Raw genomic sequence first — 243,793 nt, forward strand, 5'->3', positions numbered from 1 at the left:
GATTCAGGGGTAGAGAGGGCTTGGCTGAGCAAAGCTCAAGGGAGCAAGGTCAGTCCTCCAGTAAAAGGAAGAAAATGAAAGTCAGAAAGTTCTGCTGTAGCTGGAAAAAGCACATTATTTGATGCGTGTCAAATTTAGACCAGGTCAAAAATACCAATTTAAACTCTGTCCTATGCAAATATTCACTGATCCTGCTGTCTGATGAAACTAATGACTTTTTTACAATTATCAAAAACAAACTTTGACATGAGACATTGTCTACCTTCAAGTAGAAATGTAAGGATGAACATATATGTACATTTATATTTATTAAATGTAAGGATGAACAAAATAAAAATGTCTGATACAGATAAACCAATTATTTTCATTAAATATTTCATAGAATTATGTGAATTTTTTTTATTATTTTAAATATATTCAAAATTAAAAGAACTAATCTTAGTTTTTAGAATATATGTTATTGGGGTATCAGCATTATGTACAGTATGAAAAATGGATAATCATTTCAAGATTTGTTAAAGATCACATTTAACAGTGTTGTTCATTTGTTAGCGCTTTTAAAGTTGAACTAAGATGTTTTTCATCTTAATAAAAAAAAAGAATAGATAGATAGATAGATAGATAGATAGATAGATAGATAGATAGATAGATAGATAGATAGATAGATAGATAGATAGATAGATAGATAGATAGATAGATAGATAGATAGATAGATAGATAGATAGATAGATAGATAGATAGATAGATAGATAAACGATAAAAAATATCTTATATCAGCCAATAACCAATAGGCTATAGCACTGATATATAGTTCCTCTGGAATTGATAACCATATTTAGTGACATTTGTGACTCTCAAATCATCCTTTAACCTATGATGCATATTACAATATACCAATCCAATCTGTAAAGCTGCTTTAAAACGATGTGTATTGTGACAAGAGCTACACAAGAAAACAAATACATAACAAAGATGGTGACTTATATGACACCAGAAAGTCTTATCACACTTTAATCAAATCCAAACAGACGGGAACCGCTTTGATGGGACGATAACAAATGGACCTAAAACATTTAGATGACACACAGCTCATATTTTCATCTCTGTGAGTGCTGAAAATGTAAGAAAGTCATGAAAAGCGTGATTGTCACTCTCGTTTATAACTCAACTGTATGTCAAAGTAACCACATTTAGCACTCTAAAACAGGAATGACAACTGTATTCTGTGTGAATGCAGCCATTAATGTAAAAGGAACATGAAAAAAGGAACAAAAATGACAAAGAAACTAGAGAAACATCGCCAATGTGTTTGGCATATTGTAATTTACTCTTGTCATGTAGAAAGGGGGGACTTTGGTTCACAAATCTGGTAAAATCCCCTTCATTCACACTCATTCTGTGGTGATTGCCATCCGTCTGTTTCTTCATAAACAAAAGGATTGGCAGTCTGTGCCAACCATGGGACACCTGGCACCCTGCGAGAAGCACCCATCAGTGCTGGCGGATTGGGAGAGAAAGCGGCCTGCATTACATTATGGTCTAAAATCCGACTCATTCCCGATAATTAATAATTAGCAAAGATGGCACCTCCGCCCTGAGAGCAACAGGGTGCAGGAGATTGCGAAAGACTTAAAAGAGCTCCCTTTGACACCCAGGGTGGTGTGGTCAGCCTGTTCGGACCACTGTGACAGATCAAACAGAGAAGGAGGTGGGGAAAAAGTCATTTTTTTTCATCCACTTTCTTCTTGCAGTTGCGCTTTCTATTTATCATAGCGGAACACGGCATGCATCTCTGCTTGATTCTCTGCAGCGTGTGATAATTTTAATTAAGTCTGGACCCCAAAACTGAAGTCAGTTGGCCTTTCTTCTCCTGACGAGTCACGCTGTGAATGATTTAGTCTTCGTTTGGGTGCCCTTAACGTTGACACTTCAAACAGACATGTGCCATGCAGTTTGCTAGCTTTTTTTCTATGCTAGTATGTATGTGTTTACTGCTCTACAATTCATTTTATTTTTGACCGTTTTCCTATTTCAATGACAACAAAGAAATGGTGGTTGAAATGAGATCAAAAAGAGTCACAAGCAAGAGTCAAACTTAACCACTACACCTCAGTTCCGACATTAAATTAGCAATTCGGGCCCCAGACACCCTGAAAAGCATGTTTTGATGGTACTCGCAATATGTGGTCACTCAAGAGGAAGTGCCAGAAGGCCAGACCTTCAGGACAATTTGAAAACACTCTGGGGTCTCTGAGCGGTCTCGACAGCATTTCGTCAGAAACGCAGATTGAACATCTGCGCGTGTGGCTGCTGTTTGGACGCCGGGGAAGCAGTGTGTTGTCATTAAGGCGGGTGACGGGGGCACCGGGCCCAGACCCCTTCCTCGCCAGCCCCCCGGCCCACCCTCCCACCAGCTGTTTGGAAGGATGGATGACAACCACCTGCTGTGGAGGGAAATTAGAGCGCTTGTACTCGTCTTCTTTTTAATCATCTGAAACATTCACTCCCTCATTGTGAAGTTCGGCTCCCGAGGCAACGGCACCAGCAGGCCAGTCGACTCCTCATCGACGTCGGGATAAAACTGACAAGCTGCCTTTTCAAAAGAGTCCCTGTGACATTTCAAACCGTCACTTCCCCCCACGGCGCTGATAAAGACTGTCGGGAGGACCTGAAATACACAGCAAAACTTATTCGCAGACAGTGAAAACAATTACAAAATCTATCTCTCCTTTAATCCATTTCAAGGTGACATTTAATGCCAAGTTATTCTTGTTGGAAACCTTCAGGGGACGATAAATCAGTCAGCAAAATATAATTCATTTTAATGGATTGCGAGTGTTTTTATTTTCATAAGTCAAATCTAAAAAGGATCACTGCCTGGGAAGGAAGCCAGCGCAAGGGAGGAGGGCAGCGGGTGCTCGGGCTCCGTGCTGGAGCGGCTTGCCTAAGGAAGTATCATTTCCTGAAGTCTAGTATATATATATATATATATATCTGTCATTGCAAATGTGTTTGTCATTAAAATACGGAAGGGTTGGCCCAAACTCGTTCTGGCGCATGTGGTATAGGCCTATCTATCCAATTAGAACCTGACAAAAAGCTTTATTTATGATTCAGAGGTGTAAAGATTTACTCATTGCAGAAGGTAAATTTGCTTGTTTAACTAAATATACAAAACATGCTCATTACTTTGATGCACAAAAGTATCATCCCGTCTCGGACGCATCTTTATGCATTTGGTGAGGGACTACTTAACCTTGGCCTCTCGCTACACTACTCCACGGGATCCATCTCAAGCGACAAAAACCCCACAACCCCCACGGTGCAAATTCAACCTTACTGTGCTCTCCAATGACGTATTATGCCTGACCCGGGCCCATGGAGTGGGGCGGCATGAGAGTTTGTTAAAAAACAAAAACAAAGAAAGCAGCCAGGTAATGCATTGGCATTTGAGTTAATTAGCACTGGAGCCTGGAGAGTCCTTCAAGGCTTCCTTGCTTGCTAGCTTCAAACAGCGCAAACAGTCATGAAGAGCTCGCTAACGTGCACACATACGCATGCAATGTGTGCCAGCATGTGCCGAATATATTTATCAATCCAATCTGCTTCATCCATTTATCCTTCTCGCCTCCCCCGCCTCTATCTCTGCATCTACAGAGGCAACACAGCAGAACCCCACAGTTGTTGACACTCATCTGAGAGGACATGCCCTTTAAGAAAGGCTGAGTCTCTGAGCAAATTCGGTCTAATTATATGCGGATGAGGCCTTTTCTTCCATCTTATGTGTCTCTTTTCCTATCTCTCCCTCACACCACTTGGAACCGGTCCACTAGAGCCCCTACGCAGCTCGAGCGTACGTTATACAGCCATTCTTCGCAGTGTAAGCCTGATAATTGTATATGATGCCCAATACCTTTGAGGCTTCATTAAAGCTTTGCATCAAGCTGCGGGAAGAAAAAAAAACAAGCTGTACCTTCTAGTGAGCATAAGGTGGAAGGAGAGAGGGGGACCGAAAGAAGGCCATTTAAAGCTTTTAAAGCATTCTGAGTGGGAGAGGTAGTTATCCCAATGGGACATTGTTTTATGTGCTTTTTTTTATGTTACTCGTGCACGACGTGTAACAGCGTGTTAGCGTTCAGATGGCCCCGCGCCAAATAAGCACCCATGCTGTCAGCCCAATCAGATTTTGGAGGGACGCTGAGGAGAGACAACTCTAGTTATAATTTCTCTCTCATCGCCGCGTCTTTCTCTCGAGCTCACACTGACTGTTTTCATGCTGAGCATTTAAATGTTCTCGTTTCTTCGCATCCGCCTCTTTGAGCTGATGAGAAAACTATGAGCGTATCAATCTTCTCCGCCAAAGGAGAATTTAAAAAAATAATCACCAAAAAGCTCCTCTCAAAGTTCACAACGGACCACGGTCTGAATTACGCTGCGATAATCCTGTTTTCCAACTGTCACGTTTGAGAGTGAAAGGAAGCTGTCACTCAAAACCTGCTTTTGCTTCTATGCTCCTGGACAGCTTTGTGGAATATCAGCCCGGTGCAGACTTCCTGTGAGCTCACAGCGCAACGGGACACAGAGGTGCCTCTCTCACTAAGAGCCGGCCTGGCAGGTGGAGGCTTATTTGAGGCCACATCTTGGAAGCTTGAAGATCACAGAAGCCCCCCTGAGTCAAAAGTTATTACCACTCCAAGGCTATCTCCACAGGTGAACGGGTGGTGCCAGTAGGGGGATTGGAAATGTCATGGTCTCTATAGAAATGGGTCCCTTTTTTCCCGGTTAAATCCTAATAGAGCACGGAGCTGATTTAATTGGTGCACTCTATGCCTAGGGAGTGGTGGAAAAGATCGCAATCGGCCGTTGCGGCTTCAGGCACAGTGGGAGCGGCCAAAGCTGATCTGATAGTGCCACTCAATGCAGAAAGTTGAGCTGAAGCCAAAGCAGATCTTTTGACCCAAAAAACCAAACACCTTCAAATTGTGGACAATCTCAGAGAAGCATTTTACCTCTTCATTCGGCTTCTGTCTTTCTCTTCAACCTAAAATAGCCTGCAGTTTGAGGCTTGCTATCTCTCAGAGATTTGCTCATGTTAGAAGGGCCTGAAAATCCTCCTCAATCACGGTCTATCTTCTTAAAAAACGGCTGGTCCTTTTAAACAAATGTGACCAGCCCCGGAGGCCTATCCATCCCAGTGACTCAGTTCAATGGCAATCAAGGCAATCTATGCTTAAAAAGAGACCCTGTTTGAAGATTTACTTGGATAACACAAGCCCAGGTGGAAAACAGGTTGAAAGCAATCACAAAAAAGAGGAAAAAGTAAGGCAATACATGAGGGGACAAAGACAATGTATGCATATGTGCAAGTTTATGCGGATGACTGACTTACTAAATTCCAAAATGTTCTTATAATTAAAGATTATAATCAAAACTAAAAGGACAATGTGTTAATGGTATACCGTTATTTGCAAACCTCAAGCTTAAATGCATCTTAACCAAAGACTAACCCAAACACTAATTAAATATAGCGTCCCCAATGTAAAGCTTCATCATATCTCAAATTTGCACTTAAAAGTTAACAAACCATCTAAATACATAAAGCACATAAAACACTTTTTTATTTTCAGAGTAGAAGATAAAGCCAGCCCGTATGATGCAACGTTGCGTCGCCACAGCTCTGACGACATCTACAAGACCTTGATTCCAGCTTTCGTGCCCTCTAAATCATCTTAGAGCACAGGGACTTTGACGAGGAAAAAGCAATTAACAGAGAGTGATTAGAGTGATTAAGTTAGCCAAATGTGGTCAAGCTCTTTCCATTGGACGACGTGATTTAAAGACGTCCAGGTAAATAAAGCTATAAAAGACAAAAACTAGCCTTCTGATGGGTATAAGGTAAAAGCACAGGGGCCTTCTGGTGCATACAAGGTAGCTAAACTAAGGCCAATCCATCACCGCAAGTTTATAAATGATGTACTTTGGGGAGGTCCTGAACAACAAGATGTACTGCTGAACTACAGACTTAAGGAGACGATAAAGAAAAGAGTGGAATCAAAATGGAAATCATTGCCAAGAAGCAGTTTAACTTCCAATTCTCCAGTGGGCGTTTTAAAATCATCCCCCCTTGACTCCTGGAAACACAGCCAATACTTAGAGCAAACAAAGGTCAGGGAGAGTGTTAAATCATTTGTCTCATTTTTCTTTCAAACAGTCCTGCTAAGCTAGATCTCGCAGCCTGTGCTTTAGAGCCCGTAACCGTGAGCGAGTCGCCGGGTTGAAAGCTTCTGAGCCGCTCCGACAACTGAGGGGGAAATCTTCTGGGTACCCTGAGTTTTATTTTTCCTTCAGCAAAATGTTTTAAAGATCATTTACACACCAACTGCTACAAGACAGGTCCCTAGCGCATTCTGCCATGAAAGAAGAAATATTAGGCTTTCATTACAAATACGTACCACAATTAGAACACCCAAAACGTTGGAGATGTTGAGAAAGAAGATGAGGGCTATGGGGGCAAAGTTTGACTGGTTAGCAGGCAGATGCTGTAAATACATTAATCTGCTGAAAAAAATGCTTCCAAGTCAATATTAAGTCAAATTAGTGCCACTTAACAATAGGAATAAGGAATCAATCATCAATTTATTCATTAAAAAAGTACTACATATTTAATATACACATTTTATATCATCTTAAAATACACAATTAATTTATATTAAATATAATATATATAAAAAATATAGACAATTTAAGAATAAATGAAGAATAAAATATTTTCAGTTGTTCTTGATTCTTATTTTTTTAATTACACCAAATCCTTCATAATAAAAGTGAATGTATTCTGGAAAAATAAATAAGTTTACAAGCAACAGAAACTTTCTTAATATTATAATAGATGTTTTTCCAGTAATTAGACTTTTGGAGATTAAACGTTCTACATTATCTGCTGACTGATGTCACAGCTCAGGGAAGTCGCTACTTGCGTGTCAGCTGAGCAATCACCATTAAGATGATTGGAAAGAGCTCTCTCTAAATATTATAAACTTCCTTGGAGAGGGAGAACACACTTCAGACATTTTGGATGTGTGTCCAGCCAAGATAAACAATGGAGGGAAAAAAAAGGAATTAAAGAAGGATAGAGATCAATCTCAAGGTGCGTCAGAGCATACAGAGGCGGAAAGAGAGTGAGGTCTGGGCCGGCGACCTCAGCCCTGCCCAAAATCAATTGTGTTTTCAATCTTCACAAGAAGATTTGGTTTCACTGGTTAACACAAGCTCTGTGAAAGCCATTTTGAGACCTTGTTAAAGACTCGGTAGCGAAACAAATACAGGTGTGGGCTCGGATTGCTGAGGATGAGCGGAGGGAGGGAGACAGGAAGACGAGAGCAGAGGAAGGGAGGAGTCTAGAGAGAGCGCATCATCTTAAAACTAATCCTAACCAATTCAAAAGCTGCCTTTTCCCCTTACCTTCCCTTTTCATCCCTCACTAGCTTCTCATTTGTTTTCTCCCTTCACTCCAGAGGGCACTGGAGAGCGGGGAGCCCATGATTGACTATTTCAGCCGCCCTTAAGAATTTCTACCTTTTGTTAGTGACTTCCCACTTGTGCAAGGCCACTGATGTGTGGAGAACATTTAAGGGCTACGGGCTCCATAGAAGTCCGTGGGGATTTACTGCTAACCCTCACAGTGAATAGAGGACACTTCCCTGGCTACTCTTATGGAGGAAGGCAGTCCTTTTGATAAGAAATAACACATCTCTGCCCAGACAATGAAGTTCCTGCTAAGACATTAAAAGAAAATAAACCATGAAATGCTCACGAAGCTGAAGACTCTGAAAAAACTCCAAACTAAATTTAGGAAGTGGAAATTCACAGAACACAACCGTTACATATAGCATAAGCAACGGTGTGATGTTAAATCTTATCCCTGTTTTTAAACAGTCCAGAGGCTTTTGCTAATCTTTATTATTTGCTTATGCACAGCAACTTTAACCAATCCAATTTAGCTAGATAGTGATTTAACCATTGAGATTGTCTTAAAGCAGCTTCACAAAGCGCCAGGCATGAAATGTTCAAGCTGAAGGACAATGGTGAGAAAAATACACCCCAAGAATCGTAAAGGAACTAACATTGGAAGGAAGACGGTGCGTCTTTAAGGCAACTTTGGATGGCCGCCATTACTCTCACTACTGATACGCTGTCATGTTCCCACAGTCTCACAGTGTACACAAGGAAAATGTGTCTGAAATAAACTCTTCACACCAAATCCACAAACACCTCTCGTTAAACAAGCTTATCAAATCAGACTTTAAGGATTCAGTGATGCAGTGAGGCTTGCAAATAGAGCAGTGCACTGTTTTTATTACCCGAGCCTGAGGTAAATCGAATGCCGTTATTAAATGTTAGCGGTTCACCAGGTATGCTAAATTAACTAACAGTGAGTGCTCGGGATGCAGTCATTACAGGCAGCCCACTGTCCTCGGTGAATATTGAAGCTGAGAGAAAGAGAAAACTCTGATATTTCATTACGGCAACAAGATAATACACAATTCTTAGTTCAAGTTTTCACTTTTAAAGACAACATGAAACCAAAATGTACCTTATTCACTTTCTAAATAAATGTCCCTAGTCACCTTTAGATAAAAATGATCTGCTTGTGAAACAAAATGTCCTTTCTGCTGATGTAACCCAAGGCCATGTGGACTTAGAAAAATTATATAATGATTGATTATTTTCCTACTCACTATGAAATGTGTCAGAAGATGAATAAATTGCAATTGCCATTTCAAATTGTCTCTAAAACATCTAAAACTTATTTCAAAATGTATAATTACAGTTCTGAATATTGATTGGTAATACTGTTCTGGATGTGCCTAGTACACAATATAGTAGCTACAACACAAAACACCTGTTGTAACTAGTGTGTTCATCACTGCACAGCACACAGAGACCGAGTATTAACTTGTCTAATGATCACTGTAACTTATAGTAGACTGAGCATGTGATTTAATTAAAATAATATTTTTACCAATTATATAATTACATAAAATACAGTATAATATATAACATAATATCATTATAATAATTACACATATAATATGTTTTATAGAATTTTTTATAATATAAATAATAGAATAATATAAAAAGATCTAAATATTAAGTATTTCTTTTTTAATTGTATATTATATGTGCTTCCAATGACGAACTGCATATCTGGGACTGCAGGAGGTTAAAATTTTGCCCCTGAAATGGTAGAAGTTGGCTCTCACCCAGGCCGATATGGGAACCAGGACAGAGGAGGCATAAAGGCCTGATTGTGGCAGAGCACTGGCTTGGAAACAACTCTCAGGCCTAATGAAACTAAATCCTGGCCACAACAGCACAGCGAACACTAAAGTGAGAGAGAGAGAGAGAGAGAGAGAGAGAGAGAGAGTTGGGAGGTTGGTAATGAAGTAAATAGGAGTTGTTTCAACTTAGCAGAATAAGTGTACTTTGTTTGGAGATCTACTCCAAGCCGATTACAATAAACCTATGACTAAGCATAAGCCATCCTATGTAATTAGGGCACATGAAGGTTTGTGAAGGGAGCGAGGCGGTCTTTTACATTCACATCACGGCAAATGTGCAAAATATCAGTGAGATTTTAAATCAAACCATGCCAAGTCTGTTGTCTTAACACATAAAATGTTTCGGAGGAAACAACTGAAATTATTTAGGCATGCCTTCCTCTGAAAGTAAAAAAAAAGGCAACACGCCGCATTAGCACGAAATGACTGTATGCTAATGAAAAGTGGATCTAACTCAAAGAGCCTTTGTGGAAAGGCTTTTAAAATCTTAATTCTGCAGTATTGTGCAATAAATGCCCCTTAAATGTGTGTGTGTGTGCATGAGTGTGTAAGCTGTCATAGCACAGAAAAAGTGCTCAGGAAGAACACAGCTTCTAAGGAGACAGATCCTGTGACCCTGCTGCCCCATGCCACCTGCTCTCCTCCCAGGATCCTCATTCTCTCACTACCTACTGCTCGCCAGGAGACACTGTTAATTGGCCTGCACACACGCCCCTATGCACACACACAAACCTCCGGGTATCAGCTCAACTGACACCACAGTGTGGCAAAACCTCCAGGTGGGCGGACTTGCAGAGTCATCAAGAGTTTGCAGCAAATGAGCATCCAACCTTCTAGCAAGTCACTTTGAAGGCTTATTTCGCCTTTACTCAGAAGTGTGTATCCAACGGATGGTCAATTTGTAATTTTCTTGTCTTCAGAGACAGACACTTAATTAGACACTGCATTTGATTCGCAACTTATAAACAACGAGACACTGAGCGCTGAGGTCTTTAGCGTTATTGGATCACGCTGCCCATTCAAAATAACGATCTACAGCTTTACGTAAGGATGCAGACAAGTATGCCTCAATAAACCGGGCTGTGGTAAGACTAATATAGTCTTGTGACCTAAGAAGCTACAAATCCTCCGTCGTTCCTTTAATCACAATGATTTAGCGGTTGTCTACTGCCAGCGCTGGCGCTGCTGAAAACACCCCCAGGGCAAGACATACAGCGCAGGGCAAGTAAAACATCTGCATAATTGAGCCCTTCAATCAAGTCAAGTGTGTGTTAGGTCCACTCAGACACAGCTGATTACAAACAAATGGAGCTAGGTATTTATACAGAGCCTGAAATAGAAAGAAACAGTGAACTTACTCAAAGTCATATCATACAGCAAATAGAAAAGTTCACCTGGGCCACACAAAGATATGGGTTATCTATCAATCATCTGCATGAGTAAGGTAGATATCAGGGCTTGGAAAAACATGTCAAGGTACGACTGGGTAAAAACATTTCTTTTTCAATTGCTTATTTGAATAATCCAGATACTGATTCATAAAAGCCCAACATCGATTTTTTACTCTATGCCTAGTCTCAGTTTGTACATTAAAATGACAAATGACTCTTATGAGCCAATTATTTTTAGTTATTCAAAACAAACAGCACTGTAGCTTGATTTCCAAAACAAATGACTATTATGATTTGTTTATTTTAAGTGAATCAAAACTACACTGCATGAACATTGTAGCTTGATTTCCTTAACAAATGACTCTTATGATTAAGTTCTTTAAGTGATTCAAAAACATACAGCACAAAAATTATAGATTGATTCCTAAAACAAATACTTTTGTTAAATACTTTTAATTGGTTCTTTTAAATTCAAAAAGACAAGTTGCCAGTTTGAATCAGTTTGAAACACTTCCCTGTATACACATCATTAGAAGAGGGATGTTTTATTTCCATATGTAATGAATATGTTAGCAAAATGGACATTATAACTGAATCAAATCAAATTGATTCAAAAGTGGAATTGAACCAAATAGATTTGAAAGCTTGTGAATCAGAATTAAATTGGGCAATCTGTATCACTACTCAACCCTAGGCAGGTCCAAGAACACCATTTGGTTGAATAAATGTTCAGGACCAGCTCAGCAATGTTCAATGCAGAGTTTTCAGGTAAGTCAACCTACTGGTGGCTTGCTACTCTAGTTGTCCGTGCACATTAATCTGAGTTAGGAAAAGTATTTTAACATTAAAATGATTATACAGCAGCTTTAAGCAAAAGGTGTTGGCTACTTCAGCCAGTGGCGACAGAGACCAGTCTTTCATCTCCAAATGGCCACATCTCAAACAGCCTGTTTGAAAGTCTTCACATGAAAGGGTTTGTTGAGGGACAGCGTTTCTCATCATACGCAAACATCTCTCCATGAAATTAGCCAAAGGGAAAAAGAAAAATGAGATCTTACCTTGCCAAACTGTTCAAAATACTGCTTCACATCTTCAACTACTGTGTTAGCTGATAATCCGCCTACAAATATTTTCTTTGTTCTTGTGACCATCTGGAAGAGAAGAGAAGAAGACACGAGATTAGGCCCATGTGAAAGCACTTCAGAGGACTTCAAACGCACAGGAGACAAAGAGGAAGCTGGAAAAGAGGGAATTGGGAGATGACCGGTTGTGGGTTTTGTGTCCCACAGGGAGACTGAAGAGGAGGTACTGTGTGATTTGTTGAGTTGTGAGAGTGTGCTTGGGGAACAGGTAACACCTAGCTCGCAATGCCCGACGCTGCTTGCTATACCTGTCCTTTCTCTCTCAGCATTTCAGACTTGACACTTTTTAGTTTCACACTAACAGAAACACCTGAGCTGTGAATGGTGTTTTTCTTGTGTTGCAAAGACCCAATACACAATACCCCAGTCCATTTAAGAAAACTGGAACAGGAAAGTTCCAGAGGAAAACCACATAGAGCGAGCTGCTCGAATAGACCTTCAAAGACACTCTAATTGAGTTACAAACAAAAGGTGTCAGAAAGTTGGAAGTCTCTGAGCAAGGCGGGATCTCAAACCGGTGAGAACAGACAGTAGTAGAGGTCGCATTCGTGCAACAAGGCCCATTTTTCAAAACACAATTAACTCTCCCTGCTGGAGAGATATATGGAGCTCCGAGACCCGACTTCTCTTCATGCAGCAACGTTAATTGTGCTGAGAGCTGGTGCGCTGAGATCAAATAGCCCACCTATCATATAGGGCAATGATAACGGCTAACAAGAGAGCTCCTCAGGCAATGTTAAGCCCTTTTTGAAGTTAACAAAGAGAAGAAACTTGTCAAATTCCCGCTTATGTTAGACTTGTGTGGATTTCTATTAAATGTGTGCTTATTGTCAGAGCTGTGATGCAGCAGATGATCCCAATGTTTTACGGCACTCATGTGGGAGACACAGATTCAAATTTGACCTACATTGTGCACACAAAAAAACAGTAACTGGTTTGTACCTCACCCAAGTTAGTGGTTAGAAGATGTGATTTTGATCTGGAAGACAATTATTGTGAAGACGGTTGGGAACTATTGTAACTATGTAAATCGCGAATGCCTTTTACAGTAAATTCAAATTCAATCATTGAATAAAAAAATAAATAAAAAAAACAGAAAAGTGCAGAATTCAAATTTGAATTTCAAATTGAAATTGAAATTCAAATAAATGTATATAATCTACAATAAAATTAAAAGCAATAAGCGTCTATTTTATCTGGAAATGGAAAACTTATCAAGACATTAAACTTATTAATGTGTTAATGTGACTGTTGAAAGTTTAAAAATCTATTTAATCTAAGTATTACAGGTCTTACAGGTACATGGATGGATGGATGGATGGATGGATGGATGGATGGATGGATGGATGGATGGATGGATGGATGGATGGATGGATGGATGGATGGATGGATGGATGGATGGATGGATGGATGGATGGATGGATGGATGGATGGATGGATGGATGGATGGATGGATGGATGGATGGATGGATGGATGGATGGATGGATGGATGGATGGATGGATGGATGGAGATAGATATACATAGAGAGGGATGGATGGATCTTAAACCAGTATCACCTTGCTTTATAGATCAATGAACTCATTCCTACTCTTTCTCCCCATAATTTCTTGTCCCATCCAATGGTCTCGGTCTATAAAAATGGCCAAAAAAGGGGCACTTATTGACAATGAGAGAAAATAAGCTTCATTTGAGCATTCTAGCAAACCCCTGGTGTTTACCAGAGCGGAGTATACAACGAAAGAATTAAGTAACCCTGAGCATTTATTTCGACTTCATTCACATCCATCATACACAATCTTGGCAACAGGCACACTCAACCCTCATCTCAGCTGGCTGTTTCCCAAACCTTCTCCAAAACACTTTCGCTCTCATCTGCACCCCACCATGGTTAATCTGTCTGTCTTTTCCCCTGTCGTTTTGTGCAGGCCCGAGCCTCCCAACGTGTCAGTGGAGAGTTAAGTTTTTAGTGGCATCTTTATGTCCTCTGACAGCACCAGCTCCTGGCTGATGGGATTCCTCAGGCCCTGGAACAACGCAATTACTCTGTCCATTTCTCTCCATGGTGACAAGAGAAAACAGCAGGCCTTTGCTCTGTCCGTGCTAGCTCTCTCGCACACCTCTCTCGAGATGCGACGAGCAGATATGCCTCACGAACACGATGTGCTGCTGACGCCGCTAACTCGGCTAACCCATTAGCATTCAAAGTGCCAGCTTGGATGCAATAATGACTAAGACGATGACAGGAAGCGTGATTCTTTTGCAAAATAGAGTGGTTTTGTGACCCTGAAGGCCTGAAATAAATAATCATTAAAAACACACAACAAGCTACCAAACGTACAATTTGATTAGCCTCCACTTAGATAAGAAAAGCAGATAGCTTGTCAGACAACCCTTTATTACGGGACTTATCCTTCCTGAGCATCTCCGGTTTGTCCTTGTTTCTCTCTGCCATTTTTGACATGCCAGCTTTCCAAAAACACGGTTCTGTTTTTAAGACATCCGTGGGAATAATGTGCGAGTCATGAGGGAGAGGTACCGAGGTACCTTAATGTTTGGTGACTAAGAGGTGTCGGGTACAATGGCTCTAGCTCGTCCTGAATCATCCTGAGTCGCGTGTTCCAGGGAGAGGAACAGTCCCCTAACTTTGCTTGCTGCTGAGGGATTCGCAGTTTTAACTTTCACACCTCCTTCTGCAGCCTCTCATTATCCGTACAAATTTGAAATCATTCTTTGTCAGGCATTGTGGGGGAGCCTTTAACATAGCTGAAATGGGAAAAGACGTTTCAAACAAATTAGAAGGGTGAAAAAAAAACATAATGAGGTGTAAGTATATTCTAAGGAAAAGAGAAATCCATGGACCTTGCGAAGGGACAGGGAAACGACTGGCGAAGTGATGACATATCGGGGAAACTTGCTATCGTAAGACCTTAAAAATTCAGCCGTGAAAATCTATGAATATGAAAGAGCACGTCTCGCAGGAGAGCTGAGATATAAGAAAGTAGCGGCGCTAGGTGTGATAGAGTATAAGCAGTGTGTTTAGAGATACTGCGCGTATAAATTTATGCAGAGCAGCCGAGTTTGTTGCTCTTAGTCGTCTGCTGATGTTGCGGTTTCAGCCCCTGTCATCTTCCACCAGCATTGCTTGATGCGACTCGGCATGCCTAGAGAACATTTCTTGCCTTCCTCTAGCGAGGGGGAATGTCAGCTGCCAGAATGTTTCTAGATGCAAGTCGTGCTGCAGGTTTCTACCAGTGCTCAAACAAGTGCAGGCGATAAGAGGTGATGACTACAAGAGCCTCCTTTAGATGTGTGCAGGCTAATGCCTTATAGCGCTCATAGTATGATCAGAAATGTCATACTGAATAATAGCCTAAAATACGGACCATTAATAGGCCTGTCTAAGGGGTAATGAATAGAGAAATTAAATTTCCCTTGATCTTTTGACACATAAAAACATTGTACTATAAAAACACCCTGTACGCTTCAGAACTCAAAACTTCCTTGTTAGTCCAAAAAACAGCTTTTATTGAAATCCAGCTCATAAAACGACTTGTTTCGGATTTTGTCACATTATTACGTTATAGAGCGACGAAAGACTGCCTCTGCAGAAGAAGATCAACGCCTACTTCTACATCATTGCCTCTTTAGCCCCGCCCACCGATTCAAACATGTCATGCAGTAGTAAATACAAGACAGACACAAACACAGGATTACTCAATAAAACGATAGAGATGCCTCTGAGGATTAAAGGACGTTAAAGAGCCAAGTTGTGGAAAAACAGTCTTTGCTAGGCTGGGTATTGACACAAATTTCACGATTCAATCCCATTTGGATTCACAAGCTTGCAATTCGATATCGATTATTTGTATATATATCAGGTACAGTAATCTAATCTCAGTACAGTAATCAGGTCTCAACTAATGCTGTAAACTATACATAGGAGTCAGTTGGTACTACATTACTATAATATTGAAGGTTAAAATGGACTGGTCGTATACAAACACTTAAATTACACTCAAGGAAGCTTAAATGATGGCTGTCAACGTGGCGGATTTATTCAAACCTGCATTAGCCTATATACTGAAGAACATTAAAAATGATTATTAATTTGTAAAATGTGCATATATTTATGTGCGATCTGTCACTGCACATTTAACTTTTTTTAACACATTTAACAATAATTTGTTATAAATTTGTTGTAGTAAAATGGACAGAATTTGAAAAAGCACAAAGCTTATTGTTATTTATTGGATGGGAAGCGTGCATTTTTAAGTTCCAGTCAGATCACGTCAGTTAGACACTGTTCTTGTTCACTTCACCTAGGATATCCAGATATCCAGATCCACCAAAGGAGGGAGAGCATTTTCACATTTGGCTCCAAAACTCTGGAATAGCCTTCCTGATAGTGTTCGTTGCTCAGACTCGCTCTCCCAGTTTAAAACTAGATTAAAGACGCATCTCTTCAGCCAGGCATTCATATAATATTTTTAATCTTACAGTTAAATCCGGTCTCTAGTTCATAAACGCCAGAGGAGAACTGGCCCCCGACTGAGCCTGGGTTCTCCCAAGGTTTTTTTTTCTCCATTAGGTCACCTGATGGAGTTTTAGGACACCATTAGGTCACTTGATGGAGTTTTTCGGTTCCTTGCCACTGTTGCCTTTGGCTTGCTCAGTTGGGGATATTTTGGGGATATTTAATTTTATCAATCAATAAATTCCACTAGAAACAAACCTTGTTGTATTATTTCAATTTAATACTGTGAAGCTGCTTTGATACAATCTGTATTGTGAAAAGCGCTATACAAATATACTTGACTTCATTTTACTGCGAGTTCGATTTTAAACAAGACACACAGTTGCAGGCTTTTCAGAGAGACCGAAAATAACAGATGATGCAGTGCCAAATTCATTGGATCCGACAGTATGTTGCAACACACAAGTGTGAGTACCAGTGTTTTTACTATGTGTCACTATTGCTTTGTCTGATACAGATCGCTTGATATTTACGAACTATTTATACTGTATAGCGCCACAGTCAAACTGAATAGGTGTGATTGGCTGTTCTTTCCTTTGCTTCTGTGCTTATGGGGTTAAAGCGGGAGATTCCCAGATGTGGAAGAAAGCCTGTAGAGAATGCAGCTTTTAGATATTATTTTGATCTGAGCCATTTGCTGTAATCCTGAATAAAATCCTCAGTGAGCGACATTTTCTGTTTTGTCATCAGTAAGACATTACACATTTCATTTTTTTTAAAGCAAAACACTGCAAATGACAATGTATACGTTTTTCACTTTATCGAAAAGGATGAACTATGAATAGCCTATAACAACAACAACAACAGTGTGACAAACAATGGCACATTCATTCATAACGCTGTGAATCATCCTGTCAATTATAACTGTGACAACTCCAAGTCCTTAAACTTTATTTGCCACAACTAAGACCAAGGTAAAGCATAAGTAACACGCATTAATGTTTCACATTTTTTGCAAATGTTTTAACTATGTAATGAGATATTTTTCAACATCGGAAGTTTTCAAAACAATTCCACACATGTATTGACAGGAACATTGAAAATTATTTTAATATGCAAAACTGTTACCCAATCATAGCAGTGGGCGTTTACGTCTAAGTGTTAGGCTAATTGACCCTTCGCTAAGCCACGCCCGAAAACCGCCACAGGCCAATCGTGGCTTAGCAACCGTAACTAGGCGCGGGAGGTCTGGCAAGCTTTCTAGCGAGGGAAACATGTCAAAGCGTTGTGCGTATGGATTGTGCAAATCTGATACCCGGTATCCTAAAACTTTGGACGGGGTGGTGGATTTTGTTCCCTTCCCGAAACCTAAAACCTAAGGGGAGAAATGCCGGGCATCATCTTCATTTATATAGCGCTTTTAACAATGTAGATTGTTCCAAAGCAGCTTTACATTGATAATAGGAAATTAAAAGTAAAGTGTTTTGGCTTTATAGCAGCTCTAGAATAAAGTTATTGTCCAGCTCGTGGATCAAGCAGTGTGATTAAAGGCAAGATGGAGGCTCACTGACATAACGTTACTTAAAAATATATTTCAGCATTTTGTTAATCGACGGCCAAACTAGTCCCAATCTGATCGCGACTCTCCCGGTGTTAGTTCTAGTAAAAGTAAAAGGTAGTTAGTAAAAGGAGGGAACATCAGGGGGCTTGCCGGAGATCTCCAAGGAAAAGGTTGGTATGCAAACTTAATCAGTTCATAACAGTAGTCACTTATGTGACCCACGATGTGTGAGCTGTAACCTGGCGCACTACAAATATAAGTGGGAGAATGTTATCATTGCAAAGTGGTCAGGCTAATGTCTTGTGTTTATTCCACAATACTTATGGATAAGCTGTTTGATTTATAAATATTAGAATATTTTCAAATTTCACTCACCCTGCTGTGCATGCACATAGCTGTTCCTCAATTTGTGTGTTTCCCATTTGAATGGTCAGCGTATGAGGCGGCTGCTGCTTGCGCTTGGACCTAATGTTATAGGCTTTAGCTTTAATTTTGATGAAGTTATTCTCTAATTGGTTGCATATGTCGTGGATATATCCCTCGCAAAAGCTTGACAGGCGTAGCAACAGTAACTAAGGAGGGCGGGGCTTAGCGAAGGGTCAATTGCGGTACGCCTATCAAAACTGAGTGTTCGAAAGAGGGGGTCAAAAATGAAAAGGAAAATAGCTCATGACCTCTTTAACACAATTTAGAGATCAATTATGGCACAATTTAATTGTATTGATTATTTAACATATTTAATTTAATAAAAAAAATGTACAGCCGAATAAATAAAATAATGCTTACTGAATATGTAATAATAAAAAGAACAACTTACATCTTGCCAAAAATATTTTTTTGGTTAAAATTACCACAGTAATAAGTCATTTTCAAGGCCAACGAGGCAGAATTTGATGACACTTAAAAGACCAAGACTATCAGGAAGGCTTCAATTTGGATTTGAAATCAGAAAGATACAATTTTATGTGCTGCACAAAGAGTGGAATTGGGAGGCAAAGTAGAATTTTTCTAATGCTTTATAATATATAAGGAAAATGTTTTTCTTCCAGAAGAGTCTCTCGCTCTCTGCTGAAGATGAGAGGGAGAATGCAGGAGGTAGTAGTGACAGCAAAGTTCACCATTTATCTGCGGCGAAATAAAATGGATCGAGACGTATCCTGCAGCCTAAATTGGAGGAATGTGATAGGAGTGACAATTTAATATTGCATCTACTCTCCTTTGGGCACAAATGGATCTAATTAAGATCTTTCATTAGATGCGGCACAACCAAACCCTCCCTGAAAACATGGATCCTTATCAGAGCGCAGGACAATCGCAGGGATACAGACATACCAAATCAAGTTATATTCCGACAGGGGAGGGGGGACGAGCGGGAGAGCGCTGTTTGACAGATGACTTGATGGGACGTGGAGTTCAACAAAGAACAGAGACAGAGGAACGGGGGATAGATGATCAAGCTCCTCTCAAAACACCTGACGCGTTTCCTGCGGAGAGTTCCCCTTCCCAGCATTATCTTCTCTCGAACCGAGCGGTCTGCTTTTTTATTTGTTTACTCTAGGTCTCTGATGAACTGTGTAGTGGCCTCTTGCTGTTGATTGCGGTTGACTAACATTGGTCCTCACACACAACAAGCCTATAAGCCTCAGCCAAACGATGCTCTTGTGTTATGACGAGGAGTCTTTTTTAATCAGTCCTCTTTGCCTAGCTGGATGTCCCCTGATTAGAGTGAGATAATGAGACCCCCCTCCTCATCCTCCTCCTCCTTCCCAGGCATCTTCATCATCTCAAATCACATATTCATCACTGATTGCCGTCTCTTTGTCCTATCCACCGAATCACACACTCTAGGCGAACCAGCTCGCAGGATGCGAAACCGGTCAAAAACAGTGACAACTAAGCGGGTCGCGTTAAATGTGAGGCGTCGACACTTCCTTGACTGACAGAATCCAGTGCACTTCTATTCTGCTGCATCTAAATTTAGGCCGCCAAGCTCCAATTTGTAGACAATTTTGCAGTGTGGAATTTTAATGTCAACATTCAAATGTACTGGGCCAAACAGCTCCTGCCTCCGCGCCTGTAACCCTGATTGACAGGCGAGGCAGCGGCTTGACCAAGAGCTGAGAATAACTGATTAGTAACGTCGGCAAAAACTGTGGATGCAAAGCCCCCCCTTCCCTGCCCCAAAACCCATCTGACAAGATTTATTTGATGCAGTTTTCAAACACTCTTATGTGCATCAAGGGTATATATAAGAGATTTATCTACTGTATATTTCTACATAATCACTCAAAAACGCATACAGGACACAAAGCTATTTTCAAATTAGTGGTACTTGTTACTGTAAAAAAAAAATCACTAATACTACTGTGCATATGTGGGATTTGATATTTGAACAAACCTCTAAACTTAAAGAGAAATTATTTTTATCAAATAGAAAAATTCTGTCATTGTTTATATTACTTCATGCCGTTCCAAAACTGTGTCTTACTAACACAAAAGGAGAGTTTTTGAAAAAAAAAATGAAAAAAAAAATAGATTTTGTTTTTCAATATTCTTTTGTGCTCAGTTCCACACACATCTCCACACAAATTAGATCTCAAATCATTAGGTATGCATTATTAAGATTTTGGCCAATAACAAGAAGCCGGTAATTATTTTTATGTTATAGCCAGTAACTGATAAACCGCAGATATTAAAATGTTACAATTTTGTCTAAATAAAAAATGTAATAAATAAAACACTAAAAACAAAAATCTGTTGTTTTAAATGCTACAAGTAAATTTTGACATTCATTTTTCATACTGTACATTAGGCTATGATGTGAAATTCATCTTTAAATTAGCTAAAGACTACAAATAACAATGTAATTAAATTATTAGTATTTAAAAAACATAACAGTGAGTGTTAGATGATGCCAAAGCTAATATAAATGGGGAAATGAGTATGACTTTTAAATATCAGATATCAACCAGTCAATAAAATAAAAGTTTAAAATTGTATAATTTGCATCCCTACAAATCGTGTTGCATTTTGAAAAATGCTATTAGACATCAGGCTTAAATGTTTTGCCTGGTGGTTGATAAAATATGGAAAAAAGTAAATGCATTCAGAAAATAAGATCACAACTGCAGTGATCATAGTACAAACTGTATAACCTTCAAAAATAAGTGTTATTTCCATTGTATTCTAGTGTAATAAAAAACTTTGACAAAGACATACTGTACACGTGACTTAACTATAGAGTCAAGCACAAGAGACAAAAGAACATAAGATATTTTTGAATAATGAAATCACATGATTATAAGTGTAAAAAAGAAAGTGCGGGTCTCTGGACAGGGACGAAGTGAAGTTTGTCTCCAGGGTAAAACTGGTCCAATCCAATCTCTAGTGTATATTTATAGAGCCCTAATTGATAACCACAATGCCATTACACTGAGTAGATGAGTGGGGTAAAGATGCTTACTGCAAATGGCAGGTGACAGCCCAAAGCGGGGTTCCTTCAAGCTTACAGCAAGCAGTCTCCACACTGACAGCAGGTTGGCTGCCAAAGACCCAACCAAGAGGCCTTTTGCTGACCCCCGAGGGCACGTAAATGAGTCTCTGGCTCTCTGAATGGAAGATCCCTCCCAAGCCACTTAGTGGAGCCCAAGGCAGTTCAAGCACAAGCATCAGACAAGGGATGAATGGGATTAAGAGCAGCAGGTTAGTGACTCGTCATTCTGTTTGGGACAATTTAGGATTTGCAGGCCACTAATCACTAATATTTATGTTAGCCTAATCAATTAGCTTAAGATTAATATACCACTGTCATAAAACCACATGAAGCACACTCTGAAAACCTGAAGACTGAGAGAACTGTCAAATTTATTTAAAAATAAAAAGACAGTTCAAGCCAATCCAAACCTCAAGGTTGTAAAGGTTGTGCTGACTCTGAAAGTCTTTGACTATCTATGAAGGTGGCATGAAAATGCCTTGGTGAAATCCTCCTATTCTAAACTGCTGAGCTGACACACTAAAGAGCTCTTTATTTTTGAATTCCATAAAACTGTGGGGGAAAGGGGGAAACTACTGCCCCTTATGATTGCTGTAAGCATTCAGTAAATTCAATATTTATTTTAGCATCCAAATTGGTCTTTCATGAATCATCACAGCAATTTTGGAGCACTTGAGTGTGTCAAATGAGGTACTGTAGCTTTAAGAGTGACCAGTAGGAGCACTCTAAATCCTCAGCCACTGATGTCACAATGCTACAAAATACCCAGGTCATCTGACTGCAGCCTTGCCAAAGCTGGCTCATGTGAAACGTGGGAACGCTGGTGACCAGGTCAGAAGCACATAACGGTCTCATGACACACAATTAATATGAATCAATATCTACAGTACTACCCTTCTAATGGAGATCAAGACCTGTGAAAGCATGCTACACCACTGGGAAAACCCAACAACTAATCCCAGAAAAAATAAAATTAAATCAAAGGTCATTCAGGGTCACTCACCAATATGCCCATATTGAAAAAATAACTCAAAGGTGCTTATCTGTGCGAAAATCTCAAAGAATGTTCCAAAGATGTACTTATTTGACAATAACATTACGAAATACACACTATATATATAAACAACATTTTAAATGACTTTTTCTAGTGTAATATATTTCATTTTCAGCATCATCTTCAGTGTCACATGATCCTTCAAAAACCATTCTATTATGCTGATTTGCTGTTCAATCAATATTTCTTGAAAACCAAAAATAATTTTGTTTTGTTTTGTTTGTTCAGAAAATTCAAAAGGAACAATTACTTGAAATAGAAAACTTTTGCTTATATTATAAATGTCTTTACTGTCACTTTTGAGCAATTGAATGCATCTTCGCTGAATAAAAGTATTAGCCAAATTGAAAAGATTTTTTTTTTAATCTGACATCAACTATTTGAACGGAAGTGTATACTGAAATGATATTTCTAAAAAGCCTCTTTTTTTCAGCAGGCCAGTATATAAATCTTGAGCTCCATCTTTCACACAACGATGGCAAAATAAACTGTTTTTGGTGCTATCCTCCGCAGTGTGCCTTTGTAATTCCAAACTACACTAACACCAATATTCCTCAATGACAAACTGTAGCAATACTCCCTCCATGGCTTTATCTTAATGATCTGATGTGCTTTACACTCAAACCCAGAGTCGATAGATTATTGTACAGTTATGAAGATAGATCGCGGCCGCTCATAGCTCCTTATAGGACCCAGGAGATGGCTAGGCTGATACACCTCCTGGTCTCCGTTCAAACGAACTCGCGCTGAATATCAATGAGCTTTCAGCCTTGATAAACAGTCTGCAGAATGGAAAAATATTTTCACATTAAGGATGGAGGGGTGAAAGAAGAAATGAGAGAAAAAAAATTGAGTGCTTGCCCCTCAAAGCGTTCTGAAAAATTAATATGCTAATTATGTGCTTGCTTGGGGCAAAATCTTCGAAACTTTAGCAGGGGAGTTATAAGCACTTAACAAATTACTTACACCATTACGCTGGAAGCTGTATACATTTTTAAAGCGACTGTACGTTTTCCTTTCCTTTCAGTTTTCACAATAGATCTGGATTTTTTTTCCCCAGACATTTTCTCCCAAACTGCCATTTAGGAGTATAAAACGATATCAGACTTTCATGTCCTTTTCTGAAATATTAAGTATAGCGCAAGCTGAGGAATTTATCAGCGCGCCACATCGTTTGGAGGCAGGCCTTTAGCAATCCTTTCTACTTCTGAAATGTCTGAACTCGTAGTGAAATAATCTCCACAAGGCAAGGCAGAGCTTCACATCAGTTTAATCTGTTCAGGAGAAAGAGAAGAGTTAACAAAGGCCATCACCATCCATCCTGCGGGCCTTAAGTGAACTTTCAATTTACAGAAGCCACTTCCCACTTCGATGTGCTTTCTGGCATTGCTGAATGTGATTGTGTTTGCATTTGCTTTGCGCGTGTGTTAGTGCTGCACGATAAATCATATCGCAGTCGCGATGTCAAGCCTATGCGATTATATGACGCAAAATGTTGCGATTTTATGAAATAAAGAAATGCATGTGTGGACATGACAACCCATTCTCTTTGAGAGCTGTTTGCCCATTTTCTACACCGCTAATAAAAAGAAGACCAGTCAGTTTCAGTTTAGGCAGTGGCGCGTGTGCCGAAAAAATTCTACCTCTGTTATATGGCGATATTTTGGCTATAAGATAACCGACACTGAGCAGAGAGAGCAGGGCTGCCAATTTTCACTCATTCAGCGTGAGACTGACACTTTTCACACGCCACATCCATTTTCTAACGCAGAGAAAAATCGCAAAGCAAAGAGAACACTGACACTGACAGTTTGTAAATGTGACGTGACAGATCGTGGTCGTGAACCGAACATCTCTTACTCTTTACTAGTTAATAGTAAATAGTAAATAAACACAAATGAACAATAGGTGTGTTGAAAGATACAGTACAACTTACCGAAATGTTTATGCCTCATACATAATATCGATCAATCAGTGCTTTTCAACTTCAGAAAGAGGTCAATAAAACAGCTGGAGAACAATGTCACATAATGTTACATTGACCTAAGGAAAGCCATCTGATAGCACGTTAGTTGGCTAGACAAATTATATATAGAGAGAGGAGTATTTTGCTAAATATGTGCATTATATTAAATATTTATAATATTTTTACTTATATCATTCAAATATTGTAACGTTGTTATTATAGCCTAGTAAAAACCAAATTATAATTTAATTTGAGTTGTTATTTTTAACCTTTAATAATAATACCAGCTGACAGGGCTCTCTGTACGTTTACAGCATTAGGTGAGATATTTGTTTTTCTTGAGAAAAATTTACATAAATTAACAAAATTCTGTTTAGTTACCAAATGTTTTGACAATCACACAATGCACATCCTGCTTAAATGTCCCTGTTTGTCTGGACAGAATGTTCAAAATATCTTATTTTCATGAGCATACAAATGTTCTTATTTATTGTTCCATTTATTTTATACTATCGTACTATTGAGACAATAACAAGTTTGCAGTAATGCAAAGATGTCATTATTTAATTTTGTAAAAAATATTATTTTAATTCGAAAACACTGAGTTGAGAAATACACATTTCAGCATTATCACTAATCTGTGTGTGAATTTTCCTTGAGAACTAAGCAAGTTGACTCATGAAACCATTTGTTTATTATATCGCAATATTGACCTCAATAATCGCAATATTACAGTTTCCCCAAATCGTGCAGCCCTAGCGTGTGTGTTCAGGCATCATGTCAAATGCAGACCAAACAACCACGGGACTATCTGAAGTCAAGAACGACTTCAGTGTTTTCCAGCACTTTGATGTGGGAAATCCTATTTATGACCTTTACTACCCGTGATTTTTGATTTAGAACAACTCAAACTCATTTTTTTGCTTACATGGAGAACTATAAATGCAAGTCATTCACAGAAAATTTCCCTCCACCACAGTTCTCAAATATGGTGTGCAAAGATGTACGAAGTCAGGATATGTATATGTATGTATGTGTGCACGTGTGTGTGAGCGCGTGTGTATATATCCACAAATTCTGTGTGAGAAAATGTGTATGAAAATATCAATACTCTGTTTTCTTTTTAATGTGCTCAAACACAGAGGCTGAAGCTATTATCATGAGCACATACACCATAGATTAAATTGGTTTGAAAGAAAACAATCTTGTTCCCCAATAAACGAGTGAATTGCACATAAAGTATCTGTTTGGCTGGCTCTGGGTAATTAGGGCCCAGCTGGTCAGCGGAAGTCGTGGACTGACGCAAAAAAAAGGCCAGACAACAGACATCAAGCCCTGTTCTTCCTCTCCCACTAAAGTCTCTTGAATGACATGCTGAACACAGCCTCAGAGTCGAATCGTGGCCCAAATAACAACCTCCGGAGCGCCATCTGAGGCATGGAACATAAGCCAGCTCTGACTAGCAACAGATATACTAAATAGAAATGTTTTACTCCTTATTCCAAGATGTCATCATCTTGCGAGCAGATCAAATGGGGATCTGACATGAGGATATTCATATGCATCATCATGAGACACAACCAATGAGCGCTTGCTCGTGGACGCCTCTAAGCTGTGTTTCCGCTCTACAAACATCACGGCAATCTTCCAAAAGCACTCAAATTCCAGAGCTCCAACAACTACAGTTCTGACACCCTCGGAGCTGTCAGGAAAATCTGATGGCAGACTCAAGTCAAGATGTCTCTGCAGCCCTTTAGTGGGAGGGCATGTCATACTCACCACCTCCATGAAGTGCCAGCATACATACTAGCAAAAACACTGCCAATCTCAATAGAGTGAATAACAGCTGTTGTTCATATTAATCATATAATATTGACACGAAAAGGAGAAACATCACACTAATATTAATGTATTTCTTTGTGTTTGTTCGTTTACATGAATAATTTACATTATGAATTACTTGCCAAAAGATGTTTTTTAATTATATTTATACAAATATACTATAATTCACTTTTTAAATACAGGATTATGCGCAACAGAATACATTTCACTACTAAAAACTATTGGAAATTGCACAACTTAAAACAGCATTTTTTGCATAATTTTTTTTTTTTATAAATATATATATATATATATATATATATATATATATATATATATATATATATATATATATATATATATATATATATATATATATATATAGTGCTATGCATAAGTGAATACACCCATGCTAAAGTTGACTAAAAAGAGGAATAAAAAAATCATATTTTGGAAATTGAACTTAATGCCTTAATTTAAAAAATTAGGAAAAATCCAACCTTTAAGGACACCAATTTTCTTTGTGAATGAATAATGTATTGTAAATAAATAAATGTTCTTCCTTAAAATACATGGTGCATAAGTGAGTACACCCCTATGTTAAATTCCCATAGAGGCAGGCAGATTTTTATTTTTACGTTTTTTTTTTTTTTCGTTTTTTTTTGGATACTATGCATCCTGATAAAGTTCCCTTGGCCTTTGGAATTAAAATAGCCCCACATCATCACATAGCATTCACCATACCAAGAGATTGGCATGATTTTATTTCAGTTAGCCTAAAAGCTAGTTTGATTTGCATTGAGAGATGATCTTATGGAAAGTACCCCATGCCAATCTCTAGGTATGGTGAAGGCTATGTGATGATGTGGGGCTATTTTAATTCCAAAGGCCAAGGAAACTTTATCAGGATGCATAGTATCCTAAAAAAAAATTTTTTTAAATACTTAAAAATAAAAATCTGCCTGCCTCTATGGGAATTTAACATAGGGGTGTACACACTTATGCACCATGTATTTTAAGGAAGAACATTTATTTATTTACGATACATTATTCATTCACAAAGAAAATTGGTGTCCTTAAAGGTTGGATTTTTCCTAATTTCTTAAATTAAGGCATTAAGTTCAATTTCCAAAATATGATTTTTTATTCCTCTTTTTAGTCAACTTTAGCATGGGTGTATTCACTTATGCATTGCACTATATATATATATATATATATATATATATATATATATATATATATATATATATATATATATATATATATATATATATATATATATATATATATATATATATATATATAAATAAAATAAAAGTAGTAAAATTTTTAAATTAAATTTAATTTTTTTGTACTCGTACTGGAGATATATTCCTTCTATAATTACAGCATCTCAAAAAATTAAGCTGTGCTTAATGGCCATTTTGTTGTGACAACAATAGATTTTCCTGTGGAGACCTCAAGCTGTCAAAATGACCAAAACCTACATCCCTAACTGTCTACAACCCTAGATGAGATATAGAACAATTATACTCCACTTAAGTCAATAAACAAGCAGCAATCACTAAGCTTCAAAAATATCATTATGCACTACAAAAAAACAAATCCATTCCATAAAACAAAAAAGGTTTTCTATTGGCCTCAGCTGTGTAGCAGGTCAGAGGTATACAGACTATCATCCTAGCATCCAGAATCACTGTGCCTTAAGGCAGTGGCACAGCAGCGGATGCAGCATGAGATTGATTGCTCCGGATGAAAGTAAAAGGGATAAGGTCCAGTCAGAGCGGGCGAGATGGCTCCAGGAGAGGGCACTTTCACTTTAATAGGACGATTGATTGATTGATAGTGTCGGGCTCTCCTCTGCCACCTCCTTCAGTGACTTTTCCACAGCGTGTCGATAAACTGTTCCACGCCTGCCACACTGCACTCAGTTGAGATTTTAGCGTTATATAATCCCTATTGATGTACCAGCATTAACCATCCACATACAATGCGTATAAGGCTCGGGCTAGATTAAGGAAGTTACTGGGCATGGCAAGGATTATTGACCCAGTGCAAGACGAAGCGTTGCCATATCCAGCTGGTGGCGGAAATCACTCTTTTCTTATCACTCACTTCTACAGAGTTCATTTGTCACAGCCGATGAGCATTTGGATTTGAGTGGAAAATCGAGGCAAAAAAAAGTATTAATATCACTTCCAAACCGCTGGCCAGTCGGAGTGGAAGCTATAGTGATAATCACATGTTAAAATCAAAGTGACGTTATTTCTTGAGCGAATAAAGAGTGCTGGGGGCTTGCAGATGAGTTTAACCAAAACAGCATTTCCTCTCGGTGTTACTAGGCAGCAAGAGGATAACTGAACCTCAAGTGAGGGATTAACTTGCAATTAGAACGATGGCTCTTATGAGTGACTCTGCCTTGGGAAGGAGGCCATATTGCTGTCAAGCAACATGCTACACAGCTGCTGCTGCAGTTCTAAGGGCAGGATCAACATGAAGTGCAAAATGACATTTTCAAAATCTGTAATAAGTAGACTTAACCCTTAAATAAATGAATGTTTCGCCAATTATTAAAACGGATGGATCGCTACCTGTCGCGATAATATGATACTCTCCTGATAAAAAAATATTAAAATCATTACTTTTCAAATTTTGTTACTTTTTGGAGCTTGGAAGGGTTCAGTTTGCTCAGATGTTTTATACAATCATACTGTCCTCATCAGAGCTCATTTCCCAGTACCTTCAGCATCTGGCTCATATTTGCTATCTCAAATATATCTTCAAAACTATCATTTTCAGCATCTTCAAAATCATTATTTTGATCACTGAGCTTCTTCACCAGATCCACCATCAAGTGACAGTGACACTAATATTTGATTGCGTTCAGTACTTGCTCTGCAGTGAATCGCAGAGCCATTTCAAGTTTTGCTGATGGTTCTTCCTATGCTTTTGTTTTCTGCCTGCTGTGACTATGAGTGAAACATCACTTCATCATTGTGTATCAGACATTGCCACCTTGTGGAATAAAGGTGAATTGCACTTATTCAGTCATCAAAGATTCAATTATTGTTATGCAGAAAAAAAATATATACTTACTGTTACACACCTTAGATCATTATAGAGACCCTACACAATTTTTACAAAAAAAAAAAAAAAAGTCCCATTAATTTTTTTTTTTGTAAAAATTGTGTGTGTGTGTATGTATATATATATATATATATATATATATATATATATATATATATATATATATATATATATATATACAGTACCAGTCAAAAGTTTGGAAACACTACTATTTTTAATGCTTTTGCAAGAAGTCTCTTATGCTCATCAAGCCTGCAGTTAAAAAAACAAAAAAAACAAAAAAAAAACAGTATTATGAAATATTATTACAATTTAAAATAATGGTTCTCTTTTTTAATATACTTTAAAATGTAATTTATTTTTGTGATGCAAAGCTGAATTTTCATCAGCAAGTAGTCCAGTCTTTGGTGTCTTATGATCCTTCAGAAATCATTCTAATATGATAATTTGATACTCAGTTATTATCAATGATGGAAACAGTTGTGCTGTTTAATATATTTTTTTGGAATACTTTTTTTAGGATTCATTGATGAGTAAAACGTTAACAGCATTTATTCATAAAAACAGCATTTATACAAAATAAAAACATTTCTAACAATATAAATCATTACCATCACCTTTTATCAATTTAACACATTCTTGTTGAATTAAAGTATTAATTTCTTTAAAAAAAAAAAAGATTGTTCCCAAACTTTTGAACGGTAGTGTATATTGTTACAAAAGATTTCTATTCTAAATAAATACAGTTCTTTTTAACTTTTTATTCATCAAATAATCCTGAAAAAAGTATCTCAGGTTATAAAAAAATATTAAGCAGCACAACTGTTTCCAACATTGATCATAAATCAGCATATTAGAATGATTTCTGAAGGATCATAAGACACCAAAGACTAGAGTACTTGCTGATGAAAATTCAGCTTTGCATCACAAAAATAAATTACATTTTAAAGTATATTAAAAAAGAGAACCATTATTTTAAATTGTAATAATATTTCATAATATTACTGTTTTTTTTTTTGTTTTTTTTGTTTTTTTTTTAACTGCAGGCTTGATGAGCATAAGAGACTTCTTTCAAAAGCATTAAAAATAGTAGTGTTTCCAAACTTTTGACTGGTACTGTATATATATAATTTTTTTTATATTGTTTATAATTAAATTATTTAAGAATAATAATAAGGTTAATGTCTAATTTTAAAAAATGAGGAGGAGGGTAGTGAAAGGTATGCAGAACAACTAAACAGAGCACAACATAATTAAACCGAATCAGTTGATCTAAAACAAAAAAACATTGCGGGAAACTTCAAAATGGCCAAAGATGTCTGTCTCTGTGTGTATGTGGGATAAACTTAAGATACATAACTTTTACAAGAAAGTTTTACCATGCAAACTAAAGCTGTTGCTCAGAAAATTTTGCTTTGCCATTACAGAAATATATTTTAGAAAACAGTTATTTTTCAATTGTAATAATATTAATATAAATATATAACAAAATTACTGTAATATTACCAGTAGTACAGAGTACCAGGTATATTCAATGCCCGTTGACAGACGCTGCATTCAAACGCTCTCATTCGATCTCTAGGCATCAAAGGTTTCTATTTACAGGGTGTTTCTACAAGCATTGAGCATTATAGCCAATCACAATCATATATGTTGGCCTATCAGAGGTGCTAGTCAGTAAGTTAGTAAGAATCCTCTTAACATCGCTGAAAAATGCACAAGGTTTTAAAACAAAACCTAGTTCAACGTGAGCTGCATGCTCGCGAATCCTTTCATCATCACCCACAAAGTGTAAACAATGTAAATAAGAAATTCATTGTACAAATAAGACAGCTTTTTTATTATAATGGTAGTTTTCGCGAGAGTGCATAATTCAGCGAGCTTGCGCTTCAGAGATTGATAGCCTTATTGATTATAAAGAGAGGGTTCAGTTCTTGCGTTCAGTTCATTTACCCATTCAGAATCTGAATACAAATTTAGTTTTTCATGCTGCTAAGTACAATGCAGAGTTTCTGGACTGACAACCGTCCAGAAATGCATGATGTGATAACAGTGATAACCAACGGACGGGACAAGACAATATTTTTTAAAGCATTAAAAAAGCATTTTATTATTTCCGGTATTGGTACCGACTACTGAAATTTTGTTATTGTGACAACCCTATCCATCACCACCTAAACAACACTGCCATGTGCATGTGACTATACATAACATTTCCGTCCACAGCAGCGGCTTCCTTCACTGTGGGGGAAAAAAAAAGATCTCGGTGACACTGTGTCTGGACAGGCATGTTTTTCCAAAGGGCTTAAGTAGCCCTGATCAATGGTCGCCCTCTCTGAGTGATTAGTTTAATCCCACCTGTGGTGTTCAAGGACTAAAGCCATCAGAGAAGCATTTTCACTCAAGCTAACCAAAAAAAGCTTCCACATATGTTCGACCCGGGTGGTTATTTTCAGAAAGCTTCTCACACAATCTGCACGACTTAAAACAAAGCCATGGGCTCAATAACAGCAATAACCTTGAGTTGTACACATAATTACGTTTACATCAAAGGTATTTAGCAGACGCTCTTATCCAGGGCGACTCACAAAAATGTGCTTGAGTTTCACATATGAGACTGTTGTGATCAACAGATGGCAAGAATTCAATTTAGACTAAGTGTTAGGAAAAGAAGTGCTTCCTGTACAGATACAAAACAAGTGCTGACTAGTGGAAGTAAAGCTAATACAGATCCTGATACAGAATGGCTATTTACAGCTTTATAGTAAGTAAAGAGGTGCTTTTAACAAATCTTTGTACTTAACATGTCCATATTTTAGCTTATCAACACGAAAGCACTAAAAAGTCGGTTTCAACTCTAGTAATGCGTCACAGGTTGAATGGGTTTTAAGAGAAATTCTAGGGTGGGCTGAAATACGCTAGCAGGACTGCTGCAGAGCCTAAAGCACATGTTCATACACACACACACACACACACACAGAGAGAGAGAGAGAGCCCTGTTCATCCATGTGTGACCTGCCTCTGCACTGCTGCAGGGGCTGGCTGTGGTGGGAGTGTTTTCCTCAGTAAAAAAAAACGCCTCTCTGAGTGCGGTGCTGCTTTTCAGAGGCGAGTCCTCACCTCTCTGAAACACTCCATTACTCTCAGCCAGCCCCGCTCACACACAGCGACACTCCAGAGCCCCTCGTCTCTGTGACCCCTGGCCCAGATAGAGCCACTCTGTTGGGCTGTGACATGAGAGGGAACCCACCCCCTCTTTCTCTCCCTCCCGCCGTCCTCACCTGCTGAAGTGACGCCATGAGTAAATGAGCTCTCGTACACAAACACAGTCTGTGCTTCACGTTTTACATACAGACTTTTGCTGACAAAACACGTGCCGTGCTGACTAACTAAATGAGCATGTTTTGCCTCCATCCTAAAATACACCCTTCAACGCTCCATCAAGGAAGTGTGGGTTTTGGTAAATAGTCGGTTACAACTAAAGCCATAAAATCTACACAAGCATGCAAACGTGAACACTTGGACAATTTACCATGCATTCTTGCATCACTGTAACAAACCTCAAGTCATTGAAGGGGCGAAAAAAAGTGTTTGCACAACCTGTCTGAAAAGTCATTTGTGCAACTCATTTCATTTTTATGCTGCTAATAGGGCAGAAATTTAATAATACCTCACCTGTTCAGGACCAATATCAAAATTAGGGCAAATACCAATATTATTATTACTATTATTAAATATTTAACAAACAGGTTAATAGACAATGTTTTTGCCAATATTAGACTTCAGTCTACATTTTTGTAATAAGTTTCAAATGTCATCAAACATCATTTGCAATTGAAAAAAGCTTTTATTTTAAATTAGATTTTCTTAATATTTCCTTTTATATATAACAATCTTTCTTTTCTCACTATCATTCAACAAATATATGGCTGCATTGAAATGGGGGAAAAGTGTTGGAAAATAAGAATTGTTATAAACAAAACAAAGAATTGTTATAACTTGTCAGACCAATATCAAAATTATATACTACATATTGTGCATCCCTACTAGCTATGACCGAGTCAACATTTTAATGTGTAACTTTATCAGCTGGTTTCTCTTCAGACAGTCTGTTCTGCCATACCAATGACCAGAAAGACAAAACTCACCATAGAAGAACGGTGTATAAAGCTCACCACTTAGCTTTAGCTAGCAGCGTTCGAGTATGTTTTGGGCCAGCAGCTGAAAAAAACTGAGCGAACCCCATAATCCTTCTAATATCTACCTCCTCAATCAACTAAAATGCTTTATGTGCACATTTGGAGCTCTTCAGAGGTGATCAATACACCTTTAAAGGCATTACAAACATGAAACGCGTCGTATTCCTTTCGCAGCATTTTGATTTGGAGGTTCTGAGAGTTAAAATCCATTCTGCTCAAACTCCCTCACTTCCCCAGAGAAGTGAAAATGCGACGTGCCTCTAATTTAACATCTGTCACACAGTGATATCAGCTGGGGGATAGAGAGAGAGAGAGAGAGTGAGAGAGAGAGAGAGAGAGAGAGCGAGGGAGGATGAAAAAATGACTTTGAGAGTTATTTGAACTCAAACAGGCTGGCTGCTCTAATTAATAAAGACTCGCACAACACACACCACGACAGAGCCCGGGATCAGTTTACACAGTAAACAGGCCAGTGGTTCTGCCTTAGCCAGATAAGGCTTGTTCAAACCGATTTCAAGTGCAGTTCTGAGTGGAGCCGCCATCGGCCGCACTTTCTATTCTCATTGCCTCTCCTTCGCTCTAATAGGAGCCATTAACGTGCATGGGGCAAAACCCTTCTCTCACGCACTCGGATAACTGTTCTGTATAATTGAAGCCCTGAAATGGCTCTCCATAACTGGGATTTAAATGGCACGGGTGCAATATTTGGATGAACGATTTGCCGAAGGTTCCTGCTGCTTTCTCAAGCCTCGCTGCCCCTGCGCCATATTTCAATTCCGCTTCAAGCATTCTCATGGAACAACGTCGACCGTCTGCCTTGGAACACGTGAAGATGTTCTGCAGGAACTGGCTCTGATAAACGTGGCGTTCTCTCGCTGGAGGAAGTGCGGTGGATTCCACCCACCACCCTCCTCCTCCTCCTCCTCCTCCTCCTCCTCCTCCTCCTCCTCCCTGCGCCCGACTGCCAAAGGCGCAACGGCATCATACTTGAAACACACACACAGATACAAAAGTGTTGCATAAAAAAGCAGCTCTGCCGCCGCATACATCGGGTTCTACTTGAAAAGCCCTCACTCCTTTATCCGGGAGAGCAGCTCCTCTTTTGTTCTGCATAAATGCCAATTACCTAATTCTCTCTAGCATGCAAATCAGATGAAATGAGGGCACGGCAGATTGCCCATGGAGCACGGCACCGTGCCGTTTCCACAGTGACAGGAAGGGTACCTTTTGGGACACTTCTCTACTTAACACTTTAATCAAGCTCCATTTAGAGGCAAAAAATGTAATAGATTTTTTTTTTACTGTCACTCTTACTCTCTCTAGCTCTCTTCAAAGCTTGTGAATAATAACAATCACTTAGCCTCCAGACCGGGTATACTTCAATTGTTGCCAATAGCTTACACTCTGCCATCCCCAAATATGAGTGCGCTAAATTTTAACCAAATAGAATTTGCCAGTTCATTTTACTGCAATTTCATCACCTTTTCACACAACTGGAAATAACCGGTAATTTCCATTGCCATCCGCTAGTGCCTGTTCTATTAGGCAAACTCAGCAGAGTAAATTGCAAGCGAACCTTCTACAAACCATTTTCATGTGGATGTACTTCTGTGTGCCAACAGACATGACAAGGGCACAAAGTGTGACATGAGTACAGTATGAAAATTATGATGACTTACATTTTAAAAGTATTTTTGCAATAATATGGCATATGCATTCCACTGAGAGGAAGAGGAAAGTCAGAGACAAATAAAAATGTAAATGCAAAACATTGTCAGTATTAAGGCCTGATTGGAGCGGTGACAAAGCAACCTGAAGGCATTCATTTTCAATGAGTTTGAACAGAATGGATGGCAAACTTTATGCAAATGCAAAGCGACACCAACTGACAACTACCAGTGGGACTGCAGACAGCGATCAGATATAATAGACTTTTCAACTTCAAGCTTATACACTTACCAATATCTAGAGAGCATGATGGCCAAAGGCCCATATAATTACAACATGTAAGGGATAATGTACAGCCAGCCAGTTGTTATTGCAGATTAAACCAAGACAGGGTGATCAGGACCCCGGCGCAAAGCGGTGTGGTCTTGCATCACCCTGAAGGGGTTTATTTATTTTATTGTTATATTTATATAACACCCGTCTGGCTGTACATTATCCCGATTATTACACGGCTACTTGCCACATAAGTAAATTAGACACGAAAAATGTACTTGAGTTGAAATCGGTCTTTAAACGCAAAGCTTTCGCGAAGAAAGCAACTGCTAGCAAGCGGCAAGTTCAAACTAGATGGACATTTAATGCCTAGTTCAGACTACACGACTTTAAACATATCACTGAGCTGTTCAGAGTACATGGCTTGCTGTCTGTAATCTGGAGTCTTGAAGTCGTTGTGGCGTTCACACTGCACTAAATGATCTGCAACAGGGGGCCACAAACACACGAGCTGACAACAACTCTGTCACCCAACGACTCTATCCGGTCCCCAAACCACATTTTGTCATGTAAACACATGCCAGAAGTGGAACTGGAAATGATGCGAAACAACGAGCAAAACAGGAATTGTTTATTTGAAAATGAACTTCGGGAAGAAATTAGCGCTGCAAGCTGTTTGCGCCATGATCTGTTCTGAAAAAAAAAAAAACAGAAAAAGGAAAAACAAAGAATACGGGTGAAAGAATGGATCAGCACACGCGGGCAGCAGGGATTGTCTGTGCTACAGAAAGAGTTGGAGGTGAGTAAAACATGTTTAGAATGAAAAAGTAGCTGCCTGCTCGTGTTGTGGTCTGGCGTGTTGCTGAGGCTTTTTTTCTTCAGGGGACCTCAACCCATGCCTTGCTCTCTCATTGGCTGTACTCGTCGCGACACTTGACAACACAGGATATCGAGTCGGCCAGCAGCTCCAGATATTTAACATACCGAGCCGTCAAGCGAGCTTCTTTAATGCGCTGACCAGAATCGAGTGCTCCACAGAGCCGTATAATAATACAAATTAATGACTGCAAATTTAAGAAATTCATTGTTATTTTACACAATAATAAATTGCAATAAACAGAAGTTAATAGTAATGTACAGTTACTGTATAATTATGCCCACTTGGCCGAATAACAGCTGTATTATAGTGTAAAACAACTGTTCCCAATTTCTGTAATAATAGTATGCGTTTCAGTTGATATGATTAAATTGTACTATTATATATCGGTATCATACAGGCCATCAGCCAATCTGCTCTATTGATATCGCCTGCCACATATTGAAAACTGAAAACTGATCTGAGGAGTAATAGCTCGGTGGAGTAAGTCAGTTAAAGAGTAGAGTAGATGAGTATACTTTAAAGACTAATGTTGAGTGATGACTAAATTAATTCAAACTGACATTGCTGCAAAAACGGGGTAATTGACAGAAGTGCACTACAAGCACGCTGTTTTAGCTGTCTTACATCTCCTACAATGCATTTGATCTGCTTAAACGTATCAAATCTGGGGGTTCCAGCTGAATAAAGCTCCTCCAGCGAACACTACTTGACAGTCCAAAGACCGAACTGGATCTTCTCCTCTGCCACATCCTCATCTATATGGATACACCGGCTCATATCAAACAGATCCACAGAAGGCGCAGACTCAAATCCAACCCGGGCCTATCATAAACAGCTCTGTCAATACAAGCCCTTGGAACTTTCTCTCTCCTGCCCTGGACCCGAAGCCTCCTTGGCTCCGTGAATAACAATGAAGGAGCGCTGATCCGAGCGGGGATGCGGTCTCCACGTTTTTGAAGGCTCCTCTGACATGCATTACACTTCACGGAGATCTCGGCCCTCCCTCACGGCCACCAGCAAACAGCCGTGTCACAGCCGTCCACTCCGGAGAACGACCTCGCTAATGAGGGGCGAAGGGCATCCGGTTCACCTCTACAGGCCACCGCTCGGCCCCGTGAATACTAATCACAGCAACAAAGTGAAGGTTAGACACGGAGATGTTATAGAGTTTGTGGGCGGCGAGCGGAAGGAAGGAAAAGAAAGAAAACAGCTCGGCAAATGGACCGTGAAGCATTCGCGGAATAAAGCACTCCCGTGTAGGAGTCAATGGAAAAACACTCCTCTTTTCCAACATACAGCAGTCTTTTGTTATCTTAAAATGTTATTGACACCTCACTTAAGTGGCATCTTGTGGATAAAACGCACAGGCATATTTTGACGAAATAGTCCGATATAACTGCTGGCATTCAGCGAGGCATTTTGGATAAAAGAGAGGGAGAACTGTCATAGTAAGACAGAAAGTGAAAGCTACAGCAGAATTGATATAATGGATTGCCGCTGCTATACTGTACATGTGTGTCGTCAAAGAGTTTCCAACAGCTTTTACGCCAATTAAAGGTGACGTGACTCCTTGCTTTCAAGACATTATTGAAAGCTTTCTGTGCAGTGTTGGTAGTGCCAAAGCATTTTTCCGCCCGATCGCAGCTGGCATGCAGCGGATAGACCATGTGTTCTTTCTGCTTACAACGCTGCGTTGTGCAGGTGCTTTCAGGCATCATACAAGGTGAATTTACATGCCACTGTGTGCAAATGCATACAAACACAAACCTTGTCTTCTCAACAGAATGTTCTATGGCCGCTAGAGGAATTTTCTATATGAATGATTTATTGTGAAAGAAAAAGAGCAATTAATATTCAGCCAAAGAGTTACTGTTTACGCCCCCTATTTGCTCCAACCTCAAAAAGTCATCCATCAGCAGTACACTTCACATGGAGAGGAGCGGACAGGGAGCAGCTTATTACCACAACGAGAAGACAGAGATAGAGAAAGAGAGAGCTGGGGAAAAAGAGGGAGAACAGGATTATTGAAGCATACATAGTCTTCTGTAACACTGGACATTAGGTCAGGTGTCAAGTCTACTTAGTTAAAGGTTAGCCTACAAAAACTTTGATCCGTTTAGCATTTAGCATCGTCTTTTCCTAGATTTTCTGACATTTTAAGCCACTTTGACTTAATGGTACGTGTATACCAAAGTTAATACAGAGGGAAAGCACCAAACAGTACAAATGTGTCCTTAGACAGAAGAGAAGAGAAAAGAAAAGAAAAGAAAAGAAAAGAAAGCAAAACTGTTTTGTTTTCTCTAGGCTAAAAAGTACTGGCACCACATGCTACTTGGCACTACAGCATTTCCTGCGCTAAAACGCTTGCATTGGTGGAGAAGTTACACATTACACATCAGAAGTCCAGTTATTAATTTATCAAACACAAGTAAACAAGTAACTATGGACAACTGACAACACTTGTCAAATGACATCTGATAAGATTTTGGCTAATTTACGCAGCTCCTGTCGGTAACTATATACACAATCTGGACTGTAAAAACTCAAATATATATTTTTTATTATACATATTTTATGCACTAGTTCATGTTTACCAGGGCCTGATCCTTCTTTAGAGGGCTCTTCAAAAGGTGAAATGAAATGAAAAGGGTGAAATCATCTTGAAATTGTCCATCCACTGTTGTTTGGAAAAGTTTGGACTGTCGAATTTTCATTACTCTGTGCCGCATGCAGTGGCCATCTAGGCTGCATTCGTTATTATTGAGGAAAGAAAGTTTTCCTGTATGCTGAGCGTCTCAGGTCGTCAGGTTAGAAAAGACTTCTCTTCCTCTCTTCATGCTCCACTGCGTTCTACCATGCCAATTGATTTTCCTGTCTCTATACTTGTTCATCCCACTTAAAGCGCTTGTTACCTATGGTGAATCTGTTGTGGCAAATTGTATCCTACAGTATCTCTCACCTGAAAGACACAGTTCCTGGAGGCAGAGAAAAACCCTTCAATAGACCTACATTATTCTAAGGCCCCTTCAATTTTACCATTAAAAAAATCTTTACTTGTGTCAGAGGCAATAAAAGACAAGCATAAATATTAAGGATGTAGTTTCAGCCAGACTAGTCGGTGAATTGCCTGAACAACTAGTCGATGAATATGTCTTTACCGCTGTATAATTAAGAATCTTTGTACATTTGTACATTCCAGAACAGACTGAATGTAGCGGAATGGGACAAAATACAAAAACAAATAAATAATATAGTCATTATGTAATTTAATACAAAAATAATATATATGCATTACATAAAAATACATACGTATACACTACATATTGTTTTATGCACACATACACTAAGTTAATTGTTAGATAACTCGTAGACCACTGTGTGCCATCCCTAGAAATTACGAGTTGATTTATACATACAATAAACATGCATAATGCTATAAACGTATTTTTAGAACCGCTACAAATTTTCCAAAAGAGTCCAAATGGACAACCACGTATTTTCTCATTGAGTTATCTCTAGGGAAAACTCTCTCTCTCTCTCTCTCTCTCTCTCTCTCTCTCCCCCTCCCCTCTCAGCAGTTGTCTTCCTTGGCAGGATGTCAGCCTGTTTCTGGCTCTGCTGGGGATCTGAACGCAAGGCTTACTAAAGCTCAGCCACATTCTACCGCGTGTTTACCACCGCTTACCACGCAGCAGCACAGAAACGCGCTGACATGCCGCACTCGCAGTGCGAAGGGCCAAGCTGACACCGTCGCTTCTCGACTACGGCATCTGATGTCAGCCGGCGCTCGAACGAGGGGCTAAGTTTAGAAAAACACAGCAGAGGAAGACAGCAGAGGACACATGATTCCATGCACATTGTCAGAAAACCCCAGAGTGAAAAGGCCATTCTCTCAAATGTCAAGCTTTGGTAATAGGGGAAGAAACATCAGCCTGGGAGGCAGCGGTGTGATGCTAGCTCGTTTTTCCTGTTGGGCTGCACTGCCGTTCTGCCCGGCTCAGCAGAACGGAAGACAATGCAGTTGTAAAGTAATATGTTCGAGAGCTCGGGGTGGACCTGAAGGGCACGGCCAGGTTCTGCTGAAACACAGCCTGTAAATGCATCATTAGTGCTCCCCTAAGAGTGCCTCTCAGGTGGAGGAGTACTGTTTGTCTTTGCGCTAGTCGGCGATTAAAGGCGAAACGGAATCTCTCGCTCGTTTTCTGTCCGTGCTCCAGCAGAGCGAAGAGAGGGGTGCGACGGTTGGCTCGTCTCCCGGCCCTAAACGTTGTAGAAAGCCTTTAAAAGCTCATCAAAAACAACATCCACACAATCACGCAGGAGCGGGAAGCTCGCTTAAAGCGCCGCTGTATTTGTCAAGCTGTTCGCTGAAACATTGTCATTATCTATCGTGTTTAAGGAGCCAACATAAAAACACATCAATGTAGACCCCTCCCCACTCCACATACGGATTCATTGGCTGGGTTTTTCTCAGCTGTGGCCTGACATCCGAGATGGCGCCTGACCTGTCTGGTCACCTGCACCTGGGCTGAACTGAAGTGACCCGTCCTGTCTAGACCTGAGGGAGGCGGCGAATCGCCATGTTCAGCAATCGCTGCAGGTGCAAAAGGAAAGAGCTCGACCAAGTCTCCCACACTCCTATTAATACGTTTTCTAACCTCTCCTCAGCAGTCCGGCCGATCGCCTGTCACAGAGAAAATGGAAATAAAAAAATGGAGGAGGAGAGGCCTAGGAGGAGACAAAAGCTTTAAGGTAAATGACATGGAGTTAAAGGAATGCTTTTGATTGAAAGAAGGCCAAAACAAAGAGGAAGACAGACTAAAACAGAGCGAGAGACAAAGGAAGGTGGAGGAGGAGGGGGAGGATGAAGTAGCCGGGCAGAGCTCCACCTGCACTTCAGCTCAGAATGGCCCTATGGGAAGACCTCCCTCACTCCTTATATAGACAAATCTGCCACTCTCCTTCAGACCCACTGCTGCCCTGTGGGCCGTGACAGGGTTATTTTCAGAAGACTGCAGAGCCACAGCTAGCTGCTGTCCAAAAGTCAAAGCGGAGTTTCCATTGTCACAACTGATGGCTGGCTAGTTACCTCTAAGGATCTTTTTGAACATCATGACTATGACATAAAGGCAAGAATCACCATTAATAGAACACAAATTTAGCGAATCTGTCTGTGTATTAAACGTCATCATGTAACTCATCCCACATTGTTTGTGCTATGGACATAAAACTTAAATTGTGTGGCTTTTTGATCTTGACAACTGGACTGTTTTTACACACCGGACAATAAAATTGGTGGGGGGGGGACTAATTTCCACCTTAGCAACCACATTGCAATGCCTTGACAGTGACCCACAACACCTTAGCATTGGGGTGCCATGTTTTGCACAGGCAAAAATATGTAATAAATCAATCAATAAAATGTTTTATCATGAAAAAATGAAAAAAATACTGTATAAAAAATAATATGTCTAAGATAAAATTGTCTAAATACAATAAAAACAATACATTTTTTAAAATGTTTTAAACGTTACAATAAATTTAGGGGTATATATAAAGGTATAATATGAAAAATAGGCATGCATGATGACTTACTAAAGATAACATTTAACAGTACTCTTAAATGATTATCGTTTTTAAAGTTTAACTTTAATCTTTTAAGCTTAATTTAAACCAATATATTGAGCATCCCAAACCTTGACTAACATTCTCTAAGAGGGCAGATACAACATGACAAGTACAAGATACTGCTTCTATGCACAGCAAGAATCCAGAGTACAGCTCCACAATAAAAGCAACTGTGAGAATATGAAGTGCATAATTGTTGACTTTCCACAATAAAGACTGCTTGTTAAAGCACAATATTCCAGGGTGGAGCCAAGGTGCATGTGTGCTGAATCAGCAGATATGGGGGAAGGCGGGCAGAAGTGCTGATTAGTGGGAAAGCCATATGTTCCATTGACAGGTTCCATCACGACAGAAAGCACGGCACCCCTTTGTGAGGGCACGGCCTCCCCTCAAAGGTGTCCCCCCCCCGCTACCTGGCATCTTTCACAGAGCGGTAAAGACTAGAGGATTCTGACAGCACAGGACGGATAGTGTTACCTATAGCTAAAGAGAGGAGGGGGGGAGACAGAAGACATGGTGAAAACAACAGAGAGAGAGAGAGAGAGAGAGAGAGAGGAAAGGGAGGGGTAACCGAGTACACGTCAAATGAACCGGAGCGCAGCGGAAACGGCAGCAAAAACAAGCAGCATGTCGGCTGGATTAAACCCGTCAGATGGAACACAGATGCAAGCCTGGACACAAAAGCCTGATCACCAGCCACAAGTTTCAACGAGAGGACTTCTTACCACCTCGTCATCTCGCAGGATGGCACAATCGCACTAGAGCTTTTCACATACAAACAAGCACAGCAACAAAGTCACCATGCAGTGGCAAAGTCTCAAAGTGAGGATGGGGGCCAGAGAGCAGCTAGCAGCGAGACTTGGATGCCATCCCGGACCCCCTAGTCTCAAATAAGATCACTAATAACAAAGAGGGGCGAATCGGAGCAGGTAAACGGAGAGCCGAGGGCGGTAAGGTCATCAGCAGGTAGCAAACTCGCTGATAAAAGAAGGAAAAGTTCATTTTTCAGCACTGTCCTTTGCCGCCCCCCGACCTGAGGCGCTTCTGACAGCGTTTATTAGCCTCGAAAAGAAAAATGATGAGAAGGGCAAAAGGGTCGGCCAAAGGAGGGGGATCTGAAATACCTCATTTCACTTCGCTCTTGAGTCCAACTAGGATTTATCTACCAGGACCTAAGACCAAATGAGCCAATAAGAGAACTAGATAGTGGGGTGGGGTGGGGCAGATGGAGGGTAAAAAAAGAGAGACATAGAGAGAAGAAAAGATTAGTCAGGGATTGAGAAGCGTGCATAATTCATATGGTCATTACTAGAGATGATTTTTGCACATCTTAAGAGAGATCAGAGTCATAATCTAAAATGGGCCCTGATGGAGACCTTACGAGGCAAGTATCAGAGGAGCACTCTGGAGATTCGAGACTAGGCCTCTTCTGTCGGAGCACGTCCCATCCTAATGACATTCCGCTCCTTCCCATAAGCCTCCACCGCCGCGCTGCTTCCTCCCCAAGGGGGGACCGTTAAGGCCTCCGCATCCAAGCAGCAGTAACAGAGCAGGCGATTTTCCTAAAATAATAATTAACTGGGCAATTTAGCAAAGGGAAGAGAAAGAAAAACTCCCAGCCCCCACGCTCAATTATTCCTGGTCTCTTTGCACTTTTCCCCCATTCAGTCCCAGAATAGCACGGCATCCATATTTCAAGGTGGCAAAGCAGTGGAAATGATTACTTCAGAGTCCAGCAGGTCTATTTTCTCAGCTCCCACTGCCTACAACAAGCCCACGGAGAACTTGGCAGCTGGCTTTGAAAAGCACAGCCTTCATCAATAGACGTGTTCAACGGCTTTGAGGACTTTGATTAGATTTGGGTTGATATGACACCCGATTCGTATTAAGCCCATGGGCTCACATTAGACATTCTGCGTGTAGCATTTCTGAGCAAACACAATGATGCCTTTCATTTATCCGAATCAACATTTCCTGCTGTAGGTAATGGATAAACCCATAAGAATTCTCAAGTTGACTTCGCTGCCCCTGGAAATGATCTATCTAAGAAACATCTGATATGTTGTTACCCTTGGCAATCATATCGTAAACAGGAGGGTAAATAACACCCTCTCTGGCACAAGGAATTCTCGACACTGTTCTCTGATAGAGACACTAACGCCTAAAATAACCTAGTTTCCCCTTCCCGCAGTCATCATTATTGGAGCCACTGCAGAGCCGGGAATGTACACCATTATGCACTGACAGCCTTTACACTCGCTAAAGGAGAGGCAACAGCACAACAAACACCAATATGTCCTATCTGCTCGACACAGATGTCAAAGACAGAGGTGCAATAAAGACGCAATGTACAAAATCCTTCTGGTTGGAAAGAATGCAATGCATGCATTAAGCACTATATCTACACATGCAAAAATAAATGTGGTTGTATTTAAGGACGCACAATATAACTGCACCACATCAACTGATGCACCACATGGTTGACATTAGACATTTAATCAGAAGATACAGAATATTAATTTGTGCATGCTCACTATTTTCCACTATTTTTTACATTTAGATTAAATGAGCATTAGATGATGGCATAAGGTAAAGTTAATATTTTAAAACATTAATAATTGAAAAACACTGGTAATGTAAAATTTAACAAATCTTTAAATGAATATCTGTGTTTTTTTATACTGCACTTTATCATTTTGTAATGCCTAAATTCACTTGAGGCATTTAAAATGACAAATTTTAATGTGTGTGTGTGCGTGTGTGTGTGTGTGTGTGTTTGTACCTGTTTTTCTATCCCGGTGGGGACTTCAACCTGAATGCACACAGACTCATGGGGACTCGTGTCACAGTGGGGACCTAAATAGAGGACCCCATGGGTAAACAAGCTTATAAATCATACAGAATGAGTTTTTTTTTGGAAATGCAAAAATGCAGAAAGTGTTCTGTTATGGGCAGGTTTAGGGGTAGGGTTAGTGTAAGGAGATAGAATATACCGTTTGTACAGTATAAAAACCATTAAGTCTATGAAGAGTCCCCACAAAGATAGTGAACCAGACATGGTGTGTGTGTGTGTGTGTGTGTGTGTGTGTGTGTGTGTGTGTGTGTGTGTGTGTGTGTGTGTGTGTGTGTGTCACATATTACACACACTCGGGCAAAAAGAAAAAAAAGGGCCAAGCCAAAAATGGTACAATATTTAGTGGTCTTTTAATGGTATTAACCATTTTAATCACAAATCACGGGTCAGTAAATTAGCAAGATTTGCACAAATACTGTAGATAAAGTAACTTAGTTGTCTTTGAAATTTGGACAGGAGCATTGTCTTGTTGATCATCTGATCATTCCTCTTTAGATAACAACTTTTCAGTTGTGTGAAGCAAGGCATTCTGCAATATTCTCCTGTACTTCAAAGCATTCAATTACTTTTCACCGTGAAATATACCAATACCAGCAGCTAAAAAGACTCTCCACACAACAATACCTCTTCCTCCATGCTTCACTGTAGTAGAGATGCATTTATTATTATATTTCTCACCAGACTTACGAAGACACCGCTCTGGAGCATCACCATGTAACTTGTGTTTCATTGAGATTCATCACTCCACACACACCTTCCCATATTCAACCAAAAAAAGGAATGCACAGATAGAATTTTTTTTTTTTTTATGCCTGATACCGATACCAATTTTAACAAACAACTATTGGCCGACAATTGCTCACTAATTTGAAATTGTGTCATTAAAATAGATTGTTTTGATCATGTTTGGACTGGATCAAAATTATAAGGCAAGAAGATAGATTTAAAAAATATAAATAAGACAACATGACAAACTTCAGAGGTTGACTTATTATAGAATATTACATTTTTCCTTTAATAAATATATCAAGTATAGATTTTGCTACTTCAGAAAAAAATGGACTGCTTTTTCCCCACTAAAGTGCAGTCTGACAAACTACACAGGGCTCAATGCTAAGGAATTTTTCCAGCACAAATAAATAAATACAACAGAACAAAGATACAAATTAAATAATGCTTTTCAGGTATAGGTGCTTTTCTGTCGGTTTCAGATACAGAAATTGAATAAAGTAATCATGTGTATGTGTAAAATAACACTGCATATCCCTCACTGTATAAATTAAATATAATAATCCTTAGTTAAAAAAATTCATTCAGTCGAGAGTTGTTTTGGTGCATCACTATATATATATATATATATATATATAGAATGTCATATCCCATGTTTCATTAAATGCATTCATCTAGCCATCGAAAAAAGATCCTTCATCTTAGAAATCAATTTTTTGGACGCACACTGTGGTTGCACCTCAAAGAAAAAAGCTCTTGGCCTGGAAAGAGGCAACCAAGTACGAAGGTTACTCCGATTCGATCCCTTGCTAATTAGCGCTGCTCGCCGCTCAGTACATGGTAATGGAATCCAGGGGATTCATTGACTGGATGCACTGTGTTTAAGGTCTGCAAATTACCTTGGGCTCCAGTTACCACCGGCTGGCACTGAGCTTGCTGAAGCTCAAGGTTCAGTCCAGCATAAAGGGACACACACAGCACCGCACAGCAGAAAAGCCAGTGTTCTCGCAATCTGGGTCAAACACATAGATCATAATGCAAGAGTGTTGTTTTTCGCCTAGGAAAATATATGACAAGCTGCGTCGTGCAACGCTTAACCATGTGTTTATTTGTCATGTTCTTTGTTTGTCTCCGTTTTTTCCAGCTAATTAATCTGAAGGGACTACACTTGCTCATGCACTGTGATGAGGAATCGCAATCTCCGCAGAGATTTGCTGTGTACAACCGTATAAGCCGGACGACCAATGACGGCATGCATTAAACTTTAAAATACACATTCTTACATTTAATAATACAAGTGACAATTGCCCCATTTTGATTGATCTGAGATGAGAGACACAACCAGCTTCAAAGCTTGCGAGCTAATCACAAGGAAGATCACAGGTGGTTCAGGTTGTCTAACCCAGCACCCATCTCTTCCTACTGACATATCCCAGAACCCACCTGGAGACGTGGCCTGGACCAAACAGACCCACAACGGCCTCAGATGAGCTTTAATCTTCCCCCGGCACCACAGCGATCCCGAGACAGAGAACAGCTCTGCCTATGGCTCCTTTGAAGCACGGAGCTCCATTAGCTTTCATGGCTAACCCAGAAGCCCTGTATGAGGCCTTCCTTTTTGAACAGACACCACATGCAAGAGAAGAGAACAAGATGAAAATAAATAAATAAAAGGAGCGTTGAACGAGGAGGTTGTCTCCCCTGTCTGAGAGCTGCTCCATCTCGGAGAACTTCAAGGGCGTGATTTGGGCTTTGATGAGGAGCGTTGTGACGGCTGACAGAGCTGAAAACACAGCATTGCTTACTAAAACAACGGCAAAAACAAACGCAAGCTGTCTGTGAAGCGTATAACGCGCTGCACCTGTGGATGGCTCGCTCGCCCGCCTTCATATTCTCTCTCAACAGCTGCTGCTGCTGGATCAGGACTACGCCTGCTGCTCCTCAACATCGCTGACAGGATAGCCCTAGCGGAAGCTGTTTTCTGCTTTTAACATCACCTCGGCAATTACAGTCGCTGAGAGTGCGTAGCGGGGAGCCTAACCTAAGGGAAGCTCAGTTATCACCATTTGAAATTCTACCGGCATTACTCAGTGGTTGAGCTACTGTCACAGATGGATCTGGTACGCTACACTCATGCAAGTCAAAATGAAATCATAATTGACTTTTCCCATTCACTTTTATGCGCATTCTTGGTCTTATGTTGAAATATTCATCAGTGAACAATATTACAAAGATAGAAAAGACGATCATTATAACATTTTTATCATTGGTTTGGACTATGTAATTGTTAAGCTACAAAAAATATATATATTTTATAAAAAAAATGAATAATTATACAAATATTAATATATATATATATATATAAAATATCTACACAACAAAAATCACACTAACCAGAACCAACATAACAATCCCAGAAAGGAGAATTTGTTGTTCACCAAAAGCCTTTATGCATCACAGGAGAGGGCAAACCCATCATCGGTTTAGATGGAGCCATGTAAAATAGAGTTCATAACTGCCTGCGAAGGGCCAAAGAGGTCACCTGGAGTCTCCTCCCTGCTGAAGCCAACTCAAACATGATCCCCATTTTAATCTCACTAAGACACTAAGAGAGCTGCCAGGCAGGCACAGACTAGATCAGATGCTAAGTAGGCACAGGACATATTGATGCTTCAATATGGATAAACGTCACAGGTCATTCTGCAGTGCCTTGTGGACATTGATTTGAGACAGAGATGTGCAATTGAGGGCTATAGGACTAACAGGAATAGCTTAGCTAAAATACTGGCTGAATCTCCTCTGTCCTTCCATGTAAACACGCAAACAGGAAGGACAACTAGAATTGTGCATTGGGTTACCAGTATCAAGTCCAAGCTTATTCGTTTAAAACCACAATGTAATATCAAATGTAGCATTTTAATCAACAGTACATTTTTTGTTAACGTGATATGTATCGAATAGTGACATGAGAGTATCGTTACACCCTTAGCATCAACCAATATACACTGTAAAAAATTTCTAACCCTCCCAAATCAAAAATTTCAAGTGACTGATAAAATCTAAATTTTTCAATTGACCCAAGTGAAATTCTGTAAATTATAACATTAAATGTACAGATTTTCACTTGGGCCAATTGAAAAATTTAGATGTTATCGGTCACTTGAAATTTTTGATTTGGGAGGGTTAGAAATTTTTTACAGTGTAATGTGGTCTGACAAAGACATAATGCTACTGGGAAAAGTGGAAAGCTCTAACTTGGGTGGTTATGTAAGACAGTAACCACTGTGTATGAGTTAGCCTAAACTCGTAGATTCCTTCTGCCTGCTCACACCCCATTTGCTCTCTCCTGGGTATTAATGTGACTACAGCAAAGCTGTGTTCAATTACTCCTATAGTAGACTACTGGCTTACAGGCACAGAGGAGGTTAACCAGCCAGCACTACAGCAAAGGCAGCCACTAAGTTCTCTGCGGGCCTCTGAGCGGCTTCGTTTCACCTGCTGGTCACAGCACTACACTCATTCTCACAACAACAGCTCATCAACCTATAAACCTTCATGAATGTTACAGTTAGAGGTCATCCGCCTTATCTAAGGTCAAAATGAAATAGGCGTGTAACGGATTGTAGTGGACCCGTGATCCGTATGGACCGGGCCCCACGGATGACATGCAAGTGATTTGCGGATTAATTGCAAAGTTTAACAATCATAGAGTGAGAGTTTATAATTTGCACTTGTTTTAAGTCTTGCCAATTTTAACATTCAAGTGAGTTTCGGACAGCTTGCAAACAGAACCGAGTCCGTAGTTGAGAAAGAAATCAGATGTGTATCATATTGGATCAGTGCATTCGGTCTTAAAGTGACAGCAGGCTATATAATATCTGCTGGTGTCAATCTCTGTATTGTTAATCAAATGACAAAACCCAGCTTTAACTAAGGTTAATCTATATTCAATTATACAGTGACACTATGCAGAGTTTTTATACTTAATTATTACATATCTGTACCTGAATTCTACTGTTAGACCTTACTTTATTTGTCTTTTTTTTCTATTGTATTTATCCATTCTTGTAATCTTTGATTTTATTCTTATTGTATTACTGACTGCTCACTTGTCTTTAATAATGTTTGAACTTTATTAGCTTGGCTAGTAGTTTTTGCTGTGGTATTGAAGTACTTGTAGTGTTATTTAAGTAACAAACGGAAATCCCCATCAAATGCAAAGAACTACACTACCGTTCAAAAGTCTGGGATTGGTAAGATGTATTAATGTTTTTTCAAGAAGTCTCTCATCCTCAACAAGGCTGCATTTATGATCGAATATACAGTAATATTGAAGTATTATTATAATTTTAAACAATATTCAAATTCATAATGTACTTGATTCCTGTGATGGCATTGGCAAAGCTAGACTTCAGTGTCACATGATACTTCAGAAATCATTCTAATAAGCTGATTTCCTGCTCAAGAAACATTTCTTCATATTCTTACTATTGAAACTGATACATACAACACTTATTTGAAATATAATTTATTTTTAACAACATAAAAGTCTTTACTGTCACTTTTGATCAATTTAATGCACCCTTGCTGAATAGTTATTAATTAATTAATTAATTCTATTAATTAATAGAATTAATTTCTTTAAAGTAAACTAAAGTACTGCCCCTAAACTTTTGAATGGTAGTGTATATTCAGCATAAATGCAAAATTTCACAATTCCGACTTCACAATCTCCCTTTGCATATTCCGCAAGTCACCAATGTTCACACTTGATCTCTCTTGAACGACAAAGATGCAGTTAATCTATCGAGAGCAGCAAATAGTAAATGGAGTTTGTTTTCTGGTGGAGGAAATTGAGAAATAGGCCAATCACTCAGGCAGCATCAGCGGACAGCTTTAACTGGCTGAAAAGAGCCATTTAAGGGAATGTCAATCGAACCTGAAGGTATATTTGGCAGACAGGAAAATGAAGGTAGCTCTGTGGGGAAGCTCCGCAATCTTTGGCAGCGGTTTGTCAGAATGCACCGAAACCCTGATTGGGGGAGGAGTCGCATCGTCAGACGCGAGACACTGACAGACAGCTTTACAGTTAGTTGTAACATTCGCATAGCAAATCCTGTGACTTAAGGTGATGCTATGACAGTTTAAATAACACTGACATTTACTGAATAAATCGTGAGCCGTCACCGCGCTCTCTCTCTCACCTTTAGCTGTCGAACGAATGGGTAAAATTTGTTTGAGATCCCTTTTGTTAGCTTCTTTTGCCATCGAAACTCCGACAAAGTAATAGGCGAAAGGGGAAACATAATGCAACTGGTAAACATAGGTTGTAAATCTTCCCCCAGCTGTTTTTGAAGTAGCACCGCTGTTGTGGAATCACGGGAAAGGCTGTCTATTTGTTATTATGCAGAACTAAATGAACTGACAGAGAAAATCGAAAAGCATTCCAACCTAATGATAATGGACTGGCGGAATACGACAGCCCTACAATCTCTAATTTTACTACTCCACATTAGCATTTTACTTAACGTGAAAAATGCCTGTGCACTGCTGAGGAGAATAAATTTGAAGAGCACCATGAACAACTCACTGATTAGCCATAAACCCAGTCCAAGACAAGGACAAATTAAATAATGACCTGCTTAAAAAATGCTAAATAAAACAATCATAAAAAGGACAGCCTGATTAAAACAGTCCATTCGCTATCCTCTACTTGTAAGTGGAAGACTGCACTGAGAATCCTTTTAAAGAGGTCAGCTATTGTTTGTCTGGAAATAAAGGCCAAGATATGCAATTTTTCAATCTGCCTAAAGTGAGGTTCGTGGCTTGGACGACTGGATAATCTACTCTAGTTTGGGGCTGGAAAGCCTTGTGTCCCTCAGGATATGTGGTTAAACCGAAGAGCCACAGGAACAGTCTTACAGAAAATTAAAAAATCTAGCCTTAACTGGTATCTTGGACCGGCAAAGTGGTCAAGTCAGTTTTGGGAACATGGTAGTTGGTTAACCATCTACTGACCAGCTTGGACTACAACAATGACCAACTTTAACTAGCTTGGATAAGCGACCATGTTTCAAAACACAGCTACTAGTTTTTCAGCAACGGATTTTCCAGCAGAGAGGAAGTACGGCTCACTGAAGACCTGGTCTCCACTGCTGTAACTATTGGAGACCTGTAATCAACATCAGGGGATAGAAAGAGAGAGAAAGAGTGCTAGGGATAGAGGGAGAGTGAGAACAAGTGAGTGGGATTAAAGGTGCGCGGGGGGTACTCCACTTTCACTCTCAGTGATCAGTGGCGACTACTTTTAGCATGTCTCCTCCTCATCTGTGGCACTGCCCTTGATTCCACTAACAGCATGAGAGAGAGAACGAGAGACAGAGAGACCAGCCAGAAGCACAGAGGGGAGCCTTCCACTCAGTCACCTCATCCAAAGGAAGTGGAAAAGAGAAGCTATCAAGCACCCACTAAAATGTCAAAAATGAGAGAGACAATAGCGGAGAATAATACAAATCAAGGAAGAGTAAGCAGGCGAATTAGGAACGTGGTTTAAAAAAATGACTCAGATTGACACAAAAATGACACTAGCTCAAATTAACACGGTAAAGCGCTTCAATTTACAGGTGATCATCTTTAGCTTCAGTGCACGCAGCACAAACAGCAATGACTGAGACGGTCATATCAGATAACACATTATAATGACAACACTATTGTAATAAAACTTTGTGAATTCTTTGGGTTTAGCTGCCGTGTTAGTTCAAGTTCACTTGTGCATTTGCATCATTTTGCGCAGATATAAGTTGCAATATTATGTTTATATTGCATAAATATCTGATTAATCTCATAGGATGCGTTTGGTTGAGTTAATTAACCCGCTAACAAAGCGCTTCAGTTAAGGTGTTTATTCAGCTCTTCAGCTTCAGCGCATGCAGCTCAAACAGCAATGCACAACATTAATAACTATGATTGGGACTGTCATATACATAACATTATAGAGAGAACACTATTGTAATAGAACGCTGTGAATTATTTGGGTTTAGTTGCCGTGTTGTTACGGCAAGAGCGCATCCACAAAAAGAGTAACACGTTCTGACTAGCACGTGACTTACAGTAGTATGCACTTGTACATTTGCCTCATTTTGTGCAGATATAAATTGTGTTTTTGTATAAAAATCTGATTAATCTTATATAGGATGCGTTTCTGAGTTAATTAACCCGCTAACAAAGCGCTTCAGGTCATTCAGCGCACGCAGCTCAGCAATGTTATTTGAAACAGTAACATTAATATTAGCGGTTTCTTTTTCAAAAACATTGATGCATTATTAATAATAACTAAAACCTTTATTTTTCTCTTATTATTTTTATTAACAAAGGTTTAATTAAAAAATATATTTTTGTCTGTGCAGTGGCTATTCCATTTTGTTTACCCATGGCATTGTTTAGCCATAATTGTATTTATTTGTAAATGTTTTTGTTTTGTTTTTTATAAAGAAATGTAAAATTAATTTTAAACTTTCACTGGTTCAAACTAGGCTACTGTACTGTATATGTTTGATTTATGTTGAAGTGCTTGGGACATGGCTTTTAACAGTAATTGTAATCAGACTCTCAAATTATATAAAAATTTGGATTTAGATTTATCAGCCAATATATCGCTTATCAACTTTTATATATAAAGAATTATTGATACAGGCCAAATTGTTCATATCGGTGCATCCGAAACTTTTATATTTTAATTTATTTTAATGTAATTTATTCCTGTGATAGCAATGCTAAATTTTCAACAGCCATTACTCCAGTCTGCAGTGTCACAATTATTTGAAACCAAATAATTTTTTACTGTAAATGTCTTTACTGTCACTTTTGATCAATTAATACATCCATACTGACCCCAAACTTTTGAACAATTTATATTAAATTAGTCAACATTTGAAGTGGATCAAAACCTTTCATTAAAGTTATACATGAATTTTGAACAATACCCGAACTTTGATTAACTTTTTTGATCCACTTCAAATGTGACTACTGTATTATATTATATTAAGTCTGTGTACGAGCTTTAGATGTTGCAGCTAAAAATGGTTGACGGAGAAATGAATAAATAGGGGTGAAACGAAAACGAAAAAGAAATAAGAAACAGCCGCGTTCATGGGTCTCCGTGCAACCCACAACGTTTAGCAATCATCTCCGCTAAACCCTCACACATCCCCCTCAGCCTCTGGGATAAGAACTAGGAGTAGGACCACACTAAGAATGTGGGATTTACAGCCGTACCTGAAGCCCCTGGACATAGATTTCAGGAATCACTGGAGCTTGGGCAAAGAGCGCCTTAAAAAAAAAAAGAGTGAGATGAAAGATTTCGCATTTCAAGGGTGAGATAGCAACCAGTATCCACCAGTGAAAATGGTCTGCCGACATTTTAAGATCATCACCTATCACCAGTTGCGAGCACATGCTCTCTGGGTCAAAAGTAGTCCAGCCCTTAACCCTGGCGTAGAGGGAGGGAACAACTCTCAGAGGGTGACAGTGGCAGTAATGACTGGTTGTGGACAAAAGAATACATCAGGGAGACTGTTGCTTCACAACAAGGGCCTTCTTAAAATAGATTGCTGAGCCAAGAAGGACAGTTTGGGCTCTTTGAGGGCTGGGGATTCAACATCAGCCACAAATTTCATAATGCGAGTGGGCGATTAATACCAAACTTGTTCATTTTACATCGGACAATCATTTTCAAGCGTTTCCATCAGTTGCACGCTTATGTCGCAATTCATGCATCAATTAATTGAGGACACATTTATTGCACACATAAACACAGTCAAACAAATATATTCACCCATGCAAAATAAACAGCGTCCCTAGAAAAAAAGAAAAGAAAATTATTTTTCATTGATATCCTAAAATGTGTCCTAATAAAAGTCGTTTGCCCTTTTTTGGTGCCATATAAACAAGTCAGCCTCCATTTATAAACACAACAGGAAAATACACCACATTTACTTCGTTTATCACACTCCTATAATCTCTTGCAACCGTCCCTCAAATGCCAGTAACCCTGGCTGCGACAGAACCGCAAGTGGGCCAAATTAACGTTGAGATCGCTTATAAACGTGGTCTTTCCACGTTAATTACTTTGGTATAATTTCTCAGCTCCCCTATTCATAAGCCTGGCTCTTTTGATAGACACAGCAGTATTAAAAGCCCAGTATGTAAGACTATGAGCCACACAGCAGCGTATATAATGAGCCATAAATCAAATATCATTTACTGTCTATCGCGGGCTATTAATCTTTGCTGTGTTACTCAACGGTGCAACTCTGAGGACAGCTGCCTCTCTGAGCTATGCGCTCATAAACACAACATCAACCGTTCAATATCTTTTATGGTTATGGATGCACACCGTCAACTCGCTCAAACCTTGTCAAAGGTGCCAATCATAAGTTCAAGTGTCGCGTCTACTTTTCCCTTTCTTTTTTTTTAATCTGCTGATGTTCCCCAAGTAAACTTCCCCTTTATGTACTGTCCTCAGAGAGAGGCTGTGATCTCTGGTTTCGCACTATGATGAATGGTAAAAGCATGTTCAAATAAAAGCTTGTGTGAGGGAAGGGACGGGACTTTGAGAGTGGTTTTCACGGCAGGCAGCTAAGAGCTGGGATTTGGGAAGACGTGCGGCATGTGCTGCGGAACAGCATGAGAACTGGAGCTGTAAAAACACACACAAAAAAAAAGACAGACGCAGGGGTGAGATGGGAATTTCCTGTTTGATACAATTGTTTAAAAAAATGCACAAGCATTCGTTTAAAGACGAGGCTTCGAGGTAGCTTTATTGTTAAAAAAAAAAAAAAAAAATTCTTAACTCTCAAATGCTTTCAGGCCAAATTGCAGAATATGAATTTACTCTGAAACTGTACATTCATTGTGGCTTTTCAAGATTTGATCAAACACAAAGCAATGGTTGCTGGAGGAGATGAGAGTTCCTAAACTTTCAGGTTCAGTCAGGAGTTCTCAGTAGGGTGTCTACTTCAATAGAACAAGCACAACCGTGCTTGGTTGTTTTCCAATTTAGGCCTGAATCAGGATAGCGAGCTGTTGTTTGTTTGCTCCGTTCAAAACCGAAGAGTTCTGAACTGGAATTTGGGCTGTAAAGAGATTTCAAACTACATCCAACAAAAAAGCACGTACAGTAAACCACATTTCTGCTCAAACTCCGCCACTGGATTACATGCATCTCTAAAAATAAAAATAAAAATATACAAAAGTAATATTTTCAAATTTCAGGAATAAAAAGCGAAAGCGCTGGGTAGTAGGCTATAGTACTGAATATAATGTGAAAAGGTAGAGATTCTGCTGTACCATTTTTAACTGCCGTATATATATGATGCAACAATCTGACACCAAGAAATTATAGATGAATTGATTATAATGGGAGCAATTTAATTTTTACGCTCTACGTTAAGAAACACACAAACAGTTTCTTTTAGTTCATCTTAATTTGCAGCACTATGGCTTCAAACGTGGCATTGAGTCATGTCTAATGCATTACTGCTGTGTGAATGTTTTCAACTCAATTCTTGATTCTTCACATAACGTGAAGCCGTTTTTGAACTGATACCAGACATATTTATTTGTTAAGAATGATATCTTTAATGATACGTATATGGCTGATGAAGGTCATGAGACTGAACCGTGTTTCCATTGATAGTGTGCGGGATTTCCTTTTGTTTTTTAAGAATGATATTTCTACCAAAAATAACTGCATTATGATATATACTGTGATCTAAGATTTTGGTCACGCAGTCCCATCCCTAAGCGAGTAATATAAAAAAAAAAGCAGGCCGTATTTGGCCTGGCCGTGTCCACGTTTGGAGGACGCATCAAACGGCCTTGACTCCCCAAGGTCGAATCAAGAACATCGAAACCTCGACCGAGGCAGCTGTGGAAACAATGGCTGTGCTGCTGTCGCCAATCAACAAACAAGTGCTCCCCGAGCGGCCCATCTCCCCCACTGCTCACAGCCATTAAGAGAGGGCCAGCAAGCCCAAATCTAGTGCGGGGCAGAGGGGCCACAGCTGTGGGGAGCATCAGCACAGCAGGGTACTCGAAGAACGGAGAGAGAAACACGGATGAAGACACAAATCGATGCACTGGGATGATAACACTGCACAAAATAAAAGTATGAGCATGAATATTGAAGTCTAGATGGTTAGTCTTACGTCCTGACTCCTGTTCTACCAAAATGGTGCTGGCGCTCAGTCAGTAAGTGTCCTATGAAAAATTATGACATATTTGACTACTACATAATCTGCCCTAAAAATAAACATGCTGCATCATGGTCTGGTACTAAATACTCTATTTGAGAAAACATTTTAATATACAAAATTTATTTAATTCTTCATTTTCAAACAATCACAATATGGCTTTGATGTAAAGTTATTTAAATAAAGCCGATAACATTCATACAAATGAATATAATAATTTTTCTAAATAAAAAAAACGATACAGAAAATTTGGGGGAAAAGTTGCTAGGGCAGATTTGCTGCAAAAAATAAAAGTAATTTAATTCAGCATCTTTAGATCATTACACATTTGCTTTGATTTCAAGTATTAAAATCTTTTTTTTTTAAATACAATAATTTATACAATCTGGAAAAAGTTGCTGGAATAGATTAGCAAGAAAAAAAATCAATTAAATCAACTGAATGCACATAGCATAGCATGTGTACTGTGCAGACAGCTAATATACCACGGTATAAATTAAATTATGTTATTATGCTTCTGCTATTACCTGACATTAGTGGTTCCTGATTTGCGACCAGCAGATGTAAGGTCCAAGCCAAAAAAGCGTGTTTGCTTGGCAGTATGCAGTCAATTTCCATTGCATGCAAAGCATTTTGCAAAACTCTGCTTTTGCTGCATCTAACACAAGGAAATGTCAAACACTGACCATTTAAGGAAGCAAAATCCCAAGTGCTCGCTTCCATATAACCATCTAATCTCCATCTACTGTTACCAAACATGTCAAAGCCTGAAGGTAACCGCCTATTAGTAATAATTATTCACCTTGGCCCTGATCAGATTGCCCCAGGCTATACTGGTATCAGCCCTCAACTCAACAGCGAAGCCGCAGTTAAGCGTGTGCAAGAAGAATGGATGGATGAATAACTGCTCTCAAGCTGACATTTACATCCGAGCTGTATGGTCAGTGGGAACATTATATCTATATTCTCTTGCACTAGCCCACTCTTCAACAGACATTTATCCTCATAACTTTCCCATTACACACAATGCATTGACCATCCACGAGGACTTCCCGGTATGGGTGTCATATCTCAGCATTACTAGGAGCTAAAACGGCTCTTACCATCGCTTTAGAAGGATGATATGATTCCTTTAATGATGTTATTATTTAAGAAACCACTCTGACTTGGGCCAAGCGTACAATCGCCGTTCCTTCACACATTTAACACTGGGGACTTCAAGCAACAGCTGATGGAACGGCAACAGCAGCCGGAAGTAAACGGTTAGTAAACCGCCGTAGCAAAAGAACGCAAAAATCACTAAGCAACAGTAAAGAGTACGTAAAGAGGACAGCTTAGGGGATCATTTTAATCATCAGACAAAATACAAAAAAGAAAGTGATTTTAAAAAGCAAGAGAAGGGTTGCTTTTGGCATTTAATGATATACAGAAACGATTACAATGCCAGATCTCCTAAAACATAACATTAACTTTCTTAATCTTTCACGTAGCAACGACTATGGCAAATCAGCTGTTCTCCCGTAGTAGACGGTTACAGTATAACATCGCGAAGTAGCAGTTAAAGGTATAGTGGAGGATTTTCTTTTTTCGGGTGGATCATCAAGACTATTGGTCCTCCTAAGTGTCAATCATTCTGGTGATATGTTTACGTAAGGCTGTCGTACGTGCTCGTGCACACGATTCACATGATGGCGTGCGCTCAAAACACAGGTTGGGCATCCCACTGATGCCTCAGTTGCGAAGTTTCTACTTGACAGGTAAAGTTTGGCATGCTATTTGGAGAAATCCATTTAAAATCACTGCTAGTAAAAGTTAATGTAAGCTATAATTAGCTCGTGCATGCTCTCCCGTGCACACGTTTAATAGGCGTTCCCTCTTGGGAGCAGGTAGAGTGTTGCGCATGTGCATTTTCTCAAAAAGTGGAGAGGGCGGTTCTTTTCTAAAATTCTGGAAAAATCCTCCGCTATACCGTTAATGTTGCGCATGTGCAATAGAACGACAGAGAGCCATTGCCGTTCCACCAGAAGCTGTTGCTTAAAGTCCCTAATATTACACAAATCCTGCGCATTCAGACTTTGTGATTTCAGATCTTGGCTGATATTCTCTAGATCTAGCTCTGATTGTTAACTGACTTGATGTGGCACTTATCTGCTCCAAGGGTCTTCCCATTAGGGGAGTAGACCTGCAGTCGAATGCAGTAACATAGCAACCAGGGTCACATGACCCATGTGCACTGCAGGGAGTTGATATTGTACACCTCCAGGCCCAGAGAACTGGCAAAGAAGTGAGCAGGACCCTCTATCACTTTCAGTCCTCCTCCTATATTACATTATTAACTGCTTTTTCATTTCAGCATTTCAGGCTTATGGATGGAGATGTGTTTCTACCTAAGGGCAAAACAAAAAAGATTGTTCTGGCACTTGTGAACTAAAACAGGCTAAAACAGACATCTAAGCAACCATTGGTTTTAAAAAGTTACAACTAAAACTAGACATCATTCTGTCCAAATAATTACTAACTGTCAAACACAGATGTTTAGGAAGATATTTAAAGAACAATACAATTTCTATGTTGACATACTTCCTATTGAAACAAAAAACTAAGATGGGACATATCAAAGAAATAGTCCTTCAGTTTAAAATGCAGCCTGACAAAACCATTGATACTTGCTATTTTATTGGACGAAAATATCAATACACAACAAAGAGTAAGAGAGATAGATAGAGTAGAGGTCGAATGATTGATCGCTTATTATACATATTTTGTTATTTTGATTTTATAATCAAGTTCTAAAATTTAAGCAAATAAAGTGTAAGAATTTATACAATATACATACGAGTCTAATTTCAATGGTATGGCCTTTATGTAGAGATATGAAGATGGCCATCTTTAAGCAGATTTATAGGAAATGGTAACACTTTACAATAAGACTCCATCTGTAACATTTACTAAGGTTAATAAATGTATTTACTATTACATTTTTCCATTTTAAAGTTTTAACATTAGTTAACGCTCTATGAACTAACATGAATGATCAAGGTATAATTAATATAAAAAAAGTACAGTTAGTACTGCATTTTTACTTATTACTTTTTATTACAATAGCACTTAAAAAGTACAGTACATTTCCATGGTTCAGTAGTTGATTAAAAAAAATGTAATAAAGTTCAGGATTATTTTAAGTGTTATGTTTGTTTTCATATACATTTTAAAAACTATCAGTTGATTAATCGGTTGTCGGCCAGCGTGGGCTAGTTATCGTTATCGGTAAAAATCCACTATTTGTCTACCTCTAATAGAGAGAGAGATAGCCAGAGAGATAGAGAGACAGACAGATGGATAGACAGATAGTACGAGGTACAGAGCTGTCATCACAAGATAAAACAGGATCTAGGATCTCTGAGACCCAAGGAGTGCTGTATAGGTACTGTAACACCCCGCAAAACACAGACACTCCCATTGGACTCTCACGCCTGCCTGTGATTGATAATTAAAATTTTATGTTGCGATGTATGCGCAGAGGCTCCGTTTCATTCATAACTGATTGCCAATTATTCCGTCGATTACCAACAGGCCGCGAGTTTCACTCTGAACTCCTCTAACCAAGGAGGTTAAAGACCCGAAGCCTAGAACACGAGCTCCAGACATAATACGTCAATACCAGAGGAACCGCCACCCAAGAGCAGCCTTCATATTCAGCGAGACGCAACCTTTAACGACGGAGGCCTATGGGTAATTAATGTGCTGTTCATATTACTAATAACTAGCTTAATTATTCATCACAGACACTAGCCACAGATAAATGATTGTGATTTATTGTATCAATGCATCAGGGTCTTTGAGTAATTAGTGCTGCTGGAAAGCACAACACTTGGCCCTGTGCGCCACAGCGCTAAATTTTAGCTGTGATGTCCATACTATTAAAAACAAATATGCCCTTCACAAGTGTTCATTCAGAACATCTGATTTAAAAAAAAAAAAAAAGGTTACTTTACTCACCAATATGCTTATGCATTTATCATGTTTAATCCATTACATACAAAATCAGTGAAGAAAAATACACAATTTGTATGTGTTGTGTTTGGGACCGTGAGTGAGAAAGAGAGACCTATCAATATCTTAGAGCTAGCAGTCTCAGAACAGAACACATCAGCCAGGACAGGGCCAAAAATAAAAGCCTGCACCATTTGCAACTCCAACAGAGACTCTCCTAATGGGCCTTCGTAAGTTCACCAGAGGAGAGGGCCTACAGGAGATTTATTTTAAAAACCGAGAGGAAAATGTGATGACAGTTGGGCTGAGAAATCCAAATAAAAAAATCTGCTGCTGAATAAGGGATTGTTTGAGCTCTGCTAGTTTCAAATAAAATAGCTCGTCATATTCAAAACCATGTGGGGCAAAAAAAACCTTGTGTTCAACAAGATTGTCTTAATCAGGTGCTTCATTCAAAAATCAAATCAAATGCGGTCACCATTTACACACCCTTAACTCTATTGATTAAAAAACATTTTATATATTAATAGGGCCTAATATATAAAATAAATAATTATATGGGGGCGAGGGACAGCCTGATATTAATTGTAAATATAATGTAATTTATAATACGCTACCATTCAAAAGTTTGCGCAAAGCAAGATTTTCTTACACTTTTGTTCAGCAAGGACACATTAACTTTGCCAAAGGTGACAGTAAAGACATTTATAATGTTACACTTTTTTTTTTTTAAATAAATGCAGTTTTTTCAGCTTTCTATTCAAAGAATCATTGGGGAAAAAATTATCCTAGTTTAGATTAAAAAAAATCTTTTTTTAACATAGATAATAATAAGAAATCGTTCTTGAGCACCAAATCATAATTTTAGAATGATTTCTGAAGGATTGTGTGACACTGAAGACTGGAATAATAACTGCTGAAAATTAATTCAACTTTGCCATCACAGGAAATAAATAAAGTTTTAAATTAAAATAGCTATTTATTTTTAACTGTAATAATATTTCACTATATATAGGCAGCTTTGACATTCAGCTAGATGATTCCTTTTTTTGTTCCATGCGAGAAAAGCAAGTCATACAGGTTTAGAAAAACATGATGGTGAGCAAATTATGACAGATTTTCGTTTTTGGGTGAACAATCCCTTGAAACAACTGCAGGCATGCGCAGTATGATATGAAATAGGTCAGCTGAGACACCTGTGAATTAGAGCACAGCACACTGACTGAGTCTTGAAAATGTAGGAGTTTGTTTTGGCGTAGATATAGCGACAGGGGAGTAAAGCAGGTCAGTCGTCTCAAGCGCACTGTCCCTCCTGTTGTTTCAGCTGTATCAGCATTGGAAAGACGTTCCCCGGCAAGTTCCCATCTCCCTGCGTACTTCAGAGAGACCAAGCATCGCCCTTTACCCTCTCTGCCTACATCAAAAGCCTAGCGTGCATCTGCCGAAGCTAACAGCTGTTGCTAACCAGTCGCGCTCAAGGCTAATTTCGTTTGATGCTTCGATTCGTGCAGTGCCTTACGTGCAACGCTAAGTGTATTTGTCTCTTTGGTCAATATGAATAGAAGATGGCACTTGTTTTGTTCTTAGATGTATCTGGTGTGCCATCTGCTTTTAAAGATCAAATGAAATCCCACAGCAGTGGCGTGGAAAATCAAGGTAAGTGGTTTCTCAGGGACTTGCGTACACGGGATAAGCTAAATCCTGAAGTAGGGGATTGCGTCTGCATATGCAGCCCAGCCTTTTGCAAGTTCACTGTTACATAACTGCACCGTAACTACAGCCAAATAAACAAGTAGAAATGTTAAACCTGGGCATGCAAGATTAAAGGTTAGTTAAACTGTATATACAGCGAATGTTGACTAAAAGGACAAATGAGACGAATTGGAATCCAATTAGTTAAAAAAACTTTTTTTTTTAAGACCTGATGTAATTGGACTCACTGATTAGATTTGCAAAAGGAAAAATGCATAAAGGCCTGGCCAACAGTCTGTGTTCCTAAACAGAAGTGAACTAAATAAAGCAACAATACAGAGTTAAAATAACCGCAAATAAATAAATCATACAATGGAAAATCAGTGACAACAATAGCCCTTGTGAGGGGGGGGATGTGGTCTTTTTGCAAATGGATTTGTTGTGGATAGCAAGCCTGCGACACACATAACACACACTCCCTTACTTTCTGTCTTTCACTCTCTCTCTCTCTCTGCCAGTAATCTCTCTCTCTCTGTGCGAGAAAAACAGCCTCTAAATTTAGCATCAGATTTATCATGCGGTAGCAAAGGCTCCAGCTAACCAGAGAGGGCGGGGAGAATGCAACTGAAGGAGGCGTCGCCTCTGAAGGGGGGTGTCCATCACTCGTCACATTCAGAGCCAATGAAAAATGCCTGGAACTGACAGACATGCACACACTGCAGCTAATAGACACTAGCCGACCTGCCACACGGGACAAACCACAGACATCCGGATGAGCATATTTATATCTTTATGTACCTTTAGAGAACAAAACTGAAGGATCTCAGTAAGGTCCTGTATGGCAGTGGTTCTCAATTAGTGGGGTGCAAGTGCAACACAGAAATGGGTAGCCAACAATTGCTAAACGAAAATAATAAAACTCAACTAACCATATATTTATCCATAGTTCAGATGGTAACATAAATAGAAAATAAATCAAGTTTTAAAAGGACGGAGGAAGCGGATAGGTGTGCATCTATACGAGTCAAAATCTGCAAAAGCATTTTGAACGTATCCAGTATGTTTTATAATTACCCAAAACTCAAACATGGTTCACCCCTCACGCGCGTTATCACGTCCGTCAAAAACTTAGGCTTGTTGTCGGTTGGACTATAAGAACTAAAAACATCGGCATAAACACACTCATGGGCATCAATCACTTCACTGATAACTTGCTGGCTAAGAAATAAATTATTACCTTATGATACATCTGGGTTGTTTTTATATCACAATATCAATGTCTGTCAAAAAAATAACGTGCACAATACACTGTGGTATTTACGAGAAGCAGAGATTCAGGGAGTGCACACATTTCCTGGAAAACCCACAATACTGGATGTTTTGAATGAGTCTTCGCTTTCCGAGAAGAGGGTGAAAATTGTGGCCAGAGCGGCTTCAACATGCTGTCTGTCAGAGACAATAATGTGCGCGATACATAACACACACGAGTACAAATTTGTTCTTCACTAGCTGAAATTGAATTGGACTGATCAGAGAACTGAGTGAAATACTTCACACTGCATGCTAAAGAGTATAAAAGAGTATGATTTTAATATTTTAACATTTTTATTCGTGACTGATATTTTCCCCAAAATTTTGGCAATAGATAAACTGTTAAATGGGTGATCTTGAGACGAGTCCCTGTAGGCATCCAGTTTGACTCTCATATGCTGATGTAATATTATAAAATAAAATGTAATTTAAATAGTCTTCTCGGTTGTTTAAAAGATTAAGGCAATTATCAAAGTTTGATATTTAACGTCGTTTAATTTTCCAATAGAATATGATACATTTTTACATAATTTGCTACATTTAATTTCCCCTTAGCAGATTTTGACTCATATACACATACATAACACAAATCAACGTGGACTCGTTGCCAAACATGCCATGAACAAAATTACACAAGGTAAAAGGAAATATGACCCAGACTACATTAAACACAGGTTCACTTGAAAGAAGATAAACTAATTTGATCAGACCACAATCTGTTTTGTGGTGAATCACTGGCTTGTGCATGAAACCACTGAAAATCAACAGACATTTAGAAACCAAAAGAATACATTTTTCATTACATTCAGCCAATGTAATGTTAATAATTTTGCAATTTGTCATATCAAACATCAATACTTTTCAATTATTCAAAGACATTACTTTTGTGTAAACAAATTTGGTTCACTGTTGGGTCAGAATCTGATGTCCTGAAACAAAATCTGTCGAGAACCACTGCTCAATGGTTCGAATTTGGTCAACATTCCTGTAAATTACATGGTTTGTGCACTGTATCTGTGTGGGACAAAAAAGGGATGGAGAGAGACGAAAAGACATCGAAAGAGAAAGCAAACCCCCTTGAGTGGAAAGTAAAAAAAGGTGCCCTTGCAGTGGGATACTAAAAACAATGAGCGAACAAAGGGGGAGTTATGAAGAGAAGAGAAAAGAAAACATATCAGCCACCTGGTCAGATAAGTGGCCGAGCTGTGTGGAGCAGAGGAGCTGAACACTGCAGTGAACTGAAGGACAATCATTGAACAAGGACATACACACGGCGGGTCAGAGGAGCTTCAACGAGTCCAAAAGCACTGGGCTGATTGCACAGACTGCTCATTTCACAAACACCCAGAGAGTAGCGGACGGTGAAAGAGGCGAGCACAGCTTCCACAGAGTCAGGAATGTCGATATCCGACAAGTCAAAGCAGTAACAATGCAGAGAAATAAATGTGTCTGACTGCAGTCTGTGCATCAAGGTCAATAGCATGCAGTATATGCTTTATATAAATAAATATACACTATGTACAGGACCACACTTGTAATCAGTATCAAACAATTAGGTCTTGGTAAAATGTTGATTCTATAAATCTAAAGAGTGGTGTCAACTTTTAGTGATTAAATAAATAAATAAACAAAAATAAAATATATAAATGTAAACAGATAGAATAAATAGAAAATAATTTAACTTTTAAAATTATTAATTTTTGTTGTAGCTTTAGCTAAGAGAGAATTTCAAGCAAAATGGACATACTAACTGAAATATAGCCAAATTGATCAAAATTAAAATTAACTGATAACAAAATTAAATTAAAATCGAATCAAGTGCTTGTGAATCTGAATAAAAACAAAATCAAGAAATCTGTAGGCTACTGATATCCAGCCCTATATGGACGATAATAAAAATGTAATTGTGGATGCTAGTTTTAGAGTTATTATTACAGGTTTTTTTTTTTTACTACAAAACAATGCTTTTGTAAAAACAAAACAAAACAAAAAACTAAATAAAATAAAATTCTGTACCAAAATTTATAAGGAAAGACCAGTAGCTGCTACTTTGTTTAGGCTTGGTTTGTAGGGAATTACAAACCTGCGCACATATATTCAAATGCACATAACTATAGAACAAACTCTTAATGCGCATGTGAACGCCATCAGCGTTTATCACAGGATCGCGTTTATAGTCTGTGTAGAGAGAATGGTGTCGTCTCAGCGGCCCCTAATTTAATAACAAATGATCGTTGCGACGGAAGCGAATCAATCAAAACTAATTAACTTTAGCTGGAAAATAACTTTATTAAAGAACCGCTATAAAGCCAAAACAATCTCTGTTACCTTAAATTATACGTTTATCTCTGTAAAGCTGCTTTGAAACAATCTAAGTTACATTGTTAAAAGCGCTATAAATGAAGATGACTTGACAGTTAGTAGCCTGAATGGTGGACTTTTTTTTTTTACCTTAAAGGATTAACGTTAGTTCACCTCAAAATGAAAATTTCCTGATACTTTACTCACCCCAATGCCATCCAAGATGAATTCATGTCTTTCTTTCTTCAGTGGAAAATAAATTAAGTTTTTTGAGGAAAACATTTCAGGATTTTTCTCCACACAATTTGCTTCAACGTCAACAAGAATGTTGAAGTTCAAATCAGTGCCGTTTCAAAGGGCTCTGCACGATCCCAGCTGAGGAATGGGGTCTTATCTGGCGAAACGATCAGTCATTTTCAAAAAAAAAATATATATATACTTTTTAACCACGTTCGTCTTGTGCTGGTCTGCGACGCACCACGCATTGCGTCATCAAGTTGGAAAGGTCACGCGTCACAACAGCTATCTAAGTTATTTGTCTGTGTACTCCGGTTCAAAAAGGTAGGGAAGGGCGAAAAATTCCATCTCATTTTCTCTTCCAACTTCAAAATCGTCCGACATCTTTGTTTTAATTTATTATTAGGGGTTCAAGCATGAAATGCTGAAACCCTATTGTAATTGTACTGATTTTTAGGGGTTCAAGCACGAAGTGCTGAAACCCTATTGTAATTGTACTGATTTTTATTATTATTATTATTCTTCTGCCGTAAAACGCATCGTGCAGCCCAAACCGTAAGTGCTAGAGACTTGAAACTTGGCCAGAAGGTAGTACAAAAATCGAGGAGAGGTTCAGAGAGTATGACCCCGATTGGCCCATAGGTGGCGCTATAGTGCCAAAAACCAAAAAAAATCACGGTTTTGCTTAAATCTCCTTAACCCTTTGTCACAGACTCAAGTGTCTTATATCACTGTAATCCTTGTCTCAAGACGGACAAAATGTATATCTTCAATTTCATTTCCGGTATGCAAATTTTTCCGCCATTTTGAATTTTGTCTAAAACCTACTTTTGCAAACTAGTAGAGGGTTTTTTTGGCCAATCGGAACCAAACCAGTGCAGAAATGTTCTCTGGAGTCTGATTATCAGTAATTATCGAAAAAAAGTTGAAATTTCGATCCACGGTTGCTAAGGGGCGTCAAAACGTTCGCAGGAGGCGGAGCCAGTTTACTAAAATGGTTATAACTCATGAACGAAATTAGATATTTTCACCAAACTCGGAACACATGTGTATGAGTTCAATCTGGGGTCACAGTAAAAAAATCGCGACGATTGAACACTAGGTGGCGTTATAACATGAAAAAAACATGAAAAGGGCTATAACCACCTGACCGTTAGTCCAATTGACTTGAAAATTGGTATGCAGTCTCATGGTCCAGGGTGCCATGTATATCTATGAGGACATTGGCGTATCTCGAAAAACATGGCCGCCATCGGCCAATGAAGTTGAGCACCTATTAGACAAGGTTAACGGAGGCCGATCGGAACAAAACTCGATGGGCATGTTCAACTCATGGCCCTAGAGGTATGTGAGATTTTTGAAAGAAATCGGCCACTAGTTGGCGCTAACGAGTTTTATGGCTCTGTAATCACGTGGTGTTAAACTTATTGTCACATTATGCATATCATTTGATAGATCTGCTCATGCTGAACAACTTTGCCTCAAGAACCACTACTGTCAATCAAACTGTTCATTAAATATTCGCAAACATGTTAAAAACCTACTTTTGCGAACTAGTCCCTGGTTTTTTGCCCGATCAGAACCAGACCAGTCTAGGGTAATTCTCTGGACTCTCTAGATCAATAATTATCGAAAAAAAGTTGAACTTTTGCATTTGGATGGCTGTAATAGGGTCATTTAGAAAATGGGCGTGGCAAAATACACTAAAAAGCCTATAAATCCTAAATGAAAACTCAGAACTTCACAAAAATTGATGAGCATATGTGTCAGAACATGCTAAAGAAGCATGGACATTTTTATGGAGATCGGAGCATAGGTGGCGCTATAACTGTTAAAACGCTTTAAAACCATATATTTCCTATGGTAAATTGCCTGTATTTGCTGTAAATGGTGTCTTCTATCATCATATAATGTTCATATCATAATGTTCAAAACCAGTGCAGCACAATTCTCTGAACTCTCTAGATCAATAATTATCAGAAAAAAAGTTTAACTTCTTCAAAAGGTGATTTTATATGAATATAATGACATATTAAGCCAATAAGTGGTATTTTACTGCCCCCTGCTGTCATTTCATCATACTACTCCCTAATATTGTTATAAAATTCATATTTAGACTTTATAAAATCATTATTTTAACATTTACAATCACATTTTGTCAAAACTCATCTATTGAGTATTACTATTGACAATTGTGTTACACTGAGATATGGAAATGGACGAAAGTAAATGAATGAAATGAAACGAAAGTAACGGCATTTAAGCCACGCCCCCGAATACAAATTCATTCATAACTCGAAAACGGAAAGTCGTTGCGCGCTCAAATTTTGATGGTGAGGACCTCTCTGGGCTCTTGATCGAAACGTGTCGTCGCGGGCCTCGGGAGCGCGCCCCCCGCGCATCGCGAATCCGCGGGACCCCCGATTTTGAACGGCCATTACTCCCGACCCAGACCACCCCGAACATTGTGTGAGAGCTCGTTGGAAAGGGCGCGTCCTTGGCTAGCTTCGATTCAAATGTGGTGTTATTTGCCCTGGGCATTCCAGAGATAATAGCCCGAACAGATATGCCTTATAACAATCATAACTCCCAGCCCCAATCGCCCAAAAACACGTTGATGGTCTCATTCAACAGGGCTCCTCAAGCACTATCTATGCTCTGAGTTTCAGAATTTTTCGCCTTTTGGTTCCTGAGATATAAGTAAAAAAAAACAAATTCCCATTCATTCATTCAAACACTTCAACTGTAAAATGTAAGCTATAATACCACTGTTGTCCACTAGAGGGAGCAGCAGGATTACGCATGATCTTTTAATTCGCTTCAGTATTGGGAAATAAACAAATGCTTTAAGAAGCAATCTTTTTTATTATGATGTTTTTTTTTTATTATGATATTTGTATATATTTTATTTTTTTATTATGATTATGAACGGTTTGATTGACATTAGTGATTCTTGAGGCAAAGTTGTTCAAGATGAGGAGATTAAGATATTTTCACAATATCACATCCTAAAAACATTGAAAACATATTTGTCTTTGTGTGTGTGTGTGTGTGTGTGTGTGTGTGTGTGTGTGTGTGTGTGTGTGTGTGTGTGTGTGTGTGTGGATGTGTTTGTGTGTGTGTCTGTGTGTGTAAGCATGCTAAATGGAAAGAACATGGAGAAACTGCTTTGTTTTACTGGTGGATAAAAAAAGTCTTTCAAATGAAAGTGAGTCAATTAGTGGTCTTCTACTGCCCTCTGCAGGACATTCTACTTAATAAAATATTTTCATCTGTGCTTTTGCATTAGTTTTTGGACTATATCAAATTACTTGCATGAAAATCACCTATTATAACACAGTCATGTTTTGTCAAAGTTTATCACTTCATTTTTACTGAGCTCTCAGTTTGAACAATTCTGCCTCTCAGTGATTAATTTGAAATCTGAAAATGGTGTTATACAGAGGAGATTTGCAATTATCATTTTGTTACCTATCTTTTATTTTAAATATCTCCATCTACAACAAAATGTGTGTGCATGTGTGTGTTCAAGCATGGTTAGTGTATTAAGTATTATTGTTTAAGTATTATTGTTTTCATTTACATTTTAACCACCAGAAGAAGAACACTCATTGGTTCATTCTGCTCACTAAAATATTATTTTTCATTTTTTTTTTCCATTTGAAATATTGTTTAAACTTAATAAAATCATTAAAATAACATTTCAAATCATATTTTGTCTGTTTATAAATCCCACAGACTCACACTGGCTGCAATACTAATGTTTTTGTAAAACACAGACCTGATAGTCTAATCTGTGTGTATTGTGCATATATTATTGATATTATTACTATTGCAAATCATGTTATTGTAACTCATATCTTAATAGAATATTATTTGTAATTTTAATTCTTTATTTCTTAATTGTTTTTTTATGATTACTACAGATATTATCACCAAAGATATCAACTAAACCTTCACTTTTAGTATTGACACGCTGCACACACAGCACAATCACACACTCACTAATGCATTCAAATAAATGTAATCTTACTGTGCTACTTTATTTGTACATGATTAGAATGAACAGAAATCTAAGAATATTTTTCTTCTTTTGTTAAAGCCATTTCAGACTCCAAGTAAGCATTATATTACTAATCATCTATTTTACAGGTGCCATACAATTGAAAACTGTATTTATCTTGGCATAGTTGAATGATAAGAGTTCTGGACATGGAACTGACATACCGTGAGCCTCAAACACCATTGTTTCCTCCTTCATGTGTAAATCTCCTGTTTGCAAAAGACAGCTGAAAAATGAGTGAATCCCACCATAACACCGACTGTGACGTTGGAGTCAGGATCATTAATATTTATACCCCCCAAATTTGCATTTTCCAGTCCATGTTCTAGGCCAGGCAGTGTTAATGTGGACCTGCACAGCCGAATCATCAGAAGATCTGCAGGTATTGTGAAGAAGCAAGCAAGGACAATAGTGAAAATGGCAGATCATGGATATAAATGTTATGTCTGAGGCTGTGCTGTGGATTTGAGAACTTTTCATTCCCTTCCCACAAAAGAGAACTGTCAACAGGCATGGTTGATGTTTACAACAGGATAAACTCACCATTTTAATTCAAAGCTGTTAGTTTGCTCTTAACGGAGGCCGATCGGAACGAAACTCGGTGGGCATGTTCGACTCGTGGTCCTAGAGGTCTGTAAGAATTTTGAAAAATCAGCCACTAGTTGACGCTAACAGGTTTTACGGCTATGTAATCACGTGATGCATATCATTTGATAGATCTCCTCATACTGAACAACTTTGCCTCAAGAACTACTGCTGTCAATCAATTTGTTCATTAAATACTTGCGATTATGTTAAAAACCTACTTTTGCGAACTAGTCCTAGGTTTTTCGCCCGATCGGAAATATACCAGTGCAGTACAATTCTCTGGAAGCTCTAGATTATTAATTATATAAAAAACTTTAACTTTACCCATTGGGTAGCCATAACAGGATCATTTAGAAAATGGGTATGGCAAAAAACACTCAAAAGCCTGTAAATCCTAAACAAAAACTCAGACAACTCACTAAACTGCCTTATGTGCTTAAAGACCCTAAATGCTTGAACCCCGCTAAATGCTGCTTGCAGCTTTAATTATTATTATTATTATTCTTCTGCCGTAAAACGCATCGTGCAGCCCAAACCGTAAGTGCTAGAGACTTGAAACTTGGCTAGAAGGTAGTACAAAAATCGAGGAGAGGTTCAGAGAGTATGACCCCGATTGGCCCATAGGTGGCGCTATAGTGCCAAAAACCAAAAAAAATCACGGTTTTGCTTAAATCTCCTTAACCCTTTGTCACAGACTCAAGTGTCTTATATCACTGTAATCCTTGTCTCAAGACGGACAAAATGTATATCTTCAATTTCATTTCCGGTATGCAAATTTTTCCGCCATTTTGAATTTTGTCTAAAACCTACTTTTGCAAACTAGTAGAGGGTTTTTTTGGCCAATCGGAACCAAACCAGTGCAGAAATGTTCTCTGGAGTCTGATTATCAGTAATTATCGAAAAAAAGTTGAAATTTCGATCCACGGTTGCTAAGGGGCGTCAAAACGTTTGCAGGAGGCGGAGCCAGTTTACTAAAATGGTTATAACTCATGAACGAAATTAGATATTTTCACCAAACTCGGAACACATATGTATGAGTTCAATCTGGGGTCACAGTAAAAAAATCGCGACGATTGAACACTAGGTGGCGTTATAACATGAAAAAAACATGAAAAGGGCTATAACCACCTGACCGTTAGTCCAATTGACTTGAAAATTGGTATGCAGTCTCATGGTCCAGGGTGCCATGTATATCTATGATGACATTGGCGTATCTCGAAAAACATGGCCGCCATCAGCCAATGAAGTTGAGCACCTATTAGACAAGGTTAACGGAGGCCGATCGGAACAAAACTCGATGGGCATGTTCAACTCATGGCCCTAGAGGTATGTAAGATTTTTGAAAGAAATCGGCCACTAGTTGGCGCTAACGAGTTTTATGGCTCTGTAATCACGTGGTGTTAAACTTATTGTCACATTATGCATATCATTTGATAGATCTGCTCATGCTGAACAACTTTGCCTCAAGAACCACTACTGTCAATCAAACTGTTCATTAAATATTGGCAAACATGTTAAAAACCTACTTTTGCGAACTAGTCCCTGGTTTTTTGCCCGATCAGAACCAGACCAGTCTAGGGTAATTCTCTGGACTCTCTAGATCAATAATTATCGAAAAAAAGTTGAACTTTTGCATTTGGATGGCTGTAATAGGGTCATTTAGAAAATGGGCGTGGCAAAATACACTAAAAAGCCTATAAATCCTAAATGAAAACTCAGAACTTCACAAAAATTGATGAGCATATGTGACATAACATGCTAAAGAAGCATGGACATTTTTATGGAGATCGGAGCATAGGTGGCGCTATAACTGTTAAAATGCTTTAAAGCCATATATTTCCTATGGTAAATTGCCTGTATTTGCTGTAAATGGTGTCTTCTATCTATTATCGTATAATGTTCATATCATAATGTTCAAAACCAGTGCAGCACAATTCTCTGAACTCTCTAGATCAATAATTATCAGAAAAAAAGTTTAACTTCTTCAAAAGGTGATTTTATATGAATATAATGACATATTAAGCCAATAAGTGGTATTTTACTGCCCCCTGCTGTCATTTCATCATACTACTCCCTAATATTGTTATAAAATTCATATTTAGACTTTATAAAATCATTATTTTAACATTTACAATCACATTTTGTCAAAACTCATCTATTGAGTATTACTATTGACAATTGTGTTACACTGAGATATGGAAATGGACGAAAGTAAGTGAATGAAATGAAACGAAAGTATAACGGCATTTAAGCCACGCCCCCGAATACAAATTCATTCATAACTCGAAAACGGAAAGTCGTTGCGCGCTCAAATTTTGATGGTGAGGACCTCTCCGGGCTCTTGATCGAAACGTGTCCTCGCGGGCCTCGGGAGCGCGCCCCCCGCGCATCGCCAGCCCGCGGGACCCCCGATTTTGAACGGCCATTACTCCCGACCCAGACCACCCCGAACATTGTGTAAGAGCTCGTTGGAAAGGGCACGTCCTTGGCTAGCTTCGATTCAAATGTGGTGTTATCTGCCCTGGGCATTCCAGAGATAATAGCTCGAATAGATATGCCTTATAACAGTCATAACTCCCAGCCCCAATCGCCCAAAAACACCCTGATGGTCTCATTCAACAGGGCTCCTCAAGCACTATCTATGCTCTGAGTTTCAGAATTTTTCGCCTTTTGGTTCCTGAGATATAAGTAAAAAAACAAATTCCCATTCATTCATTCAAACACCTCAACTGTAAAATGTAAGCTATAATACCACTGTTGTCCACTAGAGGGAGCAGCAGGATTACGCATGATCTTTTAATTCGCTTCAGTATTGGGAAATAAACAAATGCTTTAAGAAGCAATCTTTTTTATTATGATGTTTTTTTTATTATGATATTTGTATATATTTTATTTTTTTATTATGATTATGAACGGTTTGATTGACATTAGTGATTCTTGAGGCAAAGTTGTTCAAGATGAGGAGATGAAGATATTTTCACAATATCACATCATAAAAACATTGAAAACATATTTGTCTTTGTGTGTGTGTCTGTGTGTGTGTGTGTGTGTGTGTGTGGATGGATGTGTTTGTGTTTGTGTGTGTGTCTGTGTGTGTAAGCATGCTTAATGGAAATAACATGGAGAAACTGCTTTGTTTTACTGGTGGATAAAAAAGTCTTTCAAATGAAAGTGAGTCAATTAGTGGTCTTCTCCTGCCCTCTGCAGGACATTCTACTTAATAAAATATTTTCATCTGTGCTTTTGCATTAGTTTTTGGACTATATAAAATTACTTGCATGAAAATCACCTATTATAACACAGTCATGTTTTGTCAAAGTTTATCACTTCATTTTTACTGAGCTCTCAGTTTGAACAATTCTGCCTCTCAGTGATTAATTTGAAATCTGAAAATGGTGTTATACAGAGGAGATTTGCAATTATCATTTTGTTACCTATCTTTTATTTTAAATATCTACATCTACAAAAAAAAATGTGTGCATGTGTGTGTTCAAGCATGGTTAGTGTATTAAGTATTATTGTTTAAGTATTATTGTTTTCATTTACATTTTAACCACCAGAAGAAGAACACTCATTGGTTCATTCTGCTCACTAAAATATTATTTTTCATTTTTTTCCATTTGAAATATTGTTTAAACTTAATAAAATCATTAAAATAACATTTCAAATCATATTTTGTCTGTTTATAAATCCCACAGACTCACATTGGCTGCAATACTAATGTTTTTGTAAAACACAGACCTGATAGTCTAATCTGTGTGTATTGTGCATATATTATTGATATTATTACTATTGCAAATCATGTTATTGTAACTCATATCTTAATAGAATATTATTTGTAATTTTAATTCTTTATTTCTTAATTGTTTTTTTATGATTACTACAGATATTATCACCAAAGATATCAACTACACCTTCACTTTTAGTATTGACACGCTGCACACACAGCACAATCACACACTCACTAATGCATGCAAATAAATGTAATCTTACTGTGCTACTTTATTTGTACATGATTAGAATGAACAGAAATCTAAGAATATTTTTCTTCTTTTGTTAAAGCCATTTCAGACTCCAAGTAAGCATTATATTACTAATCATCTATTTTAAAGGTGCCATACAATTGAAAACTGTATTTATCTTGGCATAGTTGAATGATAAGAGTTCTGGACATGGAACTGACATACCGTGAGCCTCAAACACCATTGTTTCCTCCTTCATGTGTAAATCTCCTGTTTGCAAAAGACCGCTGAAAAATGAGTGAATCCCACCATAACACCGACTGTGACGTTGGAGTCAGGATCATTAATATTTATACCCCCCAAATTTGCATTTTCCAGTCCATGTTCTAGGCCAGGCAGTGTTAATGTGGACCTGCACAGCCGAATCATCAGAAGATCTGCAGGTATTGTGAAGAAGCAAGCAAGGACAATAGTGAAAATGGCAGATCATGGATATAAATGTTATGTCTGAGGCTGTGCTGCGGATTTGAGAACTTTTCATTCCCTTCCCACAAAAAAGAACTGTCAACAGGCATGGTTGATGTTTACAACAGGATAAACTCACCATTTTAATTCAAAGCTGTTAGTTTGCTCTTAACGGAGGCCGATCAGAACGAAACTCGGTGGGCATGTTCGACTTCGTGGCCCTAGAGGTCTGTAAGAATTTTGAAAAATCAGCCACTAGTTGACGCTAACAGGTTTTACGGCTATGTAATCACGTGATGCATATCATTTGATAGATCTCCTCATACTGAACAACTTTGCCTCAAGAACTACTGCTGTCAATCAATTTGTTCATTAAATACTTGCGATTATGTTAAAAACCTACTTTTGCGAACTAGTCCTAGGTTTTTCGCCCGATCGGAAATATACCAGTGCAGTACAATTCTCTGGAAGCTCTAGATTATTAATTATATAAAAAACTTTAACTTTTGCATTGGCCTGGCTGTAACAGGATCATTTAGAAAATGGGTATGGCAAAAAACACTCAAAAGCCTGTAAATCCTAAACAAAAATTCAGACAACTCACTAAACTGCCTTATGTGCTTAAAGACCCTAAATGCTTGAACCCCGCTAAATGCTGCTTGCAGCTTTAATTATTATTATTTTCTTCTTTTTTTTTTCGTGACCTTTCCAACATGATGACGTAATACGTGGCGCGTCGCAGACCAGCACAAGTGGTTAAAAAGTAATTAAAAAAAGTGGTTAAAAAAATATATATATATATATATATATATATATATATAATTTTTTTTTTTTTTTTTTAAATGACTGATCGTTTCGCCAGATAAGACCCCATTCCTCAGCTGGGATCGTGCAAAGCCCTTTGAAGCACTTCTGAGCCCTTTGAAACGGCACTGATTTGAACTTCAACATTCTGGTTGCCGTTGAAGCAAACTGTGGAGAAAAATCCTGAAATGTTTTCCTCAAAAAAACAAAAAAACAATTCCACTGAAGAAAGAAAGACATGAACATCTTGGATGGCATTGGGGTGAGTAAATTATCAGGAAATTTTCATTTTGAGGTGAACTAATGTTTTAACTTAAATTTCTCAAGTGTTCATCTCAAAATAAAGAGAGTTATCCCTTTTTCATAGTAAATTATAATGTTGTGATGCCTACATGTACTTAGAGACTGCAACATTGATTTGACATTGACAAAAACTATTGATAAAAAAAAAAAAGATCATAATAGCACAGACTTCTAATACGGGCTTGTCTATTTTGGTCAAAATTTGCATATCAGATTCAGTGCATCCCTACAGAAAACAAAATAAACAGGCTGTTGAAACTGATAGTGATTACATACCAGTTGCAACGCTGCAAATCTCCTACCCTCCATGCAGCAGGCAGGTTGGTATGAGGTCTCAGACAGGGAAAGGCAGCGAGAGCCGGCTGTCAGAGGGGTGGAGTGTGTGGGCCGATAGCCTCAGCGCTACATCAGTACTGTGCATAGGACAAGGCAGGTAACCGCAGCATCAAAGAGAAGCACGCTGCTGCGTCGACTGGGCGGATTTGGAAGCTTGTCTGCTCCTACAAGGGCTCTGGCAGACTTGGCAGCTTTCCACTCTGGGAGAAACCCTAAATGAAAGCTCTGGGATGCTCCGTACCGAGTTTGTCACAGTGTAATAACCTGTCTGCGCTGTTGACATGTTTCCAGGCCTGACAGCCCAAGGCAAAGTCAAAGCTGGCCTGAAGTATTACTGTATTGTCTTATTTTTTATGACTTCTATTAAACTTGAATAAGACCAAGGAAGTTTTATGCAGTAATGAAGACTGCAAAGTGAGTTATCTGTGCTTTAAAATCTAATGATTTTTATACACAAGAACAGGCGAGGAATGACAAAACAAACACCTTTACACCTGATATTAATATCCATCTTGGTTGACTGATCATGAGTAGTTAGAACTAAATACATAGCCTATGTAAATGAGGTGCAAAATCAATATATATATATAAAATTATCGTTTTATTTACTAATATATATATTTTTTTACTTTTAATAAATTAATTATTACATAATGAATAATTTCATAAATAAATTAAATCCATTTATTTTATATTCTGTTCTTTGATACCATTACTATACCACAACTCTGCAGGGCAAAATAAAAGTCTCACTTCCAACCCTTAACAGGCCAAACAGAAAAGCTTTTTGGCAAATTTGAATTATTAAATGCCAAATATCAGCAGAATTATGGATCAACCATTAATGTCATCCTTTGAATTGGCTCTATCACTCTCTTTCCTCTCCACCTATAGCTGGTGTGTGGTGAGCGCACTGGCGCTGTTGTACTGTGGCTGCCGTCACTTCATCCAAGTGGATGCTGCACACTGGTAATGGTCGAGGAGAGATCCCCTGACATGATTGTAAAGTCCTTTGGGTGTACAGTAGTACAAAGTAAAGCACTATAGATGCCTCATTCACTCATTCAATGTGCATGGAACATCTGTGTTTTTGACATACAAAATCTAAACACAAGTGGTCACTGAAGACTCGTGTTAAAACCAGGTATAAAAAGAGCTTGAGACATGACCAACCAATCAGAAATCAAGTGTTATTGTAAACAGTTTAAAACATATGCAAGACCAAGTTAAGCACTGGCGTTAAAAAAGGGTCGACAATACATTTGGTTCAGCTCACATGGTGTATTTAGCTGGGAGGCAGAGCATGACACCCTTTGTGTTATTGCTACTCTTTCTACTCAGTTAATGTCAAATAGTAAATGGGAGAGAAATATCACCTAAGAAAAATATTGTGTTTTCAGAACTGGCATTAAGCCACAGTCTACAATACACAGAAAATGAACTTTTTAGTTAACTTTTATAGAAGAAAGACAAAGTGATTTGCTATCGATTAGGGCCATGTGTGAAAGGCCTGTGTGTATCAGTTTACTTCTGAATAGGCAGTGAGCCTGAACTAATGAGGAAAGAAGAACACAACAGCCAGCACAAATATTTGCTGCCATTTTCCATGAATAGGATACAAAATAGGGCCTTAAACTCTTAAAACTAATGTGTGACTGATGAATGATGTGAACTGAAGAATTTTTTGTTGTGTTTTTTTTTTCAACAAATGGCCAGTAAAAGGTCCTTGCACTTCAGAATGTGAATCGTAAAAAGTGGGGCATTTATTATGAACATTTTTGGTTTTTAAAACGAAATTTATCTGACGTGTCTAATAAAAAACATTTTATTTTTGCCTGTAAAAAACAAAAAACAAAAAATGGGAAAAACAGTGGATTCATGGAATGTTGCTGCGGAAGTTGGCACGGACATTCACCTTCGTCATGTCTGACGTAAAAAGTTTCAACCACAGACACCTGTCGATTCAAATTTGCAAGTGCTGAATGCGTCTTGACCCCTGTCTCAGTCTATTCTCTGTTGTTTTGGCTCAACAAGAGGCGTGTTGCCATACCGTCTAGAACAGGATTCAATTAGATCCCTCACATCCTGCTAATCAAAACAAATCAAAGGAAGAGCACCAAAGCGCCATGTTCTCCGAGCCATGCTAATTGAGAGATGTGTCTTTTTGAGAAGGGAAGTCTGGGGAGGGTGGGGGGGGGTCTTGGGAAAGATTTCAGAGAGTGGTGAGATCTTAAAGGGGTTTTGTCAATGGCCATGTCCAGAAGAGCTTGTTTCCTTCCCTTTCCTGCATGCCTGTTCTCCTCATTAGTGTCACTCAACAGCAGTTAGTGCTGGGCCGGCCACAGTGGTACTGAGCTCTCCTCTATAAACATGTGAACGCACCAGCCTTGCTCTCAGACACCAGGCTAGAAGGGGAGAAGATGGGGCCCTCATATTCCTCAGAGAGAGAGAAAAGAAAGTACAGGCGAAACTAGCGCATTCGATATTACCATGTGACCAAGGCAGAGTATCTTACTGTGTGGCACTGAAGACACTGGAGTAATGACTGCTTAAAAAGCATAAATTGCTAATTATATTATAATATAAAGCAGTTAGGGTTGGGCGATATGGCAAATAAATATCATGATTTTTTTTTTTGTCATGTTGGTTTTTAAGATTTTGCAAGTCACTGAGCATTAAAGCCAAACTGATTTTAAAAAGTTAACAAAATCAAAAATTAAAAAGAATGACAGACCATTTAGGCCAAAGTAGGGGTGGGCCAAATGGAGGAAAAAAAAGAAAAAAGTAGCCTATTCTTTTATCTTTTGTTATTAAAAAATAAGAACAAAGATGAAAATTATAAATAATAGGACAGATGTGACCCTGGGGATCACAAAACCAGTCACAAGTCGCACGGGTATATTTCTGGCAATAGCCAACAATAGGCTACATTGTATGGGTCAAAATGATCGATTTTTCTTTTATGCCAAAAATCATTAGGATATTAAGCAAAGATCATGTTCCATGAAGATATTTTGTCAATTTCCTACCGTAAATATATAAAACATTTATATTTGTGAGTGAATGCAGCACAATCGCGAACAGAAATGGACAACTTTAAAGGCGATTTTTTCAAATAGCTGTATCTCGGCCAAATATTATCCTATACATATCCACCACACATCACTGGGAAGCTTATTTATTCAGCTTTCAGATAATGTATAAACCTCAATTTAAAAAAATTTACCCATGTGACTGGTTGTGTGGTCCAGGGTCACAAATGCAATAGAAGATACAAATATAAATAAACTGCATCAATATTTTAAACAAAAACAGGTGCATTAACTGTACCAGCAACATGAAAGTAAGAAACTGAATAAACCAATACTATAAAATAAAACCCTAAATAGGCTTCACTGTATTAATTAAATATACACTGATTCTTAAAGCTACTGAATTATTCAGTCAAGAATGAGTCATTTTCTCTGTATTTTGTTGTTTGATTAACATTAATGATGACACAGACAGCAGAGTTAGGCTGCTGTCACTTTGAGACCTATGCACGGACCCAATATACTGATACCAGGGATGCACCGAAATGAATATTCTGGGCCAAAACCAAAAATTCTGAATTCCCTCCTGAAAAATAATTCATAAATGAATACAATGAATTAATCAAACTTATGTAATCATTTACACTCATATAGCTAAAACTGAGTTATACAAACATTTAAATTGCACTTAAGGCAGTTTTTCACGATTACTGGCGGGGACGGGGGTGCCAGAACTGCAACTGATAGAATGTGCGTTGTAGCATGATCCTAAAAATCTCTCTTCAAAGGCAGATCATGGTGGCATATCGCACACCCCTAAAAGCAATTATTTTAAATTGTAATAATATTTAACAATATTACTGTGTTTACTGTATTTTTTTTAAATAAACGCAAGTTTACTTTAAAATGGCAGTGCACATAAAATGATTATTTTTAAATTCACCTCATACCAATTAAAAATTAACTCATGCATAATAAATGCTTTCTCAAGTCGCTCAATTATCAGTATAAACGCAAGTATGTCTGATATGCGCTCTTAAAAATACAGTGAAAAAATGAAAAAATTGGGATTCACTATGTCACTCCTTTGCAATGTAGATGGTGTATCACCAACAATACGCTTATATAAAATAAATATATATTCTGCAGCATAAAAAAACTTGGTTTGTTATAATGGAGTGTTCAACACAGAAACAATGCAATGCAAATTAATAGCCGCATTTAAAATTTCAAGAAAATGAATGACAATTAGTCCAAATCAGCAGCTCTAGTGCACGGTGAACAATAAGGTGGATATCCTTTCTCTCAATCCACAACCTTTTTCCTCTGTTGTTCCTTGCGTCAAAACGTTTCATCATGGAACTTCTATGCAATGTTTACATCAAACTACACTGAAATATACCTACAACAGATTTAACCAAGGCCCTTTTATCAAATCTGTTTTCTCAGCCCACGTGGGGGAAAAAAACACCTGCAGAAAATTCAAAAGAGAAAGAAGGCTGCTTTGCCAAGCTGTCAGCATAGAACTATGGCTGCGGAAATGAAAGGACGTTCAATGGAACCCGCGAAGACTGATTGAGCCGTGCGTTAGCCGGGCTTTTTAATTGGCGGCAGGGTTGTTTGGAGTCAGTGGCCTATCGGTGCCACTCTTCTCTCCCCAAGAGCGAGAAAACGTTTGCCGAGATGTGGTTTCGCCACTTCACATGGCACCACCTATTGGACTTCATTAAAAACTTGGCCTGGAGTTTTCACACTTAGTCGTGTGCCTCTCCCCGTGAGCCCACACCACAGGACCCGACAGCTTCGCTGTTTCGCAGTACACTAGGTGCAAATATTCTTACACACTCAAAAACTGACAAAGAGAGCAAGAGGGAGGGAAGGAGAGTGAGAGGAAAAACAGCACCATGCAATGTAGGATGGAAAGGAAATTAAAATAATACAAGGGTAAACTCAATTTCAGCTCCAACACGCGCTCTCCCGCTCTTCTGTCAGTCCCGTGCTAGGCAGTTTGCGAGAAACGAGAGAGCTGGGGATGTAGCTTTTGCTCAGCCACTGTTTTGACAGCACTTATGGGCGGTAAATGCCAGGACATTTCCACTCAGGCTGGTTGTGAGTTGCGTTGCTAGAGCTGAAGGATTGCATTATGTTGTGTGCTGGGCCTTTTAACATGGCTGTACTTCCAGCATAGCTCCCATTTTGGTAGATAATGTGTCTGATTATAGCCACTGGCTTGGCAAAGATTGGTGAGACTCCTGAGAAATCAAATTTAAGGACCCATAGGTGGCTGCTCTGATCTTTGAATGCAAACTCATTTAGCAGTGTCTAACAAAACAGTGTTTTGAACTAGTGTCAGCAAAAATTACACATTATTTTATTTTAATGGCAGAAAAACCAGAGGCTGGCAGCCAGAGGCAGGGAACGAAAGCCCAGGGGGCAGAAATGGGTGGAAACGTCCACACTCAAGATTTGGACCTGCATACACACAGACGTTCAAACTAGTTCTCCTAACCTCCTAGCTGTCCCAAGACACTTAAGTCAGGCAATACTTTTGACAGAATAGACATTTAAGAAGTAGGGTAACATGGGGGAAGATGCCCACCTTAAGAACAAAAGTTTAGCATGTGCAGGATGATGATGCATCAGCCAATATGTTTTTACAGGAATTAGTAGAAACATTTGCTAATTTAGTTGTTATAGAACAAAATGTAAAATTATTCAAAAAGGCCATCTTTCACCCCACTACTGGGGTAAGAAGCCCCCCTGGCTAAACTTTTACAGAATGTATAAATTACTTTTCTTATATATATTTTTTTTAAGTGTCGTTAATGTAAAATACTAAAATCAATATTCATCAATCAATGTAAATTATTTACAATTTAGTTGAATAACTGATGATAGAAAAAGCAGAATCCCAGTAAAAGAGATTTATCTGAAAGGTAAAATTATTCTGTGACTTTTATAGGAATAGTTTGCTTATTTAATCATTGATTTACATATTTATTTAGCTATTACTCATTTATTTAGGCTGATTACCTTTTTAAAAATCTTTTTCTATCATTTTGCGAACAAAGAAAGAAAAATGTTACAGCTGATTAATCGGTCATCGGCCAGCGTGGTCCAACCTAGTTATCGTTATTGGCAAAATCCACTATCGGTCGACCTCTATAGATTTAAAATTAAAAATTTAAAATACTTTTTCAAAATAGTAATTGAAGTATTTTAAATACAATGTAATTTGAAAAGGTATAGTATCCCCAACACTGTCATCTAGTTCTATTCAGCAATGTGACTGAATTTTTCCTCTAAACTGTGAACCTATTGAAGGACATAAACAGCTTTGAAATCAATTATTCGGAAAGGTAATTTTTCATTCACAAGTGTCTTGAAGATAAATACGAGTCCACTAAATTAGCAACTGGAGATGTAGCGGCCTCCAAACATGATCAATGAGAAAGGACAAGAATCAGCAGCAAACAAATGGCCCATCACATACAGATGATCGTCCATCGCATTAATGCACCTAGAGGCTTGTTAAAACCGCACTACAGCTGGTGAAGCATCAGTAACTTGATTGGAAGGCTTATGCAGACTTAGGGTTGATGAAAATAACAGTTTTCTCGGAGGGCGATATCAGACCTGCGAAAATCCATTCGCTTCCAAAAGTGGCCTCAATCCCAATATCAATAAAAAATCTTGTCAGGACATGCAGAGCCATGTTGGGGAAAAGTAGTGTGAAACAACAAGCCCAATCACAAACAGGGCGAAAAAGCAATCTCGCCCTCCGCCTGTGGTAAACTTCTGCGCTGTTTAACACAATCAGTGCAAAAACAAATCCCCACTTCCTTTTAGAGCTTTTGTCGGGAGATTAAAAAAAAAGGAGGTCTGAGCTTTTGTTTCCTTAGTCTTCTATTTGGATCTTCATGTTTATCGACTGCTGGTTTGTTCTTAAATCTAAGTGTAGAGTCGGATGAATCTGAATCGCAGTAACTACTGGCAACTTCCAATGGCGCAATAATGCCTATCCCATTGACATGGTTGGAAATAATAATGCATTTGCATTAAAGGTATTATTTGCCAATGTGCCTGGCTCTGAGCAATCATCGACAGGGCTGCAGTCTAACTGCTACTGGAGCCTGGCCGCATTAATACTCCTATTCATCCCGTGTCCAACCCGAGCCAAGAAACAGCATTAGGCCCGGGGCCCTGCGGCCTGCATTTGGACCGGCCTTGCTGGCATGCGTATGTGCGCGAGAGCGAGAAAAAGAGTGCACCTTTTCTCCTCCAATGAGCCCTGGATGAAGCGAAAAAGTTCTTTATATCAATTAGCCAGACAAGTGTGCAATGGACACCTGTCACCCCACGAGCCCTCCTCCCCGGCCTGCTCTGATCAAGGACCGTCTGCCATCCTGCTCTGCATTCGTTCGAAAAGAATCCACCTAAGCCGATCTCAGATCGGTGCACCTTTCCTCTTGGGTAAGAAATGCTGGTGGCCCGTAGCGGAGCCAGGGGGGCCGTCCCAGCTCTGCCTGAGAGGCCAACCAACGGCTGCACGGCAGACACAAAATCTGGGGCACAGACCATCTGGCTGACAGTGCAGTCTGAAGCGAAGAGGCTGTCGGAAGTTCGTTGCCAACATGGCTTGCAGAAGCAGGACATTAGATACCATAAAAACACACACACATATATATTCGGCTGTACAAAGAAAAGATTTCTTGTTGAGACAAGATTCAAACGAGGGATTTAATGCTCTGAATTCCACAGCTGAGGGCAAAATTCTCCTCTAGTTTTATTTTTTTCTTCCTTTTTTTTTTATAAAAGATTCCTCTCTAATGATCTTACATGCAAGCAGCGATGCTAAAAAAGGCAAGTTAATCACCACCCCACCTCAAGCCCCCAAAAATGAAAAAATGAAAAAAAATACTCAACCTTCACGCTCAACAAGGCAGCGATAATTCAATATTTTCACCGTGATAGTTCTACGGGTTCATACCCAGCCATGCTAATTAAAAGAAAATCTGAATTCCTCACATTTGAAACAACAATTAAACAATCTCTCCTTGTACTATGACACAGAGAAGTCATAGTTAGCCTGGAAAATAACACCAGCCAGACTGCAACAGACCATAATGTAACATCACAGCTTCAACTCTAACTCAGCTTTGCTCTGTCAAAGGCCAAATTCAGCAAAAAAAACATTGGCCCTCTCACACTGTTAACAAATACACACAGCAGACTTGCAAATGTAAAGTGGCAAACAGCTCTTACCTTGGGTTGAGCGCGTCTTGGAAAGGCAACTTTAGGATCAATCTAAATGAGACAAAAAAGGAGAGAAGGAAATATGAGAAAACCGAGCTCATGATGCTGTTACATGAAGAGGAAAATTAGAAAATATTAGAAAAAGCCAGCAATGTGCCGCGACTACTCGATAACCTTCATGGAAATTATAGCATTAATCATGATGCAATGCTCCATGTCTCGTGTGTAATCTCGCCTAGTTATTACATGCTGGTTGCATGAGGCCTGTGTGTGACAAAATCGAATATAAACCCTTACACAGGGTAGAGCATAATTACTCGATTACAACATAAATAAACAGGTGGCTTTATTTAACACCGGAGATAATTCAAAGACTCGCTGAAGAAGTGCGCTGGCCTCGGGGAGGTCAGGCCCACATGACGGGAGCTGTTTTAGCGAGAGCTGTAGATTTGCGGAGAATCAAGACAGGGCATTAGATCAATACGTCCACAACCTCCTTCCCCCCTGAGGGATTATCATTATTATGGGTGACTCTCTCGGCCGCTGTACCGCACTGCACGAGGGGTTACAGCTCTGCCTGGAATGCATTTTGCCATGTGATAGGACATCATTAGGTTTATTGGTTAGATAAGCTATGTTATTTGATTTTATTATATTACAAACGAAATGCAGTTTCGCACACATCATGATCAAGAGCGTTTGTAATTTACATAAACCGCTAGGGGTTCTGAACCAGCGGAACGATTCATCCTGGATATTAATAATAACAGATTCCCCCGGACGATAAATCAACAACACAAATACGCCAATTGCAATCAAGACATTTTTTCCTCCTGTCGATCTTTTAATCATTACACATTTTACATACTGCAATATATGGATGATTCTAATGCTAAAAAGACATTTTAAGAGATTCTGATAAACTGGTATTATTTGACTTCGAACATCACTTATTCACATTCCAAATAGCAAAAATATATAGAGGTTTCACATAGGAAAACAAGTGAGATCCAGACCGACCTGCTGTTGAGCAAGATGTTGGCTTGGGTCATTTAAACATTCATAGACTATAACAACAGTCCCTCTTTTTAGCACATAGGCCGAAAGCTTGGGCAGCCAGAGCACTAGAAGGATAGGACGGTAGATAATCATGCATGCGAGAACAAAAACAGTTCAAAGACTTGCTTCTGCACTCTCATTAAATGGAAAAACAACTCGAGGGAAAAAGATCCATTAGTGCTATATTGCTCTTGAATATACCGCAGGTCTGAATGCTTTGTCACTTCTTATAAATGATGGAAAAAAAAAAGAAAAGCTGAATTGTGTTGAAAATGTGGCAGCATGCAAAAAGAAAAAAGAAATGTAATAAACATGTTTTGGTGAAATATGAAGGAGAGGGTCTTCCTGGTAAATTAATTTGACCTGAACAGAATTGCAATATGTACTAAAAAAAAAAAAACTTTCTGGTGGGAAATGATGCCTTTGTGTTATACTTAATTCATCCAGAAAAGTGTTTAATCTGAAACAGATTGCTTTTAGAGAAACCGGCTGCAGTCTCTCAGTTGTCAATACACAATGCAATTCTCACCCCAGGCCTTCAGATTTGCAGATTACACAGCTTTTAATCAAATGTGAAACAAGTGTGTCAAGAATATCCCTGTTCGTGTTTTCTTTGGGCCATTTACACTCTTCAAAAGTGACAAAAGGATTGGACAGGACACTGACAAAAAAAAAAGTAAAAAATAAATGCATAAATAAAAATAGACAATGCAGTAAAAATGTATTTCTGGCCTGAAGAATGACACTACAGTTACTTTCAAAAAAAAAAAGAGCTAATTATATATATATACATATACATATATATATACACACACAAATGAAAAATGTTAAGGCCGTATATATAAACATATACACTTACACTATACACGTACTCAAACATTGTCAATCTGTAATATAACACCCATTTGAAATGCAAATGAATAAAAGCTTATAAAAAAAAACTGAATATCCATTTAGGTATTATATATTTATTAGTTATTTGGGTGTATTTTTTTTATTTTATTTTTTTATTAAAAACATATGCAAAAACAAAAAAAAACATGCAAAAATATTCAGTGGTACAAGCCTAGGAAACACAAGGCCGAGGAAAACAGGTGATGATGACTTAAAAGGTCATGCCTTTTTAATTTTTTAAAACAGTCATATTTCTTCTATTATAGATATCAAAAGCAAGATCTTTCAACTGCGAGGGCCATTTGAATTTGTTCTTAAACCTCCACCAGTGCAAGTTCCTCACAGCTCCTGGTCTCCAGTCGGAGCTGAAGCCTCAGAGTCATGACACGACCGCCCCAACCCTGACGATGGCATCACTACCCACAGCTCAGTAATCCCTGCTTTAGCACCAGCCGCTAGTCCACATGATCTCAATCGCTGCTAACACTAGCTTTCTTTTTTTCTTCCCTCAGCCATTCAAGAGCATTTGAAACGTCAAACCTTGACCCACTTTTTACAAAGAATACTAGAGTTACCCATGTGTGTGTGGTTATGTAATCTAAACGGCCTATTTTTAATGTCCGAAATACATGTTTTTGGACTAGTGCAACACTAACGTATAAAATGTACTATTATTTTATTAACAAGATAGAAATGTTCTGCCTCCTAAAGGCATTTCAGCTTACATCAGTCAAGGCCAAACTGGCAGAGAGTGAGATAATGAATAGCACACCTGTATTTCTAAACACATTTAGGGCACGGAACCAAGAGAGGTGGTGAATATTCGCCTGCTGTGCTAAATTATGATTGAAAATTAACATTTGCACAATTGCAGGATTTAAGTAAACGATCCACAGTAATATATCTGCGGCTTTAGGTGGGTAATAAACAGTTTAACAGGTTAATCTGCTATTGACCAAATTAGCCACCTGATCTAATCTAATCTAATCAACACAACTTCAAACTCATAACCTCAGTTTGGTTTTTACATCTTTACGCATAGACATTATTCTTAAACCAATGATAAAAAAAGTTTCCAATGTCAAAATAAAATCAGAGGATTTTTTTCCTCTTTTTTTTTTATCTTAATTTTACATTATATTTGAAAGGGTCTATGTTTAAAAAAACATTTACAACAAAGTTTTCCTACTCAACTATAGGAATAGAAAAACAATTCTAATACCCATCTTATCACAGAATAAAAAAACTATTTTAAATGGAAGGCACTGGGAATGCCAATATGTAGTGTTCTGGGAGAAAAGTATTAGCCACAAAATTCCTGAGGGAAGTTATGAACCTCTGTGAACACCTTTAAATACAGTCCGTCTCTTGATATGAACTTGCAGCAACATGGCATCCATTAAAATAAGCCAGTGAAGGCGGTATTTGTCCACACCCTAGCTATCCCAAATAAAAGGCTCTTTCACTCTGGACTCCTACAGGTAACTAGCAGCTGCATCTACAAACATGAAAGATGGTGACTTTATTAGGGGGGGGGGGGGGATAGAATCCACATTAACTTTACTGATAGAGCGCAAACTGATGTCACACGCAAAACTAAATGCATTTCTGCTTGGATTTAGGTAATCAAACGGGTAAACCTATTTCTTGCTGACAGAAATATACATATGACTCAGTTTGCATGGGAAATGTAAAATAATATATATATATCTTCAACTCCTAAATACTGTTTTATAAGAATCCAATGCTATACAATGAATAGCTCTATAAAATACTAATATATATATATATATATATAACCCTAACCTCGACAAGTAAAAAGACACTTCAAAATCTTTTTTGAAAATTAGAATCTTTATTTAAAAAAATAAAATAAAATTTTTACAAAAAATAATATATTACTACATATTCTAAAATTTAGGTTTATTTTGACCTTTTAATGTCGAAACAACAGCAAACTCTGGGCATGAATAAAACAACTGAAAGATAAATAACACGTCCATCCTGTTCTATAATTGAACGCTTCAAGAATTTTTATATCTATAACATTTACAATAACATGTTACCTTAGAAATATACAGTGCGTCAAGGACAAGAGTACAGCTAAAACTGTCAAAAAACAACTGAAAGATAAATAAGAAAAATTAAAATAAAAAAAATACACTTTTTTAAATCAATAATTAATGACACATTAAGAAATAAGTTGAATTTATAAAATTTAAATGTATAATAATGGCCTTTGTATACCAGTGCGCACACTAACCTGCACCACAAATGACAAAATATTCACATAACTCTAGAAATACTTTGAAAGTTAAAAAAAAGAAACAATGAAATGAAATTATTTTACTATGTAAAGACTGTCACATGCACATAAACATTTCTAGTCAACAAGGTTTAGAATGAACTCATGCATGCAACCTTGCATCAAAATGCATCCTTGCCCTGAGCAACTTCCGGAGATCTGTCTGGAAAATTCAGTCATGAAGAAGAGTGCAAAACACTACGTCACTACAAGTCTTACGTCACAATAAACACGGATCACGGCTGGTGTCACAATCTAACTACACAGCAGGTAATTAGTCCCTTCATGCCCACAAACCTTAATGGGGTTTAACCCCTTGTTCCCCAGTACTGGTCTGGCAAGCAAGGGGTTAAATCCCGTTGAGGCATGTGAGGAAGACATGTCTAATTATCCAGCTACTTCTTTATGTCAAGTGCCCCGCTGTTGTGTGTGTGGTACAATGACAAATGCTGCGGAGTGCCTCGACCCGGGAAGAGATATGATAGGAGACTGCGTGTCTTTTCACCACTGAATGTCACAGACACAAGCATGTTTAAGCAGCACTTCACAAAAAATAAATGCAAATAGAAGAGAACATACCGTCTTTGAGTCTAATTCGTGGTGAGGTTGAGCTAGGACCTTATCTACACTGGCCGCATCAGCAAACGTAACGAAGCCAAATCCCCTGGAAAACAAAACAAACAAAAACAGACATACATTAGGAGCTGACAGCGATGGGTTACACGTGTTTGACTGCTAAGCTTGTTAACACATCCATTTGGTTCTATTATTGAACGCTTCAAGAACTTCTGTATCTATAACATTTACAATAACATGTTACTTTAGAAATATACAGTGCGTCAAGGACAAAAGTACAGCAGAGCACATAAAAATTAAAAACTGTCATCATTTTCTAAATGTCATGTCATTCCAAACCTGTATGAGGAACCCTTTCATTCGCCTGAGGAACACAAAAGACTGTGTAGAATGACAGCTTCAGTCACCATTCACTATTCCATGTATGGAAAAAAAAAAGATGCAAATGAAAGTGAATGGTGACTAAAACTGTCAGTCCCCAACAATTCCTTTGTTTCACAGAACAAACAATGACAGAATTTCCGTGTGAAATATCCCTTTAATATGCTCGTCCTATTATATTATTTAACAAGAACTTGGTTGAGAAACATTTCAGATAAACGTTTGCCATAACGTGTCAGTCAAGGACACATAAGGACTTTTCACACCACAGTTAATCTTGGGTTAACGCATTTTTAAACACCGGGTTCAGGTTCAGAATCGTTTCAAACATGTCATTTTAAAGGTGGTTAGTAGCATCGGTTTTGAAAATCTGCTACATATATCCAAATTGTTTAGCAATAGACAACCAATCATAAACCGCTGTGGCGTTTACATCATTGAATATTCATCATACGCATTGTACATTCGCAGAAACTTTCACGCGCTGTTTAATTCCGATGTTCGAGGAAAGCAATTGTTTTTAACTGTAGCGATGAAGAGAACGGAGGTTTTTCAGAACGTTTTCAACTAGATGGAATCTACGTGGCGACATTTCCACAAATATCAAAACAGGTCGCGTGCTGTAAGTGTCCAATAAACGTTTTTATCCTCGTGAATATGCAAATGTAACGCTAGCGTACAGTATCAAATCCCACAATCTGACACAGCGCAGGATTAATTACTAATACTAACCCAGGGTAAAGTATAAGCAGTGTGAAACACGAAACAAAATAACCCAGGGTTAAGAACGACAAGTGTGAAAAAGCCATTAACGTGCCAATATCAAATCAAAACACATGCGACCGCATTAACCGCTCGTTTATTAAAGCCAGTTGCTGCTTTAACATGAAGAATCCCAAATCAATGTCAAACTGTATCCTATCCAGAAACACACCGATCCAGTCTTTTCAAAAGCGCATAGCAGCCGAATAACAGCGCACGGGCAAAATCGACAGTTCATTTCTCAGAATAAAAACCTCAAAGTGACAGGGCTTTTAAAAACACAACATTGTTGTTTGTTTGTTTTTTTTGTTTTTTTACCTGGAGCGTTTTGTCGTGGGATCTCTCATCACCATACATTCTCTGATTTCTCCAAATTTACTAAAATAGTCTCTAAGGCTGTCTGTGGAACAAAACAGAAAGAAAAGAGCACATATAAGCAATGCATTCGTGCGTTACACACCAGTTTGTAAATTAAACGCCCCCCTGGATGTCTAACAGGGGTCGAATAGAGGACTTCAAATGACGGCACATATCCCGCACAGCGCGCGCCACGCTGGACACAATGAAAGAAACACAACACACAGCCCGACAAACGCGCGCAAATGACAGCGAACCATCGGTCTCTTACCTGGTGAAGTTTGCCAGCTGAGGCCACCGATAAACATTTTACTGTAAGGGGAAAACACAGCAGAAGTGAGTCCAGATGTCAGATCGGCCATTTTGACGTGTAGCTAGCGACAAAAAAAGCAGAGCTAAACGAAGGCAAAGCAGAGCGGTGTGTGTTTACTGAGCCCCGGCGGGCTGTGCTCACTAATATACATCAAACAAAGGTGTAGTAGTTGCCTGCACCCGGAAGAGCCTTTTTAAAAGATGCTCACCGGAGAAAAACACACAAGAAAAAAAGTCAAGTGCTGTCAGCATTGGTTCTGGCTTACCCCGGGTCGTGTTGCGAATCGTTAGGGCTTCCAGATGTGGCTTGGCTCCCGTCTCCCTCCATGGCTATCCCAACTATGGCCAGTAACTAACACACACACTGTCAGAGCTAAGAGAATATTACTGAGCCGGGAATGCGAGCGTCACACGTGGGATCAGCTCTGCCTGGCTCCCTCCCCCTCCCGTCACCCACACGGGGCGGAGCGCAGAAGGGGCTCGTCACCTCACCCATTCCATTGACGTCATTAGCATGGCCCCGCCCACCCGGGCTCAGAGCATGGGGATCAGATCAAATCGCATCACTTTTATTGTCACATCACCGTACACACACAAGCGTAGCGGCAGCTGAAAGTCTACCGAATGAGAAGTGAATGTAAACAATGCGAAAGAAAGTCTATCTGAGTGATACACATCTGAATATGTGTAGGCCTATAATAAAATAATATTCTAGTTCCAGAGTAGGATTAGCAAAGTTGTTCAGTGATCTTTTTCTTACAGTTGGCCTATTTTTTATTATTAATGCATCAAACAATAATAAACAGATAAAACCTCGACAGGAATGAAATTACATCAAATCTTCATTTAAAGTTTCACAAACAAAGTATGAAAAGAAAAAAAGATAACATTATAAACACATACAGAGGAAAACATTATGCATCAGTGACATTAGCAGAAAAATGATCATAATATTTCAAGAATCTGTCACTTTTCTTGTTTTTAATCAACCTAAGAGATTTAAGAAATGCGTCAATTTCAATTAAGAAATGTGAAAAATATAGGCTGCGAGTTAGAGAATGTTTGCTTACAAAAAAATAAAATAACAATGTAATTCCTTGGAGTATTAGTTGTAGGCCTACCTTATAGTAACAACTCTTTTAACTGAATGGATTTGGAAGAATCAAGATGCTTGGCCTAATTATTTTATTTTTTTATTGCACCCTAGGACAGAGGAACATTGCATCACAGATAATATTAATAAGCACCTATTAATTTGAAATACCTTTTCCCCATAGAGAATTCATAACTTACCTTCAATTTGTTTTGAGTTGCTCGAACATGTCCAAAAAGCAAGTAGGGCGTAAATTAATTTCCTGACATACTTGTTTGATGAAATCAGTGGTGAATGTAAATTTTTTTTTTCCCAAATCTACAGGGATTACAATGGGCAGTGACGGTCTGAAATATAAAAAAAATTGTCATCTCCTTTGCAACTAATTATTAGAATGAGAATTCACATTTGTAAACATGCCAAAAATAAATGGCCATTCATATGGTTCCTTGAAGAGCCTTTAACAGTCTTTCCATTCCACAATAGGTTCTTTAAACTGGAAAAAGATTATTTAGATTATTACAATGTTCTGCACAAAAAAATCTTTTAAGAACTGTTCACTGAAAGGAACTGGGGAACCAAAAATAGTTATTCTATGGCAACCCCCTTTTCTTAATTTTTTTTAAAAGTGTATCATGCACTCATCATATAACATTGCACACAAGTACTGTACAAAATGTAATAAACATACAATACAAATGGAGTATAGATCAAATCTCTCAGAAATAAATACCTCGCTGACTAAAGAAAACAGGCACATCATAAATCATAAGCACATCATAAAATTCTAAAGCATGCATTCAAATATTATGTATGATTATTGCTTTCCACTGCTGTGTATACTCATATATAGTGATTATACAGAATACACCTCCATTGGCGACATCCATCTGCCATGTTGAGATTTTAAACTCGAAATATCTGAGCTATCACACACCGCCTGAGGGTCTGTGGGCCCCTTGACTTCTGCAAAATGCAGTTTTACACATTAATTAATGGTCTTTAAAACGCACAAAAAGGTTAAGGGATCGTGTGCTTATTATCCATGAAGAGGGCGAAGAGAGTCCAAAAAAAAGTAGAGAGAGAGAGAGAGAGAGGGGGGGGCTCAATTAAGGCTGCCTGCTCAGTGGATTTTCAGTCATGCTACAGTGATTGCTGTTTATTTCCTGCAGCCTTGTTTGAGAGAGGCTCCATGGCCCAAATACACCTCATCATTCTTCCTCTATACCTATACCAATTCATATTTCCTCTTCTCACCTCTCCTGCTAAAGGTAGCTTCTGAACAACAGTCAGAACTCTTGAAGTAAAGAGCCCACATTAAGCCAGTGTCCAGAGGAGGGAGGCTGAGATGCTCTTGACTGACAGGTGAACCCGCTGTCTCACCTCACTGCCTAGCGGGCTGCTTGTTGGTAAACTGACACACGGGTACCTGTGGGGCACAACCCAGAAAACGAAACATCTCTCTCCCCTCTCAGTTCATTCTCTCTCGAGCTTTGACCAAGACAAGACCACCGAAAAAAGAAAAGAAAACAACGCGTCAAAGATGCTCATTGTTTTTAATCTTTATTGACATTATAAGTATTAATAATAATCATTATCAGCTGAAATTAAGCTCCTCCTGCACTTAGCCTGAAATGTCATTTCTGTTAAGTTCAAATATGCATCACCACTGCCGTTTCATTTCATTGTAATTCAATACGTAATTAAATTTCTGATAGGCTTTGGCAGAACGTTTTACAGGGTATTTAAGATAATCGAAATGACATAATTTCATAATAGGATTTGATAAGCATAATGGTGGGCAAAACAGTTTATTCAGCACAGCTGCCTTTCATTGTGGAAGAAAGTACAAAATAACAATTAAACTGACCACCTGAAATGGCATGTTGCCACAATATGTCAGATTTTTTTTTTTTTTTTTTTTTAAGAATCATGGCTCATTGAGATTTGGCATAATTGAACAGGAAATTACTGTTCGGAGCAAGGTTTTAAATATCTACACAAGTGTTTCATAGCATATAAGCCTTAAAAACCATTAAGGGGTATTGTTATTATGAGGCCAAACATTTACTGGTTCATTAAAGAACACTGAGAACCTCATTAGACCTTTTATTAGCTTCTCATTTACTTGTTAGAAATGCATTATGAACTGCAGAATTAGCTCAAAACATTTTTGACACCTTTATTTGTCTGATCACACACACACACAAAAAATCTAGAATCTATTCATATACATTTCGGCGTGTAGAACAGCCATAAAATCCTCTACATAATAAATACGCCGCTGCCTTGAGACGAGGCATCAATTTCATACGCTTATGAATATTAGCATTCACCATATGCATATTCATGTTGCTTGTGACATAAACAGAGACACGGTTGTCGGGTTTGATGAAATGAAATTGAAATGTAACTTTAAAAGAAACACACATCAAGAGGATATTTAAATATACACATTTGCATTCGGCGGTTTTGAAGGCACGCTTTATTAATGCCGCAACCCTCGCCATTATTAAGTTAAATCTAATGTCTCTGGAAATCCATTAAGTCTTCAAAAACAGTGGAGAAAGACGTCTGAACTGAAGACCCTTGTTAAAGACTAGACTAAGTGCACAACACAGATCTGTCCAATTAGAGCCTGTGCATTTAGCAATTAGAGAGAAAAATGTAATGTGCCAAACATTGCCTAAAATGGCCAATTTGACAATGGAGTTAGAAAATATCTGCTCAGATCTTTAAATGGATAATTAGAGAGATAATACTTCATGTTTAATAAACGGTTTTAATGGAGGTTGAAATAATAAAGAATGGAGTCTCATCATGTTGTCGATTTTCAAAGCAGTGTTCCGGTTCCTATAAACGACCGTGAAAGTTCTTCAGTTTGATAGATTTTCTTTCCACACCAGGCCCTGGATGATCACTATTCAAAACTGAACAGATTTTACATATTATCTTTCACTGAAAAACACCTGTTTTGTCATTTAGAAGGGTACAAATGTACCCACTATCCAAAATGCCAACCCTTTCTTGCCATTGTGAAGAGGTTTAAGGGTTACACTTTATTTTAAGGTGAGGTAGTTACATTGTACTTACTCAAATAAACTACATGCACTTACTATAGAGTTACGGATAGGGTATGGGTTTGGTTTAGGGTTAGTTTCTTGTAATTATACATAATTTACCGTTATTACTATAGTAAGTAACTACGTCATCTTAAAGTATAAAGTGTTATCGAATAAAGTACAATCAAATGTATGGTTGTTATTTCTAATTGGCTGGTCCACCAGCCTTCCTTCCTGTTTTAATTGGTAGATGTTACACATTCCGGATTATTCTGAAAAACTTACATTTTTAAGTACCACATTGGTTCATTTTAAATGTGAACTTTGCATTTAAAGCATTTATTTTCACTTATGTTCCCCTTGATTAAGGTCTAAGTGCTAAAACTGTTCTGAAATCAGTAACTAGTGATACTAGTTTACCTCTTCAGTAAGTGCTTCATGTTATACTGATTTAAGAACAGTTTCTTATTATAAATCACATATTTCTAGTACACTGTAAAAAATGCTCCCTTGAATTTTTAAGTACAATCAACTTGGATGTTTAAGTCATTTCAACTTAAATGAGATTAAACTGACTTATAAAATGAGTTGAATCTTGTATAACTTATAGAGAAAAATGTGAATTGTTTTCAAGCAAATCAAATCTGGCTGAAAAGATTAAAGAATCAATGGAATCAATGCAGAAATTATCAGTCGTGCTATCAATAGTCCTGTCACATAATCACTAAATGACCATTGAGCACTTCCACAATATGATGTCCATTATCCTGTCACATGGAATGCTGTCTCTTATCACATCCAAACATCCATTTCTGTTTTATTTCCCTGCACAGATTGTTCCACAAACAACATTTGGCTGTTGCTTTATTTACAGAAATGTTGCTTCGACAAATCTGTCATTTTTCACGAGCCCAATATAGCATTTGAGCTATTGTGCCCCTGTCGGTATTATGAGATGCCCACAGCTAATGTTCTGACATTATAATTTAAGCCACATGCGATTGACTATATTCAAATTCAAATCGGGATCTTTCCTCCTTTATCCACACCTGTACACATCAAGCAAAAAAGGCCACTCAGAAAAGATGTTAGCGCTCATTCTAATGATCTGCCATCAAAGTTATTGGCACACGCTACAAAGCAGACACTCTATTCATCAGCCGCTTGAGAAGCTTCGCTCAAACAGAGGCAGTGCTGTACGTGTGAGTTCACATCAGCGCCGAGCAGATGGTGTCAGTGTAAGCAGAGCTGCTGAGGGCCTTTTACACGCTTTTATGTGAACCTTCACTTACTTAACTCAATGTCCCAAAGTGGCTGTCCTTTCTTCGCACGTCACCGTTCGTCGCAGTTTCTGTTGAGGATGCCAGAACTATCGAGAGCAAATATTTCCAATTCACTCCGCGTCACATGGCTGAAGCTAGTTCAACATTCACACGGCAAGCGTGAGCTTAGAGACAAAGCTAAACAATTTTATTAGGATGCTTTTTCTCAGCATTATTTTCAATTGTCTTAACATACACTTAAAAAAAGAGACCTTTTCAGAACTAACATTGTTGAGAATTTTTGCAACATGTGTAGCCATGTTTATAAAAATGTCAATTGTTGTATTATTCGCTCAAAAGCTGTCACTGGGGTGATAACACCATATGAAAAGGTACTTCAACCAACCTCAAATGTACATATTAGCACCTAAATGGTACATATAAGAACCTGTTTTAAGGGTAACCTCCCCAGTGACAGTTTTCGTACCATTTTTAAAAACCCTGCAAACCTCTTTTTGCCAAATGCTTTGCTTGAAAAGTGTGGATTATTTCAAATAAATGATGCTTGGTTTGAAATTTTTCTATGTAGGCCTAAAGCAATGACCTTCATGTTTTTAGGTGTCTTATATACTTTTTACAGCCAATATGTCAGTCTAAAATTCACAGATATCAATGCTCATTGTGTTTTAAAATCAATTTGTTCCTCAGACTGTATTAATGAAAGGATAGATCAGCCTTAAGCCTTGCTGGTCAGGTATCAGATTACTTTGAAACGCTTCAGAATCGCCCTTGCGGTGGAACTCTCGATTATTGCGTCTGGAAAGGTTGAGATTTCGGTTATGCTTGTGGATAGAAGACAGAAACAGAACATTCGACCTCGTAATGGACGGTAATAAAGAAAAGTGTAGTACTTGGTGGCCACAGAATGGACTTCAGCCTCTTCTCGTTCATTACTGAAAATGAGAAGGGAGGCGAGATACAAAAATGTAAGTGTAATTTAGCCGTGCCCGGGCAGAACAATTGAATGAGAAATGTGTTGATGTTAAACGGCCCCTCAGGAGACAATAACATTCATTTAATTCCAGCACTGCCATACAGTGTAACATTGGAATGACAGAAGACGTCTGAATATCCATTGTGTTCGCACACGGTTTTCGCAGATTTAAGGGCCTCGGCTGTCTGGCGGCAGAAAGCGAGACAAGGGTGACCTCGGATAATTACCACTGTCCAGTGATGAGCTAAAAAGCGCAGCCTTTCAAAACGCCTGAATAAAGGTTGTGTGTGCTTGAGTGCCTTCATTAGATTCATCTCGGCTTGTGCGAGCGAACGCATTACCACTAGTTGACGGAGATCAGACAGACAAAAAGCTCATTTAAGTGCCCTGTAATGGAGATGGTCCTGACACTCCAGAAGTTGATGATCTCATTGAAAAAAAAAGAAAAAAAAAAAAGATAAACGGAGCAATTCCAATAGGGTCCTCACAACATCGGTGCTCGGGCCCTAATAAAAAAAAGATTCAGTATGAGCTGAAATATCAAACTCCAGCTCCATCTAGTGCTCATATTACCACATCGCATCAGCACCTGGCAAGTGAATCACTGTATCAGAGAATAAGTTTCATGTTATTTAAAAGGAATGCAGAATACTCACAGATTTAAGATGCAGAATGAATATAAATAAATGTGGTTTTCTATTCCAGGGATCTATGCCATGTAGTCAGAGGGATGAGTCAGACATGTATTACCATCAAACAACACTTTACCATCATTACTATCAAACAATATAGTAACTTTAATAGTTTTATAGTCAAGTCAGTCACGTTTATTTATGTAGTGCTTTTTACAATACAGATTGTATCAAAGCAGCTTCACAGGGATAACATGAAAATAATACAACAAAGTTTGTTTCTAGATGAAAATTGTGTCATTGTCCACCTTAAGTAAGGCAGATCAATAACATTGTTGAATATTAAATGTCCCCAACTAAGCAAGCCAAAAGCCAAGGCAACAGTGGCAAGGAACCAAAACTCCATCAGGTGACAGAATGGAGAAAAATACCTTGGGAGAAACCAGGCTCAGTCTGGTGCCAGTTCTCCTCTGGCCAACGAATGAACAGTGTATGATTATGATTCAGGCAGCATTACAGGTCAGAAGTCAGAATGGATCAGAACATTCAGAATATTTATCCAGTTCCATCTGATTGGAAGTCGGAGTCTTCACGCCGGTATGGAGACGAGTTTGTTGAGGATCAGTGCCGATGGCTGTCGTGTTGATGAGGCCTACACAGGGCTGAGGGGATGCGTCATGTATGGGTCCAGGCGCAGGTCCACCATCTGATCTGGATACGGCCCGGATCCGGCTGACTTCAGTAAACCTCGGAATAAACAGAAAGACTAACATTAGGGTAGATGCCATTCTTCTTATGATGTAACGAGTACATCAGGTGTTATAGGAAGTGTCCCCGGTTCTGGCTGCCCTAATCTATGCAGCCTAATAATCATTTAACCCTCAGAGAGTCTTCGTTTAGCAGTCACACTCAGTGCCTTCCCGGTCAGAAGTGACCGGACACCTAAAAATGAAACTTCCTCCATCCCAGTAAAAACCAATGCAATTTATTTTTGTTCTATAATATTTATTCTTTTTAATTTAGTATTTTGAGACAATTTGATTGAACTTATTAATATTTATGCATTATTTATAGTCCATTTTTTGCCATTGAAAATAATGATACATTTTTTATTTTATTTTTTTTTCAACATTTTTTTTTTATACAGTATTTTCGGTTAAAATAGAGACTAGGGTTTCAGAAAAAAAAAGAAAAAAAAAAATCAATTTATTAAACATAAAATTAAATAAATCATGTTATTGCATGGGTTTACCACTAGATGCCTGTATAGCTCTAAACGGAGATGCTTGTGAATTCTAGTTGTTTTTGGACCAAATTACTTACTTTTAAGATGTGGATTGAATGTATTTTTTTAGAAATTCTCAAATAATACTTTTTGCCAAGGTTTATAACATTTTATTAATTATTATTTTAATAATTTTAATAATTATTATATTCATTATATTCATTATATATATATATATATATATATATATATATATATTAATTATAATTATTAATTATGTTATGTTTTTCACTCTTGATGTTTTAGAGTTTCACCCCTTCATTGCTGAGAACTTTTTTTCTGCATCGTGGCCGATTTGTAGAGAATTTTTGTGTTTTTGTCAATTTCCCATTCATTTCCTATGGGGGTCATTTTTGACCGAAGACCACGAGTGTGACTATTTTTTTTATGACCACTTAGCATGCTCGGATCATGAACTAAATTTTTTTTTGTGCTCACATACCTAATCCCAGAAACGTCTCCAAGTTTCGTAACATTCCGATGAAGCTGTGATTTTTAAAAATTCAAAACAGATTTTTTGTAATCTTTATTCATTACAGCGAGATGGTCTTTCTGCTGGGCCTTAGGCCTGTCGCACCTCCAACGGTGCCTTTGATGGACTATGCATGGCAGAGGCGTCCTCTTCTCTGAGGCAGGCCTAAACCTGTCCGCATACCACAAGGGTTTGCTACAGGGTCTTCAGCTGGGGACCACCGCTCATTGACGTTTCGCCCCTTAACCCAGAACGTCTCATGGTGGGGGGGCAGTGAACAGGGACGTCTCCCTGACACCCCCTGCAGCAAACCCTAATTAGATCTTACACCCCAAGCCTTATCTTGTCGCTTCAGCCAGAGCCAGTGGCTTGCTTTCTCAGCTTCCTCAGAGAGCTCTTTGGTGGATCTGCTCAGTTTGGCTCCCCGTAGTCCCAGGTCCTTGAGCAGACGTGATGTTGATCTGCCCACAAAGCCTCTAGCTCCCACCTCCACCGGGTACAGCCTCACACTCCATCCACTTTCCCTGCACTCCGCAACCAGATCTGCATACTTTGCCTTCTTTCTTTCATAGGCAGCTTCCAGTCCCTCCTCCCATGGCACTGTCAGCTCGATCAATATCACTGACTTCGCGGCTGCAGACCACAGCACCACGTCTGGTCTTAGGGTAGTGCTGCATATCTCCTGTGGGAACTGGAGCTGCCTTCCCAAGTCTACTTCCATCTTCCACACCGACCCTGGTGTTAACAGCTTGGTGGGTTGTCTCTTGGTGGTATGCATTGCGTGTTCCCCCTGCCTAATGAAGTGGATCCTGCATTGGCTCCCTGGTAGACTCTGGTTGTTTGCCTCCTGTCGACTTTCCTCCAGCACCTCTGCCAGCTTCCTGAGCACTTGGTCGTGCCGCCATCTGAGCCGACCCTGTGTCAGTGCTGTTTTACAGCCCGACAGAATATGCTGGAGTGAGGCATTGATGGTCCCGCAGAGATCGCAGGATTGCTCTGTTCCAAGCCATTGGTGGAGGTTTTTTGGGCTCGGGAGGGTGTCGTACGTTGCCCTAATAAGGAAGCCGAGCCGAGCCTGTGGCAGTTTCCAGAACTCTGCCCAGCTGATTGCTCGGCTCGCAACACCCTCCCAGGTTGTCCACCGCCCCTGCTGCCCCTGTACCACAGACCTCACTCTGATCTCCTCCTGCTCAATCCTGGTGACCTCTGCAACAACAAGGTCCTTCCTCTCCTTCCTACTTGCCTTGGACCATGGGATGGGTGGCTTGCTCCATCCAAGGCCTGCCCGCCCTGTCTGGACCATGCCCACGACTTGCTGGTGTTGCAGTCTTACCATCACCTTCTGCACCTCCTCCTTGGCCCTCCACTTCCTTCCAGTCTCAACTCTGGCATTTGCATCAGCCACTGTCCTGTCGGAAGAGTCCCTTAATTCCATTACCAGCCTTGCTTTCTCCTGCCTATAGCCCAGGGTGATGGATTTCAGGGGTAGCTGAAGTGAGTTCAATCCATACAGGCCAGTAGCTGAAAAGCACCGTGGTAGGCCAAGCCATTTACGGATGAAGGAGTTGGCTTTTGCCTCCATCCGGCTTACGGCTGATGAGGTGACTTCGCACAGCTTCAGAGGCCACATCACCCTTGGGTACAGGGTGAAGTGATAACACCACACCTTGTACTTTCCTGGTAACTGGCTTGCGTCAATCTTGGATAGGCCTTCTGACAGCTGCAGAAGGATGATTTTCCCCATATCCTTGTCCGAGAGACTAGATGTATAACGCCTCCCTAGGCTTCGGATGGGCTGATCCACAATGCGGGGGATGTCTTCCCCACTGATGGTGAAGGTGAGTCTGTCATTTCTCTCCCCCTTTCGCAATGAGAGGCTCCTTGACTTCTGTGGCTTGAACTTCATCCTGGCCCAGGTGATCAGCTCATCCAGCCTCTTAAGTAGCCTAGATGTGCATGGGGCAGTTCGTAACAGGCAGGTGATGTCATCCATATAGCTCCTTAGGGGCGGGAGCCTCTGGCCTGCAGACAATCGGACCCCACCCACCACCTGCCTTGCCCCAATCAGGATGACCTCAAATGATGCCACGAAGAGTATGGGGGAAATGGAGCATCCCATTGCGATCCCTACTTCCAGTTGTTGCCAACAAGTGGTGAACTTCTTCAGTGCAAAGCACATGTGCATGTCTTGGAAGTAGTTCATGATCATGGTCCTGATGTTGTCTGGGATGTAGAAGAATTCCAAAGCGTAGGCTATGAGCAAGTGTGGCACTGACCCATAGGCATTGGCTAGGTCTAACCATATGACGTGCAGATCTTTCTTCTCCCTCTTAGTGGTCTGGATCTGTTCCCAAATCATGGAAGCATGCTCTACACAGCCAGGAAAACCTGGAATCCCAGCTTTCTGGCAGCTGGTATCAATGTAGTTGTTCTCCATGAGGTAGATGGACATTCTTCTTGCCATCACGGAGAAGAAGATTTTCCCCTCCACATTCAGTAGAGCTATACTCCTGAACTGCTCGATGGTCTTAGCGTTCTGTTGTTTGGGAATAGAGACTGCCACTGCCCTCTGCCACTCAGATGGTATGGTCTGTTTAGTCCAGGTGATTCTCATCAGGGTCCATAGCAGCTTCAGCACTCCTGGGCAGTTCTTATACAGCTTGTATGGTATTCCGTTTGGGCCTGGTGCTGAAGCAGATCTTGCCCGCTGGATCACCTGCCTGACCTCACTGAGCTTGGGTGGTGATACGTCAAACAGGGCTGATGGTTCTGAGGGTCTAGGCACATACCCTGGCGAGCCTAGGGGGTTGTTTCTTGCTGGGTCACTGTACTGAGTGCGAATGTGCTCCTGTAGTTCTTCTTTAGAGATATCCAGGGTTCCACTTGTCTTCTCCTCCAGGAGCCCGTGTGCATGCCGAAATGGATTCCTGAAGAAACTTGATCTTTCCTTCTCCTTCCTTTTTCTCCGTCTTCTAATGCGTTCTGCCCTCCGGAGGTTAGCAAGGCGTCTTCTGATCTCATCCCAGAGAGCTTTCAGGCCCTCCTTCTCAGACTCCTCTGCCTTCCTCCAATGTTTTCGAAGCTGCCTTCTGCTTGCCACCAGGTCATCGATCTCTTTCTCCCTTCTGCCCTTTGATCTAATTGCAGCTTCTCTGATGGTCACCTCGCCATACCTGTTGCTGCATTCTTCATACAGGATTTCTCCGAACAGATTTAGCTTGGCTATCACTGACCCACGCAGAGCTTTTTGCAGTAGCCCGCTCAGATGTTCGTCCAACTTTCTCCACTCCTCAGCTTCGTTGGCCTTTGGCCACTTGATCTTATTCCTTCGGAGTGGGTTCTTCAGGTTCCTGGGCCCCTGGCTCAACTCCGTTCTTGAGTCACTCGGGGGTGCTACTGGGTTCACTTCTTGGGGTAAATCAACCTCCCTTTCTTCCTCCTCCTCTACCTCTGCAACATTGGGCCCGTTGGCACTGTGGTTGTCAACCCGGCCTTGGATCCCATTTGTCTGACCTGCCCTTACCAGAGCAGTGCAAGGTTGCATCAGGCTACCGCCACCACACTTCATCTTTCCCATGTGGATGTGAAGTCCCCTCAAAGTTGTTGTTTTTTCCCAGCCACACCTACACTTCCTTGGGATCTTCTCTTTTGCCGATATCCTTGCGTTCGTTACCGTGTGGTCCGTCCTTGTTGGCCCTTCTTTCATCCCGCCTCTCGGAGGGCCTTCGGGTTGTTTTCTTTGTTTCTTCTTCGTAGTAGGCTTTGGGTGTCTTCCTCTTGGAAAACTAGAGGGTAGGGTTACTAGCCCACCTCTCCCGGTGCAGTCTATCCTGCTGCCACCAGTCTCTCCTGGTTGTCCTCCAGTCTTCCCTGGACTCCAACTGCTCTATTCACAGTAGCCACTGTCTCCAGAAATGCATTATTCATTACAGCGAGATGGTCTTTCTGCTGGGCCTTAGGCCTGTCGCACCTCCAACGGTGCCTTTGATGGACTATGCATGGCAGAGGCGTCCTCTTCTCTGAGGCAGGCCTAAACCTGTCCGCATACCACAAGGGTTTGCTACAGGGTCTTCAGCTGGGGACCACCGCTCATTGACGTTTCGCCCCTTAACCCAGAACGTCTCATGGTGGGGGGGCAGTGAACAGGGACGTCTCCCTGACACCCCCTGCAGCAAACCCTAATTAGATCTTACACCCCAAGCCTTATCTTGTCGCTTCAGCCAGAGCCAGTGGCTTGCTTTCTCAGCTTCCTCAGAGAGCTCTTTGGTGGATCTGCTCAGTTTGGCTCCCCGTAGTCCCAGGTCCTTGAGCAGACGTGATGTTGATCTGCCCACAAAGCCTCTAGCTCCCACCTCCACCGGGTACAGCCTCACACTCCATCCACTTTCCCTGCACTCCGCAACCAGATCTGCATACTTTGCCTTCTTTCTTTCATAGGCAGCTTCCAGTCCCTCCTCCGAATTTATTGGTGTGTATGTGTATAAAAGTGTGTTTGTATGTGTGTGGGTGGGTGTGAATTTTTTGCACTCTTGATATTGTAGAGTGTCACCCCTTTACTGCGGTGTACTTTTTTTTTGAATCGTGGCCGATTTGTAGATTGTACAAACAAAAATTCAGAGAATTTTTGTGTTTTTGTAAATTTTCCATTCATTTCCTATGGGTCGGTCATTTTTGACCGAAGACACTGAGTGTGACTATTTTTTTTACGACCACTTAGCATGCTCGGATCATGACCTCAATTTTTTTTTGTATTCACATAGGCTACCTAATGCCATAAAAGTCACCAAGTATCATAACCTTCCGATGAAGCTGTGATTTTTAAAAATTCAAAACAGAAAATTATTCGGTCAGAAGTGACCGAAGACTCTCTGAGGGTTAACTGATTTGAATAATAGAAATGTATAATGTTCTATATGAATGCCAGGTAAAAGAGATGAGTTTTTAGTCTAGATTTAAACTGACAGAGTGTGTCTGCTTCCCGGACAATGTTAGGAAGACTGTTCCAAAGTTTAGGTGCTAAATAGGAAAAGGATCTACCGCCTGCAGTCGATCTTGATATTCTAGGTATTATCAACTGGCCAGAATTTTGAGATCGCAGTAGACGTGATGCGTTAAGAGCTTGCTCAAGTACTGGGGAGCTAAACCATTTAGTGCTTTGTAAGTAGTCAGCAATATTGAAAAATTTACGGTCATACTTTCTGGTTCTAGTGAGAACTCTAGCTGCTGCGTTTTGGACCAACTGGACTTTGTTTATTAAGCGTGCAGGGCAACCACCCATAAGAGCATTACAATAATCTAGCCTTGATGTCATGAACGCATGAAATGTTCCGCATTTGTCATTAAAAGCACATGTCGTTATTTAGATATATTTGTAAGATGGAAGAATGCGGTTTACAGATGCTAGAAACGTGGCTTTCAAATGAAAGGTTGGTATCGAAGAGCACACCCAGGTTCCTAATCGACTACGAAGACTTGACAGAGCAGCCATCAATTGTTAGACAGTATTCTGGGTTAATACGTGCAGAGGTTTTTTGCACAATAAATAGAAACTCTGTTTTTTCAGAATTTAGAAGTAGGAAATTGCTAGTCATCCAAATTTTTATATCAGCTATGCATTCCGTTAATTTTGTGAATTGGTGCGTTTCGTCAGGGTGTGAAGAAATATAGAGCTGAGTATCATCAGCATAACAGTGAAAACTAATTCCATGCTTCCTAATGATATCTCCCAAAGGTAGCATGTACACTACAGGGTGAACAGCAACGGTCCTAGTACTGAGCCTTGTGGTACGCCATACTGAACTTGTGATCGATAAGACAAGACATTTACTCCTACAAACTGATAACGGTCAGATAAGTATGATTTAAACCATGCTAGTGCAATTCCACTAATGCCAACATAATTTTCGAGTCTATTCAAAAGAATGTTGTGGTCGATGGTATCAAATGCAGCACTAAGATCAAGTAACACTAATAGAGAAGTATAACCACAATCGGATGATTAGAGCAAATCATTTGTGACTCTAATGAGTCTCAGTACTATGGTACGGTCTAAATCCTGACTGGAAATCCTCGCAGAAATCATTTCTTTCTAAAAAGGAACATCGTTGTAAGGATACTGCCTTTTCTATTAATTTTGACAGAAAAGGTAGATTCGAGATCGGCCTGTAATTGACTAATTCTCTAGGATCAAGTTGCTGTGTTTTAATAAGAGGTTTAATAATAGCCAGCTTAAAAGTTTTCGGTACATATCCTAGTGACAAAGATTAATGAATGATATTAAGAAGAGGATCTATGACCTCTGGAAGCATCTCTTTCAATAGCTTAGTTGGTATAGGGTTTAACTATTTTGGGTCTAGATGATTTAACGAGTTTGGACAATTCTTCCTCTCCTTTAGCAATGAATGAATGAAATTTTTTTTCCTCAGGGAGACTACAATGCACTGTCTAATGTGATACTGTAGTAGACGGTTGCGTAGTTATAATTTTCTCTCTAATATTATCAATCTTGTAAGTAAAGTTCATAAAGTCATTACTGCTGTGCTGTTTGGAAACGTCCAGTGTTGAAGCATATTTCTTTACTTAAAGGGTTAGTTCACCCAAAAATTAAACTTATGTCATTAATGACTCACCCTCATGTCGTTCCAAGCCCGTAAGACCTCCGTTCATCTTCAGAACACAGTTTAAGATATTTTAGATTTAGTCCGAGAGCTTTTTGTCCCTCCATTGAAAATGTATGTATGGTATAGGCCTACTGTCCATGTCCAGAAAGGTAATAAAGACATCATCAAAGTAGTCTATGTGACTACAGTGGCTCAATCTTAAGTTTATCAAGCGACTTTTTGTGCGCAAAAAGTAAACAAAAATAACGACTTTATTCCACTATTAATTTCCTTCTCTCTGGGCCTCGAGTGAGTTCACGTAGTGTAATAGCGCAGCGCTTCTGTGTTGTACGTCACACGCATCACACACATGACCAGCGTTGGCCAATAGTGAGCCTACGTGTGACGTACAATAGTGAGCCTACGTGTGACGTACCCTTTAATGTCTTGACTTAATTGTAAAAATCTAGTAATCTGTACTATTCAAATACTATGGTTTGTTTACTCAGGAAACCCAGGTTAAGATTAATTGATTGGTTTGAGTGCGGTTTTTGAGGCGAGGAAATTCTTAATGGACTTTTCACTCATTTCCCAAAAACATCTTGAATGTTGAATTGTCAATACAACTGAAAATTTTTAGAGAACATCACATAAGATGACTTCATAAATTTATGTTGATTTTCCTACAATTTTTTTTTAGTCACCATTATGGCAATTAGTGATCCCTTTGGTTTGGCACTTATAAACGTAATTTATATTATTGTAATTCTCTTCCCATTGATGCAGCGATGCAACAAGAAATCAGTTATTTGGTTTCAAAAGGAAGAGAAGTAATGTATGTGTATGTATGTATGTATGTATGAATGAATGAAGTGTAACATAACTATATTTCATGTCAGTTAATGATCTTTTATAATTTTGTTGCTAACACATGTCCTAAACACCTTGTCAAACTTTTAACTGGGTTTATATAATCCCTCTATATTTGTGACAGTCTTGCAATTGATCATGCTTGAGTCACACAGACTTCAACATTCAGCATGCAAAACACAACAATGGTAACAATTATAGTTTACTTAAAGTAAATTATCAAGTACTCTCTACAGTTCTTTTTTAGTTACTAGAACTCTAGTGTAAGTTAACTATTACTAACTAAGCATTTGTCAGTACCACATACTATTCCTATTTCACTTGTTGTTGTTTTTTAAGGCAATCGGTTTGCATGCTTTTTTTAAGACTAACTAATTAGATTTTACAGTGTCAGTAAATTAGAAATAGTACTGAAATAAGGTCAATGTTTTATATTACAAGCATCATAACCTGTAAAAAAAAGCAGATTATACAGTATGTATATATATATATATATTTTTTTTTTTTGCTTTTGCTTTTTAACCACAGTATGCATTTTTTAAAACGATTTTAGTAATATATACTTAATAATATATAATTATATATAATAATGCTGAATAATAATAGTCAGTTTAATTTGAGTTAAAAGAAACACATCGTTTCAGTTTAGTTTGCGCCAACCCTGGGTTTTAGGCACCATGAAAGTGGCTCAGCTTTTAACATTGACATTGTTCATTACATTGTAACTTATATAGGCTAGTAACTTGAATAGTTTAATAGTAAATGACCGCGTCACCGCGGCGTGACGAAGGCTGTACCAATTCGAAGGCTCTTTCAAATGCGGCCTCCAAATGCGCCCTTCGTTTTCCGTGAAATGAAGGATACAACCGATGGACCCTTTGTGTACCCCAGAGTTAATTGCGGCTCAGAGATGACAGGATTTTATTGAGAGAAATTACTAATTTACACTTTCAAATGCAAGTTTGGGTTGCAACTTACTCAAAGTAATGATACAAATGTAAAAAAAAAAAAAAAAAAAAAGTTTAAAGCGGTTCAGGCGTTGATGTCTTACTAAGATGCGATTGTATATAGTTTATTATATTCTATATTATGGACCATGGTGAATATATTTAGACAGTTTGTAAATCCTGTTTTGTTTTCAGGCAGTTGAATATAGCTTTTAAAAAGTCCAGTACAAACGTTACTGCCGCCCGTCAACTGCAACTGTCACAGTTGCTAGGCGTCAAGAGCAGTCCTCTGTAGGCTAGACCGTCCCATTTAACAACGCTCAGTTCGACCTTCGTGCCCTTCGAAGGATGCAGTCTTTAAATTGGGCCTGTTCCAGGTATCTCAAACCAAAATTTAACCAATCAGCTGTGAGCAAAGAGACACATGTCCGATGCAATAAAGTCACTCCCCCTGTTTCTACTCCAAGTGTCGTAGTCAAGACCACCTAAACCGAAACCAAGTCGAGACCAAGACGAACAGAGTGTGTTGAGACCAAGACAAGACCAAGACTTTGTGTCTTTGTGGAAATGTCTTATATTTAATCAATAAATACAATTAGAACAATAAGACACTATAGAGCTGTTACCAATCAAATCACCAACAATGAAAATTCATCTTTGTGTTGCAGAGGTGGTACAGAAGTTGCATCTGAATTGGTACAATTACACCTGCATTAATAATGTTGAAATTAATGTTTCAAAAATAACATTTTGAATATAGAACTGTGATGGGAAAATAAAATGATAGGTCTGCTTTTAAATATGAAACTGAAATCAAAACACTTAAGTGAGTCACGGAATCATTTATTCAACCCATTTGTTCAAAGCACCTGATTCATTTAGTAACCATTTTTTTTTTTTTGCAAAAATGTGTCTATAATTTAAGTTACTTAATATTAACTTCTTGTTTATATCACATTTGCAATCATGCTCATATTTGTGAAAACAGCTCTCTTGCCCTTGTGATATTGGATAATTATATAATAGGTTATAATACAAAAAAATCTCATACAAGTACTTTTTTGCAATCATGTCTTGAATTTTGTGGCCATTTGTATTAATTCTGGGCATTTGACTTTTTTTTGAGACAATCCTGCATTGATTTCGAACCCCACACTACAGTAATAAAAAAAAAAAAAAAAAAAAAAAAAATCACATTAGAATTACATTAATGATGTTTACAAATAAATCAGATAATGCCCCGGCAATTTAGTGATATCCTCGCAGTTGTGGTCTTGAGATAAAATCCTGAGTCCTCTTAGTCTGAGACCGAGACACAAATGTACAAGTACGGTCGAGACAGAGATAAGACCAAGACCTTCAAAAAAAAAAAAACATGGTCTTAAGACCGGAGACCAGTCTCGAGTACTACAACACTATTAAGCACTTGCTTAAATCAATATGAATTTATAAAGGTAGTATACATAAGCTTTAAAATCAATAGTTAAAGCTACAAAAATTACTACATGTGAGCTTAAATGTTCAATTCTCTATCAATTATATAAACTTAACTTTTACTTGCACTTATAGGCCTAACAATAGATTTGGTCAAAGCTCTTTACTTCTTGCTGTGTAAATGTGTTTCAATTCTTTATATTTTTCAATCTCATAATATTCTGCAGAAGAGGCAAGTGAATCGCAGTTCCACTGATGTCACACCTATACTCAGGATCAAAGTCTGGGTTGACAGAAAGTTGATGATCAGCATCATGGTACCAACAAAGACTGGTTGGATTGGTTTGCTTTTGTCAACTCGAAACTAATCCTGTAACCCTGAGTTTGTTCGGCTACCATCATGGACTCCTGTGGAGTTGAACATGGTAATTATCAGCTTAGACTAGCAAGGCAGAAACTACCACAACACAGGCACTATCTTAAACTGGACTTGTGTATCAGTTATGATGATTTCCTTCTAATGAGGTAGTTAATTGTTTTGATTATTGTACTCATTGCCTGAGGTTCAGTATGGTGGTTTATACCGGGATGATGTGGAATCTTGTTTGACCCCACATGAATAAAAACACTAACTATAATCATCAAAGGTGGACAAAGTACACAACTTTCTTACTTTATTTTTGTTGCATTGTTGTGTGTAATACTTACAGTACCTTTTGCCTCTGAATCTTTGCCTGCCTACCCTCATATCAATATCAAATTAATTTTGATTAATTTCCCCAGTAGTGGGATTGAATGTGAGATTGAATCAATTTACTCAATAACGTCCACAATGGTTTCGGACACGGCTGTTCCCTCAAATAGTGCCCTATTTAAAGTTTTTGGGTTTTTAGTATGAATATGTTAGCCTTGCTGTTATCTATAAGCTAGTGTGCTCCAGAATTCGCATTTAGAAGACCAAACCCAACGTTGAAAATGAAAATCAGGTTGATGTCAGAATCCAACGTCAGACTGACGTTAATCTCCGACGTTGAACTGTGGTTGAAAATGAAAATCGCGTTGACGTCAGAAACTAACATCAGTCGGGTTCTGACGTCAACTCGACTTTCATTTCCAACCAAAATCCAACGTCGGAGACTGATCATATATTATGGTTTCTGCCTTGACTTTGAATCATTGAATGTGCGATTCAAATCACAAAACATGAAGATATCCAAAGTCTGACTGAAATGTACAGAAAGAGAAAACTGGAGAAAGTTTTCTAATATCAGTCCCTTAGTTACACCAAAGTTACTTTTTTGGCACCTTATTGCCAGATTCATTACCTTGTTTCTCATTAGATAATTTATTGTGGCATCATCTGCCAGTTTTATGAAGCCTTTAAATGGCAAAACAGCCATAAGTTTTAAGTAATAAGTATACACTAGGACTTCTAAAGTTTAAGTTGGCTGCTGATGAGGCACGTGTTTCTATTTCTACTGTTTTTTTGTTTTGTTTTTTTGGACTTGCAGGAAGAGTTATGATTTACCAAGACCTGATTTGCCAAAACCTGAGATGTGGTGTCACCTACAGATCATCCAACATTCACCATATAATGCTGCTGATGGATACTTTCATGTCACTTTATAACCAAAGATTTAAACTCATAAATCATCCAATAAATTAAATCAACAGCAACAAGGATTTGTGGTTTTGTAGCACACAACAGCACTAACCTGAAGCCTCTCAAAATGTCATACACATACAATTAAAGTCATTCTAATGGCTAAACCTACCTATAGTGAACAGACTTGTACAATTTTATTTGAAAACCCTCCGAAATCATCAGGGATTTGCCAGGGGCATTTAATACATGATAAGAATGAAAAAAATAAAATAATTCTGAACAAAAGCTCAGGTACAAGTGTCACTTATTGTCTGTCTCAGCCGCAGCAGAGTGCAAAGGTGGCTCGCGGTACAAACTCTGGTTTAAAAAAAGAAAAAGTCATGAGTTGTTACCTAAAGGACTCTCTCCAATTTAGCAGTGTAGCAAATGGAAGAGACGATTCGTCAACTAATGCTGCTGAAGGATGGATAAAAGAGGTCTCATTTAGAAGTGTTTACACTGGCACGTCAGAGAGAATATCCTTGTTCTTGGAAATGTCATTGTTGGGATTACAGCTGAAATGCATGAACTCAGCCTTGGAGAGAAGCATGATCATAACTTGGTATTTAACTCCCTCTACAGGTTAAGAAAAAGAACTACGGACTCGTAGGACCCGTGGTGGCAAACTGTATTTTCAGCATCATCACTCCAGTCTTCAGTGTCACATGATCCTTCAGAAGTCATTCTAATATGCTGAATGACTTTAAACATTTGGTTTGTTTGGTGCAGTATATAACAAGCCAAGTCACACTGATTTCATAACTAAAATACAACATGTAAAATATAGGAAATATTTTTAATAACTTTATTCTCTTTTTTCAATAGATCTGTACAACCAAAGAATCAAACCTTGTAGTGAGTCTGGCAAAAACTGACCTGTACATGTCTATGCAGAATTTCTTACACTCATTTAAATAATCAAATGATTAATTATCTAGCTAAGCAAACATTGCAAACCATTCCTACCAACAGAGAACAAATGAGCAGATTTTGGAAGGTGGGGATGAGACAGAAAAAAAAAAAAAAAAAAAAGTTCCCTTTTGCTTCCTACACTCGCTCCAAGTGTTTTTACAGTGAGACACCTTATTTACACACACACACCTGGACAAGTCTAAAATAGCGTGATTTTTCATTACACGAGAGCGGGTAGGAACATACAGGTGTAGACATTTGAATTGGTGGTAGGAAGCCATGTCAGTAAAGATATGAGCGTATGCAGAGATTAACTGGACTTGATCAATACATAAACCGTAAAACAAACAAACCTAAAGACAGACCAATGAAACGTCTCGGCTCTGAGGTCGGTGTGGTTCCTTATTCATTCACCTGTAGCGCAGGCATATAATGTACCTAATGGGCCGCGCACGTTCACACAGGTAAAGTAGTTTGAAATAATTGGACTAATAACTCTCCTCGAACACAGAATGGTGATAAATGAAAAGCTCATACCTGAGATAAACGTAAGAGAGTACAGAAACGAGGTTGTGAGGGAAATATTGCAGAAAAACCTCGCAGCATATTGGAAAACCGTGCAAATACCATCACAAACGTCTAAACCTGCTTTCTTTTAGTCGACGTTACTTTCCGATGCTGTCAGTTTACATGTACTTAGCGCTCACTACCGCTAAATTAAAGTGAGCAGGTTGTATTATCGTTTCAAAATTATTTCTGTTTTTGTCCAGATTTTTCTGGATAAGCCAAATATATTCAGTGACAGGGAGTTTTTTTATTATTATTTCTGACACTGGAAAATTTATCAAGGGCATAAGAAACTAACAACTGAAGTGCTAACAATCAAAACGAATCAGACAAACCATAACCAAGCTAAAAGCCTGGAAATGTTCCCTCCAAGGACACCCATAGACATTCTGAAGTCCAACATTAGATTAGCAAGAATTCAGCAGCAGAAAAAGGGGCGAGCCTTGGCCAAAAAGCCATTCAACGACTGAAAGAGCATGATTAATGACAAGATACAAAAAAGGGAATATTATTAATCTCTGCGTCATTATACTTTAACAAATTATAGCAATAAAGCAGACCTTATTTCATCCCCTGTGAAACCAACATAAAAAAGAACAACGGATAAGGCTTAAAAGCTTTACTCCAAGCCAGGTAGGTGTATGGACAGCTTCTTCTAGGAGCCAATTGGGTGGGTTGCTGGGATTGGACACCGTGAAACATGTTATGTACAGAACGCAAAGAGACATTAATGGCAATGGGTCTACTAGACGTGACGTTATTGCGAGACTGATCTTGAGTGAGACGAAAGCAAGCAGCCCATCACACTGATAATGCGACATGTGACTCGACGTGCTTTGGAGCAGAATTACATGCATACAAAAACACACAGACCCACTGAATGCAATTCATCCACCCAGAAGGGAAGTGCCCTGCTGTCCTCATCACGCAGTAGTGTTCTGGTTTGTGTAGTCATTCTTTTAGCGTCTCCACAGATAAGAATTAGCCGTACAGGCCCTTTTGCCATCTATTGCAGCACCATTCAAGCTCTAGTGTCCCTCTAGGGCTGAAGACTCAGTGTAGTCTTTCCTAAAAAAGGCCCAAAGGTCAGGAGGGCACAGACGTCTCCTGGATTAACAGACTCCGTAATCAGTGAAGTAAATGAAGTGATGCTTAGTGTCAGGCCTATTGACGCCGAAGGCAGTTGGATTCCTACAGATCCAGAGTGTGGGGAAGAGGGAGGTCATGAAATTGGCTGAGTATTACCCTCTTAAGGCCACACTGTTGTACAGACAGACATAGAGATGAGGACATGGAGCTGTGGTCGTTTATTCCTTGTTGAACTGCACGGAGAACCACCTGGCTGGAGAGTGAAACCGGGACAAAGCCGTGATAACGTAAATGCAAACATGATGTCTCAAGTCTCAGGATTACATCAGCAGCAACAACACTGAGTCTTAACTGCACCATAGTTATCTTCACAAATGTACTTTTTTAATCACTACAGATTTTTCATCCACGGCATGATAATCCAGTCTTTTTTTTTTGTGCTGGAAGGAGTCTGATCGGACGGAAAACATGATTAACCTTTATTTAGTTACAATATTTAAATTTACAGGAGCACAAAGTCAAGAAAACTTCAGTCCTCGTTGGTGGTTCAGTCATTGACGCTTAGCTCCCTCTTTTTTCTCTTTCATACAGTACATTGATTTCTTACGCAAGGGGATAGAGAGGAAAAAATGAAAGTGGAAAAAGGCAGGATGGAGGGGACAGCAAACCAAAAAAAGAAACTCCCAGAGCCAGTGATGCGCACTTCATGTAGGAGGTGGTGGTGGACACGGTGGGTGAGGAGGACAGAACCTGCTGATATTCATGATGAGTGAGGATAATTAAGGGGCAGGTGGGCCACGAGGTGAGTGAGGAGAGGAGGGCGAGGGATCTCTGGAGGATCAGAAACTGTCCACCCAGGTGCCATAACCTCGCTCTGCCAAAGTGCGGTTGAGCAGGACCAGCTACAAAAAAAGGAACCAAGTATCATCATGTTATTCATGCTACTCATTATCGAAGACAAATGCAAAGCGTGAAAGAAACCCCTTTAAAATGAGTGAGATTGCACATGAAAAACTGTACACAGTTTCTCAATACTTTTGCTATGTCAAATCAATAGTTTATTAAAAGGGTGACACTCTGCTCAACATCCTTTTGTTGCAAAAAAGAAATGAAGACATACAGGTTTGAAACAAGAGGATGAGTAAATGTCAAAATATTATATTTTGGAGTAATTTTCTTCTTTTTTTTTTAAATAAAAATGTAATTTTACATCCTTTCCCATAAATAATTTTATTAAATAAAAAAAATGTTACGGTCATTTTACCTCCTCTCCCACCATGTTCCACATGTGTACTAAAGGAAGTCCTGTATTATTGTCGTAGTTGGTGACCTATATGAAAAAAATACCCGTTAAATTATCTGTTGGTTGTAAACGGCATCAACATAAATGTCATCCATTAATGAATGATTTAAAGACTCACTTGTGCCAGCAATGGAACCCCTCTTGTCATCTCCTCCAGCGCAGAATTGGCCTCTGCTGAGAACCGATCCTCTCCTAATGAACAAGTGAACAACAGTGAGATCCAGCTGGAATAAGCTGATGAAAAATTCAACTTCTAAGATTTAAAAGAACAAGGCATACCTGGAAGTGGGGCGATGTTGTCTAATAACACTTCAGTTCCCTGGAACGGTAACGTCACAAAGTCCGATCTGAAAAAGAAAAGTTAGGTGGGTCCACAGAAGACGACTATGATTCAAAACAACAAAATGCTGAAAAGATAGGAATAGCATCTAAAGGTGGGAGGTTGATCATGACTCATGAGTAACTTCAATTTCAACCAATCATATCATCTATTGCCATCCTGACTGCATAGAAATCATGCAAATTATTTGACCTTATGCCTAAACATTCATGACAAATTTTACTATATAAAAAAATCAATACTATATTAAAATACACGACCATCCAAAAGTCAGCAAGATAAAAAAAAATAATAATAATTCAGCAAGGATGCATTAAATTGATCAAAAGTGACAGTAAAGAAATTTATAAATGTTACAAAAATTTCAATTTCAAATAAATTATGTTCTTTTGAACTTTATATTAATCAGAGAATTCTGCAAAAATGCATCACAGTTTCCACAAAAATATTAAGCAGGACAACCGTTTTCAACATACGATTCCAAACCAGCTTATTAGAATGATTTGTGAAGGATCATGTGACACTGAAGACGGGCGTAAAGATGCTGAAAATACAGCTTTGCCATCACAGGAATAAATTAAAAAGTGTATTCAAATGAGTCATTTTAATTGTCATTAATGTTTTACTGTATTTTTGATCAAATAAATGCAGCCTTGAGACATTTAAAAACTTTTCTTTTTTTTCGCACCTAATTAACAAGGTAGTGTTCTTATAAATAATACATATTAAATTAAATTGATATGTAATTATTATTTCTGTATAACATTTTGTGTTGTGGACAATGCATGATACAGCTGTTTACTTTAAGAATAGGGCTGTCAACGTTAATGCGGTAACACATTCGATTAATTTAAAATCCTTAACACTTCAAAATAATTTAATGCAAATAAATTACTGAAGCATGTGTAATTGCATCATTAATGTAATTTATGTCACGCAATTAGATCTTCAACGTTCAGGAGTTTATCACGCTGAGCATTTACAATGGCGCAAACATATCAAACATATAATCATAGATATGTATAAGTAGATCCACATTCGACCCCAACAGACATGTCTGCGCGCCCGCCATCTTACAACGTTCAGCATGTCGTCACTCACAATAAGAATCAATGATGACACAACATTGCTCAGCTTCTGGTTGTAAAAACCAGATTTAAATTCCTGAAGAAATGGGATAACCTTTTACAAGTGAGTGTGTTGGTTTGTGTTTTCATACAGGTTTTTAAACTATGGTAACGTTTTAATGTCGTGTTAGCGGACGCCTTTGCTTTATATTGTGTTAATTTAGCATAATCATTTGAAGTCAGATTGCAGATTTAGATTTTCATACATGCGTCTAACTTCGGTTGCAGACGCAGAGTCAACTTGCTCTCGAATGTTTACGGACTGGCTTTGACAGTTCCAATATGGCAGACGGCTTACGTATGGTGGGCCATTGAAACATCTATGTGGTATCTATGTATATTTATCTATGTCTGTAACGCCGATAGGTGGACATTTCTATTCTAACCCTTTAACCTGATTTCACTTCTCTGTTTGCAAAAAGATCATTTTAAACCGCTAATCGCCAGAGTAAGATTTCAGTCGAATGATCCAGTAAGCAAATTCTTTCAAACAATCAGTCCAAAACAGTGCTAATGTAAAGAAGGCCAGGCTGAGTTCATCAGAGATGGCACAGAGAACAGAGACTCACATTGCATTTTAAGTTAATTATTCATTCCAGTGTGTGTTTCCCTCACGCATCGTGCTGTGTGAAATACAGACTGAACGTCAAAACATCCCACTGTTGCATGGCCAGATGATATGCAAACTACGTTCCTCGGTTGGAAAAAGCAAACCAGTGTCTTGCTAGTGAAGTTTTGATGGATGAGGATTGCAATCAAGGTAAAGACGTACAGGAGTCGTACAGTAAGCACACGTGAATCCGTTATATTGATGCGCAAACAAATAATGTATGTGCACTCTCCGATGCACTGATCGCACATTGTAGGCTATTTATGCACTGACACATTTCACTACATTCAGTACATTGTTTCCACACACACATTCAGGATAATATTTTGATTTGTCTTGTGTTTAGTCATTCTGAATGGATCCGTGTACTGTAGTAGGTACATGCAGTCAGGTCAAGGCTGTTGGTTTACGGCTTTTTTTGTGGTCCTGTTCAGTATTGTAACTTGTTGCAACTTGACTTGTCTAAAATGTAAATGCTCTTTGCTGTCGCACTGTTGAATTCTGGAAAGAAAATAAAAAGGAAAATTTTCTTATGTAAACGCTTTGGCTTTGGTGTGCATACATTTATGAATTATATGGATTCCTTATATCATTTGGTTATTTGGTGTACTTTTTGTAAAAATAAATAAAAATTTACCTAGAAAAAAGTTTGCAGAAAATACAGTTTTGTGAGTATCACCCTTCAATCGAATAGTTTACTTTGCTGGATATAGCAAACGATGATGAAATGGTGTATGTATAAATGGTGTGTGCTTAATTTTATGATAAGCGTGCGATTAAATCACACAAAAGGGTGCAATTAAATTGACAGCAGTACATTGATGAGAGGGAGAGGTAAAAAAAAGAAAAAAAGAAAAAAAGAAAGGGGGGTGGGGGTAGTATTAAACCTGATCTGTCGAAGGGTGTCAATTTTGACTCTGTCGTAGCCTCCATAATCAACATATCGGATTTCCACTTCGGTTGAATCTTTGTAGAAGGAGATGACCTGCGCTCGCCACCAGGCTCCATCGACAGCTGGGGCCGCACAAATCACTCCAACTGGAAAAGAGATGAGAGAGAAAATGAGTAATTCTCTGCAGAATGAGGAATGTGAAAAGAGAGAAGGGGGAGCCTTTTACCTTCAACAGGTGATGGCAATGGGGGAGTGCCGGGCTGTGAATAGCACAGAAACATCTGCTGGTCCAGACTGCGCAGTGCGTGGTACGTAGGGTGAGTGTGTTGCTGGACAAACAGGTGACCGGCTGATACAATGTTCACCACGATCACCTCCACTGTCACCCCACTGGGCAACAGAAGCTGTACCAGGCAGATCCATTGAAGCACTATGTTAGTATGTCAAAATCCAGGAATTATCTGATGTTTTTATTGTTGTTTGGTTGCAGTTCGATTTTATTCAAGTAACATGACCAGATTGCGAACAAAACCTTCATAAATCCAGTCTTACAGGATCTGTCCTATTGAATTGAATGTGATAATTAACGCAACAACAAAAAAATACCATGTACAGTTTACACAGAAAGTGTTAGAGTGCTGGATGACAGTCAGAATGCTGCCTTAAAAGGTAGCTGCCTATGTAGTCTGCAGGAGTGGGGGGAAGGAGCCAATCTTACCCAGGAAGTCATGGGTAGAGAGGGCAGCGTTAGTGGTGGGGGCGGTGGGGCGTACAAGTTGGTCAGGTCCAAGTCTTTAAACTTCTTCCCAATCAAGGCCAGCGCCTTATCTACCTGCTGCTGGCTTCCTACGAAGCAAACCAGAACAAAAACAATTCAAAGAGGCTATGGCTGAACTGGAAAAATATAGCCATTCGGAGAGACTGACTTACCCTCTATATGGCAGATCTGAAACTCTTGAGTGTAAGGCAGGGTTGAAATGTAGATCTTAGCACCAGAGCTCTGCTTCAGGAAGCTCACATATCTCCCTTGTTTGCCAATTAGCCGTCCCACTAGATGCTATAAAATCAGAGAACCACAGATATCAAGACAGGTTTTAATGAATTCATACATAATGATCGACTAGTTAAGTTAATTAGCTTTAATAAACGTGTGCTACGCATTCAGGCCGTGGTGTTGACAAAAGTTGCTCTGTGCTTTGACATTTAGATGAAGGGCTGTAAGACAACATGCAATGAGTTTTTCTTCATTCTAAAATTGTATCAGAAAAAAACTTTTGATTGATGGAAGTAGAATAATGTGAATCAGAATCAGGGTTTAAAGGGAAACACACCTTTGGCACCTCAATCTCCCACACAACAAGCTCTGAGCTCTGTGATTGACAGGTCTGGCTGCCACTCGGCTGGCCGTCTCCCACCCCCAAGGTGGAACAGCTGTCCACTGAATCCATGCTATTCACATCTGAACCTGTTATGACAAAAAAACCCCCCACAAATGTCAGTCAGATGTGTCAAAGTATAAACATACAGAATCATTTCATTGATTTCAGCAAATGTTTGAAAAATTTAAGTTTTTAGTCAATTTACTATTTTCAAAAAACATTTGCAAAACCTTAAGATTCACATTGGTTAAAATAAATACAAAATACTATACACACAAACACACACACACACACATATATAAATATAAAGACATGCATAAAAAGGTAAGACATAATTAATAAAATACATTTAAATAAAAAAAGTTCTGCCGACTGAATAAACCAATCAATATTACCTGCAATTAATTCTGGGGTGGTCTGCATATCGTAGAAATATTATATACAGTATTGCATAAAATAAATATTTAAATAAATGCATAAAATAAAAAAAACTTCCATCTTAAAGAAATCAATAATCACCTACAACTAATTCCAAGATGATCTGGATATAGTAAAACCGATTGTTAGCAACGTTCTCCCGACAACATTACTGCAACCCAAATCAATGACATTCAGGGGGTCTAAACAGACCATTCTTTAACAGACTGAACGCAAATGCCTGCTTAGCCAGGTCATCACTGTTTGCTAAGTAACCATGGGGTAACAATAACAAACACAACAGATGACAAGGACCATTAACAAACAAAACAACCAGCCTCTTCCCTCAGGACGAAAACCATGCCGCTATTGTTCTTGATTGATACCATTAAAGCAGTAAGCTTATGACACTTCTCCAACTTGAAGTTGACAGTGTCCACAATTGCCCATTTACTCTGCTTTAACTAATGGGAAAGAAGCATCAAGGGTCTGTTACATTTTCTCCTTTCATTCAAGAGAGGACGGGCTGAGACACCAGGTGCTGCCAGTCTCCACACCAATCTCAGGTCACAATATGGCAGGAGAAGGATCACCAGCAGCAGCTGGTGAGGCAGCAACACCTCACAACGGTTCAGGCAAATCACTCACACACACCACACAAGTGATTCTTGTCATTAAATCAACAGAAAAATACTCACTCAGCATTAAAATACAAACATTGCAAAATGGTCAGTGTGCTGTATAGCCACGTTCTGGTAAAAACAGCCATTGAATAACTAATAACAGAACAACTAGTGGCCATTTCTAACACCTGCTCTGAAGTTAAAAAGGCAAGACACCGCTGATATCCATGTAAGGAAGTTGCTGTAGTAGGAGTGGTAAAAACAGCTGTGCACATGTGGCTGTGTTCATGTAACATACACTGTTTGGGAATTTGAGCATCTGAGGTTTCAAGAGAGTCTATTCACAGTTTGAGAGGTACCCTTGACTCAGGCTTTTTTGCACTACTAGCCTACATCTGGCCAAATGTCAAGAAGAGGAGGATTGATGCTGGTTGCATTTAAACACAAAAACAAAGCCAATTGAAAACCGTGAGCACGTTAGTAAATGATTCCAATCCTGTGTGCCTTCCTTTTGATGGAAATTCAAAACCTTTGTGGAAAGTTAGATTTGCACCAGCAAAAACGTTTGACACTACACAACATGAGCCATGGGGAAAAAGCAAACACAGATCGCTTTGCATTAATGCACGATAAGCGTATCTCATCCCAAACTATTAAGTAAAGCACAATCAAACAATCTCCCAAGATGGAGTTCATATGAAGTGTGAATACTGAGAGCATACAGAGAGATGCTTTGAGACCCCTGAAATTAAAGGAAGTCAATATTGTGAATTTAATTTCAGTTTGACTAAAGGGACAGTTCACCCGAAAATAAAAATTGTCATCTTTTACCCTCCCTCATATAATTTCCAAACTGTTTGATTTTTTTCTCCTGCGAAACACAAATTGCATGATATTTTGAAGAATGTTTCAACTGTTTTATTCATAGAATTATAAAGTCAATGAGGTCAAAACAACAATGGACCCCACTCACTTTAATTTAATAGACAAATAAATGTTTCCAAATATATTGTGTTCCATAGAACAAAGCCTGAGGAATGTTGATTGATCTAATGTTGGTTATTTAAATAATTTTGTGATTATGCAAACTTGAGATGTGTGTATTATCATCCGACGCTCCAACGATAGATTCGGGTAGGTGAGCCACTGTATTATTTGGCTCCCACAGAGGAAAGTGAAAAAGATTCGGATTGACTTGAGACGGTTGAGTAAATGACATAATTTTCATTCTTTTAAATTCTTAAGAACTTTAACTCACCTCCTGATTGGTCAGCTTCTACCTCGCTAGCGGCGCCATTCCTGAGGCCTGTTCCATTCAACCGTGCTGCTTCGCAAACCGTAGCAACATTTTCTGCAGTAAGCGGGGACTCCTGAGGAGCAATTAGAACAAGACTCTCCTGTAGTCCATCTCCATGACCCTCTGAGGCCCTACAAGTCCCTGAAATTTGAATGAGGTCCTCCTTGCTTTCAGAAACTGTCGAGGACAATCCCGTGCTACGGAGGTCCTCACTGCTGATGCCATCCTCGGATTGGCATGTGCTACATCCCGAGTCTTCAACCAAAGCTTCCTCCGCCTGCAGCTTGGCCAGAACTGGCGTTGACTCCAACTGTTCCCCAGACGGCACAGTCAACAAGCCTTTTTCCTTCTCATTCTCTGGCATCTTCCAGAGCGAAGGTGCCAGACAACCATTGACAATCTCTTCCGCTATCTGTGCCGCCCGAGACTCTTCACTTTCTGTACTTTCAGGAGGTACACACAACTCTACTTCCTTACCATTTACAGCTGGCGTACTGCTGTCAGCAGCTTCAGAGCCCTTGCTGTACCGCAACTCACAGCTGCTGACCGCCATGACCTCCTGGGTGGCTGCCGAGATGACCTCAGAGATCAGCCCCGCCGCGAGGCGCTGGAGCTCCTGCATGTCTGGGCTGGTCTCGACCGGCAGGCCCAGGTCTCCGTTTTCATGGTGCTGGGCCTCAGTTGATCTTTCTGAGAGGGGTGTACTGGTGGAGTTGGGGAACGAGGTCAGAGTCAGAGGTGTTTTTGGGCTGCAGATCTCCAGCAAGACAGCCTCGCCTTCCGTTGACGACGCAACGAAGGCCTGCTCATCTTTTGAAATGTCAGCTGGCAGATTCTGAGCGCATGTCGGTGCCGAGGTTTCAGTGGCCACCTCTCCCTCAGGTTCAGGTCGCTCTGCTTTGGCTAGCTCTGCGGGACGCTGCCTAATTAGTGGTTGGTGTTCGACCTGCTTCTTGATTGAAGCAGCACTTGCTAGATCTGGCGGAAACTGATTTGAAGGTTTGCTGTCAGTGGCGGCCTCTGGTTCTTTGTGATTAGGGCTCTCCTCCACTGTTTTTGTTGGGGTTGAAGATGACACAGGAGTCGTCTGCCTGGTTGTCTCTGGGTGGCTTTGTGGGGGCAATGATTTTGCACCGCTCTGAGGAGCGCTTAGCTGTCCACTTGCCAAGACAACTGGAGGGGCGCCAAGAACCTCTCCCGCAGTGGCTTTTAGCACTGGCGTGTGAATCTCCGCAACAACTTCCTGCTCAACAGGTCTGTGCTCTTTGGCCTTGACTCTGTCACGGCTGGTTCTACGGTGTGTACTGCTGGCTGCGGGGCAGCTCTTGTCGACCATCCCATTGCTGCCCTCGCCAGAGGAGGTCCGCAAGCCCATAACTGACCCCTCCTCACTGTCCCGGCTGGTGATTCGCTCTTTCTTGCGGGAGATGTACCACCACCAGCCTATGAGCGCTAGCACTCCAGGAAGCGTATACGGAACAAAGGACCGGAACCTCAGTGGCATCTCCTCTAGACCCTAGCAGCTACACCTGCAGATCAAAAAAAAAAAATTTGTTAAATTGAGTTAAACCAAGACATAACAGCAAATGACAATTATGTTGCAACATAATGGACAGACCATAAACTTGACATACACACCAAGCAGAACCATTCAATCCTATTACAAAAAGTTAAGATATAAACAATTAAAAAATAAATACAAAGAAACAAACAGGGGTATTTAGATATGCCCCCACAATTTAACCACCAATATTTCTAATATTAGCACAGTCAAAAGCTAGTTCTTAAGGATCACAAATAGGATAAGTTATTTATTTTGCAATAACCAAAATACTGTACATTATCCCACTAACGACACAGCTACTTAAATATTTAAACGAATGGACATGAAATATTGTTCATGAAGTTCATGAATTTTATTGATATAATTTTTTTTTCTTTTAAAGAAGAGAGCAGAGTGATATGAGAGACATTAAAGGAACACTCCACCGTTTTTTGAAATAGGGCTTATTCACTTTCTTTCCTACATTTAGATAGGTGGGCAAATGCTTTTTTGTCTCAGTGCATGCATTGTTTTAGTTTGACAGGGTCGGCGCTAGCTTAGCTTAGCATAATGAATGGAATCCTTTGTTGCCAGCTAGCATGTCCTGAGTAAAAGTGATATAAAAAAAAAAAAAAAACCCACCTAATTACTTCTTGTGGCCTGCGTATTCACAACAAGTACAAATAGCGATGCAGATTAACACTAGGCGATTTCCTAGGCAGATATTGACTTATATATTAAGGACTATATTAGGGGGAAGCACAGGCGAAGCACTGCTACTTGGGCGTGATATCTCTGCGCCCAAGTAGCAGTGCTTTGCCTGTGCTTCCCCCTAATATAGTCCCAAGTCAATATCTGCATAGGAAATCACCTAGTGTTAATCTGCATCGCTATTTGTACTTGTTGTGAATACGCAGGCCACAAGAAGTAATTAGGTGGGTTTTTTTTTTTATATCACTTTTACTCAGGACATGCTAGCTGGCAACAAAGGATTCCATTCATTATGCTAAGCTAAGCTAGCGCCGACCCTGTCAAACTAAAACAATGCATGCACTGAGACAAAAATGCATTTGCCCACCTATCTAAATGTAGGAAAGAAGGTGAATAAGCCCTATTTCAAAAAACAGTGGAGTGTTCCTTTAAGCTAGCAAAGCATTTATAGCTGGAAACCAGTTGCAAACATTTTACCACAGATAGACCAATAAGCATTCAAGAAAGATGTGTAATAAAATGTTTTATTTCTGGTTTAGGATGCGTTGCCTTTGGGAAGAAGTGAAAGAATGGGTGACTCATACTCATCTTGGAAAATTGCACCCTAGTCAACATTAATTCCTTTGTCTTGTTCACAAGTCTGTGTAACATTTAGAAAACAACTAACTCACATTTAGGCAAGATGCATGGGCATTAAACATCTTGCATTGACCTATACATATCTTGATAAATATATAGTATGCAATAAAAAAAAAAACAGCATCCTTCAAGACAGATCCAATCATAATGTAAGAAAGTAATCAACCGGAATCTTAAAAAAAAGAAAGATTGCATTTTATATTGCATTGTTTGAAGCACTTTTGGTCAGGCTGCTTTACAGTGAGAGAGGGAAGACTTCTGGCCAACCATGCAAAAACTTCAGGGACAATATCACATGGCTGACATTCAACCTCAGAGGCTGCTGGGAGCTACGTGCCATGTCTACCTCACTGCTTGAATGGGAGGAGCATCCTTTCAGAGTTAAAAAAGGACATTCATGCATGCCTTTCCATCATGGGAGCAGCATATCCCAGTCTCAAGAAGAGGAGGAACACATCATATACAAACCCCTCCCATTAACTGCTGTACATAGTAACCAAAGATAAAGAGGTTTCTGTTTCTTTTCAGCTTTCAGATAGAGTTTCAAAAGACAGCCTGCCAACTGCCTCTCCAAATGTCAATGAATAAGGACTACAGCATGTAGCAGTAGGTTTACATATTTGCAATTTGGCCATTTCTAATTATTACAGGGACTTGGTGATTGCAGACATGTTTAAGTACAATGGTAATAGCATCTTATATATATCAATATCTATATCTATCTATACACACATATATGGCTAGTTTATAAATCACAACAAACCAAAATTTGGTCCCAAACTAAACTAGATAGCCCCTACTGAGCAACAGCATTAATCGAGCTAAATAAATGAACAATGCTGTCACCCATTCTGTTGTATTGTTCAACCCGTTTCATACATCATGTTCAATTCTTACATTTATGTAATATTGCTGTGTAAAAAAAAAAAAAAAAAAAAAAAAAAAAAAAAGTCAGCCTACATATCACATATTTTGATGACAAGATAGCAAAATCTGCAAACTGCTTAAATGAAAATCACTCATATAGCATTTAATTTGATCTTCTGAAATTGAAAAATATTTTATTAATAAAACATAAAAACAACTGTACCCTACCTATTTTAAGTGCCACATAAACAGATTCCAAATCACCAACCAATTTCTACATTTCAGATAACTAGGCTATTAATAATAACATAATGACCCACTCTCCATTCCTATTCTCTGCTGAATGAAACTGTAAAAGTAATAGCTATGGAGGGCCGGTCTGTTCATACAATGCATGCAATAATATTACTACTATACTATCTGTTAGCGCTATCAGTCTCGAGAGCATGTTTCAAGCAGACACGTTAAACGAACAGAGCAACATGCTGTAGTTTCTGCATAGTAAATGACAAACTGATTCAGGAAGACCGTGTTCACCTTCACCATGAGGTTAAATAAACGCTCGCCGAGTTAACGCTCGCTGTCATATCATGGCCTAGCGCGCGTGCGCGAGCGGACCATAGAAAAAGACCCGAGCGCGTGCTGCACGGTGGCTGTTCGACCTTGGGGAGGTGTAGAGATAACGGAGAGGGCACCGTAGCCAGTCGTTCGCGTAACACGTTACATACGAACCCATTGATCGCAAGTAAGCGGCTTACTAGAGCTGCTGCATTCAGAATACAAAAGCGAACCTCTGAACCCTCCAGCGCGTGCGGTGATCGTTACGCGCACCGGCCACTGGCAGAGAATTACACAGGAGAGCTACAAAAGTGACGTGCGCGTTTCACCGCACTGACAATGCAGCGAAAGTCAATAATATAACACGACATAATTGTGCATAAAAGCTCATGTCTTGGCTGAGACAAATATAAAACGTTAAACCAGATGTCTGCGAGGATGTAATGCATGCTGCGTGTGTTAGCAGTCAAGCTAACTGTCCATGGCTGCTGCTGCCATAAGGACTAAAGGGCGAAATTTGTCAAATAAAAGCAGGAGCTTTAACGGTTTATGACAGCAATGAAACATACACATAACCGAGGTGATTAAATAAAGGAGAACCCGCATAACCAGTTAGCGAGGTGATGTTGACCTACAGTACGCGTGGTAGGCCGCTGAATGAATTACAACCCCATGCAGCCATTCAATCTAAAGTACTGACCGCTTCAGGTATCTTGACTTTAAAACGATTTTACCGGGGTAACCCTCCACCGAGTCCTCTTTCAGAGAGGCCCTGAATTATCCATGAGTTCACAGAAACCGCTCGTCCATGTGGCTCGGTACATAATTCAGCTGAATGAAGGTGCGAGTTGACTTTAACGCGCAAAAGACGAGAGAACAAAGCAGGAGAGCGTGTTTTCCGCTGTCATTCTGCAGAATGACCACACCAAAAACACAACAGCTCCAAGTAACATTACGAAGTTGACCTCACAAATATCCAATTTACAAATCCCTAAGGGAAAATTCAGATTATCATGGTTTCTAGCTGGTAGGCACAGTAACAAATCAGCAACCAGCTTGTCAACCTATCCTAAAATGGTCAATATAGTTTGTGGAACATCTAACCTTGGTCCTGGTCAACGAGCTACTAACTAACTTTAAAATACAGGTCATTTGTATCCCAAACCATGATAACTTCACTGGTCATACCAGTTGAAGGTGGTCAAGCTGATCTTTGCGATATGGTACCTGGTCTAACGTTACTAGATAATTATGACGTTTAATAATTGCTTAATTAGACGAAATTAATTGACGTGCAGGACTTAACCCATACATTAGGATTGAACTCAGATTTGGCGACAGTTAGCCGCAGTAGCTAAAGCGTTTTGGATAGCTGATAGCACTGGCGCAATGTCAAACATACACTGTCGAGCCAATGAAGCTGGAAATCATTTGTCAAGATGAGATGATTGAATGTAAGATGGTTAAAATCAGTTTGTATGATTAGCACTGCACACCAGACAGCAGGACTAATCAAGAGAGGCGGCTAAAATGGGCTCCCTCTTTGCGGTATAAGCTTCACCTATCAACATATGAAGTAAAACCCGAACACGCGATTTATACTCACTGTGTTTATGCGTCCCTCGCACCGCCACCGTATATTATTAATGTTACGTATTCAAGGCCCAGCACAATCCCAACGTGTCCCCCCTCTTCACGTATCTGTGTGTCTCTTGTCTCTCCTCCCCACGTGTTGACCGTCCGAACGCACACTCTAAAAACAGAGACGCTTCAGCTGATCAAATCTCGCGATAAGTCCGCTCTCACTGTAAATGCATTGAAATGTCGCGAGATTACAGCGGTCTCGGACTTCGCGAGGCTACTGAGGACATTCGTTTGGGTTTTTATAATTTATAGGGAATAAGACGTGAACGTGACAGACAGACTCAAAATAGATTCATGCAATTGTAACTCAAAATATGTTTTCAGTTAAAGAAAAACTTGAAGTAAAAAGAGCAGCACATATTTTATGTTTTACTGCAGTTAGCTGCTAAACTTTGAACTTTGCCCCTGCATGTCTGGTAGCCTACACTTCAGTATATTGGAGGCTTGGCACATTTTGAAAGATCAGTTATCGGTTTGTGACCTGTCAGACAGTGTGCTATATTTAATCTAAAACTATTTTTATTTTTTTAAAGCGTTTAAACAACACGTATTTTTTATGACCTCACATTAATTGAGAGACTATGGAGTAGCCTATTTTAAGAAACCCTGAAAAAAAAGCAAAAAGGTGATTAAAACTGTGACAAACTTAAATGAAATGCTAAACTTGTACAGTACCTAAAATAAATGTATTTTAAAGTATATTTAAAATCATGTGGAAAAAAATTTGCCATGTTATTTATTTCCCCTAATGCATCTGTAAATTATCTATACATATTATTTTACAATTGATAATTAACAGATTCCAAAGTGAAAAGTTTTGGGTCCACCCAAATGTTTTTGAGTCACCAACTTGTCTCTTAGGTATTTTGCATAACAAAATTGGGTTTTAACTGTTATTTTGAATCAAATGCAACAGATGTTTTTGGTTGTGTTATACTTTTGTTTTTCCATATATTTAGAATAACTAAATATTACAAAACCAAACCGTTAGCTCATTTACCATTAGAATTAAGAGATTGTAGAACTGTACTCATTTCAGATGGAGTTAATGAGTATTTTCATTACATTGCCCTAAAAGTTAGGTTATAGTTAAGATTTCTGATACATTTTTCAATACAAAACTTCAAATTACCAAAACTTTTGGTGATCACACAGATTTCAGGTTTCCAATATGATAAAAATCTGATGCAGGTATATATTTTTGCCATGTAATTTTTTGGGTTTGGCCTTTAATAAAACCCAGAGAGAACTAACAAAGATTTCACATTGAGCAGCACAGTAACAGGGTTGAGGGAAACTTTTATTACGAACACTGGTATAATTAAATTGCCATGTTATACATGTACAGCAACTAACCGCTTTACAAAAAAGCAAGTAATACAATATCACATATATTTACACTTGTATTTATATACCTTCCAATTTTACACAAACATATTTACAGGTGACAGATACATTGTTTACAGATGATCAATGCAATTAAAAATCTGGCAAATGCATCAAACACACATCATGAATTATATAAAATAAACCACTTTTTAAGTTTGTTTATGATGAGTTTAATTACATATGCAATTTAAAAGGCTTAGGGGCAGTCAAGACTGTGCCTTCATTATTGTCTTAAAGTATTGATTAGGTCAGTTTTAGATTGGTAGTAGCAATGCAACATCTAAGATTCAAGAGAAAGGAGTTATATTCTTGTTATTCAGAGTAATGGACGCAAAAAGGGCAAATATTACACTTTGAACACTCAATTGGGTAATTTATGTTCCTTCATATTTTCAATTTGCATAAAAAAAAGAAAAAAAAAAGTGTAAATTTGACATGGATTGACGCGAAATTCACCATTACGACAGGAATAAACATTTCAAGTTTCATTTTTGATCATAACAAAACACTGATCTGAAATCTACTTAGTGCCCTAAAATAACCAAAAGTCAGGATGAATGCAAATTTTGAGATCTGCAGGAGTACGGCTGGAAAACAGACAAAAAAACAAATGTAAAAATAAATCTACAAATAAAATGGAAAAAATGACACTGATTTGGTCCCAGTTTTAAGTGTGAATCATCTGGTACTCATGTATTCCAAAACATCAAATTAAAATTATGCATAAATATTCCGTCCTCAAACGTTTGGCAGGTACCCTTCTTTAGTAATACAAGTTTCCCTTTAATAAGCATTTCAAAGAGCAAACACATGTACTTTGAGTTTGTCACCAGGTACACTACCATTTCCTCCTCGTAGATTTACAGATCGACATAATAATGGCTGAAAAATGCAGAAAACTAATATTGCACACAAAAATCGGCCACTTCAATTTTAACGGCCGTGTTACATAAATTGTGAGGCCCTGCAAACTGCTTCTTAATTCAAACTTAAATGGCACAGTTGTTTAACTTTGCGATTCACTGGTTAGGTGCCAAGTGAGAAAACGATTCAATTAAATGCCAAAAACAAACATTGTTACGAAGCTAGTGAGAAATCATTATGTTAAGGCATACAACATAGACAAGACAGACGTAAAAATGTACAAAATGGAGTTCACAACAGTTTCCCCTCACAATATTGCAAACTAGTCTTTGGTGCAATGTTACCATGTCAGCATGTGGTGAGGTTGGGATTTCTGTGCCGTATGCGAGCCGTTAGTGAGACGGGAACAGGGGAAGGTAAAAGTGTGCACGGATATTTCCTGATCACACACTTAAATCATGTGCAATTTGTACACACATAGTGTTCAATGAAAAAAAAACAAAAAAAGAACATATTGCACCACTGTGAGACGATGAATATTAATGCCAATTTGTCGTGTTTGATTTGTGCATTTTGGGAAAATCCTACATACGGATACATACTCATCCGTTGCTCTGCTAGAATCGTTTTCGACAACTGATGATATAACGATCGCAACGCAAACCTTCATGTGATCTCCGAAAGCATTATCTACATTTACAGAATAAATATTTAGATGCCGCAATATGATATTCTCATATTTCATGGTCACATGGTACTGTTTACACCGTAGCGCCATATGAACAATATGGTAAATGTTAAAGCCGCGACATGTTTTCATAATTAGTACCTGTTTTCCCTTCCTTAGCAAGGTCTTGCCTATTTTACAAACTATACACAGCTGAAAACCCTGACAAAGGCACACAATGGATAAAATAAGAACCCAAAACATGTGATCGTTATTATCGTCAATAGTATAGTACACATATAATCTTTCTGTGTATACACCTGGATCACGATCCAGATTTCAAGCCTGTGGATATCAGGACAAGTCAGGCCGCACGTCCATCCCGTGGCGGGTCCGGGACTAAATGGAAAAAGACCGGATGCCGAGCCAAGATGATGAGCCTGCGAGTCTCCACACGGTTGGTCAACTGTTTGCTGTAGTGGTTAATCAGATCAGTTTCTCATGTACGTGTTTCTTTCAGACATCGATGAGGACATGATCTCAAGTTTGTGCAAAACGAAGAGTGGACGCCTCAATTTAGCATTTCAATGTGGTCAGTCCCAAGACATTTTTGATGTTGAGTGCAACACGGAGAGTTCAGTGCATCCTCCGAACAAGTTCATTTAGGCAAGTATGTGGCAAGCTTCAACTGGTATCAAAAAAACAAACACTCAAGCGGTTCTTCAATGCAAGAACCTTGTTAAACCGGACGAGGGAAAGCAAAAAGGATTCGTGGAGAAGACTGATGGCCGCGGAGTAGGTAGAAATGCTTCTCAGACGATCTTTTTGATGCTTGGCCGTTTGAAGCTGCCTGCACTACGCTGCTTCTGTACCTGGCTGGCTGACCCGTGTCGTATTCGCCCACTGGTGGAGAGGCTCGAGGTGGGAGAAATCTCAACGTTCTCCTTGTCGATACCTGCAGGAGAGAGATGTTATGTAACAACCTTGCATGCTCACCGGTAGCCTATTTCCTATCTAAAACCTCAAATTGAATCAATTACAATAATAATAATAATAATTTTTTTATTTTCATCTAAATGTATCGAATGTAAACAATATATATTAAAACAATAACTAAAGCGTCAGATTTTACAGACACGCTTTGACATGGAGTCAGGCTGTAAATACACACTGATCAGTAGGTGTCTCAGTGCACAACATTATCACACTGAGGAGAAAGTCTCGTGTGTGAGCGTTCATGATACAAGTGTGAGACATAAGTGTGCGTTTAAAATGTGCCTGTTGTTCTTGTGTAAATTATTAGAAGGCCAATATCAGCATTACTATTCTCATAGGTTCAATAATGAAATAAAATATAAAAGGCTTTTCACACTGTTTAAAACTGGGTAAATGTCTTTAACATTTCACACTTTTAAAGGCTGTTAACAGAGCTTTTAACCTTGGGTTATGGTGCTAAATCTGAATTGTGGTGCCAAAAGTATATAACAAAGAAACCAAGTGGTTCTGTAATAGACAGCAAACCATAAACTGCCTTAAATATCAAATTCCATATACAATTTTGAAAAGTCGCTGTTTGGATTTAAATGCTTAAGAGTATATGATTGGATCATTATTGCAGTGATTATTATGTTTCTAGCATGTTATATGTTTGGCAACAGTTCTTCTACCCCTAATTGATGGAGTGTGTAGCTTTTCATTTCTTAAAGGTGCATTGCGCATATTTCATGTTAAAAATACCCGTTTTTCTAACCCATACATGCTTAAACAATTGCCTGATGGGCTGAATGAGCCCTTCTATGATCACTGCGATTGCCTCTATAATCATGTACAGTAAAATAAATAAGAGGGATTCGGGACGGAATCGACTGGGCGTGACGTCATGCGCGTTCACGCTTACCTGGCTATGTCTGGCAGGTTTGTGTATTCGCCGCCATTATCCGCATCAGCGAAGACAACTCAAGCGACTTTTGCAAAAGTAGAAGATGGATTCAAAGAGACCGGCTTCTAGTTCATCCCAAACCCCAACGCAAACTCCACGTAACCGCGTGCACAACTCTGGTTGCAGTTTCGCGTGTCGCCAGAAGGGGGCATAGTTCTGCAAAAACTCAGAGACTTGCGCAATGCACCATTAACCTCTTAGTTGTCATCCAAACTTAAATGGTTGCAATTCAAGAATGACTCGGAATAAAGTCCTAAATTGGTTGGCAGATTATTGTAGAAGTGAAATAAATTAGGAAAGTGAAAAAGAAAAATATCTTATAAAAAACATATTTTACAAGACTATTTAAGACAAAACCAAGAAAATCTTAAAAAAAAAGAGCTTTCAGTAAGATTTTGTTTGGGCGCAGCACCAAACTTTTCCACTAGATGAAAACCAAGCTCCGTTACTGACCATATAAGGGCGCCTCCATTTCCATATATGGTTTGAGTGATCTGAATCATATATTTCCATAATTTCTGAAGTGGACATCCTATTCAGAAGTAGTATGCGCAGTTTGGCCTCCAATAAACATAAAAACTCTTGCATTGTCAATACAAGATCTTGACCAAAAAATTATGCACCTCTTGATGGAAATAAATGTTGTGATGTTATGTTATTTGTGCATACATTTTTGGTCAAGATCTTGTATTGACAAAATGACTCCAATTAGGGTTAGAAGAACTGTAGCCAAACATATAACATAATCACTGCAATAATGATCCAATCATAGACTCTGAAGCATTTGCCTATTTAAATCCAAACAGCGACTTTTTTTGTCCAAGCAGTGTATTTATATGTAGAATATAAAATAAGAATGATACATTTTAAAACATTTTTTAAACACATTAATTATAAAAAATAAAAAAAAGTAACCAAGCGCTAACTAAGGGTTAAAAATGGCACACTGGCCTAACAATTTCAAGTGTGAAAAGCCTTTAACGATGCCATTAAAACTGCAAATGTTCTGTCCTCAGCTGTGTATGTGAGTGTTTGTTTAATACCAGGCCCTTGTGATCTCTCTTCACAGTTCCTGTTAAAGTAGCCCCTCTTGCTTTGATCTGACAGTAGCATCTACTACTGACTCCAGCAGCAGATTTACAATTCAAACACTCTACGAATGGCAACAACTGCTTTTTTCACACAGTGGAGGTCGATGAGTACCTGGGAGGACGAGGTGAGGTGGGAATACAGCCGACTTAGAGCAAGGCAGACAGGCTTCACACAGAGAGAGTAGAAAAAAAAAAAAAAAGACATGAGTGACATTCACAACTCAAAAGAGGACAGGAAGGACAGATGAATGGAAGAAACAGGAAATCAAAATAAAAAAATGGCAGCTTACAGATATATCCGACTGCATTTTACTCTTAATGTTCGGCTGAACAGTGAAGCTAAGAAGCAGTTGATATTAGCTCAAAATGCAGATTAAATTGATATCAAAAGGAGAAATTAGTGAGAAGGAATGTGATTTAGACATTCACTTAAGTGCTTGCTGGATCATCTAATGACTACTGTTACATATGTGCTAGGACTGCACAATATATCGAAATTATCGAAATATCGCAATGTATATATCGCGATATGCATATCGAAACGGCTTGCAATAACTGTGGTCATGAACAAAAGACGAAGAGAAAATCACTCACTGTTCTTGGCTGAATAACTTTTGTAGCTTTAATAAGAATCAGTATATATTTAATTCATACAGTGAAGACTAAGCAGCGTTTTATTATTCAGTTTCTGTTGTTTAATAAACCTAATGTAGGATAACCTGAACCGTGGGGATAATGTAGGATAACCACCACCGTGGTTTACACTGATGTTCACTTTCAGAAGTTGTAGGGATGTTTTCTTGTCACAAAAAGAATGTGAAACACATATGTAGGTTATATAATTTTAAATATATTTTAAAGATAATTTAAGTTTATTTTACACACTTTAAGCATTATCGTATAACACATATTGAATATCGCATTATTTAACGAGTTATTGCATATCGCATTTTTCTTCAATATCGTGCAGCCCTAATATGTGCATAAAGAAATACCTCTCCAGTATGAATATATACTCTTTAACGGCCAATTTAACCTGAATAGTATCACACTGCCACCACTGAAAAAAAGTAAAGACAAGAAATAGGCACTTAAATAAGTTACCACAGTTCGCAAACTATAGAACTGGACATTAATTGCCCAACACAGCTCTATAGTTTAGGTTTGTACCAGCTGTTTTCGGTGGCACCTCCTCTGTGGTTCGTGGATGGGAGAGAGTTGGGGACCGTCTATAAACTATAGGGCCCTCTGAACCGACAGCACATTCCCAATGAAAAGGAGACAGAATGCAGTGAGGTTAATGAAGATACAAACGCAAAGCAAAGGTGTCAAATGCACACACAACCACTGTCAAAGCCCTGCACGTCTTGCACATCTAGCGAAACCAGAGAAACTGTCAACTGACGATGCTTTTAGATATGAAAGCAGACAGAAAAGCGCTGACAACTGCGATCGCAAACAGCAGCGTGGCTACAGCTGTTACGGTGTTATTTTTTAATGCTAGGGAATGTGTGCACTAATCACGATTATGTGAGCAGGTGTGAGTAGCACACGATGTGTGAAGGTAAGTGAGCAACTACTGGCTAATTTGCGTCTACGTGTGTGTATTAGCGAATGAGTGTGCGTGCAGTGCAGGAAGTGAGCACTGACCTGGTGAGTGCTGTGAGGTGGCGAGGGACGTCATGGAGTTGGACAGGTTGAGGTTGGCCGTGATGCTGAGCTGACTTTGGACGGTGGGCGGATACGGAGAGGTGGGCGTGCGCAGTGACTCCTCCCCGCCTTCTTCCTCAATGCCAGGAAGATAGGTGTCAATCAAAGCATCAAGGAATTTAACCACGAGCTCGGCATAGTCTGGAATTTGGGTTTGCTGTTGGAGAGTAAAAGCAGGTGTGTGATTAATAAATCATTTAACATTATCATATTTGGTCCTAAGCAGGGCTTGACATTAACACTCGCCAACCCACCAAATGCGGGTGGATTTCGGCAGTGGCGTGTAACGCGGTCACTCCTACTATGCCATTTTATACATTTTTCAATTGTAGTCTTTTAAAAAGGCACCTGAAATAAACTAAGTGCAATGTAGTGTTGTCAAAATGATAAATTATTTTGATACATTTCAATACTGAAATATCTGAAACGCTTCCAATAGTAATTTTCCACTGAATAGATACACGATACCAGCTGAGCTTTCTCGCTCTCTCATCTCTCCGACAGCGAGTTGGACACACAAACCCGCCTCCCCTCACTCACTCGTTTCATTTGCTCCAGATGAATATTGTTGCTGTAACATGGCTTGAATTTTGGCGTGAGATTGCGTATATTGCGCATAGTTTTTCCCACAAATTTTGTGCTCACACCCAAAGTCCACGCACATAAAGCCGGTCCTTAGTACTAAATTGAGTTCTTATTTCTTTTTACGCTTAGTCAAATACACACAAAATGATGACAAAATCCTGTCTTGGCCAGTGTTCACATAAACAGTTATGTTTTAAGTGAACGTAAACATGCATGTTTAACAGCATAATGGATCCATGTGTCAGGTCGTAAAGTGACAGCAGCCTAATATACCTGTTGCCAAATTATGAGATATTAAAAATATCTGTTTGGCAGTTTTCCCCCATGGTATTTATGTCAAAATTGTGGCCAGTGAAAACGCAGAGTGGCTAGTAACTTTGGAAAACCACTAGCCACAGAGGCTGGTGATCAAAAAAGTTAATGTCAAGCCCTGGTCCTTAGATATGGCACATGTAAATCTAAGGGACATTTTTCACCCATTTTGTCACTGATCATACGTTTGATTACTCAGAAACATAATGGTATATTTCACAATAAATTTGAGCAATAGCGGCAAACTGCAATGACTGGAACAACCGAGATCTTTAGGATTCCTGTGGTAAAAACAAGCAGTAATGATTCAGCCCCTTATTAGCGGTCAACAACATTCAAGAAATTTTACGGTCAGGGTTCAACAATAAGGATGATGTCAGGGCCAGTGTGGGATATTTTTAGTCCAGTTGACGGAAATAACTTGCACTTCTGGGCCAGTGCTTATGTTCATACATTACAACAATCAGGTTCCAACATCAGTCTGACTGTGTTGACCAGTTTTTATTTTCTGCAATGCATTACATTATTTTCAAGCAAAATTGCATTTATATATATATATATTTTTTCTAATTAATTAATTAATTAATTTTTGTTTTTCTATGTGTATATGTATATTTTGATGTGTACAAATGGGTGTGTGTGTATACATGTATGTGTGCGTGTGCATATGTATGTATGTATGTATGTATATATATATATATATATATATATATATATATATATATATATGTATGTGAGTGTATGTGTGTATGTATGTATATGCATGCAGCGGTTGTGTAGATGCATATCTATTCAGATGCTTGTTATGTTAAGTATACCCTTCCTGTTGATATGTGGGGGGGGGGGGCAAATTCTCTGTAATTCTTAAATTTCTTTGTTTTGTAACTTACTTTTTTGAAAATCCTGTTAAATGAATTGTCTGCTGAAATACTTGAGAATGAAAAAAAATAAAATAATAATAATAATAATTGCATTTATGAATTTATAGCTGTCATGGAATCCTTAGTTGCATGATTCCAGGTATGACAGCATATTAAAAACAGCATTTTTTGTATAGAAAACTTAATTTAATAAAAAATATATATATTTTATTTCTAGTACATAAAAATATGTAGCTAAAAATTTATAACAAATAATATTAATAACATACAATAATTTCTGTAATACATTTTATATAATAAAATCTTAAGTTTTGTGGTGAAGTCAGTTAAAATATTGACAAGGCAAGTAAAGCCATATCACCCTGTAGCCCAAGACTGGTTGCCCACTGAAGCAAAGCAGGGCTGAGCCTGGTTAGTACCTGGATGGGAGACCTCCTGAGAAAACCAGGTTGCTGCTGGAAGAGGTGTTAGTGAGGCCAGCAGGGGGTGCTCACCCTGTGATCTGTGTGGGACCTAACGCCCCAGTATAGTGATGGGGATACTATACTGCCAAAAGAGCACCGTCCTTCGGATGAGACGTTAAACCGAGGTCCTGACTCTCTGTGGTCATTAAAAATCCCAGGATGTCCTTCGAAAAAGAGTAGGGGTGTAACCCCGGCATCCTGGCCAAATCTGCCCCATGGCCTCCTAATCATCCCCATACACTGATTGGCTTCATCACTGTCTCCTCTCCACCAGTAAGCTGGTGTGTGCCGGGCGTTCTGGCCCAATATGGCTGCCGTCGCATCATCCAAGTGGATGCTGCACATTGGTGGTGGTTGAGGAGATTCCCCCTTCTATGTAAAGCGCTTTGAGGTCTCAGAAAAAGCGCTATATAAATGTAACGAATTAATTAAAGCTATAAAAATAATGATCATACAATTAAAATAGACGTAATAAAAATACTTAATTTATATTAACAAAAATAATTAAAATAATCTAAATATTATAACATGTTACAGTGAAAATATTGGCATGGCAAGTAAAAATAAACTAATGTCTGACAAGGCCAGAAAAAAAAACATTTAAAGGGTCATGAAACCCCCCTCTTTCTGCCCCAGTCTACCTCACAATCTTTTTGAAAAATGCAACTTAAATGGGCGTGGATGGCTGTGAGAAGAAGGGAGAGGAATGAGTGTGACAGGGAAGGAGAAGAGGGGGGCGAACAACTGTCATCTGTCAGTGGCCCATGCTGACTCTCACTAAAAATCAGGGGTAAACAGTGAAGAAACACAAGATTTTTATTTTTAAAGTCCCCCCAAAAAAATTAACTTCCCATCTGTTTGTCCTTTTAAAAGTAACTGAATGCCCTGCTACATATATTAGATTAACTCTTAACGCGTGATCACATGGGTGTGATTAGAATGTCCAGTGCATCACGTGATCAGCTGCTAAATTCAAATGTGCTTTCGCACTTTGACTGGCACTGAGCCAGAGACGGATGCGATCAGCGCTTGACATATATAACAACTATTCAGTGTTTTCAACCACATAATCTTTCTTTTAGGTTTCAGACATTTAAATACACATAAGTACTAGCAAAACAATACATTTACAGTTTGTAAAATACACACTGATGTCTATGGAAGCGGCAATAACAATCCTTTCAATTATAAATTGACAAAGTGTTTTATTCATATTAGAAACACATTGTGTAAGTAACTATAAAGTTTACTCTATTCTTCTCCCAGTTCACCGGTCACTTACTTTCATGTATTTTGGGAGAAGTGGATGAACTGACGTGTTGTAAATCCGACAGATCCGATTCTGTGAACTGCAGAGCCCATCTCGCATTATAGATCAGCTAACATGATCATTATAAAGGTTTTTAAACGACAAAACATCTCGAGCATCTTGAGAAATATGCTTGCATGTGTCGGTATGATAGCCAACCAAACGCCCGCAGTCAGAGTCTAGCCCTGGCAGCATTGCAAGGAAAGCCATGCAACGAACACACCCGTACTTTTACACCACGGAAACAAACACTTTGCAACCCATGAATGCCTCTTCTCATCTATTACTATCATTGGAAAGCACCACATGGTGTCATGAATAATTATGTGACACCGACGTGTCATTGAAGTATTATAGTGCACTGCCACGTCACAACCTGTGATGTGGACACGGTGTAGATCGTAAACCCGAAAGACGAAAATAGCAGAAAAAAACCCTACAATTAAATCTAACAGATGCTAACATTGTCTTCAGTGATTTTCAACACACATACCTGTGTTAAAATCTCAGAAAATGTAGTTAGGGTTTCATGACCCTTTAATGAAAAAAATTCATACTTTTCCAGCACAAAATGTGTTCTGAAAAAATCTAATTTACATAAAATAAAGTTATTAATATATTAATTGAAATATTGTAACACATTACAGTGAAAATATTGGCAGGGCATGTAAAAAAAACCTGCATTACGACAAGGCTACAGCAAATGAATCATTATTGCTGAGCCATGAAAGTGGGAAAACACTTCCTTCAGCGAGGGATACATAAGCAATTCATCCCTGTCATTTATGCCTTCTTAAACCGCACAGCAGAACTGTGGGAGAGTAACAAGCCGGAGACACCGGATGGGCGCGGGAAATGTTTGGGAAAATCCGTTTTGGTCAATAAATCTAGGAAGCTGCAGAGAGACCGCAGCACGCAATTTCTTCACTGCACTCTGTTGGAAAATAAAAAGCGTTTATGGGAGGTATTAATCATACCTTAGAGAAGGGCCCGGCAAACCTCCAAAGGCCGTTGAAACCGAAACCTGTGAGACAAGAGAGAGGTGACAGCAGAGACAGATGACAGAGCAAGAGTGAAAAAAAGGGAAATTGGTCAGACATCTGAAGATAAATAACACTTAACAGGATGTTGTTTTATAGCCTTTAAACTTTAAACACTTTCTTTTTAGATAATTAAGAAATCTGAATATTAATAAATGACTGGAGAGATTGGCACTAGGCTTTACTCTGCAAGCAGGACGGCTGGTATTGAGGGGGAGACTCCTCATGATAGACCACATTCTGAATGATGCCGTGGACGGGGTTCAGGAGGTTGGGGTCCTGGCACATGGACAGGACAGTGCTTAACTTGGAGTCCAGCAGGTTGTGGCTATGATAAAAATAACACAGGTCAAACTAAAATACAGCAGTTCATGTTTGTACATTGTTAGTTCACAGTCCATTATGTTAACAAAGATTAATAAATACCGTAACAAATGTATTGCTCATTGTTAGTTAATACATTAACTAATGTTAACAAAAGACACCCTATTGTAAAGTATTACCCATTTTTTAAACATGTAAATTATACTACTTTTAAAACATTCCATCCTGTTGGATAATAAAAAAAAAATAGCATAACCCATGCTTATTTCTATTCTCTATAAAGTTCTTAATCTATAAGTTTCAATCGCATTCCATTCTCTGAAGAACATTAAGGTCAACATTTCACCCTGAATCTCAGACACTCACACAACGGGAAAGACCTTGGGGAAGACCACACTGGCCTCAGCCAAATACTCGTACAGGATCCGCTGATGAAACTCATCCGTAGTGTATTTCACCAGTGTGGCCTGCAATAAAAGAAAAAATATATAGATTTTGCTATACTACATTACATAAAGTGTAATAAACATCATATAGCTGGAAAAAGAAAATTAATCATCTTTCTTGTGCTACACAAAGAATATGCAAAAAAACATTCTATATACAATTTCATACTTAATTCCACCTGCAAGAGGATTTAAAGCACAAGAACAAGTACAAAGTAAAGTGATATGGAGCACACACCAGTACAGTGAGGAGCAGCGTCTGGATCTTCGGGTCTGTGAGAACGTTCTCGTCCAGAAGGACGTTGGACTCGGACATGGACACTTTGCGTAAATGGGAGTTGGCTATTCTCTGGGTTTCTGGAACGAAGAAGAGCTGTTAGCGATTCGATCGCTCTCATTTCTCATGCTTAATTATCATTAACTACACTTAGATCAGCACTGGCCATCACACATTTGATTGGCAAATGCAGAACAAACTCACCGATCTCATAGTCGTTTTCAGACACCCGTCTCATTTTTGGAGGCGTGGTGATGCCCGACTCAATATCTGGTCTCTTCGGGGCTTTCGAGTCCGATATTAGGTGATCGAAGCTCTTTCTAGTGCCTAGGATAAACATAAAAACACGCAAGCATGAAGCTAAAGTAAAGCTGCAGCCTGTTCAAAAGCCAGTTTGAAAGAATGAAGCCACAGACCGCTCATACCCAGTAGTTTCTTCGAGTTGGCCTGCGACGGCTGGCCCATGTCCACGCTCATGGATTTGCGTGGGCGAAGGCTGATTTGCCCCATGGCAGAGTACGGAGGTGCAAGGCTGCGCTCTGACACTTTCGGAGAAGCCCAGGGCTGGTTTTCACGCAGAAGCCTGACACTAAAGAGAGTGTGAGGATCATCAAAACAAAAACAAAAACATACAAAAAAATCAATATAGTATGGTTGGAAAGGCAAGTGTATGGTAGAAAGAAACCGGGAACATTTGATGAAAAGTTCTCACCTGCATTCAGGTTCCGTTTCGAACACTGTGTATGTGTCCATTGGAAAGTTCTCCATGGTAACTTCTGAAAGCAGCAATGACTTCCTGTGTTTTAGGCTGCAGCGGCTCCTCACCTCCTCGGATACTGTGAGCAAAGCTGAAACACAAACATCCACTTTAGATGTTTTTATCAGAATATAAATACAAAATACAGGTTGTTAAAGGTTAAGGCTGTGTTGGCTTTAACTTACCTGCCAGATAGGCCACACTCTGCGTGTTCACTTCAAACTTGTCACAGCTGCGGTGTTTTCCCACCAGGCCCAGGAGCGTATGAAGGATACGCACCGTCCTCGCCACCGTGGTGGAAGAAGGATGTCTGTATCCTACAAGAAGAAAAGACAAAGATGACGAACCAGAGAGATGGAAGACATTTTACTGATTAACTTCTAATGCTCGATGTGATCCATCGCTAAAACCTCTGAATACATTAATTGGTATGTTGATACACATTTACTGATGTCAGTAATGCATTAGTTCATCAACACAGAATAGTTAATAGTTTTGAGTTTTATATTTAAGTCAGATTATGACATAAATAATATTAATAATACATCAAATAAAATATGCAAGTTGAATCAGATTTATTATTTTTATTATTATTATTATTATTACAATCCTGTTAACCCTTGCAACAGAGGGCCAGTTCAGCTTATCTAGCCACCGTATTTTTTACTTTAAACTGCGCTGCTTCCGGTGCCATCCGTTCCAGTTATTTTAACTGTAGAAAAACAGCCAGCTTGATATTGCAAACAATATGCATTTCTCATATTATTTTAATCTATTATCGTAATCTTAAACACACAAGTTTGTAGAGCATATTATTTACTGCATATTGCTATTCTTTTAGTTATTTACATATAATAATAATGTAATTATTATTCATTAATATTATTATTATTAATGGCTAATGAATCTAAAGTCTCACACATTCACAGAAAATAGCTTCCGCATTGCAAAATAAGGTGGATAGGTGATCTTTTAATCAATACCTTTGAGTAAATGCCCCACTAATGCAAAGTTAAAGTTGGAGGCAAAGTTGAGTCCCACAAAATGGTCCATTTGTTTACAATGCCATTCCAGTGGCTTCCGGATCTCCATGAAGACCTCCTCAGGACTCTATAAAGAGGTGAAAACATTTTTTTTATGAAGATAACTGCTCAGAGGTCTTACACTGCAATACATTTTACCTATGTTTTTCTGAGAGGCTGCTACAGAGCCAATGGGTGGAGCCTGACAGTCTAGCCACACCCTAAACCGACTTAGGTCAAGCTCCACCCATTTTATCCAGAGATGGAAAGCAGAATGTCATTTGACTCCACACATCACATTTATGTGAAAAACAATAATAATATTAAGAATATCAACATGTTTTAAGTCTGTGGTTGTCTAAATGTGAATTTCAGTCGAGCACCTTATCATTAAACACCCGGAGGCTGTCCAGTGTGTGCAGGTTCTGCTCTAGTAGGGCGGTACCCGCGGAGTACAGATTCACTTCATCCAACTGAAGCACAGCCACAGCCACCCAGAACAGAGCTTTATGCATGGGAGAATCCTGTAGATCATTAGCCAAGCACACACAAAACCATTAATGAGTGAAGTGTGTCATTTCCTCATCATCAAACGGAATTGCAAAAATAGGTTTCACACATGTACTCATTTCCGCATCATCAAACAGAATTGCAAAATAGGTTTCACACATGTACACGCTGAGAGAAGTAAATTAAAACACTGTTACAGTCGTGTTACTTCAGATGGTTTATTATAATAGCTGCTGATGTTTTAATAATTGAATCCAGCACACAACGTGACTGCACCTGATCGAGGAGAGGCTGTAGCTTGGTGAGAGCGATGACGGTGGCCTCGATGAGAACCTGGCTGTTGTAATTATCCGGCCCCTTTAAGCAGCTCTCCAGCCCCTGTGCAGGAACAGCATTAATCAGACAGAGCGCTGGAGCGTGACGCCAGCAAATCGTCAGAGCGAATGACACTACAGCAGTTAGACTAGCGCACTGCATTTCTGCACAGACCTGAATCACACTGCATATACAACACAAATATACATCATTTCCAGGCAAAATATAGTCACAATACTACAAAAATACTACAAAAGATGCCCACCATTTAGATGTATTTAAGAGGATTGGGGAAAAGGTCAAGAACTGCCTTTCAATTTATAAGTTTTTAACTTTTGTAGCGCCAAAGTAGCTGTCATAAAAAATATCTTCATTTGTGTTCCGAAGATGAACGAAAGTTTTATTGGTTTGGAACAACATGAGGGTAAATAATGGCCGAATTTTCATTTTTGGGTGAACTATCCCTTTAAAGGGAAGAGGAAATTCAATAATAGTCAGTGACAACAGAGAAATGTAAGTAGTCCAACCAGTTTGATGTGTTGTGACAGCTTGAGCAATCAATAAAATCCAGTTAATTCATAAATTAAGACTCAGTTTTCAGCTTTAAATGCACAGCTGTGCCCTTCTATAAGCCTTATCAAAAAATGGAACCGTTAGAGAAGACAACTTTATAAAATCAACATATATTAACATTGTTATTTTGCAAAAACAAGCGAATGCAAGCTAATTAAAATCATATCTAAAATTGTGGAGTTTGAGAGAGAGAAGCAGATGAGAGAAAGAGAGCTTACCCGATCAATGCTGAGCAGAGGACTGGCTTTACTGAGAATACGAATGATCTGTTTGAGCTGCCCGTGAGTCACGCGTTTACTGATGCAGCCGAACACCACCAGCGCCCGTGGCTGAAGAGATGGGTTATACTGGAATGCAAACCTATCCAAGAAAAGAAAATGTAAATTATAAGTCGAGGTAACAGATTTGGTTATTTTAATTCTCAGTTGCAATTACTCTTGTGAAAAAACTCTTGTGAAATGCGATGTTTTCAACGTACTTTTGTGCCAATTCAGTCCACTGATCAAGCCATTTACATCCGGGAATGTCTCTCATACAGGCCTGGGGAAAATCAACTATTGGTTAAATAAAAGACTTCAAGACATACGCATTTATAAAACTCATAACTTTGCCCTTTGAATGGATTTTTCCTGACAATAATTTTCACGGATCTACTCACCCTGACTCGGTAGAGCGCAGTGATTTCATCTTTTTTGATCCCCAGAAATTGAGAAAAAAAATCCATTTAATAGACATCAGTAGCAATACTCCTGATACTGGCCTTCATTCATTGTACTTAGTGTACCATATTCATGTTGTTTCTACATTTATTTGGAGATTCAATGTCAAAATATGTATTAAAACATAATACATATGGTAAGTCTACATACATTAAATGTTATTAATATTTCAAATATGTTAGAAATGCCACGTATACAACTACTTGATATTCCTTTATATTGAATAAATTAGGTTTAATATATTAAAATAAAAAGTGTTAAATTAAATAATCATCTTTTGTGCTGCCAATCAAATAAAAAAAAACTAATTAATCACACATTGTGATTAAATTGGAACTATCATTAAGTTTTTTTATATATTTTATATTGCATTATTTATTTTTTACACATTGTAAATATTTGTTTAATGGCATATTTTTTACTAAGTACTATGAATGAAGGCCAGTACCACAGATACCAATACTGTTACTGATGACTCTACAAAGTGGATTTATATCTCAATTTCTGTGGATGAAGTGAGCATGTGTTGACCCATTTACACAAAGCTCAAAACATATCCTTTACATGGATCAACACAGTGCTGGACATCGGCAGTTAAACAAAACAAAAAGTGGTTAGACAGCTCACTTCTATAATACACAATTGCTGGTAACTGACCTCCATGATCTCCAAAAGAGCCTCTGTGACCGTTTCCAGGGACGACAGAGCAAAGGTCTCTCTCTCGTAGGAGCCGGGGGAGAAAGAACGGTCTCTGTAGCTGGAGCGGAAGGCAATGACTGCAGCCGATTTGACCTTACTGATGCCGAACAGAAGGTAGAACTTGGGCAGGGAGAACTCAGTCAGACTCAGACGCAGCACCTGTTTAGTCTCCTCTGCAGAAGCAAAAACCAGAACAGCAACAAATCAGACTCAGGTTTTATATATATATATATATATATATATATATATATACACAGGTTTGGAACAACTTGAGAGTAAGTAAATAATGAGAGAATTTACATTTTTGGGTGAACTATTTTTAAAAACTAAACAAAACAAACTTTATGTACAGATATTATGTACAGATATTATGTACAATAATGTTTATTAATTCAGGTTTAATAACTCATTTCATACCCATAAACTGAGAAAAAAAATCCATTTAATAGAGATATTAGTACAGACCTACTAGTACAGAGTACAGAGATATAGTACAGATAAATATTTAAAATATACTGTAATACTAATTAAAAATATTAAATTTTTTAGATAAGTGCAATTTATAAGTTGTTTTTTAATCGATTGACAGCACTAATTATTACAATTTAAATTAACTGTTTTTATTTTTATATATTTTAAAATCTAATTCATTAATGTGATGGCTAAATATAAAGAAATATACAAATTAAATACTAATTTTATCTAAACATTGAATATTAATAACATTTAATGTGTTTTAACATTAACGTTGTTAGGTTTATGATACATGGTTATGGGTAATTCATAAAAAATTTTTTGGGATTTCATACTTGGCATTAGCAGTCCTCTGAGTTTAAATGTTTAAAACATTTCCAAAATCATATTTATTTTTAATATGGATTTCCAGTCAATATCCATTTTCTGTGATTTATCGCTCACCACTGAAGTTAAGCTGTGAGCAGGTGCAGAGCGAGTGGATGATGTTAATAACGAGGCCGTGCGTGGACGCTCGGAGGGACAGCGGGCCGGTGGCCACCAGCAGGGTGACGACGTGGAACAGGTAGGGCAGATGAGCGGCCACATCCAGAGAGTTGTTGAAGGAGAGCATGAGCATGTAACGGGCCAGTATGGCGATGTCGTCCCACATCAGGTGCTGCTCAAGGGTGGGGGTGGGAGACAGGCACGTCTTATCGATGATCTTACACATTCGGCCAATCACCTGAGAGATGAATATATAATTCAATCTTTTTGTTACATTGCAAACAATATAAGAAATAATGCTTTAATTAGTCACTGGTGAAAATGAAAACTAATAAATCAAACAAACATAATTGAAGCTGTTTAAAAGCATTAAGTTTACAAAACGATCAAAATTATGATTATTTGCAAAAGGCATAATTTATCATTTCAAACAAACTTCAAATCAGAAAGTAATCCAATACCAAATAGAATCCAGACAATGTGCCTTTTATTTTCACTCTGTGACATGCACCTAAACATAATTTGCTCTCTCAATAAGATTATACTTGGTCCCTCACTTAACCTCAGAGTCCCGCTGCTATACGAGTCTTAGAAAAGCAGACGCAACAACTGGACAAAGCCTGTCCTTGTGCTGCTCACTGTGACAGCAGTGGCTGGCACATGCTAACCAAACAATATTTGGCTTTTCAGGATAGCTGAGCATTTGGGAAAACAGCTAAATATGTCCAACTAGTTAAAAATAGCATAAGATATATGGTTATGGTTCCTGCGTTAATCAAGAACCATAAAGATCAAGCCACTTAACGTATTGGAGTCGCAAATGTGGCTCTCCTTTTGACCAAGTGTCTGACAATGACGTCCATTGAGCGTAATGATGACTAACTGTTGTCCATATAATAGGAGTGACTGCCCCGCTGGCTAACTATTGTCTGTCTGTGCGTACACGTACAAATTGGGCATTTGTGCACAAACACTTAGGATAATAGATGTTGGGTAGAAGAGCTAGTCAGCCTGGAGAAGATCACAAGAGGAATGATTCAGGAACACAAAAGCCAGAAACACTTTAAGCGGTAAGTCGAAATTTTTGTAAAAGTGTTAATGGGCTTTACAGACATGATAACAAGAAATAAAACTGGTTTGATTGATAATTGAATATTGTATGATATTAAATAGGAGTATACATTTAGACTGAAATAAACTGTATAAAATTATTTTAAAAAGGCATAGAATGTAACTGAAGCCGTTTCAGGGCCTGGATTTCAATACGTAAATAAATAAAATAATCAAAATATATATCTATCTATCTATATATATAAAAAGACAAATCATATCATTATCAAATTCTATACTGTATATAAATGCAAAATAATTGAAAACAATTATTAAAAATTGCAATGCAACAATAATCTGTGCTAACAAAATTACTGCATATTATGTTACTACAGTATAAAGGAAAAAACGAAATGGCTTACATTTTGATTTTTGGTTCCGTTGCATTTTCCATGTTTTAAAATAATTTATTACAGGTCAGCAAGGCAGCTTTTAATATTTCAGTATCTAACTGAGTGTTCTGTTACTAGGTTATCTTAGGAACAACATCATATTAAACAATATATTAAAAACAAATTCATAGGGAATTACAGTATAATATGTTAGCTGAGCAGTAAGCGTTTACCTTGCTGGACACCAATTTGACATTTCCTGAAGCCAGGGCTACAGCTGTGTCAGCCATCACTTCAGCCTTGATGGATCCCAAACCCCCAGTAGCACTGGTCTTTATGAAGCTATCCAACACCACATCCAGCAGGTCTGTGATCTATACAAGGAAAATGGTGCAATCTGTAACTGCTGACTAACAGAGTTTTGTGGAATTATTGTAGAAATATACAGGGGTGGTAAGGTTTGAAGTCATGTATCATTGTAATGCCTGTTGTAGCAGTTATCAGATGAAAATATTTGAAACCTTTTGGATGGAATAAGCCTGCAAGTCAAATTCAATTACGTTTTATGTAATAATGTTTTTAGAAGGTTTGAAGGGGCCTACCTGACCCAAGCTGCCCCATATCTTTGCCTGTATGGAGGGGTACATCTGCTTCTCATTGATGGTCATTGTGATAAGCTTGTCCAGGATAGCCGTGACGCGTTGTCGTTTGGCATCGTCATTGTGTTTACAAAACCGCACCAAATTACGGAGCCAAGGAGTCATATACTCCAGACACAGATGCTTCAGTTCAATACCTAAAGCCCCACAAAAGACATTTTTGTAACAAATGACACAAAAATGGTGCTATGCAAATTCCTCAAAAAACTATTTTGTATCACACTATCGTTCAAATGTTTGGGATCAGTAATATTTGTTTTTGAAAGAAGTCTCTTATGTTCACCAAGGCAGCAATTATTTGATCAAAAATACAGTAAAATATTTGTTTTCTATTTCACCATTTTAAAATGTAAACTATTTCTTGTAAATTTTCAGCATCATTACTCCAGTCTTCAGTGTCACATGATCCTTCAGAAATCATTCTGATATGCTGATTTGGTGCACAAGAATAATTTCTTATTGTTAAAAACAGCTGTGCTGCTTAATTTTTGTGGAAACATGATACTTTTTTTCATTCTTTGACAAATAGAAAGTTCAAAAGAACAGCATTTATTTGAAATGGAAATCTTTACAATGAAGAGTCTTTACTGACACTTTTGAACAATTTAATGCATTCTTAAAAAAAAAAAAAAGACCGATAGAATATACAGTATGTGTGTGTGTGTGTGTGTGTGTGTGTGTGTGTGTGTGTGTGTGTGTGTGTGTGTAAAATTATGGGTGTTTTTTTGCATGTGACACTGACTTGACTTGCTGAAGCCAGAAATGCACTCTTCCAGGAACTCCAGTGTGAGGTGGGGTTCGTTAGCTGCTAGCGTTTTGCTAATGGACACAATAAAAAGGGTGTTGTTGGCTGGGATGCACAAGCCAGACGTTTCTAGGAGTTGGCCCTCAATCTTTAGGTTGAAGGTGCAGGTTAAGGCACAAAGTAGATTGTATGCAGCTGACCTGTTGGAGGAGTTAACAGCAAGTCATTTTCAGAATTACTAATTTACTTTAACAACATGTTGGTTTCCATATTTGAGGAAATGAATGTGATATTTCTTTTGTACATGACAGGTTTATGATTCTAAATGTTCAAGACCAGCCCCAGTTGAACTGAAGACACAAAGCAGCAGTATTAGCATTTCTAATCAGTTCACCAAAACAAAGACAGAAGCCTGCAAATAAAAGGGTCTTTGTCACAACAACAACAGCTTGATGCATTGGGACTATTCACCCAAAACTCAAGTTGTTAGGCTGAAAACAGCCTGAGCATGGCCAAAGACTCAAGCTTAATGTTTCTCACCTCAGACTGGGGTCAGAGCTTCCCAGGTTGAGGAGGGCGATGTTGAGGAGGGTGCCAGGAACATCTTTAGGCCTGATCTTGGTGTGTTGGGGAATTGAGTCCGGTTGGGAAAGCTCCCAGCGTGTCCGGATGTGGATTATGGACTGAACAATGGCTTCGCACTCCTGGTGCATGAACGTTAGGGGAGTGCCCTGGTTAGCGATTGTCAGAGTGAACTGGTTCTCATCCACCAGGCATATCTCCTCAATCTCTGAAGCGTAGTATATGTCGTTCAGGAAAACTGGCTGTCCTAGGACACGCGTGCGTTCCGCCGAGGTCACTTGTACAGCTGTTGATCCCACCTAGGGAGAATGGGCAACGATATATCAGTACCATATCAGTTATCAGCCAATATTAGAGATTTTACTTTCGTTATCGGGCAATATTGAATATTTAAATGAGCATGTATTAAATAATAATTTAATAGTAGGTAAATCTTAATCTTTAGCAGATCACAAAATGAATATCCATTTTTTATATTGTACATTACAATAATGTGATGCCTAGATTTTTATAAAATTATTCATTTTATATTTTTAGTTTATTTTGTTTTGATTTATAAAAAACTGTAGAGATTTTTTTAATATCGGCCATTTATCAGTTGTTGGCCATTAGATGAAAATAATTTTCAGCTTTAAAACTGAATAGAAACCGAACTCTAAATAACATCTGGGTTGAGTTTTACAAATTTTTACCTTGATCGACACCTTTGTGTCCTTATGCGCCAGTTTCAGGGCATTATGGAACACTTTGAGGTCCTCTTCCAACGCCAGGGTAGCAGCGGGCAGCTTCTGCTGCTCGGGATCGATGTGTTCGGCTAGACGTGCAGGCGAATCGATAAACAGCAGCTTCTTGCTCCCCTTGAGACCAGTCAGTAATCGCTCATGGTATTTGGTGTACTCTCGCACCCAGGTGTTGCAATTGTAGATGTACACTGCAGCCACATTCTCATAGGCAAAGTTTGGAAAGACCACAAACCACTTGGATAAGAAGTCCGTCTTGAAGCGGTTACTGGGGCCCACATGGGTGAGGTCTACTACGATCTCGTAGTGTTTGGCGTAGTATGGCTTGAGGGTCAGCAGGACATGGTAGATCAGAAGATCACCATTGATTTGTCCAGTTTTGAACCTAAGAGAAATAACAATTATAGGTCAGATTTGAATGTTAATGTGTTTTGGGATCTAAAGCCAATGGACTGCACATCTTTGAGAAGCGTACTTTAGAAAGAATGCACAAAAGTGCACAAAAAACCTATAATAAAAGGAGCAATAAATTTTCAAGTATATATAAAAAACAATACACATTAACCTTTACTTCAAAAATTAAAAACACTTTAAACGAGCAGTCTGTTCCAATTCCCTTACATGGCAAACATCTGACAGCTTACACAGAATGGAAACCTGCAATCCAAATATAACACTGTTTTCTACTGTTACAACCACAGGTCAAGAGCATCTCAGCTGAAAAACACCTAAATAACATCATCAAGCGTGGGGACAGGAAGTAATTGTGTTCTGCATTGCGATATATCAAGCCTCATTACTTCAGGTCGTTGTTCTTCATCTTCCAGCACTCCAGATAAGTCCACAAGAAAGGTTCTATATCTACTTTAGTAAGTACTTCACCAATTATCTATATAAGCTAATGTGTAATTGAGAGTTTGGAAAACAGAAGAGAGGAAAACGAACTACTCAGTCTTTGTTAATCTTTTTATTATACAGTTAAAGTGGCTAAACAGTCCTAAATAAATTGATTGTGACAAATGGGGCACTTAAAATCCATGTACACGGATTAAACCGTCAGTGTTAAATTATGTACACTAGCATTCAAAGTTTGAGGTCAAATTAGATTTTGAATGTTTTTGAAAGAAGTCTCTTATACCCACTAAGGCTGAATTATTTGAACAAAAATACATTAAAAACAACTATTTAAAATAGTTATTTTCTATTGTGTGTACATGTATATATATTAGGACTGCACAATATATCGAAATATTGCAAATGTATATATCGTGATATGCATATTGCAACGGCTTGCAATAACTGGGGTCATGAACAAACAAACAAAGAGAAAATCACTCACAGCTCTTGGCTGAATAACTTTTGTAGCTTCATTTAATTTATAAATGTATATATTTAATTCATAGAGTGAAAACTAAGCAGTATTTTATTTTTACATTTGATTATTCAGTTTCTGTTGTTTAATAACCCTAATGTAGGATAACCTGAACCCCTAAACCCCGTGGTTTACACTGATGTTAAAATAACACTTCTTACGCTACAGTAAAACACTGATGTTCATTTTCAGAAGTTGTAGGGATGTTTTCTTGTCACAAAAAGAATGTAATGTGTAATGCATGTAGGTTATATCATTTTTAATATATTTTAAAGATAGTTTAAGTTTATTTTACACACTTTAAGCATTAACATATTGAATAATCGCATTATTTAATGAGTTATCGCATATCGCAATGTTCTTCAATATTGTGCAGCCCTAATATATTATATATATTTTTTCCTAAAATGTTTTGTATTTTTTTCCAGCATTTATTTGACATTATTTTATAAAATATTAACATTATAAAATGTCTTTACTGTCACTTACACTCATTTTAACGCATTCTTGCTGAATAAATGTATTCATATTTTTACAGACCACAATTTTTTGGTAGTGTTTTTCCATTAGCCAAGGTTTCATGTTCAGTTTGTAAGGACACATTTTTTGTTGCTGGAAACTTATTTGATTGTGCATGTGTAGAGTGTACTGAAAAGTTAAATTAAAGGGTAGTTAACCCCCCAAAAAAGTCATCATTTACTCACCTTCAAGTTATTCCAAACCTGTATGAGTTTATTTTTTTCTGTTGAACACAAAATATATTTTAAATAATTTTGGTAACCAGACAGTTGATGGACCCCATTGACTTCAATAGTATTTTTTTCCTACTATAGAAGTCAATGGCTACCGTCAACTGTTTGATTACCAACATTCTTTAAATATATCTTCTCATACAGTATAATAACTCACACAGGTTTGGAACAACTTGAAGGTGAGTAAATTATGACAAAATTTGGTTACACTATTATAAGGTGTCCTTGTTACAGTGTAATTATACATTTAAGTACTGAGTAATAATAATTAACTAGGAATAGAGGTTGGTTTAGAGTTAGTTGCATGTTATTATGCATAATTTATAGTTATTACTACAGTAACATGTCCTACTGAATAATGCTACTTGTTTGTTACATAGATCTCAACATACAATGACAATGCAGGTCACAGAACATCCCATGTCCTCTACTATCCATGAGCAAGAAGACCTCAACATTTCATTTGTGACAACTAGTTTGCCTGCAACTGGTGCCTCCGAGATCAGCTGCTTTATTGATGCCCAGCTAGCATTTATAGCAACTGCCACTGCTGGTGGCATCATCCTGATCCTTCTAACCTCCACCATAGTCTTGGCATGTACCGTCTCCAGCCTGAAACGTCGTCACCGGACCCCTCGTCCATCCCGAAGCAATGCGGACCTGGTGAGTGGAACAGGCTATTGGGGTACCGAGAGAAGAGAGGGAGGAATTGTGGGCCCATGCGAAACCAGTGTTCTACTGGAGGAAGTAAAGACCGATGGTGAGGAGGACGAGTTCCAAGATGGCGTAGCAGGGCCAAGCCAGTACATCAACACTTCTAACGCAGCCGCTGACTCGGAGAGCGTCCCCACAGTCATGCCGAGCTCAACCTCTAGGGATTCCTGCATAGATCCCATTAGTTTGGAAAACATGCCTCTGATGGTGTAAAGTTTAAGAGCTTTTTTTTGTACGCTGGGCTATGACAGGCAAACATTTTACATTTTATTTCTCTTTTGTTTTTTAAATAAATGGCTTCAATAGTTCAGCTACTGCAGTAAAAAAAAAGTGCAGTTACAAGTCGTCTCATAGCATTTTTGAGAATTATTTAACTAACTACAATTATCTGCTTATCCTGTTAAAAAGGACATTTCTTATATCAGTAATATTAGATGAAATAGAAAACTTTGACTTTTTTTACAGATGAGGTCAAAGCAGCTCTGGATATCTGTTTAGTGAAGATGACAAGGAAAATAAGTAAATGAAATGTTGGTGTATTATTGTATATATTGTGAAATTGTATTTAACCTCAGCTTTGTGTTACATTTTGGCCCTTTTTTAAAATATGACCACCAGCATCTACTGTAGATAAAACCCAAATAGGTGAACTCTATACACCACTGTGTATAAATAGCAGAACAAGTCAATTGAAGGGTTTAATTTCTATGCCATTGCAGTCACCAAAGTTCAGTGAAGCGCAAAAATAATTACTTTTTGAAACATTTATCTGCCATTCTTCAGTCAAACAGTTTGGATCAATCAACCTATGAATAAATTACTTGCAAATTACTCTACCTGTAAAGCAGGGACTGTAGAAATCACACACTTCAGCTTTAATATAAGCAGAGCAATCCCATTAAATCTTCCAGATCCTATAATAATGAGCATTCCTTAAGTTTATCTCAGAACTCTGACATCTCAATAAAAAAAATTCAATAAAATTCAATGCTAATGATACAATTTTCTTGTTCAGTTTCTTATTTACAATGATTTTGAAATTTGTGTTGCTTGCTGAGCAAAACTCACTGTAACAATGATACTGCTAAGGTAGTTGCCAATATGTTGGTAAGTCTTATTGGTGGTTGAAAAGTGGGGGTTTAGTGAAAGGAACTTTCCAAGAAAAGAAAAAAAAAGGCATGAGATCATTTCCTTTTAGACAACTTCTGCTCTACAAAAAGTTTTTTTTTTTATATATATTTGTGAAGGTAATTAATAGCTGTTCCTTTTAGAAAAAGGACTGCAATGCTCCAAAACATACCTCTAAAAAGCCTATTATGAGAGTTTAAGTAGAAAAACGTCCTTCGGTTTTTCATACTGTCACCACAGATTCTTTCCTCAGGCAAAAAAAAAAACGCAGCTATTAGCAAAAACAAATGCAGCCATTTCACAGCTTCATTTCCTGTCAAGTGAAGTGACGGTTCCGTATTCATCAGAATATACTTCACTCTTTCACTAATGCTTCAGAGGATGCCTCGGTAAGATCATATTCTGCTGTTTTGTCTAGCATAAACCAATGATTATATTACTTGACATCGCACAATAAAGTTTGTATTTCATTTTTTAACATTTAAAGTGTTAGATGTAACGTGATACCACAAAATAATAAGTAGAAAAACTAGTTTTCCAGTATTGCCTTTTAGCTAAATTAAAAAAATCGACTTTTTTCATTTTCAGTTTGTGGTTAAAGTATCCATTTTCAATTTATTTGTGACCTTTGCATACACAACATTAGGTGTTGTCTGTTTTAGAAGTTATATTAAAAAAAATAAATAAAAGTTTTAATCTGAGCATATTGATTGTGGTTTATAAGAATTCATGAGATAAAATGGTCTGTTGAGTCTTATGTGCAAAAATGTCTCTCTTTGGCAAGGTTTTCTAAGGACACCATGAGGACTACTCTTTGCACACTTGTCTTCCTCTCCTCTCTACCATGGAGCCTAAACGGCCATTTAGCAACCAGCAATAAGAATATTGAGGCAACAAACACAGCAGACAATGCATCAGGTCAGATTAACTACACTACTGATTCTGGTACAGACAACGTGGTTTCACTTTCAAGAAGTGCTCAGACGCAGCACCTAACAAATAACTCAGAGGCAGAGCAGCGTGGCATTTGGCTGAGCACACCCAACAGTGACACCGAGACATCAAATCAGAGTAAAAGCATGAACATACGTGATGGCGAATCCAACTTGACTACTACACTAATAATACAGGAAGAGGTAACACGAGGAAAGGAAATACAAAAACCGACAGAAGGCTCCCACAGACCGCATTCTACATCTCTTTTGCAAATAGAGAATACTGAAGAATTGAATGTCTTGACTAAACCACCCAATGCCACAAAGGCAGATGTTTCGCCAAAAGAAAAAATGAGCATAGGACCAATGGAGATGCTGAAAGCCACTCAGGAAACACCTTCTACTTCTGATTTCACTGGACTCTATGGTGTGAAAGCAAATAAAACAGTAGTGAAGGGCAGCAACAATACAAATGAAGACCTTCATACAATCCAGCCCACAATGGAGACTACAGACCAACCAAGCCCATTTACTCATGTCCACACTTCCGCAATAACGTCAAAAGATTTCAACAAGACTGTAAGCACCAATGGTGTGGAAACCACAAAGAGAGAAGTCATCACAGACAGGTGGACAAGCACGCAAGGTCCTGAGCTTAAGACTTCATCCATGATTAAGCCAACAAAGACATTGGCGATCACTAAAAAAAATATCACAAAGAAAACTTACCCTCCATCAAAGGATATCAGGAAAGCGAACCCAGGTCCTGCTGTGGCAGCTGTGATCGGCACCACTTTTGTCTTGATGTTCATAGCAATCATCTTTATCTTGTTAAAGAAGCGCAAAATGCAGAGAAAGCGGCTTGAAAATCCTGAATGGGCCGGACCCTCGCCGTTTCTGGATGGCGACGTTCAACCAAACCTGCCAAATATGGGGGAGTCCGAGACCATCAACAGACAAGGCTTTAACCAGGCGTCCATTTCCAGATACCTCCCCCAACAACTCTCCAAAAACCTGACGCTCGGAAGGAACACGAGTGAGGAAGTTCTCATGGGGGACATCCTGCAAGGAACCACATTTGGCAGACAAAATCCAGATGAGGTCCAGGCCCCCAACAGGAACCCAACAGTTGCTCAGGACTCAACTGAGAAGGAGGAAAATGAAATCCAGGAAGGTCAAGCATCCGTGGATTCTTTGGACACCAAAACATCTGCGTCAAGAAGTGCACAAGAATCTGTGATGGAGAGCAAAATATCAAAGCAGACTGATGACCTCACTCCATCTCTATCTTCTGGCACGGACACTAGAATTAAACCTCCACCTTTAGTCTCTATAGATCTTGATTCTCTTTCAGAAGAAGCAGCTCCTTTGCAAACATCAGATGGGGGGATTGTTCCACCTGCTCCACCACTGCCCTAATCTCATTTAACATAAAATCTTCTCTGCTTCTGCCGCAAAAACTACACAAACGAGATAACCAACATACTCATATCTGCTTTCTAAAAGTCAAAATATGCAAAGACCATTTCTTGCAAGGGATTTACGACCTATGGTGCTTGTTCAAGACTCCTACGGTGCTTGTTCAAGACACTTAAAGAGAAATTGCTCAACAGGTGCTGTTTTCTTTCCTGCATTGATGTATCGAAACAAAGTTCAAGATAAAGAGATTGTGTTATTTTATTATCCATTACGCTTTAGCTATCAGTATCACACAATCGCTTAACATGATTTCCTTCAAGACAGAGCCTGTACATTATAAAAATGTATATCTGCTATAGGTTAGTCAAAAGCCCCTTTCACACAGAGATTCCGGAAAATACATGGATAAAAAGACACGGGATTTGACCCGGGTTCGTTTGATTTTGGTTCATTCACACTGCCAGTGATTTTCCGGAATCAGAGAGTGCGTTCACACACAACCCGTAAAAATCCCGTAAAGACACGTGACATCGATGTGACGTTAATGTCTCAGCAGCGTCTTAAGTTTGCTTATGAAAAAAAAACACACTTGTGCATTTTTTTATCTGATTCGATCATAAACTTGCGCATTACGTACCGTTTCACAGCTGGCGAACGATCCCAGCTTCAGCGTCATCACTACCACACGGCATTATTACGGCTTTTGTTCACACAGTGCGCGTTCCGGAACTGAACACGGCAATGTTACTAGGTCCCCAACACGGCATCGATCCCGGCATCAATCCCGGGTCGTGTTTGCGTTCACACAGAAGGCGCTCTGGCAATTTGCCGGCAATTTCCCGGGTTCAAAGCGCTGTGTGAAAGGGGCTAAAGTAAACCAAAGTCAAAGCATATAGCTGCTTTGAAGATAATAACTACATGCCACAAACTCCAATTCTGAGTTCATTAGGTCTTTGTCATTTTACCACTTTGAAAAGCAACAATCTTCTAACCAATAACAAAAAGTCTGTACAAGTCCTCAGATAAAACGGTTTGTGTTCATGAGAATGCATGGCTCGCTTGTACAAAAACCACAGCATGTACAATCTTTGTGCCTACATTCACTGTTAAACACGTGTAAACTAAAGAGGGAATGTAGCCACAATCTGGAGCCAGTTTTCAAATGAACTACTGCATTGCTACAGCCACTGGGAACATGTCTGAGCTTTTAACCGTGATAAACTGTCAGAAGAACATTACAACAGCAGCTCACTCAAACCACTCACTCACTCAAAATAAAAAAGTGTTGCAACAACACGGTCATGTGTCTTTCTTTCCTTCAGCAGTAAAACAAAAAAAGTAAATGTCAGTTTTTAAAATGTTTAAATGTTCATCTAATCTCTAACGCAAATTAATCATGAATAATTAGCATCAGAGAATAAAAGTGCCTGTTACAATCAATTTCTTTAATTATAAGAGTACAAATATTATGTTTGCCTGCATGAGGCAAACAAAGTTGCTTTAATCACACAAATAAAATATGAAGATTAGGACCAGGGATACAATGGACACTCACTGGACATTTAAATAATTAAAGATTCACAAACTCCACTAGAAAAAGATGCTGTCTAAACACTGTTAGACTATATTAAAATGGTGTTCTGTCTGCACCAAGAGACAAATGAAGCAATTCAAGAATCTTTTACTGAACACCATGAAAATCATTCCACAACCGGTTCTCGGTTTCCAACACTAACAAACTCTGCCTAGGGATAAGCACTACTGAAGTACTTCTATTGAGCAAGGTAGGAAGTTAGTGCAAGTAGCATACAGTGTGTCTTCTACAGAGCGCTGAATGCAGGGCCTGTGCACCACCTGCAGCAGAAGTGAGAGAGGAAATGTCACAGCGGATTTAAATTGGGAAACAGACCACAAGACTATTTTCTGCCTTTTGATTTATTTTCAAACTCTCTTCATCCGGTGAGATTCCGCCAGACTTCAGTGGTTACATGAGCCAATAGCTTTAAACTACCTGCTTGAGGCATGAAAACAACAAAATAATATTATTATTATTAATATTATGTCCAATTTGGACAGCATACCATTGTAATGCCATCGTACTTTTTATGAGGGTTAAGATTTTTCTTTCACATTTTTTTGTTCAGTAGCTCAAAACCTCACTCTGCTGCTATGCAGGTGTTCACACATTTGCTATGCTGTTTCACTCCATGAGTACATTCATACCTCATTGGTGCTCTCAAAAGTTGCACATGCACATTCAGAACACTAGGGGGAAATGGATGGAAGCAAAGATCATCATCATCCATCCATCCATCCATCCATCCATCCATCCATTGTATATATAATAAAAAAAAATAGTTAAAAGAATCAAAACATTAATACATGCTGCCAAACAAATGTAAACCTCTGTAGCTAAATTAACTAAACTAGAAGGGGTACATTAACAAGCTCTTATGTGGCCAAAAAGTAGTTATATATACTGAGAGTAAACTCACAAACCTATAGAGAAATCCCTTAGGAATTAAATAATAAAAAAACAAAAAAAACAGCTGTCACCTAAATGAGGACAAGGCCGTAGAGGGACATTAAACCACATCAGCCTGTCTTCTGCATTTAGCTGCGTCACACAGAATAATTCAGTACTGTACAGTAATATCACAATAGAGAAGGGGTTCATTTATCAAAGCAGCTGTGTGAGTAATAGGATATCTAAACATGGTACATACAAAGACCATGCCATGAGAGTGTTTGAGAGTTTGTGAGAGAGAGAGAGAAATCAGGAAGATGATTTGGTGGCGTGTGCAGATCCGGAATATAAAACACTAAAGTCAGCACCCCCCCCACCTCATCGGCAGCAGTATGGGTAGACTCTGTGCTGCATTTCGCCCCCTCCCCCTCCCCACCATCCGATGATTCTTCAATCTCCCTCCCTTGGTCCCTCCTTTCTCTCTCTACCTCCTCTGACAGCAAGCCCTGAAACAAGTTCTGTAAGCAGCAGCGGAGGCTATCCAAGGGTGCAAATACACTGCATGACCATGCCTGGAAGAGCGGAAAGGCAAGGAAACGGCTAAGAGAGGCTCTAAACCAAAGGAGCTCACGGTTGCCAATGAGAGAAAAAAGGAAGGGGGTGGGTAGAACAGGGGGAGCGAGCACAAAATCGGACATGAGTGCGAGACAGTGAAGAACGAAACGTGGACCCTGCTGTCATATAAGACTGGGAAAACAAAACACCAAGCAATCCAAATTGCCTTCTACTGCTCTAGAAAAGGGAGAACAGGAAGAGAGGTCAGAACGGACAACGACATGTACAGAAAGTAATGGAAAGAATCAGGTAAGCGATATATGACATGAAAGGCAAGCATAAGGAGTGTTTAACTCATGCAATTCAGTTTAATGTACATGATCAATCGCAAAGTGCACAGTGAAGCTAGGTCAGAGCGAGACTGCAGTAAAGCATTGTTAGAGCAAAACAGGGACACCTCTATTAGAGTACTAGATACTTTTTCCCCATAACAATTTCTAGCATGTACACAATCTCTTTTTATTAAGGGTAACATTAAGTCTTTAGACAGTGTCAAACAATCAACTTGCTCTAATGGATTTACTGAGGTAATGCAAATGATTAGGGCTTTAATATCACCACAATTTTCTGCATGCTGATGTGGCAACCCAGAACGTGCAACTTCTTAGAATCGAGCATGGCATGACTATGTGCACACGCGCAGAGGTACTGTGCAACGATGTCCCTAAATGCCCCATAAATGAGGGGGTGAGGGGGATTCAAGATGCAGGCACTGCTACCAAGGCTAAATGCTAACATCTCACTGCTGCAGCATGGCAGGGTAGCTCCTGGCAGAGGCTCAACCTATTAGCACAGAGAGAGAGAGAACTGAGCGGCTCTGTATGAGTTGTAACAGTGTAACCTGTTGTCAACAGTGCAATGGATAGAGAATGCTCAATAAATGAAATTGTCTTTGTGGCATAACGTTCGTACTTTGTTAATGTGTTATACCGGGTGAATCAGGATTGATGGAGTGATTTTACAAGGAAAGGGACACATTAAGCAGTGATTCTTTGAAAAGTGCTGCTTATTTTCCAAAAATAAGGTGTAATGAGTATGTCTTGCAATAGTGGGGGGCAAGTGTGGACATGTCCTTCCAAAGAGTTCAAATTATTGCTCCACACCTCCGCAAATCTGTAAAGGACAGAGCTATAAAATTGTAAAAAGATGTTGAAGACAGAGGGACAAAAGAAGAAAATGTGTGTGGATGTGCGGAACTAAGGTTCTCACCATTAGAATTTTGATTTGGTCTGTAAAGAATAAACAATGATAAGCTGCAACATGGTACATGATAGTCATATTTTTAGTAAACTTCTACTGGGATACCAGGACTACACCCTTCCACTAATATCTATAAAAAGGCTTTGGTGTATTTATTTAGCTTGTATACTTATAAATTTAACTTACAAAAAGAAAAACCTAAAGAACAACTTGTGTGACAATTTTTTCTATGTCTTTTTACAGGAAAGCCCACATCACACTTGCCTCCATGCTGGCTAACCTATTGCTCGTCCTCCTGTTCGTGGTGCGTGTGCTGGCCATTTGCCCACCAATGTGCAGCTGTAGCAGAGGCCACAGAGTGGTGGACTGCTCTGCCCGAGAGTTGGGTATACTTCCTGACAGCCTGCAGCACAACATTCATTTCCTCAACTTGTCTCATAACCGGCTCCAAGATCTCGATGGGCTCCTCAATCATTTTGACCACTTGAGAACTTTGGACATCTCCTATAACCATCTCCACCACCTTCCTTTAGGTCTGCCAAGAGCTCTTTGGGATTTACGTGCATCTGGAAACTACATCCGTCAATTGGAGAAGAATGATACGGCCTACCACTGGAACCTTCAGAATCTAGACTTGTCACACAACTTGCTGGAACGTGTGGTCTTAATTAACAATACGTTGTCCAATCTCCAAGCTCTCAATTTTAGTCACAACAAATTCTGGACTGTTCCGACAAACATGCCCTACAATTTGGAGATTGTGGACCTTTCTCACAACTACTTGCTGCAGATCCTACCTGGCTCACTGGATCGCCTTCCCAGACTGTCGAGATTCTACCTGCATGCTAATCGTTTTACCTCATTAAGTGAAGGTGTCTTCAATAGACTGGATGGACTGCAGCTCCTCACACTTGGAGAAAATCCTTGGGCTTGTGAGGATGAGGAAAATATAAACCATTTGCTGACTTGGATGCAACAAACCCCTGCAAAAGTCTTAGGCTGCCCCTGCTATACCAGGCCCAGATGTGGAGAGGTACACCTGGCCACTAGGAGAACCTGGCACTCAGCCGTATTTACAGAGCCGCCACTGGGTGCCGACGCTCGTTATCCTATCCACCGAGCTCCAATGCAGGCAGTTACTTCTGGTTCCCTGTCTAAGTCAGCCCAGTTGAACGTAGCTCACAATCCAAGCCCTGTTAATACCTCTGGGGCGGGTGTACAGGTGCTGATCATGGGTGGGGGATTTCTCACTTCAACTCCACATAGCATGTCCACACAGTCAAGCACAACAATCCGAACACGTAGCACCAAGAAGGTCCTTCCAGGCAGATCTTGCAGCACAAGGCATCAAATCCACATATGCAGCTTTGAAACCACCATTTTGAGCCTTTTATGTACAGTTGTCATGCCAAGTGCTTTGTGATTCAGCATAACAATCTCTTGAACTAGACCTGCTCACTTGAGTCTGGGAAAAAGAAAATACAAAAAAAAAAAGCAAAACGAGAGACTCACTTAGGTTTACATTTTCACATTGTTCTGGCTAATTTTAAGCATTCTTCAACGTATGCAATCTCTGCCTGCTTCCAATAAACGTACAACCTTCTACATAATGTGACTGAGTACTGTATGGTTACACATATCGACATCTAGACATATAGAAGTACACTACAAGTAGCAGTTTCTTGATGTGAAAAATTGATTGCTCTTTCCAGTGTTATGCTTGAGCATTGACATATTTGTGCATTTCATTGTTTATATTATGTATCAAACTACAACACTGTGTAAAGTGTAAAGCTGATGTGTACTGTGAGTACAGACATGCCTTTAACTGTTGAAATAAAAATAAAATCGGAAAACCCATAGCATTTTACTGCAATTACACAGCATAAAGTCAACAGGCCATGCAGCAGGAATGGAAAATGACAAATGCATAAACACACAGCAAAGCAGAGCTGACAGTCCACGTCAAGAGAGGGTTAAACTAAATATATATGGGTTAAAATATATATATTTAATATATATGTGTATATATATATATATATATATATATATATTAGGGCTGTCCCCGACTATGGATTTTCATAGTCGAATCAGAATCGTCATGTCTTGCCTATAGTCGACTAATAGTCGAATCATGTGTATGGGGGCGGGGCTTTAACGTTTCAAAGCCGCGATGTACAGAAAATCACACAAAGATATAGAGGAAAATGTATAAAAACATTTTGGATCAATAAAACTAAGAAATAACATAACTCCAGAAAGGCCACACTGCAGACAGGATTTGCATTTCACATGCAAATCAAATTAAATCGGCTTAATTACCTGTGCGAGCAGGCCAGCCTACAGCACAACATCGATGCACCGAAAAAATAAACAATTAATTTACTAAAATTAAATTAGAACAGAATAGGCCTATACCTTTCTAATAAATAAAAAATACAAAACGAAATAAATTAGAATCAAGTCACAAGATGAGGAGCAAATGTGTGCAAAATGCCTAAAGTGCAGGGGAACATATATTCAAAACACAAGCCACAAATAGTTAGATTAGATAACCCTGACAGATTAATAAATAAAATAAAAATAAAGAAATGATTAAAATAACGATAGTAGCCAGAATTTTCAACTTTGTCTTTTTAACTGCAGAAACAACAATAAATGCTAAACTGGAGAGGCAGTCTTTTTAGCTAAAAATGTTCACAGCATCCAAAAATCTAATTAGAACCGGCTGAAAAGTTTTGAAATCACTTGTACCCTACCTGATCGAGAGAACAAATCCAGTCTTTCACTCTGTCTGTATCCGTTGGATTCTTTTCAAATTGTGCGTGCGGATAAAATACATTCTAACGTGAAACCCAGTCTATGCGTGAAACGTGTTAACGTTGGCCGGCAGAAGTGCGATAATGGTTTTCCTGATGCTAAATCCAGCCTTGGAGAATATCCTTTCTGATGGTGTACATCCACACTTTAGATTTTCTTATCCCAGACATTGTTAAAGATTTAAATCCTTGCCGCCAAGACGCTCCTCTGTCGGTCACGGATCGAAAGTGAAACTTAAATCTGTCACGGGTGTTTGGATTTATTCACGCACGTTAAAAAATATTTATTAAAAGCTTCTTTCTTTGCACATTTTTATATACAGCATTATCATAATAGGCTGAATATTAACGTATTGACATAAAAGCTAGTTCTATGTGAAATTGAGTGCCCTCATATAGCCAAAAGGGCATGATCCTCGTTTCATAACACCACTGCGAAGATTCGACCATGAGATCGGTAGTCGAATCAGGCTCCTCCTATCGAAGCATCGAATCTTCGACTATTCGGGGTCACCCCTAATATATATATATATATATATATACACACACACACACACACATACACTCACCTAAAGGATTATTAGGAACACCTGTTCAATTTCTCATTAATGCAATTATCTAATCAACCAATCACATGGCAGTTGCTTCAATGCATTTAGGGGTGTGGTCCTGGTCAAGACAATCTCCTGAACTCCAAACTGAATGTTAGAATGGGAAAGAAAGGTGATAAGCAATTTTGAGTGTGGCATGGTTGTTGGTGCCAGACGGGCCGGTCTGAGTATTTCACAATCTGCTCAGTTACTAGGATTTTCACGCACAACCATTTCTAGGGTTTACAAAGAATGGTGTGAAAAGGGAAAAACATCCAGTATGCGGCAGTCCTGTGGGCGAAAATGCCTTGTTGATGCTAGAGGTCAGAGGAGAATGGGCCGACTGATTCAAGCTGATAGAAGAGCAACTTTGACTGAAATAACCACTCGTTACAAGCGAGGTAAGCAGCAAAGCATTTGTGAAGCCACAACACGCACAACCTTGAGGCGGATGGGCTACAACAGCAGAAGACCCCACCGGGTACCACTCATCTCCACTACAAATAGGAATAAGAGGCTACAATTTGCACGAGCTCACCAAAATTGGACAGTTGAAGACTGGAAAAATGTTGCCTGGTCTGATGAGTCTCGATTTCTGTTGAGACATTCAGATGGTAGAGTCAGAATTTGGCGTAAACAGAATGAGAACATGGATACATCATGCCTTGTTACCACTGTGCAGGCTGGTGGTGGTGGTGTAATGGTGTGGGGATGTTTTCTTGGCATACTTTAGGCCCCTTAGTGCCAATTGGGCATCTTTAAATGCCACGGCCTACCTGAGCATTGTTTGTGACCATGTCCATCCCTTTATGACCACCATGTACCCATCCTCTGATAGCTACTTCCAGCAGGATAATGCACCATGTCACAAAGCTCGAATCATTTCAAATTGGTTTCTTGAACATGACAATGAGTTCACTGTACTAAAATGGCCCCCACAGTCACCAGATCTCAACCCAATAGAGCATCTTTGGGATGTGGTGGAACGGGAGCTTCGTGCCCTGGATGTGCATCCCACAAATCTCCATCAAGTGCAAGATACTATTCTATCAATATGGGCCAACATTTCTAAAGAATGCTTTCAGCACCTTGTTGAATCAATGCCACATAGAATTAAGGCAGTTCTGAAGGCAAAAGGGTATTAGTATTAGCAAACACAGTATTAGTATGGTGTTCCTAATAATCCTTTAGGTGAGTGTATATACACACACACACACACACACACACACACACACACATATAGACATACATATATATTTATTATTTTAATTAGGGGGGCAACGGTTTAAATGACTAACGGTTTAGTTTGTATTACGGTTTTAGGGTCACTGTTTTGGTACGGTTCGGTATGTGCTATGTTCAGGGAAAAAGGACTACTGTCAAATAAAAATGAAGAAAATAAGAGCAAATAATCTAACTACAAGCACAAATAAATACAATAGAGCAAAGATACAAATAAAATAAACAATACTTTTCAGGTTTTTCAGGTAAGTCTAACATTAGTTTTAAGGTACAGAAATTGTAAAAAAACATTGCATATTTGACTGTATATATTAATATATGCACAACACGGCTGTATGCTGCGTTAAAGAGGCACGTGTACTGATGTAAACAAGCCCAACACGCATGAGAAGCGCATGGCAGAAAGAGTGAAGGAGATGCACTGAATGGAAATGCACATTCACTCTCCAACAGCAGGTGGCGCTTATGGAACAGCAGAAATGCAGCGGTTACCCTGGTAACCCCCGTAAACAAAGCAACTGCACTACTACAGTATTTAAATGTTTCAAACAGCCATTCAAATTTTAGTATTCGCTATTAGGGATGGGCGAAACCACTTATTTCGTTTTCGATACGATACTGATACTTTCAAGGCAAGTATCGCCAATACGATACCTCTAAACTAAACTTTTAAATTAAAAAAATTCTTAAATTATTGAATTACTAAGAGTAAAATGGGTAATGATAACCACTTAACATATTTGAAAGGCATTTTAACATTTCATTCGCCTTAATTGGATTTTATTAGATTATATTTTTGTTTACACAGGGTTAAAATGTCTACTTGTAGTGGTAACCATGGAAATCTACAAAATATTATAGGCCTTATTGAACTATGGTCACTGTAATGTTCATTTTCATAAGGGACTGCCAGTGACAGGCTGTTGCACCCATAAATGCAACCTTTTTATTCTGACAGTGTATGATTTATATTAAAATTAGTTACAGAATAGAACAGCAGTATGAACTTTCAACATTCAATTTAATTGCACAAACTATGTAGGCTACAATTTAAATTTGTTTATTGTGAAATAACTCAAACGTATGATGTTTTTCTGTCTTCTGTTAACCATTGTTCTGGGCTGCGTTTCCCAAAAGCATCAATGGTTTCTTATGATACTTTTGGGAAATGCAGCACTGTTTGAATACATTATCAGAATGCATTGAACGCTCTTCTGTGATTGATTGGTTCTGACTTGGAGCATTTGCGTGTGTTCAGATGAGCAGGAAAATAGTTCTACTACACAATTATTCACTAACATAGGTTAACTGCACACTATACAAAAATCTAGAAACCCATGTATGATTATATAAAGAATTCAAATGAAGAATAAACACTTTAGTTGGCACTTTTAAATGACCTTGAACATTCAGAATGGTTAAGGATGGGTGAATATGTAATTATTAAGAGGTATATGTATGTGTCATATATAACAATGTTCATCCAATTCAATGCATATTGTACGCATTCAAATTTCTTGTCAAATAAACAAAATCACTGGTAAAAAAAAAAACACTGTTGTATCAATATTTTTATTTGAGTATCGATTATTTTTATTTGAGTATCGATGAGAGAGAGAGAGAGAGAGAGAGAGAGAGAGATCAATGCTCTTGATTTGTGATCGATTCACTCAGCACGTGTTATTTACTAAATCGTCTATGTAAGTAAAACATGAACTGTTACCTGATTTATGTATAATGGGTGCTTCCCTACATCATTACAGGACGTTTGCAGGTCAAAAAGTTCCATGAACGAAACACCCAAAGCAACCACTCTGTAAACCAACGTCTTGATAGACAGCGCGCGAATAATTAATTGAATTGTCTTTCACGTCTTGCGCTTGTACGGACAAATTCACACAAGTTTATGAAACAACGCCCATCTTGGCGAGTATCCCAGTAAACAAAGTCGGTTATATCTCAAGTGAACATAGACAGTATATTCAAATAGGGTCCGTGCGTTCAGTCTTAAAGGGGCAGCAGTTTAATAAGTCTGCTGCTGTGTTTTAATGTTACTCAAACAATGGACAAATAAATTACTCACTGCTCTTGACTAAATAAGCTACCCTTTTCAACTTTACAAAAAGATGCAGTGACAAAGATTTACAAAAGAAATGCAGTGAAAATACAGGTATCAGTTTTCGGTATCGGCGAGTACCAAAAATGGGAGTATCGGTATCAGACTCGTTCTGGAAAAAGTGGTATCGGTGCATCCCTAGTATCGATACTCGACGTCAGTATAAATATATCGATAATTCATATCGATACGCCCATCCCTATTTGCTATCGTGTTCATCACAGCACCAAATGCTTAAAGGTACAATATGTCTAGCGGCACACTCACGCTGTTGTTCAAACATTATGGACCATGGCAAGCAGACTTTAGGACAAAAGGAGAACTAAAACTTGACAGACTAGAACTTGACTTGACAGACGCCGCTCTTGCATGTACTTTATTAGACAGGTGAGCAAATGTACATAAAACTAATCTGTTATATAGCTCAACATGATGAAATGATGTTAGAATATGATCAGCATGTTATTCTAATGTTGCTTACTAGCTTACTGCTAGTCTCATACAGCCAACAAAATAACACAGAATAACATTATAACTTTCAACACACTCAAATGCAGTTTCGTATGGTGTAACATTAGACCAAGTGAAACCTCACAAGTTTAATTCGTCAAATAAACTGACCTGTGCGAGTAGTAATTCTGCACTTGTGGGTAAGCTCGGTAGAATGAAATGTCCTTATTCCTTTATATCCGCGGGACTTGCGTGTGACGCTGATAACTGTCTCTTATTAACAATCGAGCCCTGCTTCATGCCACAGTCATGTTAAAAACGTCAATGTATTCACTCATCCATAAACATGATTAGATCCATCAGCATGACAACAAGTTCCATAATTCCGCTTATGCATCATCAATGTACGCCTTTGTTATTGTAAGAGGTTAGCAACCACTAGCGCCGAAAAAAATTACATATTGTAGCTTTAAAGACTTAAAGATTTAAAGATATTTATTTTCAAACGTAAACATTTTTATATTTTAATCTGAACTACAACATGCCCTAGATATCAGCTTGTCCATAACGAACACCATGTTCAAACATAAGGGTGTCCATCAGTGCACATGGCACCAGGACACCCTAGGCCGGAGGTCGATGATCGACTTTGTGGTCGTTTCATCTGACCTCTGGCCATATGTCTTGGACACTCGGGTGAAGAGAACGGCAGAGCTGTCAACTGATCACCACCCGGGCTACAGTCCGCATGGCCTGCCGGTGCCCGTCAGCTGCCTCAGGAGTCCCACAAGCCAGCCAGGCCCGATAGCACTCCTTCAGCTTGACGGCATCCCTTACTTCCGATGTCCACCACCGGGTTCGGTGGCAATCCCCGAACCCGGTGGTGGACATCGGAAGGGATGCCGTCAAGCTGAAGGAGTGCTATCAGGCCTGGCTGGCTTGTGGGACTCCTGAGGCAACTGACGGGCACCGGCCAAGCGACTGCAGCCCGGGTGGTTGTGGAGGCAAAAAAATGGAGCCTGGGAGGAGTTTGGTAAGGCCATGGAGAAGGACTATCGGTTGGCCTTGAAGAGATTCTGGCAAACAGTCCGGCGCCTCAGGAGAGGGAAGCAGTACCCTATCAACACTGTTTACAGTGGAGGTTAGGGCTGAACAATTAATTGCATTTGTGATAATATTGCAATATGATGAAACACGATTTTTTTAACTGCAAAAGCTGCGATTACACTCTGGTCACATGACATGTGAGAGAAAAGCAGTCTGCAGATGTAGCATCAATTTGGCATGCTACGCATATAGGCCTGGCATACAGGAAATAACACTTTGTTTAATTTATGTGATATGTTATAATATATATATAATGATATATTATGTTGCTCTCCAACGATTCTGGATCGATTCAGAGAATTTCAGAATCGAGTCTGAGCTCTCTCTCTCTCTCTGAAAAATAATCTTTCATAAAGTTTGGAAAGGTTTAAGCGAATTACAAGAACATTCGCGGGCTTTATCGCACTGTTATGTCGCTTTGCTTGACGTTACTCTTAAAGTGCGCGGTCTCGCTCGCCGGAATTTTCCTCACAAATGCTCTACTAAGGCATCATTTATGTCTTTTGGAATGCAGTTGGCTTATATATTAAAAATATGAAAATCACTGAGAAGGCTGCTTTCAATTTAAAATACTCGCACGCGCTTTGTGAAGAGTGCATGCGGCTGTGAGCGACTCATTGGTTAAATGTACTTGCATCTCAAAATGCTTTTATGACGCAAAATTAATGTAAACACGGTCAGTTATATCTTAAACCAACAGGACAAACCACATCTTATATTTCAAAAGAGATCTGTGCATTAGTGTGAATGCAGGTTATCGTATCTAAACTGAGAAAAACAAAAATCACTCACAGCTCTTGAATGGAAAACATTCAGACAGCATACTTTTATATACTGAAAGCACTCTTTGTTTATTGCTTGTAATATGTATTTTTTTGTTCCTCTTTGTTATTTACTAGCTTTTATATTTTGAAGCTATATTAGTTTATATAGCCTATTTAAAATTCTTAACGTTTAAAAACGTTCAGCCCTAGTGGAGGTGGGCAGCTGTTGACCTCAACTGGGGATATCGTCAGACTGTGGAAGGAATTCTTCGAGGATCTCCTCAATCCGACTGACACCTCTTCCATTGAGGAAGCAAAGGCAGAGGGGGAATCGTCCATCACCCGAGCTGAAGTCACAGAGGTAGTTAACTACCTCGGAAGCTCCTCGGTGGCAGGGCGCCGGGGGTGGATGAGATCCGCCCTGAGTACCTCAAGTCTCTGGATGTTGTGGGGCTGTCTTGACATGCCTCTGCAGCATTGCGTGGCCGTTGGGGACAGTACCAAGTTCCAACTACAGGGGGAATCACACTTCTCAGCCTCCCCGGGAAAGTCTATTCCAGGGTACTGGAGAGGAGAATTCGGCTGATAGTCGAACCCCGGACCCCGTGGAACACTGGACTCCTGGATGCCTTCCTGGGGAGGTTTTCCGGACGCGTACCACCGGGAGGAGACCCTGGGGAAGACCTAGGACACGCTGGGGGGATTATGTCTCCCGGCTGGCCTGGGAACACCTCAGTATTCCCCCTGAAGAGCTGGAAGAAGTGTCTAGGGAGAGGGAAGTCTGGGCGTCTCTGCTTAGACTGCTGCCCCCGCCCCGGATAAACGGAAGAAGATGAGATGAGAACTAACTTTAACAAAGAATAATAACTTCGGTAACAAATGTAGCTATTGCTCATTGTTAATGTGTTAATGCATTCACTAACGTTAACTAATGAGACCTTATCGTAAAGTGGTACCTATTGTTCTTTATAATTATTTTGCACTTTAATCAGTTTGAAACATCTGTTTACTTTATAAAAATTTTTTGTGTATTGTATTTAAATGTTCAATTATTTTAGTTACAAGAAAAATTAATTTAACCTGTTATAGTACAACACTTTTTTTGCAACTTATTTTAATATCGCGATAATACAGTATACCGTGATAAAAGAAACACACAGAAAGAAAGGCTTTCCTCAGCTCCAATGGTGCCTCTCTGTGCTGTATGGGAACTAGGGATGTCCCGATACCACTTTCTCACTTCCGATACAATACCGATACCGCAGCTTTGGCTAATTTGCAGATACCGATATCAATCCGATATTTTTATTTTATTCTTGAACTAATACTACTAATAATAAAATATATGGAAGCTCTTTGCTCAATTAGCCACATAAAAACATCTCACTCAAATGGAGAACAAATACTTCTCCAGTATATAGTCCACAACAACAGCTGATAATGAAAGACTGCCACCCTTTATTCAAAAGACCTTGAGATATGTTTGGTAATTGTACCTGAATGAGTTTAAAATTAATTTGCTATATTTCAGATCAATATATTTGTTTCCTTAAAATTTTAATTAACTTTAACTTTATTCTCATCTGAATTATAAATAATTTATTTCTGTATAAAATAATACTACTTCTAAAAACACATTTGATTTTCTTTTTTATTCAATGTAGAATGTGTAAACACTTTTTGCAGTTTTAATGATGTCCTGTATGAAAATGACGGAGTATGTTTTTATGTTTCCACTGTTCGATCGCGCCCGTGCCTCTCTCTCTCTCTGACACACACACACACATTCCAGCAATGCAATCTTGACATCGCAGCCTGTTCATTTTGCTGCGTTCACACCAAACGCGAATAGAGTGTAAAATTCGCGTCTAGTTCGATGCTTGAACAGTTTGAATCCATTCGCGCGTCCAAAGCGGATAGGACGCGCTGCACGCGTATAATGATAAAGCGAGCGTTTGAAGCGATACAGACGCGCGTTCCCGCATATGTCTATGCGCGTATCTAACAGTATCACATTAATTAATGTGCACGCGAGTTATTTATTTTTATGCCGTGTATTCTCTGTGTAAATCCATGCACCGAACGTACGTTCATTACGAATACATGTACCGTTCCACCCCTAATAGGTATCAATCATAGGTATCGGATAATTATTTTTCTCCCCTCCGATATCCGATCTAGCGTTTTGGGCCAGTATCGGCACGATACCGATGCCGTGGATCGGATCGGGACATCCCTAATGGGAACCTATCAAACTTGGCCAGCCATTTTACACTCCTGCACACTGTGCACATAAACTGATCAAATGAATGCCAGCGCTCCATACAGAGGGGTTTCCTTCCGCTTACAGCAAAAACAGGCGGGGGAGATGCACAAAGCTGGTGCTCAAAACAGCCGACACCGGCACTCTTCAAAAATACAGCCGAGCTTGCTTTAAAAAGTCAATAATTTCCTTGATGTATTTGGTGACACAAGTTTAAATGTTTTCTCAGCAGTTTGTTTAAATATGTGCCAGTACAAGAAAGAGGGGACTACCCAGCTGAGTCTTGGATCTTCCTCATCTAGTTTTATATCTTAGGGGGTTTTACATGCAACTGTCTCCTTTGGCTTGTTCACTAGTGAACCATTTTATGCTAAGGTGCTTTTGAACAATATGTGTCCACAAATATCTTCATGAACTGATGTTTTCATGGTATTATCCTCTCTTTCTATATATATATATATATATATATATATATATATATATATATATATATATATATATATATATATATATATATATATATATATATATATATATATATATATAAGCTATTCAGTCAAGAGCAGTGAGTGATTTTCTTGTCTTTTGTTGTTTGATTAACATTAAAAACACACAGACAGCAGGAATATTAATTAGGCTGCTGTCACTTTAAGACATGCATGGATCCAGTACACTGATACTGAACACATGCGTTCTTTCTCGACTGTTTAAATTTACCTAAGAGAAAACCTACTATGTTTGCTAGGATACTTGCCAAGACAGATATGTTACCAATTTTTTTGTGAATTTGTCCATTCAAGTGCAAGACTTGAAAGAGAATTCAAAATTTGTCATAGACTATATAGAGCATAAGGCACTCGCATTGAACAAAGCTTAGGGGAAGCCAGAATGCGTATCCATCAACCTAACCTAACTCTGTCAGTCTATTTTATTTTTCAACAAACCATATTATAGATGTGTATGCATGCATCGTCAGATATGAGTTGAACCGGGGTGCAAGTGCATGCCGAACCATGGGTGGAGAACATATGAAGAGTTCAGATGCAAAAGCCTCTAAATGCCATCTGAAATTTTCTTATAGAATGATCATTTTTATCAAGCTCGTATATTTAAGTTCAATAATTTCACTTAAATGGCAATGAAGATTACCAATTAATTGTAATTTAAGTGAAATTACTGAACTTAAATATACAAGCTTGATAAAAATGATCATTCTATAAGAAAATTTCAGATGGCATTTAGAGGCTTTTGCATCTGAACTCTTCATATATATATACGTTCTCCACCCATGGTGTGTGTGTGTGTGTGTGTGTGTGTGTGTGTGTGTGTGTGTGTGTGTGTGTGTGTATATATATATATATTATATATAGGCTATATATGTCTGTGTGTGTGTATATATATATATATATAGGCTATATATAGGCTATATATGTGTGTGTGTGTGTGTATGTATATATATATATTATATATTATATATAGGCTATATATGTGTGTGTGTGTGTGTGTATATATATATATATATATATATATATATATATATATATATATATATACACAAGCTTCCCGACGTTATGTTTTCAGTCACTGCTCTCCTGTCTGATTTGAGTGCATCTACGCCGGTTCACGCATGCAGACAAAGTCCTTCCTCCCCTCCCCGCTGAACGCCAGCGATTCCTAATGTGTGAAATGCACTCACAATGGTTGAGCGCGGTAAAGTTAGTTTTAGATTCGATATTCGTCGGACATTTGTTTGCCCTTGCCAATATTCTATAGGGTCGGCAGTCTTACAAAGATATCAATAGCAGGATGAGTTTTCACATTATGTAACCATTGTATATCTACATTAAATATTCATTCAAAATCACCTACGTGCGTTAATGCTGCATATTTATAACTGAGAATGCTTTGACGCGTTTCCACAGCGCATGATGCCTAAGGGAACGTCTGCCAATTACACCAACTGCGGTAAACCCCAACCTATAATTTGTATTATTTTAAATTACTTTTTAACATTTAAAAACAGACGTTTTCAAATTCCAAAGCTTGTAGAAGGTTCCTATGGGTAATACTGACTTAGGCTACAGCTTTCCTGGTAGCCTCGAGTCAATTAACTTGTCTAAGAAAATGATTAATAAAAACATATAAATATCAGTTGAGCCTATGTTTACTTTCTTTACTGACACAGATGAAAATGAAAAGATTATCAGTCAAAGTTCAGCTTTAGGAGGGGAAGAAATAGGGCAGGATGAGGAGAAAAAGAAAGATGAAGATGAGGAGAGAGCAGGTATTGACAAATAATCTAATGCCCACTGACATGGTTTTAAAGCTATTTCTTATCCATTTTTTGGGATAAAAAAAATTGCACATATGTAGGTCAGAGAAATCCCAATTTTCTCAAAGTCAATGGGGTCCAACGTTGTTTGGACAACAATGTTTTTCAAAATATCCTCTTTTGTTTTCTAGAGAAGAAAGTTGTCCAAGAATTAGTTTGGGTGAACTATCCCTTTAAGTGGAAAAGTTTGACAAAAAAAAAAAAAAATGTTTGCATCTATCCTCCAATAATAACACACCTCCGCCCTCTTGCAAGGGCGTTGGTTTAAGAGCTCAAATAAAAGGCATCATTTCACTCTGGCATTCACACCAACATCCTTCTAGAGAACTAAAAGACACAAAGAACAATCATCCATGACAAACGGTAAATATTACTATTTTATATAAACAAGTTAGGCCTATATTTTCAAGGTGATGGTTTCAAATCCAGTAATATTGGCTAAATTTGGATGTGTTTTAGTTATTAAATACTACTATTTAGAATAAAACATTTAAAAATCATATAAATTGTAATTTTATTTTTGTTGTTTTCCCCATTTTAATAGTGAGAGAGCTGAATATGGCTTCCAAAATTCAAATTCTACTACTGCTAGTGGCTGTTATGATTACAAGCTATGGTCTTACCAGCGCCACATCCAGCGGCCCAACCAACGGCACATCCAGCGGCACATCCAGCGGCACATCCAGCGGCACAACCAGCGGCACAACCAGCGGCACAACCAGCGGCACAACCAACGGCACATCCAGCGGCACATCCAGCGGCACATCCAGCGGCACAACCAGCGGCACAACCAGCGGCACAACCAGCGGCACATCCAGCGGCACAACCAGCGGCACAACCAGCGGCACAACCAGCGGCACATCCAGCGGCACAACCAGCGGCACAACCAGCGGCACAACCAGCGGCACATCCAGCACCGCAACCAGCGGCACAACCAGCACCGCAACCAGCGGCACAACCAGCACCGCAACCAGCGGCCCATCCAGCAGCACATCCAGCGGCCCAACCAGCGGCACATCCAGCACCGCAACCAGCGGCCAATCCAGCGGCACAACCAGCGGTACATCCAGCACCACAACCAGCGGCCCATCCAGCGTCACAAACACCAGCTCACCCAACTGCACAAACATCAACTCAACCATCTGCACAAACACCAGCTCAAACATCTGCACAAACACCAGCTCACCCAACTGCCCAAACAACGGCACAAACAACGGCACAACCAACGGCACAACCACCGGCACAACCACCAGCACAACCAGCAGCACAAGCACTGCAACAAAACCCAGCACTTATATTGCAGCATTTCTTTCACCTATGGGGAGTGTGGGACTGCCTGGACTTCTAATCTACATTGTCACCTACACTGCATTTCTTAAACTCTTCCACCAGTCCTGATAATCAACACCAGGAGTTAAAATTACCTTTGTTTGTCAAACAGCTGAAATCTAGATGTTTTGCAGATAATTACTGCTCTGATAAATACTTGCACACTATAAAAAAATCTAGAAAAACATGTATGATTATATAAAGAATTCAAAAAAAGAATAAACACTTTAGTTGGCACTTTTAAAAATTACCTTGAACATTCAGAATGGTTAAGGATGGGTGTATGTAATTATTAAGAGGTATATGTATTTGTCATATATAACAATGTATATAATGTCGTTTAATGACATACTACAGAGTGATACGTCAATAAACAGTTAATGAAAGTTGCTTTTCTGCTATTCTGTGTACTTATGCAAAGCTTATTGAAGACTGTTTGATTCTTCAAATATGCACATATGACTTGTGTAATCCTTAAAGAAAGAGAACAAACATGACAAACAGGATAAAGGAGAATACAGGAGGAGTGAAACACTAAAAGAGCATAAATCAAAAATAAAGCTATTACCTGCGGGCAATGTAGTAAAATACAGGATTGCCATTCTTAGATGTTCCAGCTTGGTAAAAGATGTTGAGGGTCTTTAAAGCTTTAAATTCCTCCTTCTCATGGACTTGATGCCTGAAAAACAAGAAAAAACAAAACAATATTTTTTATAAATTAGGTTATAGATTATAAATTAGGGCTGCTAATTTATTAAAAGCACAATTTTAAAAAAATATTAGACAACTATGTATTTATATACTGTATTTTCTATGTATTTATTTTTTTAAAACCCACAACAGAATATAAGATGCAGCGGGCCAAAACACAAGTCGCATCACTGTATAAGTCAGATTTTATTATTACATTCAAAAATCATATTAAAAAACAGGTAAATAAAGCAAATACCTTATATATATATATATATATATATATATATATATATATATATATATATATATATATATATATGTGTATTTTAGTCCCCTCACTCCACAAAAAAGCATTCAAATTTAACAGTATACAGAATAAAAAGTATAAAATAGACCCCAATTAGTGCCATTCATAATAAACAACATTATAAAACCAAGCCTAAACAAATTAAAAGTGAAACTGAATTACAGGCGTGTGGGAAATGCACTTTACAAATAATATTAATGTGCTTTGCCTAACAAAAACAAACTGTAAAAGTTGATTATGAGGAGAGATAAAACTGAAACTCACAAGAAAAATCATTTCTGTAATCTGTACGAAAGCAGACCAGTTTTTTCTATTTCACAAACAACTAACTTGAGTTGACCAACATTTACCACCAATTTAACATTCAGAAAAAGTAATAAATGATAAATTATATTTTGATAATTAAAATTACATTTGATCAACAGCCTTTTTTAAATCCATATATTATTTATAAATAAACAATATATAGAAAAATACAAACAAATATATAGAGATGAACAGATACTATAATTTCCAGACAGAGAAAATGTCAGAATCACACCAGCAAAAACATGCTGTTAACTGGAAAGCTCAATTTATATGACAATCTTTACTCTGGCTATATCTGGGTAAAAACTGAAGAGAAAAGAAACACTAGCTTTTGGCAAAAGCAAGAACAGTCACCTTGTCATAAACTCCTCAAACTTTGAGCTGGTGAGGTTGAGGCTGGACCAGTGCGTGTCAGCAACTGGCTTATGTTCAGGGGGACCCAGGTACGCCAGGAGGGTGGCCATCTTGTCAAATGGTCTACGACCCACTGCCTTGTGGTCCCTATGGTTTAAAGTTTGATTACAATATTTGTATCTGTATTAAGACATTACATATTTTTCCATATTCAAAACTATTTTACAATTTACTGTGGAAACAGGACAAAGTTTGTATCTAGATGGGTTAGTTACTAAAAAACCCGGATGAAGCATACAGTCCTTGTGTACCTTGTAACTGACATGACCTTCTTTGTATATCTAGAAGCTATCTTACCTGTTACTGGAAAGGTATTGGCCAATTCTTTCCTGGTTGTTCCATAACAGACGGTGCAGGGCAAGCACGTTGCCGTCACTGATAAAAGACAAACTATGGTTCACGGAGTCACTCGGCGGAGAATCAGATGCAATATCCAAGAAGAACCTACCACAACAAAAATTCGCCATTTTGAAGCCCAAGGGTCAAGAAGTTTTTGAGAAGCAAATGGGTTTAAAACATAGCGTTTCAAGACCAAATAAAATCACAACTAGAGTTATGGCTTTTGTACATATCTTCAAGTTTTAAGGCCACATATATGCTTGCATACCCCTAAACGTGGCAAAAGTTACTTTTAGCAAATATGCATATTTAAAATGTAAAGTTTTTCTCTTCCAGGTTAAAGGATCAAAAAGTATTATTGAACATCACAAATATAGTCCAATTAAGTGCTCTCTGAAAATACAGTTACAACACATGCCTCTAACTAGCTACTAAAAGCATATATTGGTTCATTACTATGACCATTTTAATTGTGAAAATTATAGTGTTCAGAAGCTTTTTTAAACCATAAAGAGATAAAGAAAAAAACGGGTAGTTACGATACATATTGTGAGAAACAATCAAACCTTCTGGCTGCATCAAAGTTGCTTTTCACAAAATCATTAAAGGGCCGCATATGCTCTTCTTTTGTAAAGAGAACATGATTAGCAATGCTCTGGAGAATCTGGAGGAAAAAAAGAAAAAATACTGTGGCTGAAATATGTATTTGTATATGTAGAAATACAAATTTTGCTATTAACTGGGTGTGGTATAAATCAACATTTAATCGTGCCAGTTAGTCATCAGATGATGAAAATGAAAGATCTGTATGAATCTGGCATAACTTTACTCACACTTACCTTAGACATGAGTTTGAGGCCACGCTCGATGCGAGGTGGGGGTTTCTTGTCTAGGATGCCTGCCTCATACGGTGATACGATAGCTGGGTTAATGAAGCGCAAGAACATGGCACTTCCTACTGCACCAATACTGTTCTGAGGAAACCGCTGGCTGACCACCTGCACAAACGGATGGAGGAAAGCAAGAGGAAACACAGTTGAGTGCCGGGATGATAAATGACAGGAACAAGTCAAATTCTTTTTGATATATTGTTGATAATTTAATACATCATGATCATTTTTATTTAAAAACAACAAAAAGAAAAGAAAACGAATCTTTTCAATAGGTTTATAAATCAGGAAAGGATATAATGAAGAACAAAATGTGTGAATGAAAGAAGGGAAAAATAATTTATATGTCAGGTAAAACAGGCTCTAAAAGAAAGAAAACAGTGTCATGAGACTTGACACTATACAGTATTTGTACATTTAAAGACGTCATATAATGGTACATGCACTTTTACAAGTTGATTGTACTGAAATGTGTGCTGTCAATCATAGTCCGTGCGGACCATGTTCTCAATATAATTCATAATCCCACGTTTATAATGAACAACGCGTTATGGTTATTGTGTTATGGTGTACGCACAGAGGGGCGGGGTGAGCAAAGCTCATTATCATTTAAAGACACATGCACTTAACCGGCGTGCTGAAAACAGAGCTGTTTTTGACCAGGTAAAATGAGTGTTTTCTTACAATACTAATGAGAATTTTTAATTAAAGTATATTACAAACTTTTAATTTTGACTCTAAAGAATCATATTAGCTTGTACAAAAATGGCATTATATGACCCCTTTAAAACTAATAATCAGACGTCAGACTTGTACATGTACATAGACAGTACTAATAAACATTACCACAATCACATTACCACACATTAAACAATCCCTTACGAACCAAAATAAATGTTTGCAGAACAATGCGTGACAGAGGATACACACCCTTATGTACAAAACTAGTACAATGTGTGTCTGCAGTTCCACCGCACCTATAATACAAATCCTTTGTAGAGGACTGAATTATTACTACTAGGGCTGGGTATCGTAAAAAAATTTTTTTATATCGATACAGATACCTTGACTTCGATACCAGTTTTATGAAATCCGTTTTAACAACATAAGTTAAATTTGTTCAGTTTGTTGACTTTTTTTTTCAGACTCACGGACTCATATAGGCCACTGGTGGGCAGAATATATGCCGTGAGTCGCACCCAAGCACACACATAAAGCTTGCCACAAAGCACTGGCAAAAGTAGCCTAATGATATTATGAATGTGTCTGGAAAAAATAGCAAGGAGACATTAATTGTTTATTAATAAACTAGTGTTTTCTGAGTCAGTGTTGGCTGCAAAGATGAAGTCAATGTTGCTGACTCGTCGTCATCACAGTATAGTGAATGCGCGCTCACCTATAGAGAGAAATGCACCTTACATTTGGATAACATAATCAGAGTATTTGTTTTCGATACGAATTGGTTAGTTTGAAAGTAGACATTTCAAGCTTTCTATATGCCTATTTCTCATGTCTGTGAGGTAAGTAGCCTGCTGAGTTTCGGTTCATTTATGTGACGCGCTCCAGTTCTTCTTGCAGTCGAAGACAGAGCACCTTTCTGCTCTAAAGTTTATTCCATGCTCTGTCAAGTGCTTCATCAGATTTGCCATGTTGCCGGTCTTGGCAGCAATTATGTTTGTCGCAAATATTGCATCACGGGCTGTTGACATAGAGCCTGGTGAAATGTAGCCACACTTTTGTTCTTTTCCAGATCTTTTACATCTATGGGGGTTGGGATGCTTACACACTATAGCCTCAGGTGAGAGGTCACTGGGAGTAACCGGCGTAAACTAGTGTTTTTCCTTGATGCCTTGCCACACCCAATCATGGTGCGTGCTTATTGGCTCACTGACACTGACAAGATTAACCCTTTAGTTATCGAAATTTGGTACCAAACGACAAGACATGAAACTCAATGGTAGCGAGGCAATTCGGTGTCTAAAAAGTAACAAACTCCATACCCAGCCCTAATTACTACTAATTATACTGAGACTTAAAATAGGCTAAGAAGGGTCTCAGCTTTCTTAGTCAGTCACTGATCAGAAGAAACCTCTCATGTGTAAATTTGCAAAATCTAATTATCATCAAGGGAATAAACTTATTCTTTGTGTATCATTTTAAGATAATCAACAAACTGACAAATATGGCGGTTTTCCATTACCAGTACCAGCTCGACTCGACTCGCCTCGACTCGGCTCGGCTCGCTTTTCGCTCCGTTTTCCATTGCAGATAGTACCTCCACAATAGTACCTGGTCGTCATAGCGACGCCACAGGAAACTGCCGTGACTTAATCTTTTACGCGAGACGCGCGAGACACACCCGCTACCTACACACACAGGACAATGGAGGAAATCGAGTGTATGCTGTTTTTGTTGTTTTTTATTCAGGATACTGCGTCTGGCGCGTGCAATGATGACGCAGTGAATAGTGACGATTCTCTCTGACCAATCAGCAGTCTGCAGTGATTTCACGTCACATTTTAGTATCGCCTCAGCCCGCTTAGAACCTCGCCGGAGGTGGTACGAAAAAAAGTACCAGGAAGCAGGTACAGGTACAACTTTTACACAGTGGAAAACCAAACAGAGCCGAGTCGAGTCGAGCTGGTACTGTGTAGTGGAAAAGCGCCATTATTGAATGTGTTTACATGCACCAATTTTACGCTTGGTAATTTTAAAATATCATGTAAACACATTTTCCTTGTGCTTTTTAAAAATATATATTTTTATGGTAATCAGTGTTTTATTGTTCTTTATTGTAAAAAGCATATTAAGCAATAAAAAAAGACCATTAAAATGCAACATGCTTTATAACATCATGATCATGTGGTGAAGGTCCCAGCAAATGCCAAAGAGAAAGGAAATGAGAAAAATACAAACAGATACACCATTACATACATTATTATACATGCATATGCACCAATGGTTTCTCAAAGTGAAAACATGCACAACCATTGACTTGAAGACGACCCATAGAGCACATGACAGAAGCCAGAGTAGCGCCAACATGTTCATCAGATCGTATTTAACGCATGCAAATCACTTAACACCTTCATTAAAAGTTTTCCAAGAAAGACAAGATTCTTCCAGAAGACAAAATACAGATTCATAATGTTTTCTTATTTAAAGTATGTACGCTCTGAGAAGGTAGACCAAGTCAGTACCAGGCTCCAGGACTGCATATATGTAGATATTGCAGTCTTCATGTTAGAATAGACCTTAAACCCTCACAAAGAAACAGTCTTCTGCTTTACCGCAAGACATAGAAAAGCTGAACTGATCCCACCTACCCGCCATCACTGACCCAGTCCACAACGGTAAAAAAAAAGAAAAAAAAGGTTGGTCCAAAGCAGTACAATTATTTTGTTTATCTCTGCGTTTTCCCCACTATGTTGAGTTGAAAATGGACGTGTCTTCGTAAGAAAACCATGTTTACACAGGTGTTTCTGAACATGTTCTGGCGAAAAACAACTCAAAACCATGAAAAAAAAAAAAAAAACATAATATATAAAATAATATATTGAAAAGCAACACGTTGCATTTATGGTATGAAGAAACCCAAACTAATAATAAATGGCAGCTAAAGAAAAAATTAAATGCTAAAACACTTACGGATTTTTTGTTTTCCTTTTTTTCTTTAACAGTGGCTTTATTCAGAAGGGAGTGGCAAGTAGCCTACAGGGCAGAGATGAGCACAGAGAGGTCACAGCAGCTACACAACTGTACTCAGCACAGCCACAGTGCATACAGACACAATGAAGGAGCAGACAACACAACCACTGCCTTCCTAACAGCTGATCTACCAACAGTTTCATTCATTTCAGGGATTAAGAAACACCGGCTGATGCCTTCCAAGCAGAACGTAAAGCAAAGGCTGCAAAGATACTACAGTGGAGAAGGGAGAGCGAGCTTTCGGCCCAAGCAAACAAAGTATGAATACACAAAGAGCGTGAAGATATTAGCGGAAATGAAAGACCAGAATAGGTGTCAATGAGGATATAAGTGGACCGTGCAGAAGATAAAAGGAAGTGTGTAGCAGGACTGATGGACGTAGCTCATTTGGTAGGGCGAGTTATCGATATTTTCATTCTGTTATCCCAGAAAGGAAAGACTGTATGTTTTAAATGTGTGCATCTACTAAACGGAAACCTTTAGGAACTCACTAGCATAGAGATGACCTCCAAGCTATCTAGATGCCACAAAACTTTCATTTTGATTTAATGGGGACTTACTGAGCCAAACATCACAACCGGATCCTCGTGATTACAAACAAGACAAGAAAGGCCATGAAAGGAAACGCCAAGAAAGGAAAAGAAACTACATGTAATTAGAAAAGAGGAAAAGAGAAGGTGTTATCGTCATTCAATGCTTTCTTTTCTGTTTAAAAAAACAAGTGTATGGATCACCGTCCACAAGATGATGCCCTTGACAGAGTATCTGAGATGTGGCACTTTCGCAGGAAAACTTGACATGTAACACTAGTTACACTAGCTACACAAGTTACACTACCAGCTACATAAACACCTCCCTCAATTTTCATAATGGAAAAAACCCTAAAAAGAATTATTTTTGTACACTCAAGTAGAAGCAACTTAAAATGTGGGCTGGATACATTGTTAAGAGTATATCAATGTAGAAATGTTAACTTCAATGCCAAAGTCATTTGTGTGAAGTGTGATATATCTATACGGTTTATTGCAGCTGGGAGAATTGTGATTTGTACCTGCTCATGACATTTAAACTATCACAATGCATCTGCAAGCAATGTTCAAATATGTTTGCTTACCAAAATGAATCTGTAATGTCTGTTGTTGCATGTAGAGCATGGCAAATGATTCAGGAGACCTTTTATGCCATTTGAAATCATTCTCGGATACATTAAACTTTAATGCAGATACTGGAAGTAGAATCATCCACCATAAAATGTAATTAGTTTAAAGTCAGTATCAAGAACAGGTCGTAATGATTTAACAGTAAACTTTTTTTGCACTTTGAATGCCACAGTCCCACACTTCTTTAAAACATGTCAAAAAAAAACTTACCAACCCCAAACTTTATGAATGGCAGTGTATCTGAGGAAAACAATCTAATAAAACAAAAACAAAAAACTGTCTGATATATTCGTTCACAGGCAGGCAGAGGTGAGCAGTAGTGCAAGAGGGGATAAGAGCAGTTTCTCTTGTTAGAAGTGACTGGAAGACTGATCAGTGGATGCCCAAGCATGAAAGACAGCCTCAATGCAGTCATTCAGAGGATGCAGTAACAGTGGTAAAAAAAGAAAGAAAGTAAAGCAGACTGGCATTAGGCAGTGAGCATACCTGATACAGACAGTGGCACACACTGCGCAGCTGTGGAGGAAACTCGCTTGAAGAGTTGATGATGGCCAGAAAGAAGCGGTCTGTGATTTGCAGCAGGTTCTTCTGGTTCTCCTCTAGGTTCTCCGCTGGTTCGAGCCTAAAGAGAAGAGTTAAAGGGCACCTATTATGCAAAATTCACTTTTACATGGTGTTTGAACATAAATGTGTGTTGGCAGTGTGTGAGCAAAACCACCCTAGAATGATAAAAATCCACCCAGTGGTTTTTTTACAATCTCAATAAATCATAAGCACTGTCTCAGAATGAGCTGTTCTCAGATTCGGTGCAATGTGACGTAGAATTGCGCAAGCCCCTCCCACGACTCCTTGATTGACACTGCTGTTTGAGCCTAGACCCGCCCTGAGTGAGCTGGACACAGAGTCCGCCACTGTTCGAAGCTGGATTTGATAAGCGATTGAGGTGTGTTGTTGTTGGATGTAAGAATGAACACAGCAGTCTTCATTTACTCTCGTTGTTACTCGAGGATGGCTCTGTACTGTTTGTGATCCAGCTTACGGTCTCCAGAGCGACAGGCCTAACGTTACTGACCACGGCAGAAATGAAAGTGAGAGCGCGCACTTTATGACAGCTCATCGAGTCGTTTTACGGATATAAGGTTTACCAGTTTATTTAGCACCCACTGAAAAGGTGTGTATATATTTGTTTACTGTTAGTTGTAACGAGTGTTTTGTGTACTTCGCTGTGTATGTTGTTGATAATGAAAGGGAGAGAGAGAGAGTTTATAGATAAGACTTTAATACGCACTTCTTATACTGTGTTTATTCAGGTCTTACAGTGATTCTCTGGAGTAAAACTAACACTCATCTTTTGTGTGATGTACAATAAACTTCACTGAACTCATCAGTATAACGTTATTTTGGTCATCATTCGGACGGGGTTTGCTACAGCAGGCTTGTATTAATAGTGGATAAAAGCAGATGACAAATAAGTTATAACCATAATTAAACTACACTATACCTGTTCTATCTCATACAGCATATATTCTCTGGCTCTGTGGGCATTATTGACCGACGCCGAGTCGAAATGAACACCGCAACTCAGAGTTTCTGTTGAGATTGTCCTTCTGGTTCTTCTGAGCGCGAGCTCGTGAGGCTCCGCCCCCTGGGCCGGCAGCAGCAGTTAATTTGCATTTAAAGGGCACACACTAAAACAGCGCGTTTTTCTGAGCCCCCAAAAAATGACAATTTAAACATGCTGTAAAAAATGATCTGTTGGGTATTTTGAGCTAAAACTTCACATACATACTCTGGGGACATCAGAGATTTATTTTACATCTTGTGAAAAGAGTCATAATAGGTGCCCTTTAAAAAGTTAAAAAATTCGGAAGAATGACAACCATAAAAAACCCTCTGTACTTTGAAGAGTTTTTAAATGTACAGCATGAAGAACTTCATCAAAAGTGAAATGAAAGCATGGCCTGAATAAACCGTGTCAACAATATGAGTTTAACTAGGTAAACATGCCTGGTGGGGTCCACTTCAAAACTGATCTGCTGCCACTCTGGAGTGGTGATGATTCCTTTCAACAGCGGTTCCAGAAGCTTCTGTAGATATGCAGCTCCATACACCTGCAAACAGGGTGCCAGGCTTTAAGTGCATATACACAATTGTTCAAAAGTTTGGGGCCATTAAGATTTTTTTTTTTTTGCTATTATGCATCTTCTGAAAGAGTACAGAATCTCCTGATCAAAACACAGGCGAAGAAGATATCAGCGATAAAGACAGCAATACCATACGTAAGCATATGCATATGTAAAATATTACATAGTATAATATAATTACATATATTTTGTATATGTAAAATATGCATAGGCTGACAAAGAAAAAATGTAAACTAACGTTGTTAATGGACTAAACCGTCTCCATCTATGTTTTGATCATCGTTCTGAATCCAATCCAGACGTAGTTTTTGACAAAAATGCATTTTTGCTCAAAATGTTTTTTTTTTTTATGAAACTTACTCACATTTAAGTGTTGATAAACAAATAATGCATGAAGCTAGAATAAAACAGGTTTTATTGTTTATTGATTTATTGCTTTTTTGTTGAAAAGCAAGAGGTCCTTTTCTTTCTTTCTTTTTTTTGTTGATATATTGCATATTCAGATATTCATACAACAATGTATTCTGGGGGTCATGAAACTTTTGTGAAAATGATCAAAAATAATGGCAGTGGCTGGCAACTTTCTTCAAAACCACTGAGGGGGAAAGAGTTAATAAAAATCTAGCTGTTCACAGTTTGTTCATATTAGTTCACACTCACAGTGCATTAACTAAATGCTAATAAATACAACATTTGATTTTAACAATGTATTAGAAAATGATGAAATTAACAGCAATTAAGATTAATGTATAAGTATTGTTAGCTAATAGTTCATGTTAACTAATGAAACCTTAATATAAAGTGTTACCAATTTGCATTAAATGCATTTAATTGATTAAAAGTGACATTTATAATGTCACAAAAGATGACTATTTCAAGTAAATGCTGAAGTTTCAATTTATCAAAGAATCCTGTAAAAAATGCAGCATGGGTTCCACAAAAATATTAGTTATTTAGTAAATATTAGTTGCAGCGCAACTGTTTTCATCATTGATGATAATAAGAAATGTTTCTTGAGAACCAAATCAAAATATTAGAATGATTTTATACAATTACAAAACAGTTATTTTAAATTGCAATTACTATTTCAAAATATTACATTTGACTATTTTTGATCAAGAAAATGCAGCCTTAGTGAGCACAAGAAACTTTCAATTACATAAAAAAACCTTCCTGAACCCAAGCATTTGAACGATAGTACAAATCACAATATCAGGTCAAATAAATATTTGAGTCTCTCTTTGGAATATTTTGGCAAAGACTGCAAAGACTTTGAAGACTGAAGATGTTCTATGACTGCCACTGTTTCACGTTACCTTAAAGCAAAAGGTCATAATCTTGCTGGCTAAGCTGTTTCCTCTGAAGAGGGTCTGCATAGAGTCGGCCAGCTCCACCTCTTTTGAGAACATATTCCATAGCAGCTGATACAGCAGATGGCGAGAGTCGAACAGTGTCACCAACACCCTGGCCAGCTCATCCTGAAAACCATCAGAACATTGAGCACAACAGCTCTCCAATGACCAACAATACACCCAATGTCTCTTAGTGAGCAAAACAGTGTTAAAGGGATAGTTTAAAAGCTATTTGACTTTTATCTTTTACAGAACAAAAGAAGATATTGTGAAGATAACTGGGAACCAAACAACAATGGACCACGTTGAATTCCAGTGTATGGACCAAAAAAAGAAAAGAAAAGAGTTCTCTCAAAATATCTTCTTTTATGGTCCACAGAAGAAAGTTAGTCAAACAGTTTTGGAATGACATGAGGGTGAGTAAATTATTTTTTGGTGAACTATAATTGTTTGGCCATTTCATAATAGCATGGAAAAATACAAAACTACATAAACAATTCACACCGAATTTTCATTATTGTGTAAAAAAAATGTTTTTATATTTTTGAATGAATTTTTCAGCATCTAAACCCTAGCCGAGTAAGGAAAAAGATGATCAAAACATGACATTTCTAACTCAACATGATAGTTTATAAACCTTTAAAACCTTTTCATGATTGTTTTTTGAATAGGCCTAATTTTAAACTCAATTTAAATGTTCTTATTTTGTCAAAACTGTAAAGTTAAGCAGAGTTGTTAATATCTCTCACCCATTGAGAGCAAGGGACCACATTGGCCAGTGCCATGGCTATAGGCAGTTCGCCCTGATCTCCCATCATGGTGACCAGCTCAACAAGTCTCTCAAAGCGGTCTGCAAGCACAGTCTCTGCGAGTGTGTCGAACTCCGTCCCTTGCTGGAGGATCTTAGTGAGCACCTCCATAAACGTAGCCCGTGTCTGCAGGTCCTTATGGTACCCTAGACCTGTTCAGAGATATCACAATCCTTTTTTCTCTTCACTCATAACGACTCACCAATTACAGTAAGAATCAATGATAATGTAAGTGCTTCTCACCAATGGAGTGCATGAGGCCGCTGTCCACATTGGCGTTGAGCAGGTTAGACATGGCCAGCACCGTGCAGTGCCGCAAAGATGCCAGTCGTCTAGACATGCCACGTTTCCGCCCTGCCACCTGCTGGCCGTCTTCCTCGACCTCGCTGCAGTCATTCAACAGGTTCATGAACAGTGTGAAGTATCTAAAGGAGAAACAGAAGAGATGACTGCCCAGAAAACAGACCTTAAAGAGGCCATTTTAAACCCCCCCCCAGAAAAACACCTAACTTATTTTTCACATTTTTTACATTGTTTCAGCAGCATAATAGGTCCTCTTTAAAGGGCAAAACTAAAGAGTTGAATGAATGAATGATCCTACTTGAGGAAGAGCTGAGATTTGGCCTCCATGAGCTCGACGCCATCACCCTCCTCAGGCTGCAGTGGAAGTCCAGCTAACAGTGAAACCACTGCCTCCATACTCGCTTGGTCCAGATCTCTGTATGAGATGTTTGAATAAACACAGAATGAGAAAAGAACATGCAATTGGCAAAACCACAGGTTTTAAGAAACTAAACATTTAATAAACGCTATGAAACTGCAAAGGCGATATACCGGGTCAGACATTTGATGTCATCGTCCGCTGCTTGATTGGAGGTTCCCATCACCCAGTCTGTTAGGTACTCCACCATTTTATTTCTGAGAAAAGCAGCAAAGTTAGACATTCCATAACCTCATGATTCACAAACGAAATGATCACAACAAATCAAATGAAAATATAGTTTTTTTTGTTTATGTGACAAAACAGAGATAGTGAGAAAATGCAAATCAGAGATGGATGAAAATAAAACTTATTACAAAAACAAACTGAAAAGAACACTTTTGTTGAGCAATGATGCCTTTAAAAAAAAAGAAGAAAAAAAAGAAGAAAAAATGGCTTTTTCCTTCACAGGAATAAATTAACATAGATAACAGTTATTTTAAATTGTAATACTATTTCACAATATTACTGTTGTTACAGTATTTTTGATTATATAAATGCAGCCTTGGTGATCATAACAATATTTATTTCAAAAACATTTTAAAAATACTAGATAGTGTAAATATACCTGAATTTCATCTCTTGGCAGAAGGAGAGGTCGTCCCTGCGTTCCATCATCACCTCCACTAGCTGACACAGCTTGGTTTTGATCTGAATGGCATGGACAACATTCCCTAAAATGCGCACATACCTAAGAACAACAGAAAAATAAGAGAGAGAGAGAGAATTAAGAAAAATCTTCAAATGCTCTTTTCATCAAAACACCAACCATCCATGCAAATCCAGAGCTGATATTACTAAACTAAAATGAATAGCTGAGCATATGAAGGGGTAAAGTCTTACCTAACCAGGTTGAGCATCATGGTCTCAATGCTGGCTTGACCGAGATGCTCTGAGCTTCCTTCAGTGTGACTGTCAAGCAAGTTCTTCATGATGGCAATGGTCTGCTCTACAAATAGTGTGTTCATGTCTGTAATGGGAACCTGGAGAAGAAAATAATTGAATTCAATTAAAATCCAATTTTTTTTGTGTAAATCGTTCGTAAAGCCGTTCTGACGTAAATGTTCGGATTCACGAAAATGTTCGTATTTTCAAAATGTTAGTTGGTACGACAGAAATGTACACCTGCTCCCTACAACGTCTAAATGGTGCGTAAAACATTTGAACGTTCTGCGTTCTAATTTAGGCAAACTGATGACATTTGATGCACTATGTACAACAATAATATTTCACGAGTTGATCTGCCCTGTCTTTTTTGTTTTGTTTTTTTAAACTGTTCAACCTTGACTAATAGGCAGCACTCGTCACTGTCATTTTTTACCCAGCCGTCCAATCACAGTGGAGGAGGGGCGGGACAAATACTACACCGACCTATCATTCTACTTGTACAAGACTGAACAACAATGGAGAAGTTAATCTTGCTGTTTACTGCATTTTTATATTTAGTAATATTCTTCAAAATTAGATAGTAGTAACACATTACTGCCATGGATATTCTGTATCATAGCAACCAAAATATCTGGCTGTTTTCCGTAGAGCACCAGGCATTTTTTAGCTGGCTAAAAATGCTTTGGTGGACACACGATAATTGAATATTTATTGCTAGGCATATGGCCAATTAGTCTTTTTAGCATTTATGCAATATACTGGAGCCAAACCTGAGAAGGAAGTTCAGAAGATTCCACAGTGTTCATGGACACGCAATTTGCGTAGTTGTAACTCATGGACAGGGATTATGCTAATTATTAATGAGCATGAACGCACACCCTATTTCAGAATGTTTGGAATTCATTAATATACACACGTTTAACTGTTATACGGAGCATTTGTGAATCCAGAAGAGAGTTTTCATAAAGGTCCATTTTATGCGCAAATTACTTCGAATTTGCTCGTATATTTACGATATATCAATTAGGCCCATTGTTTTAAAGCAGCTTTACAGAAAATGTATGTTTATCTGTGATCAGAGGTGACTTTCCAAGTAATGTCCAAATGGCAATGGACAGATAATACAAATCATTTTTGTATTTTGTCAGTTTGATAACATGTATTCATTTAGGCAGAAACAACAAGTTGTGATAGTAATGATTACAATATTAAGAAAATTTAGCAGTTGTGTTTGTTGATTCAGAGATGATGCTGATAATATTACATCAAATGAAAAGTAACAAACATTTTCTGGTTCAATGCATGTCAGAACATTCTAGATTAAATAGATCAGAGTGCTGAGTGGACGCTATTTAAAAAGACTGCATAGTCTGGATTGATTTGACAACAAAGGTTTCCTGCCACCTTGTGTCCAAAACTATGCATGACCGGATTTTAGGGAAGGCATTTGAATGCTGGTTAAGTTTAGTAATGTGTTGTATCTATTGTTAGAATAGCCAGTTTACTGAATTAAAAAAATGTAGCATTAATTTAGGAGAATTTTAGCAATGTGAAATTTTCACGACAATTAGTGATTTTGTTGTACTGATTTTACATTCATTTAATGCATTTAGTAAATATGATAAACTCAAAGAATATAGTCAGTAAAATCAGTATCAAATAATATAAATACATTTTGCATAAAATTATTTAATACTATAATAAATATTAAATTTATTATTTCATTGATAAATCTTTCTTTTTTACTTTAATGTTAACAATTTCTTTGTAAGACTGATCTTTATATTCTGAGTATGTTCTAACATGATATCTAATTCTATGTCATAGCTAGCATCTCTTACCGGACCCTGGGTGTCAAAAAAACGTCCGATGCTGTTGCGTAGCTTGTTGAAGAGCATGGGGTAGAGAGCTGGACTGAGCTCCAGTCCAACAAGGTCTTTGACGTTGGTGCGAATCTGCATGCCCACCTTCTCATGTGTACAGACCATCAGAGCCAGCAGACGCTCTAGAAACCTGTTAAGAGATGTCTCGCTGTTCACTTCACAAGAGCCCATGGAGATCATGGAGCCCTTGCGTTCGGTCAGGGGGCCCATGGGAGGGCTGTAGGTGCCTAGGCTAGGGGTGCTGCGCTGCTGGAGACAAACCCCTCCGAGGGCACACAAGAAACCTGTCATGTTGATCCACTCCTGAGGACAGAGAGAAAACATTTAGCAGCGGGGGTGGGGAAACTATATAACTGACTGATCAAGTCTAGTTTTAACTACCTGTCCATCTTCCACTTTGTTTTTCGGGTGGTTGAGTATCTGTTTAGTAGCCTGCTCCCATTTTGCGTGTGTGTCTTCCCATGCCTAATATTGAAAAAGATCAAATTTGAGTCAACTAAAGATAAGAGAGAAGTTGAGAAAGAGCTACAATAAAAATTAAAATCTGAAACACGCATATGTAGACACACACAATGATATCCTCACCTCTATGTTTCCAGCTGTTGGGTGCTTTATCCTTCTTAACAGTGCCATCACTCTCTTTTGAAGTGTGTTGCGTCCTGAACGCACAAATGAACATATAGTTTAAGGGCTGTTTTATTTTGCAATGAGACCAAGAACCCATGCCATGAAACATTTTTAAAGGGGTGGTTAATTATGATTTTACTTTTTTAACTTTAGTTAGTGTGTAATATTGCTGTTTGAGTATAAACAACATCTGCAAAGTTACAATGCTCAAAGTTCAAAGCAAAGGGAGATATTTGCTTTTAAAGAAATTCCTTCTTAAGGACTACAACAAACGGCTGGTAGGGACACAAGCTTCCTCCCGGGTTAGTGACATCACAAACCCTAGAATTTACATAATCCCCGCCCCCGGAACACGATTTATAGATTAGCAAGACAGAATATGCTAATCAATGACTAGAAGATAACTACACATAAGATACACAACTTCAGCAAAACATTCAGAAACGTCCTGTTGCATTCTACATGTTGTCACTTCTTGAGTCTCTCCATCTTTCTGATTTCGGTTTGAACATAAAAGGCTAAAAGTTTTTGAAATTTTGCTCCGCAAAAGTCGTTCCTATGCCGTGAGCAGCAGCTCATTTGCATTTAAAGGAACAGACACAAAACGGTGCGTTTTTGCTCACCCTCAAAAATTGACAATTTTGACATGTTATATTAAAAATATCTGTGGGGTATTTTGAGCTAAAACTTCACATACACACTCTGGGGACATCAACGACTTATTTTACATCTTGTGAAAAGGGCATTACACCACCCCTTTAAAACAATTGAATGATTCATTGTTCCCATATCAGCATCAAATGCTATATTTGTGGCAATAAATAAAATAAAAATCACACCATGAAATAAATAATGTTTATTTTGCCATATCAGTATGAAATGCTAAATCATGACCATTTACTTAATTAGCCATATCAGTATGAAACGCCATGTTCAAAAAAATGTATTTAGTCACATCAGTATCAAATGCTTTATTCAAAAATAAATAAATAAATAATTGTATTTTTATCTTTCAATGATGTTCCGTAGCATTTGATAGAAAATCAGTAAAAAACATAAAAAGTAACTTTTTTTTTTCTTTACAGAACCTTAGATCACAAGGAGTCCATGTTCACCTCAGTGGTACTCGACCTTAGCTGAATTTTGGTGGAAAGATTATAGTGTCCTACAAGTTTAAAGCTGGTAGTTTGATTCCATGTTACAAAGACGGTTAACCACTAACCTGTAGCCATCATATTGCTGACGGAGGCGAGCTCTATGAAGGTGTTGTAGTTGGGCAGGACCGTGTGCACGGGCAGCTCGTCCACACTGCAGCGGATGTCCGCCTCCTCACAGAGATGCCGGAAGCAGGACATGGCCACCAGCACAGCCTCTGCGTCAGGGCTCCACAGGAAGGTGTAGAGACACACCTCCAGCTTGGTCTGAGCCTGTTTGCTGATGGGGATGAGACTGCCCTGTGTGGCACACTCCTGCAGACCAACAGAGCAAATAATGAGCTTATTTCATCTGGGTGGACAATTTTCACAGAATTCAGGATGAATATTATTATTATTATTTTTTTTCAGATAGATTTCGGTATCAAATTTTGATTTAAAAACATTACTGATGCAGATTTACTGTTTACAAAAAAAAATTACAAAAGGTGACTTTCTATTAAATATTGTTCAAACATCACATTTTATGCGTAAAGACTTAACTAATAATTCTCAACTAAAGAGCGCAGAGCCACAGGCTAAAAATCAAGAACCTGATATCAGTTATGATTCTCTCAGATGAAAACGGTTTACCTTGTTCTTTAAGAGAAACTTGTTCCTGCATATGAGAATCTCCCTGAGCCACTTTAGTATCTCTGTACTGTTGATCATCTGGTGTCCAATCAGCTTCTTACAGATCAGAAATAAGACCTGAGAGCTGAGATGAGAATAAGGAGAATATAGTAAGATAATCTTTAATCTTTCGCCCACTTAACAACTTTAACAAACCTTAACAACATGCCCACCTGATGTCCCAGAAGGTCTCAATGGGTGCGTCAGGGTTCCACAGCTCAATGGTTTCTGGCTGATGTAAGACCAGCAATGCCTGGGGGAGAATGAGCAAATCACTTGTTTTAATAAAAATTCTCAATTATAAGGGGTCAGAGTAGCAGTGATATTTTAGTATTATTTATATACTAATACAGTATTTATTCATATTTTTAATTTTAATTTTAGTTAAAGTTTTAGTCATTTTGTTATGTGCTTTTGTCATTTTTAATAGTTTTACATATATTATAATGCAATAAAGTAATAATAACATAATACTAATGTTATCTAGCGTATATTTAAATAGAATAACTATTCAAAAGCTTACTGTAAACAGCAATGAGTAATCACGTCATCTCCATAAGAACTTTACCATTGGCCCTAGGGGTGTAAATCAGAGCCTTCATGACGATTCGATACGATACCGATTTCTTAAGCCAACGATTCGATTATTTCCGATACTTCAGAATTCCCCGCGATACGATTCGATACGATTCAATACTAGATATTTTTACATGATATCTATTAAGTTTCAAATAAATCAACAAAAATAATAAATAATTTGCCTTTTATTGAGAATACAGAAACAGTATTCTATTCACATAATGTGTATGTTACACTATAGCAGTTGTGCTCAATGCACTGCAAATAGAACAGTAAATATAACAGTTTTCCTTGATTTACCCTGGTCTTAAAGTAAAAAAAGATGACTGTGAAAAATAGTAGAATTAAATAAAATACATTTATGGTGAGATTACTACATTTTATTTAATGGGCTTTATGCACAGCATTGGACAAACTGATTAATCCAGGTGTGCCTGACCACCTGGATTAATCAGTTTGTCCAATAATGTCAGACAGGAAACAGAGGCCCTGCCTGAAGTTCAGGAAGTAGTGCAGCTGTGCATAAAGCCCATTAAACGCATTTATGGTGAAATTACTACATTTTCAGGTCAATCTGTGTTCATTTTGACCACGAAACATGCGCTGTTAATTCAGCGTTTGCAGCACAGCAAAAATAGACTCGGTGCGGAAACGATCGCCGCACTGCTGTATATTCACCGCAACTGGAACGGATCGATGGACCGCAACCGCGTGCAGTGTGAAAGCTCTAACCTGTTAACATGGGTACGGAAAAAATACGCACCGCATACGCACTGCAAACGGAGTATGTGTGAAACGGGCGTTACAATAAAGTGCAATCAGACAAACGGCAACATCTCTTACAACTGCTCCATCTGTTTTCCTGGTACCAAAATACTTCCACACCCATGACTTGACGCCGACTGGAGTGTGTAACATTTCACTTTCATTGCCAGCTCGCTCTGACGGTTCCATCGTTCTTGAAAGTCACACTCAACAATGTGTGTGAACATAGATAAGACTGTGAAACGTAAGTAACGCGTGTGAAGTAGAAGACAATAATGAGCTTAGCGCCACCCGCAGCTTAAGAGTAGGTTGTACGCATATGTCGGAGGGGATGCTGAAAATAGACAGGCGGCAAAATAAACACATTAATCGATACTCTTGCGGACGCATCGATGCATCAAATCGTTGGCTGTATAATCGATGCATCGATACGAATCGATTAATATTTACACCCCTAATTGGCCCAAAGCAGACTTCTTACGTGCTCATACGGTAATCTTCATTCCAGGTCCACACAGAAAACATTACCGGTAATTTATAAAATTTTCAGTGATAAACCTATCCTTACAATAACTGTTCTGTTAATAAACCTCTGTCGATCTAACTATCCGTGGGTGGGGATACAAAAATGTAGAAATATAATCTGTAGTTTTCACGAAAGCCCTGGAGCTGTCAATAGTCATACTTTCGGTGACAAATAAATGGACATTTCTGAATGAGAATGATTGAGCATTGTTAATTTATATAAACTACTGACACCGTAACAATGTCAGTACATTGCATAGTAGTGAGGGACACTATGCATAAAGGATGGAAAGAGGTACAAATAAACAAACAGTCATACCTCCATGGCTTCCTGGGAATGCTCAGCACTGTGTGTGAGAGGAACCAGCTGGACCAGACCTTTGATGAGCTCAGCTGTGCTGTTCTGGATCTCTTGACCAGGTTTCCCTGGGTTCTGATGGTGTGAAAATGCAATTAGTCAAGTCAAATTTGATCAGAATCATCCTTAAACAACAACTCTGTGCTAAGTTTACATGTAAACACACTATTTTATCCAAAAATCACAATTCACATCAAATCACGTAAAGGAAGGAGTGTGAAAAACGAGAACGATTTTTCTACGAAAAAGTTATCTTTATATAAAAAATAAAGAATAATAAATCCACATGTAAAAACTAATCTGGATAATCCAGGATTTAAACCAATCAGAAAACATTTAGCCTAGAAAACACAAACACTGTTTGATTAGAGCTTCTTATGAGAATTAAAGGAGCAACAGGTCTAAGGTGACATGCTTAGCTGTTCTGACATTAAAATACTTTCTCCAATCCTAGCGTAATATGCTGAGACATATGCTGATACAAAAGGTGACTCATAATAATATAGATAAAAATCTAACTGATTATTTAATCCATATTACAGCCCTTTACTCACATGCAGCATTAGTCTGGGGTCAGCGTGAATGAGTTTGACCAGCGCCAGCAGCAGAGAACGCGAATCAAGGTCTGTGGACTTCTCCTTGAACTTTAAACTAGTTGTCATTTTCTCTTTAAATGTCAGACTCTGCAAGAAAAAGACATGCTATTTATACATAATGAACTGTATGGATGATAATGTGTCTCAGTGTATAGAATTGTCTTACTGGTGTCATCCTCAGAGGTGGATGGGCACTGAGACTCTGAATCACTCGGCCCAGTGTGTCTGCAAACATGGTGCGCAGTTCTCCTGAGTAGCAGTAGATGGCGTCAATCTTCGGCCACCAGTCCAGGTGAGACTAGCAGGAACATGAACATGAAATATTAATCATCAATGAACAGCACAATGAAAGCACACTTCTGTAGTGAGTTCTCACTGAATGCGATTTCATTGTGAAAGTTTTAATAAGGCATTATTACTGATGGCTCCCCTAACATTATTATACAAAAAAAAAAGTATACTTTGTACATTGTACTTTTATACATACCCTCATATACGCAAATTTCATCACCAGAATAGTATGCGTGTACTGCATGCCTGCATGATTTTTGTACTTTGAAAGGCTATGTGTTTGACTGTACGCATATGCTAGCATACGTGTAAAACAATAAATAAAATAATAATAATAATAATAATTATATATATATATATATATATATATTAGTGCTGTCAATCGATTAAAAACTTTAACTAGATTAATCACACATTTTTTCTGTGATTAATCGCAATTAATCGCAATAAAAAAAATGTTTTTGTACGTTTTTAATATATTTTATAATGTAATAATTTCACAGTTAATCAAATTAATGTAGAAACAACATAAAGACTGTATATTTTAAATATTTTTTTAATGGCATCTTTTTATGAATGAAGGCCAGTATTACTGATATTAATACAGCTACTGATTTTTTTTTTCTTTTTCACATTTATTAGGCTTCAAAAATATAACACTTTTTAATTTAAGTGAACTTAAAACAATGCTAACATAAACCCATAATAAATGTCATATTTATTCGTGCCCTTCCTGTCTTAACAGTTAGGAAATAATATACTGTAATAAAGTTATCAAAGTTATATGCAGTCTGCACTGCATAAACTATAAATTAAATAGTTAATCCTTATTAAAGCTACAAAAGTTATTTAGTCAACAGCAGTGAGTCATTTTCTCTGTTCCCTTTGTTCTTTAACTTTACTGACAGGAAGCTTTATTGGCTGCTGTCCCTTTAAGAGCAGACAGACACGCGGATCTCACCGTTTATATATATGGATCTCACACGCGCGCCTCATTCTCTCGCAACTCTTCGTTCATTTTAGACTTTATATAAATCATTTAAGACTGCTCTTATGAGGATAATCGACAAAACTGACATTTTGGGATTGTTATTGTTAGTTCAAGCGCGAAAGAGAACTGGATTCTGGCGCCCTGTCTATGCATTGTGTGTGTGTGTGTCACATAAAGACATTCACAGACAGCGCTTTCTCTTTTGTCTTGCCGCGCTTGAAATGTTTAAAAGCATTTAAATGAATAAGAGCGTGATCATATAATGTAAAGCTAGCCAACGGATGGCAGAAAAGACGGATGCTGCGTTAATTGCGTTAAATATTTTAACACGTTAAACCAGACAAAAATTATTCGCATGCGTTAACGCGTTAACGTTGACAGCACTAATATATATATATATATATATACTTATAAAAATGTATACTTTGGGCTTAAATGGCAATTGAAAATTTGATCACAAATTACATAAATTTTTTCATTTACATATTTAAATATTATAATAATAATTTACATAATATTTAAAATTACTTTTGCATCATCTAACAGTAAACTTTTACTTATGCTGTTGGAAATTGTCAACTCTCATTACAAATGAATGACTTTAGAGCACCGCAAATCATGGTCAATGTGAACGGCCATAAAGAAATCATACTTACATTGGTGATAATTTTGTGCAGGGAGTTGACCAGGACGAAATGGAAGGTAGGAGGAGAAGTCGAGGCCAGACATACCTAGTAAAGAAATGAATTTTATAAAAAAATATCTCTGTGAAAATATTACAACATAGATGTGGCAATGATTTTACAACAAACCATCGAGAAAATCATGCACCTTGAGTATAGCTGTTACCGAACTCGGTACTTTTAATGGCACCGACCGAACCTACAGAGTACCGATTCACATGAAATCAATCAGTGCCAAATTTCGGTATTTAAATACGAATCCTGCATGTTCTGCGTGTCTCTGTGTGAATGAGTGGCGCAGACGCACGGTTTCATTTACCACACACACACTGAAGCACGCGTGACACTCGCTGTGTTTTTCAGCCTCTGCAGTCTCACTATATGAGAACATGAATGCATTTCCAGACAGAGGCGCTCTCACAGCCACAGAAGTTCATCAGCATTACAGCTTCATTTAAGAAAAACTATCGTTATATCATTAACACACGGAAACTCAAAAGGTCTTCACCACAACCCGTCAAAATAAAAGTTTGGTTTAACTTGATATATTAGGGTTGTACAGTAGAACTTAGATATCTCAATTTAATAATAATACTAACACTAATAATAATAAATTAATTTAAGGAATAATCACACTTTTTCTTCTCATTTTAATAGTATAAAGCTCAGTTGTGCCGTATGTTGTTTGACAAAAAAGTTTAATTTCAGATAAAAGATCAATTAAATTAATGTTTTATGTCTTCATTTGATTACTAGAAAATTCACAACACAGAATTTGTGGAAAACAAAACATTTCATACAATGGTTGTTTTTATTAATATTCAAGCATCACAGTCAATGGCAGAAAGCGACCAAAGTAGCTCTGGCATAATGTCAATAACACTTCTACAAATGACTTAGTGTCTTTACAGTTATTGAGGTAAACATGCCTAAATTACCGAAAAAAGGTACCGGTAACTGAAATCTGAACGGTACCCAACCCTATTTCCATCCACCTATTTTTATGCCCATTTTGGGATTTCGCATTAAAAATATGCTGGATGGAAACTATAAATGATAAAATTGCGCATCAAAACATGCACAGAATTGATCATTCTGAAATGCCTGAGACAAAGTCTGTCATCAAAATGATTTGGTATAATGAACCGTCTCCCACGATTGTGCTCCCAAAAACCTGGCATGATGTGGCATCTGAACGCAAGAAAACATGATAGCATTTATTGCGTTTCGCCTGCATGCTCTGGGGCGCAAGCCATTTATGATATAGGAAAAAAAGAGCCACAGTGGCTTCTCCAATTGCAGCAACTTCTATTTTTATTTTAGATATTTTGCGCCAATCTTGGTCTCTTGAACACCTGGGATGGAAATGCTGCTTTATCCGCAAATGTTTTACGCGATTTTTGTGCATAAGTTAAATTCACAACTTTGAATGGAAACATATCTACAGAAATTTGACATTTTCAGCTTAATAATTTTTAGGTTTGTACTGTTAAAATAATTGTTGATTAGCTGAATACGGTGTGATAGTAATAATATAAAATCTTGGGTTAGTGATTGTCTCTTATTTGCTATAATTGCCTTGAAACATGCTGAATGCTATAACATTCAGTAACTGAGCTTACCTTAAAATGCTGGTTGTTTCGAGGATTGACACGATAACATGACACAAAGCAGTCGATCATCAAATCCACATCGGCGCTCTGGCAGCCCGCACCCCTCGAAAACGGTTTAGTTGGGTTAAAAAGAAGACCCTGAGAGAAAAGAGAGCAAAGTTACACACAACAAGCAAAACAGAAACGAACATTTAATTTCCTTCAGACTTCAATTGCTCTGTACTTCACTGAGAAAGTGGTCCTTCTTACCTTAAGGTCCATGACGATGGACTGAACTAGGAGAAAGATTACGGAATTGTCCTCCCAGTTGATGTAGGTGCAGGCTTTACAAAGTTTGACACATGCAACGGCCGCACTCTCAGTCAACTGTCTGCTGCCGCTGTGTTGTCCCAGAGCCTTCCGTAGACTTTCAACAAATGACTTCTGTTGAAGACAACAAAACAGCTAGATTTGTCTGCAAAGCATTTGCAGGGTGTCTACAGATATGAACAAGTTAAATTTAAGACTTTTTAAGACCTTTTTAATGCCACTTTGAATGAAATTTAAGACCAAACCTGTGATGGAAATACACATTATATTACATGCGTATATATTAGGGGTGTAACGGTTCACAAAATTCACGGTTCAGGTCGATACGATACACTTGTGTCATGGTTCGGTTCGGTACGTTTTTGATACAGCATAAAGAAATAAATGCCAGAGAAATTTCCTTGATTTACATTTTTTATTCTTTTTTATATTAAAGCTAACATCATAAAGTATGATTTTTATTTTTTATTTTTTTTACTTTGAGCAATTCTAGAGCTATAATTGACTCTTCTTAGGAGCATATACTGTAAAACAAAACAGCTCCTTGGAAAAAATGAAATCTCATATTGTAGTAATTATAAACAACGGTTTATTTTAGTTCAGATTAACATTTGAGGGCAGCAATTGTATTCATAATGTCAAAATAAAACCGACGTGTTACTTGAAGGCATTATAGCCCTACTATTCCTGCCAAACGTCCATGGTTGCAGATAGTGTTTCTACAGTAAATCCATGGTGAATGTTGCTGATCTGTGGACACTGGATAGTTCATTCATGGCACAATGTTTCTTCCTGGTTTCCACGTCAGCGCTGTTTGATCCGTTAATAACGGAGAAATGTGAATGCTTCTCACTAGATCTCGCAGCGATGATATTACTACTGTCAGTTCTGTTCTGTGGCGAATTCAAATGCTTTCTTTACTGCATCTCTTATTAGCGCTGTGTAGTAACAGTGTCGCATGATCACGATCGGCTCGCGCTGCACTGGTCCAAACTGATAAACGGTCCTTCAACCACACAATAACGAGCAGTTTCGTTCCGCTTGCATTTTACGTTTGCCATTTGATGTTGGGCAATGTTGTGGTCGCGCATTATGAGCGCGCTTGCCACGCGCAACGCGCCTACATTTGAAATAACGAAACAGCGTTACCAGAAAAAGCCTACATTATCATTATCAATAGCTGTTTATGTAATAAAATCTGAATCATTCTCGCGATTCGATGCTTCACTGGTTATTTTACGGACATTAGGTCCGTTCAGACTGGAGAAATTTTAGCGGTAACGTGACCAGAAATATTTAAGACCTATCGAATCTGAATTTAAGACATTTTAATACTTTTTAAGGCCTTTTATTAGGAAAACTTTATTTAAGACATTTTAAGACTTTTTAAGGACCCGCGGCCACCCTGATTTGTATACACAAAATATTTGTCTGTCATTGCTTACATTGCTCAACTGCTACATAAAAGACTTTTGGATCAAAAGGAGTGGACTCAAATGATAAAACACCGAGTAGGAATAGCAGTCTGTGTAATTCACTGTGTGAACTCTGACCTTGTTAGCTTTCTCCTCCCCCCCTACTTCTTTGGTGATGCTCTGAGTGATCTCTGGACAGAGGATGAGGAGGATGATCTGTAACGGCCACACAGCAGCCTTTCTCTTTGCGCTCTCTGCAAAACTGTCTACCAGGTCGAACAGTCTTTCTGCACAGTCTGCATACACAGAAACGGACAGTTTAACCTCTGTCACAACTAAACATGGACTTCATCAAACAATCTAGTAAAGAAGTCAGTTAGGATATGAATTATTGTGCCACTCACCGGCCATGTCAGTCTGGGGTCTCTGATAAAGCATAGTGAACTCATCAGGATAGTGTTCAACCCAGTTCCAGAAGGCCTGACACAAACATATCAGATATATTTACTATTATTACCTTGCATATGATGAGAACTATTAAAGAAAAGAAAATATATATGTATATATAGGTGTTTTAATCTATTGTACTGTTTACAAAAGCACATACCTTTTCCAAACTGCTGATTACTGCAAGCTGGGCTGGCTTTTTCAAAGATTTGAATTTAAGTACTGTTTCTAAAGGGAATATACAGGAAGTTATCAAGCAATACAAGACTATACATTTATTTAAATCACTGCCTTTGTGGTTTAATACTTGCACTGTGCCATATTGTGATTCTAATTTTAACTGTGCAGCCCTAAATTACCCATAAAATTAGTCATCCATAATACATTTTCAGAATACTGAGGTAGAACAAAATATAGCATGATTTACCTTGCAGCAGTCTCTTTAACTTGGAGCAGTCTACATTGATGTACTGGATAAGCTCAATGTCATGGACATCCACTGTGTCCTCTGTACAAACTGTTAGCTCCTGCAACCTATGTGAAGACATTGGTACATTAACCTTAATAATTAATGATGACTTTAAATGGTTAATTAGTAGCTAACTATGCAAAACCCAGCCCAACATTCATACAAATCACAAAGACTTATATTGGACTTATAATAGGCTTACAATGTTTACAATAAGCAAGTTTTATTAGTCATTATGCAGGTATTTTTGGGGCTGATTCACACATTGAAAGCGGTCCTAGAACAAAGCCCTGTGGATCCCCCAGTGTGTTAGAGAGGTACCTGGTGGAGATACGACTGAAGACAGCATTGAAGTTGTTGCAGCTGAGAGAGAAGAGCACGGCAGAGGCGGAGCTGCGCAGCTGAGCGGCGTGCTGCTGGCCCTCACGGTACGAGTGCAGGAAGTGACAGATTTCAGGCAGCAACTGTTTTACCAACATGGCCTCATCCAGCCTCAGGCAGTCCTTGGGTTGCTGATGATGCACACAAACACACAGTATACCGTTTTATTTATTTTCTCTTTTTTACTGTGTGCATCTACTGTGTTTTAAATGATAATTCTTATTGTGTACATTATTTTACTGCTGTGGTGTCTGCTGTTTTTGTAAAACACAAACAAGCATAAAAATAAGCGTTGTCCATAGGTGGCTAAAATTTGTCAAAATGAGAAGAATGACTTATAAAAGTAGTAAGCAAGCTGAAAACCGGACTAAAACTACAGCGAGTTGAAAGCACTTCAGGATCAGCAGCAAGCAGGAAAGGGGGAAGAGAATAGAAATGAAATCCAATAACAAAGCACCCAACTAACACATTAGTGGATCAATGCACTGCACGGATTCTGGGTCAAGCTGAACTCCCTAAATGTGTGACAATAATGGCGGAGGGGAAGTTCTGTGCTTTCGGGGGCAAAAAAATCATGTCTGCCAAAACAAGTTAATGAAAAAAATTCATAGTTGTCTTGAAGGTTCTTCGATTTTAGTAAAAGAATTGAATCCTGAACAGCAGTAAACTGTATTTTCTCTAAGTATAAGTCCCCATCTCAATGACAAAAGGAAATGACAAAAAGAATTTTGTAAAAACAAAACCAAACGCACAGGACATAGAACAGCTGTGCAGCATCTGGTTAAGCGAAAATTCATAATCTATACAGGAAAGTCCAGACGATCTCAAGACAAGGAAACACCTGCAAATGTAATAATGTCCCGACAGGGCCGGGCTCCGAGCTCTCTGTCTGGGAGTAAAAGATTTAATTGTTTTACCAGAACTCCCAAAGTTTCTAAGACTAAAAGTTCATGAACAATCAAAAAACATTTCTGGACTTGATAAATAAAAGTATTTTAAAATGTCTTACTGAGCCCAAACAACTGTTCTAGTGTATCTAGCTTTAATTATACCATGGCATGGTTGAAAACTTTATTCTGGCTAGCTGACAGTTGAGATTCCAAGATGTTGATTCATTTTCTATAACCATGCGGCAATGAAGCAGTTCCTGTTTCACCACATTCAGTTTATTTCGTAGAGCTATACAGAGATAGTAAAAGAAAAAGACAGATATTGGTCAAGAAAAAACGATAAAAAGGACGATATATATATATATATATATATATATATATATATATATATATAGATAGATAGTACCAGTCAAAAGTTTGGAAACGTTACTATTTTTAATGTTTTTGAAAGAAGTCTCTTATGCTCATCAAGCCTGCAGTTAAAAAAAAAAAAAAAAAAAACAGTAATATTATGAAATATTATTACAATTTAAAATAATGGTTCTCTTTTTTAATATACTTTAAAATGTAATTTATTTTTGTGATGCAAAGCTGAATTTTCATCAGCAAGTACTCCAGTCTTTGGTGTCTTATGATCCTTCAGAAATCATTCTAATATGATGATTTGATACTCAGTTATTATCAATGATGGAAACAGTTGTGCTGTTTAATATATTTTTTTATAACCTGAGATTCTTTGATGAATAAAAAGTTAAAAAGAACTGTATTTATTTAGAATAGAAATCTTTTGTAACAATATACACTACCGTTCAAAAGTTTGGGAACAATAACAATTTTTTTAAAAAGAAATTAGTACTTTAATTCAACAAGGATGCGTTAAATTGATAAAAGGTGATGGTAACGATTTATATTGTTAGAAATGTTTTTATTTTGAATAAATGCTGTTTTTATGAATAAATGCTGTTAACGTTTTACTCATCAATGAATCCTGAAAAAAGTATTCCAAAAAAATATATTAAACAGCACAACTGTTTCCATCATTGATAATAACTGAGTATCAAATCATCATATTAGAATGATTTCTGAAGGATCATAAGACACCAAAGACTGGAGTACTTGCTGATGAAAATTCAGCTTTGCATCACAAAAATAAATTACATTTTAAAATATATTAAAAAAGAGAACCATTATTTTAAATTGTAATAATATTTCATAATATTACTGTTTTTTTTTGGGTTTTTTTTTAACTGCAGGCTTGATGAGCATAAGAGACTTCTTTCAAAAACATAAAAAATAGTAATGTTTCCAAACTTTTGACTGGTACTATATATATATATATATATATATATATATATATATTTTTTTTTTTTTTTTTTTTATCAGAATTTCTTTCTTTTTTTACCGAAAATGTATTTCAATATCTGTAAAAATCTATGGAAGTCTTTAAGTTGATACAGGTCAGGGTGTGGACAAGCAATAATAGAAAAATTTGATTGTAAAGCAATTTTGCATAGCATTCAGATATAAAGTTGAAACCAAAGAGTGGGACAATGCTGTTAAAAGGCAGGACATAGGATAGACAAAACAAGCGAAAGGTCGGACAAAGTTGACTCTGGAATAGGACGAGCTACTCACCCCTGCCAGACACTTCTCCAGTGTGTCCAGGATAATCAGCTGGGAGAGGTAGAGGTTTTTTTCGGCAGCTTCGCCGAAGATCCGCTATGAATGAGAAACAGAGAGAAATGTGATATTAGCTCTGTTCCAAAATCTAGAGAGCTACCTCTCTTGAATAGAGAAAATATGCACTTAACCTTTTCACAGGCATTTTGTTTTAATAGTTAGACAGATATCGTGATGTAGCATTATAGGATTGTCTAGCAATATATTGATTATTGCAGAATTGCTGTAACGTGATATTATCGGTATCGTGAGCCATGTATCATGTATAGGGTTGACACCCGGCCGGGTAAAATACAGAATCGTCCCTTATTTAAAGGCAAAATTATACATGACATGTATTGATGATTTTACATAAACCCACACATAGTTGAATAAACAAATAAGGATTTTGCAGTGTGGATAATACTAATAGTAATTATAATGAAATCAATTTCAAAAGTAGTAGTAGAGAAGCTCATTTTCACGTGATTACATGTTAGCGTCTTTGTTTCCATAGTGACGAGTCTAGAGAACATGCGACTTAAAGCAGCATGCCGTGAAAGACAAATCCGTGCTTTTAAAGGTATAGGCCTATTGTTTTTTTGTTACTTTGGATAATCTCTTAATATAATATTCCATACATTGTCAGAGCTTGGTAGACAGGTAACTATTATATTTGTAAATGTTATAAGACAGATTAATTAATAGATTATAATTAATGTTATTTATTAATTTATTATTAATATTAATCATATATATGCATAATAAATGATGATCCCATTTGTCATGCACAATTTATGGCAATAAAAAAAAAGGTTTAAAAAGTGCTACATTATTTAAATAAAAATGAGACAAATAATTACATAATAATCTAGTCAATTTAAGTAGTAAATAAATAAAAAAATGTTAAAAATATCCTATCCATGCAGAATTGTCAAAAACATGATTACTGGTTCAGTAATCCCTAACATACTGAAGAGTTTTTTTTATATATAAATAAATAAAATAATCAAATATATAAAATGTGTTCTGTTGCAAGCTCACATACTTGATCTCATGTTTTCTCGTGGATTCAAGTTGTCATGTTGAAATAATCAGTTCCATGCCATTGACACATTTTTATTTATTTCATTTTATTATTTATTTATTTATTTAGCTTGTGTATGGGTGTCCCTTATTTTGCCTCACTGAAGGTGGAAACCCTAATCGTGTATGGTATTGTATTGTGAGGTACCCCGTGATTCCCACCCCTAGTGGACTTACCATGTTGTTCACATTTTTGAGGATGTTGGTCAGGCCATTGATGACGAGGGCAAATTTGTACTTGGAGATGTTGATCAAACATTCTTTGTTGTGCTCTGTGCTCACTTTGGTGTGGGTGCTTTGCTGTCCTGTTTTAATAGGGAGCTGTGAACGAGAGACAGACAGAAAAAGAAAAAGAAAGTGATTAAAACCAACAAACTTTCAAAAGCATCCAAAAAATGCTATCATAGCCTCGACTAACGGTCAACTGCTTATAGGTTTTTCAATGTGTGATGCTGATATCTAGACCAGAGAGCAGGGCAGCAGAAAATGCTGATTTATACATTAGCACAGAAATTGGGGTTGACAAGATCTTTTTAAATGTCTTTGAAAGAATGATCTTATGCTCACAAAGACTGCACCGATGTGCTCAAAAATCTATTAAAACTAATATTATTACAATTCAAAATAATTACAACTTTGAAAATGTAATTTATTCATTCATTACTTTAGTGTCACATGATCCTTCAGTAATCATTATAATACGCTAATTTGCTGCTCAAGAAACATTTATTATTATTATCAGTGCTGTTAATACTTTTGTGGAAACTGTAATAAATTTTTTCAGGACACTTTGATGAATAAAAAAAAAGTTCAAAAACATTTATTTGAAAATTATATTTTTATTACAATGATAAAGGTTTTAGTCACTTTTGATCAATTTAATGTGTCCTTGCCAAAAAAAAATCTTATTTTTTCAAAATCTACTAATACAAATGACAATTAAAGTCACTGAAAAAAATCAATCAAAAGCACAAATATATAATATAGGCTAACCATTGTATTTACAGTTTTATGAAAGGAAGCTAAGATGATAGAGGACCCATGGGTCTGGTTAACAGGTGTGAATGTTGGGTTCCTGTGGCTCATGCTTTCAAAGGCTCTGTTACGGCTTTATTGAGAGCACTGGGTGGAGAACAGCTTGTAACATGTGGGACGCACAGACTGCAGAACGAGAGGTCGCACAGTCTTAAATTTGACACACCCAGCCCTGAGAGAACATCCAAGCCCTTAAAGCACCAACCCACCCATCCTGAGTCTAAAGTCTCAAACTTTAGGTGTTAAAACAAAGCGCCTCCAGCTCTCCAGACTTCCGTCCTGTGCCGCACACCTGCGGGCCAGCACATCTGCTCTTGTTCTCTCCAACACACACAAGCAGTTAAAGTCTGTGCAGTGGGAGTGTTGAAAGCACACATGGTCTGGCCGTCTTAATGAAGCGTATGTGGAGTGAGGGGGCGGGGGCCTCTCCCCCCTCTAAGCGTTCCCTGATGAGGAATTGGTCTTCACTGTTTCCGAGTACTATGGCTCTTCTCTGGATCAAAAGAACTTTGACTGCGCTAGAATTTATACAGCTTGCGAACAACTCACAAACGCCAACTAACTGCTCTGATATATTGATCTGTGCTGTTTTCTTGGCAAAACAAGTTTGAACCAAGTTTGCAACATGTCCCAGCCCTGTCCTGCCCTCTTCTCACCATCATTTCAAATCTTTCCTCTACTTTGTATCCAATGATGAGATGAAAAGGAAAGAAAAAGTTCCCATAAAAATCCATTAAAACATCTGCACACACTCGACGTTTCATAAAATGAAGGTTGAACCACTGTAGTCACATGGGCAATTCTAACCATGCCTTCACTACCTTTCTGGGCCTTGAAAGTGGCAGAAAGCTCTCGGATTTAATCAAAAATATAGTGTTCTGAAGATGAACGAAGGTCTTACGAGTTTGGAACGTTATGAGGGTGAGTAATTAATGACACTTTTTTTTTTTTTGTGAACTAACCCTTTAAGCAGCACTACAACGGTTTTCATGAGCATCCAATTAGCATATTAGAATGATATCTGAAGGATCATGTGACACTGAAGACACTGTAAATACAGCTTTGATCACAGGAATAAGTTACATTTTAAAATATATTCAAATATAAAACTTTTAATTTTAATTATATTTCATAATATTACTGCTTTACTATATTTTTGATAGAATACATGAAGGCTAGCTGAGCATTTAAGACTTTTTCCAAAAATTGTCTTTCTGACCCCAAACAGCAGTCAAGTAAATTCATCACCAACAAAACCACAGCAAATACACAGTGAATATTCTATATAATCACACAATAAAGCCCAGGAGCACACCACCAACAGTGCCAACTTAACTAGTACACATTTAGCAGACTAGGCGGTAATAGTCTGTTTTCTTAAGCAGCACACTTAGCATCGCCTACAAATGTGTCAAAGTAGTCCAAGCAAGATTAAACCTTTTTCAAATCTGACATTTCAACAAATCGTAGCTGTTAATCTGCTTTAGGTAAGCAGGCCTATATTTGTGGTGCAAGGCAGCAAGGAACTATTGGTTGCACCGTTTAGATTCAGATTGTTTTATTTAGTGCCATGTCAGCATTCAAAGCTATTTTCATGGCAAAAATTCAATTACAAAAATACAAATATCATATAAATATAATAAAACCCAAACAAACAAAAACAGCAAGTCATATTAGGCTATACAAGATTTTTATTTTATTTACATTTGATTAAAAAAAAATCCAAAACCTGCAGGCATAATCTTCCTAAATAAGTCCTTAAGTGAGGTAACTTCATAAAAGAGCATTCTACGTTGCACTGTTTAAGTGGTGTGACAATTGCAATGGCCAGCGTGACAGGCGGCATGTCAGAAAAACTCTGAGAAACCCTTAGGATCCCTCCTTCTTTCCGGCCCACTACTGTGTGGCCCTAAGAGAAAAGCGCGTGGCTGGAAATGAAAGTCTCAAGACCGGAGAAGAACCCAGCGCACACACCGTCTGTACACGCATAAGATACACGCACTCTTCACAGCATGCATAGCCCAGCCCTATTGACATCCATTTTAATGCAGGATGCCGATGGACAGTGAGCACTTTGTTTCCCAGGAATGGTTTAAAATTCCAGAAAAGTCAGGAACCAATCGCTTCCCTTATGTGCACTTTGGCAGAGCAGGACGTGCTCATGTGCGCTATGGAGAGTGGACGGTATATGAACAGAAAACACAAAGACAATTAAAAATATGATCAGATAAATCGACTTTACAGTTTAATGAAACTTTCATGGGCCACTATTCAAGAAAAATATGACTTTTCACCCCTGTCACATCAGTTGGAAGGGTCTTCTTGGCTAATCTTTTCAAAACTGCAGGAAAATATGCACCTATGTTTGACCATTTAGTCTTTTTCCTGGATATTGCCACGATATGACCAAATCTACTCGAATGTTAAAAGGATAGTTCACCCAAATGTAAAAATATTCTCATCATTTATCACCCCCATGTCGTTCCAAACCTGTTTGACTTAATTTCTTCGGTGAAACACAAACAAAAGAACACATTCTTGAGAATGTTGGAATCCAAACAACATTGGACCTCATTGGCTTATGGCTTTCATTCATTATTTCATTCAAGTCATACAGGTTTGGAACAACATGAAGGTTAGGTGAGTACATGATGACAAATCTTTATCCCTTTAAAGTTTTTGGATTTTTTTGTATGAATATGTTAGCCTTACTATCTATAAGCTAGTGTGCTCCAAACCAATGACAAAATTCACATTTAGAAGATAGAAGCATTCAAAGCTTAGCTTACAGTCTCTCACTTCTGCCAATATGGATCAATGATTTTGATGACATCACTCTGCAGCTTCTCATTAGATTTTCTGTCCAATCAAATGCTCTCTAGAATCTAAAGCATCCCGCCCCCTATGCTATAAATAGACGCTGAAGCTGTGGCTAAAATCGGTCAATTGCTCACACTTTTACTATTAGAAACATAGAGGTACATAGAAAATTCCACATTTCTATACAGGGGATCGGGAACGATTTAGAAAGAGTAAATATGCTTTCCATTGGGGAGAATGACGTCTGGTTTGACGTTAGTGTCACGCCGGTCCAGAGACATGATAGCAGAGTGGATCTTAAGCCCTGTTTATGCTTTCGTCTGGCTCCGCAACGCGAGTCTCCGCAGACTGCGCGCGCACCTCCCCAAACGGACGAGGTGTTTATACTCTACGCGCTCGCTGTTGTACTATTCTGTGAAACGACAGGGGGCGACTCAAGTAATTGTCCTCTTAACCATCAGGAATCAACGGTGAGAAGAATAAAGGTCCACACGTGACAATGTTTATTTTAGTACATCACCACCAATACCACACTACAAAAAGAGTCGTGTAAAATCGAGTAAACCCTGAGATTATTACTTGTGACATTAGAACACATTAGAACATTTCATTAAAGGTCCCGTTCTATGTGATCCCATGTTTCAAACTTTAGTTAGTGTGTAATGTTGTTGTTAGAGTATAAATAATATCTGTAAAATGATAAAGCTCAAAGTTCAATGCCAAGCGAGATATTTTATTTAACAGAAGTTGACTACAAAAAACGACTGGATTGGACTACACCCCTCTACATCCTGCTTTAATGATGTCACTAGAACCGTAACCTCCGCCCACAGGAACACAGGCATATTGATGGCGAAATGTCAACAGACGTGGTTGATGTTTATCTATAATCGGATACCGCAAAAGTTTAATTCGAAGTTGTTAGTTTGCTCTGTCCATTTCACCACGGACTGTTTTTCTAACCTGGAATAATATCAAGCAGACTTCTCTCAGCGTTTCATACTGACGAAGGGGACTATTTCAACTATATTCCAGCAAGCGGTAAGTAGTGATTTAATATGGAAGTAGCGATCACTCTTCACATCGTTCGTTTCTCTTAGTAGGGTGAAAATAATCTTACTTAAACTGTGATTAATATACAGAAAGCGATCAAAGAACAATCCCTTTCCAATCGCCCAAGCTATCAATCACACAGCGCGAGTTTATCTGGACACTTGCCAAAACTCGTTATGAAATCAATGACGCTGTTACACTGCACAACGAAGCTCTTACTGTATTTATATGCCTCATGTTTGCATTGGTGAAATCATTAGTGATAGTGCAGAAACTGCGTTGCAATGATAAGATCTTTCACGCGATCAACAGACTGTCATCTGCTCAGTGCTCATCACTGCAACCTTTTATGTGATGGTAATAGATCTAAATACTTAAAAAACTTCTCATGATTCGTTAATCCAGATAGCTGTAATAGTAAAAACGTATAATAGCTGTAATAGTAAAAGTTTTCCAGATAGTTCCACATGTAATGCCAGATATTTCATATGCAAGCATGTCAGCCAATCACAGCAGAGGGCGTTTACACTGAAGTCTCACAGCAGACACGCCCCTTCAAACAGAGTGTTCAAACCAGGGAATGAAATCAGGCTAGGAAATATGCCTTTTATTTCTAAATTATAACAATTTTTGATCTAAAAAACATACTAACATTATAAGGGCACCCCTGGAAACATTATAAAATAATAAAAATAATCCATGGAATGGGACCTTTAAGTTTCGTGGACATTTTATAAAACATGGACCTTTATTTTTATTAAAATGGCTTATGTTTGCTATAGGCTCATTTTGTAAATGTAAGCAACTAATTTAAGACGCACAAACTGGGTGCCGGTGCGGTGAGACGTCCTTGGCCAGATTCGGCTCGAAGTCGTGCATCTTCGGATGCGGAGCCGCGCGCGCTGTGCAAAAAAAGCTGTGCACACCGCCAAGCGAAATGGGGTCTTGCGCACCCAACGATGTATACATCGATGTATATAATACAATGCTGTATTTTAAAGTGATATGGGTTAAATTAAGAGGAGAGACAGTTAGAGGTAAGGAGGAAACTGCGGCTTTACTGAACTCAACGGCTTCTGGGCGAGCGGTGATATAAATGAAACGCTATTGGCTGTTTAAAAAAAGGGGAGGAGCTGTTTGATATGTCCCATCCTGTCTGCCTGTTTCAGTGGAAATTATGCCAACACATTGAATAATGCTGCGCGTTTCAAGGCACTTTAGTGGACATTTACATATTTTATGAAAAAAACAAATGAACAGAAACTACCCAACAACATCACATCGAAATTTTCTCTTAAATTAAATTAGCATCCAAGAGAAAAAAATACATCCAAACAAGTGTCATCTTGATTCAGGTAAAAGCTTTTCAAAATCTCTCAAACCGGCATCTATGTAGAACACAATGCCTCATCAACCTCTCATTCCTGACTCAGAGCTTTCCCCAGAGAGAGGACAGATTAGTTTTCCATGACCATGCAATGGCATCTGTGAGGTCATTGTTTCAAGGTGCTCTTTGCATTCATACAGCTGCTGACAAGGCAATAACCACCACTGAGAACTTGCCTATTGCAAGCAAGAAGAAGCCACACATCACTGATGATCAGCTTAAACAATCGATCCTTGTGTTATCCGGTAGTTTCCATTCAGGAATCCTGCAACTTATAATCTGCTTGTAATTGCAATTGTGTTGAGCAGCTGTCATTCAAATCATGAGAACATACAGAGGAGCGCATTACGCTTCCACCAAACAAGTGCCTTAAGCTCTCTAATTTAAAATGAACTACACCGGCTTAGCGATAAAACAGGCTAAACTCCTTTTTACACTTTCATTAAACTGTTATGAGCCCCTAATCTGCAGCATGAGAAGCCAAACCCTGTGAAAAGCCTCTAAACTTGAGAATAACAAGAACACCCTTGGGGACAAAAAAACATTACATTTTAGTGTACTTTCAAAAAGAGTACTTATTATGGAAATAATATACTTTAAATGATACTTACGTGCAAAGTGAATGCAATGTTTTTGGACAATAAAATGCATTTTATTTGCATTTAATTAAATACATGTTATTGACATTTGATTAGAAACTTATATAGTCTTTGAAATACAAACAAGAATTTTTGATAAACTAAAATTTAACGTTATATCTATTGAAACTTGTATGTCATGACTCAAGCATTTAAATACACTTGTATTACACATTTGTAATGACGGCGTTGCAATTTAGTCTATTTAAAATATATTTACTTTAAATGTATAATTGAATAACACTACAATTGAGTACTTTACATGTATTTTAGTATGTTGGTCAACACATCAGACTAAGTGTACTTTAAAGCGTAACAAAAGATTATTAAAACTTTTTTTATACTTTATTTTACATGATTAGATTTGCACTCTAAGTGTGTTAAGAGGTGAAATCTTTTTGAATCGTTAATGGCCTTGTATGTCATTAATATCATATTGTCTTCTAGTAATAACTAAAAAAAAATTACTTTTAAGATTTGAAGTATACACTACAAGTGAACATTTAATACTACAACTAAGCACACTTTTTCAGGAACAAAACAACAGCTATGAGCAAAGTCAGAGGAATGCATGCACATCAAAACACTAAAAGAAGCTTAAAATGCCCTGCTATTTAGTATAGACATTTAATAAAGGCGTTTTAGTATGTTTTCGTTCTCTTAATTGTCCCAATAGTAGAAAAAAAATATTCTAGAAGACTGATCTGACTGGAGCCTTCAACCCATGCCAGTAGTGTGCATCATTATAAAGCCATTATTTTTCAAAACTGCTGTTCATTTCATTAGTTGTCAAACTTTTTTTATTAGGAAAAAAAAACCTTTAAGGTTCTATATAGCAGAATCCACAGACATACAATCATATTAAATCCATGATATATTACTTATGCTCAAGTTCCTGTCAAAAACCCTGTGCTGTCATTGCCACTTCAGGCTGATAAAACGCGTTATTCTGCATTCAACACCGTGTTAAAGTTTCTGACAACTTTCAAAAACAAAGCATTGTTAAATGACATGATTATTTTGCTCAAGTTTGATTTAAACGTGTCTGTGTGAACAGGACTGTGGGTTCCTGTAAGGCTGCTCTATGCAATCTCATCTCTCTGTATGTCAACAAGCACGGAGGGAGTCTGATTCCTTTTGTTTATATTTAGCCAGTGCGCGCGAGCGACTCAGCTGAACATTCATCAAATCAATCACGACCCTACTACCCAATATTTGGCTTTTGCTGCCAAATGCAACACATCAGGCCTGAATCAAGACATTCACGTATTGTATTTGGACAGTGCAAGCCCAAAACCTCCAACCTCACATCTTCAACACAAACAACGCGTACACAAGCATAGGCACCAAGCATTTCATCGTTTGCATGCTCGCTTTTTGGCCTCGAAATGTCAAATCCCCCAGCAGTGTTTTCTTTACCTGCTCGTCGAATCTATTAATGATGGCCTGGACCCATTCCACGGGCTTGTGCGCCGCCATGCTCAGGCGGATGCGCGCGCCGCTATGTCTCCTATCAATCACTTTTGCGATCCCGATTCCTGCTCCCGAATCGCCCCGGGTGCACCAAATACCCCCTAAACCGCTCCGCAAAATAATCAAGGAGGAGAATAGAGGAGGAGGTGGAGGGAGGAGGGGGGTTTGGTTTAGTTTTTCACTTCAAGCATACTCCACCACGCCGCCATGACACACCACCGGAAGTTTGAATCCTCCTCTCTCTCCCTGGTTTCAGTCTGGGTGGCTGCGCATGCGCATAAATGACATTGAAGAACTGGACCATTGCAAGAGGAATGGGCAAGTGGTGATGTAGTTTTACTCGTGATCTATCTATCTATCTATCTATCTGTCTGTCTGTCTGTCTATCTATCTATCTATCTATCTATCTATCTATCTATCTATCTATCTATCTGTCTGTCTGTCTGTCTGTCTGTCTTTCTATCTATATATCATCTGTCTGTCTGTCTGTCTGTCTGTCTGTCTGTCTGTCTGTCTGTATCTATCGTCTGTCTGTATGTCTACAGTAACTTATCAACTAATAAAGTTTGGCATTTCTGGTAAATGAAGTAAACAAGTTTTTTTTTTAGTTCTTAAATGTGTCGTTATGTATGATACTCAGTAAAAGACAGTAGGCCTACTATTGTGATGTGTTCATTATTCAAGCATAACGCAGAGGGTATTCTGATTCAATCATAAAATAAAAAATTCATGTGTGTTTTTCTTGACATAATAAACCAAAGCTTCTTCATATTCATTATTAATAATTACAATGAGCAACCATCTTGCAGGAGTTTTGATATTTTAAAACTTTTAAACATGTGGTTTTATACTAACAAAATCAATGATCAATGCTAATAGGCCTATGCAAATTAATTTTCAAGAATCAGATTAGGCTACTTTTTTCTTTAGGCTAAAAAAAAAGAGACAGACCATTAAATTAAATAACAGAAAATCTATTGTATTTCACTATTGCTTCGTATCTCACTATAGCCTGGAACTTTATTGTTTTTTTAAATGATGAATGAAGCAGACCTCTGCTGCCACCTTGAGATGAATCTAAATAGAACGTCAACAGAGAGCAGTAGATTCAGCGGCAGCCTTATAATCACCAGAGGGCGTATGTTGAAATGTTTTTTGGAACAATATAACTTTTGAACAATATATACATTTTTTAAGACTCAGATCCCACAAGGCACCATGTGTTATGTAGCCTAGTGCAAATTATCAAATTTATTTTTAGGAATAACATGATTTTTATATAATTTTCTGCATTTCTCGTTCTAATTCTATTTGCAATTCCAAACACTTCCTATTGGCTGAAAATAACTTTTAATTGGAACTCTTAGTCTTTTCTGATTATAAATCCCTTATTCCCTTACTTATGAAGTGAATTATCATATTGTTCACTTGCTCTTAAAAATCACACCATGAACATTTTTTTGTGGTTATTTTAATTATTTATTCAGTTGCATAGAAGTGAATATAATCATTACACAACATGACAGCCAAGCAAATTTATGTTTTCTTCTAACCCAACAGCATTAGAGGAACCGATGTTAAAGGTGCTGTAAGCAATTTCAGCCATTCTGCTACGAAATGCATGGATGGATAAAATGTATTTTATGCAGTACCTTTTCCATTTTTATTACAGTATTCTCATATACTGGATTAATAATATGAGGAGTATAGTAGCATGTTATTCTTGCGATTTTTTTAGGACACTTATTTCAGTGAAATCAGTCTGGGAGTTCAGACATCTGCATCTGAAAAAAATTTGCTTACTGCACCTGTAAATTTCACAATAATTAAAGGTATAGCGGAGGATCTTTCCGATTTTAGATAAGACCCACCCTCTCCACTTTTTGAATAAGTTTGATTGATTCACCAGAATGATTGACAATTAGGAGGACCAATAGTATACACTATCCACCCGGAAGTAAAAAAATCCTCCGCTATACCTTTAAAGGTCACATTGACCCTCTGATATGAATGCTGCTGAGCAGATCTCTAAATGTAGATATATTTAGCAGAGTGCAAAAGTGATTGGTATGTAGTTAGAAAGCATGTGTATGCAGTGCTGGGTAACTGACTACATGTAATCTGGATTACAGAATTAGATCCAATAATGAGATGTAAATGAGGTACTTGTAATTAAATTATATTCTATTTTAAAATACTCGTAATCAGACTACAGCATTTTTTTTATTGATTACGTGATTACGTGTTTTTCTCACAATGGCAATACATTTATTTGATTGTCCCTAATACTACTTTTATTATCTTTTAAATGTTCCATCCTAAAAAAGCCTACTGCTTATATTCAGAAGGTCTTCCAGGTTTGTGGAATTGATTGCACACACAGCCACTAGTCATGTGACTGTCACTGAAAACTGAGAGCCACACAGCAGTTGATCACTGCATTTCCAGAAATCACTCACTTTTAATAAGTGTTTTCTTAACATTGCATGTCTAATCTGCTCCTGGCGAACACATTCATTATTATTTGAATTATCACTCAGTGAGTCATTTAACCATGTATTATTGTCTCTGGAAGGCTTTTGACTTTCAAACACATTAAAATGTGCAAATTCATGTCATTTCATATTTACATGCAATGCATGGATTCCCCAATTGTTTGTCAGCTGAACCTCTTTGACCTAATATATTTACTTGAAGTATACGCCCTTAGACTTTAAGTTAATAAGTTTGGTCAGTAATAAAAATAAGTCAATAATAATAATAATAAATAATAGAATTCATGGTTTTCTGATGTTGGTTAATGGTCACATGACATGCAGGTAAACAAATAAAATATTTCATCTTTTTTAGTGTTTTGTGGAAGTAATGGACTACAATTTTGTAAATAATCTACCCAGCACTGTATATTTAAAGCATATGATAACTCATTAGGGGAAGTTGTAAATACGCACTTCCAATAAACCTGGATCCTTGTTAGGTTTTCACAAAAAACAGTTGTATGTCTCCAAAAAATTCAAAGACATCAATGTCCTCCAGTTGAGCAAAGCGATGCTTGTAAGTGTGTGCTTCCTGGCCATTCACAAACACAGTGAACTGCTCTTTATTCCAGGAGATGTTGACCTGTAACACATGTACAAAACTGACAGTAAGATGCTGTATTTTGTACACAAACTTATACTTTTAACTCTAAAAGGGAGAGCTCACCTAAAAATGAGAATTCTGTCATCATTTACTCACTCAAAATTTAAATAATGAGTAAATACATCATCAATTCTTTTTCCAAAAAGTGTTATTGTCTTACACTGATTTACTATAGTAAGCCTATTGTAAGTGTTTATTTTAGTTGTAGCTGGTTTTCACCGGAAATGTCATAGCCTACACGGCACTCGCCCGTGTGTGTCTTGTCATATCCGTAAATAGAGAAAAGTTGCTCCGGCTACGTCATCTGATGGTTAGTAAAAAAAAAACTAAAAAAAACGAAGCAGCCAAAAGTTATGAAGGAGCCACCACACACTCCATAGATAGTTTCAATGTTATATGTGCACAATTAAAAGCCCAACGTGTGTGTGTGTGTGTGTGTGTGTGTGTGTGTGTGTGTGTGTGTGTGTGTGTGTGTGTGTGTGTGTGTGTGAGTGTATGTTGAATTTCTCCCTTTGATAATTTAATTTACCCATTAAAGTTAATAAATGCCAGTTTGAAATAAAATAATTTAATATGATGTAATAGAGGAATAATGTAGCCTACATGTATGACTAACAGAGCTCATGGCAAGTATTTTGCCTGAAATAATTAGTTTTCTTTATATTACTTGAAAGACTTAATAGGGTTCGAAAATTATAACCATAGATTCCAACCCTAGATTCCAACTAGCAAAGCGAATCGCTCACATGATTGGATGTAAAGTGAGGCTTCGTTTGTCATCGATGATCACGTGGTGATTGTGCTGTGTGCTCGATACGTGCCTCACAGATTCAGTGTCAGTAACATCACTACCTCCTGGGAATCACCCGTAAAAAAAAACTAAACAAAAAAACAAACCCTGCTGATCTTGTGAAGGGAAATTTCATTATAGTTGTTATAGCTGTGCTGGAATTCATTTTTAGTTGCTACAGTGACGTCTTCAGAGAGTCAGATGGAGATATTTTCCATCTAAACTGGTTAAACATAGCCAATTAAGCCTAGTGTTTAATGAGCTGTATGGTAACCATATTCTTCCGCATAGTCATGCAGAGCCGAAGCACAACCTAAATAATGTGTTCTTCCGCTGAATGCATGCAGTTTTGTTTTTTAACCGCTAGAGTTAAAAAGTTACATTTAATTAAAACTAAATCCATAGAATGATCCCATGATGGGGAACCCCTAAAAGGTTCTATATATGAAACGCCTGACAGAACCCTTTAAGGTTCTATATAGAACCTTTTCTTCTAGAAGTGACAGACACTTCAGATTTGAATCAAACATGAGTCATTGGATTTGAATAGAAACAGTTCTATAAGAATGTATGCCTACCTGAAAGAGTTGATCTTTTTTAAAAGGCATAGCTCCACACTTTTCTTCTGCTCCCCACTTCCCATTCTCAAAGGTATTGCGGACAACCACATCCTCCTCAAAAAGGGATTTGTAGTGAAGTGCAACCCCATATCTGTGACGGAGATTGAACACCACCCTAATGAAGAATGGAACAGAAGAGTGGATATGTTGCCGTAAACATAAACATATATAAAAACATTTACATACAGTTTATGTATTTTATTCTCTTGAAACAAAGGATTTTATGTCACATTTTAGAGTCAGGGTTAGGACGTCCATAAATGACAATGTCTTTGCCGGGCTGTAGTCCACCATTGATCACGGCTTTGTATGGGACCACCTGATGGCACAAAAAATTATAAAAGGGTAAAAGGACTTTTATAAAAATTGTTTAATATAGAAAAATAAAGGGGTCAACAATAAAAGTGACAGGCCAGTATGGTATATAGTGGTAGCATTTTCTATTCTCACCACAGGATCCTGGTAGGCAATGAAATCCAGATCCATCATTTTTTCCACTTTGATTGTGTCCACTCTAGTGAAGGGAATACGGTGTTTATAGTCCGCAAAGTCTTTCCCGTTGACAGTTATCTATGGAGAACCATTGTATAATAAGCAAAATGGTAGTTAGGTGGTGGACTAGATAAGGCTTCTCTTGCCTATATAAAGTTAACCTTTTTGAATGCAAAAGACCTAATTACTTTGAATAAGATTTATTTATTATTTTTTTTTCTCAAAACAATAGACTGTTAGTTTAGTACGGTTCTCTGAACAATTAGTGTCTTGTTCACACCAGATTCGAAATTCTGTTCAAACTGCACACAATCTGGAATGTGTAAAAAAAAAAAGGTACAATTTCTATTTGCACAATAACTAAATTTGGCTGGCTGATCAAAACTGATGTGTGATTCTCAGTGAAACTCATACTCTTCTAAACATCTTTGATGATTGAGTCATCACATGTGAAATGATCCATTCAATTGTCATACCTACATGTTCATTCCATAAATATCTAGAACTATCTATGTTTATGGTGTCTACTAAATGAGCTGCCAAAGTAAATAAATGTACAATCTTAACCAGTCAACAGATTAAGTTTCCATGGAGCTTGCCTGAAAGTCATTTTATGGCAATTTTCTATGTCAGTGTCAACAATATATACACTGCTCAAAAAAATTAAGGGAACACTTAAACAACACAATGTAACTCCAAGTCAATCACACTTCTGTGAAATTAAACTGTCCACTTAGGAAGCAACACTGATTGACAATCAATTTCACATGCTGTTGTGCGAATGGAATAGACGACCGGTGGAAATTATAGGCAATTAGCAAGACACCCCCAATAAAGGAGTGGTTCTGCAGGTGGTGACCACAGACCACTTCTCAGTTCCTATGCTTTCTGGCTGATGTTTTGGTCACTTTTGAATGCTGGCGGTGCTTTCACTCTAGTGGTAGCATGAGATGGAGTCTACAACCCACACAAGTGGCTCAGGTAGTGCAGCTCATCCAGAATGGCACATCAATGCGAGCTGTGGCAAGAAGGTTTGCTGTGTCTGTCAGGATAGTGTCCAGAGCATGGAGGCGCTACCAGGAGACAGGCCAGTACATCAGGAGACGTGGAGGAGGCCGTAGGAGGGCAACAACCCAGCTGCAGGACCGCTACTTCCGCCTTTGTGCAAGGAGGAGCAGGAGGAACACTGCCAGAGCCCTGCAAAATGACCTCCAGTAGGCCACAAATGTGCATGTGTCTGCTCAAACGGTCAGAAACAGACTCCATGAGGGTGGTATGAGGGCCCGACGTCCACAGGTGGGGGTTGTGCTTACAGCCCAACACCGTGCAGGACGTTTGGCATTTGCCAGAGAACACCAAGATTGGCAAATTCGCCACTGGCGCCCTGTGCTCTTCACAGATGAAAGCAGGCAGCAGAACGTTGTCCATGGCGTCTCCAGACTCTGTCACGTCTGTCACATGTGCTCAGCGTGAACCTGCTTTCATCTGTGAAGATGAGCAGAGGGCGTCGGGCCCTCATACCACCCTCATGGAGTCTGTTTCTGACCGTTTGAGCAGACACATGCACATTTGTGGCCTACTGGAGGTCATTTTGCAGGGCTCTGGCAGTGTTCCTCCTGCTCCTCCTTGCACAAAGGCGGAGGTAGCGGTCCTGCTGCTGGGTTGTTGCCCTCCTACGGCCTCCTCCACGTCTCCTGATGTACTGGCCTGTCTCCTGGTAGCGCCCCCATGCTCTGGACACTATCCTGACAGACACAGCAAACCTTCTTGCCACAGCTCGCATTGATGTGCCATCCTGGATGAGCTGCACTACCTGAGCCACTTGTGTGGGTTGTAGACTCCGTCTCATGCTACCACTAGAGTGAAAGCACCGCCAGCATTCAAAAGTGACCAAAACATCAACCAGAAAGCATAGGAACTGAGAAGTGGTCTGTGGTCACCACCTGCAGAACCACTCCTTTATTGGGGGTGTCTTGCTAATTGCCTGTAATTTCCACCGGTCGTCTATTCCATTCACACAACAGCATGTGAAATTGATTGTCATTCAGTGTTGCTTCCTAAGTGGACAGTTTAATTTCACAGAAGTGTGATTGACTTGGAGTTACATTGTGTTGTTTAAGTGTTCCCTTAGTTTTTTTGAGCAGTGTATATACATACATATATATTTGGGGTCAGTAAGATTTTTAATGTTTTTAAAACAAGTATCTTCTGCTCACCAAGGCTGCATTTATTTGATTAAAAATACAAACAAAAACAGTAATATTGTGAAATATTATTCCAATTTAAAACAGCTGTTTTCTATGTGAATATACAGTGAAGTGTAATTTATTCTTGTGATCAAAGCTGAATTTTCAGCATCATTACTCCAGTCTTCATTGTCACATGATCCTTCAGAAATCATTATGATGATTTGATGCTCAAGAAACATTTATGATTATTATCAATGTTGAAAACAGTTATTTACATTTTTATTTCATGATGCTATGATGAATAGAAAGTTCAAAAGAACAGCATTTATCTGAAATCCAAAGCTTTTGTAACATTAAACACTACCGTTCAAAAGTTTGGGGTCAGTAAGAATTTTAATTGTAATTTTGGCTGAAATAAATAAAATAAATCAATACTTTTATTCATCAAGGATGAGTTAAACGGATCAAAAGATACAGTAAAGACCTTTATAATAGAAAATATTCTATTTTAAATAATTAATTTTCTTAATTAATTTTAAATAATACTTTTTTTTAATTAATAGAGTAAAATAATACTCTTCTAAACATCTTTGATGATTGAGTCATCACATGTGAAATGATCCATTCAATTGTCATACCTACATGTTCATTCCATAAATATCTATAACTATCTATGTGTTTATGGTGTCTACTAAATGAGCTGCAAAAGTAAATAAATTTACAATCTTAACCAGTCAACAAATTAAGTTTCCATATACATGCCTGAATGTAATTTTATGGCAATTTTCTCTTCACTAATTTTCATTATGTCAGTGTCAACAATATATACATAAAACATTTCCAGGATTGACTGCCATGGTAAAAAACATTTAAACATTTTGACTGGTATTTAGATGATTAAAAACACATCTATTTCGGTTGGCAAATTAACTGCCACAATAGGTTTTGAAGCATGAAATGAATGTTTTAGGTGAGTTACTACATTTTGAAAACATGTAATAGAGTTGTGATGTCCCACAAAACAGTCTCACCCAAAAGCCAAAGCAATTGCGAAAACTGGCTATGATCAAGTGGTGAATAAAAGATGTCATACAGACTATGTATACCTTGTATGTCTCCTTGGTGACAAGGATCTGGAGGATGAATGGTTGGTCACTGAGTAAGAAAGAGTCTGACTTGCATTCTTCTGTACCCCAGCTACAGTTCTGGAAAGTGTTCAACACTACAGTTGCAAGGCCCTCATAGCGTGGGTTAAAGTGCAGAGCAACATCAGCATTGCACTGAGAACCACACTGAAGGTTCACATGAAATCTGCACAACACAGAATGAAAACTGTATACAAAACTATCAATGCCACTCTAATATTGCTGTAAATATAATAAAAACATTAAGATTAACTTGTCCTTTAAAATATGATTTACCTGCCAGCCTTTGGCAAAATCCTTCCAACTACGACAATGCTCTTCCCTTCCTGCAAGCCTCCCAGGAGTGAACCAGTGAATGGGATTTTCTGTGTTGGAGATGTACATACAGTAAGAATATTTATGCGTTTGTGTTTTGAAGACTAATAAAAGTTATTAATTTGACAAGATGGCCCTAAACGTTGCTGCATGCCTCAATCTCTAAAATAGCTATTTCTGAGTGCAAGTGTTTCAAAGTAATCCCTATGCCAATTTTTTTGTGTGTATATGAATCATTTTAGAGTCATTTTATATTAAAAATGTCACTTACTGAGTTGCAAAAAAGCTGTTGCAGAGAAACTGCCATCCTGCCAATTCGTACTTCTCTTTAGTCTCAAAGCGAATCTTCGGCTGGGTACCAAGACTGGAGCACCAAGGATGATCAAGCCTGATGTTGAGAAGCCTAAATATAGCTGTGATATTAAGCCTGCCAATAAATGATATGTAGGTTATACATACAGGCAGCTAAAATGCAAATCAGAAAGGAAGGCAGATAACACTAGGAACACAAGGAAAAGCAAGAGAGTCACAAAAGAGACATTGGTGAATATCTAAGTGATACAGTGGAATATTTGTGTTTCTGGATAGATAGACCTGGAAAGTCCCAGGAATATTTTTTTACCAGGCATCTGAAATGCAAACCAGAATAAAGGGATAACACTACTCCAGAGACAATCAAATAGGCTACGGGTAAAACATTTAAATTTGAGTGGTGTTGGTGTAACAGTGATAAAGAACATGACATGATAATATGATCAAGGAAAATTATATCTGTGGAATATTTGTGTTTATGGACAGATAGACCAACCTGGAAATTCACTGAAAACATTGCCTGCCAAACAGCTAAAATGCAACCAGGGTAAGAGCAGATCAAATTTAAATTGTGGAAACTTAAATTACCATAGACCTCAGAGTCATGAAAATAAGATTAAGTATATAAAAATTCTGCCTCGAATGTTCTGAAAAGGACTAAAAGTTGCCATCTCAATAAACAATTTGGGAATCTTCTATTAGTTTTGGTTCTCAGAGCATTTGCAAAATAGAGCCTTGAAGGGTTTGCGCATGACAATTAAGAATGCTGGCCTAACATCTAAATTCCAGGAACATGTCTGTATCAATAATCAGTAAGATTGATTTCTTCATTAACGTGTTAATTTTCTGGAACATTCATCTATCTCTGTACCACAAACAGAAAAGCTCTGTTTCTCCACTATTTTTCCATTATCTTACCATTCTTTCTGGCAGCAAACTCGATACATTGAGATCTTCTTTCTGCAGTGTTTAACTGATTTCAGTCATTATTGTCTAACCAAAACTTCTCTTTAACATTCTGCAAACACTGTTATGAAAAATAAAACTAATATAGGCGAACCAGAATAGAACCATTAGAAAATGTATCATTAAGGTTGTCACATAAAAACCTTCCTAACATTCTGGGAATGTTTGTGTCACACCACAAAAGAGGAGACTCAGAGAATACAGTTCAAAAGGTTTTATTGCCGGGAATTCAGAATCAGCAACAGGTAAGACACTTAGCTTGAATGGAATTCTTGTGCAGGTGTTTTGCTGGTTGAGCAAGAAGAAGATGAAGAAATAAACACAGTCTAAGAAGGTGAGAAGTCGGGTGGCTGCATTTTATCATAGGATAAGTGCTTGCAGGTGTGTGTGATTATAGAATTCCGGTGATTGAGATCATGTGGGCAGAGTGATGGGATCTGGTGTTGTGGTGTTGGCTGGTTTTGTGATAGTTTGTTAAAAAATTACACAGATAGCAAATGACATCTGACCCAGTTGTGGCCCACATCTCCCACATTCTTCTGGCCCATACAGTGGCGGATTAAGACTCTTTGGTGCCCCTGCGGTTCCCCAAACATAGTTGGCCCAGATGAGGCCCGGGTATGCTATCTGAGTATAAATAATAATAATAAAAAAAAAAAATTCCCTTTTGCTGCTGCTTTGCATACCCTAACAAAAAAATAATTATACTTCAAGTCAATTTTATTAAGTATACTTAAGTAAAGTTCAAGTATATGTTTAATTATACTTATGTAGTAAGCATATATTATCAATGTATAGAAGTATAGGCCTACTTGTAAGCGTACTTGCCCACATGGCCATTGGCCCACTTTTTTGTGTATAAAAGTATATTTAAGTATATACTTTAAGTGTATTTTGTACTGCAACTGTACAACAAGTAAACTTAGCCTAAAGGTATACTGATTACTAGTCAAAATACTTAGCACTTTTTTTTTTTTATGAAAGTATACTCTCAGTTAACTACTAGTTTAGTTTTATACTGCACGATAAGCTACTTTTCATTAAGTAAACATAACATCTACTTACAGTTTACTAGTTATATATTATTTTTGCACTTTAAGTAGGCTATACTACTACAGTGCTATGCATAAGTTTAGACACCCATGCTAAAGTTGACTAAAAAGAGGAATAAAAAATCATCTTTTGGAAATTGAACTTAATGCCTTAATTTAAAAAATTAGGAAATATCCAACCTTTAAGGACACCAATTTTCACCATACCTAGAGATTGGCATGGGGTACTTTCCATAAGATCATCTCTCAATGCAAATCAAACTAGCTTTTAGGCTAACTGAAATAAACCATGCCAATCTCTAGGTATGGTGAAGGCTATGTGATGATGTGGGGCTATTTTAATTCCAAAGGCCAAGGGAACTTTATCAGGATGCATAGTATCCTAAAAAAATAAAATAAAAAAAAAATAAAAAATAAAAATCTGCCTGCCTCTATGGGAATTTAACATAGGGGTGTCCAAACTTATGCACCCTGTATTTTAAGGAAGAACATTTATTTATTTACGATACATTATTCATTCACAAAGAAAATTGGTGTCCTTAAAGGTTGGATTTTTCCTATTTTTTTAAATTAAGGCATTAAGTTCAGTTTCCAAAAGATGATTTTTTATTCCTCTTTTTAGTCAACTTTAGTATGGGTGTCTAAACTTATGCATAGCACTGTATGTTCCTATTTAGGAATATTTTTTTTATACTTGAAAAAACTGTATAGCCTATTTTAACTCTTTACATTTAATTTGTTTTTGTTCTAGCTACGATGATCAACGATGATCAAGTAGATCGAGTCCATCAACACCCCCAAAGCTTCACAGTCATTATAATAGGTCGACATTTGATTCTGTAATATTAGGTAGTTTTGAACTGCTGTTTAATGTTTGATGATCGCGTTGTTGTACATTTGCGTATAGCAGTCTTCTATCACTAGTTATCTTCTACAAGCATAATAAAAAGAAGAAAAGAAGTCTTCTATCATTGCTTCTTCACCTGTGTCATTATTAGGTTTTGATTCCGGAGATTCTGTGCTATTTCAGAAGATGTGAAACACCGTAACGTTTATTTCTTGGAAAAGCCTCAAAGGGCAATTATACAACTGTTATACAGGTATTGTATTTATAATACAATTAATATAACATTCATATGATGTCTTTGCATTCACTCAGTCAGTAGTGCTGTGAGTGTTAGACTGGAGAGCGTTGTAAAGTTATACACGTCTGCAGAAGAGGTTGTAGGCAACAGTTGAATTCGAGATCAAAGATAAAGAGAGAGAGAAAGAGAAACACTTTGTCTTATAAGGACATTTTATTAACAATGTTTATTAAGAGAAAGAAAAAAACACACTTCGTTGTATCAGTCCTTTTTATTAAGAATGTTTACTAAAAATAGAGTAGGCAACAAAGAAAAAAACATGTAGGCTATTAGAAAGAGCGCAAATAATAGAAGGAGAAATAAAAAGAGAATGCGTTACCATTAGATACGAGATGATTTGTTGCAAGACGAGGCGCAGAAGGCTGAGAAGAAGAGTCCTGAGCAGAAGAACGAAGAGACGTGTGTTAGTTAGGCTAAGCAGAGGGCGTTCAGAGTCTGGATGACTACATTCTGGAGAGGTCAGTAATTTTAAATATCCGTAGGCTAATAGCCTACTTATATAGAGTAACTCTCAGTTTAAAATACCCGTAGGCTAATAGCCTACTTAGGCTATATAGAGTAGCCTAACTCTATTAGCATACGGATATTTTAAATTACTTAGAGTAGGCTATAGCCTATTTGTACTTGTGCTGCTAGAAATATTAATTGTAGCCTAATAAATAAACTGCCTCCTGGGGCATTGATTTATGATGTTGAGCCAGAACAGACTGCGGAGAACAATTCTATCAGACATTAAAGTATTTTAAAGTGCTTATAATTTAGATCAGATTCGACTTAGGCCTAGGCCTACTTACCTAGCTGAGAATAAAAAAATAACAAAATAAGGTAAAGGTGTTATGCGTCGTAAAACACTTTGCCTAAGTAGCCTACAATTTTAAATATATTTCTGAAAAGTAGGCTACATAAAGTAGCACCTATTAATATTTTTGAGAAGTACATAAAAATTAGATTGAAAAGATATTTCTTATTTTTAGTTTGAAAGAAGTATAATAGCACTCGTGAATAAACTTCTTTTTCGTAAAGTTAATTGCCTATTCTGTATTTGAACAACCCATTGAAAAACTACCTCAGAATAGGCTATTTTCAGAGACCCGATTGCAAACCTTTTGATTGAATCACAAAACAGAACTTGACTATTATTTATTATTTCGTATTATTTCATATAGTCGATTCCTCATAATCATTAAGATATCACAATAAGCAAATTAGCTAAGAAAAAGAAAATAGCCTAAGTGTCACGGTTGCAGGAAGACAGGACAAGTTGACGGTATAGCCTATCTTTTCAACACGAAGGTTTAATGATGATATAAAATACAAGACAGCAGAAAAGGCACCAACACACACTAAATAAAACGGACATCGGACAAAGACTGACTGAGACGGAACAGCTGGGCTGCGTGCGTTCAGCCCCGACGAAACGTTGCACAACGTTTTTTAAACAGAAACGGTGATGCGTTGAACACACTGTTCTGATGACGCAAGAGTTGCAACTATGGCAGCTGAGAAGGCCATTCTTTGTGTTCTTTGTGAAGAATTTTCTGAGCCTGATGAAGTCGGTATAAATATGTGTTTAATACTACAAAATATGCCCGATGTTACAGTTACTGCACTTGCCGCCCAGAACAAAAGAGACCATCCCAATCGAGTGAAGGGATTTGTGGAAACTGAAATGGAAGCACACATCTTACCTAATTCAGACTAAAACACATCTATTTAGCCTCACATACTGACTTTATTTGTAGGTCATACTGTTTTAATACCCTGTATTTTCTTTCTCATTTTTAGGAAAAACACTTAATTACCACTGTTTATTTCTATACCAATACACTTGCAATGAAGCTAAAAATATAAACAACTAGGCTACATCATTATGTTGATATCCTATATTTTTTACAATAAAACTTTCGACAAACATGTCTTCTAATATCCTCAGTTTTTGCGTATACCGAGCTGCATCAAACCCATTGTGCGAGTTCACTTTAATACTGCGTGCTTTATATACATGTTGCTGCTGATTGGACTGCAGTTCTGACACACCCACCAAACAAGAGAAAACGTATCTCAAACCCCGTTGCACACCGGTGCACGCCGTTTCCAGGAAACACGACGTTCAACCCGGAAACCGTAGCAAAACGTTGCGCACCGTTTTGAACTTGAACATGCCCCCAGAGAATGTCTAATATGGCGAGAAGTTTCACTCTCACTACACTTCCGGCTTCTGAACTGGTTGCAGTTCCACTCTGATTCCATATGAGGGCGCTCACAGGACGAGTGCAGAATGAATGGAGGTCAATGGCGGTATACCCCTCAAAATCCACTTTTCTCAGGATATAATTTTTTGTCTAGTAATTTGAATGTTGTATTCGAAAGGAGATGCAAAGAAATTACACATTGCTGGGTGTTAGATTTTTTAGAGTCACTTATTTGCTTTAAAAAAGTCTTTCAAAATGTCAATGACGTCAGAATGCTGACGTCATTAGCAGAATGCTAGCGTGTTATGGGCAACAACAACTCAACCTGTAAGAAATCAAAACGACATAAGTACTCATTCATTCAACTTTCGACCTAAAACCAATGTTGAACTTGCAAAATCTACAATCACATCTGAGATTTCTCAACGGCAATCGGGTGAAAGAGACTAATTTAGCCGTCTAGCCCCATTGACTCCCATTCATTTTGCACTCATGGCGAGCGCCCCCAGTGGAACTCTGGTGGTACTACAACCAAAATTCGGTACAATAGGGCTTAATAGGGAGTGGACAGGCTCTCCGTAGACGGGCTCTGATGCCCCTGAACTGACAATGACAGTTAAGATGACACGTGACATGTGATGACACGCAGACAACTCTTACCCCTAGTATTATCCCTATATGGATGTTTCCAAAAACTGAGGTAGATTTAAACATAATGAAATTAAAGAAAGAATGGGGGTTGTGTAAGAAAGGACACATGGCAAGTCAGTACAAGAGGTGAATATTTTAAATATTTGTGACCCTGGACCACAATTTTTTCAAATTGAGATTTATACATCATCTGAAAACTGAATAAATAACTTTCCATTGACGTATGGTTTGTTAGGATATGACAATATTTGGCAGAGATACATACAACTATTTGAAAAACTGAAATTTGGGGGTGCAAAAAAACCATTAAAGTTGTCCATTTCTGTTCGCGATTGTGCTGCATTTACTCACAAAAAGAAATCTTTTATATATTTATTGTAGGAAATTTACAAAATATATTCATGGAACATGATCTTTACTTAATAACCGAATGATTTATAGCATAAAATGGTAGGCTTAGGCATATGCATACCAACACTAAATGTAAGTATTGGGAAGAGATTATCCGATCAATTGTCAGTTTACACGGCAGAGACGATGGCGATTATTGTAGGGTTACAGTGGAAGCAAGAGCGATGAGAGTTTCAAGACAGTTTAGAAACAGGCATCTACTAAATAGACACATAACATGCAGCATACATAATACATAAAGTATAGAACAGAAAGCCACACAGTAAAAATTTATTTTTATATTCATTCAATATAGCCGTCACAGTGCTGTTCATGGTTACAGTCAGACATTTTTCTTTAGGCTTTTTCAGTTCAATAGGCCTGTTCCTTTTAAACATTTAGCAAAGCTTTTTCTTGTCTTTCTTAAATGGCACATCACAGTTCCCTGTTAGGCCTGCACTAAAGTCAGCTGCAGATCGCCGCAAACCTCCAAAATATCGATGTCTCTCAGCTTTGTGTAGCGATGTTTGAAAGTGTGTGCTTGTTTGCCATTGACAAACACGTTGTAATGGTGGGGATTGCAAGAGATGGTGACCTGCAACACACATACAAAACCCACAAGTAAAATGAGTTCCAAGTCACAATGACAGCTTGTAACACTAACAGCAACAATATAACAACATATTGAAGGATGTAAGTTTGGCTACCTGAAACGGTTGTCCTCTTTGAAACGGCATGCCTCCGGACCGTTCCTCTGAACCCCAACTCTCCATCTGTTTGGTGTTGCGCACAACCACCATCTCATTGAAACGGGGATTGTAGTGAAATGCGATCCCACTTCCGTAGCACAGGTTAAAATTTATTCTGAAGCAGAACAGAGGACTTATAACATCATCTTAAAATAATAATATAATTAAAATAAAAGTCTGTGTCATCTGAGGTCTTACCTGCTAGCATTAGGGTTGATCACTCCGTGGATGACAATGTTTTTTCCAGGTTGAAGTCCACCATTGATGACAGTTTTGTATGGGACAGTCTAAATGAGGGTCAAAATAAAGAGATATCTATAAATGGGTGTAAAATAGCATAGTACATTAACTGAAATTACTGTATAATTCCTGTAATACTTATTCAAATGTTGCATTAAAATGACACTGGTTTTATTAACAACTAATGCGAACCTTAAAAAGCGTATAGAAAAAGAATCTGTATGAAATAATGAATGAATGAATTAAAACGTTATTAACTCTTTTCCCGCCAGTGTTTAAAAATAAATAAAAATAATTTGCACAAAAATGTCATGGCCCCAGAATTTTTTTTTTTTAAATGAATCCTGAACATGCAATATATCAAAAGAAAGAACAAGTCCTCTGCTTTAAAAAAAAAAAAACTTCTGATCTGGAGATTCAGTAGCCTACTCTTTCAGAAGATACATAATAGCGCCTCCTACTGTACAGTAAAAACACAGAAAGTCAATGGTGGGGAAAGAGTTAAGTGCAAAAGGAGTTTAAGGAGAAATGGTCATACCACATGTATTCATGCAAAAAATAAAAAAATAAAAAAATTTTTTAAGAAGCTTGGCAGATACCCCAAAAAAACTAAAAGTTATTTATGAAAAAAAAATTTTTTAGGTTCAAAACTTATTACCTGTCGCACTGAAAACAGATTTTCTTTTTGATGTGAAATTCAGAAAAGAAATGTGAGAATTGCTGAAACTGATGGCATGTATTTTTGAGGTGAAAACCAAATGAGCTGATCTTACATAAGATGGTGCAGATGGGTAAGCAGGAACCTGGGGAGATAAAAAGTGTTTTAGTATCACTTCCTTTATACAAGACAAACAATGTGATCTCATATCTCACTGCTTGATCAAAATAACAGCACCTTAGTAAGCACTAACAACACGGGAACATAGGAAGGACTTAAAATAATGATATAAAATAAAAAAAACTATTAATTATTGAATAATATTCATTATTATCAGAATCACTGCAAACTCCAGATAAAACTTGAAAATGATGTTTAAATGCGAACATCAACTAATGGTAACATGTGAACTATCATTTGGCAGATTTAGATTTAGTTTATTGTCTTTCTAATACTCTTTTCTTTAGCAGTTTTCTTTCAACCTTTCATTTAGATTCTGTTGCAGGTCTTTTATTAGTTGTAGAATCCAGTAAAGCATTGTGTGGTTTTGAATCATAAAAGACACACAGATATAACCCCCTGAAGCAAGACATTTTGAACTCACATAAAGTTGTCACATGACATATTTCATGACCACTTACCCCACATCCTGGAGGCACAGCAAACTGAGGCTGGAACTGCAAGAACAAATAGTTGTTAATGAAAGACTAAAATCTTACAAAATCTTTCTTTCTACTTATTTTTAACATAAAAATAGGTTAAAATGTATTATGGACGGATATATAAGGCATACTTGTTTCCATTCATTATTACCAGAATCACAAATAAGAGCACTGCAAACTCCAAATAAAACTTGAAAATGATGTTTTAAATGCTAACATGTTCAACTAATGGAAACATGTGAATTGTGAAATATCATTTGTCAGCAGTCTTTGAGATATAATCTCTTTCTGGAGCCATAGTTTACAGATTTACCCCATCATGTTTATTCATCAAGTTTATTGTCTTTCTATTCGTTTTTTCATTAGCAGTCTTCTTTCATCTTTCATTTAGTTTCTGTTGTAAGTCTTTTATTGGTTGTAGAATCCAGTAATGCACACAGATATAACTCCCAAAAGCTCTACTGATCACCATAAAGTTGTCACATGACATATTTCATGACCACTCACCCCACATCCTGGAGGCACAGCAAACTGAGGCTGTAAATGAAAGGACAAACAGTTGTTTATAAAAGGGAGAATAAAATTATAAAATATCTTTCTTAACTAACTTTGATGTTGTTTGAACTTTTGAACTCCCACCTGAAATCCCGCCTGTGGTTGAATATAACCCTGTAAAGATAATATGGAAAGTGCATTCAAATGTCAATGCAAAGCTATTCTAGCTTGAATACAGAGCAGTATCTCAGTTTTATCTACATGGAGACAATAAGCTGAGCTGAGATGATCTTCTCTGCCTCACCGGTACAGGGTTATACTCACTGGAAAAGCTGGTTGTGGAGGTAAATAGGGCTGCAAAGACAAAAAAAAAGTTGATTTGCCATATTATTGTAACATGTACGTATGTTCTGTTTTAGTTTATTTTTCTCTCTATTTGCCCGTTCATATCAGTACCCTGGTTACTCATTCACGCTCTAGTTTGTTGCTGTTTAATGGCTAATTATTAGATTCTGTTCACCTACGTTCATGTAGTTCCCTTTGTTTGTTCCTTGTATTTAAGCCCTGAGTTTCCCTAATTCCCTTGTCTATTATTGTTGATGTATTTGTTGCGTTTGAGTTATTATTCCAGTTATACAGCAATCTCCTGAGTGTTTATTTTGGATGATTTAAAGATTATCTTGATTTTCCATTCCTTCATCGTGCATGTTTTTCTCCAACACCTCATTTAAATATACAGTGGGCTTAAAAAGTATTCAAACCTTTTATTGTGTCTATTAAAGTTATTACCATTCTTTCTGCTTCGGCGTCACGCATCAACTTTGGATTTCACTATACAAGCAACCCCTGACAAAACCATTATTTTGTATACACATATACAAATATTATACACATTTACATACATTCTGATTGGATTACAAAGGTCAAAAGAACTAGCCTGGCTAACGTCAGACCGAGACGTGGTCTGGGAACCACATGTTCATTTTCTCGTATTTAAGGCGTGGTTTACGAATGCCCAGAGCCGTTTATTGGGCGCTACGAATGTCTATCAAATGCGCCTGTACGTAGCTCATAGCCAATCGTTTCAATTATACCAGATGACGTATGTAGAGCGACAGAAATTCGACGAGGAAGAAGACGATGGGTCAGAGATTTATGTGTACACGATGGCGTTCAGCGACTAAACTACTTAGAACACTATCTAAGGCCGCATCGAAAGGTAACTTCGCGTCTGCTGCCATGTTGGATCCATAGATATAAACAAACTGCTTCAGTGTATCGCATAGACGTCGTCATCGTCTTGCTGCTCCCTCCCCGTTCTGTGAATGGTTGCCTTTTTGAGGGGAAAATCTGGTCCATGGTGTCCAGGCTGCCTAGCAGCGTGAATAAAAGGCAGCATGGGGAAACCATTTATTTGAAATATAATAATCTTTTGTAACATTATTAATGCATCCTTGCTGTATAAAAGTACTAATTTCTTTACAAAATAAATAACATCTGTGATGGCCAACACTTGTGGTCACTCTATTGCAAATCACAATGTCGTCAAAAAGTAATTGCAAAAGTGGGCCAGAAAAGGGAAGTTAGTTCAGGGGAAGTTCTGCAGTGGCAGCATGTGTATTTTATTCTCACCGCAGGATTCTGGAATGCAATAGAATTCAGCTCCACCATTCCCTCCACTGCGATAGTGTCCACCCGAGTATAGGGAATGCGGTGTTTATAGTCCACGAAGTATATCCCATTAGTAGATATCTAGAGGGAACCATCATTAAAGTCATAAAGGAAAGGAGGTGAAATGCCTCTCCAACAATTAATAATTAATAATAATAAAAGATGACATGAGGACTAATGCTATTCAGAAGCGCTTCAGAAACAGAAAATCTGAGAGTGAATGATCTTGTACCTTGTATGCGTCCTGGGCGACAAGGATCTGGAGGGTGAACGTTTGGCCTTGGGAGAAGGGAGATTCATATTTGCGTTCCTCTGAGCCCCAGTTCCTGTTTTGGTAGGTGTTGTTCACTACATACCCAGTGCTCTCATAGCGTGGGTTAAAGTGCAGAGCAACATCAGCCCCAGAATGAGAACCACACTGAAGGTTCACGTGAAATCTGCAAGACACCGAACAAAAATGAGGAATGAGAGAAACTGGGGAGATAACCGCTGTAACAAGTTAAGTGTGATTATAAATTGTTTGCAAAGACTTCATATCAGTTCTAAAATAGCTTCAAGGCTTCAAGACACATGTGTCAAACTCCGCTCATGGAGGCCAATGTCCTGTAACTCCGACCAGCTCTAAAACACATGCCTGGAAGTTTCTATTAATCATGAAGACTTTGATTAGCTGGCCCAGATGAGTTTAATAGGGTTGGATTTGGATCTAAACTCTGCAGGACAACCATGGCCCTCCAGGAACTGAATTTGACACCCCTTCTTCAGGGAAATTCTTTTGTGATTGCATAACACTTTTTTTTATCATTTCCACACACATCTTGTGAAATGTCTGTTTGCCTCTAAAAATGTTAATTAAATGACTAAAGACCATATACTGCTGCACTATACAAAACAATAAAGAATTAAGGCAGACACAAAAGTTTTATGTATGTATAATAAACATTGTTACAGCCAGGTAATCATTTGCATCTAATAAATATTTAGCAGATACATGGGAATAAATCTCACTGTTAAAAAAGTTGCTGCCTTAAATTACAGTTAATTACAATTAACTTGAATGTTTAATTAATTTAAACTGTAATTACATTGAACTGACTTAAAAAAATTGTTGAGTCTTGTAACTTAGTTTTAAAAGTAAAAAGTTTTAAATTGTTTTACTTAATTTGATGAGTTTAAGAAATGTAAAAACATATGTTGTCATAACTTATTGATCATATCATGTTTTACGGTGGGTCCTTGAAAACTATGCTACTATTAAACATTATTGCTCACCTGTTAGCCCCTGGTAAAACCCGTCCACTTATGATAATACTCTTCCCGTCCTGCAAGCCTCCTTGGATTGGGCCACTGAATGGGATTCTCTGTGTCGATGTAAATAATAATGCCACACGTAAGTATCTGGCTCCTCTGTGTGAATATGCCCTGATGAACTAATACTCAATATAATGTCCAACACGTTTCATCTTTGGAAGTTTGTATCTGCTTATTCTATTCATTAGTGTTAGAATCAATAAAGAAGAAACCACATCTTCCTATTTCATTGGTTTAGAAAAAGAAAGTCTATAGACGCAAAAGTACACGGACCCCTGGAACAACATGCGTGACGTGTGTAAAGGTGATACACTGGTGAACTTTTTGAGGAAGTAATGTTTCCGTCAACGGGCAACCGACACAGGGCCTACGACTAAATTACCCAGATAGAAATTTGTTGCCCAATCTCAATTGGAAAGTGCTCAAGCAACAATCGCTCGGCAACATTGCTCAAAAACTTGCCCTGTGTGTCATCACCTTAACGGTAAAGTAGTCTAACTGAACCTTTGTCCTTAACAATGACGGTGAAAATGACGGTGAAAATGACGTCGAAAAGACGTCGAAAAGACGACATTGCCAGACGTCTTTAAAAACGTAAAATTTGGTTGAAAGGTGAAAAGCCGTCTTTTTCAGGTCGTTGAACATACGCATATAAAAAGGACGTCACACTCGCGTCTAAATGAGGTTGTAAAGTGAGTTGAAAATACGTCTTTTTCAGGCCTAATTTCAACCGTGAATTCATGATTATATTTAATATTCATAATATATACTGTCAAAATAAGACAATTCACAAAAGACTAGCAAATTGACACATCAAATACATCTTTCACGTAAAAAACACTTTCCTGATCACATATAAGCCTGCACGATTAAACATACCCTAAAAACAGCAATACACAAATTAACTTTCAAAGAAAACAAAGAACAGAAGAAAGAAGAAAGAAACCCCACCCGTAGCCTATGTGACAACTTGCCTCGGTCTGTTGTTGCAAAACTGAGTTTTAAGCAGCCAAAATATTTCTGTGCATGCATGCAAAACCACAGAGTAAATTAAAATAGTGTAACTCAAAAAAGAGAAGGAAGTTAAAAAGAGACAAATGCATATTTGATGCATTTTCCATAACAAAACTATAACATCTGGTCACTTACCGGGTTAAAAAACGGCTGTTGTTGATAAAACGCCATTCTGCCAGTTCTTGCTTTCTTGCAACTTCAAGAGTGTGTCGTCAAGACCGACAGACAAAGCCTAAAGAAAAAAGCGCGAGGAATAGCCTACAGCAATGATATTGCCTAGAACCACCTACATATGTCCGGTTGGTTTCCCGTAAAAAACACGTTAGGTTTCGGTTTCTCCAGACAGGAAACTCATAATGTCTCAGTAGCGTGGTTCAAGGGCACCATTCCTATTTCCTCATGATTCCTAAATTTGGTCAATGTAAACGTTCGTTCACATAGGCTACGCAAAGTGTTATTAGAATAAAGTGGTTTTAGGCTACAACAGTAATGTTAGCTAAATAAGGTTAGAAGACTACAGGAGGAGATGGGGATTTTGGGAGACAGGCTATTTAAAACAGATACGATGTCAAGTCGAACAATAATGCTAAATATTTATTTTGTGAATATTTTTATTTCATGCTATTCCATCCTTTATATTTTCTGTAACGTCATTGCGCAACATCGTACCGAATCAGTCCGCTAATCGACGGTTCAGAACCGCAGACAGTGTTCCCACGAGGCGGCTGATACAGATCAGGCTAAAATATTTTTTTTGTGTGTAGCCTATGGTAAAAGTGCAAAATATATGGTTCTCTCAGAATAGTTGTTACAGCCTTTAAAAATATCATAAGCACAAAATCATTCAGGCTATGCTTTCTATTTAAAGTAATAACAGATATTGATATTGATATTGATATAGACTTGATATTTAGTTTTTAAGCCATGCACCTTTCAGTGTGCAAGTAATGTAAGACAGGGTTCTCAAGTTTTATCAAAAGCTTGGAGTGAGATCACATGCAGTTAGGGGAGGAGCCCTAATGGAGCCCCGCCCCCGCCCCGCCCCCCAATTTTACCCATTGTTCATAATTAACCAGCACAAATTGAAATTATAACAATTGGTAAATCTGATAAATGACAGAGCAATTCATCCCATCAAATATACTCTTTAATGTTATATTTCAAAATTACAAATATACAAAAATTACAAAAATATAACAAATTGCTCCAAACAGTTTGCACCCAGAGCACTCTGCTTTAATACATGTAACAGTTAGCCTTAATGTAACTAGAAAGACTATTAATACAGTATAATATATCATTTAAAATAAAATGAAGAAATAACTTACATCTTCATTCCTTCCCATACCCACTAACATTTCCCTAAGTTTCAGATAACGTAAGCTAGCCAAACTGAGCCAAAGCTTCTGGCCTGGTTGCAGAGTAGTTGTAGAGTTTTTGACTGCATCAATAATAATGTATACAGTGGGCTATATATTAAATGTTCTAGCCTAAAAATGTTAGACGAGCTTTCTTCCAACTTACCTTCTCCATCACGACGTGTGTTCGCGCGATGTTGTTGGTTACCTAGTAACGAACGTACGGTGGCCGAGAATGTTCCGTCAACTTCCGTGTGTTCGCGCATCTATGTTGCCTAGTAACGAACGCAATCTGGCCGAGATACGTGCTGGCGGCAGGAAACTTCACTTTGTGTGCCCGGCCCGCACCTCGTATACAACGTTATATATAAAGCTTGCAGGACAACTTGGTTGGCATTGCCTTTTCAGCGTGAGAAATACACGGTGTGGCGTGTGAGCGTGTGCACTGGTTGAATTGCGTGTGTCTCACGGCCAGTGCGTGAGACTTGAGAAAGATGTCAACTATGCTTAATATGGTTATGTATGTTTTGTATGTGCTGATGAAATCATAAGTTACTCCTCCCCTCCCCCAGACAGCAAGCCAACATTTAATAAATGTTGATTTTCCATGTGAATCATCATTATGGTTGATATTGAAATTTCAGTGCAAAATAAATGTTGAATCACCATTAGGCTACCATATCGATGAAACCTGACGTTATTAATGGCAACAACATTGGAACAACACTGATCTATAGTTATATTTATGATTGATTAAGCATTGCTATTTGGTTTACCGGGCGATTGCCAATGTGTTGAAAAGTCATTGATTTAGAGTTGACCGGAAAAAGACCTGTTGTTGAAAAGTCATCGACATATAGTTGACCGGGAAATATGATTGAAAATCCATCGATTTTTGGTTGACCGGGAGATCAACGGGTGGTAGACCAATGTAGGCCTACTGCACCGGACACAGCTCATTTTTGGACCCTTAGGGACTCATACGATCAGGTAAGCTTGCTTAATGTTCGATATGAATGAATTGTACCAAATCAAATACTGTTAATCGTCATGGTTAGTGTAGTAAATGACGCAGGGCTGCAGTCATTGAAATAGATTTTGTTAAACCAATGTCAAAATCTGCCAAAGGTCATGTAACTTCGTGCTGATGGCTATCGTGGTTCGCTATAAATCCTATAGCGCACTAGCTCTAGGTCAGGTACCGGACCTGGTTGAAACACCTCTTGGCACAGAGCCAAATCGGCACCCCCACCATCAGTATCCCCCCGCACCCAGTGAAGCAACACTGAACTGGTGTGATATGGGGAAATTGCAGCAATATGTTGGTGCTTGGGAATACACTGGTGGCTTATAAATGCGGGCATAATAAAGGGGGCCACATTTGTAGCTAATGTAATAGATCAACCGCAGCCATTACTATAGTAACTCACGCTGCCTATACGACCTGGTCGAAACCATGGCTAGAGCACGCGCCAGGCGAATGTCCTGAATAGACATGCCTTTCGCCCAGGCCCATGACGACGCCAAACTCCTCGTGGAGTGGGCACGCACCCCCATCGGGCAGACGGTTCCCCGGGAAGCATAAGCTAGTCGCACAGCCTCCACAATCCATAGCCTCTGTTTCGACAGCACGCTGCCCTTCTTGGCACCCACGTTGCAGACGAAAAGCTGCTCTGAAGTTCGAAACTGGCTAGTTCTGTTCACATAAACACGCAGCGCACGCACAGGGCATAAAGCGCACTTCTGAGACACTGAATTACTGTCTCGTTCATCAGGGCAAAACGCTTGAATTGTAACCACCTGAGCTCTGAACGGAGTTGAGAGCACCTTTGGCGAGTAGCCGCGTTTCGGTAAAAGTCTGACTACAATCGTCCGGCCCGAACTGCATACACGCGCTGTTCACTGACAGGGCATGCAAGTCTCCCACTCGTTTCCCGCAAGCTAGCGCAAGCAGTAGCGCCGTCTTAAATGAGAGCACTTTAAGGTCGCTAGACTCAGCTGGTTCGAAAGGTGGGTCGGACAGCGCACTAAGCACTAACGACAGGTCCCAGAAAAGCGGCGACAGCGGCCACGTAGACCTTCGCTGTAGACGTAGAATTGCGAGCATCCAGACGTTCCTGTAGGAAGGTCAGAATAATGGAAATGTCGCAACCCCTGGGGTCCTCATGTCTGTCAACACACCAGTTAGCAAATACCTTCCATTTCAGAGCATATAAGCACCTCGTCGAAAGGGCTCTAGCTTCTGCTATCGTCTGCAGCACTCGCTGTGATACTCCGCGTTGATCTGCCACACATGCAGGTCCCATAGCTCCGGGCTGGGGTGCCATATGGTGCCCCTCGCCTGGGATAAAAGGTCCCTTCTCGGCGGGATTCGCCACGGGGGAAGCTGCGACATGTTCACCAGTGCCGGGAACCATGGCTGGTTGGGCCACTTGGGCGCTACCAGAATCAACGCACATCTCTCTTCCCTGATCTTTTGCAGCACCAGCGACATTAACTTGACCGGGGAAAGGCATACTTCCGCCCCCTGGGCCAGCGGCTCGACAGCGCATCTCCCCCCAGAGGCATTCTCCTCCGAAGCAAAGAGGTTGATCTCCGATTCGCCAAACAGATTCCAGATCATATTTATCGTTCGCGGATGAAGCCTCCACTCTCCGTGTACAATGCCGTCCCTGGACAGCATGTCCACGCCGCAATTCAAACTGCCCGGTATGTTCACTGCTCGAATCGAAAGAAGTACTCGGTCCATCCACAAGAGCAGCTGTCTCGCTAAGCCATGCAGGGATCGCGAGCGCAACCCTCCCTGGCGATTGATGTACGCCACCACCGCCGTATTGTCCGTTCTGATGAGAACATGACGGTCTTTCACGAACGGAAGGAAGCTCTGCAGAGCCAGACGAACCGCTTCTGGTCCCCCGCCCACGTACTGAATGCTGGTCTGCCATCGCAGAGGGCTCCCCAGCCTGATAGTGATGCATCCATAGTGACCACTACTCGCCTGACCACCCTGCCCATAGCAGCACCCTGTTCGTACATGGTAGTGCCGAACCAAGGCGCCAGAGTCTCGAGACATGAGCGCGATATGATAAGGCGTTCCGTTCCCACTCTCCACGCCTGTGGCTGCACTTGGCTTTACAACCATTTCTGTAGCGGCCTCATGTGCAGCAAGCCCAGTCTGCAAATGGAGGCTGCAGCCGCCATCAGACCCAGTAGCCTCTGAAACGTTTTTAAGGGGATAGCTCTGCCTTGAACGAAGAGGGCTAGTGTATTGTGAATCGACTGAATTATCTGCTCTGATAATTTCGCGATCATAGTGCGCAAGTCCAGTACCATACCCAGGAATGTGATAGACTGGCACGGCTGAAGCGTGCTCTTCTGTATGTTCATAGACAGCCCCAAGCATGTCAGGTG

At 38.4% G+C, this 243,793-nt stretch overlaps 7 protein-coding genes across 38 annotated transcripts in view; 2 read left to right on the forward strand and 5 right to left on the reverse strand.

Moving 5' to 3' along the window:
• The window catches only part of msi2b (musashi RNA-binding protein 2b), a 265,052-nt gene extending 172,777 nt beyond the window's left edge, over window positions 1-92,275 (reverse strand). For 21 of the 27 annotated variants that reach the window (XR_014628588.1, XR_014628589.1, XR_014628590.1 and 18 more), the window contains exons 1-6: window positions 92,071-92,268; window positions 91,764-91,804; window positions 91,454-91,535; window positions 89,996-90,080; window positions 85,168-85,209; window positions 11,791-11,883 (exon numbers count right to left, since the gene is read on the reverse strand). Coding sequence is in view for 20 of the 27 variants with exons in the window: in XM_084418192.1 (XP_084274318.1) it covers window positions 11,791-11,883; window positions 85,168-85,209; window positions 89,996-90,080; window positions 91,454-91,535; window positions 91,764-91,804; window positions 92,071-92,132 (405 nt within the window). In the remaining 7 variants the exon portion in view is untranslated. Of the gene's footprint in view, window positions 1-11,790; window positions 11,884-85,167; window positions 85,210-89,995; window positions 90,081-91,453; window positions 91,536-91,763; window positions 91,805-92,070 lie in introns of all 27 variants that reach the window. The other 6 variants (XR_014628587.1, XM_084418191.1, XM_084418180.1 and 3 more) reach the window with 2 other exon arrangements.
• A 22,850-nt stretch (window positions 92,276-115,125) lies between these two features.
• On the reverse strand, window positions 115,126-128,723 carry akap1b (A kinase (PRKA) anchor protein 1b). Of its 3 annotated transcripts, none has more exons than XM_084418816.1 (11): window positions 128,580-128,723; window positions 122,617-124,184; window positions 120,271-120,404; window positions 119,870-119,996; window positions 119,658-119,785; window positions 119,166-119,343; window positions 118,935-119,085; window positions 116,250-116,317; window positions 116,089-116,162; window positions 115,932-115,997; window positions 115,126-115,569 (listed from the first exon to the last, which is right to left on the reverse strand). In XM_084418816.1, exons 2-11 carry the CDS (start codon window positions 124,157-124,159, stop codon window positions 115,507-115,509), a joined length of 2,532 nt encoding a protein of 843 aa, XP_084274942.1. In that variant the 5' UTR covers window positions 124,160-124,184; window positions 128,580-128,723; the 3' UTR covers window positions 115,126-115,506. The 3 variants fall into 3 exon arrangements, with proteins under 3 accessions (XP_084274942.1, XP_084274943.1, XP_084274944.1); XM_084418817.1 differs by lacking the exon at window positions 128,580-128,723 and adding an exon at window positions 127,674-127,921; XM_084418818.1 differs by lacking the exons at window positions 115,126-115,569; window positions 115,932-115,997; window positions 116,089-116,162; window positions 116,250-116,317 and adding an exon at window positions 117,222-118,548 and having other exon boundaries at window positions 128,580-128,716.
• A 1,095-nt stretch (window positions 128,724-129,818) lies between these two features.
• Window positions 129,819-217,087, reverse strand: nf1a (neurofibromin 1a). 4 transcript variants are annotated; one of them, XM_084418165.1, is made up of 59 exons: window positions 216,771-217,087; window positions 208,596-208,739; window positions 207,309-207,392; window positions 204,724-204,914; window positions 204,361-204,467; window positions 204,094-204,161; window positions 203,891-203,966; window positions 203,625-203,782; window positions 202,012-202,185; window positions 201,772-201,900; window positions 200,123-200,197; window positions 198,351-198,482; window positions 198,143-198,271; window positions 197,550-197,663; window positions 195,535-195,614; window positions 195,323-195,446; window positions 194,758-195,004; window positions 193,494-193,567; window positions 193,290-193,373; window positions 192,867-193,211; window positions 190,981-191,120; window positions 190,706-190,828; window positions 190,212-190,295; window positions 189,979-190,095; window positions 189,621-189,802; window positions 189,318-189,529; window positions 188,533-188,694; window positions 187,080-187,183; window positions 185,559-185,694; window positions 183,853-183,915; window positions 180,154-180,312; window positions 179,881-179,978; window positions 179,273-179,419; window positions 178,916-179,062; window positions 177,821-177,931; window positions 151,591-152,023; window positions 150,857-151,197; window positions 150,314-150,516; window positions 149,515-149,708; window positions 149,146-149,286; window positions 147,429-147,708; window positions 146,469-146,683; window positions 145,571-145,632; window positions 145,311-145,452; window positions 144,481-144,582; window positions 144,078-144,218; window positions 143,656-143,782; window positions 142,858-142,989; window positions 142,628-142,763; window positions 142,341-142,504; window positions 142,120-142,242; window positions 141,877-141,995; window positions 141,559-141,659; window positions 141,054-141,196; window positions 140,806-140,852; window positions 136,218-136,434; window positions 135,738-135,815; window positions 134,680-134,733; window positions 129,819-132,492 (listed from the first exon to the last, which is right to left on the reverse strand). In XM_084418165.1, the coding sequence occupies exons 1-59, from the start codon at window positions 216,828-216,830 to the stop codon at window positions 132,350-132,352; spliced, it is 8,418 nt and encodes a 2,805-aa protein (XP_084274291.1). In that variant the 5' UTR covers window positions 216,831-217,087; the 3' UTR covers window positions 129,819-132,349. The 4 variants fall into 4 exon arrangements, with proteins under 4 accessions (XP_084274291.1, XP_084274292.1, XP_084274294.1 ...); XM_084418166.1 differs by lacking the exon at window positions 135,738-135,815 and having other exon boundaries at window positions 129,820-132,492; XM_084418168.1 differs by lacking the exons at window positions 135,738-135,815; window positions 183,853-183,915 and having other exon boundaries at window positions 129,821-132,492.
• evi2b (ecotropic viral integration site 2B) lies at window positions 148,424-159,256 on the forward strand. The gene is made up of 4 exons (XM_084418178.1): window positions 148,424-148,540; window positions 152,340-152,507; window positions 154,143-155,993; window positions 156,389-159,256. The coding sequence occupies exons 3-4, from the start codon at window positions 155,974-155,976 to the stop codon at window positions 157,956-157,958; spliced, it is 1,590 nt and encodes a 529-aa protein (XP_084274304.1). The 5' UTR covers window positions 148,424-148,540; window positions 152,340-152,507; window positions 154,143-155,973; the 3' UTR covers window positions 157,959-159,256.
• On the forward strand, window positions 160,932-164,093 carry omg (oligodendrocyte myelin glycoprotein). Its single transcript, XM_084419567.1, has 2 exons — window positions 160,932-161,289; window positions 162,484-164,093. Exons 1-2 carry the CDS (start codon window positions 161,276-161,278, stop codon window positions 163,661-163,663), a joined length of 1,194 nt encoding a protein of 397 aa, XP_084275693.1. The 5' UTR covers window positions 160,932-161,275; the 3' UTR covers window positions 163,664-164,093.
• A 2,585-nt stretch (window positions 217,088-219,672) lies between the features above and the next one.
• LOC311297202 (galectin-9-like) lies at window positions 219,673-225,938 on the reverse strand. Its single transcript, XM_084419400.1, has 7 exons — window positions 225,788-225,938; window positions 225,478-225,566; window positions 225,163-225,367; window positions 221,826-221,945; window positions 221,606-221,694; window positions 221,334-221,490; window positions 219,673-219,944 (listed from the first exon to the last, which is right to left on the reverse strand). Exons 1-7 carry the CDS (start codon window positions 225,821-225,823, stop codon window positions 219,798-219,800), a joined length of 843 nt encoding a protein of 280 aa, XP_084275526.1. The 5' UTR covers window positions 225,824-225,938; the 3' UTR covers window positions 219,673-219,797.
• Window positions 225,939-232,499: 6,561 nt separating this feature from the next.
• On the reverse strand, window positions 232,500-239,377 carry LOC311297203 (galectin-9-like). The gene is made up of 12 exons (XM_084419401.1): window positions 239,160-239,377; window positions 237,972-238,060; window positions 236,932-237,136; window positions 236,661-236,780; window positions 235,353-235,382; window positions 235,173-235,202; window positions 235,041-235,070; window positions 234,513-234,548; window positions 233,987-234,016; window positions 233,172-233,260; window positions 232,932-233,088; window positions 232,500-232,819 (listed from the first exon to the last, which is right to left on the reverse strand). The coding sequence occupies exons 1-12, from the start codon at window positions 239,193-239,195 to the stop codon at window positions 232,673-232,675; spliced, it is 999 nt and encodes a 332-aa protein (XP_084275527.1). The 5' UTR covers window positions 239,196-239,377; the 3' UTR covers window positions 232,500-232,672.
• Between the last annotated feature and the right edge of the window lie 4,416 nt (window positions 239,378-243,793).

The sequence above is a fragment of the Rutilus rutilus genome, assembly GCF_951802725.1.
Source record: "Rutilus rutilus genome assembly, chromosome: 9".
Lineage (NCBI taxonomy): Eukaryota > Metazoa > Chordata > Actinopteri > Cypriniformes > Leuciscidae > Rutilus > Rutilus rutilus.

Coding starts and splice junctions, on each gene's coding strand:
- akap1b (XM_084418816.1), bottom strand. CDS start 124,159: ATGCCACTGAGGTTCCGGTCCTTTGTTCCGTATACGCTTCCTGGAGTG. Junction 116,318..118,934: donor GACACCCTTCGACAGATCAG/GTTTAATACTAC, acceptor TTTCTTTTTCAG/ATCGGACTTTGTGACGTTAC. Junction 115,998..116,088: donor GGGTTCCATTGCTGGCACAA/GTGAGTCTTTAA, acceptor TTTTTCATATAG/GTCACCAACTACGACAATAA.
- evi2b (XM_084418178.1), top strand. CDS start 155,974: ATGCTTCAGAGGATGCCTCG. Junction 155,994..156,388: donor ATGCTTCAGAGGATGCCTCG/GTAAGATCATAT, acceptor CTCTTTGGCAAG/GTTTTCTAAGGACACCATGA.
- nf1a (XM_084418165.1), bottom strand. CDS start 216,830: ATGGCGGCGCACAAGCCCGTGGAATGGGTCCAGGCCATCATTAATAGA. Junction 207,393..208,595: donor TCAAAAATGTGAACAACATG/GTAAGTCCACTA, acceptor TCTCATTCATAG/CGGATCTTCGGCGAAGCTGC. Junction 200,198..201,771: donor GAAACAACCAGCATTTTAAG/GTAAGCTCAGTT, acceptor TTTCTTTACTAG/GTATGTCTGGCCTCGACTTC.
- LOC311297202 (XM_084419400.1), bottom strand. CDS start 225,823: ATGGCAGTTTCTCTGCAACAGCTTTTTTGCAACTCA. Junction 225,368..225,477: donor ATTTTGCCAAAGGCTGGCAG/GTAAATCATATT, acceptor TGTGTTGTGCAG/ATTTCATGTGAACCTTCAGT. Junction 221,695..221,825: donor TTGCCTACCAGGATCCTGTG/GTGAGAATAGAA, acceptor TTGTGCCATCAG/GTGGTCCCATACAAAGCCGT.
- LOC311297203 (XM_084419401.1), bottom strand. CDS start 239,195: ATGGCGTTTTATCAACAACAGCCGTTTTTTAACCCG. Junction 235,383..236,660: donor TTGCATTCCAGAATCCTGCG/GTGAGAATAAAA, acceptor TTGTCTTTGCAG/CCCTATTTACCTCCACAACC. Junction 232,820..232,931: donor AAAGAGGACAACCGTTTCAG/GTAGCCAAACTT, acceptor TGTGTGTTGCAG/GTCACCATCTCTTGCAATCC.